At 47.8% G+C, this 286034-nt stretch overlaps 6 protein-coding genes across 15 annotated transcripts; 3 read left to right on the top strand and 3 right to left on the bottom strand.

Annotated features, from left to right (window-relative positions):
- Positions 1 to 22954: 22954 nt before the first annotated feature.
- Positions 22955 to 30239, bottom strand: CCNG2 (cyclin G2). Of its 2 annotated transcripts, none has more exons than XM_054203479.1 (8): positions 29961 to 30239; positions 29658 to 29796; positions 28512 to 28649; positions 27266 to 27516; positions 27013 to 27091; positions 26828 to 26926; positions 25701 to 25906; positions 22955 to 25179 (listed from the first exon to the last, which is right to left on the bottom strand). In XM_054203479.1, exons 2-8 carry the CDS (start codon positions 29766 to 29768, stop codon positions 25047 to 25049), a joined length of 1017 nt encoding a protein of 338 aa, XP_054059454.1. In that variant the 5' UTR covers positions 29769 to 29796; positions 29961 to 30239; the 3' UTR covers positions 22955 to 25046. The 2 variants fall into 2 exon arrangements, with proteins under 2 accessions (XP_054059454.1, XP_054059455.1); XM_054203480.1 differs by having other exon boundaries at positions 30162 to 30180.
- A 15201-nt stretch (positions 30240 to 45440) lies between these two features.
- On the top strand, positions 45441 to 77241 carry CCNI (cyclin I). Of its 2 annotated transcripts, XM_054201988.1 has the most exons (7): positions 45442 to 45688; positions 62220 to 62376; positions 69793 to 69927; positions 73426 to 73500; positions 73674 to 73814; positions 74620 to 74850; positions 75501 to 77241. In XM_054201988.1, the coding sequence occupies exons 2-7, from the start codon at positions 62263 to 62265 to the stop codon at positions 75957 to 75959; spliced, it is 1155 nt and encodes a 384-aa protein (XP_054057963.1). In that variant the 5' UTR covers positions 45442 to 45688; positions 62220 to 62262; the 3' UTR covers positions 75960 to 77241. The 2 variants fall into 2 exon arrangements, with proteins under 2 accessions (XP_054057965.1, XP_054057963.1); XM_054201990.1 differs by lacking the exon at positions 69793 to 69927 and having other exon boundaries at positions 45441 to 45688.
- On the bottom strand, positions 70101 to 142326 carry SEPTIN11 (septin 11). Of its 6 annotated transcripts, XR_008466523.1 has the most exons (11): positions 142215 to 142326; positions 112231 to 112345; positions 108228 to 108423; positions 105575 to 105761; positions 103142 to 103303; positions 101279 to 101375; positions 99294 to 99462; positions 94470 to 94602; positions 93402 to 93589; positions 88191 to 88299; positions 82039 to 85209 (listed from the first exon to the last, which is right to left on the bottom strand). XR_008466523.1 is itself a non-coding variant. In XM_054201987.1 (10 exons), the coding sequence occupies exons 1-10, from the start codon at positions 142239 to 142241 to the stop codon at positions 72393 to 72395; spliced, it is 1278 nt and encodes a 425-aa protein (XP_054057962.1). In that variant the 5' UTR covers positions 142242 to 142326; the 3' UTR covers positions 70101 to 72392. The 6 variants fall into 6 exon arrangements, 5 of the variants coding, with proteins under 5 accessions (XP_054057962.1, XP_054057961.1, XP_054057960.1 ...); XM_054201987.1 differs by lacking the exons at positions 82039 to 85209; positions 88191 to 88299 and adding an exon at positions 70101 to 72396; XM_054201986.1 differs by lacking the exon at positions 88191 to 88299 and having other exon boundaries at positions 82040 to 85209.
- A 5182-nt stretch (positions 142327 to 147508) lies between these two features.
- On the top strand, positions 147509 to 150205 carry SOWAHB (sosondowah ankyrin repeat domain family member B). Its single transcript, XM_054204314.1, has 3 exons — positions 147509 to 148012; positions 148415 to 148827; positions 149293 to 150205. Exons 1-3 carry the CDS (start codon positions 147509 to 147511, stop codon positions 150203 to 150205), a joined length of 1830 nt encoding a protein of 609 aa, XP_054060289.1.
- A 16124-nt stretch (positions 150206 to 166329) lies between these two features.
- On the top strand, positions 166330 to 168855 carry LOC128910282 (16 kDa beta-galactoside-binding lectin-like). Its single transcript, XM_054203307.1, is given in 4 exon segments — positions 166330 to 166446; positions 167752 to 167831; positions 167968 to 168139; positions 168648 to 168855. Coding segments are annotated over 4 exon segments (522 nt in total). The 3' UTR covers positions 168801 to 168855.
- An 8919-nt stretch (positions 168856 to 177774) lies between these two features.
- SHROOM3 (shroom family member 3) lies at positions 177775 to 280649 on the bottom strand. 3 transcript variants are annotated; one of them, XM_054203306.1, is made up of 10 exons: positions 280510 to 280649; positions 210340 to 210468; positions 200095 to 200226; positions 194318 to 197570; positions 191161 to 191237; positions 186797 to 187714; positions 185194 to 185712; positions 184190 to 184340; positions 179830 to 180102; positions 177775 to 179203 (listed from the first exon to the last, which is right to left on the bottom strand). In XM_054203306.1, the coding sequence occupies exons 2-10, from the start codon at positions 210405 to 210407 to the stop codon at positions 178844 to 178846; spliced, it is 5751 nt and encodes a 1916-aa protein (XP_054059281.1). In that variant the 5' UTR covers positions 210408 to 210468; positions 280510 to 280649; the 3' UTR covers positions 177775 to 178843. The 3 variants fall into 3 exon arrangements, with proteins under 3 accessions (XP_054059281.1, XP_054059279.1, XP_054059280.1); XM_054203304.1 differs by lacking the exon at positions 280510 to 280649 and adding an exon at positions 269184 to 269360; XM_054203305.1 differs by lacking the exon at positions 280510 to 280649 and adding an exon at positions 269184 to 269360 and having other exon boundaries at positions 185194 to 185709.
- Positions 280650 to 286034: the final 5385 nt, after the last annotated feature.

Genomic DNA, 286034 nt, shown 5'->3' with positions numbered 1-286034 from the left:
TTACTACTGCTCTCCTCCTCCTTCCACACTCCTCTCAGCACTGTGATTTATTCCCTTGAGGGAATAAAATAAATAATAACAATTCCCTTAAGGTCAGAAAGCACCATACAAAACAGCTAAAAGGCACGCTTATAAAGGGCTGGAGGCAAAGGCAAGCACTGCGCGTGAAACGGTTTGAAATACCTCCTCTAACTACGTGGATACTCGCTCGGGTTATTTTTCAGGACCCAAAAGGGAGAAAAACCCCAACATCTTGAAATACCTTTATTAAACAAGTGACCCTGCTATTCAGACACGTGAACCTGTTCATTTTTTGTCCAAAGCAAGCAGCAAGCCGGTGCATCAGCCAACCGCCTGCTGCAGGCTGGATCGGACAAAGGAAAATATAAATTATTGAAGGCACGATGGGCTGAGCTGGGTGCAGGGTGGGAGCACCCAGGGCCAGAGCCAGCGAGCGAGCGTGCACACCCCGACACCTCCTGGCGCCTCGGGGCATAACCGAGACACCGGCACGGGCTTTGCAGAGAGGCCCCCAACTTGGGGAAAACCCTTTCCTGAAGCCAAAAAAATATTAAATATCAACATATTAATATCAATATGGCAAATATTACATGACATCTCAAATATACAAACAATAACCTGTAGAAAATTTGGATTCTTTAACACATCAACTACTTTGACAAACACAATAAGAGTTGGTTTCTTTTTTAGGGTCTCTTTTTCCTTGTTCAAACAACAATACGAGAAGAAAAATTGCCAAAGGGCTCTAATATGTGTGCTTCACTTCAGAGAAATATCACAGACGAGGAGGGCCGCGGTGTGATCCACGCTGACCCTCCCCAAATTTATCTGATTACGGTCCTGTATTAAAGTGCATTTTCCAATAAAATGAGGTCACCCGTTGCACGTTGTTCTGGCATCAGACAAATGGGATTGGTACCCAAATCGAATTTGGCATTGCATTTCAGATCCGTATTTTAGATTCGTACTTTGGAGAGGATTACTATTGCTAGCAGGGTGGTTTGAATCAAGTTTTTACTTCCCTTTTCTGTAGTCTGCTTGTCTTTTTATATACTTTATTCCAATGATATTGCTGCTTATACTTTGTTGTCACCTCTAAAGTTGTGACTTGGCTTTTAAATGGCAAAATACATCAAGAAACGGTAACTCAGATCTCAGCGTTATGCCCTTTCTCCTTGATGTATATGTACACCCAACAGAGAGACACCAGGGGCCAAATTTCAAAATTCCAAATTTCAGCCGACCAAATCCAACCTCCTGCTTGACGAAAGGGCTACCGGGCAGAGCAAAACCCCTTCCTGTGCTCACCCGAGAGAACTAGGTCTCCCCAAAACCTTCCCCTTTGCTGGCAGGGACTGCAGCACAGCGGAACGAGCATCCGAGCTGCGGTAACTGGAAATGACGAGACGGAGCAAAAGGACATTAAGGCTAGAAAGGGTTTTTCCTCTCCTGGACGGGGGATTTTCTTTTCTACGGTGTTTGCTGAGGATGTTTGACTGGACATCAATGGTCCCCGTGGCAGACAGAAGCGCGTATTTCACCTGGCAGCGTGGAAAGTGGAGGCGGTGTACAAGGGGGGTGCTTGGGAAGATGTTTCCCCAACATAACACGTCCACATAATTTATCACCTTAGCATAACGAAGTGAGGGACTTTCCTTCTGCCCCTGAGTAAGGGACTGGGGAACCTGGGCAGCTTAAATTCCCATGTCATGTAGACACGGGATTTAGACTTGCCACGGCAGAAGTAAGCTCCGTAAAATAGATGAAAAAAAAATTAAGAAAAAAGCACCAGCGAGGTTTTCACTTTGTAGTGTCACCACGGGATTCATGTACCGCAAGCCGGAAAAAAAACCTTCTCCTTGAGTTTCAGAGCCGTATTTGCTGGTTTATTCCATTGACCTGATCTTCAGGCACAGCTGTTGTAGCTAAACCATTTGTGCAACGTCCGCAGAACACATTTTTTGCCCTTCTTACGGGAAGATTTTTAATCTGGTTTGAGGAAAGACCCGTGAATGGCTCTACTGAGTGAGGCAGGGAGCCCAGTAACTCGCCGCGGGCAGGATCCAGCGGCGGATGCCCAGAGAGGAGTGGATGTACAGACGAAAACACAATATTCCACAGGGATGTGCAAAGCTGATGTACAGCAGAGCTCCCCGGGAGGCTCCGGGCTCGGCACCACTAGAGAGCGGCAGACACCAGCGCCGCCGATGACAGCCGAGCGAGGAAAAATGGAACGGGAAAGGAGATTTTAATCCAGCACAGGATCTACCCAAGTGTCCGGGTCGTAGGCAGAAGATGACAGGCAAAGCTGATGGATCATACAGGAAAAATTTTAACCGATTTGTAGGTGTTACATGCGCCTGCTCTCTTCACCGAGGGGGTTTATTTTTCCACTGCCCCCACCTTAAGAAAGGCAGTTTTCAGAAGTATTTCTGAACCACCAGCTTTACATCTTTTCCTGGTTCGCCATTTCTGTTAGCGACCACGGAATGATAAAACTAGAGCTGGCCAGTGTCACGGCATTGCCCGGTGTCATCCCACCCCAGCCCAGGTCCCCAGGGAATGGGCATGGAGATGGGATGGCAGCTGAGAAGGACCAAGCGACCAGGTGTCAGGATGGGAGTGAAAAGAGGAAATGCGGGGAAGGAAAAAGGAAAGAGACGAGATACAAGGAGAGCTTCCTCCTCTCCTGTAACACACAGGTTAGGGCTCTTTGCTCAATTCCCAGGCGAGAGCAGTAGCAACCTGCGGAACTGGCTTGTCTTGATGTTCGGCAGCAAAGCACAGTTTAGGGTAGGTTTTTTTTGGGTGGGGAGAGGCACAGAGGCATCCTGGAAATCTAGAAATGCAGGTTAGACCCCGCAGCAATGTAAAGGGACCTTCGTTTGAGGGAGGATTGAGGAAGACTGCTGCGTAGAATGGCGATGGCCCTCCAGGATGATGAGGAGGAGATGTAGACAGAAAGCCTTCCTTCTCCTGCGCCGCCGGGGCACCGGCTGAAGCCTATGGTGTGGGAAAGGAAAAAAAAAACTTGCAGCCAACATATTGCCCTGGAGAGACAGAGCGCTCCCAACAGGACAAAGTGCACAGGACCATCTGTGGGTGGAAAGAGGAGGCTGGACAGCAAACCACCAGAAATGGCGCCCGGTCGGGGAGATCTTGCACTGTCCTTGGGGCGAGCAGAAGGGAAGGGACACCCCTATACAGCTTCACCTTCTTTGCAAATACACCTGGAAACCTGAGCGGGCATCACTGCTACAGCACATCTGCCTGACTTGGCGAGCGGCTTAAAACATCAGCCTTATGTCTGAGTTAACCAAAACACGCTTTTCTTGTGCTTATGGCCTGGAAGGGTATTGAAGTAGCTACGCGTCCTAATTAAGGCCAGCGTGGCTGAGGAATATATACTGTGAAGGACTCCCACTGCTGAACTATGCTGCAATAATACACTAAAAGCATGCCAGCGTTAAAAAGACAGTCAGCTAGGAAAGTATCACTGTCACCAAGGCCAGAGAGACTGATTATTAATATGGCTTGAGCCTTGCTAGAAGCATGAAGACACAAGTTCACGTCCAACTCCTTTTTAGCGTGTGTATACCAGCTATATTCCTGGCTTGTAGGTTAAGTAGCCTTAAGCTGAGCCATGAGCGTTACCGTTCGGCTACACACCTGGAAACAGCTGGAAGGTGTTAGTGGTGTGCCGTATATAGATGTAGAGAAATACTGCGATGGCTGAGGCTTCCAGCCGGGAGCAGCTGCAGAACCAGAGCGCTTTGATCGCTCGAGTATGTGATCTCACTGCTTCTGCATCCGTGGGCCAGGAGAGCACACGTTTGGGACCTCCGTTTTCTTGGGTCCCAGAGAGAAGCGATGGTGGGACCGAAGTTCAGGGGAGCTCGAGATGAACTCCTTTCCTCATTTCTCCTGGGTCGTACTCCATAGACACGCTTCCCCCATGGCAGTGTTGGATGCTTGTTTGATCAAAAGTAACACGGGTGTAAGCCTGCAGTGTAGGACTTCCCGAGACGAAAGATAAAGGAGGGAGAGACTGCGGAACAGTACCGTTACCTAGCTAAGCCTATGAGCCTTACAAGAAACCACTAAGTTACTCCAAAGTTCCCCGTTCCGACAGATACCGAGATTCGCCCCTGTGAAGGGCAAGACGCAGCTAGTGAACATGACACATCATGATCTATAAGCTTACGCACAGTATTTCTTGGTTTTGTGACAGTCAGTACTTCCGAGTAAGTGACAGAGGTGTCAATTGACCGAGTAAACTACTCAGTTCAGTAGAAACACAAAATCCCCCTAGAATATTCAAGTATACATAGACACAATAGCTGCTTCTTTCCGGACAGCTGCAGGAGGGCAACACGGGAGGTGGGGTAGCATTTTCCCCAGGGTTTGTGCAAACTGCCACCCAGGAAGCATTCAGTCCCGGGTACCGGTTGATATAACCAGCCTATCTTACGGTTATTTGTCTGAGCCTCACTTGAGCCTAGTTTTTCCTGTTTGACGGTACAACCGGTTATCATTCCAGCCGGAGGGGAGCGATAGTGGGAAAGCCGCGGGGGGCTGGAGGGCGTTCAGCTGCTTCCTGGAGAGCGACACAGGTCGGCGGGGAGGGTGGGTGAAATGCCTTTCCACGCCAAACATCTTCAAAAGCTGGGATTTTTAATACTCCAGAAACAACAGCCAACGCAAACTAATAGTTAAACGGTGCTTCAAGTCCAAGGTAAGCCTTAACTGCTTCAGCGCTCATCCAGCATCTGTAGGTAACTGCAATGGACCCTCCCAACCGTTTAATTTGTTATGCTAAAGCAAACGATGATTATCTGCCCCGAACTCAAAGGCATGGGACTGGGAGACCACGTAACGCAGCGGACAGCATCACAACAGCGTGATTCACAGCAGATTTACACTGGGCCCAGCCTCACCCAAAGTGTTTTCTACACTCCAGCTGAATCAGGCTGTGGAAGCGTTTAAAGGTCACGGTGCTAAATGCCATTGGAATATATTTGCCACTCAAAGGACTCCTTCCTGTATCAGCCCTAGGATTGTGCCTCCACTGGCCACCGCCACTAGATATTTTATGATGTGCGTGAAGTCACCGTTCCTTCCCCGGCTCTTGCACAGCTCCAAGGTGAGCTAGCCGCATTTTGTCCCCACCACCGGCTCTGCATCGCTTTCTTATCAGCCTCCCCCCAGGTACAAACCCATGGTCAGGAAGCCCTGCCCGCCTCCCTTCCTCCTCCTTCTCCTTCAGACGGGGCAAATGGAGGTGAAGGTGCGACTCTGATTACACGTCTGTGTCACGCTCCCAAGCTGTCACCAGTTCCACCTCCTCGCAGGTAACGCCGCAGCTATTTGCCCTACCCAGCTGGTATTTCCTTGTGATGTTTCCTCAGTTTCTGAGGTATTTTCTGAATTGCTTGAGCTATCGGGGTGTTTGCATAAATAGCAGCACGCTCACGCCCTCCTCCGCCGGCCTCTCCTGAGGTTAGTCACTCTGCTGCCTAACCCCAGACTAACCCGCAAGCAGGGAGCCCACGTTTCTACCACACCTACGGAAAAAACCCTTCTTTTGGGGCGCAGGTACTCCGTGCCACTCGTACCCAGAACGAGCGCTTGCGTTTCAGGGTCAGGACAGAAGCTGACCACGTGCCTGCGTCCGTATAGTCAAGCCTGGGAGACATCAGGAGGCCCTTTGCCAACACACAAGATCTGAAAGATGGAGGAAACGATTCAAGCCCGGTCTTCTTTCCTGTGCGATACCTCCCAGGCAGTGGCAGTCATAGAATCGTTTCGGTTGGAAGAGACCTTTAAGATCACCAAGTCCAACCGTTAACCCAGCACTGCCAAGTCACCACTAAACCATGTCCCTCAGCACCACATCTACATGTCTTTTAAGCACCTCCAGGGACGGTGACTCAACCGCTTCCCTGGGCGCAGTGAGTGCCCCGCACCTCCATGACTGGGTACATGATGACACAGACCCTTCAAAGCTGTGTTTAAAGAGATACGAGTCACACGGCCATCAGCATCAGGCCAGACGGCATTATTTTAACTGGCAAAGGAGACTTTTTGGTCACCAGCTGGTGCTGTCTGAACCCCACCAGTACCAACGCTGAGTAGAGCCACTGGAAAGCGGTAGAGATACAGCTCCCCGGCTCAACACACTGCTTCAGGACAGGACCCCATCCCTCCGTCCCCTTTAGGTTCAAACTTTGCCCTGTCTCCTTCCCCATCAGGGCAGCGACGCCAGACTTGGGATGCTCAGTCCACCAAGACCTACGCAGCATTTCACCTCCGGCTTGCACCGGTTTAAGCGAAACGTCAGCGAGGCACCATTTTTACCCCAAACACATTGCCCTGGTGGGTATTCCCACCTTCTCCGCAATACCTCGTGGCAGTTCACAGGGAGCGACGGGCCCTTTTAAGTCTTTATTTGAGCCTGAGCGAATTTATTTGCTATCAGCAAAACCCCCGCTCCCCATCAGGGCCTGAGATTATTTTCGCTACTGAGGTACGGTGGCTTTTCCCCGCGAGGCCGGCTACCTCGCTGTACTCGAAAGCAAACGGGATCCTCGCAGCGTGTTTGTGCTTTGAAGCGGATGGAGGAAGTTGTGGTTTCTTCTAGAATTAATAGCAAAGAAGGGCCAAATCTCCTTCCGCCTGTTCTCTCTGGAAGGAGCCTGGGACCCATCAGCAGCTTTGCTTACGCTTCCAAAGCTTATGCATTCACTAGAAACATGACCATGGTTGTGAAGTTACTTTCCAATTACAAGTGCTTAAAATGGACATAAAACCAGTCACTTCTCTAACCCCAAACCTCTGTTCCGTAGGCATCATTTCCACCGAGAAAGGCAGGTTGGTTCAAAGACAGAGCGGGAAAGTTTTGCGTGGAAAAAGGGCAGTAACGCCAGAACGTGGCTTTTCCAAACACAGAACTTCTTTCCTCCTCCAGGGTCCAAACAGCCCCAGCCCGTCCCCAAAAGCCGTAAGGCCCTGTCACAGGGCAGCAAGTCTTTTTCTCGCTTGCTGCTCTATTTAAGCAGTCGCAGCCCTCTGAAGCCGACATCGCAAGCCCTCCCTGGGCTTTGAAATGACTCGGAGGGAGGGAGGGACGCTGATTTTCACCCTCCCTTCTTGTCCCCGAGCTCCTCAGCTCCTGCTGTCTGTTTCCCAGCTCTGACTCTCAGCTGCCCCCCGCCCCCACCGACAGCATGTTACTCATGGGCTCTCCGTAAATGGAGAGAAACTATCCTACTCTAGAGAGTTTAGGACTTCAGGCCAAGGTCATGGGTTATTATTTTATTGAGATGCGTTTTCAAGCCCTTGAAATAGACATGTTTCCTCTAGGAAGCTTTTAAAAATGCGGAGGTGAAGAAGCGCCTACAATTCATTGGGACCTCGGAGCCGGAACTTCAACAAGTATTTCAGGATGAAAGGCAGCAAGATCCAAGGACTACGCTGTCTACATGAGCTTCGTCCCTCTCCATCCATTCGCTTCCTCAGGGGTATACTGGTTCTGCTCCATGCATTCATTCCTCCATTCATTCTCTTCTCATTTCTCTACTCCGACGAGCCTGATTTGGCAGGCCAAATAACACATCTCTCCCCGGAAAGAGCAAACCAGAAGAAACAAGGCAGAAACAACCAAAACGGCTGTCACTGGGGGTTTGAGACGGGCTAACAGCTGCTCTCCCTGACACACGCTTTGCTTATTTCAACTTCATTAGAGAAAAAAGACTCTTTTGCCCAAGACAGTCTTTGCAACCATTTAGAAAACTGCTATGATGGCACAGAACTTTCTAACAGAGGGTAAATTTCAACTCAACTTCTCGCGAGACGAGATGTATCGACACCAACAAGCCCGTGTCCTCGGAAGGACAGTACGTACTGCCTTCCCTTCACGCCCCGTAACACCTAGCTGAGAGAAAGGCTCCCCACCCTGCAGTCAAACAGACATTTCTACTTGCATTTGAAAGACGGCAAGGCCAAGGTGTATTTCTATGAATAAACAAGTTCCTACTCAAGTTAAACAGCAGCCACCGGCATAAACCACTCACAAAACAATTGGAAAAACTCCGTGTACTCACATATCAAAGTCTAGCTGCCCTCAGTAGCTGTAAGAGGAGCAACGAAGCATGAGTCCTGCCATCTCCGCAGCCAGATTGTGCTTCACAGCTGCGCTTCCCGTGGGTGCCTCTGCTAAGAAACATGGCCACCAGCTTCCCTACAACCGGCAGGAAGCTCGCTCCGAGCCCCGTCGACACCTGGGCTCAGCTAGGGGTTGGTGTGCTGCCCGGTTCCTTGTAAAGCACTCCCACCTGGGAGCCAGGGAAGGTGAGGGATGGGGATGCTGGCTTCCATGCGTTCCTCAGCTGCCTGGTGATTGGCAGCCAGAGAAGAGGACAAGTTGAGCTAATTAGAGGAAGACAGAAGCAAGTCAGTGACATTTTACCTCCCGACTACTTCCCTGCGGGCTTCTGTCATCCCCTCTCTGCAGTAATTGCCAAGCTTAAATTTTACAAGCTCCGAGCGGTGTGTTAGTTTGCCGAAGCACGTGACCTGTGAGGGGAACGCATGTTTTTTGCCGACATGAGAATCCACCACGTCGTCCCGAACGCTGGGACGGGGGAGTTACACCATACCCACCCTGCCAAGGGCAGGGCGATGCCGGCCGTTTCCTTTGAAGCGCAAGGAGAGGATGCTGGGGGGATTCTACGAGTGCGCGAGGAGCCTTCTTCATCACGTGGAAGGCCGCTTCCATAAAGCGGTACTGAAGTGGGAACGCATTTCCAGAAATCCTCAGATGCCTCAGTCAATCCCTGTTGCTTTCCGAGGCACGGGATTCTCCTTTCATTTACGTTGCGCTGCTCTCTCCCCTCTTTGTAGCAAAGCTTTTTAGCACGCGTCAATCCCTCAAATCAGAAAGTAGTTTAGCGTTACATTTGTGCTCAAGGAAGCAAAAAAAAACCCCAGGATTAACAGGGTCTCCCCTCTTCTTTCATTCTACTGATATGTTTCCACTGACCCATTTTACACAGCCTTGAGGGCTGCAGGGACTCCGCAGCCAGATTTCTCCTACTTGTTAGTACTTCAACTCAAACCCAGCCCTGAGCTTGTTTTTCCCTGGCCGTGATAAAGAGGATGCGGATTGCAGAAGAGGTAGATTCTTACTATTCCAGCCCCTTTGTGATGGGCTACCCAACACGGCCCCACAATAGCGCAGTAAGAAACAGAGATAGAATTCAGATAAGCAATTAAGACTGACATTAAGTACGGGAAAAAAAATCAAACTGCCCTTATTAGTTCCTTTTTTTTGGTCTTCAAGCCTAATTCCCTGAGAAAGCTAATGAAACCATAGGCTAAAACATATGACTTCCAGGAGATCATTTTCTTTCCTAGCCTCAAAAGGCTTTGTTTTTCTTAGGACAGCTAACAATCACGCCTAAAGAAAACTTTCGGAAGTTCTCGATAGGAAAGCCCTACCGTAGGATTAGTCACATTCGTAGTCACCCACTCCATCAGTGGGCTGCTCGGCTGGGATCACATCGCCTTCACTCACAGCGCAATACCCCAGGTAAATGCAATGCCTTGGTTAAAAAAAAAAAAAAAATCCCTTTACAGGCTGCATGTAGAGGCTCGTCAAGCCTCAAGCGCCCCGCGGGCCGCGCTTTAAAAACCTCTGTTCTAGATGATTTGTCTGTCAGGTAAGTTCTTTTTTCCCCCCTCCCGGCTCTCCCTGTTTGCAGGGCGTTTTCATCTGTGGAAGTTTCCTTTCTGCTGACGCTAACAAAGCTGAACCCTGAGAGAAGAGTCTGATTTCCATCAAGCCTTCCAACTCCCTCGAGATCCGGCGGGAACTCAGCTAAGAAATCATTTTCCTCAACACCTATTATCTTCCTACAATTTCTTCTCTAAAATGCTTCTCTGCACAAAAGCATTTCCCTGCCATTTCCCATCAACTGCAGACAGAAGACTACCATTTCCATAATCTGTCTTGCCTCTCCGCCTTTCCACCCCGCCTTCCCTTAAATTACCCCCCACCATCTAAATATTACAGACAGCCACAGCGTCCTTTTTATAGAGTAACCTACAGCGCCCTCTTTTAGATTTGAACAAATGGAATGGCTGAGTGACTTCTCTTTGCCCCTTCCCCCCCAAAACAGGCTATTTTATAGACTAAGGACAGCCGTCAGGCAACACTTCTTCCCTATATAACCCCTGGCCCTGCAGATTTGCCTCTCCGTCTCCCTGCAGGACTGGCTCTATTACTCTTATCAGTCTAGCACTAAGCATAAACAAACAGAGAACGTTTGTGTCTCGGCTTAAACACATTGTGCTTTGCCAAGAGGACATTGTGGGCATCCTTCGGCCAGCTCTTCGCTTGCAGAAGACTCGCCTCTCTATGCCGTTTCAAAATCAGGAGGACTTATTTGGCCGAGTATCAGTGTGAGAAAGGGTCTGACGCCGCCCTCTTGGCTCAGGTTTTGAGCTGAGATGCGTTTCCTGGTGTCGATGGTGCTGAGCCACACATGTGCACAGTGAATATGACATGCCCAAAGGAGCATGTCCCGGTCACGTTGTCATCTGCTCCTATGAAAACACACCAGCCCCACAACACAACTGGCAAGGGAGTAGGTACTGGTGATGGAGTCAAGCCATCTACAAAAGCCCAAGAGAGGTTTGGGTGGGTTGTGGATGTAAAGAAGAGGAAGCCGAGAGGAAAATAATGGCCTTCTGTCTTTGTAATACACTCTGAATAAGGGAGTGGCTTGGTTTTGCAAAAGAGCCTTGCCTGAGTTATCAAATATGCTTGAAAGAAAGGGCTTGAAAGGCACCGGGCCGCAGCAGACTGGATGGTTCCCAGCTGCCAGCAGCAGTTTCACTGGAAGACTGTGAATAAACAGCCCCGGAGAAAGACAACAATTCCTCCGCAAGGCTGGGCACAGGCAGCACCGGCGGTGCGAGGCACAGCCCATCGTGCTTGCTTACGTCCTTCATGGCTCAGGGAGCGATGGTAGCCCGTGGGGTTACGTCTGCTTCTGCAAAATCATCTGCCACAGCTGAGCGAGGGCACGTTCATCAGCAAGTGCCTATTGTGTCAACCGACTTAAAACTACAAATTCTACCTCTCAGCTCCAATTTCTGTCCAAATCTTTCTCATGGAAACAGTCTGATAGCTTAAACACGACGAGTGCTGGTATTTTGCCATTATTAAGTGACAACACAAATAGCAAAGGCATCCTCTGTTGCCTTTTTTTTTTTGTCGTACAGTAACCTGTCCTCCGAGAGTTTCCCCATTACAGGAAGGTAAAAAAACCCGTCAAGTTCTTGTTCCCATCTCAAAAGCGTTGCCGCGTTTAAAGCATTTTGAATGTCAAACCACTGGCAGGGACATAAATTGTCCTGATTTTTTACCCAGAAGGGCGTGGCAATGCTATCAGGAGGTTCAAGTCAGTAATCATGGTTTAGTATCTTTTCCAAACGTGTACCAAAAAGATTTACATGCCTTACTTATGCTAGAAATGGGGGAGGGAGCACTCCCCGGGGCTGGGTTTTCATATCCTATAGACGATGCTATAAATCGCAACAAGCCTGTTGCTTAAATACGACCTTACTTGACAAAGGCCAGGGAAGGCAATAGTGAGCTGCGGAAGAAATAGTGTACTGGCGCCAAATAGAAAACAAAAATTACAGCCGAGGTAAAAGGAGAGCAAAAACAAACTATTTGCTCAGAGTCTGCTATTAGGACACAGCAGAATATGTTGCGACACAGGACAGCTGACCTTCTCCACAAAGGTAAGCCCATCAGCCCAAAATACAGAGCTGGAGAGCAGGCTCGAGGCTGTTCCACAGGGGTATTAACCGGGGTTGCGCGGCTCAAATGAGTTAGCTTTTTGCCAGGTCAGGATGTGGGGAAGCAAACGCCAGTGTTAACAGACGGCTACGCGGAGCAAACTGTCACAGCTTCATGATACGGGAACCCAAGTTTCGAGGGTAGGCTCAGCCGCCTGCCAAATTGGAGGTGAATCACTAATCACCTTTCAACCTTTAAGTTTGCTTTTACATGCTTCTCAAAATAGTTTATTTTCAGTCCTTTAAGGAGAGTCTTACATGCAGCCTCTGACGTTCCTTCTCTGGCCTTGATAGGGCATGGGAAATAGCTTCTTCTACACACCCACTTTCTGGAAATTGTGCTCCAGCCTAGATCCTCCTCCCCGCACATACAAACTAAACAATCAGCATCACCAGTCAGCTCCAAAAATGCCTGCCACTGAAGATAAAATGGTAAAATAGCTATTCTCCACCTCATACCTTGTGATCGTCGCTTATATCCATCTGCTCAAAACTTTCTATTAAGACACTCGGTCTTCTGGCCAATTACTCCTGGCTCAACCTACGGTGGGGTATTTCCGCTTCTGAAATGGAAATTAAAAGGCTGGCCCAGTCTCAAAGCGCAGATTTGAATTTCAGACTTCCTGAAGTTCAGGAGCATTCTGACTGTTTTAATTCAGCCCGCAGTAACGCGGGACAGTTTTTGCTTGCTTGTTTGTTTTCAAAACCCTGTTGCTGAGATAAGAACTTACTCATTTGCAAAGACTCAGGTGTTGATTAGGTATTTTATATCCAAAGTTTCCCCGCTGGCATAACCCCAGGATGTAGGAGACCTGAGTTTCGGAGCTCGTGAATCACTTCAGAAAGTAGTGGCAGATGGAGGTGTTCAGCTACTGGAAAAATCACCTTCTCTGCTCCAAAGTGGAAAAACACTGCTCCTGTTTCATATCCGAATAGCTTCTGTAAACCTCCTAGGCTAGGAACGCGAACAGCCCTACTAGAACAGTATGCGTCAGGCAGTCACATATAACATGGATGCATCGTGTCGAAGGAGAAATCTCGGCTTCAACAGCGAGCTCTACGGTCATGGCACAGCCCGCATCACTGCTGGAGGAGATGGGCTTATGGGATCTGATGAAGGTGGACCAGCAGCCAGAGCACAGACTGGCCGTGCTCCAGACTTAAGGTTTATCATTAATTTCTTACAAGGACTGTTGCAAAAGCGAGTCCCTATAGCTACCTACGCCCCCTTCTTCATCTTCTCCAGAAATAACAAATCCTGGGTATCCCCGGAGTGATACAATCACACCAGGACTAACCCAGTCCTTTCGCTGTTTCGTAGCCAAGATGACACTACAAGACTGAGCCGGACACAGGCAGTAGCTCAGGGACACGCAGCTTCTTTTGTACACAACTAGTTGCCTTTCAAGAGACCGAGCCAAATTTTGCGTGCAGATGTGCGGGGTTTTCCAAGCAGGCAGGAAAGCGGCTTTACGCAGCTGGGTAAGTTTCCATAGCATAAACATGCTTCTCAAAAAAAAAAAAAAACAAAAAAAACAAAAAACCAAACCACCAGCTTCTTGAGGTCGGGTTTGAAGCACGGACAAGAGGAAGTACAGAGAAGTGTGTGCTGCTGTTCGCTACTTGAGAAAGGACTTTGATCTCCAGAGCTGACAGCCTAACGCCTCCAAGAAGCAATACATTTCACAAAGAATTCCATTTGCCTTTTATATAATGTAAGGCACACAGGACATCAGTTGAAGGATAAGTACCCGATACAGAGCACTGTCATCTACTATTGCTTATTTAAAAAAAAAAAAAAAAAAAAAAAAAGAAGTTATTTCCCCGCTCACAACTCAAGAAATAATGCCAAAAGATATAAACTGATCACAGAGCAGCGAGATCAAGCGACGGCCAGCGCAGACCTAAATGCTCCACATGCCACAGCGTCTGAAAGATTGGATTGGAAAGATCTAAAGAAAGCAATAACATAAAAGCTTGAACCCCAGTGAAGCAGAAAATGATTTATGACCGGAGCCAGCACGTCTTCAACCCTCCGAGGACTGAAAACTATACAGAAAAGAGTTCAGCCCTGTGACTTCAGGTGGACCTTTTGTAACAGGCGAATCACAGGGGCATTCAGAAGGCAGGATTCTATGGCAACTGCGGTCAAAGCCCATTAAACAGAGTAGGAGAGTTAGCAAATTCTCCATTACGCAAAGTCTCTCTCCAACAACCGTGGCAGTACAACAGAATGTCCAAATAAACACCGATTAAAATGTACATCAATATACCCAGCGCAGCGTAAATAGGAATTCACGTAACAGTCAAACTTTTACCTGCTTTCTGTAGCAATGTGAAGCCACCCGCATCTTTTTTTATTGAGAATTACATGCCAGTTAGAAGTTGGCCCCTAGAGCATCCCAGATTAAACGCAAACCCCTCATCAACCTTCTTGCAACTCTGCATTTGTGTGCAACGGATACGCATTTGAGGGGTGCATTTCTCACGGAGGCAGAGGTAGCCACGGAAAGGTGGGACCTTCAAGAAAGTCCTCAGCGGCATCGGCGAGGACAGCAGGGCATAGGTTACTGCTGAGAACCTGGGGAAATCCAGCCCTGCAGCAGTTTAACAGCGTCCCTTGGGCTGATTTAGACACAAATCGTTGTAAGAAGAGTGCTCTAAGAAGGAGGGTGGCTGATGATCCTGCCCTGGGCAGTCAGAGGAATTCTAGAAGAAGGGAGGCTGCAGGGCTTTGTTTGTCCCATCTTCCACCATTAAAAGGGAAAACAATGCAAGGATTGAGAGATTTTATTAATTAATTCAGTGCTGTGTAGTTGGGAGAGAGAGAATGTTGTCCCCACCTGTACAGCAACCTGCAACTCTGAAAGCGATGGTAGGAAATGGCAAAAAAGCAGCAGTAAGCGGCCCTCGTTCCCCCGGGGTACACCTGGCAAAGCCAGCTCAGACGCCTCTTCGGGGGTTGCAGCACAGATTTACCCTTGCTCCTGCCACAGTCCAACATTTCTAACCGTAGCATCAATCTCCATGAACTCCCAAGAAAGCTACTAGGCTTCCTTCTCATTCCAAGGGCACTTTGAAATACTGGCTACCCAGATCTTTCTCCAGGCTGCTCGTTTGCAGAGAAAGACTTTCCACACTGCTCATATCCTCGATATATTCCCACCGGTGCCTCACACCTCTCCCGGTACTCCAACACTGTGCTCTTGGAGCTGCAGCCACTGCCCGCTTGTGCCTTCAGGCCCAGATATATGTTGAGTGCCTTTAATAGCAGGGAATATTTGTGAAATTGCACACACCCAGCAGCCTCTGCAACTAAAGGTCCTCCCCTAAAGGCATTAAAGGTCACCTTAAAGGAACTTACAGGACACAGCTGAGCCACTTGCAATCACTGTCTCAGACAGACTTTGACTCTTTTTGGAGAGATTAAAGGGAGGGATCCAAAGTGGTTCATTCAGCAAGAGAGATGGAATCCTCAAGAAATGTTTCCTAAACACAGACATTGAATAGCAGCAGCCCGCACAGGAACGGCTGGTCCCGCTTCCTGCTTAACTGCGTCTAATTCCCCAATTTTATGTTTGTGAATACGTGCTTGCTGCCAGCAGCCTATCTGATCAGTGGAGTAGGAATTAAAATAGGAATAAGAAGGTCCTCTCTTTCTACAGTACCATTCTCTGATCATCAGACAGGTTAATCGCCTGCTTGTTCTTCAGCTACACATCTAAGATCCAATGGTTTTCCTGCTTTGTAACCATGGCCTGGTGAGATCAAAGCTCGTCAGCAAACATCCTGGGCCAAATCCCCTGCTGCACCCTGAGGACCACATTATCAACAAACCTAGTTGAGCCAGGCAGCAGGCTTGGCCCTGTTAAACCTGTAGTCAACCATTTTGATTTCGCTCCCTCTGGTCCTAATGTCCTAGGAGTTCTGAAATAGTCCCTGGGGAAGAAAGGAAGCAGGGGACGAAAACCAGCGCTAGCCCCAGCTCCTGTCATCTTTGGTAACTTAATCTGGTTGGAGGCTCCAGGCCTGTGAGCATTGACATCCACCTGGAGTGAGATCTTGCCCCCAGGGCCACCTGGCTGGAGGAGATCAAAGGTGGAAGAGGGAAATACTGGAGAATGTGGGGTGACGCGTAACCAGGAGCTGTGGATTAAAAACTCCGATGTTAAGTCAATCCCAAGAAGAAAAGCTGAAGGGTTAGACTTGACTGTAGGTGCTCAGGAGCCAAGTGTTGCTGCCAGGTTGCTCGAAGGAAGCAGAGAAGCAGAGGCACTGTCACAGAGATTAGACACCAGAGGAAGTTAAAGCCGCTGTTATTTCCCCGGAAGGAATTAATCCGTGTTCATCCTGGAGATCTGAGAAGAGCGCTCAGCTACCTCCACTGGTAAGTTCTCGTTTATTAAATCATCTAGTAGATGAGAGGACAAGAAACCAGACATTTTTCTAGCCAAAAAAACAGCCCTTAATTGCAGTGATCTTTTTTATTTAGCTGTATCCAAAGATACCAGGTGAGACTGCTATATGCAAATGGAACGAAGATACACTATGTACACAGCAAGCAAGCGCACAGCACTCAGTTCACTGCAGTAACATGCCAAGCACATACGAAAAGAGAGAGGAAGAGATTATCATTTTGCAAATGGAACAACGATTAGCTAAATTTCTACAGGGTGCGACAGCAGCTGCTCAGAAGTCCTGCTGAAAACCCAAGCCAGAGCTAGGAATCCCGTATCATCTTTACGCCAGTCAAATGCCTTAACCAACCTTTCTAGTCTGTAGGAAACCGCATACCCTGAACAGCCGGGAATGACAGCGGAGAAAATGCGCCCTTTTCTAGAAAGCCATGGCCACAGCTTTAGGAAACTTGGTGACTGCATCAGTACAGACTTGGACATAAACAAAAATATGTTATAAGCAAGGTCCAACAGTTAGCACCGTATTCCTTCTCCTTCCCTCTTAATTTTTACGAGTGTAAAGATGTATAACTGCAGAGTGGAAAGAAAAAAAATCCAGCCCCCTGCCTCTAAAACCCTCGTGTAGAAACCCAAAATAAAGCTATAGGCTGCCAAAGGAAATAAATAGTCTGTTCCTGTTAGAAACTTGTGGAAGATCACCAGTATTCCACCATTTTCTGCACTGTCTCACTGCAAACCAGGAAGCCTCGGTGTTGTGCCTATCACTGGAAAAGCTCTCTTCTGCACTGACCCTTGTCCTTATCAGCTTCTGAACCAAACCGTGTGGAAGAAGAATGGATGTGCGTTTCCTCCCACTTGGATATTTAAGGCATAGTACACACTTTAAGACTAGTCCATAGGCTGCCCATAAAAATAGAATGTCTCAGTCTTTGCCGTTTACCCCCAAATCAGCCTTATTGGCAAGCAATGGAAACATAAAAAAAAAAAAATCAAAGAAAGAATGTTTCTAGTGCAGTCCCAATACTAATATTACAGCTACCTTGTTTGGAAAAAGTTGCAGAGAAAAGAACAAGGTACTAGTTTCTAACCCTACTTTTGAGCAAATCCACGAGATGTGCTTGTTCATCAAGATAAGAAAATCTCAGGAGCCAGACCCTTAGATGGAAGGAACCCCTCACGCCAAGTGTTTACAGCAGGGATTATTTTCAGAGAACATTCCCCCATTGAACACGCCTTGGGCAAAGGCATCTCCCATCCAAATAATAAACGCAGTTAATAGCTATGTAGCATTCAGCTAACTACGCGCAAACATTCAACATGTTATATGACTGCGCATTCCTCTCTGGTTGGCAGGACAAGGTGCGCATTTTCCACATTGAACCAGAAATCCATGTTTTCACAAGCTTTAAGAGCCACACAGCACACACGCACACAGATGAGAGGACTATGTGTGATCACCGTCACTTGATGGTAAAGACAACAATACTCAGAGCTAAAGCGGAATTAGAGAGTTTGGCACATAAGAATGAATCCCTAACTTGGGCTTGTAAGAATACCCCGACAGTGGCAATGGTGGGCTGCGGAGGTGATCGATCAAAGTACACGTCTTCACAACAGAACAAAACCAAATTCCCTCAACGGAGCCACATTTAGTATCACGACTAATCAAAGTAGCTCACGTTGCACTCGGAGCATTGAGTGTGTGGCTTCTCCCGATTGCCCGGACCGGCTAAAAGCGGCAGGATTACATTTCATGGAGCAAGAAAAACTTAGAAAAGCAAAAGGCATCAGACAGATGACCTCTGGACGCACTGGACAATGCTTCTGGTAAAATGGCACTGCTGAATTTGGCAAGTGGCATTCCAAGAAGGGGAGGTCTCGGCCTCACAAGCGAAAACACCAAAATTGCTTCTTACAGCCTGGTTTGAGCAAGGGACAGCAGGCAGCTGCTGCTGGAGCACAGAGCATCAACTGGGACACAGCGAGGGAGGAGCACGCTGCTTTGCTCTTTGTCTCGGAACAGCTTTCCCTTCCCATTTGTCTGACACAGCGCCAACATCTCGGGCAAGGAGTTGGCATGTAAGCCACAACTACCTTCTGATCAGCTGCGGCACAAACCATTCGACTACGGGCCTTTGCTTCTGTAATCTTGGCAGGACAGCAAGCCGAAGCCAGGGATCACCTCAAGTCCTTCTGCCCACTAAAGTTGTTAATAATTGAGCTGTGGACGAAAAAAGACTTCCGAGACCCCTGGCTCAGTCACTGCAGATGGGAAGACTGTTACGCAGACCACAGTAATGTTTTCCAAAGTCCCTTGGAGACTTGGGATTATAAATTCAACTCTAACCTTTGAAACTTTTTACCCACAGCTACACGAAATCCTCAGAGAACAAGCACGCAGGCCCTCGCAAAGTCAACAGAGAAGTTGCATTTCCACCCTTGCGTAACTTGCAAACTCTTCAGCTTGGTCCACAGATCCACACGTAATGCACAGTGGGCAAAGCTCTAGGCGAACGCGCAAGGCTGATAAAGAAAAGGTACCCTTCCAGGCACAGCACAGGATCTTCCCAGCAACCAGAAGGTATCTGTGCTTGGAAAATACCGAATACCTCCTCCCACAGCGACTGGGGCAGGCAGGGGATGTTAGCAACCGGTCCCGCCATGCAAAGGTAACATTACATTTGAGTGTGAATCCCTGGCCTGGGCACATCTTTATATAGGAGCACCGAAATGCCCTGCTGGGAAGAAACAGGAGGTCTAGCGCCACTGACACCGAACTCTGCAAGCCCTGCTTTCTCACAGGCCGTTCTGCATCCTGCCTCTCCACAACAGCTCCATCGTTCCCTGCTTTCAGCTTATTCATCCTTATGAATATGCTTATTCATCCCTGATAACTGAGAGCTAACAGTAAGATTCAGGAATACACAGAAGGTCAAGGAGGATGCGTGTGACAGAGGAAGGAGTTGCATTTGCCTTTCTAAGTCCAGGACAAAAGTTTCTCACCATAGGCTAGTTCTCCCATCGACTTCCCTGGGTGGGAATGAAGCCAGTGCTGGGTGCTGTGGAAATCCCATCACAAATGCTGCCTTCGTTTAGATGTTTTAATAGTGTTTACATCTCTATGATGAAGATGTCCTCGCTGCAGCCAAGAAAAACCCCACCAGCACTCTTTGAAGGAGAAATGAAATGCTTCATTAATTCAAAAATTGTTGAGATTGCAAATCAGGAACCGAACATACAGGTCTAGAGGCAAGATTACTAATAATTCATGAGCAAAATGCTATGTTTATGCAACACTAAGGATGAGATTTTAATTGCTTATTAGTGTAATTGATTTCATTCAGTTGTTATGGCAACTTACTCCTTTTAGTACATGCACTACACTAGACTCCTACAGGCTTGCGCCATAAAGCAAGGCTGAGTGACACATCACAGTTGCAATACGTAAGATAAATACTACTGAGGATCTGCTCATACGATATATAGTAGACGGAGAGCACAGTTAGAGCTGTCTAAACCTCCTCATCTAGTGCTTTATGAATTCTACAGTTTCTCTCAGCCGGCCCACCTGATGACTTCCGTGCTTATCTTCACCACTATCCACTCTCGGTTTACACTACCCAGCACCCTGCTTGAGCAAAAACAGTGGCCGTTTTGTGAAGAAGCTAGTTAGCAACAGTTTTGTCAGCACATATGTTAGGCCTTATCTCATCTACATTCTGACCATCTTCCAGAAAAGCTTTTACACAACAGGAATCCAGCGCAAGAACTCGAAACCTGACAGTCGAGACCTGAAGTCAAACCCATGCCTCGTGCTCTTCAGAAGCAGGTATGCGGTTTGGTTAAACAAGAACACCCAGCACAGGCTTTGCTCAGCTACACTCACACATCCGCTCGTATCTACCCCTCCTGCCCAGTCTCTCCCTAGCGACGGTGGAACTGCTGCTTCTGTGTAAACATATCCACTAACTTGCACACAGCGAAACAGATCTTGCTCTCCAAGCACGTTTGCTAGCAAACCACATTTTGCTGGTCCCTGGAGTATGTCCTTAAAAATCTCTTGCCAGCCACCCATCTCACACACATCAAGTTTTTAAGGACGGCAGCCGCGAATTAGATGTTCGGACATGGAAATACAGGTATTTTCCCTTGCTAAAGTCTCTGCGCGATGTACACTGAACTGGAAACTGCAGAAGCTGGTTTCTGGTCTTGCCCCAGTATCCACTGATTCACATTTTGCTGAGCTTCAAAGCACCAACAGCTAACTGGCATCACAAGAGTAAGGCATTCGCCTATTAGTCCGGCCCCTCGCAAGCAAGCGAAGAAACAGTATGAGATTGGGAGGCAGCACTGTCTTTCATGTCAACTGTTTCCTTTACCGTACACGCTACAGTCAAGCACAGAGACTGCTCTAAGCACTGACCAACAGAAACGTATTATTCCACCAGAAAAAAAACCAAGGAGGTATTAAATGCCAGGGCCTGAACACACTGACCAATTTATGCTGAAAGATTTTATTGCTCCATGTCACTTGTTATGTGATCAAGCAGCAGAGAAGTCAAGTTTTAAGAGGCCATTATCATTATTTAATTATGGAATGACAATTCACTAAGGAACAGAAGCGGTTCTACTACTGATCCCTTGCGGCCCAGTTCAGCCACAGGAGAGCAGGTGAGCAGTAAGATAAGATCTCGAGATGCTCTTGGAAGCCAGGGCTCATCTACACTGATGCGAGCCTTCAGCTCTACACTTGAAATAAGTCAGGCAACACGCTATCTCGCAAAGGCACCGGGAGTAACATCCCGGAGCTCATACAGAAACCGTACAGCTAGGAGCTGTCTCAGGGGATTGTCCTCCCCACAGAAATATTCCTTTTCAGCCCCCTCATCCACACCCAAACCAGTCTTACTGACAAGGCGGTTACAAAAATGAGCGCATATTTAAACTCTTGAGAGGGCAAGCGTTCAAAGTTTCACCTCGTGGTACAAGAAAGCCCAAAGCAGTGCTAAAAAAAAAAAAAACCATGCACAGCTCTGCTATTAAAAACCAAGCCAACCACCAAAAGCCCCATTCTTTGAACAAAGCCAAGCAAACCTCCTTCGAGGGATACGCAGCTATCTGACCCGGCAAAATCAGAAGTTGGGCCTAAATTATCAAACCACAGAAGTAAACCTGACAATGTTCTTGCAAGCATATTTCTTTTCATGCCGGGACCGACTTGAAAGGGGCCAAATGGTACGCCTCAAGCTTTATTAAACAGACTCATCTCACAAGCTGCTGGTAAACCTAGGGACATCGCCCCTGGCTTCCTACCTTCCTAACAGCCCACCTACACAGCACACGCATTATCTGCCGACTCCCGAGAGAGGAGGTTGCTGTACTGAAGCGACCCGAGTGGGCACCTTTGAAGTAGAAGCTCAACATCATCGCTGCAGTAGCTTTCATGTTCAAAGCGGTCGCAACAGACAGCAAGGAAGCCATGGCTCTTCAAACATTACAGCGCATGTTTTCAAAGGTGAACAGTTCCATTATCTAATTAACTTTCCCTGTGAGTTACTAGACAGAAGGGAATTTCATACAGAACTTGAGAATATCAAGTGCCCATCCCTCATCTGCTGCATGTGGGAAGTGAGAAGCCTTGTAGCGCTATCCTGTGTTTAAAAAAAAAAAAGTAGCTGTGAAGGCCACAAAGGAAAAAAAAGAGGATTGTTTTAACAGTTGCAGTGGCCTTGTCCTTCCCCCATGCACTCCTTGTCAATGAGTGACAGAACTCATCCCCAGCTTCACAACAGCACCCCATTCATTCCCAGCCTACACACACGCCGCCCCAAAGCTGGGACATCGAGGCAGGATTTCTCTTCACAGCAGCAGTGGCCAGAGCTGGAGGACACGCTGGCCTGGCAGACCAAGCATCTCTCACTCCATCCCTTGCACAAGAAAAAAGGACAAAGAGAGGGTAAAATAAAAAAATCTGCATCAAGCTAAAAGGTGTGATAGGTCTATCATAATGCTTACAGCCATCTCAGCAGGTGGCTGAGTGCAGGTTCCAGCTCCCTCTGTCAGTCTTTCTAAGCCTGGGAACATCTCTCCAGCAAGAACCTTTTACAGGCCCCCTTATTCCTTAGTTTTTGCAACATAGGCACCATTTGGAAATACTTTGACAAGATGGGCAGGATGAGACAAAAAGAAACACGATCAAGTTTGCCTTTGCTGAGTTATTGTAGGCGTTTTGGATTGCCCAGGTGCAGACACGTCCTGAGACCAGGCTTCACAAAGGCTTCACAAATCCGGCAAACCTCGGAACATTTTGCCAGTAATGACCCCTAATTTAACCACTAGCAGGAGCTCCCATTTGCCAGATGTGCAAACGCGCCCTTCACACCGCTTGTCCCAGCAGGACAGAGCCCAGCTGCAGCTGGGCGATAAGCAAGAGGTACCTCACACTAACTTCTAAAACTGATGGCAGCAAAGCCGAGAAGAGATTCACATCCAGCAGCACACCATGCAGAAGCCTCTCCTTTTTCTTTGCCAACTGCCAACACACAACTTCTGGGGAACGTGGAACACAGCTGCAGTACCATACAAGTTACACAGCAAAAGACAAGCAAGCCAAAAAGCTTCAAGTAACCAACCGTAAGTCGCACCAGTTAACAAATACAGCACTTGGTTTATTTTTGTTCTCAACCGAAACAAGACCCAGTAGGCTTGTTACCAGCAACCAAAAAGTACTCCGTTTCAGAAGTGAGCTTCCAGGCACAGAGACTTGCAGTAAGAAGTCTTCAGGTGTACAGTATTGATATCATACAGAGTACACAATAAATTACTATCTACATGCAACATAACTACAAAAAGTTACATACAATGTAAAAAAATACAGTATTTTCTGCTCATTTTTTGTTTTAAATTTTTTTCTGTACATTTTTTTAATTTACATTTTTATATACATTTTTGTAAACTTTTTGTGTTTTTATAAAACTGAAATCACGTTAACAGTTATCAACTTACAGCACCGCTCTTACCATTCTAAAACAATGCTTGCATCTACAAGACAGCCTTTAGCTTGTTTGCTCCTTCATTTCTACTTTGGCACCAACACACTTCACACCGTTATTCAGAGCTAATTAGTCCGCTTGCTACCTAGCCATGTTCTCAATACGGAGAAACACAATCATACTTCAATTTGTGCTTCAATAAAAGAGTTCAGAAAAAAACATTACATTAACTACTTCATCAACATCACATTTACCTGACATTACTGCATTATGTCAACTTTTCCTGCACTAACTGCTTTACATAAGCATGCAAACAAGTCGGATTATGACTCAATCAATAACATGAATATACTGAAAAACAACTACAGGGTTAAATATTAAAAGGAATGTAGACTTACCAAGATTTACCGTGTTAATAAGTCTAAGCTAATAGTATGGATTGAACGTTAACAGTTAAGATTTTAAACACACTGAAGTATGCAATGTGAATTGCAGCGTAAAAACATCTGCATTAAAGAAAATATGAAACTACTCCCTGCCACACACTTTATACTATCCTTTAGTGAAAACTAGTACTGATTAGAAACCTCCTTCTTGCCATGCACACCCCTGTTATAATATCCTGAAATAGGGATTCCTGAAGTTTATAAAGAACAAGGTTTAAAAAAAAAAAATCCACTTGGAGTACACCACTCCAGATCCTGCTGAAAAGGAGCACGGCACGTAAAGTGTTAAAGCAGTTTCAGTATTTGGCCCGCTTGGCAGTAAATAGTTTCAGCCTGGTACTATGTATACCTATCATTCCACATAACCTACCCAGTCAATTTGATCTAATTCCAAAATACTAAAGAGTGGAGGTGCCCTCAAGAAGACTCTAACCCAAACTCTTGCTCAAAGCAGGGCCAACACTGAATTCAAACCAAGCTCGGGGTTTTGTCATGCTGAATCCTGAGAACCTCCCAGGACAACGACTGCACAGCCCCCTCTTGGTCCGCTCCCATGCTTGACTGTCCCCACAGAGCGAAATTCTTCCATTAACTGAGAACTTCACATTTCAATTAAATGAAATGCTCTCATTCTTGCTCCTTGCTTGCCAGTCAAGACCCTGAAATCATCACCTCCTCAGCAACCTCCTCTTAAGATACCAAAAGGCTGCTGTTCAAGTCCATTTTCCCCCATCAAAGGCCACTAAGCCAGGCTGACTAAGCTCCTTTTGCTTAGCTTCTCCTCACAGCTTCCGTGCCCCAAACTTGACCGTCCTGGAAGCTTTCTGTTGGGCTTGCACAAGTTGATCAAACTTTTGAGCCCAAAACTGGACGCTGTTCCAAATAAGAATGAACTCAAAGTAAAGGGATGGAAAAAAAAAAGCCTATTTCCCTTGATTTACTGGCTACAGTCCTGTTAACACAGCCCAGCATGCCGTCTGTCTTCATCACCGCCAGGGCACACTCCTCATCTCTTTAGCTGCTAAGCATTTTGGACCACCAGGTCCAGGACTACATTTATGCTTGTTTACAACAGCACTATACATTAGCTTTTTTTTGCTGAACTGGGGACCTGAATGGGATATTTTTCTTCCTTAAAATTACAACACCAACAGAAAGAGACCAAGGCAGGCATCGAAAGCATTGATATACCACAGCAACTCTTGCCTTAATACAGTTTACAGATTACCACCTCATTTATTATTGCCAAAAGACTCTATGGTGCATTAAAAATCTCAGCTTAATACAATCAAGACTTAATGTTAAGACCGACAGCTAAGAGTTTGCCACTTGGTTTTAGGTTTGAGTTCAAAGAAGAAGGTGCCTTCCAGATCACTTGGAGGAGAACTGCTAAGGCTTTCTTCTCCGCTGCTCATATCTTCACAGGAATCTTCACTAGAAGGAACAGTAGGAAAGGTAATTTTAAACAAAGCACAACTCCTTGAAGTGGCAAAGTACTCTTCAATCCTGTATTTTCTTGCACACTTTTCTGTTCCTAGTATAAACACAGCAGATCTAAACACTTCTCAGCACTGAGGCTTAAATCATAACAAGGTACAATTTCCTTTCTCCTCATGCCAAAAATCTCCTAACAACCAAGACACTAGTGTTCAAGGTATCAAACATAAATTACTTCAGAAGACTTCAATACTTCATAAGCCTCCCCGTCTTTAGGGAAAAAAAAAGCAATGCCTCCCCCCACCCTCCAAAGCATTTGTGGAACTCTGGTTGTGGTGTTCAGAAAGTATTTTTTTTTTCTTCTGTTTAAGATACATTTTAAGTCCACTAGTATTTTCAAAGCTAGCAGGTTGGGTTTTTTCCCCAAGTAGTACTGAATATATAACAAGTTGCCATTAACATTGCCAGAAAATGAGAATTCCCAACAAATTACAACACCTGCTGTAAGTTTTACCAACCTCTCACTTTCATTGAAACATCCACCCTCTGGTATTGTCGGCAACTCAGGAACACTGTAGTAACTGTTTTGCAGATTCTGAGCTGTACGTCTCGAAACAATCCAAACTAGCTTTTTATGATCAGGCTTGCAACATTCTGGAGAAGAATAATCTGCTAGGCATTTCGAAACCAGTTCCCTCCAGTAAAGTAAGTCACTATCACTTATCTGAAAAGCAACAAAAAAAGCAAACCCTATTTAGTTTATTACACACAGGCTCTAAAGGTAACCCCTCCCTCCATTTTATCTTCTCCAGGAAGACTTGAAAAAAATACCAGTCAAGATATAAGTGAGTCATAACTGTGATACCTTTGTCAAAGCTGGGCTGGTTTTGAAGGTGAACCCCTATACACCACCTAGAAACGTCCATGCTGAAGTTAACTTGAGAGTTTGCCTGTCAAGTTGCTGTTAATACTTTCATTTTCACTTCCAAAGGAAAAATGAAACCAGGATCGTTCCATTTTAAAATGGAATCATCTCATACTTTAAAGAACTACTTCCACCCCTCAAGAAACTGTGTTCGTTCAATTTCACTGTAAGAGTGAAAAAGCTTGTTTTAGACCATCAACTGATACAGCACACAGCTAGAAGCTATAAATCCTATGCTACTTTATTCAGGCAAAAATAATAACCAGCTCAGCAGTCACTGCGGTCCTATGAACCGATTGAAAGTTCCTCTAGAACATACAGCTAGAACCATACGAGCTAAATCAGCTGCTTGTTAAAGCATGTATTGTGTACACATTGGGTCGGCATTTCTTCTGATTTTATACATTTAAGCTAGTTGGGTTTTTTTAAAAAACCATAATTCTTTTGCTTGCCAGGCAGCTGACAAGATGTGCCAGCGAGAAATTACTACCTAACCTCCTCCTCTAAGCAGCAGTTTTTTGTATTTGGCATTCTACCGAAGAAACCACGTTAGTTACAAGAGTTGCAGGCAGAGGCAACCATTTCATTGCTCATTTCAGCTGATGTCAAGCAGTACCTGCAAAAATTGTACACTGACAGCAGCGGTCCCTTAAACGTAACACTGTACATTAACCACACTAGTCCCAACAACTGCAGAGACAATCCACGGAAAATACTTACCTTAGAATGCTTCTGAACACGAAGAAGGATCTCAAACAACTCAACTGATTTCAAAGTCTGAACTTCTAGAGTGAGAAGGCACAAGGCCAAGACAGAGGGCTAGAAGGACAAAAAAAATAAAACATCGCTCAACACAACATGAAACAAAACCTGCTCAGAAGTCAAAGCAAGCTACCTCTACTTACTTTTGCTTTAGAAAAGACTAGACGACAGTTGCAAGCTTTTAGCTGTGCTTCCAATTTGTCAAGATTCAATACTTCTTTCCTGTAAGACACCCAAGAGAAGAAGCATTTGTATTAACAAGCATTCACTTGTCAGGAAGCAAATACTAAGGAGCTGCCTCCTCTACAGCTAATACCACAATCATTTAAGTCAGAACTAAAGAGAAAAAGGGCTTAGCAAACATGTAGATCACCACCAACATGCAACTCAACTCACCTTTCTGAGGTATGACAGAGTACAATAGTATGGTACAAGTGCAAGAAGGTTAAGGCAGTAGTAGCTTTAAATTCAAAGTGCAACTTTTCTGAAATTATCTTTTCCATCCGTTTCAGGTCGGACACAGTGCATTTACATTGGCTGATCCGGATGATCTCGTGAGCAGATGGAATATTGCATTCTTCTTCGACTACTCGGGCAGCCAGTTGGAAACAACAAACTCCAATGCAAGATAAATGCTTCGGTTTCACCTAAAAATAAGAGGAAGCACCATGAATATTTCCCCCTGATAAACACCGTGCTTATCAAACAGCAATACCAACAGCTCACCCAGCCTCAGTGAGCTGGCATCAGTCAGCTCATACACCTCACCTAGTCCTAACTGGTTTCATCGCTTAAGTTTCAGCCAAACACAGCTGACAGAGCCAATAAAACAATATGCATCTGCCATAGCTAAGTCAGAAGAAGCGAAGATCAACAGCTGAGCACCCTCTACTGAATGAAATTCCTCCACATCACTACACAACAAATAAACTGCAGTGAGAACTGCAATACCCAGCTTCTCCAAGCAGCAGTGCTCACGTACCCTCATCTAAAGGCTACACAAATCCAGCCTGAGCCTGTTCTTGGCAGTCCTACCCTTCCACAACTTGTTCCTACCTCTGCTGTTCTCTCCCGTCTACCAGCATAACATTTTGTGCAACCTCAAGGCCAGTCAGACCAGAGAACTGATGCAACTTCAGTTTTTCTGACAACTTAATAATGGGAAACTGGTTTAGGTTCAAATTGTCTGCCATGAAGCAGCACAAACATGAGAAGAAAAACATCCAGGAAACGATCATTCCGTGTTAGTTCCAGCATCAAGCTAAGCTTTAACGCAGCACCTAGAAACAGTATGTAACACAAATTGTTTTGTTCCTTCTTAATGCCTCCTGTCTTAGTCTGTTACATCTACACGGTGAAGGCTTGTTAAAGGAAATAAACTATGCTGCTACTTGCCTTTAGAGGTAAAAAGAGGCCATAAAAAATAGTTAATAAATCATATAAATGTTTAAGCTCATCTTTCATGCAAGAACGGTACTCCAAGCGTACAAAGGAGGACTACAGAAACGTTGCTGGTATAGAATGAGTAAATAGCCACAGTTATCTCCTAGATCACAACCCTCCCCTTTTTGTCAGTCAAAGTTCCCAGGAAGCTTGCATATTCCCAGCTGACACTATCGCAGATCCTCTCCCCCCAAAATACCTTCATAAGCGCCAAGAATCTGTCCAGAATGTTAACAGCCAAAACAAACGTTTCAGTTGCAAAACCGAAAAAGTTGGTCAGACTCCAGAGATCTTCCACCTTGGCATTCCTTTGCCTCGGACACAGAGTATTTTCATTCTACGACAAGAGAAGCAAAGTCAGAATTATTCAGTGGCAGCAGTCATGATTGTGGCCGCTTGCTCCCCAAGTCATCTTTTACTTAGATCAAAAGGAAGCAATTATCTTCTTGCATAAATACCTTATTTATCTTAACTTAAAAAAAAAGCAATTTAGATACTTGAGAGTCAAAACACACCCAAGGTAGATGGATACAGCCAAGTCCTGAGTCTCACTGCTGCAATACCCAGCACAACCACATTTCCAAGTATGCACTTGTTATTTTAAAACAATAGTTACCAAGGGCATGCATATAGAGTGACTCCTGACCTTACGGAAACAGAGATGACCAAACTCAGCTTATTCTTCTCTCTGCCTACATGTCAATAGTTAAGCAATACAAGTGCTGCTTTCAAAACAAACAAGACAACTGATTTCACAGACTTTTTTTGTTAAACATTAAGGCCCTTTCAAAAACAACTCAAAAGCATTCGAAAGAGTGTAAGCCTGCCCTAAACTCCGCCAAGGAACTCTGGTCATTACCATGGAAAGGTTTATGCTTAGCTCTTTTTTTTTGTTGTTAAGCACCGAGTGTTTCTCGGTTCGTTTCCCTACAACTTGCTAAAGAAAAGCCGGTCATTTCCCCATTTGTTAGTTGCCTACGTGACATCCCAGCTTTCCTGCAGTGGTACAAGACAGCGGTAACAAAGCTGAGAGATAAAAACAATACAATTGCCTCGGTTTTGTGTTCGGTCGAAGTTTAAACAATATTAAACACCTAAATAATTTACTTGCCCTGTAGGTCATAGCTCTTTGATAACGTAGTGCCTGTTAATAAGTACGAATAAAGACAGAGTTAAAACAAAAGGGAAGCGGCGTTTGCAGAGGACAGAATTAACTTTCCGAAGTTAACGCACATTTATCTCTTTTCTAGCTGGGAGGTTTTTCTAAAAAACGTATTTCCTGCCCTGAGGAGGCTGCCTCATCCCTCCCCCCCGCAACCCCGACCCAAGCCCCGCTCCTCCTCACCTCGGCGGCGCACTCGATGAGGCTGAGCCCCTTCTCCCGGGGCTGAAACCGCCCCTCCTGCTCCAGGTGGAGATTCAGCTGCTTGAAAAGCCACAGCGCCTCGCTGCTCATCTTCTCCCCTGCCTCCGGATCCTTTTACCTTCACGGCGGACAAAACACCTCGTCAACAGCTGGCAGCTCGCCCCCCTCCCCGCCGGAGGCCCCTCAACCACCCCTGTGGGGAAAGCCCACCCAGCACACAACAAAGGGACCCCCACAGGACGCCTCAAAGAAGGGGCAGCCCTGCCCTGCCGGCACACTCACCCGGGGCGGTGTTGAGGGGGCACCGGGCGCCCCCGCCGCGGCCCTCACCGCTCGGTTCCTCCGCGGCGGGGAAGGGGGAGGCGAGCCCGGCTCCCCTCACCGCACCGACGCGGGTCGGCTCCGCCGCTGGCCCCGCATCCAGGCAGGGTCGCCTGCGTCCCCGCCCGCGGCGGGCCCCGCTCGCCTCCCCCAGCGACTCACGGCGATGCCCGCGGCAGCGGCACCATCCCCGGCCCCCAGCTGCTGCTGCTGCTCCTGCCGCCGCCGCCCCGGCCCCGCATCAAAATGGAGGCGGCGCCTCCCCGCCCCCTTGTTTTTGTTCTGGCGGCCCGCAGATGGCCCCGCGCGGAGCGCTCCCGCCTAGGCCCGGCCGGTGAGGCGCCGCCGTGAAATAAAATAGTCCGCTCCCATCCGCGCACCCTAAGGGTGCCCCGAGAGGGCCCGGAGACCAAGGCACGACGCAACCGTCCAGAGGCAGCCCTGCTCGACGGGAAGCTGGGCGGGACCGCGCTCCTCCGGAAGGAACGCTAGGCCCCAGCGGAGGGAGAGAGGGAAGAGCCGCACCACTCCTTTAAAGGGCCCCGGCAGCGGCTGCCCTGTTTTAAAAAGTCCGCCCAAACCCTCCCCCATCTTGATTGGCCCGCGCTCCCCGGGCGCTGATTGGCCGGCAGCGCGGCTCCCCCCGCCCACCCGGCGCAGTGTTGTTTATCGGCGGCGATTGGCCGCCGGGCGAGGCCGCGTCGTTCCCGATTGGCCGGGCGGGTTGTACCTCTGCCCCGCCTACGGCCGCGCGCCTTAGCAACCGTGAGGGAGTCCCGTGAGGCGATGGCGGCGGCGGGTGCCAACGGCCGGACCCCAACGGTCCCCCCGCTCTACAGCGAGGGCTGCCGGCAAACACCGCCCGTCCCCACAGCTCTCTCCCTCTTGGCAATTAAAGGATAAAGGAAAAGGCTGACCTGCTGCCCCGAGAGGGGCGGCCGGAGGTAGCTCAGCTCCCCGTGTGTGTGTGGGGCACACACACCCCCACTCCCCCCGCCCCGCTGTTGCTGTATTCAGGACGCCCATCTGGTTCCAAAACCTCACTTGAAGGCTTCAAACTTGGAAAGCTTCGTTTGGACAGCTTCCAGAGTCAGATTTATTGACGATCTGTTTTTTCAGAGTTTTTAGGATGTGTGCTTCCAAGCTTCTCTTCATAATCACAGTCCATTTGCACAGTGTGTGAATCCAAGGTGCGGGGATTCAGGCAGAAGAGGGCTAACGGGTGAAGAGCGGGCAGCCGCCTGCGGAACCCCCAGCGGATTGCTCGTCAGAGCTCGAATCAAAAGGCTTCTCAGCCTGCAGCTTAACAGAGTCCTCATGACAAGATATAACGGGATCTCGCCAAACACATCATCGTCTGGAGGATTTGTGGGGCTGTTTCAACACGTTCCACGTTCTGTCTATTTTTCACGGGCAAACACAAAGGAACAAATGTCATAGGACAAAACCAATGAAACCACAGTGACTCGTGATGTGTACATACTGGAGACAAAAGTCTGTGGTGGCGGCTCCAGCAGATTAGCATTTAGTTTGATCTAGTGAGGTTCCGCCGTTTCAACAAACAGAAAATGTTTATTAAATGTCGCAGTCTGGAAAAATAAGCTGCCTTCTCTACGAAATAGTCAGCAATGTTGCTATGCCAGTCTCTATTTCTAGGCGCAGTTCCTGTCTGCTATGCCAGCGATGACGGCCAGCAATTTCTACAAGTTTATTTTGATGACAAGCGCTCTTAGACTCCCATAAACATGCACAACTTTTTACACGGGCCAGTGCTCTTGTAGAACCATCAGATCTACCCGAGCACCCTTAAACCCTGCATCCCTGCAAGGTGAATGAACTAGCATGGGGACTGATTTTTTTATTTATTTTTTTTTGTGTGGTATAAAAGTAGTTTTAGGCTCTGAAGTAAGAGTTGTGGATCTGCTCCGGTTTGAACAACGCTGATTACTCTTAATGGAGTTGACTTCAAACTGACTCCTTGCAGTGGCGTCATCTAGGTGATGTTTACAGGATGAGGCTTTGAGCTCCAGTCTCTGTTATCCAAATGCCCTTGGCAATCGCTGCTTTTTCCTCCCCGCCCCCCCCCCCCCATTCTGAAGTGTATCTTGCCATCACAGAGATGGAGTATGGATGTTCTTCCTCCCCTGACTGCTGTATTAAGCCACATAGCGGAACATATGTTTCAGTTTACCTAAACGGCAAAAAAGATTCATTTTGTAAACACATAGCACGACAATCCTAAAAATGCTAGTTCCGACATCTACTTAAACGCATACATTGTTTTCCCTTTACTAATTTAAACCTAATAGAGCACTCTGCAAAATTATCATTCATACATCAGGTAATTTGAGGGGGGAAAAATCTGCTATAAGAACACGGCTCAACAGCGCTTTCTCTGCAGACCTGCAGCAGAAGGGCTCATTTTCTACATTAAGAGAGAAGGATCCCTGCCTCGTCTTTGTTCCTCTGTAATTAACTGATCTGTTGCAAAGAGCTGAGTAGGATCGAGGAAAAAAAACCAAAAAACCAAAACCCACAGAGCCTTACTTTAAGTGAAGCACTCATCACCTTTGGGATTATAAACAGGAAAAATTAGTCCGCTGTCTCTGCTGTCTGGACCTGGCCAAACAGTCTAGTGTTGTGGGCAAAGCAGGAGTCATGGTAAGGTCCAGAAATAAAATCTGGTTGTTTTGATTTTTGTTTCACTTATGCAAGGAATAATTTTCTTTCAATGTGACGTTTATTTGTGATTAAGGGAAGTGTGTATCTGGGGGGAGAAATGAGAAGTGTTTCCAGCATTATGAGAAAACACTATTTATCTATTCTGTAACACGCTGTGCTTTACAGAGTAGCAATTCCTTCCTGACATTCTTTGGGAACCTAAAGACGCAGTAAGTGAAAATGAAGTTATACATTCCTTAGCTACAGATGCTATAGCACTCATTGTTTAGAAACAGTGACGACAGCCTTTGAGAGGGGAATTCTTGAGTTACACTGAACCGGAAGGCTGATGTGAAATCAACAAAAATAGGAATGAAAACTGGAGGAAAACCCATCTCAAATCTTTTGGGATCCTAATAAAAGCAAAGATTTACACTGAGGCATTAACCTCTGCAAGACAAATTCTAAACTAAATAAAACTGTGTTGTCATGGGAGACTTTTCCAATGCCATCAAATTAAACAGGTATTATTTTAACTAGCCTTGCTAAACTGCCTTCCAGTATGGCTTGGCAAAACTTGCCCTGGCATGTCCGCACAGCAATTCATTGGCAATAGTAAAGGATGGCTAATAGCTGTGTATCGACTAGAAGGTGATGATATCAGAGATGTTAATTGGGCCTTGTGGCATGTGGATTCCCAAACTGAAATAGGATTACAAACCTTCATGATTAAGGGACAAGCGGTAATTAACGCTCTAGACACAAGCAATCTGCTCCCTCGGCAGCTGGACACCCAGGTAAGAACAATAGGGGTCACTTAGAACAATAGTTTCCTCTGAACCACTTAACCAAAGAGCTCCACAGGATTTACAGCCAGTAATTAATCTAAGTGCCCCACTGCTATCCCATTATACTGGTATGGAGGACAGCGGCACCAGGAAAGCAGCAGTGTTGAAAACTGGAAGGCAGAAAGTCACAGAGCTGTGACTACTCTTCCTGTAAGACCAAACTGCTGCTACATAGTGATTAGGGGCTTAGCACCTAATTCTGGGGGGGGAAAAGCGTGTCTAGGTTGGCCAACACCCTTGTTTTCTGCTATAACGGGAGAGACAACAGCTCACGCGTGAATTAGCATTTTCTTCAAACGTAATTCAAGCCCATTTGAGAATATGCGTAAAGTATCAAACATCAAGAGAGCCTGCGTCAAACGAGATTAGCCCTAGAATCCTTTCCCCCCTTGAGAGCTGCTTATTCTTTCGTAACTCCTTAAGAGGCATCATATGAAAAAAAATAATCTCTGTTTTAATTAAATGGGATGATTTGACAGTCGGGTGTTTTCTGTTTAACTGAGAGGAGTAAACACAGGTTCTTTAAGCAAATAACTTCAGTGTGTACATTTTATTTTTCTACAGAAATATACATATTAGAAAACACATATAAAGGCTGTGTGTATATGTATATACACATATATATGTATCTGAGAAATATTTTGCAGATTCTGTTGCTTTGGGAGGCAGTGAGACCAGCGCCTGGTGATAAAAGCTATGAGAACCGAAGCCTTTGCATAGTCTTCCCCTCACTAGGCCCTTTGTGAGGGAACCCGTCTAGGAGACGAAATGATTCATAGATCTGCCAGAATTTAAAACTTGCTCCCCTGAGAGAAGCCCCTAAAGGCGAGTGGCATTTGATCCTCTAGTAGCCATAGGAGCAAACGTCCTATGGTAACTGGTAACTGCTCCTGTCTGCAGTACCGAGGAGTGTAATTTCACACTCCTCGCCTTGTGCTCGTGGAGGTTGGTCAAGTTCAGAATTCATAAATAAATGAATTCATTCAGATTTATTATGTGCTTCCTAAAAGACAGGAGGAAAGCAAAGCTTGCTGATCGAGGATTACTGTAAATATGAGGCTGGTGTTGCGGAAAGGGTTCGCTGGCAACACGAACAAATCTAGAGACGAGCAACGGCAGTGCGTGTATGTCTGTCTCAGTGACCACACCCCGCGTTCAAAATAACTGTGGAAATTAGGAAGGGAGGGTGCAGAAAAAAGAAACCCATCTTGTTTGCTCAGGAGAAGGGAGCTATACTTAGCAGAAACTATTTTGAGCCGACAAGACCCAAACACAAATCAATGGAAACTTAATAAGTTTAGGACAGACTGTAAACTGTTTGAGAGTGATTTTTGTCTTGCTGCTGCAACGTATGGCAAACCAGTGCAGAAATAGCATCTAACAGCGTTCATGGGTAGGTGAGAGGAATTTCCATGACAAGAGGAAGCTCACCATAAAGGGAAACGCAAGTTAGCCTACACAAGAAAATGTGTAACAGCACAGCTGTGCTGTTTAGGCGTATTGCTTTGTTTTGCAAAGGCAAAGTTTACCTGTTGTTTTTTTGATGGGCATCCAGAAACGCCTTTCCGACGCGTCCAGAGAGTGAGCCTGGAAGTGCCGTTTGTTTGTTGGAATCTTCATTAAGCCGCGAGGCCTGCCACACGCAGCTGACTGCAGGGCACCTTCAGCCAAGCAGCTTGCATTTTTGGGACAGGCCAGATGGAAAGAACCCTGGCTATATACAAGCTGGTTATATACACCCTAGAACTCCAGTGTATATTTAAAGGAAGCACCTATCTTTCTTGTACATATTATAGATATGTACATAAAATTATGTATGTATTTAAGCTGGTATAAAGCTGCCATGTACTGCTACCACATACTTTGTTTACTGAAAAAAAAAACTACCGTAATTATACCATTATATCAGTGTTAAGTACCACTATGCCAGCACAGCTGCATCAAAGTCCTGGGAGAAGAGGAAGTGTGTCTTTCTAACTTAAATTGCAAAACTTCCTAGCACAAAGAAGGCCAAACTACAGCTAACCACCAAGAGAGCAGCATCAGATTTCTAGAGATGAAATGCGGATGCTAAGAGCTGAAGGGAACTGCTTCAGACCTCCATTTTCACTGCCTCAATTAACATTCGGTCTGTTTTCATACAATTTATGCTTTTTTAATGCAGCCTTCTCCTCCTCACCCATCAAATATGCTTTCATCAGCAGTAATTTTGACATTAAACTGTCTCAGGAGGCAATTCTGAATCCCCTCTGACAACAGAGAAACCTCACTTCTGACTCCCAAGGTGAGGTTACTGGAAGAGAGAGATCAAAAAATCTATTGGAAAACAAATCTTTCTTAGAAAACGTCCTTATTCCCTGTACAGTAGCTGGCATGAAACTTTTAAAACACAGCTAAAAATTGAATTGCTTGTAGTGCTAAAATCTCGATTCATTAAGCAAATTCCAAATCTTCACTGATAATTTTCACTGATGCAGGAGGATTTTGCTCCAGGAATAACACTGTGGATAGGCCCCTACCTAGTATTTCACGGCTCTGAGCAGGCCCACGTAAGGTATGCTGGTAGCCACAGAAATCTGTGATCCCCGATACTGAGAGAGCGTGAGCAAATGGCCGAGAGTGAACAACATTCTTGGGCGAGCCTGATTCTCTGCCTGTGTTGTCACACAGACCTCTCTCTACACAGAGCCGAAAAGATCTAGAGTGGCGTTAAGGAGCTGACTGCCAAGCTTGCAAGCAGAGTGCCCAATGCAACCTCCTTTTGTAACATTACCAAATCTCATTTCGGAGGCCTTTGAAAATAGCTCCAGCATGAGAAGAGGAAGAGGGAACTAGATCCCCTGACCCATGCAAACCCTCACGTAAAGAGGGTGAGAAGGGGAAGGCACCCGGATGACTTCACCAGGGCCACGTCAAGAATATTTGCAGTTTTGCTGCTCGCGGGTTGCTGTTGCCCCACCTTGTTGAAATTCCACTCTCTGCGCGCTGAGAAAAAGGAAGGAACGAGGAAAGGCTCCAAATCCGTGACACATTTCATCGCTTACCCAGTGAATACGATTATTATTCATGATTTCTGTGTTGGGTAGGTTTAGGTCCCTTTGTATTAGTCCCCTTGCAGCTCCTTTGTGAGCCGTCTCAGTCTCACCGGTTTCCGTTACAGCTATTGTCAGAAATCTATATTGCATCTTCAAGTCTATTAAAATATTGCTTCCTGTCTTTTTTAGATAATAATATCAGATGCAAATATCAATTTTTTGCAGGAAGACATTGCAGGCGGTATTTGTAACGGCAGCTGAAGATGCAGACCCACTTCTGATCCCACTGACATTGTTGTGCAGCGAGGGTAATCTTTTAGAAGCCAACAGAATTACAGCAAATCCCTGAGCAACGTGCTTCAGTGCTTTTATGGCAATAATTTGCCTTCAGCGCAAGTTAAATTGTCTGAAAGGAAGCTGTATGTTTCAATAACCTTGTGCTTGTCTAAGCATGACCACGTAACTAGCAGTTTGCTTAAAGGTCTCTTTTAGTAACAATTTGTTACTGGAAGGTGCGTTTCATTCACTGTATATTTTTGTCACTTATTTCAAGTGGGTTCTTTTATTTAATTGACAAGATAATTCTAGGCAATGTTGTACTTAAGGCTTTTTAAAGTATTTTTTTAGAAAGGTAGTTGTGCATAATTTCAGAAGGCATTTTGAAAATCATAGGGATTCTGCATAAATGGAATTTAAATTAGTCATTAAAAGTTAAACCGAGAAAAAAAAAGCAGTCACCTTTCTGACTGTAGAACCAGGCAGCTGTTGAGTAAAATGATTTGCTAGGAGGCATTCAGTTACGAAGACTGGGAATGGATATTTTAAATTTATTTTCACATCTTACATGGTGCAAATCCATTTTACGTCATTTGAATTGAACACTAAGAGGCCGAAAGACCCTTTACACAAAGCATCCACGAAACAATAGGAAGATACTTCCATCTTGATTTCTGTTTTTCAATCATGCAATGCAAGTATCGTGAGAGCAAATAGGTAAAATTGCAAAATATAGATGTTCTGTATCACAGAGCTCATAGATGGCTCTTGGGAGATGACACGACAGGTCACACATTGCAACTTACACCTCACGGGCTCTTAGCAGAAACCCTGCCTCAGTAGCAGTCGGTGACAAATTTCTGGCCACCAGTCGGATATCCCCCGTCATTTCTCATCATGCCGCTCTCTGCTGTTTTACCAAAGACATTCTCAATTCTTTACACACTCGCTTTTCAGATTATCCAGTCTGAGTTCTTGAATGCAACAGGCCATTACATTTCAGTAAGCCTACCTTCTAATGACCCAGACTTAATTTGAAAGCCTCGAGAGATGAAAAATCCCTTAATTATCTAGTGTGCTGTGAACAAAACACATCTCATTGGCCTTTCACAGGGTTTCTTAAGTTTACCTTTTTGTACGTCTTCTGCTAAAATGGAGTTCTTCGGGGCAGTCTTTTGTGCTTTGCATAGCGATAACCATTAACTGTAAATAAGAAATCATGTCAGCATGTATATTCTTCCCCTTATCAGACTGTAGAAACACAGACTGTCACAAATTATCACAGACAGAAGGTTTTTTTCCAACTAATAGTAAAAAATTTCACCCCTCAAGTCCAGTGGCTTGGTTATCCTTACTCAAATAAGTAGCAGTTAGAGTTCTCGAAGTCTGGCAGAGTCTGTTGATCTTACTCTATCTGTCTCCTGTGCCGGAAATGGAATACTCCATTTTTTCCCTTTCTTTCCAAACAATAACCACCTTCAGTCATTTCACGTCCATTGGTGCATAATGTCCTTCTCATATTTCCCAATAATAATTTATACTTTCTTTCACAAGATTAATTGCTCTGGGCTAGTGTGAACAGAGATGTACAAATTTCCGTGCTCGGTACCACAGGTGTTTTCCAAGTAACAGCTGCAGAAACATTTCCAGCATAGTTCTATCTTAAGCTACCGTATCCAGGCACATTTCACTAACATGCTCCTGATACTTGCCAGAAGAAATAATTCAGACGTACTTTCTCAGATGTACAGTCAGTAGGTAGCTCTGCCTGTCTGGAAATATCTGGGTCTTACTCAAGAGTTCAAACTGCCTAACCTTGTATTTAGGATCACATATCACACGGTTCCCTAAATACTTACAGAGCGTGCAGAAAATCCTCCAACACCTTGCCTAATCTGTGTCTGCTCTCCTGCTGTCGCTGCAGTCCGTGGCAAAGATCCCATCTCCTTCAATGGAAGAAAAGCCAGGCTTTAGCAGCAAGGATTCGGGAGCGAGGACAGGAAACGAGGGATTGCCGTATCCAGTTTTGCTGCAACCTTTCTTCTATCCAAAAGAGCGTCAGTGAACACGATACTGACCCACACAGAAAAGTACAAGTCACTATATTACTTGGGCAGCAAGTTATCCATTTAAAAAGGCATGTATACAGATCTCACAGAAATACTACACATTTTGCAAGATTATAAACTCCTACAGTGCTGATATGAACTCTCTAGGACATAAAATATCCAATTATAGAAAATTATGTCTACAGTGAAGCATAACCACAGTCAGGTAATTAACGTGAACTGCCTTTAAGTAGTCACATGGAGAAAAGAAAGGAATTTTTATGTTCTGGAAGGGAAAAGTGTAAGAAAACCTGTATTAAATGAGCCAAAGAAAATGAATTTCTAAGGTATCGTTACTCACATTTTCTCCCTTCCTGAAGACCACGATAAAGTTGCTTTAGCTGAAGGCCTTTTTGGAGGCCTGCTCAAGAGCATACAGCTGTCATTGCCTTTATTTACCTTGATGTCTGTTCCCATGCACTTACCCATCGTCTTTGTTATGTGGAACACTATTCAACCTCATTTACCTTTGAAATTAGCCCTGCTCCGAGCAGAAGCTTGGCCTAGAAAACCTCCAGAGGTCCCTTCCTACCTCAGTTATTCTTCAATTTTATGACTATTGCAGTTAACACCTCTGCGTTTATAATGCCCGTAATGCCCATTTACTTATTGATCTTGGACTGTGAAAGTAGGTCATTTTCTGCTTCTCCTGTACTTCTAGCTTCTAGCACTATTAAGAAAGGCCATAAGAAATTATCCTGTAGTTTAGAAAGCGATTCAAAAAACCATACCTTTTCAAATCAAATTACACAAGAATTAAACTTAACGGCAGATGATGACTATTTGAAAAGAGTTTTTCAGAAATTGGGCACCATTTTATCCTTTAGAAGGGCAGGTCAAAAAGGCTTGGATACAGACAGTTTAACTAAGAAGATTTTTTTTCCCTATAGTAATTTGCATTCAGGCACATAGATCATAGATATGAAAGAAAATTAAGGAAAAATGTGCATGAAATATTACTATCAGCCAGTTGTTCCACTGTATCATTCACGCTGCCAATACTGAAAGGGTAAAATTGGAAATGCTGTAGAGGAGGAGATACATTTCTATCTGCTGTTGGCGTTCTCGCATGTCGCAACGTGTGTTTCTCACTAGTCATCTCTTTTTTTTAGGAAGAACGATAGATTTGCAGGTGCGATCCCTAGGGTGAGGGACACGGTCTGAGGGTTTTACTATTACCAAGTTGAATGGCATAGATCAGAACATTTTCCAAATAATAAAGCCAAGTGCAGAAAATATCTGTTCTGGTTGAGAAAATTACACGATCGGGCCGTTTATTTAGTAAAAATAAATCAGGTAAAAAGGTTAATTTAATGCCTGCAGTTCTCCTCTCAGAATTAATCACTGAACGTGAAAGAGGCACTTCATTTGCTAAATGTAAGCACGTATTTCACTGTTCTGGATGAAATCCGAAGTGTGCCTCAGCGTTTCAAGAAGCTCTGTGGTGAGAGCAGATAGTAAGGGAATCTTCTTCAGCTCAAATAGCAGGGTTTGTTTCTCTAGTAAATAATTTATATTCCTGCTGTTAGGAAGAAGTTGTGAGAGACTGTCAGAACGCAGTGTGGTAACAGCTATGAAGTCCTAAGAGGCCGTGGAGATGTTACACTTGATGTGGCTCTCCTGTGATTCAGCTTAAGATGATTTCTAATGTCAACAGACTTCTTTTAACATGTGATTCTACGGACTTACAGTAAAAACCAAGTGGCTACGTACCTGAGAGACTGCCTCTCCCTGCATGACAGGTGATAGCTTCCGATAAGGGAGAGCACTAAAACTGACAATGGATTTAAAACAGATGGAACAGACCGCACAATTTGTTGCCTGTGCACGCTACATGCAGCCCAGCCGTGGTTGCTCTTCATTATCATTATTAAAAAATGGATTTAGGTATCTGAGACACTTAGTGTGCAAGCTATTTTCTTTTATCGTGAAACTTCGTTTTTTTCCTAAAGCTGACAAGTATTTGGACAGGGAATTTATGTTGCTTTTTTTTTTCCTCATCTGTTTTGGAAAAAGTAAACCAACGTAGAGTACTTTGGAAAGGGGGCATGCTTGCTGCTCTCTTCTCTTACTGGCCAGATGCTTCTTCCCGTTCCACGCCAGGACGACAATTTAGCTTCAGTTTCATGCATGGAACAGCTGAATTCTGCTTATGAAAGTGAAGCTAGGGTTCATCTATCCAGCTGCAGTGGAAATCTACATTTTAAGCTGAAAGAAATGAAGGAGCCTGCATCTAGTTTCTTTTTTTCTTTTGCCACATACTTCAGAAATACTAGATCATTATTTTTCCAAAGGGCAATTCATTATTGCCTGTAACAACAAGCATAGCTAATGTACTTAAAAAGGTAGAACAGTCTTATGATTTGTATGTACTGACTTCCACACTACTTACTTGGAAAACTGGCGTGCCATTGATTGATTCATTGCACGGAAAAAGGGTAAGATTTGCAAAAATAACTAGTGATTTTGGATCGTTCAGTTTTCAGAGAGGTCAAAGACAGTTCAGTGCTCAAGACCATTTCATTCCTCTTTAAGGATTCCTATGCGCTGATCATTTTTATTTGGTGAGCACTTACTCCCAGGAAGCTGGGCAAAGTCTTGTCAGGTAATTTCACCATAAACTATTTTTTAGGATTCTCATTTCCTTCTGTTGCTTTTCCCAACGTTCCACAATATCGCTTTGCAAACTGTGCCTCTGGAAAGCGAAAACAGAGCGCCACTTTCTTCACAGCTTTTGAAAAATCGCTTCCTGAGAGTCTGTTTCATTCCAGTCTTTGAACAAAGGAGTCCCCTCCGAGAAGTCCTTCTGAGCCCCGAGTAAGCCTCCGTACGGTATTTCTCGAGGGCTATCAGCATTCAAATCTCTCCTCATTGCTTCGATGAGCACTCAGATGCCTCTGCGAGGGTTTCCTCTACCAATGGCCCAAGCTCAGCCTGCCTATGGGCAGGCAGCAGAGATGCTCCAGGCTCTTCCTCTTTCGTGATAAACGTGACTTGCGACGAGAGCTCTGCTGCTCAACAAATTTTATGTCTGAGATTGGTTTGGAAAAGAACAATAGGACTTTTCCATGCATTTTTTTTTAAGGTATTTTGTCCTTTAAACCAACATCAATATTGCCTTCTCTGGGCCGATCAAAACTTGCTTGCTATTTTAAAGATCTCAGGTTAGCAATAAATATAAATACGTTACTTATGGTTGGAGTCAAAGCACAAGCACAGAAATAACTAGACTTACCCTGCCACACTACGCTGAACTCGACCAGCTAAATCCAAGCAGCAATTATTATTAAAAGTTTGCATGTCTCTAGCCCCTCGGGATATTCAAATGCTTTACAAAATATTTTAATTGAGCCTCACAACCAACCTAACACGAGGGTAAATTTATCCTCGTTCTGAAGCTGCTGCCTGCATACAAATTTTAACTCATCAAGCTTGCTTGCCCATGCTGGACTTTGCGTGCACATAAGCTGGGTGGATATGAAAATTAGTATTAACCTTTGCATCTGTGGGTTTAACTGCCTGGTCAAAAGTCACGCAGTGAGTAGCGCTTGGGTCTCCAAAGCAAAACAGAAAGCCAAACCACAAGGCCATCTGTTTTTTCCCTCTGAAGGGTGTTTAAATAGCACAGATAGAAATGTCTGCTGCTTTTCCACAAACTGGGATTTGGCTGTGAGTCCTGTAGCGCCTCCTCTTTCCCTCCGCTCAGCAGTAGAAAAATCAGGCATTGCGTACGGTGAAAGGCAGATACTACAAATGCCTTCTATGCTGGATTTTCCTGTTTTTCTGTGAGCCCCCTGCACGTCCACACAGTGAGTCCACCGTACCTGCTGCCTGTACCCATGCAGTTTTCCTGTCAAGCGTCTTTAAAATAGACGCAGTTCATTTCCACCCACAGGCCTTCTCCTTGCTCCCAAAGTGTAATTCTTCCTTGGCTGACGCGGCACTTGGGGTCTTTATATTCTTCCAAGGCGTCAGAGTTTTGTACAGTGCGTCAAGTCCCTGCATGCGGAACACCTGCTTGTAATGGTGCAATGGCCTTACTCCAGCTGCGCTTCATTACATTCACCAGGTAATTTTTTTTCCCTAGGATTAATATTGCCTCTTTTGCTTTCTCTCCAGGCCACAGGCCCAAACACATATAGAGTTCTTGCTGGTTACCTCCATCTCTTTCTCAGCAGTCTCTCTAAATCCCTTGGCCTTGGCAGCCACTTACTTATGGCAGTGTGCCCTCCATAAACCTCATCTGCTCCGGGCACACGCTGTGTCTTTCTTCCCACAGTGTGTACGACTTGTGCTGCTGTTTTGACCCCTGGGTGGTTGTCCCCAGACCTAGGCCACCTCCTACAGAGGCTGGAAGTGGTCCTGGAACACCTCGCCTTTAGCTGATCACCCTGCTGGGACAACCTGCTCTGAGGTCCCTCCTGCACCAGGTGACAAACTCCTCAGTCTCAGGATTTCCTTCCGAAGGAGTATCGCTCCCCTAGGTGACTAGTTTATTGCGCTACTTTCAACTCAGTTGGGTGCCGCCTCAACTGTCCCTTCCTACTGTTCCTGAGGATAAAGGACTGTAATCGGATGTATCCAGCTGAGGGCATATTCAGCACAAGAGGAACTCTCTTGCGGTACGTTGGCACTAGAGGTTCCTGCCAAACCATCAGTTCCATAGTCTGCTGGTCTGAGGATGTGCCACGCCACCTCAGGCTCCCAGTGCTGACAGGTGGAATGTTCTCAGAAGGGCCCCGATGGAAATCCCCTGAGCAAATAGTCAGGATATGCAAGAACTGCTGTAACTGCGGGAGCGGGACAACCTCGGGATGGTGTCGGTCAGCAAAAATTTCCCAGCTAGAGCATCAGCTCAGTTATCTTCACTTGGTCGCTGCTACAATGAACAGTGAGCCAAGAGATTTTGGAAAACCGTAACAGCTTTACAAACTTCTTAAACAACGAGACCCAGAAGAATTCGAATGAAATTGGGAAAACGAGATAAAATTCCAGTGGGGCTTACCCTTCTCTGCACCTTCTCAGTTTTAAAAGGCATATCCTATTTCAAGATAAAAAGCAAGAAAAATGGAAGGGAACAACACACAGAAGCTGGGATTTGAAGAGCAGTTCACCCTACGCACAGAGTTTGGTTGCTGCAGCAAAAATTGCTTTTAGTTGCAGTCTTACAAGCGTGGCCTGAGAGTTACTAGAGAAAGGGTTAAAAAAAGCGTACGACAGATGAATTTTTAGCAAACCGATTCAGAGATCGGGAAATAAATAGAAAGAAAAAATTCTTTGCTCTCTCTACGTTTGATTTATGTCACTGCGCTTATTATCTCCAGAGGAAATCCTCCTTTGTGTGCTGCCTGAACAGCTAATAACTACAGATACTGGAAGGACTTTAAAGAAAAATGAGTCGCCTTCGCTCTGAACTTCTTGCTTTTATCTGCTAATTTCAACCTCTAGTGGTACAGCAAGGTTTTGCCACTCAAGCTCCACGGTGCCAGGATTTTCACACAAAGTATTTATTCTGTTCCTGCTCTTTACTGTATTGTAACACACCCCCAGCCCTCCTCAGGGGGGGAAATAGAAGAAAAAAAAAAAAAAAAAAAAAAAAGGCAGACTTTACGTTACCAAAAAAATTTGAGCACTCACAAGTTTAGTCGTCCAGTTTTTAAGCGGAGCTGACAAAAGGAATAAAATGGAGCCGGGAGGAAATATCTCGGCCTCCCTGGCACTTCAGGCATCTGTCAGTGGGAGCAGAGGGGACGAAAAGGGACAGCGAGCCCTCGTGCTGGGGAAAGGCCTAAGGAAATAAATAAAAGCACGGAAAGGGTAAATTCCTGTTTACGTCTTGCAGCAAACAAGGCAACTCTAATAACACGGAGCTCCGTCCCAGCAAACACAGGCACGGGACGGACGTCACAGCAGCGAGAGCTCGACGCTTTTACCGAGCGTCCGCACAACACGGCGTTGGTAAATAAACGCCTTCCCTCATTGTTTCGCGAGTGCTTTTAAAGAGGCCGGGGCGGCGAACCGTCCCACCGAGCCCACCTCGGCACCGTCCCCACAGCCGCGCAAGCGCCGCGGAGGGAGCTGCGGCGAAGCGAGAGCTGCTCGCGCCACCTCCGCGAGATCCTTCCGCCAGGAGGCCCGAGGAAAAAGAGTCCCACCCCCTCACCCTTCTTCCCTCCCAGCCGCCCGCCGGCGAGCCCCGCGCACCGGGCGGCCACGGCGACCGGCGAAGCGATGGCGGAGGCGGCGCGGCGGGACCGAGCCCCGCCACCGCCGAGGAGCCCGTCGTGCGTCCCGTAACCCCCCCACACCTACGCCCGCCGCGGTGAAAGCCAACGGCCGCCGCGCGCGCTGCGCCCCGCCCGCGCGGGAGGCGGGGTCGGGGTGAGGGGAGGCCGCCCCGCCGGCCCTTCTTTCCCTCCCCTGCTCCCCCCCGGGAAGCGGCTGGCTGCGGGCTGCCTCTCGCTTCCCCCCCCTTCCCCTCCCTTTTAATTTTTATTTTTATTTTATTTTAAACCCCCCCCCCTCCCCCCCTCCCAACTCCCGCGCGGCGGCGGCGGCGGCCCGATTTCCCTCCCCAACCTGCCTTCATCGCCGCGGCCCCGCCATGGCGACATGAGCCCGCCGGCCGCCGCCGCCGCCGCCGCCCCGGACATGGGACCCGCACGGTGCTGAAGCGCCGCGGAGGAGCCCCGCCGCCGTCGCCCCGCCATGGGGTGCTGATGGCCGGGCCCCGCCGGGCACCCCGCCGTCGCGCAGGGGAGGTGAGCCGTGAGGGGGGCGGGGGGGGGTGATGGGGGGGTCCCCGCTGCGGGATCGGGTGTGGAGGGCAGCGGGGGGTGTGTGTGTAGGTGCGCAGTGCTGCACAGCATCGGTGTGTAACGCCTGTGCGTTGCAGCAGCGAGGGCAAAGCACGAATTGTAGACAGAGTTGGCCCCCGTCCCGTCCCAGCGCATCTGTACCCCAGGTGTGACATCTCCTCACAGCCCTGGGCCTCTTCGTAGCGCACGGAATTTGTTTTTGTCCTCGCGTCTTCGTCGTACTTCGTTTGCAGAGATGGGCTGCGCTCCCCCCTCCTTTTTTGCCCTCCCATCTGTGATGGAAGAAGTTTCCTTGGAAGAAGAGCCGCGTTGTGTTCTGTATATCTGCCTCCAAAGGGGTGAACTTACTTAAAGGAGTGAGGTTACCGTCGGTTATTTCATGCCGGTGGTAAAAAGCAGACTTGCAAAAAATCCTCCTGAAAACTTGCCCGTTGAACACAGAAAAACGCGTTCCCCTATCCTTCCCTTTTGACCCTGTGAAGGGGGTAAAAAAAGAACAATCCCGCATTTTCCCACTCTTAAAAATGAGGGTGTTAGAAGGCAGACTGTTTGAAGCTTGAATTTAAAAGTGTTTTCCAGCAGCAGCCTTTGTGTGCTCCCAAAACGTTCTTTCCATGGTGTGCTGCCTGTACACAGCACAGCCCCTTTTAAAGACAGAAGAGTGAGCTTTTTTTTTTAACTAAATATTTAGATTGAGCAAAATACATGTGGTTGTCAAGCTCCCCTTTCTAGATCATACCTCACCTTTTTCCTCCAGGGGTGGCAGATGTGGCTGTGGCCCCCCCCCATCCCCTGGGGCTACCCCCTGGCTGGGGCTGACAGCTGCCCCTCTGCTACGATTTAAAGCTGGGGGATGCGTGAGTGTGTGGAACCCAGGTTTTTAGAAGGTGAGTCTGGCTAGGAGTTGATCTCTCAAAAAGCAAATCACAGCATCTTTTCCTTGTCTCGAGGGTTTGATTTTGGATCCCTACAAATGATTCAGTTTTGCTTTCAAAGTAGTTTGGCTGGCTTGTAAAGCTGGGGGACGGCTCGCTCTCATCTGTGCCTGCACAGACCTTGGCGTGGGATGTGGGAAGCTGATCTTTTGGCTTCTCCCCAGCAGGAATTGAACTTTCACATAGTATATATATACTTCTAATTATCCTTCATGCCTATTTAGAGCTTGTGTATAGTTTGGCATGGCAGAACTGCTCCCTTACTGTGTCCGTTCCGTATTCTTTCTGAGTCCTGTGCTTTGTTTCCTCCAGGGCTTTATTTAAAAATACTTTGAGATTGCTTCTGTCATCATACGATAAGAGCCCCTCTCCACAAAGGGCCTGCTTGGTGGACACCTGCTGGGGCCGGGATTTCCAACAATTTCATGTTTGGGGTGCGATGGGGCTGCAGCCCATGTTGATGAGAGCCAGCAACGAGCAGAGCACCACTCCTGCAGGGTGTTTCTGCGCTGGTCTTGCTGTCAGCCACCATTTCTGGATGCATTTGAGGGCATTGACATGCCTCAGCGCAGCCTGAGGTTTGCTGGGTGCAGGCCACCAGGGGAGAACAGCCTCGACACCCCCACAGGGCAAAGAGACACCATTATTGGCCCCTGCCACCCACCCTGGCCTTTGCCAGTTGTCCCTTCCTGGGGCTATCAAGGAGAGCAGCATGGGGCCAGCTGTGGCTCGTTCAGGCTGGCTGTGCAGCCTTCCCTTCTGGACTCTTCTGCACACCCAGGTGGTAAGGGGGAGCTTGAGTTGATTCAAGTATAGTTTAGGGAAACAGTGTAGCTCAGTGGTCCGTATCCCTACATCGTAGAGGCCTTGGGATGACTTTATCTGAGGAAATGGACAAGCCAGGTTTTGGGAATCGTACATTTTCCAAGGCAGTGCAATATCCAGAGCTATCTGTCTGCCATCTTATATTAACACTTTGACACAATCAGCATTAACTTTCTAAAATGTGGTGGTGTTTTTTTTTTTATTTTTAGATTATTTGTTACAGTAATCTTTACAGACATATATCAATTTAAATAGACTTCAGTCAAAACACAAGGTTGTTCAGTGCCAGTACCTTTGCTTGTGTCATTGCCCTAGGATAAACTTTTCAAGTCAGTAGGTAGACCCAAGTGTTTAGCTTTTTTACAGCTTTGAGCATCTCCCCTGTAATTACAGTCTCTCACGTTTCCCCTTCTCAACTTTTCTGTGCTCAGCTCCTTCTTAACGTACCTCTTGCAGGCAACAGAAAGGAGAACACGAGCGGTGTTCGTGTAGTGGAGCATGCCTTCCCCCAGGGCCTGTGTGAAAGATGCTTTCCTTTGCACACCTGCAGCAACGCACTAGTTGAAGCAGTAATTAATCTTGACCTCACACTGAACTGGCTTTTTGGGAGCACTTATATTCACAGGTTTAATCCTTGTGTCTTTACATGGCACTTTTTAGGAAATAATATTTGGTGCCATTGTCATGCTGGTGTAAATTATCAATGTGAATTATCCATGTAAACTGGGTGACGGAACGGATAAATACACAGTTTGCAGCTTATGTCACACTGCTCCGTAGCGTGCCAGACACAGATTTTAAAAAGGCTGGGCAGGACCAATGGCTTCAGGAAAACTAGATGTTGTATTTTGACAGCGAAATGATAACCCTTAGGACTCCGTTGCCCAAACAAGGAGCAAAATGTGAGTAAAGGAGAAAACGTGTATCTCCAGGTTAAGTGAAACACGATTGTGGGATCTGAAGATGTAAATGGATGCAAGATGTAAAATGGGCGTCTAGAGCTTACCTGCCCAGGACTAAATTTCTGTCTGTTTTCCCTTCACTCCTGTAACATCATGGGGCTAGAGAAGGTACAAACCCAGGTACTTGTAACCAGGACACTCCAATGAAGCAGCAGGAAATCCAGGCTGGCCATCAAGGAGGTGGATTGCAAGGGGGATTCTGGTTTGCTGAAAATAGAGAGTAGTTTCTTTGAGAATTCTGCTTGGTAATAGCTATTTTCAAATGCCAAAAAAGCAAGGTGAAGTCATTCAGATGGAAGGAAAATTTCAGGTGTCTCCCATCTCAGTATGAAGCAGATGTGGTCTGAAATGTTCCCTTCCTGCGTGTTTGCTAACTGCAAATATTATCAACACTGATTAATTAGCCATAATAGGTATTTGCACTTGCTGTGCAGTAAACTCATCTGAAAGCTCACTCACGAATAACATGTTACTGCAGATACTCCCATTTTGCTCATCGGCCCAGACATCAAACATTTTCTTTACCAGGATGATGGGAGGTACTGGATGAACCCATTTGCCAGAGGCTTTTGCACCTTTTTGGTGGTATTTTGCTGCATACAGCAAGATCCCGTTTCTTGGGTGGGATAGCTCTTGACTACAGTGGTCTGTTAGGCAAGAACTTGGCTCCCAAAGCCATCAACCTTTACCTTCCTAACAATTTTGACTGTAAATCTTGGGGCTTACCTGCTCCTAACTGCTGCCTACCTCCTCCAGAAAGCCTGCCTCCTTTAAGGATGCAACTGCTGTAATAACATCACCACCACGTGCAGCTTAGTCTGCATTTACAAAAGCAGTGCAGATGTGTCCCTGCTTGCATTGATAGGAGCAAGGGGATACTTCATGCAACATGCCTTGTGGAAGCGGCAGCTGAACTCTGGCTGCCATTACGCATTGCCTCAAACATACTGTTTTCTCTTTATCAGCACCCCCACCTCCCAAAGTTTCCTTCCCTGGGTTTATTTTATTTTAAGGTGAGGACTGTTGGTTTTAGGCTGTCCAGAACTGGGGTTATCAAGGCTGTTCTATTTGTACTGGTTGGGCAGGAGAGATGAGTACATAGGGAAGAGCCAGGACTGTGCCTGTGCCATCCTATTTATGCAGACAATTGGAATTAGGTCCTTTTCTGTATTGTCTCAACAAGAGGCTAATTAGTCAGCAAGCTCGAGCTCCTGGAGGATAATTAAGCTTTATAACTGTGGGTTCTCTTTGGTTGATGAGAAAGAGGAGACAGTACCCTCAGAGCCTAAGAATGCTGCTCTGCAGCTACTGCGCTGTACCTCATAATTGATCTATTGTTTCAACAGCAGATAATTCCTCATTTCCTCATAATTACCTCTTTTTAGTGCCTCACACTGTATCCTGATATTAGCTGTAATCACTGATAATTTACCCTGAAGCCAATCAGAATCTGCAAAGCAAAATATTGGCCTTGGTGAGCATTTATGCTTTCAGATGAAATTCTCTTTTGTTGTTGTCAAGAGGAATCAAGCCATTGTAGTTACACATTTTTTGGATGTGGGTGTTGAACTGGGTATAAACTTGTTTGGTTTTGTTGCTGTTCATTTATGTTAATGACTGACTACTGCCGAAAGACAAAAAGAACTACTGCTGAATCCTGTTTCTGTGTTTTTGCCCATAGAGGCATTGTATTTATTTGGTTTCGAGGGATTATATTACTCAAAAGGTGGTGCTTGATGCTTTAGACTCTGAATGCCTGTTGGCCCTTGCCTGTAGAGAGTTAGCTTTTATGAGCTTGAAAGCCTCCGGCCCTATTTTATGAAATTACTGCTCACTTTCATACTTTGTGAGCTTGATTTTCCTCAAAGTGACTTCCTTCAAGTTACTGTTGATTTATACCAACTTATACTGGTGTCAGGAGAAGTGAATCATACTCAGTGTGTGTCACTTTTAGGAGACTAGCAGTGAGACATTACATAATGCCAGGTTTGGTTTGCCCCCCCCTTTTTTTTTTTTTTTTAAAGCCTTCCTGCTCTGCTTTCAGCATTTGCTGCTTGAAGAACTGATGAGCTGCTCTGGGCATACAGCTGAGCCCTCACAGCTGTGCTGCTTTGAGCATAAAGCCCTTAAGACCAGAGCAGTTGAGGCTGGAAGGGACCTCTGAAGGTCATCTTCTCTATTCCCCCCTGCTCAAACAGGGCCACCTAAAACTAATTGCTCTGTGCCACATCCAGATGCCTTCTCAAACATCTCCAAGGATGGAGATGCCACAACCTCTCTGGGCAACCACTGACAATGCTTTGTCACCTTCACAGTAAAGGAGTGTTCCTGATGTTTAGAGGAAACATCCTGTGTTTCATTTTGTGTCCATCACCTCTGGTCCTGTCACTGTGCACCACTGAAAAGAGCCTGGCTCCATCTTCTGTGCATTAGTAAGATTCCCGGACCCCACCCAATCTTCTCTTTCCAGGCTGAACAGTCAGCTCTCTCAGCCTTTCCCCACAGCAGAGGTGCTCCACTCCCTTCAGCATTAGTGGTTCTCTCTAGTATGTCCGTGTATCTGGTTCTGGGGAGCCCTGAACTGGACACAGCACTCAGGTGTGGCCTCACCAGCGCTGAGTAAAGGGGAAGGATTCATCTGCCTCAGTCTGCTGGCAACACTCCTCCTAAAGCAGCCCAGGATACAATTAGTTTTCTGTACCACAAGGGCACACTGCTGGCTCATTGTCAATTTGGTGTTCCCTAGGACCCCCAGGGCCTTTTCTGCAAAGCTGCTTTCCAGCCAGACACCTCCCAGCATATACTGGTGCCTGGGGTTGTTCCTCCCCAGGTGCAGGACTTTGCACTTACCCTCCATGAGGTTTCTGTCAGCCCATTTCTCCAGCAGGTTGAGGTCCCTCTGGATGGCAGCACAACCCTCTGGCATATCAGCCACTCCTCCTCATTATAGGTCACCTGCAAGTTTGCTGACCCATCAGCAAAATCATTAATGAAGATGTTAAACAGCACCAGACCCAGTATTGACCCCTGGGGTACACCCCTAGGCACCACCTCCAGCTAGACTTTGTGCCACTGATCACCACCCTCTGGACACAGTCATTCAGCCTGTTTTCAGTCCACCTCACTGTCTGCTCATCCAGCCCCTACTTTCAATAATGTGTCCTCAGTTTACCTGGCCTTCCTTTTGTTACCTATCTACTTATTGAAGCCCCTCTTGTCTTTGACATCCCTTGCCAGATACAATTCCAGCTGGGCTTTGGCTTTCCTAACCTTATCCCAAACTGCTCAACATTTTTATATTCCTCCCAGGTTACCCATCCTTGCTTCCACCCTTTGTAGCGCTTACTTTTTGTGTTTGAACTTTGCCAAGAGCTCTTTTATTTATCCACACAGGCCTCCAGGCATTTTTGCCTGACTTGGCATTTGTTGGGATGAAACTCAAGCTTCCAGGAGGTGATCCTTGAATACTAACCAGCATTTTTGAGCCCCTTCTTCCCTTCAGGGCCTTGCCCCATGGGACACTTCCAGGCAGATCTTCGAAAGAGTCCAGAGCCCGCTCATCTGAAATCCAGGGTTGTGAGCTTGCTTCCTCCCTGCTCTTAGGATCCTGAACTCCACTGTCCCACGGTCACTGCACCCAAGGCAGCCCCTGAGCTTCACATCCCCAGCAAGCCCCTCCTCATAGGGGAGTATGAGGTCTAGCAGGACACCTCTCGTCTTTAGCTTTCTGATCACTTGGGTTGGGAAGGTGTTACCAGTGCACTCCAAGAACCTCCCGGATTCCTTATGCTCTGCTGTGTTATCCCTCCTGCATATGCCAGGGTGGTTAGAGTACCCCATGAGGACCAGGGTCTACAACCATGAGGCTGCTTCCAGCTGTCATGGAAGGCCTTATCCACTACACCAGTACTTTCCACCTACTACAGTGTCACCCTTATCTGGTTTGTCTTTAATCCTCACCCATAAGCTCTCAGTGGGCACCTCACCAAGCCCCAGGCAAGTTTCCATGCATTCCATCGGTTCTCTCACATCAAGGGAAGCTCCACCATCCTCCTCTTCCCAAAAGAGCCTACGTCCCTCCATTGCAACACCCCAAGTGTTGCAAGTTATGGGAGCCATCCCACATCTCTGTAACCCCAGCAAGACTGCAGCCTTTCAGCTGCGCACAGGTTTCTCTCACCATGTTTAATCCCCACACTGTGTTCATAAGCATACATGCACTTCAGAAAAGCACCCAACATGCTTATTTCCCAAAAAAGGGGATTTCTCCATAGTTGTACCTCATAGGTGTGTCCTTGCTTGCATGCAGATGCTAGAAGTGACCCCCCCTTAAGCCTCATTTTTTGTTGATTTTGTGATCCCTTCCCGTTATATGACCCCAGACCCTTTGCTCATCAGCCCTGTCCATCACTCACAGGGTTCCTGGTAACTGTCCCTGCCATATCATCCCTGCCATTTGAAGCCCTCCTTATAAGGTCAGCCATCCTACTGGTAGATATACCTTTGCCTGGCTTGGTGAGGTGGATCCCATCCCTCCCAAGCAAATGCCACTCCACAAGCAGGATCCCGTGGTCCTAGAACCCAAAATCCTGTCGCCAACACCAGTTCTGCAGCCAACTATTGACCTACACTGAGGAGAGCATCACCAGGGCCCCCAAGCTGTTGCCACCCCGAGATCTCCATAGTCACTTGACACTCTCCACGTTGCCCCGATGGTATCACTGATGCCCACATGGAAGAACAGCAAGGGTAGCAGTCAGAAGGTTGGACAAGCCCACGCCATCCCTCCACAACGTCCCAGACCTGGGCCCCCAGCAAAGAGCAAACCTTACTAGATAGGGAAGGTGGGTGCCTTTGTCCCCTGCAGCAAGGAGTCATCCATTGCAATCACTCACGCCTTCTTCCTAGAGGTCTCACATGGTTTAGGTTCAGGTGGCCCATATCTTTTGCCTAAAGGCACGTCTGGCTCCTTTTTAACAAGCATGGTGAACCTGTTTTGTAGTTACAAGCCCTTAGGTGGGACAGGAACTTTTACTGCCAGAAGTCATCTGCTTCCATCCTTCCCTTTCTCCAGAGGTTTCACTTACCTTGTTGGTGGGGGTGGACACTGGCAGCTTCTCTATTGCAGGTGGAGGCTGAGGCTCTTCTAGCTGCTGAGTCACAGAGAAGAGCCTCTCTGTCTCCCATGAAACTTCTCTGATGCTGCACAGCCTGCTCACTTCCTCCTAGAACTCCACTTGGCACCACAGCTCCTTGAAAACAACATACCTCCTGCAGGAGAGAGGGCCATCTTTCCCGGCCTCAAGGAGAGGCCTTAGGCACTCCCTGCACCCTGGGGCTTGGAGGGCCGTGACAAACATCCAAAACTATGTCCTCATCAAACCCTCAACCCCAGCAGGGGCAGCTCCTCCAGCATCTGCTGGGGGAAGTGTCCCATGGTGTTCCACCACCATAGCTGAAACTGTTTACAGCTCAAGTTAACTCCCCCTTCACAACAACCTTCTACATAAACTTCTGCATGTGGTGGCGGTGCTTTGGGCCTGGCTCTTATATAGACTTCGCCCAAGCACTGGCTAAAAGAGTGCCTCCCTAATTAGGAGGCAGCTGCACCCTGGGTAGCTGATTATGCTCATTAGAAGCTGCTAGAGCTTCCTCATGCGCACAGCCTTGTGGCTCCCCTTATCTTGTTCTTAATTAGCAACAGCAGTACCCTCACGTTTCTCAGAGGGTTCCCAGGTGCTCCCCAATGATCCTGGACCTTGTCCCCAAAAGGTGCAGAAGGTCCAAAAGCAGAACCTAGAGACTGCTGCGCAAACCTGGGTTGGTTACCTCTGGGACCTCTGCTTGTTCCTTTGCCGATGGTGTACGGACAATTTGGTACAGGGCTCAGCCGTTGCTTTCTGGGATTTACCCGTCATTTAGGTTGGCATAAAAATAACAGGTGTCATTTCAGCAAACCCTTGTGTGTAGTAGCTTTATATCTGTATCATGCTTCAGGAAGTAGCACCATCTTTTTCGGCATATGACCGCAAATTGGCCCACACAAGGGCTGTCCACCCTTAATGTGATACCCCAGGGCACGCAAGAAAGGCTTATGTTCCTGACCTGGCAGCACGGCTGTTTCCGAGCATTGAGATCTGTGTGTCAAATAATATTGGGGCCCATTCCTACCAAAATGTTAGCCCGAATCCCTTGGCTGATTTTAATAAATGTAGTGAGGAGTTTACATCTTCAGGAGGCATCTTGCACGCATATCATCATCCAGATGATGAGTCCAGAGTGGTTGAAAGAGTATGAAATGTAGGCATTTCTGTTGCAAGTGTTCATAAAATGGCATAGAGGGGTTTTGGTTTGCAAGGGTTTTGTTTTTGCTTAATTTAATCCATGCAAGCAAACAGCCTCCATCAGTTAATAACTTCTCCTTTGATTTTTAGGTTCAAATAAACCAAAATCTCAAAGCAGAACTCATTAAAGTATATTGAGTTTCATCTCCTCTTTGCATCAAACACATACGTTACGCAGCTGGAGCTGGTCTCCTAGGGCTGGATTCTGAGTTTACCTTTTATCCACGGTTTACTTGGTATGTTGCCACACGCTGCCTCGAAAGGGAGAGGAGCTGTGATTGAAACAGCTTGTTTGCATCACTTGCGAGCTGTGGCACAGAAAATTTAAGCTGTTGCTGACCAAAGGCCTTTTTGGGCAAATTCTGCTTGGACGGACTCATCTTGGCAGTTGCTGAGACAAAAAGGAAACGCAAACCTCCTGCCCGGAGCCATTCGAAAAAGGGGTAGGGCAAGCATGGGTCTGGAAGCTTGCCTATCTCGCCGGGAGGGAAGAATGGTGACATTGTCTCAAAGTTCAGTCAGGAGTTCATCTTCTACCTTGTTTTTTAAAAGTCCCTACTTTGGAAAATACCATTTAAGCTTCCCTTAAGTAGCAAAACCCTGGTATCAGTCACGAGGCTTGGGGAATGAAGTACAGCAGAGATTTCTTAGAACTGGTCTGGTTTATGGTCCCCGGGTGTTGGAGAGAAAAGGCTGGGCAGCAGGCATGGATTTTACGAAACGGTGGCTGCTGTAAAAAAAAGGAAAGGCCGCAGGCTTGTTCCTGCAGAAACCCCCTGAGTGACAGCTGTCAGACAGCAGCTTTATACCACTGCCGTCACCAGGGGCTCAATGGCACCCTCCCTCCTAGTTAAAAGTCTTGTCCAGGCTTTTCCCTCCCCCCCCACCCCAAATTATTCCCCCTGTTTTCTTGATGATTTTTTTTTTGCTACCCTTAGGGAATACTACGAAGAACCAAAGATGTTTATGTTTTCTACCGCGTTGCTCTATGAAGAGTGTTTGTGGTGCCGTGACAAATTCCATCTGAGCTTTCCTTTTTGAACAGAATAGAAAGAGAAGATGGTGGTGAGAAGAGCTCACTGTTGCCGGTCATGATGCAGCCCTCTCCAGAGCGCTCCTTCTCCTCTTCCGTAGCTGCTAAATAGGCCCAGGGATTTCTCTGTTTCAAAACAGGCTTAAAAACACCTCCCTTCCCCCCCATCAAAACATTGCGTTCCCTTTTTGCAGTTGCAGACCTGTGTTTTTGACTGGCAGGTTTCTTTAAAATGTTTGGAAAAATCCTTCAGTTTGGAAAACCGGCACTAAAATGAGGTCAACTTTATTTGCACTCCCAGGAAAAATCTGGTTGGAGGAAAAGAAGTGGTGAGTGTGTGATGTACATGAGCCTGCCCGAACGATGCTGCCAAAATATCTCACAGACATGCCTTTGTAGCAGGTTGTGGGAGTTAGCTGTGGGTGAGTCATACAGACAAATGGCAAGGGCCCTCTTCGTTTCCCAGCCTGAATAAAATTACCTCTTTCCGAATTTGGGTCTCTTGGCTGGCTTATACACAAGTCAAATGCGCCGCTTGTTAAAGGTGCAATATCATACGTGCACCTGTGGCGTATTTGTGTTTGATACTAATGCATTTCTCATGGGGGAATGTGTCCTTATTTTAATGTATATTAGTAGTCATCCCACAGAAGTCAGTTCGTTGCTTCAAATACACCCGTTTATTTAGATGTTGAAATTTGAAACTGGATTCCCAAGCATCTTTTTTCCAGTCATTTCACTTGAAAAAGATCATATATCGTCTCACAACTCCGTCAAGCTATTTCCACTAACCGGGCTGCAGCATGATTTACTTTCTGCAACTCAAACCCAGTTGATTTTAACCCGTGCTGGTCCTCTGCTCATCGTTTTCATACCAGGTTGATGCTTTGGCAAGTTGAAAAGACAGAACGGTAGGCACTGATTTACAGTGGTGAGGCGTTCATGGGAAATTTTACTGTCTAAACCACAGAAACGTTGTCCTCTTAGAACCGTGATGTGGCGCAGAAATAATGTAAAATTGTAAAAGTAGTTTATACCTGCTGCTTTTTTCTTCTCAGATGGAAGCAACGCTGTAGGCGTTTACCTTTGTCTGGCATAAATTTCCAGACTGCTTTACTGACATGGGGTGGGGAAAGAGTTAAGCTCAGAGAAAGCCCTAGATACTAAAATTAACATCCATCCCACCCCCCCACCCACAGCTTTGAATTTTCTAATCACAACTTGCAGTTAGACGATTTCTTCTCGCAGCGCAAACTACGTTTTGATCATTTGAAATCACAGATGGCTGGCTGGAGCTCGGAGGAATTCAGTCTCTCCTTCCTCTCTTCCTTCTGCTTCGCCTTCCTCCCCCGGCCAGGAAAGTCTGTTTTCAGGTCATCTGTAAGATTGTATTATTGCTTGCTAAAGCTGAAGCAGATTTGGCTGCTGGTCGCTGAAAATACTCACAAGGTCTGCAGTGTGGTGGTTAAGCTCTATTGGAATTACTCCTCTTGTCCAGAATATATCACCTGGATTTATGAGCAAAATAAAGACAGCGTTTTTTCTAGGCCTAGGAATCTTCTTAATTGTTCATGAAATGAACTATATTTAAAAAAAAAAACAAAACATAAAAAAATGAAAACCCAACCCACGACCAAAACAAAAGAGGTTTTTATTATTGCCCTGAGTGATTTCAGTGGTCCTATTTACAGTGCAGTTGTATCGGCACAGCTGAATCGCCACTGGCGGCAGGGGAAAATCAGGAACTGCGTTACGAGCTTGTTCCACCAGTCGATAATTCGTTCCTGTAACTTTACCTTTTGTCTGCAGGAGGCACTTATTATTGTCAGTGCAAGGGATTACAAAAGCCTAAAAACAAAACAAAAAAATCGACTATTTTGCATCCTACACAAATGCACATGCCCCCCAAACCAAAAACTCTTTCTGGCTAGGTAGCTGTCTGCCCCAATTACTGCGAACACGAAAATGCTTTTGAAAACCGTAGCCTGCAGCACTTTGCAGCGTAAAACTTCTCTAGGGAAACTGAAAGTACCTCTTTAAGTCAAGTTAGCTGTAAACGTGGATCAAAAAGAGAGATCTTTATGAGATGGGTTACATTTTAGGGACCGAGTCGGGGTATTTTTAATGGAGAAGCAGGTGATTTTTAATGCCTCTCACAAGTGAAAACCTGACACCAAAGTTTTGACTCTCTAATTTCAGAGCAAGATTCAACCTGCAGCTCGTGACCTTGCTCACAGGAGACGTCAGTACAAAGCCAAATGCGTTGACTTGGCTCGCTTCTCCTTTACTAACTCTCCAACTGTTGTTTAAGGAGTTTCAGTGTAGCCAGTTGATCTTCCAGTGAAGATTAAGGAACTGGTTGAACAGTGGGTTAAAAACTCCCAAAATGACCACAGGAAAAAACCAAACACAAACCGCCACCTTGCAGCTAAAGTTTAATTTTAAATCAGGGAAACAGAAGCAGAAAGCTAGGGAGAGTTAGTTTGTGGTGACGGTCACAGCTGCGGCAGTTCCTCCAGCTGTGGGTCTCTCGGGCTCAGTCACAGAAAAATGTGTGCAAGTTTTTGGCTGAAGCAAGTCTTTGCAGAGATGCTGAATACATCGACAAGTATCTTTACAGCTGATGGGAGCCTTGAAGTTGCTTTTCTGCAATGCTCAGGCTTTATCATCTTGATCTGAGCAGAAAGAAGACGGTCCGGTCCCTCCGCAGTCTTCACTCGACTTCCATGAGCTGGATTTCGGGAAGCTGTGCCGTCCATCCCGTTTCTCATCCTCTCCGAGCAGTGCTCGCTCCGCATTGGCTCCCTTGTGTTTTGTGAAGCGCTGCATTACATGTAGAGCATGCTGGCATTTATTTTTCCTTTTTTTTTTAAATGGCGTGCATTTATCTGATTAAGAGCTATGTAAATTTAGATGCAAACTCATTTCAGCCCTCAGGGTGCTTGGCGAGTTGCCTGGCGTGCTCTCGGTGCTGGAAAAGTCTGCGCACCACTGTTGCTCCAAGGGAAACTTTCAAGCGTGTCATTCCTCGTCTTTTTTTTCCTTATAAAGGTTATTGTGCCTCAGCCCTCATTGAATTACCTCCCTAGTTCAGAAAGGAAAGGTTATTTTTCCTTCTCTTTTTCCCTTGGCAACTCAAGAAGAGTTTGCCATCACTGCAAAAATGTCCCTTGCAGGGCCATTGGTATTTAAGCGTGCTCCAGGGACAGCCCTGGGCTCTCTGCTGGGGTCACTGACTGGCCCAGGCAGTACAGGGACAGCCTAAAAAGGGATCAGGGTAAGGAAAAGATCTTTTCTGGGCCCAGAGGCCTGTGAAACCCATTTGTGTTGTAAATACGGTGGGAATGTTTGTCAATCACAACAGAAAAAAAAAGATGCCCGAGGATGCTCGCTTGGGCCTGAAATTTTTCATGTGTTTTCTCTAGTGATTCAAGGGGTGGCTAATTACTCCCTCTTTCCTTCAAAACTAAGAAAGGACCATCAATATTTCATATTAGGAGACATGGTTGGGCTAAATATAGCTACTGCTGCTTTTTCTGACAAGCGTGCAGCGAGGAGCTCGCTGTTTTCCATCTCTTGGCACTCAGTGCTGGTCCCCGGCTCTTGGCCGGGCTTTGGGTCTGGCCTAACCTCACTGTTTTTCTCCATGTGTTTCACCTTGTGCATTGCCAAGTGCTTGCGCACACCTTTAATCGCCGTCTTCTCCGGGTGTGGTCTGAGAGGCTGTAGGTGATAACCCCGTTGGATGCTACCCCGTTAGCATTACCTGGTATGTAGCAACTGACAATCTGCAGGCTCAGTGAAAATAATAAATAAATTTAAAAAAAACAAAAATCACCCATCTTTTGCTCTGCACAGGACCGGATGCGGGTGCTAGAGGAGACATTGTCTCTAGGGTTCCCCAGCTCAACTTCTGTCTGTCTGCTGCACTCTCTCCGGGACAAAATATTTCCCCTGTGCCTGCAATTTGAACTGTTCTTTTCCATCAGTGCGGGGGTGCAGCCCTCATCACTGCTGTCCTCGTTTCCCAGGGCTTTACACCTCCTTTGAAAGCGCTGGTGGCTCTGGAAATGGTGGGTGATCCGGCCTTTGGGAACCGGCCCAGCCCACAGGGAAACCGGTAGTGTCTGAAGGGAGGACAATGAGATGCTAACGAAGCCGCCGGGGAACTGAGCTGGGCTGTGGGGGAGGCTGTGGGTGTGCATCCGTGCTTCCCCTTCTGCTTCACCGCAGCCCCGTTTCCAGTGGTAGGAGTGTCACCAGGATCACCCCGAGGTTTAAAAAAGAAATGCAAAATGAGTGAATGCACGTAAATAAGCAGCGGTTCAAGCCAGGGCTCTGTTTAGAGGAATCTGCTCTTCCCAGGCAGTCTCTCCCTCTTGTCCAGTGAGGAACTTTTAATAGGGATTTTTCAGTCCACGGTGATCCTCAATTAGCCATCTGGGGGCTGATGGGAAGTGGTTTTGAGATACACCGCAGAGCATTTTGGGCCCTTTCAGGAATCCCGGTTACGAGGTGTTCCCTCCAGCTGGAAAATGTATATATGGCCCCAGTCACCTTGGGTAATTACAGTGACGGGGTTGTAAACCCGGTGCAGGGTATGCCAAGCCAGTACAGCCTCTCCTTTGTTCACGGAGAAGCATTTGGTTTATAAAAATCTAATACAAAAGGGGTTTCTATTCAGGACTGAGCGGCTTGACGTTTATTTGCCACTTAAAACCTGCTCCGCCGTAAGTGGGACTCGAGTGCGGTTTTATGCCTCGTGCAGGTTCTGTGTGAATCGCGCCCATTAAAAACTCCTGTAAATTAATAAAGAAAAATATTTGTTCTACAGTTTCCCTAAACTCTGCGAAAGCGCTCTGAACCTCCATTTGTTCAGAGCTGCCGTTGTTATTATTCATAACTAACCGATTGTTTTCACTGCGAATTTTGTTTATTTTCTCCGATTCAACATGTTGCCTTATTTCCTGTAAATAGAGCATAAACTGCGGTATTAACAAACTGGTCTTTATGAAATAGCCTGGTTAGCGTTTGCCCAATATCCACCTGTTGCGGATTTCACAAGAGCTCACAGAAGGAATCGAAAGTTTAAATAACTTTCCCATGGATTTACCCTTCAGGGCTGAATTGTTTTGCCTAAATGATTTAATACTGTCAAGAAACTTGCGGCCAGAGTGATGGTAGGCAACATTAGAACAATATGAATAAGCTTTTTAACCAGATCATCTTCTCCATTTGAAAGCAGGTGGTGGAATCTGTTGTCTTTAAAAAAAATAAAAAATCTTGCCACTGCTTTGTTTTTCGTTTGAAATTTACAAGTTCCTGGACACCTTGTTACTGCTGGGTGAGGCTGCGCTAGGGCCAGGAGAACCCCCTTTTTTCTGTTTTGGGTGTAGCTAAGTGTTTTGCTTTAAATTGCATGCTTTTCATTGTTGCTTCTGCCAGTGGCAGCAGGTGTTTCTGAAGACTGTAGGCCTTGCAGAAATTTTCTCCGTCATTTACCTGGCTCGTAGTCAATTTGTGTTTTGCAAAGGTCGTCACTGGGTTTGCTGCTTTTTTCCTGCTTTAAAACACATTTTCTATCTAAAATTAGAGATGTGCCCTAAAGTTTTGTGAATCTAACATATTTTCAGAGCGATGAGGCCCAAGAGGAACCTTCCTGAACTCCCTGGTACACTTGCATTGCACATGAGGAGAGTCGCGGCTTCTGTGAGAAGCTACAAACCATACTGTGCAGAGAGGGAAAACATCGATCTTTTTGTCAGGCTTCAGCTTGTAAATGATTTAAATTCTCAAACAAGCGTTCCTCTGTTTTTGCACGGAACGTCCTGTCGCTGCTGGGAGTACTGGGGTAAGGCTGGCACCAACCAGACTCCGAGGCTTGGATTTTTGAAAAACGTTTGAATGTCAGTCTTACCTTCCCTTGAAGTTGCAGGTAGACCGGCTTTAACTTCAGCAAGGTTTGCGCCAGGCCAGCCGACTTACTGAAATCCCCTTTGTATTTGCCAAACAGCTCCTCCCTCTTCTCAAGTATTTTTCGTAAAACACCCCTATTTTTGAGTGCTGCTGGAGCGGGAGAGGTCTTGCCTGATGGCCTGCGTAACAGAGAAGCAGAAAACCTCAAAGTGTCAGGACTCTCCAGCCCACGTAGGTGTTGGAGACCTGTGGATGATTTTGGCCCAGCTTCGTCTGAATCCGAGCCGACTGGTTTGGATTTCCTTGGGCAGGTTTGCCAAGTACCCGACGATCCCTGTCTGTGTTACAGATGAGCCTGTTCCATTTCTTGCAGCTTTAGCCACCTTTGTGTTTTATTTTGCTCAGTTTACCGGTCAGGCACGGCTCAGTATTTCACCAGGCTGTCTTTGGTTTTTGCAGGTAGCTGTATCCAGCTGGGTGGCAGGTGGATCCAAGGGTTACCATGAAGTTTTCAGGACCCCTGGAGAGCCAGAGGTTGTCTCTCCTTCTGGAGACGGCAATCTCTAGGGAAGCTCAAATGTGGAAAGCACATGTGCCGAAAATTCAGCCCAATCAGGTAATGTCTCTTCTTCACATCATTCATCTTAGCAAAGGCATGAGACTATCTTCTGGTGTAGTTTTATGTGAACAACTGAAGCTGTTGCACGAGAAGTTACTTTCTGCTTGAGACTTGGGAAATTAGCCTCTGAAATAAGCGATTACTTTTTATTTGAGGGACGTACCTGCCATCAGGGGTACAGAACACACTCTACAGCATACAATGTTAGAGCTCTGCTGTTGCTTGTGGAAGCATGTACATACATTGTCTTAATTAAACTCATTTTACAAATTGTGTGGCTAATTAACGCACATTTCTAGTGGGCACCAACTCTACAGCTTCATTTTCTTGGACTAAGTTCACTAATAACAGCATCGAAATGCTGGTTGCTTTCTGCCTGAAGTGACATATTCTCACACGAACCGTTACCGCTGGCTTAGCTCAGGCCTCCTCCTGAAACGGCGTATTCACAGCCAAAGCCTGATTTGCCGCCTTTTCCCGTTCTAAGCCAGATCCTTCCCTAGTGTAAATCAGCCTGGTGCTGGAGGGTAGGCTGTAGCTGTATCAGCTGAGGCCGGGTGAGGATCTGACTTGGTAAGGCACCGTCTGCTTCAGGAAGAACCCCACTGACTGCCATAGGACTATTTATGGGGCAGGGTGCAAGCCCGTGTCAAGGGAAGCAGAGCCAGGCGCTGGCCTGTTCCAGTGAGGAATGTTCTCATAGGACTGGAGGAAGATTGAGGGCGGAAGGGACCGCAGGGGGTCCAACCTCCTGCTCGAGTTTTGCAGCAGGGCCAGCTGGGAGGTTGGACCAGGTCGCTTTCAGCCTCACCCAGCCTGAATTGCGTTGCGGAGGAGGCGTCTGTCTAGCACGTGCGCTCAAATTGCCTGTGAACTCCACACAGTTTTGTTTAAAACAGAACGTGAAACATGGGGATGGTTGTCGTAGAGTTTCTGGTACTTTGTCATTGGGTTGGGCAGAAATAACCGCACTAATGGGCTCGGGTCCAGTCTTGCTGTTCTTGATTCATATGAAATGTTCACGCAAGAGTCTCAGCTGTTGCCAAAGCTAATCAGTGCGGTGTTTGTTTTTTCTGTCTGGCAAACAAGAAACTGCTGTTGTTGTGTAGGAACAAATACGTTTTTAAGGGGCTCAGTGTTAGTTTTGTTAATCCACATTTAGGTTTCCAAGTAAGTGAGACGGTTGTCAGAGGCGTTGGGCGTATTGTAGCTGTGGCTGTCTTCGGGCACGTACGATTTAAGCCCCTGGTTTACGGTAAACCAGTCTGTTATTCCATGCTGGCAGTGTTCCTGGGGTTAGTGATTATAGTGTAGGGAGATAAGATTACGGTATAACAAGATAGGTTAGGGACTCAGGGAGTGTAGTAACCAAACCAGATTATTGTGTTAAGATTTCACAGGGCCAAGGCGCTTGCGTTTCTGCCTTGGTGAGGTTAATTCTGGTGGCTCAGAAACCAGCACCTCCATTAGACAGTTTTCCTCGCAATCCCTCCCTCGCAGGATCGCATTGTTGCCCTTTGAAGATGAGTTTCCCCACGTCCGAGTTGTCGCTGCAGCAGCCTGGCTAACCTCAGCCCTGTCTGTGGTGAAGAACAGTTGTCCTGCTACCAGGGACCTTGAGGGGTGTCTTAATGTCACTGCGGCTGAGGTTTGCAGCACCTCGCGAAGCGTTGTCCCCGGCAGTAAATACTCCGAGAAGTTAAGGGGACTTTGGGCCGTCTGCCAGATACGAGACCGGGAGGGCAGCTCTGTTGCCTGCTGCAGAAAGTCAGAGTAGGATCAGGTACGGAGACAGACGGACGGCTAAAGCCAGCGTAACGTTTGTGCTCGGGAGCGGAGTCTCAGGTCTGGCCTGGACGAATACCAAGTTTGTCCTTTTAGTGTGCGATTATGTCATAACGATGAAGGATCTCTGCACACCCCACCCCCACCCCCCCGTACTCCCGCAATATTGCTGATCTCCGCGTTTGGGAGCGTTTCCTGGCCCTCTGTGCTTGTCCCCTAGGGTTTCTACTCCCGGATTTTCCAAAACTGTTGTCTTTGTAACCTTTTTCTTCATATTTTCCTACACATCAGCTCAGACATTGACTTTACGAAGCCAGAATGCCATACTATTAAATGTTTTCTAGCAGTAAATAATCATTAAATTGGATGGAAATCTCTGTGTGCGCATGTGTAAAATGTACCAAGGGCAGATTGAAAAGAGAACACAAACACAGCTGTCTGCTCGGGGGAAATCCTGACTTGCAACGCCACCCTGCAGCTGAAAACCCTCGATCTGTAGTCACGTATTTCTCTCCGCTCCTCCCGTTGGCGACACCCGACTTTTCCAACTGTCGCGTCTTCCTCCGCTTCTGCAGTGTTCCTTTTGGCCGTGTTGCAGTCGCGGACCTTCGGTATGAATTGTGCTATTTTCTGTAGTAACAGGAAGAAGGTCATGCTCCCTAACATCTACCGCTGCCTTCTGAAACCGGCTGCAGTAGCGTAAAACCTCACTTGTACGAAGCTGCTGTTTGTTGCTCATGACAGTCAGGAAATCTGTATCCTTCTGCGCATCAGATCTGGCAACCCGAAGCCTGTGTAACTTTCCGTTCCTTGCTGCAAAGGTAGACCGACTACAGGAGGGGTTTTAATGAAGTCATCTGGTTTGCAAACGGGAAAACGCGAGTGCCTCTACAAAAAAAAAAATCTAACGATCAGAGTGGAGGTACACCGTAACTATTCGTCAGGAGCAGACTTTCAGTTTTGACTCTTCAGGAGACATTTTTGGTTCTAATATTTAAAACAGGAACAAATTCGGTTTCTAAATATGTGTCAGAATTGAGATCTTTGAAAGGAAGAAAGAAACTCGTCGTTACAGAAACAGGAAGACTTTACATTTTTAGTACAGGATGCAGAATCTGTTGGGGACTTTGGTCCTAATGATGTGATTTGTCTGTTTCGTTTTTATTTTCTGTTTGAAAACTCCCATTTCCTACTGGCACGTGTATTTCTGTTAGTTTCCCTCCTTTAAATGTAGGCCAGTGGCGCCAGGTATTTGCAATATATCAAAGGCAGATGTCACAGGGGCTTTTCAGCCTGAAAAATTAGGTGGGCTGAGTCTGGAACCCTCCTAGTGCTTCTGAGTGTATTTGCTTTGGTTGTTTTTTTTTTTAAATCCCTCCCCCCCCGCCCCCTTGCGTTATACAATATGCAGATGACATTCAGAAGTTTTCATGTGATTAAGGCTTGAGAAATCAAGTGGTAAAGACTGGTCAAAGGTTGATTTTTGCATGTCAGCAAGTAACTTTGCAGCAGAAAGGTGTGTACGCCAAGATTTTTATTTTTTATTTTTTTTATATAGAAACACAGTGTCACTTCTATCGTTGCTCCTTTCCTGCCTGTTCTCGCTCGCCCTTTCTGTCTTCTCCTTTGTTCTCTGGACCTCCTGAGGAATCGTGAGACCTCAGCTTATTTTCAGTTTTTCCACTGTCTCAGCACATGACCTTGGGTCGGTCTTTTAACCTTCTGGTACCTGTTTTATCCAGCGGTCAGACCGGAGATGGACTGAGCATTTTTGCAAAACATCGTGAGGTTAATGCACTTCTTCCTTTGCTCTTCTGCTTTGCCGAGCGCTAATCTCTCTCCCCGGCGTTTGTGCACGTTACTGTGCGGATGGCAGCGGCTGCGCTGCCGGAGCTTTCTGCTACGCCACTAAACCTTGGCAAACCCCGCAAAACGCCACTTGCGAGGGGCATCCGGGGAGCGCCGCTAACTCCCAACCCGGGCAGGTGAGAAGCAGCCCAGTGGGTGTCAGCTGGGGGGGTCGCTCGGGCATAAAATAAGTGCCCCTGAGACCCAAGGAGGGACCGATTTGGCTGCGATGTTTACAGCTGCCCTTTTCAGAAGCCTCTCAGCCCTGACAAAGGTCACCTGCTTGCTCCCCGAGGAGCCCACAGCGGGACGAGGTAGAAACAAATAGGGGAAAGAGCAAAACATCTCTCTCTGGGACAGCAGACACTAAAGAAAGACGATTATCAGGTAAGGTGTTTTTCCTAGATTAGGCAGCAATAAAATTGAGTCACGTTTGAGTTCACAGATAATATTTCTTTTAGACTGCATTTTCCAAGCCTCAAGTTATTCTTAGAGGCCATTTGTGCTGTGCTTGCGCTCCGGAGCCCCAGTCACAGCCTCCAGCCCTCCTGTCACGTGCAGCAGGCCCCGCAGCAGGGCTGCCGGGTCAGGGACGGTGACACGGCCACCTGATACAGGTGGGTGCCTATATGGGCAGCCAGATCTGTTGGTCGGGCCTTGGTCTGATCTGGCCTCCCCTCAAAGAAAAAAAAAAAAATTAAGGAGGGAAAAGCGCCAGCCAGAGGAGATGGACTGTCCTCCGGCCCTGAGGGCGGTTGTTAAGGCTGTCTCGGAGCAACCTGCTGCTGCTCCTTGCGCTCGTTGTTGCGCTCACGTTACTTTTCCCTAATTAAAGGCATCACGCTAGGTCAGCGTGCTCTTCCACCCCAGGGGCGAAGTTCCGCAACGGTGGATTTGTGGCCGCAAAACAAAGAGCTGGGCACACACAGAGGCGGTGAGTGGCAGAAGGCGACGGCTGTGGGAAAGCACCTCCACACCAAAGAGGAACTTTTGCCTTCCAGCCTAAAGGGACTTTTTTACTTTCAGCCACCGTGGTGTCTCATTTTTGCTTTTAATTTTATGTAACTAAGGAACAGTGACCTTGCTGCTTAATTAATTTTACAGCACTGCCTTTCTTATTGGTGTTACTAGGATGAGAGGGGTACGCCTTCGCGGGAGGGATAAAGACGGATACGTTTGCGTGGGAAGCTGCTTGCCCTGCCTGGCAGTAGCAGCAGCATTTGCGGTGGGACCAGGTCTCCTTCCTTCTGCCTGTCTCTTGAGGTGGCCCATAACGAACTTTCCTAGTGCTGATGGGAGGAGGTTTAAATTCACTTGGTCTTTCTGTGCAAGGGGATTCTCCCCCTGCCCTTGAGCTTCTTTATTTGCAATTAGAGACTGGAATAGAAAAATTTTTTGTGGGATTGATGTCATTGCTGGAGATTCACCTCCTTTCCTTTGCTTCCCCAGACAGTTCTTAAGAAGCCAGATTTTATTTTGAAGCCTTATGTTTGCTGTGCGTATGTTGAGATGTGAGTTCACTTTGCAGTTGTTCCTTCATGTTAAAGGAGCATAAAGTGCTGTGTGGGGGTTAGTTTTTGTTCGTTGTGATTTTAGACCTTGCCCTACGCTGTTGTTTTTCAGTGGTTTAGATTAAACACCGTTTCTTTTTCAGAGGCTAGTGTTGCTCAGTACCCCGTTGATACGGCACTGATGACGCAGCTCCGTCCTTGCCAGCCACGGGCCCCAGCCCGTTCCCAGTGGCTTCACCAGTAAAGCTGCTGCAGCAAGAGCAGAGCAGTGATTTAAGAGTCAGAGGCAGGTTTTTAAAGTCAATTTTTTTTTTGTTTGAGTGTGTGGTTGCAGGTTGGCTTTTAGCAGGTGAGTTTACCTTCTGGATTCACCCAGCTACTGCATTGCCAAAATAATCCTTACAGCTGCTTGAAACCTTTTAAGGCCACAATAACATCCAAACCTGGCTGCGTTGCACAGCTTTGTCTCTTTCCATTTAAAAAGACACTATAGAGTGAAGCAATAGAGAACTTCATCTTAACTATCACTCCTCCCTTTTCTGGCTGGTGTAGGTTCAGCTGTGCAGGCCTCGCTTTGCAACAGGAGATGGATGCTCTACCCAGCCAGCCAGTAAATAACACGGCGTTGCCTGTTCTTCTCCCCAGATACGTTCTAGGACTTACCCTGCTGTCCAAAAGATGTTTTTTAGCGAAGCATTTAATAAACTCTCTACTACCGTGTGGTCCATTCATTATACTCCCAGCGCGTGTCGAACTAGCATGTCTGGAACAAGTGTAATGTGTCATAGACAGGAGGTGTCCTGCCCCTGGTGGGGCTCCCGTTGCGCCCTTAAGTTGCAATAATGATTTTAGAAAGAATTATTATTTCTTGGAATTGAGAAAACTAATTTTCTCTTCTCTTCTGAAAAATGGTAGGTGCTTTTTAAAAAGCCACGCTATGGTCAAGGGGCATCCAGAGGTCCCAGCCCAGAGGCGCACCTGGCTCAGACAGGGTCCTGCTGACACTATTGCACCATCAGGGCGTAGGCACAGAGTAAAGATGTTGCACTGCGAGCGACAATGAAGGGGTGAAGCTGGTGTCCTCGTGGACACCCTACTGTAATGAGAGCGCTGCCTGCAGTACTCTGCTTTCACACATGCTCTTGGCTCCAAGGCAGTAGAGTCTGTAGACCTGTAACAAACCGTGGAACTGTTTTACGTAGTTTGGTGAGACATCTAGCCTGAAATATTTATTTTGCATCAGTGTTGGGTGTTTTGTTTTTTTTTTCCTCCTAAAATTCTGCTACTTTCCACCCCAGCTACAACCCAGCCCAGCAGAGCTGTTTGTTTGTGCACGCCCTTAGCTTTCCTTCCAGCAGTAACCAAGCAGCCAGCGTTTATCGTTCCATTTCCTTCTCCTGAATCATTGGCTGCAGAGAGCACAGGAGAAGATACTTGTTTGGTCTCACTTCTAGACACGTCCTTGCTCATCACCCCACATAATCCCAGTTGAAGTAAGACTAGACGCTGCCTCGGTTGAATGGAAAGGCTCTAGAAAAGCTGTAAATATTTCAGAGAAGTCGTCAGAGAGAAAGATTTTATGTCAATGACTGATGTGTAACGTGTGGTTGAAATTCAGCTGTTGGCCAAACAGATCAATGGTGGTGACTTGTGCCAAAAACCCAGCCTCTTTTAGGAGAGATTGTACCTGCTTTACCCCAGTTCCCAGTTAACTGTACTGCTAAAGGTCTTTTGTAAACTGTTTGGAATTTTCTTTTTTTAAGTATACCGAGCTAAAAATATCCCCATAATTTGAAGAAAAAATAAACCTTCCCTCTCAAAACATCAATTTGGTCCCTCCCCTCTTCAGTTTGTCAGGAACTGTGCACCCGCGCGGCTCCCAGAGCAGGTCTGGTTTTGTTCAAACTGGGCATTTCTGGGTATCTACATGGTTCTAAGGAGGTTTAAAAAAAATAAAATAATAAGTTTCTTGGCACTAAGCCAGAGAACACCTTGTCAGTACTCAAGAAACTAGAAGGCATCCTTCCTCTTCTCCCCAGCGTATAGTAGAACTTCTGAGCCATGTTTGAGGTTGCTGTAAGGAAAAGTTTCTTGGGATGGGGTAAGTAACTGCAAGAACAAAGCGGTGATTCAGGCTGACGCACGGCCCCCCCCTTTCCAAAGGAGGCTTTGTTTCCACACTGAATAACTCCTGCAGAGGTAAAATGTTTGGTTTTTTCTGACTCGCTGAGCCTGCGTGTAAGAATAGTTTGTTTTTTCCCTCCAACAGGATGTAGCCATTTCTCCAAAGCAGAGGGATGAGGTCATTCAGTGGCTGGCCAAGCTCAAATACCAGTTCCACCTTTATCCAGAAACGCTCGCCCTGGCCATCAGCCTTTTGGACAGGTTTTTAGCTGCAGTAAAGGTAAATATTTGCAGATACATAAACTGAAATAGATTTATACCACCCACTCAGCTATTTCTGTGTACAGTCACGGAGCTGTGGCTGTACAGAAACACTTACTTCCCCCCTCCGCGCTCACCCCCCCCCCTTCCTTTCTTTCTCACACGCGTAGAGGATTGTACCTGCAGTACTCCAGGAGCTTAGTTGCGGGTTGTGGAACTGGCAGCACACGCTGCCGCCAGGAACTTCTGGAGGTAGCTTCTTTCCGTCATCATTTTTCACCCGGTGAAAGTAGCCGTCGCTTTAATGAGAACACATGGTTCTCGGGGAATTGACCCAGCGCTCCTACCTGCCAAGAGTATTTTCCCCTCTTCCCTCTGTTTGCCCGTTTCCTTCATGTAACCCAGCTCATTCATTTAAACGTGTATTAACCAAAGAGAAAAGCAGCACCCTTGCTTTTCAACTACGTGCTCACTCTTAACCTGGTTTGAATGTTGAATTTGTCTCAGCACACCACCTATTCCTTTAAGCAATCAGAAAAAGGCTAGACAGGGGTTATGCTTTAAAGAGAACAGGCCCTACCACAACTTAAATTGACTCATAGAGCTAAAGGAAATGCCTCCCAGCCCGCAGTTAGAAACCTAGGCCCAGTGCCCTCTGACAGCGAAGCAGGGGAAAGTCCCTGCTCACCTCTTAATTTCTCCAGTGTTTTAACTGCATTTAATCTCATTTGTACCACCTAGAATTGCTGGGAGCACCTGCTAGCACTGTGCTAGCTGGAGGAAACACAGAAATGTTTGAGGACAGGTTTGGGCCTGGCTAGTGCAGGGAAATGGGGGGAAAAAAAAAAAAAATAATAGGGGAAGATCCAGCCAGAGGTAATTGCTTTTAGGGGAGCAGTTCCCGTCTACCGGCAGCTGGGATCTGCTGCTCTTCTGTCCCTCTAAGTCTGGCACAGAAGCAAGTTGCTGTGCTTGGGCCATGTCTTGCACCCGCACAAACGACCGAACAAGCTGTGGGTCAACCTGAAACCCCTGGCCTTGAGTTGTGAAGTCAGGCTTTGGGAGCCTTAATCTCTTACTGTCTTTGCTCAGTTACATGCCGTGCTCAGCTGTTCTGCCATCCCATCTGCACGCGCGTCTAAGCCCATCACCACCACGCTTCGGTGAACAGTAGAGCTTAGGAAATTTAAGCAGAAGAACGCGTTCTCAGTCTCTGCACTTAACGTTTCCCTGTGACTTAGCTGGCTGGAATACAAGTGACATCATCCATTAACGTAGCCTTTAAATATTAATAAATATTGATAATGTTTTAATTATAAGCCATAGAAGTTTTTATTTTTTAGGAGATCTTAAAAGTAGCTGATTTACTGAAATACTGAGATGGGAAATAAGATTTAAATCCCTCAACAGCTAATGCCCTTGAGTACAGTTTTTCTTTCAGTAATTTGCAGCAGCCAAGGAGTCTGCAAAGAAAGTATGAGGATGTAAGGAGCGCACTGCGCGCTTCAGGCAGTGAGCAGGAACGCGCAAAGGTGTTTCGTCTGCGTGAGCATTGTTCAAACAGCTCAGGGCTTTGTGCGCCCTCCCCCAGTCTTCCTCTCCCATAAAGGTCGTTCCTCTGATGCAGCTTAACTCCTGAGTTTTTTTTTTTTTACCAGGCACTAGGGTGTGTGATTTTATTTTTAAGACAACTAATCCCTTCCCTTCACCGTGAAATCGCTGGGACCAGCTGCCCCTAAGGCTGTTCCCCAGTCCTGCTTCGTTTGGTGTAACTCACTGCGCAGCCCTCGTTAACCCTCACCAGAGCCGTGTTACAGCCCCTCTGGCAGCAGCGTGCGAGGAGCTGGAAAGGCAGCTCCTCTAGGAGACCAGGACGGGTGACCGGGTTTTAACATGCTTTAGCAAAAGACACAGTTGTTGCTTCCAGGCCAGCCTCTAGAGGGGATGCACTTGGGAAAAAGCGGAGACAAAATTGTTGTTAAAAATCATGGGGAGACTACAGGAGAGAATAAACTTCCCTGATAGTAGGAACCTGCTCTAGACACCTGCTTTTGCCCGAGTACAACACAGGCGGTGTCCTTGCTGTACAGTATGTTGTGCTAACTCGACACACCTGCCTGCGTGGTCAAGAACAAATTCCAGTCTTGCCCTCAGCCAATTTATTATCTTTGCTTTCAGTGACACCTGAAAGCAGGAGCAGATGCGTGCACGCACATCCCCACCCGCAAGCGTGGATTCTCTACACATAGCCAAGTGGAAGTTTCAATGGCGCTAGAAAGCCAAAGCCGTAGGCATAGTATGGTCCTTTTTAAGTAACCGAGGCTGAATGTGGGTAAAGATCTTCAGTTTGGACAGAAACCTGTGTTCTTCTCCTGTTGCTTTCTGGAAACAGCATTCCGGATTTCTTGACGGCTCCTCACACGATTATAACGTGCAGCATCTCGCCCTTCAGCCACCCCACAGCTGCGTTGCATCTGCTAGAATTTACCTAGCAAGAATAAATCACAAAAGCAGTTCAGGCTGTAAGTGGATTTTCAGATTCAGTGCAGGATTTTCACTTACCTTCGCTTTCAGCATCTCCCAGTGTGGACAGAAGAGGACCAGTTGCCAAGTAGGCTACTGGAGGTGGGGGCACATCTGCAGCTGTCCCCTTGCTGGGCTGTGACAGGGTTGCATTCCCTGGCCCCCCACCATCAAAGGAGCAGGGGCACACATCCTGTGGATTTTGCACTGATGTCGAAGTGAAGTCCTTCGTCAGACAGCTAAATCGCCAAGATTGCTGCTAAGCAAAAACTCCAGCAGATGCACGGGCTCAGTCTGGTCCATCGCAGGGACTACCCAAACACTCACCGCCCCTGCATGCTGCTTCTCCTCTCACCCCCAAGGCCCATAAAAGGAGTTTTTGATGCACATGAAAAAAATCACCCCTTCCCTCCAAATTTCACTTACCTTGCCTAAAACAGCTCACTGTAGAAGGGCCCAGCTCACCTCAATAATCCCTTGGCCACAGTTTTGAGAACTGCAGTACGAAATTACATTAGTGGCGATTTGCGTGTGTGTGTTTTATACTTCCCTAGGCAAGGATGGTGTTTTTTAATTCTCTTCTTTTCCTTCCTATTCTGCGCCCGACCCCCAGCAGCACTAACAGCAGCGCTCTGCTGCAGCAGGTGGAGTGGCAGTGGGTTTTTTTGCCAGATGACAATCTGGCCCTTTTGGTTTTCTCCTTCCTCTTTCTATTGCACTGCCTAGAAACGAGCTCTTTCCACTCTAGCGCAGCACATCAGTGGGTGCCAATAACCATCCCGGGGCTGGCAGATTGCTCTTCTGCCTGACGTCATGGAGTATGGATTTTTGCTTGGCACGGCTCACCACCGGTGTAGTCGGAGGTCAGGCTGCTGATCCAGAACACGTTTAATGGGCGGCTGAGACCCTGGGGCTCAGGGCGCCCGACCAGGAAGGATTATGCACAATTTCTGCATCACATTCACACAGATTTCTCTGCCCTTCTGTATCTTAGGCCCGTCCAAAGTACCTGAACTGTATTGCAATCAGCTGCTTCTTCCTCGCTGCAAAGACCATCGAAGAAGATGAGGTAATTTTTTTTTTTTTGTTCTTATTACCTTAGCGTTGTCTGAATATACGCTCTTCCAGTCCTGCCTTTGCTTGCACACGGTGCTGACGCTTGCCAGGACAGGAAAGAAGGATTTTGCGTGATTCCTATAATGATTACTTCTCTCGTTTCTTTTTTTGCGTTGGCTTTTGCAGAGGATTCCAGTACTGAAGGTGTTGGCTCGGGATAGCTTTTGTGGTTGTTCTCCAGCTGAAATTCGCAGAATGGAGAAGATTATCCTGGATAAACTGAACTGGGATCTTCACATGGCAACGCCGCTGGATTTCCTTCATATTGTAAGTAAGGGGCTATGTACAGTCTTTCTGGTATCCACCAATGTGGAAAAAAAAAAAAAAAAGCATCAAGAGGCACCTAGACAAAAACTCCACCTGTAGGGGAGCAAAGAGCTCAGCATGAGTTTGTAATTCCTCCCTACAAGTAGTTTCTGAAAGAAAAAGCCTTGCCAGAGAGCGTCAGAGCAGACTTGTGACTCTTTGGGTGCAATTTCCAAAATGCGAGCCTGCCATCTGACCATCTAGCCTGGTCTGAGGCATACTAAGCCACACACTAACGCTCACAGCTCCCGAAAACCTCACCCCTAAATGTTAAATGCTAGTGGTTTTGCTCAAAGCTAAGTGCCAGGCAGCACGAAAACAATAAGGAGAACGCACTCGCTACAGAAAGGCACATACAGAGAACCAGATTCACCGGTTCTGGTAAGACAAAGCGAAGGAAAGCGTCCTGAGGTCCTCTGTTGAATTTCATTGGCTCTGTTTGCTCAAGGAGTTTTTGTCTAAGACACCTGAACTGCCAGAGCTGTGGTACTGGGACAGAAGGGGACAGCCTTTTGCAGAGCCCGGAGAAGGCTGGTCCCCTGGCAGGTGACCTGTCTGATGGCAGGTCCTGCCAGAAAGGCTGCTGTTGGTGGGTTCGATGCAGTGGGTTGTTTCTGTGGTGTGGAAATTGCCTTGAAGGTTAAAGCTGGAGGATCCTTGTGTGTTGAAGATGCCGCGTGCAGTTCTTGAGGTCTGACCCGGCTTTGCCTGCGGGGTGCCTGTCTGTGACTCCAGCTCCCTCACGTGCTTGTTTCCCCCCCACCAGTTCCACGCAGTTGCGGTGTCCAACAGGCCTCAGCTACTGACCAACCTGCCCAAGCTGAGCCCCTCTCAGCACGTGGCGGCGCTCACCAAGCAGCTGCTGCACTGCATGGCCTGTTACCAGCTGCTGCAGTTCAAGGGCTCCATGCTGGCGCTGGCCATCGTCAGCCTGGAGCTGGAGAAGCTGCTCCCCGACTGGCTGGCTCTCATCATCGAGCTGCTCCAGAAGGCACAGGTGAGGGGGCGCTGGCACCGCACGTTGTGGCGGGGAGGGGTCGGGGGCCGCAGAAGGCTGCGTCTTGTGCGGTACTCGGGCGATCCAAGCTGGCCGGGACTTTCAGATCCCCACCTGATGATCTCTGCCTGCAGTTACGCTTCCGCAAGGATGGTTGTGCTTCAGCCTGAAGGGACAGTTTGTTGGGACAGTTCTGCAAAGGCTTGATCTTGACAGCATCCAGTAGGTGACAAAAGGTGGAGCCTTGTACCCTGACGTACAGGGGCTCTCAGGGAGAAAATAACACCCTGGGGAGAAAATCCCCGTCAGCTGCTCAGCCATTTATTCTAAGCATCCTGGGTGGTCTGACAAGCACTGCAAAGACAAACACTCAAGCTGCTAAAAATACACAGTGAAACATTTTAATATCTGAAAGGTTTCTTCTACCCAGTATTCCCACGAGGTGCGAGAAGGAGCAGGGGTCCGTATCTTCTAAAGTCATCGTGTTGGGGTCTTTTGGGTCCTTTATTACTTATTTCCTCCTTGTCATTTGAGAAGTTTGGTGCACGGGCGGCCAGTGTGTTCAGAGCCCCAGCCCTGCCCTGGCTGACTGCCTCTCCTCTGCGTGGCAGTGATCCCGCAACACCGGTATCTTTGTCTTCCCACTCCAGATGGATAGCTCGCAGCTGATCCACTGTCGGGAGCTTGTGGCACATCACCTTTCCACCCTGCAGTCTTCTCTGCTGCCCAATTCTGTATATGTCTACAGTCCCCTCCAGCATACCCTGGTGACCTGTAACAGAGGAGTGTTCAAATGCCAGCCCTCCTCTGTCCCAGGGCCGGGTTTCTCCAAGGACAACGGCAGGCCAGAAGTGCCAGTCACAGGTACAGCCGCGCTCTACCAGCGTCTGCCAGCTCCCAGCGGTTGCAAGCAAGCCTCGGCCAAGCGTAAAGTGGAAGAGATGGAAGTGGACGACTTCTACGATGGTATCAAGCGTCTCTACAACGAAGACGTTGCTCCAGAGGTAGTGGCTCTTGAAAACGTGGGCTCTGTCTGTGGCGCTGATGTCTCGAGGCAGGAGGGCAACGTTTCCCCTTGTCCACCACTGCAGCCAGTGTCTGTCATGTAGCTGGGGGTGCCATACCACCTGCTGCGCCACAGCTACTCTAGAAACCACGCAGAACCTGGCACCCCGCATTCTCGGTGGGGGGAGAAGGGGCCATACCTTGTCAGGCTGAACTGAAGGGAGCCAAAAAACAGAAAAAAAAAAAATCCCGACCCTTTTTTGAATTTTTTTTCTTGTGCGGCTAATTATAGTTCCACTATTTAAGCACTTAAAAACAACAAAAAAGTATAAAAATCTAAAAAAAGACCCAAAAACCAAACAAAAAAAGTAGCAAAATATTGTTTCTTTCTAGTGTTGTCAGTTCCACTGTTTTTCTGCTCCTGTGTATTGTAACCCATTCTCCATGTCCAAGAGCTCACATCAGTCGTGCAGAGTTGCTCCAGGTTTCCCAGCCCACTAACACCTCTCTGATCCGATTCCCATCTGGCTCCTCCCTCTCTTTCTGCTTGCTCCTCTCTTAATTCTCCGCAAGTCTTGTGCATGACGTTCTGTACTACCTGACCTTCACAACAGCTTTCCTTTTCCTTTCTAAAAAAAAAAAAAAAAAAAAAAAAAAAAAAGACCTTTTTTGTTTTGTTAGCACTTTGGTGTTTAAATGTGATAATATTTAAAAACTGGATTTAAATAAAAGGTTAGTCAGGAAAAAAAAAAACAACCAACCAACCAAAAACAATGCTTGCAAGCTGCTCCACACTTAGGTAATACCCACAGGAGTGTGAAGGTGCTCTAGCAGAACCCTAGGGCAGCCGGCCACCGTGCTCGCGGCCTTACACAGAGACTTAAAACAGTTTGCGTTTTCCAGCACAGTAAGCAGTTAATGGATTTTGTATCACATGAACAAAAACGGTATTTTTTTTTTCTTGTTTGCACCAAGAAATGTTGCACTCGGTGTGGATTTTCACCAACGCTTGACTCTCTGCGTCAAGTGTAAACTTTAAATCCTGCAGAGTCTCTTTTTTTCCCCCATACCTTTACGAGCTTAGCATGCAACCAGCGCTGCTCCGTGAGGTGCTGGGGTGGCAACGTACACCTGAGCTTTGAAAGGTGTGGAATCATCTGCCACAAAGCCAAAACAAAAAGACCCTAACCCTCAAGTTTTGCATTCCTGTCACTTCTAACCAAGAGTAAAACCTTTAAAAACTTGTCTTTTCAATGTTACACCTCTGTTTCTCAGAATGACCTCTCCCAATTGTAAGCTCTCTCCACAGCCCTGAGGAAGGTATCGTATTTGGAGCCATTGTACTGATGAAAGCCTTCTGGTAGCAATAAAGAAAGTTGTCCTGGATTCCGAGTCTGGTTTCGTGCTTTTCATCTGGGTCCAGGCTCAGTTTTACCTGGAGGCTGTAAGGAAGCCGCCGCGTGCCAGAGCTGTGAGGAAGCGGCTCTAGGGGTTCCGGGCAGCCGGGGTGCCAGGCGTGTGGCACAGCAGAAACTCGTTGTCTCTGCAGCGACTCCAGCTTTAGCCCCAGCCCTGGTGCTCCTCGGTGACCAGGCTGTTCCCTTTCCAGGCTGAGTACGGCCCACTCGGTGCACGGCCAGGACACTGCTTTGTCTCACCTGTCTTGTAGCCATCTCCCTTTGTGATGCTCTGAAGGCCCCGCTGAAGAGAAGGGGTTCCCCATACCCAGGTTCCTGCTTGCCTGATATCCCGTCCACGGAAAATCGTGTTCGATAATGAAAAGGTTAGCACAGACTTCTGCAAACTCCTAGGTTGCGGAATAGATTCTGTTCTGTAATCTCGCCACCCTCGATTCCGTGCGCTTCCTGAAGAGCCTCCTGCCTCACGTCTGCCTGGGTGCCGGCCTTTTTGTTGCGCGCACCCCGCTGTGACAAACTTGCCTTGGGTTTCAGCTCTCTTCCTGCCCACGTCCTGGAAACCTCCTCCCGAGGCCGCGTTTCTCAGAGGGGTGTGCTTCTTCCTTCCCTTCCTGTCATCCCTATGGAAAAACCAGTCCCTGACCTTTACTCTCTTCCCTCTCAGTTTTCTCCAGCCGGGCTGCTGTGCCGTCTCGGGGCGTCACCCAGCACACTCCAAGCAAAGTACCCCGTCCCTGCAGCATTTCCATGATCCCGGAGCTCGCTCTTTCAAACCCACTGCAAGGCCCACATCTTTTCAGCTTCAATTACACAGTGTAACAGCTCTAAATAAAAGTAACTGCCCCGATGTCCAGCGCTAGCTAGAACAACATTAGCACGGGAAAGATTAGAGCCAGGTAATGTTCACACCCCTTGACAGCCAAGCCAGGCACCCGCGGTTTGTGCACAGAAGGGAGTCTTTGTGCGCACTGGCGCTCCCTGCGTGAGCAGCGGTTCAAGTGATCCAGCTTATCCCGAAGGGAGCCGTTGCTAAGGGCTCCGGCTGTGTATGCAGTCAGAGAGAGGTGAGCCAGGGCTCTCGTAATTCCAACGATATTGGCCTACACGGTACAATGCCGCGGAGAGAGTCTTGTGGGACTGCGGCTTATTTTAGTTGGCTTCCAATGGAGTGAGACACGTTGGGGGGAACAAGACGGGGACCAAAGTGCCACGGCACTGTCATCCCACGGCAATAAATCTAAGCCTTACCTTCCATTGGCTTCTCCGCCTCCGCACACTCCTCCCCTCCCGCTTTAAAGGACGCATTCCCGCTTACCCCGTGGGGCAGCATCAGCGCACAGGACCTCCTGAGGATTCCGGCCCGAACCCATTTGCAGAGGCACACGGGGAGAGGAGCTGGCACGGGGCTGGGAAAAGGAAGGTGTTTGCTTGTGCCAGCTGGCAGGGGCCCGGCTGGGACAGAAGGGAGGGACACTGGGGATAAGGAGAGAGATTTCAGTGCTGCCGGAGCAGTTCTCTAACAGCTGTGCTGCAGCCGCGGTTGTGGGCAAGTCGTGAGAAGGCAGGAGTTTTCCTTCGCGCCGTTTTCTCCTCCCCAAAAACGACAGGACAAGAGCAGGTCCTGCGCTGTCCCCACACCGGGCACGTCCCCAGCTCGTGCCAGCCCTGCGGCGACCGAGCTAGCTGCTGAGCTTGTATCATCAGCCCCAGCCGCACCAGAGAAGAGCCTCTTTGTTGCTTTGGGGAAAAAGCAGCACCCTCCTCCTTTGCAAGTAAGGAGTAAGGGGATAGCTCTCCAGCGGGAAGCAACTTGTTACAGTCACAAAGTTAAATCTCACAGTATTACGAACTGCTCTTAGACCTGTGCCCAAAAAACCGCAGTGTTACCTCTGGCTCTCCCTGTATTAAGTGCAGCGGGGGGAAGGCTCCCTGCACTGCAAAATGCTGGCCAAGCCCCAGCCCAGTGTGCACCTGCGAGGCAAGACCCAGAGAGGCAGGACTCAAAACCTCCCCAGCTGCCAAGGGAGCTTTCCTGCTCCTGAGTCCCAAAAAAAACCCAAAAGAGGCACTCCCCCAGCCCCCGTTTGAGCAGATTGCCTTTTTATTTTATTGCCACCGTGCACAAACCCACATTGATTATCTTTTGCCTGGTATCAGGCAGCTCCACCAACAAAACCCAAGGTTCAGACAGACGAAACCTGGCCCCCGTTTGGTAGACGTACCTCTGCCGAGTCCTGCTGACAGGCTGCCGTCCCCGCGTAGGCCCTAGGACGCTTGCCGGCCACCTCTCTGGCTGGGTTGCCCAGCAGCATCCTGTTGCCTGTGGCTCTTCCGGATGCAAAAGGCAAAACCCATCTCTGCAAGCGCAAACGCCCCTCTTCGACTTGACTCTTTTCTTCCTCTCTACCTCTGCTGTGTTTCCAACACACCCTTTCAGCCCACCACCACATATGGAACTCAGCCGCTACGGAAACGCCCAGTTGTGCCTGTGGTACCTCCACACACCCAAAAGCCTGGCTGCACCATCAAAGGGTTAACTTTTTTTTAACTTTTAAAGCCACCCGTGCCTCAAGAGCAGGTGCCCGGCTCGGCTGCGAGCCACAGGCAACGTAACCAGACTTAGCACACCAGATTCCCCCTCCCGCCTGGCGTTGACTTGGCCATAGGAGAGTTGTGCTCTGGGGACTGGCCGAACTGGCACACAAGCCTCCACAGGGGACCCCCAGCAACATCATGCGGTGGTCTTCAGGTTTGCAGCTTTCCTCCTGCTGCTGGCCCTGCGGCCACCTGTGTCCCAGGCCAGCTGGGGCCAGTAAGGAGCCCAGGGAACACAGGCCTGCATTGCTGCCTGCGCCGGCGTACAGATTTGTGGTGTTCTGCAGCTTAAAAGGTGATGCTCAAAGACTTGCCTTTGAAAATGAGGCACGTCCCAGCAAGATCAGCTTCCCCCCATAGCAAGGTCCAGCTGGTTTGAAAATAACCTGCGTTGCCAGAGGAAAAAAAACCAACAAAACCCAACTGTTTCCTACTTCCCACATTTCCTCCCCACAAAAAACCCCAGGCCATGACGCAGTCCAAGAGTGGCCCCTACCCAGACCGTTGCGTCACTGCCATGGCAGCAGCTGACTCGTACGCTGCTCCCGCTGTCGCAACACGGGGACTCTCCTGGAGCGCTGCCAGGGCTCCCCGTCACCCACAGCAGAACATCCCCTGCTGCCGGTGGCTCCTCAATACCCACGTGGGCTTCCCCACAGGTTTCACGGCACCCCAGTGCTTCACTGCCACGGACCTGCCAAAGACGCCGGCTGGAAAGGAAACCAGTTTCAAATTGCAGGCTCAGTTCCTTGCGGCCTCGCTCCCTCACAGGCACAGAGGTAAAACCGTTCTATCCACAAAATTACACGTGTTATTGCTCAGCAGAGTCCCCCCAAAACCCGGGGAGCACTCGAGTTCTAGCAGAGCACTGCTGCTTGTTTCAAATGCCTTCTAGCAACAATCCCCGTTCACCTTTACGTGCCGCACAGGCGTTACTCTCTGCAACGCCCCATCTTCCCTTATAACGCCCCAGAACGCTTTGCAGACACGATAGCAGCGACCTCTCCGCAGTTTTCTGCGCAACGCCGCCTCCGAGAGATTCTGATACACCTCCTTCACCCCACCTCACCTGGGGAAACCGTTCCTGGAGCATCTCTCTCTTACACAAGACCTGCAGGTGCTGAACATGGGGGAGATGCTCATTCCTCGAATAGCTGGTAGGGTGATGCCCGAGTCCCCTCTGGCCGGCCCGCTGCATCCCAGCCCGCAGTGGCCAACAGCGCCACGGCACGGTACCTCCCACGCCCCAGCTCGTGCCATAGGGCACCTCCAACCTGGAAACTGTTCCTACCTCTGGGTTTTAGGAGGTTTTTTTTTTTTTTTTTATTCATTTTTACTCTCCAGCAGTGATGGGAGGGTTAAGCCCACAAGCACGATTTTAAACTTGGCCCCCCCCCGCCCCGCTCTATCTTGTGGATGAAGCAGCTTTCCCAGCTCTGCTGGAGACATTTGGTGATATCAAGTGACAAACAACCTCTCTGCGCTGTCCAACAACAGGTTTCACACTGCTGTCCCCTCCCTGTGCTGACACCTCTTCCTCTAACAGCTGCACGCCACAGAGGAAGGGAGCCAAAGGGCACGTCGCCATCCCCTCCCCCTGGCACCGAGGTGTGGGAAAGCCTCAGCGACACTCAGCTCAGCACCCGTCCCCTTGTCCAAGACGCCTGTCTCATACGGACACCACTCGCAGTGCCTGTACGTGCTTTCTGCTCTGTTTTCCTCCCTCTGCCCCAGTATCCACCCCCCCCCAAATTATGGATGTCAGGTGTTTCATTCTGTCATGTCCCGCCCCCACAACATTCCTTACAGGTCTGTTCCCCATCAATTTACCTTTTTTTTTTCCTAAGGCAGCAAAAAAAAAAAAAAAAAACACCCCAAACAAACCCCAAAACCTTCTGCTGATACCATCTGCCTCAACAACCCGGGGCTACAAATTCCAGAAGTTTACTCCCTGCTCTGTAAAAGTTACTCCACGTTTTTTTTGAGCCGATTTCCCTCTAGCTAAGTGCCCCCCTGGTTCTAGTCACACCGATGAGGTAACTACCAGGTCGGCATCCGCTGCCACCACAATTTAGCCGGATTTTGTAACACAGACTCACAAATAAATTTAGGCTGGAAGGGACCTCTAGAGGACACCTGCTGCAACCTCCAGCTCACAGCAGGGCTGATCCTCCCTCTCGTCTCAGCCTTTCCCTCTCCATACTGAGGGCTCCAAGCCTTTGCGGTCTCACCTGGCAGGCTGCTGCTCCATCCCTTTTATCATTAGTGCCCTTCTCTAACCACTACGTCCTTCTGGAGACATGAAGTCCAGAGCTGCATGGCACCAGCACAGCAAAACTCTAGAGCTGCAAAATAAAGGCAATTCGTCTAAGCATTGGCATTTGGTTTGTGCCTATCTGCTTCTCTGTATATATAAAGCTTTAAAAAACATTTCTATTTGTAGTTTAGAAGTCAACCAAAGAAAGATTTTGCCCCTCTTCAAACCTTCTTGATGCAGCAGCACTACTGGTGGGTCACCTAGCCCTGAGCCTCTCCAGCTGATGAAGAGCCTCCTCCAGTACAGCCCAGCACTTGCAACGGGGAGGAGAAATGCCCTAAAAGCAGAGGTCTCCAGAGCTCCGTGAAAAGCCCAGCAGACAGGAGTCCATCAGGATACTTCCTCAGTGTTGCCAACCTGCACGTTTGGTCGTGACTTCCCACTGTCACACACAAGATCTCAGAGAGTCGCAGTGCACAGTTACATGGGTAAGGTGACAGGGTTAGTAGCACCTGATAGCGCCTCTTTAGGTATGGGATTAAAGAACCACCCCACCAGCTAGGTTTTTTTTCCTTCTTACTTGCAGTAAGTGACCCCCAGCCACTCATGACTGAGCGCCTGGGTCCCAAACCAATGTCACCAGCAAAACATGGGTGACCTGACACGAGGTAGAGAGCAGCAGAACAGCTCTGTGCCCATACATGACAGTAAGGGACAGACTATTTCAAGAGAGAGGCTATAGCACAGTGACGGGATTTTACAGGCCAGAGTCCTGCTACCACCAGATAAACCCAAACTATGATTTTTAAATGGAAAAAAAAAAGCGTAGGGAATAAGAGAAACCTAAGGAGAGGATTCTCTCCCTGAAACAGGGGCACTGGGGAGGGCCTCACCACGCAGGATGCTGCAGGAGCCATCTGGCGGGTGGGCTGGCCTCCAGGCGAGTAACCAGTAGGGTATTTTGGCAAGTTGGAGGCTACCACGCAGGGGGTTGCACAGATGAGCCACGGCAAAGCCCCCGGGCCCGAGGCAGCGGTCCCTGATGTTGCAGACTGGTCTAGGCACCAACACTGAAAACAAAAAGACACGGCACTCGTAAACTGGGCATTTTAATGGGCAAGACATTGTCTCAGTAAACAGCGATCGCCTTCATGCGCTGAAAACCCCAGGCCAGAGATGATACTTGCCCTGCACAAGGCACAGGTGTGGCTCAAAGACCCGCACGCCCCACTCCTGCGGCAACCCTCGGCTGCAAAGTTAATGACCAATTTCAGAAGACGTATGGCTCAACCCGTCGCTTTTGCTAGGTACGGGTGGCCCGGTGCACATAGAGCACTGGTGCCTAAGCCCTACCAGAAGGATTCCCTCCTGCAAGTGATGAAACCTCTTCCCAGTCAGCAAAGCATCCACAGAGTTTTGCAGCACAAGAGAAGAATTAACACAGGCAAGGTTTAATCCAGCAATACCCCCGAGGCCTCAACCCGTGAGGCATTAAGCCACTCTGTTTTGTCCTCAGAAAGCCAAATGTGAAATGTTTTCCAGATGTGGCGCTCTCGTGGTAAGAGCTGGTGGCTGCAGAGCAGACCTTCAGCAGGTATCACCTGAGCTCACTGGAGCCTTGAGAGCAGGCTCCATTTTTCATATTAATGCAAATTTTGTCCTAAGCTACATTTGTGCAAATACTCATATCCCTTCAGTCCGGGCAACGGTCAGCAACCCCCATTTACATACCAGGTAAATCATTACAGCATAGACACAAATATTTTATCCTTCCACTTCTATCGATAAAGTCACTTAGTTGGTTGCAAATGTTTCCAGGATAAACAGTTTTTCTGCCGCTTTACAAAAACAGCCACCTGGCTGGAGGGAAGGTTCTAGTGATCTAACCCTGTCACCGAAGTGTTGAAAAACATTGTGCTTCTGAAAAAACCCAGCAGATTTCAGCAGAGACCCTCGGGCAGCTTGCGCTTCACACACAGATTGGAAAAGGCAAAAATCTAGATGATTTAGTATAACCTTTCCCACAGAAGGTTAAAGGAGGTGAATTCCTCGATTAAGGTTTGGATATGAGCAGAATAAATCACTAGTATTCGGTTAGGCAAAAAAAAAAAAGTGCATTACCCCAACATGAAAAACATCCAAAGCGATCAGGCCATCTCCTTCCATCCATCCCAAACCAGCTAGAGGTCACTGCACACCACGTTTCCAAGCTTTGTTTTTTACCTTCCAACAATACTTTGGCACTTTTCAAGCTTTTTGACTGAATTCGCTTCCGAAGTAAACAAGTTAGAAAGTTCGACAACTACTCCTCATTCAAGATTGTTAGAAAAAATAATCACTAATTTGGCTTCGTGAAAATAAAAGGAAGCCTTCAATCTCAGTACAAGTCAGTGCAGCTCAGCTGTACGGCAAGAAATACCTACTTTGCTTGTTCAGAGACAAATCAGCCAGAAAATAATAAGGCCTTGACCATCCAGAACAGGCTCCATCAACGCAACACCAGCCATCTCTGCTTCACGCAACGGCATACGGAAAACGAGACGTCACCTAGGTCTAAGGACTTATTTTCAGGACGTGTCAGAAGAGCACAGGACGTACTTGTGATGAAGTTGCAGTGTCCAAAGCAGCCAGATTTGATCTTTAGAGGCAGAAATGAAGTCTCCCAGCTATGCACACTCATCTTCATCCACAGTTTGTCATTCTATTCGTCATCAGCAACACATGCATATTATGGTAAAAGGAAAGAAAACAAGGGAGAAAAACCCCAAACCCAGTACAATATCTCACATTATGGCCAAGCTCTCTCCTCCAGCCATTACCTCTGCCATTTTTGGTAGCCTCAATTCTGTCGGAGACGCACCGGGAGCGGACAGATCCCGCACAGAGACACACAGCACAGCGCACCCTCAGACGCACAGGTGAAAAACAAAAAGGGAAGGAGAGAAGGGCGGACGTGATGGAAGAATGAGATGGCTCTTCTCCTGGCAGGGGTGCCCGTGGCCGCAGGCTCTTCCAGTGCCCTACTGTCCACTGGGAGAGAGGGCGTGGGGGCTTTGGCAAGATGACGGTTACATAAAGAAGAAGCTACAGAAAAAGAGAAAAACAGAAAAGAAAAGAAACAGAGGTTCAGAATTGAAATTAAAAAAGTGAGAGAAAAAAAATAAAAGGAGAACAACATTTTAAAGAAAGCAAGCCATGAAGGGAAGAATCCACTGGGGAGGTGTCATATGAACCAACTACACCAGAGGCCTGGACCTCTTCAAGGCACCGGCTGGTTTGGAAAACGAGCTCACAACCACCACAAAAAGCGACTGACAAACACCAGCACAAACCTACAGAGGCATCCTCAAAGGCACAAAACAACCTGTGGGGAAACTTAGCATTTCCTCACCCCCTCCTGTCACACCATTACAAATGGCAACAGCAAAACAAAGTCACAAAGGCCACGCGAAGACGAAAGCGTTTGGGTAAAAATATATTTCCTCTCCCCACTGTATGTTGGCACTATTCGTGTATGTCACCTAAAGCATATACAAGAAATAACTGAGCTTATGCTATAAGGTTATTTATCAATTTGTAATTCAAAAACGGAAATATTTTAACATCAAATAAAGTGACAATATCTATCAGATGCATACATATAATTTGCATTAACACTGTACGTAGGTTACACAACTATTTAGTTACAAACATGGGTTATTTTCAAATAGCAAGGTAATAAAGTTCTACATCTATAGTTTAAGGCAATCAGGATATTAAAAATGTATACAAATACAATATTTCTACTGCTGTTCACAGCTTTATTTCCATTAATTAAAAAAACCCTTCATATGTGGACAGTTCCATGCTGATACACGCGGATGAGAGCGTCACGGGTATCGCATACCGCAAACGCAACCAGGGTCCTCGGAGAAGAGAGACACACACTCTTCTAACATCTTAGAAGGGCAAACGGTAACTGGATTCAAATGGACATATCTGATATGATCACACACAAAAAGACCTTTCCATTCTCACTCGGATGTTTTAGGAGAAGCAGGATGAGAGCTACCTGGAGAAACACTGGTCATGTTAAACAGAGACATGCTTAAAGAGAGACACAAAGGTACAAGTCTCCTTGACGGGGATTTCAAGCCGTCAAATGCACACGGAGGGGTGACACGAGTTGCAGTTTTCAGGCTGCAGAGAAGCCCGGGGTGGGTGCCAGTCGCTGCTTTCCCCCCTTCCCGGCAGCACCACACACCACAGAAGATACAAGGTGATGCATTCAGTGATGGTGAGCTCAGCGGGCGCCTGCCTACTCCCTGCGCTCCTGGAAAGTAACTCTGCAACCCCAGTGACGTTTCGGGGGAGCAAATCCTTCCTCATCTCCGCCTTTTCAGCTGCCTGCCGGACACGCGCGTGCCCACCCCACAGAGCAATCACGGCCCCTCTCAGCGACCTGGATTTTTTTGCTTGTTTTCCCATTCTGGGGGTTCATTCCATGCCCTGGGAACACCGTCATCCCAAAAGCACACGTTTCAGCGTGCTTTCTCGCTCCTGTATATTATTCTAAGGTTCGAAATCCACCTTGTCAGGAACATGCAGCATTATCAGCTAGTTATCACTGCTGCGTAAAGCACAGGAAAGGCTGCAGTGTCTCTCAAGCAAGGCTTTTGCCCATGCAACCGCCTGTCCAGTTTCACCAGTTGCCTTGCTAGCTTCCAGCACGCAGAGAAGCTGTTCAGGGTTGCTTTAGGCATTCAACAGGAGCTGGATGTCGTGTTCCCTACGGCTTCTTTTCGACACCCCAGCAAAAGCAGGTTATTGCAGAAAGTTTTCAAGCAGTTTTAACAACGCCACTTGCAAGTAAGCGGACTTAAAAAGAATCCCCCCCGAAAAGACACAACCGGTTTCATATCAGTAGTGAGGCAGGAAGGGGGAGTCTCTTGCTGCTGTACTTACATGCAAGGTGAAAGCACATCCAACTAGATTTGAGTGTATCATTTACTCCATGCAGAATCAGGGGCTACTGCGGAAAAAGGCCTAAGTGAAGAGGAGAAAGAAGTGCCAGCAGTAACAAGCTAAACATGGCCCAGGGTTTAAGGAGGAAAAAAAAAAAAAAAAAAAAAAAAAAAAAAGAGTCATTTACATCTCTCCTCTGGCAAAAAACCAAAACAGCACCTTTAGCTTTTTAAAGCTTACAGTTCATTCCCAGTTTCTCCAAAACAGCTCGCTTTTTGCTGGAGAAAGAAACCCAACCAAAAATACATTAATGCACTTGGCCACAGCTTTCTGTCAAAAAAAAAAAAAAAATTATAGCCAGACTCAGCTGATTTCCCCTGCCAAACGTCCCTTGAAGGGCTGTTAAAGGAAGCAGGACAAATAAATGCTAAAATTAAGTCTTCTACTTGGCACAAAATGCTGGTTAATAAAAAGAGGACACGCACAGAGATAGCTGAAGCAAAGCATACTGCCACAAGCATTCAGTGATGTGCATATGATGTGACTGTAAAAAAAAAAAAAAAAACAAACACACAAAACAAAAACAAAACACGCCAAAACACAAAATTCTTCCTTGATAACATTTTAAAGCTGGGTTTGCCAGAAGCCACAAGAACCATACTTTCATTTTTCCAAATAACCCCCTAGCAAACCTGCTTAACCTGGCAAAAAGCGCAGCATGGTTGTTAAGACCAGTAGGTGTGATTTAAGGGGAAAAAAGCCAAAGCCCAACCCAAACAAAAAAAAAAAAAAAAAAAGAGAAAAGGTTCGACTATTTTATTTCCAGCTTATTTATCTCCAATAGATTTTTGCTATCTGACCAAGGCATCTTAGTTAGATCTCCTCTTCCCAAAGCCATGTTTAAGCAGTGAGGGTTAAAAGGCAAGACAGCCCAAAAGCTAACCCCCAAACGTTTCTCAATCCAACACTTCAGAAACAGTGATAGTACTGCCTTTTTTTTTTTTTTTCCTCCAGAGGGGCAGAAATTCCATCCCAGAAACAAGCAAAGAACTGCAGTGCGTAAGACTTAGGTGGAGAAAGTTATTTTTAAGAGTGCTTTAAAGAAAGAAAGAGTAGACTACCTAGCTAGGAGCAGTGGAAATGCTGGCTGTACATCAGCAGAAGAGAAAGAAATCCAGAAGTCATAAGGTAAGCATGGCTCGCCACTTCTTGGGAAGGAAGGGAAAGACCCTGTCCGAAAAGCAATGGCATAGAAAATACACATTAAACGGACCAATTTCCACACCGTGCTGGCCACAGAGCGAGGCCTGGCGTACGTTAAATCTTCTTAGATTTCAAGGGACATCTGAATGGGACGCTGTCCCTGGGGCAGGGGGGCTGGTGGTAACATGGAGGGTCCAGACACCCTCTCGCCCTTAACATGAAATTCTGGATCCCACGGCTTTGCAAGTGTTTAAGTTTGTGCAGAAATCCTCCTGAAGGCTCTACGAGAACGTTGAAGGCTATGGTGTCCCCCCCCTCCCCGGGCATTTGATTCCCTAAGGGCCGCTAAGTCTTGCTAAGGTGATGCATGTGGGAAACCAGGTACTATTTTAAGTGAGGCGTCAAAGGTTACGGTCAGGCAAGTAACACAGGGGAAGCCATAATGAGAAACCGTCCTTCTCCCAGGCACCTGCAGCGCCGCTGGGTTCCCACCGCAGCATTCAGCGGGTAGCTACTACACTGAACCGGAAGGGCGGCTGTAAAAATATGCCAGCACATGACAATAAATCCAAGCCCACTAGTATGATCAAGTCAGACAACAAAAACAGGAACTAATAAAAAATATCATGCAAATGTAACGGCATGCAAGGTCAGTTATACTTTTGTTATCTACACACACATACACCCCCCCCCCCCCCCACAACCCCCAGCAGCGGGACTCATATTGCTCTAACTCATTAGCTATTGAAGGAATATACGTTGGACTAAACTCCAGGGTTTAGCCACACTGGGGACTGCGCTGTGACCTCGGACCGCTGATTTCTGTGGCCCCAGGAACCCCCCCTTCAGCACAGGGCTATCGCGGCCAGCCCTCCGAGAGCCAGGCAGGCTAGCGGCACCAAGGACCTGATCCACCCAATGACGCTCACCCGAGTTGCTGACATCCAACTCTGACTCTCAGCTCGAACTTAAGGCCAAAAATTATTTACTGCTGCTGGTTTTGACCAGAAAAATACATGGTATCATTACCTTGCCCCTCCACCCGCCCCTGAACTTCCAGTTGCATACAGTCCTGTACCCAATCCTTCTTCCTCCTTGTTCCCACTGTGTTATTGATGAGTTAATAGTTATTCATGTTAAAAAATAAAAAAAAAATAAAAAAAGAAAGAAAACAGATGGCAGAGACACATTACTGCAAAAGCAGGTGAATGCAGGAACATCCTTGGCTTGACAGGCTTTATGTGAAGCTTGCACTGCAAGTTAAAAAAAGAACAAAAAACAAAAGAAGTTAGCAATAATAGAACCCAAAACGGAAAAAAAAAAGAAAACAAAACCAAAAAACCAAAATCAAAGAAAGCTGGGAGAGCCGACACCAGCAACCCGCTCTGGTGGGTGTGCATGCGGATGGATTATGCAATTAAAAAGAAATCAAACCTCAAGGCTGGGCTCTACTCTAGCCTATGACAAGCAAAAGCAAAAATTAAAACCGAGGGGGTAGAACTACCGAATAACCAAGCACGTAAGTTAGTCCAGGTTACAGGCTGTACGTGGTTGGTGTCTTTAAGCTTTGGTGTTCCAGAACGTGCATGGTCGCAGGTGTCCAGTTTGGGCACGCGCTTAGCCTTTACCCAAACTCAAGTATCTCAGACCCGGGCACCACAACGACTCCCAGCACATCAGCTTTCGGACCCAAATCAGATCCTTCAGGCATCAACAAACCCCTCTTTTTACAGGGTGTTGGGCCAGGCCCTCACACGCGTGTTACAGCTCGGGGATTGCTTTGGGACTAAGCATGGCCCGTGATGGCCAGACCAGTCACATTGGACTGGAAACTATTATACAGAAAGGAAACTGGAAAAAAGTTTTTCATCTGGTTTTCAGAAACAGCTTGAAATAAACAGAAACAGAGCCCAAACAGATGGTCCCTGCTCCTGGGGGGGTTGAGGATGAGCAAGTAACACAACAGCACACGTTGAGGCATGCATGTGGCCATCTACCAAACAACAGGCAAGCACCAGAGGGCTATTCGCTGCTCCCGTTTGGTTTTGCCAAGTCCATTGCCAGGAACCATCTCCGGATTTGTTCAGGTTTGAAGCACAGTCCCATCCCAAAATTATGCCAAGGGCTTGATATGTATGCTCAGCCCCACGTTCAGGAAAGTACTTGAGTACGTGTCTATTCTACAGTCACACAAGTGTCTGAGGTACACTGATGGGCTGTCCTGAAAACAGCACACTTCTGTCATCAGGCCAGAGCTGCAACAATTGTAGATGAAAAAAGCATAAGCTACAGGAATCTGAGAAATGAATTACAAAAATAAAAAGGTATAAAAAGACAAGTTGTTCCTGCAGGAGTAGTCTGGAAATCAAGAGGGCCAAGGTCTCCCTCGTGGAGTTAAGCCAGCAGCAGATTTCACCCTGAGCCTGCCCTCCGGCTCGCACAGCCCACTGGAAAGTCCCTGTTGCCCAAGTTAGAGAAATCTCATCCCACCTTGGGGGGGGGGGGGGGGGGGGAAGCATTCCTGCAAATTACTTTCTGGGGAGGCTACGAGGATCGTGCATGGCAAGGATTTCCTCTGGCAACTGCACAAGAATCACCACCGTCCATGTCAGCACAGAGAAAGGGTGAGAGCCTTACCTACACAAGCTGCAGCTTTTCGTTAGAGTGCAAGGAGAAACTTAAAGCCTTTAGAAAAACCAAGGTGTGCTACAAGGCAGAAGCATCAGCATTTCCCTTTAAAGCCTCCATTAGTAATTCAGACACTAAAGAACAACTGAAGCAGTTACGGCACCTGGTGTGGAGCGACACTGAAAGGACACACTAAAACACGTGCATGTTCCTCATGACTGGATTTCTGTGAATGCATCAGCAAAGCAGAAACTGCGTTTGTCACGGTCGCTAGAAACATCCACATATCACACCCACACCACCACGTATGTGCCAGCCAACTTCACAGAAGCGAACAGTAGCTAACACTGACTACCAAAAGTTACAAAACTCCCCAGACCATTACAGACTGCACTGGTCTCGTATCTAAGAGGTGAAAAAACTGACTGCAGAGTTTTTAAAAATACTAAACTACCAACTTTGTTTAAGAGATAAGAAAAAGGGTCTTGAAAATTTCCTATTCTTCTCAGGAAACGGGTCACCACGTCTGAATTCTCACGTGAGAGAAGACCGGTGTTTCAGCCTATCCTATTTACAGGCATCGTCGCGGGACGGTATTCCAGCATGCTTGGACGCTAGCTGCCGACGCTTATTGTTTCTACAGTTAGCATGACGCTGATGGGTCTGTAACGATTTCTTTACCCGAGCAGAGCATGCAGCGCACAAGCACTCTATGCATTTCAGCGGGTGCCAAAGGCCAGGTTCTCAGTTAGCATAAAGCAGCACGGCTCCATAGGAGCTACATCGATGTACAACAGCTGAGGAACTAGCCCTAGGCCCTCCCCACCTTCCTGGGGGAAGCCGGGGGCAGAAGCAACAAGTGAGCGGTACCAAACTAGCGGCAGAGACAGGGCACATGCAGTGAGCATCAGCGTAACTTCCCAAAGTATAAAAATATACTAGTATATATGCAATACAACAGAACCTCATAGGCTCACGCTGTAAGACAGCTCAGACCCGGGTGAAGTTCACAGGTTAGTAAGGGAGACAGCAGTGTCTGTACCACATCCCTAATAGAATTTGGTTCTTCTGACAGTGACAGCTTAGTGTTAATGGAGTAAGTTACTCTGACAGACTCTATTACGGAATGCGCCCCTTCGCTATCAGCTATTAAAAGAAGTGTGGAACTGTCGTGTTTGTGTGTGGGTTAAAGAAGCATTTTCCTGTGAGATTTGCTGCGTAGCCATCTTCACAGCTTTCCTGATCGCGGTTAGCCACTAGCGCCGTTATCACAGATAACCCAGAAAGGACTTGGATGAGTATTCCCATACTGGATATGGAAAAGTGAATGGAAATTACAACAAGAGGTCTCAAGGCAGCCTCTGTTCCAGTAACCTGTCTTGCTGCACTACACAAATAAGCCGTGCGCAGTCTACTTCACCTCTGCAAGGTCTGTCCAGCTTCACTGTACATATCGCGTTAAGCGGACCTTGCGTCCTGGTTCTTAAAGCACAGTGAAGTAGCCGGTATCATATAATAACTAGGGGTCTCTTGCACTAACAGCAAGCTAAACGTAGCCATCTCCAAGTACAGGCTGCAAGAAGGTTACGTCAATTTAGATCAATCTAGAGCTCAAGGTTTTCAGCAGAGCTCTGCAGTAACTTAACTCTGAGCCCGAGTCAATGGCAATGTTCCTCCAGTTTCAATGGAAGCAGAATTAAGTCCAAACTGGGCACCTCTGAAAATCTCGCCTCCAAATACTGACAATGGGACAGACTCTGTCTGCAGATACACTTGGTGCCTACTGCAAGTACTGGAGGGTACAGGATTATACTCCTAGCATACAAATATAAAATAGTAGAAAACAGTGTCATTATCTTTACTAAAAGGTACACGTTTCTTAGCTTATTATGTCAACTCCATACAACCACAAAGGCCATTTACCTGCAATCCTGCAATTACGGTACCATAGCAGTTTGGTTTTTTTAAAACAAACAAACAAACCCCAACCTTTTTGTCTTTAAAGCAAGCTTCCAAGTATTCACTTTTGGCACTAGCATTGCCCATGTAAAAATAACATGGTAGTTTTTGTTTCTAATTTACTTCTACTTACAACTATAACCTTAAGGAATGGGAACTGTAGACTACTCTTGGGTGAAAGAAAGGACGGGTAGAGACCCCCTTCATAATTTTGGCTCAGGCAGATGAATCTGAGCCCAGAACATCTCGGAGCTATTCCAGAAGATGCCGGACACATCACAGGTCAAACCCCCACCATCTGATTGCTCTCCCATACCAGTCAGACTTCGACATAAAACTCGAAGGTACTCTTCTAGAGAAAAATTAAGATCATGTCCCTGGCCCACCCTTTAGAAAAAAATATTTTATTTGATTAGGCTGATAAAAGCCCAGTTTCCAGTCTGGTAATGGGGAAAAGCAAATACAGACATGCATCAAGAAATAAAAAACAACCTCCCAAACTGCAACAATCCCTACAAAGGACGTGTGTGACATCCGCTTACTTTTTCTTGTCCTTGTCTTTCTTGGTTTGTTGAGAACCTGCCTGCTGAGCCTGTGACTGTAATAGCTGAGCTGCTGCCTTCTTCTTCTGAAAGTTGTTCAGCTCTTCCTCAAGTTCCTTCTTTTTGTCTTCCACTTTTTTCTTCTCTTCTTGGTGAGTCCTCTTTAGATGGTCAAACTTTTCGTGAAGCTGCCGGGACAGAGACAATGAGAATTGGACAGGAAGAGAAGAATGTTTCATGCCAATTACTGGTAACGATGCCCAAAGCGGTTCCGCTGGCACCGAGGCCTCAATGCATTCCTAAAAAGTCACTGGCCTGTCCCAAGCATGCCTGACTTTGTGAGAAAAGCCCTGCAATTAACACACACTTGCACACACAGATAGCGGGAATTTAAGTCGCTGTAGGAATGACAGGTCTCTGGACACTTCCAAACCCTCATAGTTCCATCCCTCATCGCTTTGTACACAGCGGACACTCTCATGCTCGTGCAAAGCAAGAGGATATACCCATTCAGGGTGTCATTCTTCTCTGGGGCTCTTCTCTGTACCTCCAAGTGGGACTTACTGCCCTCTGGTAAGTCCTCATCTGCTTACTGAAAGTCTCCAGATAGCTGTGACTGCTAAAGGGCAGTGCCGGCTCTACCTTAGCTGAAGATCCACTGCAAACAAACATTACTTGAGTAGCAAACATATTCTCTCCTTTGGGTGAAACAGCAGAGAGGACACCCATGGCACAGCACGGCTGGCCTCTGTGAGGTACGTAGCCTGCAGCACCTCCCACTCACTCCACAACATATATCCTCCTCCAGCTGCCCAAAACCAGGGAATACTCCCGCTCCATTTTACAGGCACAGAGAAGTGGCAGAGGACTTGTGTAACAGGGTCACGCCACAAGTCCGCGGCAGGACTGGGAACTGAGTTCTTACCGGCTTCTTGAAGCTCTTTTATGTACAGCAAGCACCTTTGCAGGCTTCATGTTGGAATCTGGATGCTCACCTTCCCAGGGCTCTCTTGGAAAAGCCCCAGCCTAAATCCTCACACACAGTCCTCCTAGTTACAATATACTCACATCTTTCTCTGCTTCCTTCAACTCTGCTTCCTTCTCCTTCACTCGCATGACAAACATTTGCCTCATTTCATCCTCCTTCTTCTGGAGCTCACCCAGGAATTCGTTCCTCTTTGCTTCATAAGTCTCTTGGAGACTGTTAAAAACACAGAAAAAACCAAACAGTCAGAGCGGCGTTTCAAGGACAGTCACGAGTTTCCAGCCTTTGGCGATATTACCGCACTGTTTCGTCACAAAACGTGGTCAGAAGTGCCTGACTACAACAGAGGCATGAACGCCTCCACCAAAACCAGACCCAGCTTGCTAGGTGGCAGCAGCGGGAGACAAAGTGGCAAGCGAAAACGAGCACGCTGTTCAGTATCACTTAACAGGCAGGATGACTATCCTCGAAAAGAAACAGCCGCTACGTAAGCGTCTACAGCAGCCCCTGATGCTCTCACGGCTTGCGATCTGTTTGAGTCACACCTTCTCCCACCGTTTGTCCTGAGCCTCTTCGTTTGAAGTGCAACATTTGTGGAACAGACACGGGCACATCTGAGTGCGAAATCCTGCTTTGTCTAGTTCATTAAGCATGACACCGGCATAGAGTAAAACTAATTTTCACTACTCATCGCTAATGGATTCAGATCAGGGGCTTTACTTAGATAAAGCCACTTTGGAAACCTTTCTCTTCTAGCTGTCAAGGCAGCCTTTGCGAACAAGCAGCAGCATTCCTCCTCCAAATAACCATGTTACTGGATTCCTTCATTCCTTTATTCCCCCCTCTACTTCTTGGCATTCCTTTATTCCCCCAGCACTGAGATACCGCCGCAAAGATCTGGGACATGAAATATGTTGTCCACGCACCTCTGAGATTTTCACAGCCTCTTAAGAACTCTTGACGCCAAATTCCTTTTCATTTTATTCCTTAAATGGATTTGCATATTTCAGCCATAATGATAGTGTGGGAACGACAACTATTTTCCCCAAGATGCTTTTTTGAAAAGGCATTTTTTTTTTAAATAAAAACTCCACTGATATCACAAAGACAGACTGCACCCATGCACCTAAGGAACACATTAACCACTGGGCTAGCGGAACATCTTAATCCCGTTGAAGCAAAGCATTTGCCTTTCCTGGCACATGGTGTGGGTTTTGGTGGCATTTTTGTTGCTTGTTTTTTCTGGGGGGGTTGCGGGGCGGGGACCATTGAGCTCGGGAACAAAACCTGACAGGTAAATCCAAGTCTTGGGTTTAACACCGCTAATTGATGGGGACTTCAGCTGCCTCCTAAACCACTCCACAGCGAGGATGCCCAGAACTGCTCTTGCACAGCGCTCGCCACCCTGGAGGAATCACACGCCTCCAGCTGACCACACCAGCTTCCCCACACATGGAAGCAAAAATGCGGATTCTAAAAACGACAAAAATCTTTTCATGGGAGTACAGGGCAAGAAGCACCTTTGGATTCCTAAAGAAATAAAGAACCAGAGCGCTCACAGCAGATAGAGTCCAGAAGACTTCCATCAAAACCTCTCTAAAATTCAGTCTGGGATTTAATCCTCTGACTGTGGACACTGAAACTTAAATTCATAAACCCTTCTCAGGAGTCTAGCTAGAGCCTAGGGAAACCCTGAGGGCAGATTAGCCTCCACTGCTCAGTGAGCAAAACCTGAATCTGCAATTAGTGACACACTATACTAGGGAGCAGCAGAGCCTTACGGACTGACACAGAAAACTGCACACCGCTCATCGTATCCTGTATCGCAAACAATTCCTTGCAAAGCTCATTTCCGAAAACACAATGCCGGGTGACAGGCAAGCAGGAAAAGGCTGGCAGGAGCGAGGGTGGCAGGGGCTTGCTGTGAAATTGTCCCAGCTTCAGCCTTAAAAGCTTACCACTAACCTAAAGCCAGCAAACATAATTCTTTACTGAAGTGACTCCGACTTCCAGAGAAGCAAAGTTCTCAGAGAAACTGGCCCGGCAACTCCCAGCTACATATGAAAAAAACACTTACAGCCCTAAGGAATAACAGTCCAAACCAACTGGGATCCCCGCAGCTTCTCACACACAGAGACGACACAGGAATTTGCTTTTTAAGTATACAAACCTAGATTACAAGAGTAACTTGATTCCCCAACACACACCCACACACCAAATGATGCCCTTGCAAATAATATTACTCCAAAAAAAACCCAAACTGTTTTGAGAAAGTTAACCAGAGAGACCAGTCCGCAACAGACACAGGACAGCAGAAGGATCTCTGTGCAAGAGAGGACCCCATTTCAAGGAGCGGATGCCTACAGGGGCACTCGTGCTCCTTCCTCACCTCCTGCAGCTGGGACAAGCAGCGGGGGTTCTGCCAGCAAGTTGGGCGTCTCAACTATCGCCAGCCTCCCTTTCTCACGCCCCGCGCAAGCGCCTACACAGCACCAACGGTTTGCTGGGGTCTCCTGTCCCGCTCACCCTGAGGTGTACAAAAGGCTCCCTGCTCCTTGCTGATGCAAACCGGCTGAAGAGCGGCGGTCCCTGTGGCTCCCAGGGCTCAGACCCCGGGGAAAGGCATGCTTTTGATCCCTGGTCTCAGATGGAAGAACAGAAAGAACCAAACCTACTGTTTTCCTCATTTCAGATATACATCACCCTCGGCCAAACAGCTTGGGATCATAGGTTTTGTTTATTTATTGGAGGGAGGAGGCACCCAGAGCGAACAGTTCTGAACTAGCACGTACCAGATGGAGAAATTCTGTACATTTTCATTTCCTTTCTACTTATAGCTTGGTCAAAAGAGGCCTCGTGTACAGGAAGCAATGGAAATTCCTCAGATTCCTCAAAGGGAAGGGCTGAGCCCATCTTAAGCCATTGCTCTCCAGAAAGGAAATCCAATAAAGCTTCACACTTGGGTTTGGTAACAGAACCGGGCTTGACTGATTCCAGCAGAGTTTCTGTGCTGCAAAAGAAATGCAGCTACCATGAACTCAACCAGTCACAAACAAACCCCTGAACTGATGCAAACTCCGTGCCGTAGCGCAGACCTTGCTTGGCTCGCCATGGGGTGCTGTTTTCCAGAAACGCGAATACAAGGTCCCTGCTCTGCCTTCTGCCCTGGAGCCCACCTGGCTTTCCCCGGTTGAGGATCAGAGATGAACCATGTCCATGGTGATCTGCACAAGCCAGCAGCATGGCTGCAGTCTCACGGACTGGCACACCAATTCCTGACACACACACGTGTTACGGGGGTAAATCCACACGGATGCACATTTGATTCCCACTGCCTTCCCCTGGGGCAGAGAGGAGCGTGGGATGCTAAGGCAGCGGGTGCAATTATTGGGGAAAAGTTGGGGAGGAATGGGAAACAGGAAATGAAAGAAGAAAACAAACACTCCCTCCCAAATTCCCACACAGCTGTTGTCCCTGGCTAATGACTTGGGCTTCAGACCAATAAAGCCGCCTGACAGCATACACTCTGTGTTTAGTAATAAGCCAAACGTCAAGCACCAGATCACAACGCACCTTGGAGCGGCTGTGAAAAGCTCTAGGAGAGTCAACAAGAAGATTTATCCCAGGATCTCCCCTTTGGTAACCGGTTATACCTCAGCACGTGGGTCACCTTCATCTCAGCATGGACACAGCTACCCTTTTCAAGCCCGTCAATGGTACGTGGCCCTGACTTGCAGCAGAGCAAGGTGGCTGCAAAACACAGTTGAGTCTGCAGGGGAGGAAATGAGGCACTAACATATCGCCTGACCATCTCAAAACCTGCCCTCCTCTAAGAGCAAAAAGTTTCAGGAGGGATTTCTGAAGCGATTAAGAAACTCACTATTCAGCAGATTCACTCACATCTCCATGAGGCTCATAGTAGTGCCAGTAGGAAGAAAAGCATAACCTTCACTGAAGGCTGGACAGTTCACAGGTTTTAGGAAAACAAGGGCAGAGAAGAAAAAAAAAAATTCAGCTTCCCAACCCCAAAATGAGATTCTCCCAACTTGAAAAAATGACACGTTAAAGTAAACGGTTAACTGATGTTAACTGTTGCCAATCAGACATGCCCACAAGCCCTGATCTACTATACTACCGCCAACTCTCTCACCGCGTCTTACAAAAACACGTCCCCTTCCACGATGCTGAGGACACAAAGAAACCAGGAAACAGTACCGATGCGCATGACAGGCTCTGCATTGCAGCAGCCTCTTGGCCGCGTACAGCAACAGACAGTTTCAAACACGGACAGCAAAATCGGTCCGAAGAGTCCAGCGAGGAACTGCTCTTCACACTGAGTGACAGGAGGAGTATTTAGAAAATCAAGCCTTTCGACACTTTTTAGTACTGGCTGACGCACAACAGGTAGGAAAGGCACACGCTTGTGAATGAGGGCCAGCAGCTTCTATCTACCATGGTAGGGAAGGGCACAAAGAAAACTGATACAACTTAAGCAACCAGGTGCAGGATAGATCCATGGACACGCGCTGCTTCTTCCTAAACTTTCCAGGTTGACCTGAAACGGGTCGCATTCTGCCCTCAAAACACATCACCTTCAAGCACCTTGGTGACATTTTGTGGACTCTAGAAAACCTGTATGGCCCTGCTCCAGGATTGCAGACATTTTCAAAGTGTTAATGCAAGAATTGTCTTTCTCACCCACCCGAGCTTTTCTTGTGCTTCTCCTGTACGAATCCTAGGCCCCGAGGGAAAGATTGCATTGCACAAGGTCTTCCTCCCCAGCCAGACTTTACATCTCAGCTGCTCTAAGTGACCATGGCTATTCCCTCCCTAATCCTTGCAAACATCTGCAAGCCCAAACTCTCCAGTCCCTCTGGTTGTACAAGGCCTGAGTTACGCTTTCCTACCTGAACGGCTTGCTGTCTGGATCCGTGTCCTTGAACCCCATCTCTTCAAGTTTGCAGCGCCTGTACAGCTCGTAGTGTCGGGTGTGCGTCTGCTCTCTCAAATCCTCCATGTTCACTCGGATCAGCATCTCCCGCAGCTTCACAAAGTCACAGTGATTTTCGTTTTCAACTGCAAAAAAGACAGGGCATCCACAGAGGGAACATTAAACCCAGAAGCCAGGTCCCTCTTTTCCCTGCACCCGGGCCTGAGAGTTCTTCAGGCACACCAGCAGAACTCCAAGTCAGCCTGCCCCAAAACGCCTTGCTGAACTGGGGGCAAGACCATCCCACACCAACACAAGGGCACCAGTTCGAGGCCTTACGCTGAATTTGCAAGATCTCTGTGCTGCCCATCTGTCATAGAGCTCCTGTCTCTCCATGCATTTCTACAAGGTGGATGATCCATTTGCACACAGGATTTCACTTCCCACCCACATCCGCTCTAAATCCGAGTCACCAACAGGGGCCCGGGTGCGCAACAAAGTCTCAGTTTGCAGCAGCGGTGAAAGGAAAAGTTAGGAGAACACCCTGCCAGCAATGCTGTACCCTTTTCATGCCAGCCAACCTTACTAAGGAGCCCTAAACCCCTGCTCCTGGCAACGAAGGGAGGCAGCACACAGAGTATAACATGGCTTCCCATAACAACTTCTAATCAGAGCTGGGCCTGGCATGCCACGGTCAGCCCCTGGCTGAACAAGCTGTTCAGCCTGCGAAGGGCCTGCGGCCAGACGGCTGCACGCTTCAGTGCGGGCAAACAGTTTGGGTACGCTTAAAGACAAGGAGTGGAAGTTCTCTCTTTAGGATGCAGCGGGAAGCAGCAGGCATCTCTTGCAAACAGACAACTCTCCAGCTGCTCCCCTTCAGACCGGCGCAGCTGTCCCTCCAAAGGGGCAGCTCGGACCTTCAAAGCCTCTCTGGTACCCAACTAAACACATCTTTGACTATCTGGTCCTAGTTTCCTGGGAACAGCAAGAACCCAGCAGGATACTTAGTCAAGTCCAAGACTTCCCAAACATATCAACTTCTTTCCCAATCGTGAGTTATTCCCAGTAATATCCTCTAGCGTACACAACTGAAGACAGTAAGTCTGAAGCTGCTTCAGGGTCAGCTTGTATTATTGATAAAAAACTCGGTGAGTTTTGCAGAATGGCCCAGCGAATGTTCCCCTGCACCTTGCGGGGCCATTCTCCAACTGGATACAGAGCTGAAGCCACAAGCAGACCATTGCTGTCTGAACCCTGTACTTCTCTGCACTGGTTGGGAAAGCAAGAACCAGCCCTACCTTTGGCAGCTTCAGCACACCCTGGGTTGCAAACACAGCCCTACCCAAACTCTGCTCTCCAACAGAAAGGAACTTTTGGCTGACTTTATGGGAGATTGCTGCACATCCACAGTTTTCGATACCGAGACAACACATACCAAGTAGCCAGTGTTGAATTAGTTCTGTTCCCACTTCAAGTCGAGAGGGCGCAGCACCTCCCAACCTCCCCGAAAAATCCCCCAGCTATGTGTTTGCATTCAGGCTTACGTGCAAGGTCAAAACCAAATCATTCGGCTGTCCAAGCTCACGCTTTTTTGCTGGCAGGAAAGCATAAGGAACAGAGAACGGAAATTTAAGTTTTTGTTTTTCAAGCTGGTTATTTAATATCTCGTCGTAATGTTACCCTGCTCTTTCCCAAAGCCAATGGCTCAGTTGACACTATCACCCTCCCGCCAAACCCCCTCCACGTCTAGATCTAGGTTGCAAAGCCCTGACTGGGATTGGACTAGATGACCTTTAAAGGTCCCTTCCAAGCCAACACATTCTATGACTTTAAGGAGAAGTCTTAGAGCTGTGATCTTGCTTTCTCAAGACAGATTTTGATAAGGACCATCCAGGGATCAATGCACCTTTCATCAGAACGAGACAGGACGACGAGGTCTTACTTGTGCTTTCGGTAACATACCCTGCACAACACCCCAGGGGTACTGCCTCGCTTTTGCCATCTTATTGCCGATCTTCACTTCTTCAGTGCTGCCAACCACAGCAAAAGGAAGATGGACCTACAAAAGGAAACGGACAATAAGGTTAGGGATTTCCTGCCTTGCCAGGGATTGTTTCTCAAGAAAGCTGTTTACTGTGGCAGCTGTCCTGGATTTAAGTTGCTTAAACGCCTTTGCAATTTATCTGGTGTTTTAAAAAGAGCAACAGGACGATCTGGATGAGAAACCTGCTCAGACTAAGAGTCCAAAAATCTGAAGTCCTACAAATACAAGAGATGTACATATTTTTCATGTAATTGCAAAGCATGACTATCTTAAGCACAGGAGTCTTACAAGCTGGAATTGAATTTGAACACTGAGGAAAAATAACTATCAAACAATAAAAGAAGAAAATAAAGCACCTCCTCCCAAGGAAGATAGGCTAAACGTTCAGGGGGTTTCTGCTGCTAGAAATAACTGCTAATGCTTCCTCTTAAAAAGGGCAAAGCTGTGAGCAAGGGGAAGAGCAGAATGGACCCAGCCCTGGGCTGACACGTCTGAGTCACCGAGCTCTGCTACGTCCCAGTCTCTCCACGGGTGTGGTGGCGACAATCTGGGATCTGCTCCCAGAAGCGTGGCTGCTTCCAGGAGGGAGCCGGCTGCTGCTGCCAGCCCACCCCTGCGGTACTCTCTCCCTGCCTTAACAGCATCCAAAAGGGATGGGCGCAAGCTCTGGGAGCGGGTGCAGTGGCAGCCAAGCTGTGGTCACAGTCTGGGTGGGAGGGGAAGAAGCCAAGTGGCAGAGGAGACGCAATTAAGTGGCAAAGGAGTTTCCTGGCAGCTGGGCTGCACCAGAGGAAGGCAAACACACACTTCAGCCTGGTAGAGCCACGTCCCTTCTCTATGCCAGCTTCTCCCCGTTGAAAACAGAACAGAGACAGGGAAAAGAGGCAATACCAAGGCTTGAGAGGGTCTGATATCCAGCTGGATGTGATGGCCATCTACAAGCAGTTGTGCAGGGAAACTCACAAAAGCCTTCAACTTGCAAGGAAATGGCTTAATCTTGATGCCTTGGTTCCCTGTAAAACCGCAGATAACTCCACCCGATCCTTGCGCTTGCTTTTGAGTGCACTTGCTTTGGGGTTGGCATGTCCTCTTGGGCGTTACGTGCCCTGCTGAAATCCCCAAGGGCCCTGTCAGCGCTACTATGATGCACATCACTGCCAGAAACCCTGAGCTCAGGTTCTTCCCCTTGTGCTCCAAGTCAGGCCCATGGGAAACAGTTGTTTCCCCTCTGTAAACCCCACTAAAACATTTGCTCTACCCCACCCCTGCCTGCCCTCAAATCCCACCCCTAACGCTAGAGGAAGGGGAAGGAGGTGAAAGCCAGAGCCCTTGCAGCTGATGGCCACTGGCCCTATGGAGAGCTGGAACATCATTGATGCCCCTGCTCTCACCGGAAAGCAAAAACAAAGCCAGAAGTGAATCACCCCCCACTAAGCAAACAAGTGGTCGTTTGGGACAGGAAACCCAAACCCCAGGCCTTTGCCATGACTGCATCGGGGCCCTGCCTCCCATCCTCTTCCTTTCCAGAGATGGGAACGCCGCAACAGAGAAAGGATACGGAAAAAATTCTCAGAGGAGAATCATTTGCCACACAATGAATTATATCTGGCTAAGCAGCCCACACGTGACAGGTATCTCCAGCTCCAAAAGCCTTCTGGCCAGCCTGGTATCTCTGCTTAGACTGTAGTTTTAAAGCCAAATGAAACAAGGCACAGTGTGCCCGACAGTCAAGGATGGGCCCATGCACACCAAGCCAAGCAAATCCCCCCAAAATAACATACACTCATCGTGGCATTTATCTCCGCCACCGTCTCTTCATCTGTCGGGAACTGGTAGATCTGGACGCCATTGCTCACCAGCTCGCTCATGATTTTGCTCTTGAACTTGTGCAACTCATTTTTTGCAATGGTGTCAGCCTTGGCAATGATAGGGATGATGTTCACCTGCAAGACAAAGACAGCACCTCCACATACAAGGCATTGCGTCAGCGGGAGAGGATGGAAAGCAGCGCGCATCCTGCAGCAACAGCCCTATAGGTGCCACCAGCCACCACTGCCCCAGCGGAAGACCTTCCCTGGGGCTGCTGCTGACAGCACCACTGCCTTAGACAGGATTTTCAGGCAGCAGCGGTGATGGCCTTAAAAAGAAGTCAAATGCAATTTGGCAACATGCTCTTTCCTGTCCTGTCGTATTCCCCTCCTCATCCAAACTGGCTGGACAGGAAATGCTGTCACAGATTATTATAAGCTGTTCTAAAAAAAAAAAATAATAATACAGGAAATTACTATCTATGCACTTCTCCGTGCTGGATTACTGCCAAGAGACCCACTCAGACAACAGCCTCTCCTGGGCGCTTGGCTCAGCGTTGTTATCAGGGAGACCCGGGTGGGCAGCAGCGCTGCTGTTACCCCACTGGAGGTGGAAGCAGATGATCTGTATCCAGCCACGCAACACAGAGGGAGGGGGCTGGCAGTAACACAGGCACGCTTCCTCCACCTGCGTGCCCTCACATGCTCCCGTACACTGCTGTACTGCGGGACTGGGGTTGATTTCTCCCTGCACAGCTCTAAGACAATCACCCAAAAGAACCGCATGATAGGGTTAATACAGAAATTAAACACAAGCCACTGACTCTCTTCCCCAGGCAGGCCGTTTGCAGCTCTGGCAGCAGGATGGCAAACAGCAACACCATCTAGGAGGCGAGGGGAGGTGGCACAGTACCCTCAGTGTAGCACAGATGAGCACCACACAAGCATCTGCTTTGCTGGGAAAGGGCAAGAATGCATTAGGACAAGGAATCCTGCTTTCTTTTCCCTTTCTACTCCCCTCCAGAGCGACAATTTCTGCTTTTGATCTTGCACAATTTGCTTCTCCTTGCAACAGCAGACAGAAAAACGTAGTGAGGAAGATGCTGATATTGACCTATATGAAGGGATTTTAACTACAGTACTTGAAAATCCTCTTATGTTACATCTCTTAATTCTGTCCAGAGGATGGCCTGGAGTTATTAAATCCCCCTTTAAAAGATAGAACATGAAGGCCAATTAGCTCACTTTGGGCAAAACCTCCATAACCCTATTTTAAGTTGAATAGGGCAGGGATCCTTCTCCATCGCTGCATAAAAACCAATCGATAGGCCACTCTAGGAAATAAAGAACCATTGTCATCATTTATCTTCTCCAGAATCAGGATCCAATGCGCCAAAGGTGCAAGGTGGACTGATTTAAATTGCTTAATCATGAATTGCTTAATCACAGCAACACAGAGAACGCTCAGTTTAAATACTCGGGTTTTACATGTGTACCTCGGTTATTGTCTCCAGAAGAAGAGAGATGAAATCTTCTTGCAAGTACTTAGTAAAAAACACCACAGTTTAAACCAAGCCTGGTTCCCATTCTTGCTAGTCATGAGAGCAACTGAAAAAGCACATGCTGAGTGCTTTTATTTAAAACGTATTCATCCAGATTCTTCTTGTTTATCAGATTACGGCCAGAACAACACTACATTTGCCATAGAAGATCAAATCGCTGTTTGTGTCTAGCTGCATGCAGTCACAGCACGCGGACACAGCATTTTGATTTGTTTTTCATTGATCAGTAAGATGACCTAAAGTGTTTTAGGTGTACTTATCTCATACACACTTACCAAATCAGGATTTGTAGAAGAGCCTAACTAATCAGTTGGACAAAGCAAAATAGCGATGACAGCCACGTCCGAGTGCTAGAACCAGCAGAGTTCAACCTCTCATTTTTATTTATGCATTCAAGGAGGAAAACACGCTTTTCTCTCTTTTTTAACAGCCAACCAATCTTTCAGTTGTGAACAAACCTGTCGCTGAACTTGGCTGAGTTAACCCACAGGAAAGCAAAAAGAACAGCGGTCTCCTAATACATCCTCACAAATACAGTTTCCTGCTTTCAGAAGGCTAATTTTACGGCGTAGCTGCCGAGCAAGCGGCCAAGTTTCCTAGCCCGAGATGGGACTGGAAGAGGGTAGGAGCTCAAACTCCTAATAAATCTCTGCAGCATACGAATTACTGAACAATGACCCATTCTAGCAGCTAGCCCAAGGTAAGGTTTTCACACCGCATCTCTGCCATTCCCCACTGCTAAAAAACAGACAGTATTTTTCTGAGCAGCTTGAACTAAATCTGTGGCAAGATCACGAAAGCACGAGTGGGGCCACGCGAGGGTCGTAACATGAGCAGCGAGTACCTTACTGTCAAGCTTCTTCATGGTGACCAAGTCTAGGGACTTCAGCGAGTGTCCGGTTGGTGCAATGAAATACAGACAGGCGTGAATTCTGGTGTCGTGGTAATTGAACAGGGACCGTTTGATCTTCAGCTCCTCTTGCAAGTAGGCTTCAAACTGCGCATCGATATATTCTACTATAGGCTTGTAGCTGAAGAGAGAAAACAGGGCAGAGAGAAAACCAGGGCGTTCACTGCTGGGACGCTCAGGAGGTTTCATGGGTGCTCCGCACAATACAGGGAACAAGCACTGGGACCCTCCCCACCCAGCCTACAGTCCCTACTTAGCAAGTGTGTTTCCATAATGGACATAGTTAGCAGGATAAACTGTCAGAGACCCCGGACTTTCGGTGCAGAGAAACCACGCAAGGCTGGTACCCTGAAAAACAACGTATTTTACAGTCTCTCCAATTAAGTTTGAGCTGCTGCTCTGCCAACATCACTGAGAATCATCCGGCACAAGGCAATTTAAACATGAAACCGCCACCTAGCCTGGCTTGTCTAAAAGCTTGTTTGTGATCTTAAAAGAGGGAAGGGAGATTCACTAAGGGATAAAAGGAACTTTTCAGGAATTGAAGTCTGTGAGCAAAGCTCAGGAGACAACTGCACTGTTTGGGTACTTTGTGGGGACCATTTTGTTAGAGGAAAAAATGCTGGTGCAGCGTAACATGCCCTGATGTGACTGATCATGCTTCTGGAAAGGGAACTTTTCGGTTTGTTCCTCGCTGTACCAAGGGCAGTCTCAGGCCCTCTGGCCCAAGGAAGCTCTCAAAAGGAGGGCACGGAGACCAAGGCACCGAGACAACACCGCCACCGCCTTCAGCGCTGGATTCACAGCAGCGTTAACGCCCTTCCTCAAAAGCCGTTGTGAGGAAGAAATAGATCATCAGGAGTTTTCAGGTCCTCCAGAAACACTCTTCGACAGGCAGCCAGCAAGGCTCTGGGCTGACCCCTCTGCTCCAGATGCCAGCACAGCTCTTTGAGCAGTTGCTCAAAACCCTCAGTGAAGCAGAGGAGACTCTTGCTCGGTTTGCCAAGCGAGAGCTATAGCAAGAGACAGACAGTGCTGCGCGAGGGCTGCTGATAGCAGAAACCCATACGACAGTACGAAGCACTGCTTGCTAATTTGCCGGCACAGCGGGTGTCATGAATGTCACTATGTGGGTTCGTAACACAACTGCTGCTCCAGTTTCTTTGCTTTTGCAAATTCTGACTCTGAACAGGAGACCCCAAAAACCTCAGACGGAGGCATATGTTGCAGAGAAAGCAGCAAGGCCTTACACTGGGAGAGCATATTAGAGAAAGCACCATAAAAAAGCAGAGCAAAAGAAGGATTTGGAGGACTCAACCAGGAGCACAGCGAAAACGCCACCCACTGCGGCCATATGTGTCAGGACACAGCAGGACAAAAGCTGTCCCTAAGCCCTGCTGCCCGGTGACTGCCACTCTCTCCAACCACCCGAGAGGGGAGTTGGAGGGGGTTTAACCACCATCACTGCCGGCTCTTCTCGTCTGTCAAGTGAAGCAAATGCAAAGTGACCCGGCAGTAACAAGCTGCAGAGCATCCCCGCTCCGAGCACCTGCTCCTCCTCTGAGCTGCTTTTGTTCTCGCCCAAGAGCATATGGCAGTGTCTGACATGCAGAGCTCTCCCTCCCGCCAGCACACCCCCCTCACCCTTTTGGCCTCTGTAGCATCACTTAGGAGCAGGAGCTGCAAAGCAGCAGCAACAGTTGCCTTTTGGTGTCGGGTCAAGAAACAAGGAAGCTTTACAGAAATAAAGCACTGTAAAGTCTTTTTTTTTTTTTTTTTAAAAAAATCTAGAGTTTTCCTTAAGAAACAGGAAGCAGAATCTGCTCGGCTGCCATGCTAACGGGGATCTTGGCGGAAACTTTGATGTCAAGTTTGTGTTTTCAAAGAGCTTACGCTGCCTATCACCCTAGTCCCCAAATAGCTTTTAGTCAGGGCACACGCTGCCAGACGGCGCATCCCTCACTTGGCAAGGTGCAGAGAAGAGGACCGCAAACAACCCTCCAGAGGGAGCCGGGATTACCGCAGCGAGGGAACGTATGGCTCCAAGATAAAGAAAATGCATTAATTTGAGTACTAGTATGACTAGTTTTAACACTACACCAAAAGTCCATATGGATGGACACAAGGGATCGAGTAGGCTGCCCAGAATATTTACTTCATGCATGCAACATTAACATTGTACCGAGGCGCCCACTTTCAAGTAAAACCCACTTTGACTTGAACATCGCTGGATGGTGTGAACAGGAACTATCATCCGAGTGCCAGCTCCCCAAAAGATGCAATGTAATTGCAATTTGCACTCATGCTTTCAAACATTTCCACGTTTCAAGTCAAGCAGGTACTTCAACTGAGCGACAAAGAGGGCAGAAACACAGTTTCAGTTCCGTAGCCCAGTTGATCTGTTTGTTCTTCACTGTTTCTCGTCACTTCTACCTGTCTCACGGGGCAAGTGATGCCAGCTGCCACACCGGGATCAGGAAACACCCCCAGGAACAGCGAGGGACCTACTTCCCATACAATGCCGAGCCGTTCTGATCTCAGAGCACATCAGCGCAAGGATTCCTTCTCCTGACAGAAATAAATTTACCTGTCATCTTTGTTAATTTGATCGCCAAATCCAACTGTGTCGACAATAGTCAGCTTCAGACGGACGTTACTCTCCTGGAGCTCGTAACTCCTGGCTTTCAATCTCACACCGGGCTCATTGTGCGTCGCAGGTTCACTTTCAAACTTGGTATTGAACAGAGTGTCCATCAACGTTGACTTGCCAATGCCAGTTTCGCCTGAGCAGACAAAGGCAATGTTAGTACCGTCCGATTGCTTTTCCTCACCTCCCTCGCAGGCGCATTCGCTAGGCTAAGGAGTTATTCCACTCGGGCAGCATCGCAATTAGGCGACGTGCACATGGCTAAGCAAAATAATCCCCACAGGAACAGATGTCTTTTGAGACAGTCCCCATCTTTGCCAATCCCCCAGGACTGAACCAGGGATTCTGTGGACATCGGGAGGCGACAGCAGCTCCGGCTTCTCCTGCTGGGCTCTGACTAGTTTCCTCCGCAGCTCACACCGCCTGGGTCTGCAGCACACCTTGCAGCCACACCCGATCAAAGCACCACACGCTGGGGATGCAAATCCACAACGAGCCCCTGCTATGCAAAAGCTGCTACCCTGACAGGCACCAAGATCATACAAATGCCTTCCAAGCTAGAAGTCCTCACCCGCAGGTGAAGAGCCAGGCTGCTGTGCTGGGAATGGCGAGAGAAATCCATGGGCTGGATTTTCAAGGGAGGTGTACCACAATCACAGGCAAGGACATTGAAAGGGGCATGACCAGAGATCTATGCACCACTGACCTCAGGGATTTTTCGTTATTTTGGGGAAAGAAAGGGGCTTATTTCACACACACGCACACAGAGGCATGCATTTTTTTTCCAGTAGTACTGCTGTTAGTGTTTCCCATGGGAAATGGAGAAATTGTAGGGGATGCGCTGAGTCTTATGAGGTTCCCTGAAGAGAAGGTACTAAACTGGAAGGAAGAGGGGAAAAAATAAGAAAAAAAAAAAACCCAAACAACCCCAAAACCAAAACAAAAACCATGACAGTTTTACGAACTATTACTTAGACAACTGACAAGCGAGTCCCCCCCTTCTTGGAGAAGGGAAAGGACAACTCCTACGATGAACCAGCAAATACTTGCTGCTGCTAGAACCCTGTTACTGGACTTGCTACACTGGTGATATAAGAGAGACAAATAATCATTCCTCTCCCATAAAAGCATTTCCTCCCAGGGGTCTTCAGCTGTCGCCCATGGTTTTTACATTGGTATGACCTGACTGGTGGCACAGGCTCCCTCCTGCTCGATGGCACAAAAAGCCCCAACCTCCCCACTTCACAAGCAATATCTGTATTCGGGACAGCAAGAGGCCGTTCTTACTCAAAAAATACTTAATTATCTTTTTAATAGCGTAGGCTAAGTCCTAGTTCTGGTATGACTTTCTTTACAGAAGCTGTAAAATTCTCTCAACTCCAAATTTGATTCCCAAGGAGATATCTGATTCTCTTACATGGTTTTATGCTTTTTTTTTTTTATATTATTTTTCCAGCTCAGTTTGCATTTCTTTTGCAAGAGAATCACAAGAAACCCATCGTGAAACTTGGGCAATGAAAATTTGAGACAGGGATGCATAAAAAGTTTTTAAAAATCTAAAATGGCACACTGCTTAAATACCAACTTTTAAAACTTTTACAGGTTCACTAATCCCCAGTGCAATTAGTAACACGGATGACAGCATTAGCCTAAATCCCATTTTTAAGTCAAAAGCGTTTGCTTATAGCAGTTATACTCTCAAACTGCTACCAGTGGTGTGAGCAAGGGGTGGGCTGAGGTAACATCCTGAAGTTGATCCAACCAAGGAGATGCTGGGATTTGGGACAGACCTTCTGGACTGCAGCGGGCAGGCTCTGGCATTTGCAGGTTAGGCTTGTAAGGGGTCTTATCCCAACCTCTTAAATCCCCCAAACTCTGAAGTAGAAGTGAGTAACAGAAAAGCAAAGCAAAATACCAGGTGGGAAAAGGGAGTCTGCATCCGGGATCGCCCTCAAGCATCTCTCTGGGCTGTAAACAACTCTCCTAGCATGAAAAATGTCTCTCTCAAAATATGCAAACCCCCTGCTTAGAAGACCTCAGAAAGCCATATAGTATTTGTGTCCACAGCAACAAATACCACTAACTCAGCAACTACCTGTTGCTCTGTGATACTCAACAGCTCATTTTGCTGGCTTTGACTTGGACTATTTTCCAGGCTAGGCTCAGGAAGATAAGCGATTAGGGTAAAATAATGGAGCAGAGAGATGCTTGTCACAGCAGTCCTACCCTGGGAAGCTGCGGGACACGAAGCAAGCTTTTAAAAAAGAACGAACAAACGAAAAGAGGGGGAAGACAGAAAGTACACGTGACATCATAGCTCAAAATCTAGGCCCACATAGAGCGCAACCCACATGAAAAGATCTGCCCTAAACTGATGGCACAGACTGCTAATCTCTGAAGCTCCATATTTCATTGAGCTCCTGATGGGAATGCAGCACTGCTGCACGCTGTGCTAGATGGGCTTTGCAGCACTTTATCCGTGCAGATCACAATTAAAAGACTCACGTTACAACGCCGAAGTTAATCGTGTCCTTTCTCAAAACACAATTTCAAAAGTTTGGTTTGTTTGTGGTTTGTTGCTTTTTAAAGGGGGAGATTTCTACTGCTTGGGTAACTGCCGCGATTTGCGTGAAATTTTTATTTGAGGTGAAAAAACGGTTGATCAGCACATTTTACAAGAGAAAAGAGCTGGACCAAATTGCTATGTTAATGGAGACGTACAAAGTCACGTTAAGAAAGGCATACTTACTGCAAGAGAAAAAGGCAATTAATTTATGCCATTTTGATCAAAGAGCTGCCTGCTAATCGGGCTGTTCCCTGATGAATTTTAAATGGTTTCATGCTGCTAGGAGAGAGTCACATGAGGGCTGGTAGCTTGAGCGTGCAGGAGTACAACTATTCTCTTATCTCGTTCTTCGAGGTGCAAAGCTATCGAGAGGAGTCTCGCGTGTTTGCCACATTTCTTTTCAGACGGCTCATGCTGCACCGCAGACACAAATTCTCAACTTGTAGAAAAATCACAGTCAGAGGGTTGTGGGTTTTTTTCCAGCTCATTAGTGTAACTCGTTAGAAGGGACAATACTCCCTTCTTGCGGGCTTAAATGAACAATGAATGGCAAGATGATGTTTATAGACTGCTCTGCCAAATTAAGAGTAAAACCCACCATTTTCATCAATTTACAGAACTACATTCTGGGGGTATCTCGGAAAGGTCCACCTACAGGTCAAAGCCAGTTTGGCACACAGCTCCCTAGGGCTGAGCAATGGATTTCCAACGGCAGAGTATCTATAGAGTGCCAAGACAGCAAGTATCGCTCTATAGCCAAGAGAAGGAGTTGCCTCCCCATATTTCACCCTCTGAACAATTTGGGAAAAGTACACAGTAACTCCGGCTATAAAACCAACTTGCAGCACCCAGATTAAATACAGCAGAGAACAGGTGACAGGCTTTGTTCTCAAGTACATCATTTGGAGACTAAAAATGGCATCATTTCCAACTGGAGAAACTAAGAATATAACGCGCCAGCCAGGCAAAGCCTGGAAGGGAAGGAATGCAATTTTTTGAGAAACAGCCTCCGCGCCCAACCCAGAGAAAAGCAGCTTTAAGTTAACACTCTTCTAAAAATACATTCAGTTCCCAAGTCAGCTCCGTTTCCTTATGGGCAGCCCTTGGGGAAAGTAGAACCGCAAGACCATCAAAAGCATCGATTTTTAACATCTAGAAATTCCCACGTTTTGACTTAAGGGATGGGGTAGAGGAAAGGAAAAGTGGGATTCTAGATCTTACCCTGGAGCAGCTCTGGGAAGAAACTGACACTTACCTGCCACTACGGTCCCCCCACTGCCTCAGATCTTACCCTTCACGGGAGGGAGGTGGTGCTAATTTGTGGATACGTGTGCTCCTTGGCACGAACTGACCGCCCAGCAGCACAGGATGACTTACCCACGCAGAGGATGTTGAAGCAGAAGCCCTGCGACGTTGACTTGTTGACCAGCTGATCAGGGAGGCTGTCGAAGCCCACATGGCCAGAGAGGGACAGGTTCCTAAGGTCATCGTTCTGTAAGACCAAGAAGAAAGGAATTTAACAGGGTTGCAACACCCCCATCGGGCAAAAAGGCTGTGCCTAGTCCTGTCAGAACCGTGTAACACCTCAAGAGGTTTTGGGATGCAGAATCTCCGTTTGCCTCCCAAATGCGCTCTCCCTTTTACTTCTATCCAGCTCTCTGCTGTGGGGCTCAGGATTTAAAACGGTCCCAAACCCAAGGCATGCAAACACCACCCGCCTCTTTCTCCATGCCTGCGACTAATAAACCGTGATTCTGTACCAAACTGCAACACCCAAACATTGTTTCTGAGGCCTCAGCATCGCGTACACCAAGAGTTACCCAAAGATTATTTAGGTGGACACCTGGAAGAGAAACAGTGAAACACAGTCATAGCTGCTAGCAGACCAATTCCTGTTTCATTCGCAAAGCAGCTGAATCTGCCTCCTCCGTGGCCACTGTACGGCCCTATGGCAGAAACCAGCCAACCTCCCCTTTCTAGACTTCCCCGGCAGCGTGGGAGCCTCCCCAAACCACCCAGTGAGGCCAGCTCTCCCAAACAGCACACAAAGGAGTGACACAGGTTGTGATGTAGTCCTGGTTGCAACTCCAAAAATCTTTTCCCGATAGAAGCCTGCATAGACAAGCAGAGCACCAAGCTCGTGCTCTCCTTGGCTCAGTTTGCCAAAGGGAAGGAGCAGCTCTCTCAGGCTTGCTCTACCCTCCCAGCAATACAAGGGAAACACGACACTCTTGGACTTCTGCTGCAACCCTTCGGCGTGACCACAGCAGGACATAGCTTAGATGGCAACACCACCTCTAAAGCCAGATAAATCTCTTTCCAGCTTTTATAGGCCCTGACCGGAAGGAAGAAAAAGCATGCGTGCTGCTCTGCGGGTGCCTTGGTTTACAAATAACCTCATCCAACATGAGGTGAGAAAGCAGGGCACTATTCCCAGCGTTTCCTGCGCGACCTACAAAGCCCGTCGTGCCGCCCCTTCGTGTCTTCAGCACAAAAAAAAGCCAGGCCAGGCACCCCTCCTGACCCGCTCTCCTCCTCCAGGCTGCCCGTGGGACCTGGGCTGGTAACACCAAACACCCCAAAGCCCTTTTCAGGCAGCGTAACAGGGCAGCGCAGACCTCACAGAGGGAGGCTTGAAACACCCCCAAGATTATATTTAGGGCTTTTCCGCAACAGCTGTAAAGTAATTCACAGAGAGGTTTGGAGAAAGAAGCCAGCCCAGTTATTTCTTCCCTGGCAAACTGCAGTTATACCAACATCCTGAACACAGATTTTTAAAAAAAAAAAAAAAAGTAAGAAAAACCTCCTCAGCAGCCCTAGAGCTGCTCTGCTCTTATTTTACACAACGTTTTTCTCAAAAAGTTTGTTGTCTTTAACTTAAGACACTAACCTTTATCCAAACCCAAACATTTCCAGTAGAGTCACTCCACCTAGGCCACGCTACTGAGCTACATTACAGCCGTGGGCAGCCCCAGCCCGGTTTAAAGCTGCTGGAAGCACCAGCTTCTTTTTCACAAAATCAGCGGGCTTTGAACCAGACGTGTAAAAAGACACTCTTTGGTTGTTAAAATAAGAATCAAAAGCAGAGGAGGACTTCCTGCTCTCTGCGCAACTGCTGAGCATCCCCATTTCCCTCCTCAAAACATACAGACCAGACACTGATTGCAGGAAGAAATTAAGTTAAATCTAGGCCGAATGTTGATGAAAATACCGCTCAGGCTTAAAAGAACCACAGAAATTCTCCGAGAAAGGCAACATCTTAAAGCAAAAAATGTCCAAGCCTGTGCTATTACCATATGGCACAAAGGGCTCCTTTTTGCCCTGCTGGCACAGGCAGCTTGACACCTGTACTAGGCACCTAAGCCTTCTCTTAACAGCTGAACCAGGCTTGGCTGAAGGCTTAATGCCAGCACACCAGACTGTTCACCTCCATCCCACCGTATACGGCACAGCTATTCAGCAGCACTGTACCACAGCAGCTTAAGGTGATTAAGAAATGCCACATCCTTCACTCGGGCTAGGCAAAAAAAAAAAAAACCCACACAAAAAAAACCCCAAAAAACCACACACCACAAAAAACCCACAACACGAAAGAAACCATCACCCCATTTACCCGCAACAGTGACTTTCCTGGAAACACCCCAAGCAACAGAAAGAGACCCTGGGATTTATGCACGATGTGAACGGGTTAAATTAAATATTCATAACATTAGTATTTATAAAACACCAGTGGGCTTGGGTTCATCATTAAGCGAAGGGAGCTCGGAGCAGATCCCAGAAAGCAATAGGTGCCCGTGACTCACAGGCTTCAGAGAAACTGGTGGGTGTTGAGCATCCCTCAGCACAGCACCAGTATCTCTTTCCCTGATATATTTTGGGAAAGGAAGTACCGCCTCATCACCAGTTACTCAGCAGGAACAGAAGTTAGGCTCATTTCTTGCATCTGTGTCAGTTATTTTTTTGCTTCATACCTTCTTTGGTTTAGTTCCCTCCCCTTTCTATTTTTTTTCCACTGCAAGTGGCAAACATCAACAGTGGAAAAAACAAAAAACTCCCTCTACACTTCTCAGTGCCGAGTATTTTTCTCAAGCTGTGCTACATAACAGGAGGCAGAAGTACAGTCTGATATCTGCGCAAAACACCATAACGCTCATGAAAAGCTCAGAGCCCCCAAAGCATGGGCAGAGATGAAACGCAAACCCAAGTCTCCACCTCCCTCAGTATCCCCCAGACGGCAGCGCATCTCGTTGAGTAGAGCGGGCACAGAAAATACGTGCATTTCCGCAGAAGTATCAGAGAGATGCATTTTGGACAAGGCAGGAGAGCCAAAGGGACTAGAGCTTCTAAATATCTCCCTCCACACACAAATGAAAGCATCATGGAACACAACAGCCAGTTCCAGCGCACGTAGATGGACTCGGAGAGCAGACGCTATTCTGGGGGAGATGCAGGCTGCACCTCCCTGAGTAGAAAGATTAAAGGGAGGTGAACACACTGCATAACTTCTTACCATTGCAGCCAGGCCTCTGCTTTTGCTTTCACCCTCTTCAAGGGGATGCCTACCCCTGCTCGCTAACTGCAGGGATGCTGACACAAGGAGAAAAATCCTGACTCCTTTCTCTGCTCACCCCAGGGCAGAGGTTCGGGCAGCAGGCTGGAAGCTGCAGGACACCACCACCACCACCCGCCACTCCGCCCCCACGGCTCTGCGGTCCCTTTAGCCATGGCACGGGTCAGCCAAGGATGCCAACCAGCAAAACCACAACGGACAATTTTACCAATTAGTCCGATTGCATTGGACTGGGCACTTCTGGCTTTGTTAGCTCAACAGTGCTACAGTCGTCAGCCCTGGGGAGGGGACAGGGACTGAAAAGGCTGCAAGCTCCGGAGTAGCTCACGAGCAAAGGTTTTATCCACACGGAAAGGAAGCCTTTGCCGGAGAGCAACAAGCATGATTGCTCAGCTTATAATTAGCGGAACAGACCAAGTGATTCACGCGTTCAGTCTGGCAAAACAGAAGTGTTTTAAAAACAACGGGACGCTAAGTCAGATGGCCACGCTGCTCCAGCTGTGAATCGCTATGACAAGCTCCTGAGAGTCAGTGGGCTGGGTTTTGGTCTCAAGTGAGTCACCCCACTGTGAACTGGGCGCCTCCAGCTGAATAATGGTCAAAGGCTGACACAGGCAAAGGCTCCTGCCCCACAGAAAGAAGCCTGGAACTCCCCATACGCGTGTACACCCAACAAGCCAGGAGAGCAATGCTACGAGCATTCATTTATTCCTCCTGCCACAGGGCTCTTCTTCCAGAGGAAGGCAGCAGTGCTCCCCGGGCACCTCACCCCAAGTGGAAAGGCATGTCATCACCCTGCCTCACCCACTTCTTCCCAAGGGTACTCCTCATTTCCCCTTCAGATGACGAGCGGAGTTCAGCATGCCTTTGAGCTCAGCACAACCCTGCTCTTCCCCCACTACTGCACCTAAATACGCTCCTGGACTAAGACAACTCCCTCAGCTGTCACTCACAGTCCTAGGAGATGCCTTATTAACTCACAGACAAGTCACTGTATCTGGAAGCACTGACCTCTCACAAGCACACTGAAAGAACAACTGTTTGCCGAGCACCTCTCCTCGCTGGCAGCCTCGGCAGCGACGGACAAGATCAGCACGGGTAAAACTCCAGCTCCACAGACTTCTATAGAGATCAGCCAATTTACACCAGACACGCTGGACTTGGATGTCTGGATGTTCTCAGATGTCAGAGAACACAAGACACCCCAAGAGCAGTCTTTATTTTTAAACTCTTCCTTGAAACACAGTCATGTCTCCTCTACTGAACTCCATGTTACTGGGCAAACCCGCCGCCGTCCCTCCCTCTTGATAGCACCCACATGAGTGGGAAGCGATTCCGAGCCTCCAGAGCTATATACTGAACCCCTACAAAAACTATAGAGTAACAAACAAATGCTTGTTTATTGGGAAAGATGCTGATCGCTTTACTTTTCTCTGCAGAGTGACCTACAAGGCATCCCACGGTTGACATTTCTTGGGTCAACAATCTTTCAGACGCTGTTATCGCAGCTGCTGGTTTTAACTCTAGCAGAGTAAGGGAAAAGATAAGCAAAGCAGAGACAGGCCTCCAGAGGCACAGCTTCTACTACATACCATCACTATAAAGAGATTAATTTCCAGGACCCCACATCTTAGTGCTCTTAATTCTAAGAGGGAAAGAAAAAAAAGGAGGAAAAAAAAAGAAAAAAGAGGCTTGCAAAAACCAAGAAAGCCAAGAAAGGGTTTGCAATGGCAGAGCCCTGTCAAGTCTACTCCAGATCTGGTTTTCTTCATGCACAGCTTCTGGTGGCAAAGGTTTTATAGGTCAAGCAACGCTGTAACGGATGCTCTGTGACAAACAGTGGGTTCGCCTGGATGTAATTCAACGAAAGCTTTACAAAACAATTTGGCTGACGAGGCGCGTGCAAGGAGAGAATCAGCTCATTCCTCCTAAGCCACGGCAGCTTGGCAGAGCTAGCAGAAATAAGGGGAAACTTATTTTTCCTCATTGGAGTCCCCATATGCCTATGAGCAGATGGGGAGGTGGATATAAAGGTGGGTCCCACCATCATAAACGCATCGCTTCTCCAGAGGCAGCACAAAGCAGAGCCACGTCCTTACACTTCAGAAGGTGTCTGGAAGCTGATCCGAGATACAGGAAAATTGCTCTTCTCCTGTGTAGAAAAAAAAGAATATCACTCCCAAAAGGCTGAGGAGAGAGGGTCCAAAAGGACACTGCATTTATTGCCACTGCCTGCTCTCCTCGCTCAGAACTTAACCATGGCGACAGCTGCTCCCTCTAGCCAAGCTAGCTCCTGGCTGAGCCCCTTCTGCTTTCAGGCTGCCAGTAAAATATTCCCCTTCAGGCCCCGCTGGACCCCTGCTCCTAGCAGCTGGGGGTCAGTTTCACACGGCCTCCGAAGAGTTAAAGAAAACAAAAATGAGCCTCAAATTCAAGAAGGGGGGAAAACGCTGGTATGCAAAATATTGAGCTCAACCACAAATATGAAGCAAGTGCTTAGTTATTTGAGGCCACGCGACTTAGGAGGCACCTTTAAGAAATTCTGAAAGCTTTTATTGTTGTCAGCAGCCCAGGCCAGCTACATTTTTGCCCCATTACTAGGCGCACGTTCCTGTGTTTCTGAAGTCATCTTAGATGCTGCATCCAAAGCCAGGGACCTCAGAGATACTTTAGTCTGCTCAGACACAAGAGGTGGCTCAGGAAAGAGCCGTGAGCACAGAAGCAGAGAGTAGTTGGCAAGAGAAGGATCTATCGTACCCACTCCCCGTGTTAAACCTGAGAGCCAGGGTCCCTGCCGGCAGGACACGAAGTATTCCCAGCACCTACACCAGAGCCAAGCTCACTGTTTAAAGTTCCTTGGAACAGCACCCACACCCCCAATCCCTTTCCTTACATGGACTTAAGCAATGGTTAAACCCTTAATTCTTGGACAAGGGACCTCAAGTATAATAGCGTGGGAGGAACACAAAAATAAAGAACAATTCCTTCCCCTTCCTTGCAGTCCTGCCACAAGAAAACAGCCCGTGGCAATCAATCAGTTAATCAAGAAAGGAAGGCCTTTGTTGTTGATTTAGGCTAGCATAACCATCAGTGTCACCAGCAGAGGAGGGGGAGTTCCTGTCTCCACGCTTCTGCTGCTGGATGGCTGCAGACTGGGCACGTCTCACTGTGAGCTACTGAAGTCTGGGAGGTCCGTCTTTCCCCCCCCTCTTCTCTCTCAACAGGGAGAGCAGACTCCTTTGGAAGACATATTGTCATTCTGTAGATTGATGTGTCAAGCAAGCCGCAAAGATCCACCAGAGAGGCAGGCAAGCTGGATGGCTAATGCCTCCCGCCTTACCACCAACCCACCGAGCGACTCGCTGCTGCAGCTATTGCCCCCGAGGGTTGGACCTCAGTAAACCATCTTGTTCTTCCTGGATAAAAGCTGTCTCCAGCTGTAGCTGCTTAGGGACACACAGCTTCCCACTAGAGTGTGCTTCATGCAGTAAGTCCCCCGCCCCAGCCGTCCAGCAATGCCTAGAACAATAGCAAGGAGCCAGGTCTCCCTACTCCCTGTAACAAAAAATACCATTAACAAAGTTCTATGCCACAGCTGGCTGCCTCGCTCAGGAACCACAAAGGTCACAGGCAACACAAAAAAGCTCTCCTTGAATGTACTGGTTTTTCCTTTTAATCCTGGAGAATCAGGAGAGCAGAAAAAGTTATTTTGCGGGAGGAAGGCTGGAAGCAATTTGGGCAACAAAGCACCAGAGAGCAGGAGATGGGGAAGGGGAGGCGTGGGTCTCGCGTTGCCCTTCCTCGCACAGAATATCGCTCTGCAGATGCATGAGATTTCGTCTGGGGAATCACTAGCCAGAGGAGGCTGCCAACAAGCCAAAGCAAGGGGTTCCCCTGAGGAGACACCCTCAGAGACTGGGTGATGCTGGACACGCTTTCAAGAGCGCAGGCAGTAACATGCAGAAGCGATGGAGAAGAAAACACTCTCCAAGGCTGGCTCCCTGAACGAATCGCAGGACGACACCGTGGTGGGAAGCACAAGGCCTATCTCCCTGACACTTAGCACCAAATATCCTGGTTGCCAGCAGCTTTCAATTGCGAGTCACAGCCCCTGCCACGCAGCGAGGACCCGCTCCCTGCGGCCAACAGAGCCACTGCTGTTCCCGCGCTTCCAAAGCACGCTGGCGGGGAGGCAAAGGGAATTGCTTACATTGGCAAGCTGCAGCTACTCAGCAGGAGGATGGAGAAAAAGGATACAGTCAGGCACATTCTTTGGGGAAGAGGGAAGTCAGCAAAATCTGACAATTCAGAAGTGGCTGCAGAGAGTGGGAATGAACATTTGTCTTCCAGGCAAAACGTTTGGCTAAAGGTCAGCGCAAGCTCAGAGCACTAACAGTTCCATTTATGCCAAAAACTAACATAAAAGACATTTTCCTCCATAGGTTTCCAAAAACCACGGACCTTCCTATTTGGAGTAAGAGTGACTAATGCCTCTAACAGCCCCTGATGTCACAAACTGCTAACCAGAAAAAAAAAAAAAGCTGGACTTTGTGGATGATAAAGACCATATGTGCATTCCAGCAAGACTTGTAAACTCACTGAAGGAAGAAAAAAAAAAAGAGAGGAAGGAGGAAGGGAGGGGGTAAAAAAAAAAAAAAAAAAAGACATAATATGACAAACAAGAATGAAGACCATCCAAAGGCAGAGCCCAATGAGAACCAGATGCTCTTCGCTTCTCTAGCCAGTCTCTCTCCCAACAGGGGGACGACGTGGAACTAGCTGCCTTTTTGACCGCTTGCATGAGGTTGAAGAAATAAAATGGGAGTTGTTACTCAGTGCCAGGCTCCCCAGGCTGAAATGCTCCACTCCTCCCATTTCAAAAAACAGCGCGCGATTTATTGTAATTTCCCCGCCTTTTGTCTTCTGTGGTGCCACATGCAGGGAAAGGCAAATAGATCCCTTTTAGTATCCCCAGCCGTCCTCTCTCAGCCAGGCACACCCAGCAAAGCTGGGGGATCCTTCACACCAGCCCCGAACAAGACGTTTTCAGTGGGGGACTGTAGCCCAGCAGACCTCCAGCTGCTGCTTGGCAGTGTGGCACGCAAGTCAGTCGGTGACAACAAGCCAGTTGACACCAGCAAGTATAGCAGACAGTAGAGTTTTTGTTGGACTTCAGAACGTGTAGCCTTAAGAATTTAAAACCAACTTGGATCAGTAGGGCAGAAGCTAACCGGGAGACGGCAGGAAGGCGTGTCGCTATATGGACGTTAGAAATACTTCTTTTTTTTCCCCCTCTCCCTTAGCTCTTTTGCCCTTTTCCAGCCCTTCTGGCTGCGCTGTCCCACAGCACCACAGATACAGATGTAGTCCGGCAAGCCAGCAGAGAGGAAAAAGCCAACAACAGCCATTTCCTTCTGTATTCCACTGTCATGCACTTAAAATAGCCCTGAAACAGCTGCATCACAGGCCGTTAAATAAGTGGAATTATACTTTGCTAAAAGCCTTTGGCTGGAAGCACGGTGCAGTACGGGACTCAACACAGAGCAAAGTGCGATATACGAACTCGGCGAGACTCCTAGTTACACTAAGGCAGAGGCCATCTGCAGGGAGCTCCCTGGGACACCGATCCTAGGCACAAGGCGGCAGAATTAACCCAAACCCAGAAACAGAACATCCGATCCCACTGCCAAGTTCTCCTCAAACCTTCCCCAGGCTTCCACCAAGTCCAGTCCAGTTAGGGGTGCGAACACAGCCAGAGCAAAATACAGGGATTTTTTAGAAAGGAAAGCAGCCCATAGGGCTTGCTTATAAAACCATAACAAGGCGGCACTGTTCCAATACCTGAATCAAATTAAGGGCCACTGCAAACAAAGAGCAGCAGCTTTCCTTGTGAAGTTGTGCAGGCACAGCTGAGCAAGGCTGGCTTGCACGTCCTTAACCCCATGTTTTCTTTCCTGAAAAACCCTAGCCGCACATCAAGGGTACATTTTGTCAGCTCCCATTCAGCAAGCTCCGGGACTGAAAGGTGCCCCATATCGTGCTCTGGATAATTAATTAGCCCTGAGACCTGCTAGCAGGCTCTGCATTAATAGTGTGCTCTGCTGCCTTGCTCAGAGGTAGGTGGGGGACACCATAGCATGGTGCTGCCCTGGACACGGACGCGCTACACTCGTTTGCACAGACCTCGTTTCCAAGTAGGGCACACAGAGCTGTGTATATAAAGGCATATAGCTTCAGATCATTTATTTACTAGTTCTCTTGAGTCTGGGCTAAAGATTTCAGATTTATCACAGTAACTGTCCTTCTATCAAAATCCTAAAACAATGCTGATATACATACACGGTTTCTTCAATACCCAGGTACCACAGCAGCGAGGATGAACAGGTCTCAACTTAAAAAATAAATCATCATTCAGCTATGTGACTTCACACGGTCAGTGCACTGGCAACTCATCTTGGGCTTGGTGTTACCAGAGGATGTAAATGAAGCGGACAAATGTACTCCTAGGGACATCCCCTACGAGGACTTTTAGTGTCCGAACAAGTGCAAGATACACAATGGAATTCCTCAGGGAAACTTGACCAGTCCAGCAACACCAAGGAAGCGTTGATCCAGTATCAACTGGAGTGAAAGAGCTGGCTCAGAACAGCTCTTCTTAGATTCATACGCAACATGCACAAGCGTATATGACACTAAGGATATTAAATAAAAGGCCACAGAAAACACTTCAGATTTAGACGGGTCTAATGTTTTCACTCTCATTAGTAATGCGCGCATTTGAGCGCAGTTCTAACAAAGTAACACACACAATAACAACAGTGCAGGAAAACCCGACACCAATGTGTTCATGGTATGGTCTAATTTTCCAAGTGTTAAGTCATAGCGCTCACATCTGCTTAGAAAAAGAAAAGGGAATGTGCAGAGCCCCTTACCGGACCTGAAGCTCTTCTAGGGCGCCACAGAAGTCATTCATCATTAATAAGAAAAGGTCAGCAATCAAAGAATATAGAGGATTACAAATAATGTTGTTTGCCTTAGCATGCAGTTTTCTGTCTTCAGCAGGAGCTAAAGTGGAATTAAGTTGAACAGAATCTGCGTGCAGAGGAAAAGGTCAAGGTTTATTGAATTATTTAGCTGACAGTTCTGAAAGATTAGTCCATAGACTTCAATCTCTCAACTGACTCAACAGCGCAACATTTCCCACTTGCCTTCAGCAAGTCCTCGTTTTCCTGCCTTTAACAGGGAAAGCCTATACAAAAATTTTCATAAATAGGACATAGCTTCAAGGAGCAATTCCTCATTTTAGCTGAAGTACTTCCTTCCCTCCACTTCATTAATTCCAAATTTTTGTGGTTGCCTTGAAAGACTGTGTTTTGTCTTTCCAAAAATGTTAATTGGCCAGAATTCTTCCAGAGGGAAGCACATCAGATCTAGGTCCGCGGCACAGTCATAACACCGGTATCGTTAGGAGGAGATGGGACTAGAAGGCCACTCTACACCAGCCTTTTTATCCCCCTTGTGTTTTGCCGCACTGATAGACTGCTACAAAGACTTCACATTTCTGGCAGTGCAAGACAAAACATTTTTCTTGCATGCAGGCCACAGACAGGAATGTTCCCACAGTCCCCTCCACATCCATCGCTTGCAAAGGGGCAGGATCACAAAGGCATCTGATGACCACTACAATCCTGGTGATGCTCCAAGTCATAAAGAATCCCCCGACAGGACACCGGCAATTGCCCAACATACACTCAAAAACGTTTGAACTCCATAAATGCATAAGACAGACAGCTAAATAAACATTTACAGTACCAAAAGAAAGGATTAACTCTCTAGTCACAAGGAATCCAAGGATGAGCTCCAGTTTTTGGGTTGTGGCAGAGATTAAGCCTTTTATTCCAAAGATCTAAGCCAACTCCGATAAACATGAAGAGTCCCACTCTGCCCTGTATCAATTTTCTGCACCGGAGTTTACGTTGAACTATTCCTACCCACACACCGAAAAGGCAAAGGGCTTTCCTTGCGCTCTAGCTGCTCGTGACTACCTGTAAGTGATACAACATCCCCACCACAGCATAGGCCACCAAGGCCTCCTACACAACACAGCCAAACTCCCTTTGGAAGCTGAACGTTTCTGTCTTCTTCAAAACACGTCCTCAGCCCCCACTGCAAACAGACCAGGAAGGAAATCCAACTCCCACGACTCTTTTTTGCCTGGGCCAGAGGAGCTAGCTACAAAGTCACAGAGATGTTCGACTAAGCTGGTATCTCCCCGCGGGAAGCAAAAGACTCGAAATCCCATCTCCCACTGAAGTCAGCCTGGGCAGCCCCAGCTAGCAAAGTAGAGAAAACACTACTTTTTCTCCCCGTGCATCAGACCTCTGCGACTGCAGACAGCAAAGCATGGGTACCATCAAATTCATCTGCTAATTAACTCAGAAGGAGCCTGTGTCAGCAAGCAAGTGAAGACAGCCCGAATTAAGCCGGCTACCTACCATCTGGAACAAGTCAGCCGGAATGAGGCTTTGCAGACGCTACAGCCAAGGCAGAGAAACCCCGCGCTGCCTCCCTGCCCTGCGCCGTGCCACAGAACAGTAACTCAAGGGGACCTTCATGGTGTCACCAACCAGCATCGGCAAGAGACTCCTGCAGCCCCGACTGTTCTCGCCTCATGCCCCACTGGCTGCCAGTCATCCACAGACAGGGATAAAAAGGAGCGGGTTGCTAGCGAGGCTGTATCCCTGCGAAGGCACTAGAAAAGCGGAGGCTTTTTCGTAGAAATATCTTTACACCATTCAGAAAGCAGACAGACAGTAATACTGCTTCCTCCCTCCTCGTGACCCTCCAAGTGCTCTCGCCTCCAAAGGTGGCCCCGGCAGACACCATCACCCTAAAACACGGGTGGGGTTTTCCTGCAGGAGACGAGCCTGGGAACTTGGCACAGCAGGGAGGGATCCTTCCCCCAATTACAAGCAATGACACCTAACCTTAGGCTCGTCCAACAGGTTTCTTTTGCAGGGACCTATTTTCCCAGCGCCTCTATTACCGAGGCAGGAATTCCTGGGGAATAAAACAAATCGTTTCATTGGTGCAATTGGGAATATATTCTAAAGGCAATGAGGCCACACCACAGCTTTTCGGAAGCACCGGGCTCCCAAGCTGTTTTGAGCACAGCTTCCACCCCAGGGCTAGATGCTGGCAAGAGGCAGCGTGTCCGTGTCGGCACAAAGGGTAGGTTCATGTGCTTGCTAAGACACACACCAGGAAAGGCAGGGTCAGCATCGGCCCCCCAGTTCCTGCTTCATGCCCCTGCTCCTGGCAGAGCCTCTGAGCCCCCCCGGGTGCCCCCTTCAGGAGCACGCACAGCACTCACCTGGCTCCTAGCTGCATTTTAGCTTGCAGCTCTCAGCCTCTGAAAGGCTGGGCAAGCTTTCCCACCAGAGCAAGCTCAGATCACACCAGGAACCGCAGTTCCTGCAGTCGCCTCAGCTTTCCTTACTCTTTACGCAAGCTGCGATGATTTCCTTAATGCAGCTTACTTCCCAGCGAGGTGCTCCTTAGCAAGAAATGACATGTTTTAAGCCAGCCGCAGAACTCAATTTCTGAAGGCTACAATTTTGTCACCTTGAGTAAAAGTAGCAACTTTGTCTGTGTGAGAGGTGTCTACAAGGGGAAAGCTACAAACGATAACAGACCTGGGAAAAGCAGACAACTCCACAGCATGCAGAATAAGAAACAGCCACACAATTTGCCTTTACTTTCTTGAGCCTTTACCTGTTATCCGGCAGGAACAGCTACCGAGGCTGCTGAAATAACAAGCTGGGGGAAATCCAGGCCTTAACTTCTCAGCAAAATGCATGAGCACAGACAAACCTGTCATTTTGAAACTGCTGTGGCTACACACCCACCTGACCTGAGTGCTATAAGGAGACCTGGCAATGACTAAGAGGTTTGGTATCGTGAACCAATACTCGCTGTGGCCTCAGCTAAAGCTCAGAGATCACTTTTACCCTTCTTCCCTGCCTCTGTCTTCTCTCCTTCTTTGCCAGGGGCTCGTACTTGCTACCAGGATTTCCACCAAGATGCTGACAATTTCTAAGCAGCCAGGCCCAAAACAGAACCCACCGTGTGTCCCCCGCTTCAGTCTCCACTATGTTTGTGTGGTCTCCAAGCAAACACATGCACAGTTTCAGACATCTGAAAACTGCCTGCCAGCCGCCGCTTAAAAAAAAAAAAAGAAGCCATGTAACAGCACATCTCCAAAAGATAGACGAGTAGTGTTTTTCAGTGGCGGTACTTAATTAGGAAACCATTGCTCTCTACTGCAACAGCACTCAGTCCCTTGCCCACCGACCGTGCAGCACTTGGAGACAAGACAAAGCACACTGCCTCTGCGGGCAAGACACAACTCAGCACGCGTGTGGAGGGGTGTTCACCCAGCCGTGCTCCCAAGCACCGGCAAGAGCCAAGGAATCACACACCATGCGCAGTTCAAGGGCAGCTTTGAGACTAGCACTTCCCCAGTCCCCCTGGAAATCGACTTGCCTGTACACAAATGCAAGCCAACAGAACTTCTCACTGAAACCTATGCAAAGTCCCCAACCCATTTTATACCAGGCACCGTGTTACAGAAAGCTCTAGAGCCTGTAATAAAGGCAAACGTCAGGCTTAATATAAAACGCTAAGTCACTGGTAATAACCCACTAGGAAAAGAACGACAGAGCGTGAGTGTGCGGTACAAGCTTTATAATCTGTCATGCAGAGCAGACACCAAGCCTGGAGAAAGCCTTTCCTCCACGACACAGCTCCGGCAAACGTCAATTTCCCATCATCGAGGATTTCAAGCAGATTTATTAGTTTAATCCTAATAATGCAAATAAAGCCAGATGCAGAACTGGCATAAGTTGCTACATGTGGAAAAAACTTGCCCATGACCCCCCCTTCATGAATCTGTCGTAATAAAGCACAAACCTGTACAGTTACCCTTTTCCTCCTTCCCCATCCTCTGAAAACAGCCACCTCAGTGCTACCAGGCCGGGTGTGCGAGGGGGACAAGGCTGGCACGGGTGCCATTTCAGTAACTGACTACTCTCCTAATAAAGGTGCTTCTGCACTCCAGACCAAACTCCATGTTTGCATGCAAGGAGATACCTTCAGGGTTGGAGTTTCTTCTCTCCCAAAATTCAATCCCTAACGGAGAGGCTGCAAGTTCCCCTGTTAACAGCAAGGGCTTTGGAGGTTCAAGTGATAACTGTCAAGTCACACTTCACATCCCTTCCTTTCCATCCCACTCTCTGGGGTCAGACTACCACCAGTTCGGAGTCTGTTCACAAAGTTAAGTGCAAGGACACTGATTACTGTCCGCTAAAGGATTCAGAGGGGGCTGCCAGAAGCAGGGAGAGAGCAAACCTTCCCACGGACCAAGCAGCTGCTTGCTTGAGGCCAAACGTAACTCCCTGTCCCCACAGAGCGCCCAGGAGGCTCCGGTGCTCCAGGCGCAAAGCTCAGCACCATGGCATTGCTACACCAGACCTGGTAGACACCAGCCATCATTAGAGGCTGCGTTTGCTCCAGGCAGTTTCATATTTTACACCCTGCAATCTGCTCGCACATATCTCAAGCTCAGCACTGTTAGGGAATACCCTCAGCAAGTTTCCAAGAAGCACATCTAGATGTCGGGTGAGGAAGCTCATTCTTTAAGAGATGAGACTTAATCCCACGTTCAGCTTCCCGCAAACACCAGTTATGCATCAGCAGTCATAAAAAGACGAAGCGACACATGAAATTCCTGGGGCTGGGAAGGGGAAAATCTCTTCAAGACTGTCGAACACACAGTGAAAAATAAGTAAATAAAACGTCAGGGTCGCACACTTCCCCTTCATGCAAGTAGGTTCAGATGCTACCAGCCCCCGAACCTTCAGCCAACTGGTATGTTTTCATAAGCTTAGCTTTTCTTGGCCAAAAATTTTAATGTTTGCTCTAGAAAAAGAAACATATATACCCCAAAACAAAGAAGCCCAATGGGAACAGTGTATAAATGCACAACATAATGAAATAAGCGAGAAAAAAGTTTGTTTGTTTTTTTTTTTTACTGTTGCCAAGTTTTATTAACACAAGTGTTATTTTAAACAATTACACATAAAAAAAACTTCTAAAGGAAAATACTAACAGCATTTCTATAAACAAACTCACCTTGGTGGCTAAATGCCAGACACTAATTAAATGCATCCTGTAACCATAAAATCCTCTTCTTACCTAGAAATAATTCTGAGACCTCAATCCAAAAACCTACTATCAACTTTAGAGTGTCTACTCCTCCCGCCATACAAAGTTGGCTCCATCAGGAAAACAAAAGGCCCAGGCAAACAAAAAAGGCAAAAAATCCCCTGAAGTCTCAGGAAGCATATTGCACACTAACCTGACAAAACACACAAAGGTTTTCCAGTATTAGAAGTCCCAGGGTCAGCAAGTCTTTTCTCAGAAAAGAGTCCCAGGGTATGCTGGCAGGAAAGGAAATGGCTCTGTCTTCTGTGGGCTTATTCTTGAATTTCCCTCCCATGTCAGCAAGGGGAACGGGCCCCTGCTGCCCACTCCAAGAACATATCCAGCATCACCCATGCAGTAAGCTGATGAAAGATGTTGCAGTCACGTACTTCACGGCACAGAAGAGCAAACTGATTTATATACTCAGGGGCAGAAGCAAGCAGCCATGTATTAACACCATTATATACACTTAATCAAATTAATTCACTTGATGAATAACCGTCTAACAGACACAGCTATGTTCTGCATGGTTTCCCGTGACTCCTAAAACAATGTGGGTCCCTAACTTGGCAGCAGGTTCCTCATCAAAACCTGTGATCCTATGGGCTATATCAGTGATTTGCCGTTGTCCAGGTGCTTAAGAGAAAGGGGCCCAACGGCCTTTGTCCAGCACTCAGGAACAATATAAATTAGCAGGCACAGTTCTCATTTGGTAACTCTGAGCTCTGGACATCTGATGGAAGCCCCCGTAGAATCTGTTACAAAAACATAACACCCAGCTTTATACCTTTTGACCTGATCTAAGTATGGAGACTTGCATCTCTAAGATGAAGGAAACTTACTTTCTAGTCACTGGATATTTTTGCACACACCTATTACTGTCAGTAAGGGGGCTTTGTGTTTGGTCCTCCCATAACAGTTCCAGAAACAGCCTTCCTATAGCTATTTCTTCCAAAAGCTCTCTGACCCAACACAGTCCCTGGCAGCTCCAGAACATTTGGGGATTACGTTGCATTTCAGCCCATGCACTAGAAACACCAACATCTGTAACAAGACAGACAGACAGCAGTCACTTACACACCTACCAGGAGCAAGACTCGGCCTGGGAAGGAGGGGAGATGTTTTCATGGCAGGCAAAGGAATAAAGTCCCCGAGTGCGGCAAACGAGTTATCTGAGGCTTCTGAAAGCAGGAGCTGCCAGCGCAGTCAGGGCTGCGCAGCCCCCGGGTATCCTGCAGCTGGGAGGAGCGGCGCTCCTCGCTGAGCACGCCAACTGTGGACCAAGCTTATTTTGCCAAAACTACACAAAAGAAAAATGTCATTTTTCTCCCTATGAAACGGGACATTTGCTGGCAATGCTCCGCTGGCCATAAACACTTCATCGTGCTTCCTGGCACCATGGCTCTGCCAGGAAAAGGCCTGCAGTAAAAACATGGTTTGATTATCAGTCTTTTTCAAAAAAAAAAAAAAAAGAAAAGAGAAGACCCTGTGCCTTAGAGCCAACACTTAGTTAAAAAGATTACACGCTTTATGGGAACATGGGGTTTTTAAACAGAGAACAGTGAACTTGCACTTGAGCTGGTCACTGACCCCCCCCGACACGAGCAACGCAGAGGTCCCCACAGCTTCCGCAGCGGGCTCGCACCACCAGCACGGCCTCCGCAGAGCTCCAGCAGCCCCAGTGTAAGGTGGGCAGCGCACCGTGCTGGCCTTTTCCCTACAGGTGACAACTACAGGCTGAGTTACAAATAGGGAGTAAGACCCTGCCAGACCCTCTGGGTCTTTGAGGAGTTTCTGCTTGGCAGGTTCCCATATCCGATGCAACAGCCCAACCTCCGTGAACAAACCTGACACAGGAGTTTCACCCTCCTGTCTGAAGGCCATGCCTCCTCAGGCGGTGAGGCCCAAAATGTTCCTGGGCTCTAACACCACCAAAATACCCCTGCAGAAGGCAACCACTCCAGCTTCTCACATGCAAGCACTGCTCTATCATGTGACATCTGGAGGCAAAAGGTGCAAAGACGCACCAGATATCACAGATAACTACAGCAAGTCTCCTTGTAGCCTTCTGCAATCATTCTCAAAGCAACGACGATCCTCACAGCTAAATGGCACACATTAACTTTTGCAAAGCAAGAGAGCGAGATGCTCTGAGGGCTCAGAGAGGTAGCTATCATCTGTGGTGCTCTTCAGGTGTGAGGATACACTTGGTAATTAAGACCAACATGAGGGGAAAATACCAGACTTCAATGGTGTTTTCAGCCCTGCCACAGAGTGGCTGGATGAGCAGACAGCAAACAAACCACAATTAGGGGGAGGCAGGCACTGACCCTGCCCTACACGCTGTCAAAGGCTTCCCATCCTCATACCAAAGCTCCCAAATGCCTTCGGGAGCTAGACCTTCGGCTTCTGGTATCTCGGTCCTCCTCCCTCTGCAGTGTTGCGACAGTTTAATTAAAAGCAGGAGGCTGAAAAGCTGGAAACAGGCAGGGGAGTGCTGCTGAGTTCACATCTGGCTCTCGAGTTTGGTGCCGAGGCAAGGCTTCCATTTCTTCACCTGCAGAAGAGGCACCAACACCAAGCTCCTGAGCCAGACAGTACGTCTGTAATGGTACCGAGCTGCCTTGGAGCTGTGAGACCAAGCCACCCGGCATTTGCCCAAACAGTCCGAGTACTTGAAACATGGAGACCGTCTTCCCAAATGACAGGGATATTCCAAAGGCTGCTTGGAAAAAGCTGGTAGCTAAAAAAAAAAAACAAAACAAAAAAAACCCCAAAAACTCCCTGCATTGCTTCCCACTTCTTGTTTGATGCGTGAAAACCCTCATATTTAATACGTTTCTGCTTGGTTCAGAATATCCTGCCTAGAGCCCAGTGCTGCCCTGCAGAAGGGCTGTCTTTAGGAACTAAGCGTGACACTCCTGAACATCACCCTGGGCTAATCCAGTGTTATTTTTCCTGCAGCAGGCCGCTGCTCACGAGACCATTGGCAGAGATCTGCAAAACCGCTGGCATTCACCCACGTGCTCGCTGGAATTGTGTTCTTTTGAATTCATAAATTATTCCACACACAGGCTGCTGCAACATCCATTAGCTGTCGATAGAGGTCTGCTGAAAGGTTAAACTAGAGCCGGCATCCACCCCCCACAGATGAATTACTGTTGGCCACCACGTTCTGCTTTGACTGTCCACACTAGTCATGTTTGCGCTTTAAGGGAAAGCAAAAGCAGTCAAATCCAGACTTATTTTTAATTCCTGCCCTCCTGTCAAGACTTGTGCTGTAGCAATCCACACCGCTGCTCGTAACAGACCAGCGTTAGATTAAACCCGCACTTCCAATGTTATTCCCTGATACACCCCAAAAGCAAACAGAACAAGTTCTCCAGCGTACTACCCACCTCAACAGCCCAGCTGCTCAGACTTCTCCCAGACAGTCAAGCTAAACACATACCTGGTAGAATTCAAAGTCTTGCAACTTTATGAGTACAAACAATACGTACCGCACTCTGCTTTGTTGAAATACATAGCTCAAGGACAACTTTTGGAAGGGAAGAATGGAACATTTTGCAAGGCTGTTTCTCCAAATAACAATAACAAGCAAAAGGATTTGCCGTTAGCTTGCATCTCCTGAAGTTAATTTATGCCGCAGCTTTGTATACTCACATTACACAGATTTTTTTTCATCCTCTTTTTCCCCTAAGAAGCATCACTCCAAAGATGCGTGACCTAGTACTCAGGTCTGCTGGCCACGTCTCATCCCACCGCCTTCGCAGAAGAGCGCAGAGGCAGATCACGACAGGCTGCTCTCCCACAGCAAGATCTGCAAAGGCAGAGCGCGAGGACAGAGAGGGTCCACAGGCTGCCCGTATTAGAGCCCATTTTCCATGCTCAATCTCAATTCCTTATTTTTTTCCTGGAAGGACCAGGATAGGCAGCAGGGCATGTCAGGTATCCCTCTGTAAGCAAGGCACTGACTGAAGTGTTTAGCTTGGCCAACTAACTGTGCCAGCACACACCACGTAACAGCCGAGCACAAGTCGACCGCGGAGCATGAAAGACTGTGACAGATGAGCAGAGGTGCTGCCGAGCGAGCAGGCTCCACCGCACCGCGCTCCATCTCTCCACGGCAGCAAGGCTTTAAAGACCTGACAGAGCAGGTAAATCCCGTCACAACTTTATAGAGCCAAACCTAAGGATTTGGGAAGACAAACATACCCAAAGGCAAATTCAGCCTGCTCCGAGCAAGCGTTTCCTGCAGACGACTACGCGAGATTAGTTCACACGAAGGAGCTTCCTGCTCTGACATGCTCTACAACTCCAAGTGCTGCAGACCTGCCTATCCCAAAACTGGGGCACAATTCCCATGTGCGGTGCATGTTTTTGCCCTCGGCTCGAGTTATTTAATGAGATACCACAGCAAGCGATCTGCTGCTGCACATTCCTTATTAACACTGCCAAGCCTGGAGATGCAGCAGTCTCCAACACCGCGTTGCTCTAAGCGGTAGGTAACGCAAGCAGCCGCAAGCAGCACTGCATGGGTTGCTTATACCCCAGAGCAGCTGGAGTGCGCTCTGGGAACTCAGTAAGCCTTCAAAGAGGAAGGCTAATCCCCAGCTCTTCCTCCCTTCCTCTCACAACCGTCCAGGAGAAAGAGCAGGGTTTGTACATGCAACATTAAGGCTCGTACTCTGTGCACACCACAGCCGTAACAGAGCGCAAAAGCCGGGTCCTGAGGCCAGCCAGCGTGTGTTGGCCCCAGGAGACCAGCCCTTTCCCAAGCGCACGACGTTTATTTACTCACATCTCCTCAGGCCACTCAGTAGCCCCCAAGGGTGCAAACTGGAGCGTAAACCTCAAAAGCAGACTTGCACAGCACTCCTACTTGTAGAGTAGCCAGGAGGATGGCACCCACCCAGCCATCGCCATCCTCCCCTCCTACCATTCAGCGCCACTGGACCCAAGATGCTGGACCATGACCCTCCACTGCAAGGCACTGGATCAGACCAGAAATACGAGGTCCTCTTCCCTGAGCAGCTTTCAATTGCCAAGGTATTTCAGCGTACACAGTCCAGAAAGAGACCCATTTACCACAATTAGTGGATGGGGACAGCATCTGCACGTACTTCTCTTGGGACTTCCTACCACACATTTTACAGAGAGACCAACCACCTATTTCACACCAGAAACATCGACCATTTTTTAGCCTGTGTGAACCTTATACTTCCCTTCATTGCACGTAAGCTGCATCACAGCTAGCCTGACGAGATTTATGCTTCTAGCTTTCTGGCTCATCCCACTGGAAGAAATCAACAGGTTGCTTGGTTAGGCTATAAAAAACAATATTGCTTTCCTTAGGTTATATCAAAACGAAGTAATGCACATCCCATGGAAAAACTGCTTTTCTGAGCTCCATTCCTGGCGAGGCCAAACCCGGGGGAACGTGGCTGTGTTCAGTAACAGACAGCAGTCACACGCCAGACTGCAATTTCAAATAATGTTTTTGTTTAAACAACAAAACCAAAACACCTCTGGCTTTGATGTTTAAGTGGTTCTGGCCTACAACAGAGAAGTTAGCCATGTCTTAGGAATGCTCTATATGAAAATTGCCCTCAATTGCATTTATGTAAACCCAGAGAAACAAGGTCAATGGAGTTACTCACACTGCTCATTTTTAAACCCTTCCTCCTTCTTGAAATTACTTGTTAAGTCTCCTTGAAAACATAACTTGCATATTACCCTATTTAAATACTTATTTTCTTGAAAGTGTTTTTAATTAAAAGCACTAGTCTGGTAATGCTTCTGTGCCACAAGATCTCACTAGATTTGGTGCAATAGGACTAGGTTTGTAAAGGTGACTATGGCCGTGCTATTAATTCATCAATCACAGCCTTGCACCTTACAAAACAAGGGAATTATTATCTGCTTTACAGATGGAGAAAACAAAGGCATACAAAAATGAAGGTATTTGCCCAAGACCACCCAGCAGATCAGTAGCTGAAACACTTGCAGCATGCCAACCACATAAACCCTAATCCCACATGGCTCTTACAATTAACGACCTAATAATGAATAATTGCATAACTCCAAATGCTGAACAGCAGAAGTGCTTTTCAGCAGGATGAATATTCAGCTACCTGGAAAGACAAAACCCAAAGTGCCCTGACACCACTACTATTTGACAACTGTATATCAGAAACCAAACTAAGTCTTTTCAGTGACCGTCAACCCTGCATCCCAGAAGGTAAGGCGCTTCTTCGAGAAGTTGTTTAGTTTCAACTTTCAGCCCAATTTCTTTGTAGTCCAGAGCAGCAGGAAGGGTTTACCGCTGCTTCCCTGAAAAGCTGGCCCAGGGCCAAAGCAGAGACTTTACAGGCACGCTTCCCCCCATGCGAAGCAGCTCCCAGATCTGGTGCCACTTTCTACCTCCACTGGACACCAAGGGCTTGTGCTGCAGTCACCAAAACACCCACCCCACCCCCACCCCCCAAGACCTGTACATCTATCAGGCCTACGAGAAAGCCAGGAGCGCTCTGCAAGAGCTCACTCAAAGCCGGGAAGGAGAGCTGCCCTCAGACTCTGGTCAAGGACTCAGTTCATGACTTCCGAAATGGGTTCGGCAGAGTGAAACAGCATCTTCCAGGTGCAGAGACAGCACATTCTGACTTTCCTCGTGCCCAGTCCCTACAGGAACCCCTTGCACACCTGCCTTGATACCGACCAGGGGAGCACCCTCAAGCCCCCGACAACTGGCTCCCCAAAAAACCTCTTCGCACCTCTCACCCCTACAGGCGCTCAGACGACCGGCTGGCACCAGGCGCCTTCTCAAAAGCAGCCTGAAGACTCAGAAATCCTGATGACTAACGAACCTCTGAACACAGATTTGAGGGGGCAGGGGGAGGAAAGAAAAAAAAAAAAGTATAAATCAGGTCAAATGCTCCTAGAAAATGCCAATTACTTTATATATAGCAGATCGCACTCGGATGTCATTTAATCTCAGCTTGCCTTTGTCAGATATTAGCTGAAATTCCCTGCTTTGCTTCGCCTGCCATATTAGAGTGTCATGTATTCAATATTAATGAGACAGATCAAACAGAATTGGACCATGTTGGCATTTTCTCTGATAAAAGACGCTTTGTGGCAGGAAAGAATTCATTTAAAAGCATTAAGGATTTTCCTTGGCTTGGAAATTACATACAATATACAGGAAAAAAACAAAACCTTTTTCATGTGTGACTAAAAACCTAATCTTCTAATTCTAGAAGCTAACGAAGGCATAATCATCGATTCATTGTTTCCCCTGTTAAAAACTACATCAGCAGCAAGTTGAGTTACCTGGCCACAACTAGGGAAAGCTTTACAGATACAATTTGCTGACCTCGCACTTACACACAGGCAAAAAAAATTCAGAGCGCAGAACTCTGTGACTGCCCAGGAAAGAAAAAGCACAATGAGACCTGCCATAGCTCAACCCGGACACGAAACAGATTTGGGGGAGGAAAAAGCAGCAGCCAACGGATGTGGTGGTGAAGTGGTGTGATTTACCACCAGAGCGAGTCACCAGACGATCTAGCAAAATCCCTGCTCCTCTCGGGGTCTTGACATGAAGATTTGAGGACTGTGCGTATGTTCAGTCCCAGACGGCTGCGTTAAGCCTTATAATCGCCGCTAGCATTTATAGCTAGCAATATACCTGCTCACAGTCTTTTAGCTGTAAAAGCTGAGAATAAATGAGAACTGTTGCCAGTTATTTAATTTGGCAATTTCTGAAGATATCAGTCTTGACATGCCAAATAAAAAAAAAGCATCAAAACAAAAATAAAGACTATTGAAATATCACAAGCCATGCTGTTTCTAAGTTCGTTCTGCAGACACCCAAGAAATTTAATTCTACCTGTTAAAACAAAAGGAGTCAACAAAGAGAAATCTTCAATCTCATGAAGAAGCAAGAAAAGGAAAATCCAACTACATTTATGCACAACCTCTTTATTGGCACCCCTGTACATTTCCTACACGCATCTGGAGGATGCGGGGTAATCCACGTCATTGCAGAGCCATGCCAAGAACGCGTGTCAATGATAACCAGAAACCTTCACCTTTCCAGGCTGCAAATTTCTTATTTCCAAGCTAGGCTGTTGCCTGCCAAATTCTGTCCTGGAAAAATATAGCCAGGACCATCACCCTCCTATTCTTCATTCATCTGAAAGCTGCCAAAAGCTCCTAGGCTGACTCAGATTGGAGGAGAGGGGTTTTCACAGGGCCTGAAAGGAGATGATTTGTGTGCTCCGAAATGCAAAGATTTGGCGGTGGCTACAAGCGGGAACCTCTATCGGAAAGAATAAAAGTAGACTTGCAATTCGAGCTCTACGGCAGTTCGCGCTCTCGTGCTTCACTGGGAATCGGTCGCCGTGCTGCCCTGTGGAAGAGGGAAATACAAGCTCACGCTGTCACCGAGAGAGCCAAGCAAGCCGCCTAACAAACTTACTCATCTCCCACCTTAATTTTGTTTACAGACAAAAACAGAGGCTGCCACCACCAGACTCATAAACTTAATTCAAGCCACAGTAACATATTTAAGTAAAGCATTTAGCACGCTTGGTGCATTCAACACACATCTGGCAAATAGATTCTGTCAAGTCTCTTGCTTACACAGGACATCGTGCTCTACATCGCACCCACTTACCCCCCCAGAGAAACACCCACAGACTTTGCAGAACGCCTTCAGATCCACAGACAGCCCCAAACAGGCCTGCAAAACATTTACAAAGACCCCCCTCAGGATTCAAAATGCTATTTCTCCCCTTTCACTCCCATCACATGAGAGACATTAACGTAATTTCTGAATTAAATACAGAAGATGCAAGCAGATTTCTACCACTGCGCACAGGAATCAGTTCCCAGGAGCCGCTGGCAAAGCAGGCAACATCTGTGGCAAAACCAAAGCGTTTCTAAAACAAGCCTTTTTGTGTTAGCTTGTGCCAAGTATTCTTCACCAGATCTGGTAAAGAAATAACCCCCAGTCACAGTACTTAAATAACATATTTCCAGCAGGTAAATCCCATCTGAAAATAAATCTGCGATGCAGAAACAGTAACAGAAAATCCAATTAGATAATAGAAAGATCTAAAGAAGCTATGAACTGAGATGTTTCGCAAAGTCCAAAACAAATCCAAAGGAAAAAAAAAAAACAACACCCAACCAACAAAAACCAGCCATAGCCTGCTCTTTGCCATCACCTTATGGGGGTTGCTACTAAAGAAACCAAAAAGCCTAAGCCCGCAAGAGAAAGATTCAGCTCCTCCATATTTCCAGCAACTTCAAAAGCTCCAACTGCAAATTCAGATCCTAAGGCTACTTAGACACTTCTCTAAGCACAGGTACAGTCTGTATTTTTAAATCAAGAGTTCCAAAGATAGACAAAGACTTATCAATTGCCAAACAACTCAGCAAAATAATTGTCTTACTAGTGAAATGGCAATAACAGCCTTTGGACTACATGCTTCATGCCAGCAGTGGGTACCACTTATATTGGACAAGCAGAGAGTACAGCCACAGGGAGAAAGCTTGCGGAAGGGCCCTGTATTGCTAATGGAAAACCACAAGGAGCTTTTCCTCCTTCTCACAGCTCTTTCTCCACCACCTCATGCAATGCCTACACCCAGATTAATCATACCTGCCCGAGCTGTGCATAACAGCTCTGGCTACTCCTGCAACTCCTGACCCACATACCTCCAAACCAGGCACCATGGCATGGATGGAGAGGGAAAGGCATCCAGATGTAATGAAGCAGCCCAGAAAGACCATCTCTTACTCCCATCTCACTGAACCCACCACATAGCGGCACGCAAACTACCACTCAGAATATAGGGAGAAAGAAGACGATTTGGGATATATCTCTTTTTACCACCGCTCTTAGCTAAGACAGCCAGACCCTGAACTTCGTTTTCTGCCTCTGATCCAGAGCATCCTCCACCAGTGTTAATGCTGACTGCTGACAGCACCGCGGTGTTTGTCTGAACCATTATTACGCACCACTTATTCCAGTAGGCTGGAGAGCTGTTCACAGAGCTGGAAGCGAAGGCAGCTAGATAGCGTACCTAAAAAAAAGCTTCAAGTACTATTGTGGGGCTTTTTTTTTTTGGTTTCTTTTTAAATCACCTGGTTGCACCCAACTGTTCTGTATTTTTTCCTACAAGAGCCACTGTCGCTTACAGAACTGAAGCCTAGAGCCAAACCAAGCCAAAGAGTTCGGACAAGGCATTTTCCAAGCCGACAGGAGACCCCGTCCCCTTGGCATCTCTCCTGCCAAGCAAGCCACAAGCTACTGAACAGCACGCCCATGCTCTGGGCATTACCTCGAGAGGAAGAGGCATACCAAGGGCACAAAAGAAGCGACAAACCTCCACAGTGGGCAGGAAGCCAGTAAAGCCATCATCTCTCCTGGGGGCTACAGGAGCAGGAAGGACATATAAAACACACCTCAGCTCCGAGTAAATATTTTACTTCCCAGATTCATGCTGCTTACTTAATCCCCGTCACTACTTCAGAGGCCCTACTCCGACACTAAAACGGATTCCCCATGATCTCATCTACACAAAATAAGGATTTTCAAAGTGTCTCCATCAGATCCTCACTCCAGGTCAGCTCACTTCATGCTGGAAAAGCTCGAGGCCCTGAGCTTTACATCCAGCTTTCGGGCTGGACGCAAGACCTGCCCCACAACTGAGGCTGTGCTGAAAAACAAGGCAAGGAGCAGGCAGGTTCCCACCATTGTTAACATCAACAGGAGCAACAAGAATTGTCTGAAAGAATTTCCTACTGCAGACAAGGCACAGAGGTGAACAAAGGAAATGAAGAGTTCACCAATTAAAACAGTCCTGGTGTGCAACACCCAGGTCAGCTTCCCTGGCACAGGCAGCTGAGCCGGGCCAGACCCAAAAAGCCACACTTTGCAGCTGCAAGCAGGCAAGGAAGCCAAAATCCATGCCCTGGCCATCTTAGCAGCCCCAGCAATGCCACCAAAGCCCACAAGACTGCCATGTTCACTGGGAGGAGAGTCCACAGCCCCGCAATGCTCCCTGGAGCATACCCAACAGCAGGGACAGCTCAGCCTTGCAGTCAGCTCCAAAACCGACAAGCTGTGAAGTGGCCGGGGCACTGCTGGCCTGGGCCTGGAGCATGACAATCCTCTCCCTACCCTGGAATCCATCCCTGACCCACCTCACCCCACCACCTCTCAGTCTCAGCTCTTCACCTTCGCTTCTCCGTCAGTGAAGACAACCAGACGCTCAGCTAGCAAGAGCGCAGAATCACTCACAGAAACAAGGGTGTATCCCCTTTCTCAGCACTCATCTCATTGACTAAAATCAGTGGTCACGGTGGCCCTGCTCCACCCACCAACACACACAGATGTGGCTTTCCAAAGATGCTGGCCGCCGCTCTTGCTGACCCCAGTGGGTGTTGGTAGATCTGCTGCTCAGAGAAAGACAAAGTCTGTAGAGCCTTCAGCTCCATTAGCCCTGCTCCACCTTCTTGTTCTGCCTCTCATTCCCTCCCCTCCATGGAAACTGGCAGTCTCTCATTATCAAGTATTTTTAAAACAGATGGAAGAATACATTGTGCTGTATTAATATCTCAGATAACGTTTTCCATAGTTCCCATGTAAAATTTGTATTCCGGCTTCATTTTCCATCAATTTCTGTTTGACTTGGACAGGAATATACATTAGCATATACATGTAAGTAAATGTTAGTGTTGCTCCTTTAACTAGACCAAGCTATATATGCTTCTGTAAACATTTAACATTAACAAATAAAGGGAAAGGCAGGGAGGCCAGAGCCCTCTTCCATGCTCTGAACTACTGAGAAACCACCCAGCGCTGGTCAAGATGCTGGGAATTAACCCAGAAGGAGGAAGGGGATCCCCGCTCTAGCGCATCTCAACAGTTTCCAGACTGCAAGTGGCTTATCTCACACTGAGCCCAGATGACCATATGCATCCTCCCACCCCGATGTATGTTTAAGCATATGCATGGCTTTCATCAGCTGAGAGGTCCCATGGCAGCTTCCAGCACTGATCCTGCCAAAACTTTGCTTATGCATGCCTTTACATTTACATAGCAAGATCAGTCTCTATTAAGTCAAATGAAATTACAGGCAGTGCATTACACATGTGCCTTCGCATCTGTGGGACCAGGGCCTTAAAAGAAAGCCGCCCATCCCACCAAAACATGCCCTGCTCGGCTACAATTAAACACAGACACTTCAGAGCAGTTCGCTAAAGTTATTTTTTATGCATGCTTTTACAATTAACATAATGTCATATCCTGCCAGGACGTAAAACGTTGTGTGACTCAGGAATGTTATCATAGTTTTAAGTCAAACTGACTTGTTTCTTCTTTTCTTTCCCCCTTCCCTTAATTCTACCCCAATGCTCCCGCCAACAAGACACACGCCACTCAGAGCCCTTATATAATTTGATTATTACATTAAAAGCTTAATAGGCAAACGTTCATCAGCCTTGCCTTGCTCTACCGTATAATTAACTATCTCTTCAAACTCCCTACCACCCCCCAGCAACACAACAGCAGCATGCAAAGCGGCAGCAGAGAGGATTAGATAAGAAGGTATACGAGACATAACGCCCCCAACATCTACCAAATACCAGCCCGCCGTCCTTTCTTCTCTTATCACCCCAAGATAAAACAACTCTCTTCTCCAAAAAGCACCGATTCTGGAGGCCGAACCACCGTCTGCCCCCCAGCTGCTTACGAGGAAGCTGAGTACCCTCATCCTTCCCTCTCCCACACACACATGCTTCTCGCACCGAAGGATGCTTTATTCTGCAGTCGGTCACACTGGACCGGGCTCAATGGTACACAGATATGAATTTAGTTTAACTGGTGCAAAACCCTCCCTGGATGCTGTTTTGAAATTGCTCCTGGACTTGGATTAACCAAAAATGTGAGAGGCTGAGTTTAATATAATGACAGAAAAATAAAGCAAAACACATACACAAGAACAAATGGCAATCGCATCTTGTAATACGCCACTTTCCCGAGTCTATTCGCATTGTGAGGTTGCTACTCTACACAAAGCAAAACGGCTCTGCTTGGCAATACCCTTCAGCCTGCCCTAAAAACCAGCTGAAGCAATGATTTCAATGCATCTTCTTACACTGAAAGACAAACTTCCAAGCATGCTTTAAACCTTAAGATCAAGGAATCATTTCAGAAGAAGCTTTACAAACAGCTGGTATAATTTATAGGTATTCTGTTAACAAACATCAGCTCTTATTTTGCTTATTAGCATAACCTCCCCACCTCCAGTAACACCATTAACTCCCTCTTCATACATTTGCTTTGCCACATCAGAGGAACCATATAGCCCCCGCAGATCCACAAGCGCATAATAAATGCTAGAAGAAACTGTCTCATGCCAGTGACATCTTGAATGCAGACCATTTTCTTATTACGAGAAGAAGCCACATTCAAGTCCCCCGCTCACGGGCAACATCTGTTTTACTCACAAGCACTGAAAAAGTTGCCGGGAAGCCGGTCAAGTCTCTCTTCCCTCCCCCGGCCGACCACGCACAAAAGTGCATTCAGTCTGGTCATGGTGGAGTTTCATTCACGTTTCTGCAAGCTGGATGCAAGAGAGACTTTTTTTCCCTCCCCCCTCACCTCGGGAACGGCATCTGTTAAGTTTTTGCGGGTTTGGTTTTGGTTTTCCCCCCCCCCCCCCCTTTCTCTCTGTAAAGGGGAAATCTTTTGTCTTTCTCAACGTGGATGTAGAAAAACTCCCGGCCACCACATCCCCAGGGAAAAAAAAAAAAAAAAAAGGTCACGCTGGAAGACGCGAAACACGCGTGCCCCTCGGAAGACTTTCCACCCGGCGTTTCCACGACTGTCGCCCGCCGCAGCCGAGCGCCCAAAGCTGCTCCCCAGGGGCTGCCGGGCACTTGCCCGCCCGCCTCCCCTGTCCAAGCCACAGCCCTCCCCACTCCCCAGTTTTCCCCATCCATGGGAATCCGCGGGGCAGAAACACTTAGCGGCGAGTCACGGAACACGGCCCCAGCCCCGGCGGGAGCAGCCCGGGGACCACCCCCGGTGGCGTCTCCCCGCGGCTCAAAGCGAAGGGCTCCGGGAGGAGCTGCCCGCCGTCGGGCCCGGCCCCGCTGCAACAAAGAGCCGCGGCCCCAAACCGGGGCGAAAAAGTTTTGCGCGGCCCCCGCCCCCCCCCCTCCTCGCCGCCCCGGGAACGGGCACAGGCGGCGGCGCCCCGGCACGCCGCGCCGGCGAGCCCGCCGTCCCCTCCGGCGTCGCACCCCCGCAAGCCTCCGCATTACACCCCGGGCGTTGCGCCCCTACAATCCCCGCCCGGCATCCCCGGCACCGCACCCCTACGACCCCCTGGCACCGCACGCCGCCGTACTCGTGCGATTCCCCCACCCCCGGCACCGCATTGCGCCCCTCCGCCCTCCGGCACCGCAGTCCCCGCCACCGCCTCCCTCCCGCCGCCGCCGCACCCACCGCCGGTCTCCCCACGGCCACGGCCATCGCGGTGCACTTCGCTTCGCTCCCCGGCCCGCCGCCGCCTCTGAGCTGGCTGCTAGGGCTGCAACATGGCCACCCGGCGGGGAGGGCCCATGCGCAATGCAAAGGGGCCGGGCGGCGAGGCGGGACCCCCCCGGCCCTCCCCCGGCGCCGCCCCGGCCGGCTGCAGCCCCGCGACGGCTCGGGGAACCCCGAAAGCGGGTGGGAGCCGCGGCGGGGGGCTGCAGTCAATCCCCAGCGGTAATTGCCGTTAATCCCTCTCTCGGAGGGCCCTCCCGGCAGGAGCCGCGCTGCTCCGACCCAGCCCGGCTGGCCTGGGGAAGGGGAGCCCGGCTCCCCCCCAGCCCGGCCGCTCGTACCCGTCCCCTTCACCCAAAAGGGTCGTTTGCTCCGACCCCGCTTCAGGGGCCCTTGCGAAGAGAAGGCCAAGCCAGCGACTTGACAAGGTCCTCCTACCCCCACTTCGGTTAAGGAGAACGGGGATTTGCAACAGGGAGTCAGGCAGGAGCTCCCACAGCTGGGGCTGTTTGCCATCAGGAGCCCCCAGTGCCCTCGTATAACAATGCAGGGACCTCATTCCCCTTGTTTCTCCGAGCTTTCCCCCCCTACCAAGCACCCCCATACTCCTTTTCAAACAAGTTGAGTAAACCAAAATAACAGCCACAGTGGCCAGTTGCTCTCCTGATCCAGTAAGTCATTTCCATGGATGAAGTGAAGCACAGCTGGCTTCTTGCTGCTCCCAAATGACAAAATGCTTAACACCCTGACGTTAAGCATGACACACTTTTACCTGCAAAGGTGGAAGTCTTACAACTAAATTTGACATGTCTGCTCACAAGTCTTTCAACCAAGGCAGCAATGAAGGAAGGGCCCTGCTGGGTCAGATACTGCATGGTTTCGCAAGGCATAAAAACCCAAAAGTCTACAAAACCAAACGGCGTAAAACCCCAAAAGGTTCTCCGAAAGACAGGGACCTGATTTACCCCACAAACGCAGAACATGTTGACTTACAGGCATACCAGAGCAAGACCCTTATTTGAACACCCACAGAATCAAAGCAAATAAGCCAAAAGGATAAAAGCTGAGAACATCTGCTACAAATAAACGACCCAAGCAGACCTCAGCAGTACACTTACAGTTTGAACACACTTCAACCTAAAGCCAGCCTTTACCTTTCCATTCCAAAAGCCATTTTGGTACGTCCACGAAGAAACACGCGGCTGACTGTAGAGATCTACAAAGTTGCGTTGCATCCTTCCTGCAGCTCTTTTTATCATGTTTTGAAGGAATCAGGAGCTGGTATTTCAGAGCAGTGCCTGTTCCTGCAGCCCCCAGACTGAAAAGCAGCCAAAGGCAGCGCGCGAGCACTATCTAGCACTGCTGCTCACTTAGGGCTAAGGATCTGCACCTGGGGCAGCAGCCCTTAACTGGGCACAGGTGCAGCCATCATTAGCAAAGCTGCTACACCAAAAAACACTAATGGGGTGTCTAGCAGTAAAATTTTGCAAGCATAGTTGATGAGGTACATTAATTACACCAATGCGTTAGGCGTTGCTGCGAATATCCTGGGGAGGCTGCTGTATAAGACTCATGTTCTTGCTCTCATAGCAAATTCCTCCTGCGTGCATGGCTCCAGGTGAGGAGGTGCTGAGCGGGCCTGTGCTGGGAAATGTGCTCGGACCAGTGCAACCTCTAGTGGAAACCTGATGATGATCGTATCTAAAGAGCTACCTTTGTTGCACCTGTGGGTGAGGCAGACCTAGCTTCGCCCTCTCTGAATTCGAGGCATGCATGATACTCCTGCATCAGCGTAATTTAACTAATACAAAGATCTTCTACGTTTGCAAAACTCTAACGTGACTCACCACGTCCTTCCTCGGCTCAAAGCTGGAAGATCCGTGGCTGAGTTTTCTCCGCAATACTCATGCATACAGACCTCCCTGGGTACGGCTGTTCATGCTGAAAGAGAAGGAGGAAAAAAAACCCAGATCAAGCCAAAGAAATGTTCTGCAATCTTTCTAGATCTCAGCGAGCATAGTTCCTTGCATTCCTAGTGCTCAGCGGGAAGAAGCGGACCCCTTGCTCCTGAAAGTTTCATAACTGCTGCTAACAAATTGGTACCCGTGCAAAGGGAATTGCCAGTCCCTCATTCTAGGGACCCTGTGTGAACCCTTCCCATTTTTCCAAAGTTTTTTTGCCTCGTTTTGCAGATACGGCACGTCAATGCTTTAATAACCTTTTGTGTCAGCCGCAAGCAAATTTGTCAGATCCCATGGGATGAGAAAATACACAAGTAGACACAGAACTTGGGTTAACTTACCTCCTGTTTAAAACCAAACATGGGTATATAGTTTTCTGAAGGCAATATCTTCTTGCACAACAATAGGAAGCTACAAGACTAAGTGTTGGGCTTTTTTTTTTTTTTTTAAAATGTTGAAGCAACGCTTGATCCTGCCTCGATTTTGCGATTAGCACTGCCCACAACTTAGTCAAATTTCACCCAAAGAATCAAGAGACCTGCCGTGTCCTGAACTCCCAAAGAGGGCAAGACTGGGGTAAATTCAGCCATCCTGAAGGCTCCTACCCACAACCAAAAGCAACCAATTTGCAGACAGGGTAAATCATTAGAGCACAAGGGGAAACAAGAATCTCTTTAAACCTCTCAGCATGAAGCAGGCAACGAAGCGACCCCAGGTAACAGGACTGCGCTTCTCCTTGCCCGCATGTGGCATTACACCCCCTTAATCCCCAAATGTGATTTGCGGCTCAGGCTGTAAGGGAGGAGACGCGTGCCAGCATTTGGTCTGCCTCTGAATCAATGTGAGCTACGCCTTCAGCAGACTTTTTGGAACGTGCCTACAAAGGGTATCAACAGACGGTCGTAACCAAACGGGTTACAACCAACTGCTGTATTATTGTCCATCGCCCAAGCTATCCCGTAAGCAACACGCTCCCAGCCAGTAGTGACCGTCAAGTGAGACACGTTAGTTTAACCCGTTTCACTCAAGCAAGCTCAGTGAGGCTTGTCCAACCTCAGCAATGCAAAAGCATCAGTACTTAGTGCTGGTCTCAGGCCTGCAAGTACTTCAGGTAACATTTAATGTTACCTGAGTGTGCTTCACTAATTCAATAAATAAGTTTACAGGGTGAGAGCTGACATTGCTCAGGAGAAAAACCTCTATTTTTTAAGTCAAAGCTAGCCTTATAGTAAGCGAGGTAATAGCTCCAAGGGTGTTTAAATGAAAATATGATATCATGGAAAGCCTCCTGCTTACGCCTTAGTCCATTAAACCAAAACAACACTTTCATAGTAGTGCTGTCATTTGCCACTGCTATTTACTCAGATTTTTTATCTTCACAGTCTACCCTCCTCTCTTATTTGTGGTCACAATTATATCATTATGCTCCATTCATTTCATCTAACCGCTTCCCCTGAGAGCGTGCTGCTATCGAACACAGAGTTGTGACTGCAATTCAGGGCTCATCAGAAGAAGAGGAAGAAAGGTATTTACGCCTTCAAGAACCGTACTCAAAGCATGTACGAAATGATAAAATATTAACATAAGCCTTACCTTCTTCCCAGCACCTGCACCCTACTCAGGTGAACACCACTGATGGGATGTAGCCACACTCTCCTACGATATACACCACAGGGAAAGCCAAAAGCAAGACGCGGCGGAGCACGTGCTGCAGTTTCTCGTGCTGTGCCAGCCGAGCAACCCAAACCTTGGCACACTGGAAGACTTTTCTGATACATTGCCGAAACTGTAACTTCTTACCTAGAAACTTGAAAGTTTCTTTTAGGGCTGCTCCCACCACTCCAGCGGTTGCAATTTAGCATCCTGCAGCTCCACGGGGCAATTTGTCCTGCAAACTGGCGTGATAACGTACTTTGGGAGAAAATAACGGTCCAGAGCCGGCAACCCAAAAGCACAGACCTGCGTAGCTTGCTTACCCGAGAGCAACACTGCCGCACACATCCACTCTTGCATGTGTTTGCAGAGTCTGAACCTTGAAAGTTATCCTAAGGTTTTGTGTTACCGAAACGGAAATCACAAGCCTGTAGGTACCATCTATTGCAATCTCTGCCCAGGTTTGGGAAGGTCGCGTACGCTTCTGGGTGTGCAGCGGGCTGGAGGACGTTCCAGCTGCCTAGATGACTGGCAACTAAAAATATTTATGGATAGCCAGGAGCCTGCAGTAGAGATGATTTCTAGAGCGTGACTTACGGCCTGATCCAGACCTCTTCAATGCCAGTGAGTCTATATTGAGCTCAGCCCCTCTACGACTCCGTTCCCTGACTGTAAAACAGAAAAACCAGCACACCATCTCTCCCACACTTCCCACCCGCTATTTGCTCCCCAAACTCCTTGGGGCAGGGGCTGTCATTTGGTGTATATGGGGCACGTTGCCCACTGGGGCGCTGCTCTTATCCATCCCTCTGGGCTGTAACGTACACACTCGTGATAACAGCATTAGCAATACAGGACAACATTAGACCCCCACTCTAGTACAACGCGTGTCCTACCTACCTCAGCCACACAGTGAAAGCAGAGATGATATGAGATACAATTTGACTTCAGGCACTCTTGGTATTTGTGTGTGGTTGTTGTACATGGGTACAATACCACATACTTGTAATAACAGCCACCCTGAACCACATCACATTCACGTGTCTTTATTGGCTAAGTCTCAGAATCACAGAGCGGTTCAGGCTGGAAGGCGCCTCTGGAGACAGTCTGGTCCAGCCCCTGCTCAGGCAGGGTCACACAGGGCAGGATTGCATGCACTCAATGAGCTTTGAATGTCTGTGAGCGTGGAGACCACGTCTCCAGTCAGCCTGCTCCAGTACTTGACCATCCTCACTGCGAAAGAGTTTTCCCTCACACGCAAGAGGAATTTCTTCTATTTCGATTTGTGCTCATTGCCTCCTATTCGTTCACTGACATAATGACAGATAAAGAGCTCTTTCTCCTCACCGCACAGCAACAAATTAGCCTCGCACTTCTGGAAGCACTAGCAAGGCTCCTCCAGCCCCTCTGTCCTGCTTCCCTCCTTCACCGCCACCGTTTCTCACTGCTGTCACCCCACGGGCCACCACCCCGGACAAAGGCAACCGGGGCGGGGGGGGGGTTGGCCCGGCTGCGAAGGAGGAGGAGGAGGAGGCGGCGAGGCGAGGCAGGAGGCGGGTTTCCCCAGCTGCAGCGCCGCGCACCTGTGTGCAGCGCCGAGCACCGAGGTGGAATATCGAGAGCCGGCAGGCCCGGAGCATGGCGCGGGAGCTGAGCCAGGAGGCCGTGCTGGACTTCCTCTGGGGAGCCGGGGGGCGAGCCCCCAACACGGCGCTGCTCCGACACTTCCAGCGCTTCCTCCGCGACCCGACGCTGACGGAGCAGCAGCGGCGGGAGCGCCGCGAATACTTCAAGAGCCTCGTCAACTCCCTGGCCACCGTCCACCCCGCCACCGCCCCCGGCGCCTCCAAGGACATCGTCCTCCGCCGCAGGTACCGCGACCTCCTCGATGAGGAGCTGCCGCCACCGCAGGAACAGCAGGAGGAGGAAGAGAAGGAGCCGCCGCCGCCCCGACGCGACCCCGACCGGCGGCGCGCCCCACGAGGGGAGGCGGCGGAAAAGGGGCGGCCCGGCGACGGGCAGCCCCCGGGAGTCTCCGTCGCGGGGGGCTGCGCCGCTCGGGGCCGCGGCGGCCCCTGCTGCGAGTGCCGCCGGGCTCGCCGCGCTGCCGCTGCCGCCGCCCCCCCCGCGCCGGGCCCCGGGGCGCCGCCGACCCCCGCCGGGCCGCCCCGCTCCCCTTCCCCGCCGCCGCCCCCCGCGCAGCCGCCCCCGTACCGGACCCGGCCGCTGGGCGCTTGGGCGCTTCACCCCCACGGGCCACCCCACTCCCGGTCCCCGGCGCTGCCGTCGGGTCCTGGGGCGCTGACCCCCGCCGGACCGCCCCCGTACCAGACCCTGCAGCCGCCCGCCGGCAGACCTTCCCGCTCCCGGTCGCCACCGCTACCGCCGGGGCCCGGGGTGCTGCCTCCCACCGGGTCAGCCCCGTTCGGGTCCCTACCACCGCAACGCCCTAGAGGGCCGCCCCCAGCCCAGTCCCTGCCACTGCCATCGGGTCGCGGGGTCCTGCCCCCCGACAGGCTGCCTCAGCCCCGGTCTCCGCCACAGCCCCCCACCAGGACGCCCCTACTGAAGGCCCCACCACCCTCAGCAGACCCAGGGGGGCGGCCCCCCACCGGACCATCCCAGTCCCTGCCGCTGCCATCGGGTCCCAGGGTGCTGTCCCACGCCGAGCCGCCCCTCTCCCAGTCCCCACAGCCACCTCTCCCCGAGCCACCGCCGGCCCGGCCCCCACCGTTGCTGCCTGCCCCCGGCGTGCTGCCCCTGTCCCGCTCCCTGCAGACTCTCCCCACCAGCCGCTCCCCATCCCCGCCGCTTTTACCGGGCCCACGCGTGCTGCCCTCAGCACAGTCCAGGTCCCTCCAGCAACTCCCCACCAGGCTATCCCCATCCCCGCCGAGGGGATCCAGGGTGCTGAACCCAAACGGACCAACACAATCTCAAGCCCTGCTGCTGCATCTATACCAAACCCTGCCACTGCCATCACGTTCTGGGGTGCTGGCCCCCACTAGGCCATCCCAATCGCCACCACAATCCCCCACCTGGGCACCCCCATGCTGGCCTCTGCAGCCATCCCTTGCCAGGCCACCCCCATCCCCACCACAATCCCCCACCAAAGCACCCCCATCCTGGTCCCTGCAGCCACCCCCATCCCCACCACAATCCCCCACCCAGGCACCCCCATCCTGGTCCCTGCAGACACCCCCTGCCAGGCCACCCCCATCCCCACCACAATCCCCCACCAAAGCACCCCCATCCTGGTCCCTGCAGCCCCCCCCATCCCCACCACAATCCCCCACGCAAGCACCCCCATCCTGGTCCCTGCAACCACCCCCATCCCCATCCCCACCACAATCTCCCACCCAGGCACCCCCATCCTGGTCCCTGCAGCCACCTCCATCCCAATCCCCACCCCTGTCCCCCACCCAGACACCGCCATCCTGGTCCCTGCAGCCACCCCCTGCCAGGCCACCTCCATCCCAATCCCCACCACAATCCCTCACCCAGGCACCCCCATCCTGGTCCCTGCAGCCACCCCCTGCCGGGCTACCCCTATCCCAGTCCTTGCTGCCAGCACAGGGCCTTGTGGGGCCCCAAGCCCCAGAGAGCAGCCCCCCAGCACCGCTGCCTGTCTTCAGGAGCATCAGGTGCCAGCTTGCTTGGCTTGAGGTACAGGGCATCCCCCCATCGCTGCCAGATGACAACAGGCAGCAGCCCCGCATCATGCCCTCCAAGAGCTGCCCTAGGAATGTCCCAAGCCGGGGGCTGTCGGTGCCGCTGGGGCAGCGGGAGCATGCCTGGCTAGTAGCGGTGTCAGCGGGGCGCTGGGCTCAGGTGCGGGGGCTTTTCCTGGAAGACCCGGAGCTGGCCCTGCAGCGGGACTTCATGTCAGGCTTCACGGTCCTTCACTGGCTAGCCAAGCACGGAGACGGGCCAGGCCTGCAGGAACTGGCAGCAGCGGCACGGCAGGCTGGGCTGGCCCTGGACGTGGATGCCCGCTCAGGCTGCGGGTACACTCCACTGCACCTGGCTGCCATACACGGCCACCAGCTTGTCATCAAGGTGCTGGTGCTGCAGCTGGGGTGCCAGGTCCAAGTACGAGACAGCAACGGGCGCCGGCCCTGGGAGTATTTGGGCAGCTCCACCTCGGGGGAGATCTGGCAGCTCCTGGAGGCACCCCGAGGCACAATTATGTTCCCCACGCAGCCCCTGGCCCGCAGCGTGTCCTCCGCCAGCAAGGTCTCGCTGTCTGCTGGCAGGGCAGCACTGCCTGCCTGCCTCAGGCCACAGCACGGCCGTGGGGCAGCGTCCCACCGAACCCTCAGCGAGAGTGACTGAGAGACAGCTCCCTGCCAGTGGAGATGGGACCTCGGTGGCCATCCCGCAAGAGGAAGCCAGCCAAGCAGAAAAAAAGCTGTGAAACAGATTGAACCTGCTGAAGAATGCACTTTTAAATTAATCCAATGAACCCGTTGTCTGAGCCTCTCTGCCTTCCCTCCCATTTCTCTCTTTTCTACCAGCGAGTGGATGCAACGACTCTGCTGGAAGCACATCTGAACCCTTGGTAGGCAAATCCTACCCACTCCACAGGGCAGGCACCAGCTGCTGGGTGCAGTGACAATCACCAGCATTAGTGGCACCACGGGTCTGGGGTCTCAAACTCCGGTGTGAAGCTCACAGCCTGGCCCCAACCAGGACGGCGCGCTTGCTTTTGCTTACAGTGGCAGATTGTTGTGGGTCCTGGGGTTTGCAAAACACTTGTTTACACCGCCTAAATTCTGGGGAGTAGCTAAGACTACTGCATCCCTTTTTAATCCCAGCAGATTAAGGACGAGACCTGCTTTTAAAAATGCAGTTGATCAAGGTCCAGCCTTCCAGCAAGTCCTCAGAGAGCAAGCCCCGAGTAGGGGAGGGTGTAACACACCCACTCCATTTCTCAGCCGTCTTGCCCACCAGGCCATACAGAAAGGAATGCAGGGCAGCACCTCAGCCCTGCTCCTCCCCGTGACTGCCTGGCAGCACCGATACCGCCCCCTCCATCCTGCACCTCCAGTCTCTTTCCTCGCACCGCAGGACTAGGAAGTGGTACCCCTATTGCGGCTAGAGCTCTGTTCCCATGCCTGGGGATGGAAAGCGTTGCTGTAGGAATCTGAGTTGGGCAGAAAAGGAGCTGTAACCACAATACAGGTCCCAAGCTTCTAGGGGGAAGGCAGTTTCATAACCAGAGCTGCATTTCCCCAGAGACCCCATCCCCAAATTGCCTAGTAGGTGTTTATGCGATGGGAATGGGTGGGATTGGGGGTCCAGGTGCGGGGAAGAGATGTCCAGCACAGTCATTCCTGAGAGTTTACAAATAAACTGGCTTTAGGAATCTCACCGGATTACGTGGGTCCTATAATACACTCTGCTCTCTGGTTTAGCATAAATGAGCTTCTATACAGTCAAAAAGTGCAATAAATTAATCTTGCACCTAATCTGTCTCTCCTATAGATCCTTTACGAAGGCAGGAAGAGAGCTAAGACAGATGGGACAGGGGTACATCACTGCCTGGTTGATGCTGCTGCTGCTGCTGGGTGGACCCAGATATAGGACCAGCGGGTGTCAGTGCTTGTGAATCCCAGGGCTGCTGGCTCTGCTTCAGCGGGATGCTTTGGGGCAGACCAGTGCGGTCGGTGGGACTGCTCATGTATTTGAAGCATGTGCCTAAATGCCTGCAGTTTCGGGGAGGAACGGGAATCAGGGCAGCAGAACCTGACCCTTGCATAACACCCACGCCAGGGAATGCCTCAAGTCCTTGCTTAAGCACTAATTGAGGTCTCCGCTTTGCTTGGGGTTTATTCGAGGGAGGAATTCTTTCCTGCAGAAGGGAAGCTGCTCTGCCTCTGTGACCACAAAAGGTTGTGGCCTTTTCCCAGCCTGGTTTTCTCTTTTTACAGGGGAAAGAGATCAGTAAACCAAGGCAGCGTCCTGTGAATGATCATTCCCCTCTGAGAGGGCAACACAAGCTTGAACTCCTAAGAAATTCAACACTGATGTGGCCTCTGAGCCATTGGTGTGGACACCTGGAGAGTCCCCTAGAACTCCCACAGCAGGAGGAATCCTATGTATCTCCCTTCCTCTTAGATTCAGCCTGGGGGTTATAGTGTAGATCAACACCAACATGCAAAGTGGCTGTTGCCTGGTAAAATGCCGAAGTCTTTTCCACCACATTCAGAGCCGTTGCCACAATTCACATCATGCACCAGGCTCCCTCGGGAAAGGGCTAGCTAAAGCCTTCCACGAATCTCAGCTAGATGGTCTTAAAGGCAACCTGTTGACAGGGGATAACAGGGACGCCACCAGAGCCTTTACTTTTTCTTGAGGGAAGAAACCCCAAATGAGAGAAGTTTGTGAGCTGACTAAAGCTGTCTGCTGGGGAGCGCACTTTTGCTCCACAGCCATCTACAGCTTCCAAAGAATAAGGTTTTCCCCTTACTATCTCCAGTGTTGCTAAGACAAAGACTGAGAAGGACAGTGCTACCTTGGGAGTCTCATTTTACAGCCTTTCCATGACCTTTCTCCATGACGCAAATCTAAGTAGCTCTTTTTTTTTCTGCACGCTGTTGCAGACCTTGTCTGTCATCTTTTTTTCAGGGCAGTTTTCTCTCCCTAGCAGTATTTAGTTCAGCAGTCTAACAACGAGCTGTGAAATCATTTTGTGACCACTGTTTGCTCCCCTGTTGAGATGACACAGACAAGCTGCTTTCTCCAATTTTTCAATTATAAAGCAACCCTTAGGAAGTCTGAAACTGCAAAAAAGCCTTTCCTGTCTGGATCCATTCACTCTGATTTATCACCCTAAGATCACTTTGGAGTTTTTGGACTGCTAACATTGGTTAATACTGCACAGCTCCCACACCTCACTTTTTAAAAGCTGTCATTTACTGCAAATGGGAAAAACCAATCTTTTAACCCAAGGAAAGCCTCATCCTCCAAGTTTTCTGCTGGTGAAATATGCAAGGGACAGGGTGAAACCCAGCTCCAGCCCATTGTGGAAGGCAGAGACAGATCTTTCGTCAGCTGTGCCCGGAGGAATCACACTGCCGCCCTGGAGCATCAGGCAGGCAGGGCGATGCAGACATGGTAGGTCCAGTCCCCCGGGAACAATCCACCCCTGGATACACACACACGTAGCCTGAACATCTCGGTTTCAAAGCGCTCCTGACCTCCTTTGCTACTTACTCTTCAGCCTGCCTGGCCCCTTCCACACCCGTGCACACTGCTGTTTCCTCATTGCAGGTGGACGTGGCTCCTTGCCTCACACCCAATCCAGGCATCTGATTTTGCACCACCCTGAAACAGAGGACATGTCATGGATTAATGCACAGCAGGACTCTGCCCTCGCCTCTCATTGCTTTTGAAAACACACCTCCCACTTGACGGCTGATGATGATAAAGTCCATCCCTCTGCTCTCCAATGCTTATCTCTAACCAACTGCTTTGCACTCTGAAAACTACGTCCTTCAAAGGAGAAGGAGTGTTTTTTCACGTGGTAGCCTTTGCCCATCACATACTGGCAAGCCTGCAAGCTCCGAGCCTTACGAAGTTATGGTAAGGGCATCCCTGAAAGCACAGTACCCCGCTTCTCACCACCTCCCTGCTCCTGGAGCACATGCTTTCCCACCCACTCGTTGGATTGCTAAAAGCAGACAGCACAGCAGAGCTGGATGTTGATCTTGATTCATGCGGCTTCTGTTAAGGTCTCAATTACGTATCCAAATTGTGGCTCTGATTAGACTCATGCTGCAGCCTTTACTAACAGAAGTTGCACAGGTAAGCTGGCAGTCTGATGCGATTGTTCAGCTATTAATGAAGTCTCTTCGTTAGTCACCAACTGTCCTTTACCTACAGGGTCTTGGTCCCTTAAGCCAATACAATGGACTCTCAAACCCCAGCAGTTTGCAAGACTAGCACTTAAACTGGCAATCATTCATGCCGAATGGGGTAAACACAGCACAGAACGGGCAGTGTGTTAATTTAAGTGAGTCCAGTTTTGTGGCCGAGCTATTCTTTGAAGACAGGAAGCTCCTCCCACCCAGCAAATCAAAGCTTCCCATCTACAAACACACACTGCGCCTCCCAACCTGAGAGCAGCAAGTTGCCATGTTTCAGTTTTGTTTTTTTACAAGCCTCTGGACAAGGACCAAATACTAGAGCAATGGCGGGATCCCAGCTCAAATGACCCAAGAGGCTTTTATGCAATTAAAAAAGTGTTCTCGGGCAAAGCGGACGAGCAATACAGCAGAACATCGCTAACTTAAGCTAATGGCCAGGACATCCTTCACATCACAGCACTTTCTGAAGCAATGAGAAAGAAAACTTGTAGGACTAAAAAAAACCCCAAAACAAAGAAACAAAAACCCCCAAACACAGAGTCCCTCACACAAAATGCACTTTTTTTCTTCTGTGACAAATACCATTTGACTTAAATAGTTTACGTACAACTCCACAGTGAGAAGAATATCTTGCACGCTTTTAACAAGTAATGAGACAACCCCAACGGCTACTAAATCTTGTACTAGCTAGAATTTCTCATGACTGCGTTTACTGTAAGTAGTACCAGATGGCAAGTTCGCAGGGTGGGTTTTACAACAATAAAAAACCCCACTTAACTGTACAGTTTTCTCTAGCCTACGTTTCCCCATTAAAATGAGAATTGTTAGCCCTCTGGGGGAAAAAAATAGCGTCTTTGGAAACCGAGTCACACTGGAAAGCACTAAAAGTTGAATTCTCAGTTTAGCTAAATTAACATCCCTTATCCTCAACATGAGGCTATTTAAACAAACAGAACTTGCTTTACCATTAAAAAGAAAGAAAATTATTTTGAAATATTTCCTTAAACCCGTATACCAAAAATATTCAATGATAATATATCCAACTAAGCTACCAAAATACTTTTCCCCCAATATAGGTAAAAAATAATTTATTAAATTGATTTTTTTTCAAAAAAAAAAACTATCAGAACAAACAATAACAGACCCATCTCAAAAAATCTAAAAGTACCTAAGAATGTTCATCCCTAACCTACATGACCCCAATCACACACACCTGAACAAAATAATGGTTCCCATCCCCTTATATAGCCTCAGAGCTGGGCAAGACCTGCATAAAAGGAGGCTGGGAAAGCTTTGTTCTTATCATGCATAGTGGTTTCCTTTGGAGATTAGAGTCTTGTTGGTGCTTATCTGGAGACAAGCAGGCTGGCAAAGTAACAAGAAAGAAATACTAGGTAATTTTTTGGGTACTGTTTTTTGATTAAGGCAACATGGTTGTATTTTAGTTGTGCTAATTTGAAAAAACAAGCACAACAAAACACTCTACAGAAACACCTAACATTTTTTTGCTTCACTTTTAGGAAAAGCTAAAAAACGGTAAACATGAGTGTAGCAAACTTGAAGAGCAAGGCATTGAATTGTTGACTTACAGTGAAGAGGAAGGCTTTACAAACTACAAGGGCAACACCTAAAGGAAGGTATTACAAAGGGCAGAAAATCAAAATTAAAAAAACTTGATCTTTTTAAGAGGTGGTGAGTGGGGAAAACAAGATGCAGCCCTTTCTGTAACGGAAGGGTTGGTTTTGGTTGACGCTGGGAGAAGTGTTGTAGCCTTATGGAGGTGAGTGGTTTGGTCCACTAGGTGCATGGATAGGAGGCTTTGTGCTGAGGCACCACTGTGTTAAATACTTCATCAGGCACAGCAATTTCTAGTGCAGTAGCTTGTCTACAAAAACACAAATGGGTGATTTTGTGTAGGCTATGGGGGTTTTTTTATTAGAAAGTTAACTTGATCTGGTAGAGCAAATCTGTTTCTGGATAGTTTAAATAAGCCTAAGGCTCATCGTACTTTAAACGTGTATTGGATTTTGTCAAAGTCAAGATACTTAAGCTCTGAATGTCCATCAGGATCTTCCTATTGTACAGCCAGTTTGTAAAACACAAGCAGAAGAAAATCTGTGTTTGCGGAATACACCTTTACCATGCTATTAGTTTTTTTAGCTCTGATGGCACTGAAGGAAAGGACAAAATGGCTCATGGCAGATTGGTTTGATAAGACTTGTGATGCTTTTGTCTCTGTGGGATAGCGTTTCCTAGGCAGATGTGTTCTATGTGTTCAAAGGCCACAAGGTATTTAAAAGGGAAGTTTCTAAGAAGTCATAGTTTCTGTTTTGAAGGAAACACCCATCAAAACTATTCCCAAGTTCCTCTATGCAAGCATCTCAGTCTGTGGGGACTGGCCTCGGTTTGCATTTCTAATGCTGCCATGGGAAGCGATGACCAAAAATCCTTTAAGATGTGTCACTGCAGCTTCTCCCTTGCTGCCGGGCCTCTGGCAAAATGGTTGTTTAAGTCTCTCTTTCAGTTTTTCTGAGACACAGCTCTAGACTTGTGGAATTTTCTGATGAATTTGATACCAAAATAGGTGTTTTATGGTCCTTAATGTATCCCAGAATATTCTAGTGAAAGTGGGAATGAGAAGAATGTGCATTAGTATGTGTCTTGGGCCTGGAGTCCCATAATAACACCACAGGGGACAAATAGCTTTGCACAGCCAAGCGCAGAGCAGGCGTTATCACAGGTTGTCCAAAGTCCGCATGGGAGTTGCATGCCACCGGTAAACAGAGGAGATAGCTTAGGGGAAATGGGAAGGTCTTGAGTCTCGCTTAGAGAGGACAAGAAATACCTTTCAGGTTTATGGGGGGTGTTATTGACACAGGGACGCAGAGCTGTACTCACATCCATAACAAGCACTTCACCCTTCCTATCTCCCTTGTGTTCTTCTCACTGCCTGGTGATGGTATCCAAAGTGCAAGGATTTGGGCTGCTCTCTTATCAGAGGTGAACGAGCGCACGGGGCTGCAGCCTTTGTCTAAGGCACTGACAGCAGCCTTGCTGTTTTGGCACTTTGGCCACCGGGACCCAGCGCTTAGTACTGTGGTTTGTCTTTTCTCCTAGCCCTGGAACAAAATGGGGAGCTGATAAGGATGAGGTCAAGGTTTGTCCTCAGAGCCTGTTGGTTTGCAAGCCTGATAGTGGCTGAGGAAGAGAGAGGGGCTCTATGGGGAAAGCCCACAGGAAGAGCAAATGCTGCTGCTCACTTGCAGCCTGCAGGGCTTTGGCAGAGGCTCTGCAGAGCTCGGGGGCAGCAACAGTCCCTCCCCTCTACCATCACTGGTTTCCTCTCTTGCAGCTTCAGTCTCCCTGTGCCTGTACCCAAGGGAAATCCTGCCTGTCACTGTGGATTGCTTCATATCCCTCCCCGGCTATGCCAGCACCTCTGGTTCAGCCCACACACGCATCCATGTACACAGGCTGGGCAATCAAGGTGCGACCCTGTTCTGTGAAGCTGACTTAAGCCCCAAAATGTGTCAGCGTACCCCTGAAACTACATCCCATGTCTAAGTGAGGCCCTGTCCCTTCCCCAGAGTCTGCGCTCAAGCCAAGTGGTATCAAGTCACCCCAAAGGCAAGAAGACCTTCACTAGGCACGTGCTGAATATTCCTGAAAAGTGTAAAGTGCAAATCCATGCAAACACGGGAATGGGATTAACTCTTAGGTAAGAAAAAAATGTATAAAACAATCTAAGTGCATTAAGACACAATCTTGTTCTTTTCCGTCCTAGATAGCTTCTTGTATTAAAATATTTCATCAGCTGAGCTTCCAGCCCTGTTTGTGAACCGTTAACACTAGTGACAAAGAAGGTAAAGCCTGAATCTTTGTTTTAGTTGAGTTCTTTTTTTGCAGGGGGTTTATAAGCCACCAGCCTGCAAACTTGTATTTGTCCTCCCCATCTGAGTCCTGGTCACTACAATCCACAGGCAAAGGTAAGAATGTACCACAGCGCTAGGAGACGCTAGTTTACAGCAAGCACAAGAAGCTGACAAAACCCACCTGAAATCCCTATATATAAAGCCTCTTTTCCAGAGAGGGAGGATGAGCAACATTGTTTTGTAACACATAGTATGTATATGTCAAAACACACCTGTTTCCAGAAAAAGATGAGCCACTGCATGGCACTGTACAAAGCCGTACATCTCGCTGACTAATAGGGGTTAATTGTTTGTGGGGAGTGGTGGTGGTGGGAGTAATAAAATGCTCTTGCTAAGACAAGGCAGCTTCCAGGCAAGTGGCTTTAATAAATACTGTCTATGGGGGGTCAGCAAGCCTGGCAGTCGTGCCTCCAGGTTAAGACACACAGATGGGCATAGTCAAGGGAAGTTGCACATTTCTCTTCGCATAAACAATAGAACTGGTTTAGTCATCTGCTGAATGGCATGCTCAAGGGAAATGCAGATATTTTTTTTTCAGTTCGGGAGTTATTTGCATCTGATTTGGATTTTTGTCTTTGCTTTATAAATACTGAATAGATGATTTAAGGAAACATCTTGCAGCTCTCCCCTCTCCTTGGTTTCTCACTGCTGCCTCACATCAAGCCCAAGGTTGCTGTTCCTCATAGCGCTCACCTGTTAGTTTAATGTTGGATGGCTTTTTAGCTGCTGGATGGCCTGTGCAGGGGATGAGCAGCAGCCAGCCATGGATCTGCATGTCCGTGCATCAGACGTAGCATCTCGAAAGTCTATTCTCCCTGCCTGTGGCCAAAGGGGAGGGCAGATACAGCGGTGCTTCCCTTGGATTTTGGTATCTTGCAGATTTTGGCAGGTGTGCTGTTCGTCTGTCCTTGGGCTGAGATTCCCAAAGGTGCTGTGGGCTTATGCGCAGTCAAGCTCTGTCAGACCGCTGACTTTTCTCTCCGGTGCTGGGCACACCTTGCCGCAGACTCCCATTTATCATGGGCAGGCAGCGCCTTCGAGTATGCCTCGGTGGAGCCTGCCACCTTTTGCTGACTAATGTGGTGGTGGTGCCATTAAGGTAGCCAGTTGTGTTTGCGCTCTCCCATGGGACCTGAGGGCACGCTACATGTCATGAGTCATGGCTGGGGCCTTTGGCATGACTCACACACTCCCGACTTCCTGCTGCTTGTCAGTGTGAGAAATCCTGTCTTGCCCTCCTTTCCCCCCTCCACCCCCCCTGCATCCTGCAGTGCCCAGGGCTCCCCAGCGCTGCCTCATTTCGTCACGCCGTGGCCAGAATCTTTTTGTGTACCCACCCAAGAGCTGCAAGAGAGAGCGCCGCAGCCTTCCGGGGATTTAGGAGCAGGGTTTCTGATCTGCCCAGAGTGTTTGGTAATGATGCTCTTGCTTCCGAGCAGACTCACTGAACTGCCACTTCTAAGCGTATTGCTCAATGCGTGTGTATTTCTGTCGCTTTCTTCTTTAGTTATCAGCTGAGACATCATGTTCCAGTTACGTGAGCAATGGCCTGCCATCAATAATGGAAGACAATAGAATTATCTGCCTGCATTTGATGCTGATTTACAGCTGTTGTATTAAAGGGATACAGTAATGTTAGTCTTAAACCTGAGTGTATCTTTGTTTATTGCCCTTCAACAGCCGGAGAAGATGAGAGCTCGTTTCTGAAGCGAGGGAGCCCTTGTGACCCAGGAATAATTTCAGGTAAACCCTAAATCTAGCTGATAAAACACTGAAGGAGAAGGTGAAGGGAAGGGTAAAGAACTTCACCCCAGGTAGTGTCATTTTGACGGCCCTTCAGGATCTTAGGGATCAGGATGGATAGTGTTAATGCTTCTTCTAAGTTTGTTACCTTTTTTTTTAAATCAGTTCGTTCTTTCCAAGACATTTTCCAAATACTTATTGACAGTTTTCTTTTGCCTAAAATCAAATTTGAGAAATTTGAGACGGCTTGAATATAATCCCTTCTCACTGTGGGTGGCTCAAAGGAGACAAATTCTGGCACACACATGTTTTTGTGGGAAAGAACTCCAGATGGCTTGAGTTTCTAAACCACTCTGGCATGTTGTATGTGCTTATATGTCAGGCAAGAGGAGAGCTCTTCTAAACCGGTCCAGCTTAAGCTTGCTGAAATGCTTTTGTGGACACTGGGCTGATGCAGAAGGCTTGGTCCCGCTCTATTCAAAGTCACTGCGAGGTGTTTTTCCCCCACTGATTTGAGCAAAGCTCCAAACCCAAAAACTACTTGACAGTCCTCCAGTACAAGGGAGACCTCTGCCAGGCAAGTTTTATGTAACTGAGCGGCAAGGAAAATCAAGCCTGAAAGTCATAAAGAGAAAATATAAAAGGACCAACAGACATCATTCGTCAGCTGCTGGGAGGGGTGGGAACCCATAGTCAGTACTCTTTGCATGTCAGATATATGGGGAAGGTGGGAAGGGTGACTTGACTACTGCTGTTCTTATCAATAATCCAGGTTTTCCTGCAGGTGTCTGGGACAACTTGAGGATGTGCGGTCCTGTCAACATCACTGTACCACAAATGGGCTTGGGTTAGCCACACTGGCACAGCAGATAGCTCTTCAGCTTTGAGCACAGCACATCTTGCTCTTGCAGAGCAGTTCAGTGATGCTGGCCTCTGCTGTAGATGACCGTGTACCACGGAAGCATTTTAGGGAATGCACTCCTTCCAAAGATGGCTCTTGGATTTGCAGATGCCTTGGGAGGTGCCAGATGTGCTCTAGGAACCTTCAACTCCTTTGGTCTGGAATGGGACAATGTACAGTTATCTTATAGAAAAGCATGCCAGGTTTCTTGGCAAAGTCTGAAAGCTTTAACTCTATGGATGGCACTAAGTGGTGAAAGCTGATTTGTGCAGAGGGAATGAGAAAAAGGCTAGACCCCCAACCTGTGTGCAGTCACCATAGTTCAACACGCAAGCTACCTAGAAGGCATGCCTCTGTGACAATCCCTCTCCATAGACAGCCTTCCTTTTACTTTTAACCAGGACAGGCTATGTTACTTGCAATCTTTCTTTTCTTGCTCCACTCGTGTAGGGTCCGGACCCAGCTGACCAGCTCTACTGCTCGAGTACGCTGGGGAGGGCAATGCAGATGGACTCCCTTCTAGCTTTCCTCACCTCTTGCACACCGTGTAAACAACTTCAAGGCCTGTACAGATTTTATTCAGCTGGTTAAGGACAGGGAAAAGCACAGTTCCCTATCTCCCTCCCCCCTGTCCCAAGCACCCTTGCAGCTCATCACGTGTTAAAAATCAAACCCAGCTTGTCTGGAGCTAGACCACAGGAATATATAAGGCTTGGGAAGTGCTGCTATCCTACTGTGCTATCGCAGTGAAAAGTGTTCCAGGGTTGTTCCATGTTGCAGAAGTTTGCAATGTGGTCATAGATGTAAAGTAAACAACAATGTTCTTAAGAAAAATAAATAATTAGAAGCCTCAGAGTTGACAGGCCTCGAGAAAATATGCACTTCAAGGGTTGGTAACCTGTGGTCTTTGCAATGAATTCCTACTGCAGTAGCAGCTACAGCCTCCAGCTCTTAGCATGGTATCTTCCAGCCCTATCTTGCTGTTTGGGGCATGGTGTCAAAGCGGAACGAGGACAGGTCTGTCTCAGGTGACATGGGTCTGGGTCTTGCACCCTAGTATGGTAAGAAAAGGTAAAAGGAGCAGCCTGGCAGTGTATAGCGGCAGGCAGCATACTGCTCTTTACCGCTTTCTTGCAAGCATGATGACTTTGGGGGAGAGATTATTGCTGCTGTCTGGTGAGCTGCAAAGAGGAGGAAAAGATGCGCCGGCAATCATGACTTTAGAGTAGCGGGGACCTCCAATGAGGAGCAAAGGCAAACAGCTCCTTTGAGATGAGGCAATAAACTGAGGAGAGGTGTTTGCCACCCGCAAACTTAAAAGGAATGGGGAGAGGTGCTGAAGTGAAACGAGTCTGAAATAACAAAGCTCTGGTTCTCCTGGTTAGTTAACAATTTGCTCTAGTTAAATCTAAACCGATGAGAGAAACACGGGGATTGTCAGCTTGGGTCAGTGTTAATGAGGGAAATAAAATGATGAGACATACTTTAAATCCCACTGAAGGGATCAGCGAACTCCTTTCATCACTTTGAGATAGTGCAAGAAGTTCTTTATAATTAATTTATAATTAACCTGGAATAGAGGTGCTTCCCTTTTAATGGAGGGAAGGCTGAAATCAGGAAACCCTCTGGGATAAAAATGCTGTAGTGTCATGTGGCCACGCAACCCCAGCTGGCATCCAGGGTGGACTGGCCCTTCAGCCCTTCTCCCTGGCACAAACTTCCCGCTGAAGCAGTGTTTTGGGAGACTCGGTGCCTGCAGGCTTTGGGAGGGCCTCGCAACCTCGTGCCAAATTGGACTGTGGCTCCAGAGTCGTTCTTTGTCGTTCAGGAGCAGCCAAAGGATTTTTCTCGGGAGTCTGGCTCTAGTCTCCTGTGGTCTCCAGACCAACCCTGAAGTTTCCCCTATGTATAGCACAGAGCTGGAAGATACCATGGTGGTAAGAGCACTGTTTTAGGCAGCCATGCAAGGGACCTTTTGTGCAGAAGGGTCTAGAGAAACCGTGTGCAACAAAACTCTTTGGGGGAGGGTTATGACTACTCAAGCAAAAAAGCAGAAACTTCTTGGATGAGACACTAACACGCTAGAGGAGAAATGGGAAGAATCAGACACATCAACAGCAGCAGCAGCAGAGGATTGCTTAAGCTAAAGTCCCCAGATATTCTAAGAAGTAGAAAACAGCCTTGTGTGTATATAGACAGTGTGTATATCTACTATGCTATACCAGCATAATATTTAGGTTGCAAGAGTAACCAGGGGTTATTGCTGGGGCCAGGATCCCATCCAGGCAGTGTTCACACAAATATTCCCTACGGTGCAAGAGAAAGGTGCCGTCTTTGCTTGATGAACCAAGAATGAACTTAGAGACAAGAACAAATCTTCCCTACAGAAAGTGCAAGAAACCCCTAACTTAGAACAAACTGCAAGCTTTAGCTCACGCTGGAAAAGGGTGAGGAGTGTTTCTTGTCGTTATTTCATCACTATAATCCTTGTACTAGTGAAAATGAATTGGAGCGGTTTTTCTCCTTACAGGACCAGCCCAAGTGATTCGGGGGTGCGTTCCCACTGGTGTGATGGCTGAAGCAGTGGTGCCCTCCCAGGGAAGAACACGTACAGCACTGCAGCGCTGAAGCTGAGGCCAGTTACCATCTCCAAAGGAGGAGAAAGCTACTATGCACTCTTTCAGCGAGCACTGGGGTCTCCTTCTCAGCTACACCAACAAATCATTTAGGATACGTAGCACTAACAACTACCACTGTGTGTGGGTTCAGTGCAAGACAAACCAGGCGCAGATACTGAAGAGCCAGCAACGCTGGCCTCTACACCCTGTGTCGCGCAGGCTAGATAATAACCACAGTCCTTGAGTTAGCCAGCAGCAGAGGTGTGTTCTTAGACCTTCCAAAAACAGGGGAAAGCCATTTCTAATGACAGGAGTGACTAGCCAGGGATATGACTTGCCAAGGGCTAGGGTGTATTATCTCCCACAGAGGATTAAAAAGAGTAACAATCAGCATGCTACATCCTTTTGGTATTTACTTTTTTTTTCCTACAGCAAACCTGGGGCATTTCTAGGGAGCTACAAGAAAATCAGACGGACCAGTCATCTGGCTTCAGTCTGTGCAAATCAAGAGATGAATTAAGAGTTTGGGCTGGGGACCTGGTGCTGAGCTGGGCTCTGTGCCCTCAAGCTAGAGCCTGCAAGGCCGGGTGCTGGGAGCGCACCCTGAATTTTTCCCCCCAGGGGAAAATTCCCCTGGGCATCACCCTCTGGGTGAGCAGGAGATGACGGTCCTCTCCCTGCTTCTGCCCGAGCTGTCTGCCGGGTGCAACACACTTTCCCAAAAGCATGTGAGAGCACAGCAGCTCCTGGAAATGGGAACACGTACACGGTGTGCTCACCAACTACTCTATTTCAGGGCCTGTACATGCTGCAATCCCTTGCCACAAGCCAATAAAGCTTACTTGGGCTCTTGCCTGAATTCTGTCTCCTGCCCAGGGTTTCTTTTTGGAGTGTCACCTGCTGGTCCTGGGGTGCAAGAACAGTTTGCGTATCTCTTCCCTCCCTCCCCTGCCTTTGAAGCACATCCTAATCCTCTGCCTGCCTGATGTGGGCTCTATGGGTTTTTTTTTTGGGCACAAAACTCCCATCCCAGGAAACAGAGCGCATCGGGGCTGAGTCCCTTCTCTGTGGACAGTGTGAGATGTCCTCTCTGTCATGTTGTGCAGAGGGGCTGGGGTCACCCTTGATGGGGTGGGACTGGGAAGCGTGGCCTTTCTTTGCAGCCTGTCTCCCTCTACAGACCCTCTGAAAGGGAAGGAAACCCACTAGGAAATTTTATGCCAGTGCTTCCTGCTCAAGGCTGCAAAAGGGAAGATGTGCTTTCTTCTGCCTCCCCACCATTGGCTTAAATCCTAGGAAGAAGGGAGGGCAGTTGGATATCTCGGCATTGTAGTCTGAAAATAAACACTTTACTGATTCCACAGTGCTTAAGTCCAGGAGTGCTTTAAATCAGGGGTAAGACGAAGGGGTATGTTGCTAAACCAAGTAGGCTGCCAGTGCAGAGCACTTAAGTAAAACAAACAGTGCAGTCTCCACATATTATTAGAAAGGTATTTCCCTGTCTGAAGGAAATGGTCAGAGGAGGAGACTTCAAGCCAGAAAAGCAGCTCACAAAATGAGCATTTCAGAAGGGGAGTCAGAGTGGCCAATGCTACGGCACTGCACGGCCCTGGCACCACAACTTCCCTGCCAGCAGCTGTGCCTCCAGAAACGCTGCAGGACTGAAAGGAGGAGAGAAGTCTCCAGGGATTTCACAGAACTGAATGGAAAACAAATACAAAAACCCAACCGACCAAACAGAATTTGCTCAACCCCTCACACGTGGCGGGGAACAACTGCACAGTAACACAGGCACGCAGAAAGCAGGCGTCTAAAGCCTATCTATAACACGTGATCCCAGCTAACATCATGCTAGAGACTGGGGCAAGCTTAAGGTGGAATTATTTGGGCCTTCTCCGAACTGCCCGTGGACGGCCCTGCTCTTGGTGGCGTTTGTACCTGCACCATCGCTGCTCCTGCAGTTAATTCCCGACTCCAGCGTGGCTCTTGCGTATGCGTAGGATGGTCCAGGAGTTAGTTGGAGGCCAGAGCGTGTGTGGGCTTTTCCCTGCAGTACTTTCAGTCAGCATTTTGCCCTCTTTTATACAACCCGGTCACAGGGCTCCGATTCAGGCGTGTGACTTTCTAGTTCAAACGCAGCTTGGCTTTGATTCCCCCAGAGTCATACAGGATGCTGAAACGCCGTGGCAATGTTCAGAAATGGGTGTGGGGGAGACGTGGGGCAAAAGAAGGCGCCAGGAGTCGGGATGCTGTTGGTCTAACAGCAAGCACGCCCTAATGAAGTTCCAGCTGCCTCATGGGGGGCAGCATGTTTCTTCCTGCTACCTAGCCATAAATTCCTGCGCTGTTTCATAAGCTTCCTAAAGTTATCGGCAGATAGATATCTCACAGGCTAAGTCATGGCGTAACCAACAAGTAGCATGCCGCGTTTATATAGCAGCTCTGACTGAAGTTTTACAAGTGGGATTGTGAAGCTGCACGTCATTACTGTCACTTCATGTATGAGGGAAACTGAGGCACGGAGGCCCGAGGACCCTGCTAAAGCCAATCCAAAGCTGCAAGCAGCACCCAGCTGATCAAGTCACACAGACCCACAAAGCACCAAAGCTGCTCCCGCCTTCACCTCCCTGCAAAGACCCTCGGGGCAGCGATGCTGTGTGCTTTTGAGGGACATAATAAAGGGGAAAAGCAGGCATTGGGGACTAGCTGGGAAAGCAGCCTCCTTTCTTGACGGCTGCGCTCAGCCCTGCCCGGCCTCTTCCTCCGCTAACAAAGCATTTCTCTTTTCCCTCTGGAGTCTTTTGCAACTGGAATGGAACCAGAGAGATCACGCTACTTTTCAAAAGCTGTAGCCTGAAACCTCACATCTCGTGGTGCCCCACACAAACAACCTTAACTTTTAAGCACTTTTTAAACACCGGCATAGAATATAACAAACCTTTGGGTTTCATTTAACTGCAAGTAGTGATGATTTGTACCCACGGGCTTCCGTCAGTCCAGGCCCCTCGCAGACGTAAGGCTGGGCTGGGAGGATGCATACACACATATTCTCAGAGGCAGGCACTTTGCGGCAGTAACGTGAGGACTCCAACCGTGATTTTAGACAGGGATCACTTAACAAAAAGCAGCCACCTCAGTGCAGGCACAGAGCCACACTCAGCCTCCCGGGATAAGAGCCAACATACACTGCATAGCAGCTAGAAGAGCTTACAGTAAGGATTTCTAGGATCACGCAGAAGCAAACAATCACTAGCTTTTAAAATCACACGCATCCCGCCTGCAAAGAGCAATATCGATAGAGACCTCCCGTTGTCCACTTTAAATGGCTGGGTAAGCTCCAGCCCCGAACAGCTGCAATTGATCCCCTTCTTCACCTCCCCCCCTCCATCATGTGATGGTCCTGCCCAAGTGATTTAAGCTGCGGGAGCTGAGCGCTGAGTCACGCTGGGCTGTGGAGCAGGGGCTCGGGGGCGTCCTGCCTGGTGGGGCTGGTGTCTGCAGCATGGAGCGAGTGAGTGCCTTCTTTGAGCTGGACTGGTGCGCCAAGCAGGACTAGGGTTTGGGTGCGTGTGGGTTTTGGGCTTGGTGCCAGAGGTAGGAGGAGAAAAGGATTAGCTGAGGGGAAATGTTAGACTGATATATAGCTGTGGGAGGAATAGCTAGGACTGACCCGCTGGTTTTCTACTCCTCTAGCATGTTATCTAAGTGGGGAAGCTGTTCTAATGCATGTTTGTATCTTTCAGTACTCTAAAGGATTGGGGCCTTTTGTCACTCTCCAGTTTGAATATTCTTTATACCTTTTTTCCCCTTAAACTTTGTATTTTCCTTCTGGAAAAATACCTTTTGTGTACAGGACTGGGCTAACTCTTAATGCCACAGCAGAGGAAAGCAGGACAGCAGCGTATCCGGACCTGCCCCTGACCCCCTAGCTTTCCTTTCCTCGAAAGGCCCCCTGGGCTGTGTCTCAGGCTGCACTCCAGCGCTGTACTAGAAACAGAGTCAGAAAACAGCATTAATGCCATGACCATAAGCAGTTTAGTGACTGGGGGAAATCTGACCTTAGCCGTTTGTGCTGTGGGCAGAGCAGGGAGCAGGCATCAGGACAAGCATGATTTGAGTTCCGTCTGACCTCACCAAACACCATCTTCCTCCTAGCTGAGGAAGGCTGGTGATGTTCAGTGCTATTCTGGGGGGGGTATGTGGCTGGGGGGGTTGAATAACCTGGCTCCGAGGAAAGGATCAAGCCCTCTTCTTTACAGCAGGAGCTTTGCAGGGGGAGCATTTGTTCTGTTGTACTGGGCTGCAGCCAGAAGTGGGCTTCACTGCCCCCTCTCTCTGTGTCTAAGCTGCTTTAAGTCAAGATAAGAAACTTTTTTTTTTAGGGTAGCTTCTGTTGCTTGGAGACCCACCTAGGGAAAGGGGACAGACCTAGTATTGGGAAAGCTGTTTACTAATGTTAATCCTATGCTAAATGGCTCTGGCCACTGCTGACTTGAAGGTGCAAGCTTGCTTGCAAGGGTGTCTTCGGTAGCAGCTGGTGAATCAGTGTCTGTACCCTACTCTCGTTACACTGGCTCGAATCACCCCCTTGTCAGCTTATGTTGCTTAGTGGGGTGGGAGATGCCAGTGGGGTGGGAGCTGTGAACTAGGATTCCCTGGCAGAGAGCTGAGGCAGGCAGCTGGCCTGACTCAGCCCTTCCCCTAGCATGAAACTACAAATGCGTTTGGGTCTGTGAGAGCTGGTTTGGGCCTTGGCCCAGGCAGGGCTGGTCGGCTTGCCTTGGGACAGACTAACTCCTGTGGTTTGGCCCTGCAGGGACTGGTCGTTACTCAGCTGGACATCCAGCCTGGTGAGTGCGTCAAGGTCAAAGGGAAGATCCTGTCTGATGCCAAAGGGTGAGTGAGAAGACAGTGAATGGATTGACGTGGCGCTGGGGAAAGCCTGAGCTCCTGCTGTGTTCAGCTTGTCATCACCGGCTAGCTGGAGCTGCTGTGCAGGCACCTCCTTTGCACCGCCTTTCTGTTTCCCCAGGTTTGCTGTGAATGTAGGGAAGGACAGCAGCACCCTCCTGCTGCATTTCAACCCTCGCTTTGACTGCCACGGGGACGTCAACACCGTTGTGTGCAATTCAAAGGAGGATGGCACGTGGGGTGAGGAGGACAGGAAGGCTGACTTTCCCTTCCATCACGGTGACAAGATCGAGGTGAGGCCCCAAGGGTGCGTGCAAGGCCCTGGCACAGGCCACTAACAGGCCAAGGGCACAGCTTTTTAGTGCTGCCTTGTACCACTGTGGTGGAGAAGGAGCAGGCATGGAAAGGGGACTAAGCAACAGGGGAAGAGTCTCACAGCTAAAGCCAACCTGCTCTCTAGATCTGCTCAGTCAATGCCCAGCAGTTCAGATGTGTTGAACAAAGGAGGCCCCTTCGGCCTGCTTTGCAAGCCACGCAAGTAAGAGCCATTAAAACACTGACCTGAGATTCAGACTGGGTCTGTCTCATCCCTTCATTGCAGAAGCTTGGAGCTGACCTTGGGGCAGAGCAAACAAGCTTCCTCCCCTCCATCCCTCTGGCCGGGCAGGGTGGAGGCTGAGCTAGTGAGCATGGCCTGGACACCAGTGGCTACCCCATCCGTCCTGAACTCCACTGGACGGAGTGGGGAGCGAAGCTAGTGAGCTGTAATGTGTTAGCCTTCCTTCTTGTGGCTCTCTACAGATGTGCATCTCCTTCAATGAAACAGAGGCAACGGTGAAGCTGCCTGAAGCGGAGTTCCAGTTCCCTAATCGGCTGGGCATGGAGAAAATTGAATACCTGGCTGTGGAGGGTGACTTCAAAGTCAAAGCCATTAAGTTCAGTGACCAGCTATAGCTTGGTTTGTTTTGTTTTCTCCCCCCTGCATAGTGAAATAAACCCACATTTGCAATGGCTGCTTCCTCTGCTGTTTTCTGCTCTAATCTGCTTGCCCCTGTGTGCACTGCAGGGCTGGGAAGGGGTATGTATCCATCTCTGTATGTATTTACACTGTGGCCTTGCAGCTGGTACTGAGTTAGACCACATGCCAAGCAAAGCATGATTTACTGCGAATAAAATTACCTTAGCAGTAGTTGCTCCCTTGACCCTGTTTGCCGGAGTGAGCGGCCCCTGGCTGTTTGGCTTCTAAACTCTGGGACTAGCCCCAGCCAAGGAAGCTCAAACAAGTGTACGTTGGGCATGCGTTGTGCCATCTCTGACCAAGAAGTGCTGCTCACATCTCCTTGCTGGGGATGGGAGACTGGCAGGGAACAGGGCATGGCTTGCGCTCTTGCAAATAGCTTTGCTTTCCAAGAAAGTGCTCAGCAGTTGGGTGCGTTGCAGGCTGTCACTAGTGTACTGGAGGAGTGGAGAAGAGCAGGCGAGTGAGGCTAACAGCATCTACTGGGGGAAAAGACGTGGAAGGAAAGGTGAAGCCTGACAGAAGGCTTAGGAGTGAGGTCTTGAGAGGACCCAGGCTCTGTGCTGCCTCATGAACTGAGGTCTCTGTGCTGTCAGACAACCACTATCGCGTTGTACCATAGAGTCAGTGGCTTAGCAATATGTCAGGTATGGGTGACAAGCCATGTAGCAACCTGCGGGCCAGTGTCTTTAGCACTTGGCTGCTAAGCTCCAGATGCAACCTGAGCACTGTATCAAACAAGGTTACTAGAGAGAACAAATCCTGAGTGCATCAAGTGCCCACTAGTTGCAGTTAGACCAAAAAGAAAAAAGCTTAGTAAACAGTCTCTTCTGTTTATTACCTCTTTGCCCTGCTTGTGCTATGCCTCGGTGTGTGTCTGCTACTGCTATTCCCCAGCTGCCTGTTAGCCATGCCTAACCAAGACAGGGCTCAAGATGGGACTGCTGAAGCATTTGAGGACCTGATGAAAGGTAAAAAAAGTCCTGCCTGCTGTGGAGAGCTGGGAGCCTGGGCAGGCTGCCCAGGATCGGGGGCTGGCTCTGTGGCTGCCGAAGCTACCATAGTGCTGCCCCAGTGCAGCTCAGCTGGTAACTGACTCTACTGGGGAGATCTTACTTAGCCAAATGTTGCTGAAGTGGTGGAATTTGACTCCTCTTGGCTAATCTCTCTCAGCAGGGCAACATTTGCTGCTCCTTTGAACAGCTGAGCAGTTCGGCCAGCTGCCTGGGTAAGGGCAATACCACCCTGCAAAGTATTTCAGCTATTTGAAGGCTTTTTATGGAGAGTCTGACAGGCTGCAAGCTTGTGTGCCTTCCTGTCAGCACAACTGCTGCATGGCAGTAACAATGTCCAGACCTGTACTGCAGCAGCTGCCACAGAGATGGGCATCCCAGTGAGCGAAGGGGGGGATTTGCTTTGGAGGGTGGAGCCTCCTGCTTCACCGATGTCCTTTTCTCTCTGCTGTCTGATAACCCGTGTTATGAGGGCCTTCTTACAGCTCTGCCAGAAGGGCACGAGTTGTAGCTGTGTCGTGCCAGCCACCCTGGGGGCACAGGCATGGTGACTGTGGATAGACAGGCTCCTTCCTCTTAGCTCTCCAGAGCTGATGCAGCTAATGATAGCAAAGGAGTTGGTGTGCAAATAAGCAGGAGGCTTTCCGCGCACCTGTCCCTCTGGGGAGGTATGTGTTTCTGGGGAACACACCAAAGGGCTCTGGCGTTCAAGTTCAGCAGAAGTTTCCGCTATGCACCTGCTGGGAGGGTGGGGTTGCTGTAACTTATCTCCTGTGTGGGAGTAGGACAGAGATGGCATATGCCTGGCCATGCTGCAGGACTACCTGATTTGACACTGACAGGGGCACAGATAATGGTGCTAAAATTCCTGTCCTGTGTATACTGCGTTATTTATGGAGTAGGCTGTTCATTTTTAGTGGATAGGTTGTGTTGACTAGGCAAAGGATGAGACAAGTCTCGCTGATGCTTTGCCTTATCAAGTAAGTCTTGAGATTTTTATTTTTTTTGCTTTGAAGGCTATTTGTACTTGGGGTGGGGGTTTGGGGAAAAGAGGATGGCTTTTGACTTGTTCCCCCCTCTATCCCTGTGTTGTATTATCTGGATGAAGGTAAGCTAAACGATGAAGTGTACAAGCACTTAAAAAATACAAGGCCCTTATGTTGCAGAGGCACAGGAGAGCTTATAGCTGGTCCCTCTGCTCTCTCTGTTCCTGGCTGCCCTGATTAGATGAGGTATATGTGTCTCAGCCCTGACAAGAGTAAAGCTGATCTCATTTCTGCTTGTTAAGCTGGCAGTCCCGGTTCCTAGGTAGGTTAGCCACAAGTGTTCCTGACTGCTATGTTCAGGTACAAACAGTGCCTTCGTGGGGACTACCGGCCTCCTGTACTCTCCACAAGAGTTAATTAGGCTTATCCTGCTTTCTAACGCTGGCAGCTACCACTAAGGAGACCACAAAACAGGAGAAAGGGTAGGAAGGAAGCGTGCCTTTGCCAGCACTTCCTGCCTCTTGCGTTTTGTTCTCCCGCGTCCCAGAGCTATAAATACTCCTGTTCCTGTAAGTGACACTGGTAAACAGGCAGGGTAAATGCAGAGTGCCCTGGCTGGCTCCTAGACCGATGGCAAGACTTCTCTTCTGCTAGAGCAATTAGGAAAGCAAGAATGCTGCGCCCTGGTGCAGGCAGAGGGTCACAGTGAACGTAAAAGCAGGGCTTGTCCCTGACAAGTACGGTCTCCTGGAAGGGCATGGTGAACTCAGCTTGTCAGTATCTCTGTGAGGTCCCTGAGCTCTGCTTGCTTTGGGGAGGAGCTGAAAGCACCACAGCATGGCCTAAAGGTGTGGGCTTTATTTATTTTTAATTTAAAGCCTGCATAGTGCATAGTCAGTGTTGCAGTCCAGCAACACATCCTGACAGGAGACAAGAGCCTACAGGAAGAACCTGCCCGTTGGTTGCCTGAACACTGAGACCTGTGTGTGTGGGAAAAACATTCATCCCTGTTGAGAGGGATGGATTTGTTGAATCTTGCAAGCTTGCTAATCTGTGCTCAGCCTCCACCCCTGCCTATTCATCAGGAATCAAAGCCGAACCACTTTGTTTCCTTACAGCATCGTGGCGAGGGAAAATGGGACCTTGAAAATGCTACAAAACAGCTGCGAGGCTTTGTGTTATAACACGGAGATTCAGATTGGATATTAGGGAAAATTTCTTCAGGGTTGTCAAGAGCTGGAACAGGCTGCCCAGGCAAGCGGTTGAGTCACCATCCCTCGAGGTACTTAAAAGATGTGTAGATGTGGAGCTTAGGGACATAGCTTAGTGGCGGACTTAGTAGTGTTAGATTAATGGTTGGACTCGATGATCATAAGGGTCTTTTCCAACCTAAATAACTCTATGAACACAAGTTAAGTGATGCATGTTATCACCTCATGTCTAGGGCGAGGAGAACAAATACTCAGTTGCAGAAGAGACTAGTTTGGAAACAGTTAAGTGTGGCAGAAGTAAAATCTCATGCAGGACCTAAAAGAGGAGTGATGGCTAAGACAGACCAGCAGCTTTGTCTTCTCAAAAAATAACTTCTCCCTGAGCAGTTCACGTTAACTTCACTTGACAGAAATAGGCCATCCAAGTGACTGTGTAGCTACACAGGCGTGCATGTGACACTCCTCAGCACAGCCTCAAAAGACAGTCGCAGGAGACCGTGCACCCAGAAACTGTGTGTGGTGTAACTATGTGCAGTGTGTGGAAGGAGAGTGCTAGGGAAGCTGATGGGCAATCTGGGTTGGTGTGAGGCATGGGAAGCCAGCTGGGTCACTTTCCACTGTAATTTACAAGGAAAATAGCACAAAACAGTTTCTTCCAAGCAACAGACAAAAGAAATTAACCGACATGAGTTGTACAAAATGGGAAAGTGACCACCAGCCAGCTCTGCAAGAGCACTCACTGTGCTCCTGACAGTCATGTTCTTTCTTTGTCTCCTCACCTCCTGCTCCCTTAGCCCCAGTTTCAACACTTAACAAACCAAAAGGAACTTCTGTCACTTATTTTCAGAAAGTCAGCTTCAAAATGTGAGCTGCGTTACCTGATAACTAGCTCTCTGTTCTGGTGCAGAGCATGGGAAACCTTAACCGCACAATTCCCCTTTCCTGTAGCGGGATGGGCCCTCCCACTGAGGAGACCCCTGTGGAAACCAAACTCCTAAGGCACCTGCTTTCCAACAAAGTGGGATGGTTTTCCCCCTCAATCCCAGCCCAGCTGCTCCACAGTGCTAGCAGGTAGGTGCAGGCCGCAAAGCCTTACCACATGAGGGGGAAAAAACCGTATAAAAACATATACGTACTCACCATTTCTCAGCAGGCTTCAGGCTGAGGTGTGCATTCTCCTGCAGTGCCTTGTGTGTGGGCTCCTGGCTGGCTGCCCCCAAGCCCTGCTGTCCCTCGTTAGCCCTGATTACCCCACAGGTGCAGGCTGTAAAAACACACCCGGAGGGGTGGGCAGCAAGCTCTGCTGTCATTTTTGGAGGTTTTGGTGAGGGATGGGTGCTGAGGTGGGTCCTGGTGTCCCCCCTGCTGTGCAGCGCTCCCTTCAGCAGCCGGCGGCAAGATGGCGGCTGGGGCGGCCCCGCCCGGCGCCTTCGTGAGGTAAAATGGCGCCTGCTGCAAAACCAGCTTGGGGAGCCGAGAGAAGCTTCTGCAGAAAGCCACCTTCTCCTCCAAAACCTCCCGCCATTGCTTCTCCTTTTCAAATGCCATCCTTTCTAAGCTTGCACAGATCCTTTTTTTAATCGCAATCTTATTTTAGCTCAGCAAAACACCTGCAACGCAAGCTGTGCAAAAGCGGGTCCTTCGCAAGCTGTTTCCTCAGTATTTGGTGATGCTTTCACCAGCTCTTATTCTCCCCAGGTGAATTATGCATTCTACTTCAGGGTTTTTTTGCTTTTGTCTTTTTTTGTTTGTTTGTTTGGTTTTTGGTTTTTTTTTTGCATTTCAGTCCTAAAAATTGATTTAGTGCTAAAATGAATATGAATGAAAGAGGTAGTGCTGGCTTTTCTGCTTTCCTTTGAAGGCTATCCTCTCACAGAGCAACCCCAAGCAGAAAGATGTGGTCTCAAGCTGCAAATCACAGAGGAAAAAGCTGCCTGGTGCACATGTACCACCTTTTCTTTACGGTGTAGTGGAAAATGGGCCCTTTTTCCCAATCCCAAATCCCGATCCAGGCAGAGCTGTGCTGACACCCCCTGCCTGGCCAGCTCCAGCTCCCCTCTGTCTTGCAACAGGCAAGGAGAATGCAGATTTTTGCAAGGATATTTAGCACAAAAGCCAGAGAGCTACAACTGGAGAGGCTGTGTTAGTGTATACGCATAAACAACAGCATAAACTACATGTGTATAAGTGCCCGGCAAGCACCCTCTGGACTGCTTGGCACTCTGAATTCAGCCTGTTTCTGCAGTTTGTGATGAAGAGGGACACAAAGTCTGGCCAAACCAGGAAGGAAAGGATCGTCTTCTAGACTGAGACCACCCTGGCCGCATTCAATTGCACAACACAAATGATGTTTGGTCAGTAATGCATTGCTAGAAAAACCCTGTAACACACAAGAGGTGTACGACACTTGGTTTACGTGCAGAAGCACGAGCAACAGTCCCGTAGGAACACAGGCAAACCATAACGCCATGCCACGGTCAGCACACATCCCCTCTGGAAGGGACGTAAAGGAAGAAACGGCTCTTACGTGAATCAAGCCCAGATGTAAACACTGGCTTGGCGGATGATTGACTAAGGCAGGGAGAAATTGGGGATCAGGTCTCTAGACAGGCCCCTCGTTTGCTCATACTGATTTAAAGCACGGCTCTCCTATGAAAAGCTCCCTCTGTTTCCCATTTTGCAGACGACAAGTCACAGCTCACGTTAATATTCAGGATTTGTGGGGAGTGAGTATGAAACGCTATCCAGTTTGGTTTGCTTGCTTCTCCTAATTACCAGCCTAAACGATCACGACAGCGGCTGGGTTGTAGAGATGATTGATCAGGCCTGACACATAAACTGTTCTGGTGCTCTGTGTTTGACCGATTTTCTAGGTAGCCTTCGTAAAAGATCTTCTGTGTAAACTTACAACGGACAGACCCTAGCATGTAAACATTCTTTACTAGATTTAGTCTTGAGGAAAGCATCTGATGTGAATTCCTTGTGACCATCAATTGCCCAAGGGCCCTCATAAAAAAAAAGCAAATTTTAAGTCGGATGACTAGATTTTCATGGCGCTTGTATCACGTGGGACGGCATGGCAGAGCAGACTAGAGGCACAGCATGCTGCTAAAAGCATGAGAGGACTTACTGAGAGCTACATTTAAAAGACCTGCTTCGATGTATTGTGCAACAGACAGCATCATGGTGGAAGTGCATGTCTCCATCTTTTCCTTTTCCCCGTGCTGGGTTCGGGTGCTGTGACAGCAGTGCAGTTTGATTGCTTTCAAAACCCAGGAAAAGTGCAGCCCAGCTCTCTAGTGCCAAGCTACAGCCTGAGGCGGCGGCTGTGGAACGATGATTTAAATCTGCCTTTTTCCTGAGAGGTCCCTCAAAAACTGAAGATAATAATTTAAGGAATGCTGACTCAGGAAAAATGCTATGTTCCTAACTATAATGTGCAAACACAATGTAATATAACAGGCAATGAGGCACCTCGTTGCTAGACTAGATTGTACAAGTAGATTTTACTATAACTGGCAATGTATGTCAAAAGCGTAACAGCTTTGTCCTCACTAGGGTTTTTCCTCAAGCTAGTGAGGTGAGACTGTTCACCCTGTGCCAGGCATCGACTGTAGCCACCTGAACGGGCCAGGCAGCCATCGCAGGATCCTTCGATGGTCGACGGATTTCTCTGGAGACGGCTCTGGAGAAGGCGCTTGGCTCAGGTACGCTGAACTGACTTGGGGAGGAGTCTCATCCGCTGTCGCCGACAGAGGGAGACCATTCTGTTCCTATATCCCAAATGCATGTTTCAATTATGAGGCTCCTTTTTAGCAAAAATGCCCACCTGTTGAGCAACACTGTTCGTTGCAAGATGTGTTTTGAGTCATTTGTTTGTAACGTGCTGTAATGTTTAGCCCCTGCTGTGGGATGCACCAATCTCTGCGTTTTGGGGAAGGGGTAGCAATGCAAATCCCTGTATCTAGCTTATGGCTTTCTCTACTGCAGCCACATAACTACAGGTTTGGATCAAAAAATCTCATGTAAGACAGACACAAAGTTCAGATTTTTTTCAGTAATTTTACAGGGACTAGACAACAAGTGTAAAATTCTGTCCGGGGTATTCCTGTCCCATGAAATCATGTCATCACTCTGGGAAATGAGTTTGCAGTACGCTCTGGTTTTAAAAACACGAGAGAAAAGCAAGGTGAGATAAGGAGCAATGAATAGCTTCCCCTTTTTGCCAACGGCACTCAGAAGTAAACCTACTGGCTTGCCTAATGTTTAATTAGTTTTAAATACATGTCAAGATGTGCTTGTACTAAACTCATCAAACCTTGCAGTTAGGAGAGCAATTTTTGAACAAAGTTAGTTGTGCAAAGACGGTTTCCCTAATGATAAACTTACCAGCGCTTACAACAGAAATATGGGCTTTAGCTCATTTTCCACCTGAAGATCTAAGCTGTTATAAAAATGTAAGTAACTAGCGCTTGCCTCGTTAGCTGATGCTCCCTCTGAAGTCCGTGCTGGTTGCCGGAGTGAACGGGCAGACCCTGTTTGGATGGGAGGCTCTTGTGACCTGAGGGTAGACTGCAGGACTTTCTTTTTCAGGAAAGAACTTACTAAACGGAAAATGCATTGTTGGCCGGTGTCAGGCTGTTCACAAAGGCCTGCCAGATTTGCCAAGTCTTGTGGGTTTGTTTTGGTAAGCGTAGGATGGCTAAATTAAAAGAACTTTTAAATATAATAAACTAAACTGAAGTACTGTGCAGGACTTTTTTTAGGACAAATGAAATGTTTTGATTGGCTTGAAACAGCTCCCCCCACTGTTTTCCTGAAACTCCGCTCAAACAAATAATTATTCTCGAGTGATCCCAAAAATACTTTTCCCTCCAATTTTGTTTTTGATTCAGCCATTAAGGCATAAAAATCAGTTCCCCTCCTTAAGGGTTCTCATGAAATGCTGTATGAGCCTGAACAGTGTTGAAGCTCAGAAGTAATGAAAAGGATATGTTTGCTGTCATCGCAGGTAATTGGCTTGCTGCTTCTTGAAGCGTTACAAAACCAGGTAGATTTTCTTTCGGGTATTGAAGAATTGATGCTTGATATGGCAGGAGGGCATTGGCATTTCTTTTAGTCTGCCAAGCTGCCCGTGGAAGAGCTATTAAAAAAAAGGGGGCTTTAAAACCACCACTGAAAGCAACGAATGTTGTATTTTTCAGTCACATCCTAGGTTGAAATTCAAAATTGATGGACTTAAAAACTACATGACTAAAATCTCTGCTCTGGTTCTGGTGGCAAGATAGGATGGGGTGAACGATGCAACGCCCCGGAGAAAGGAGAAGCTGGAAATCGCTGCCGCAGCAGGAAATCTCTGCAAGGTTAGAAGAGAGGCAACCCGAATCTGACTCCTCAGCCACCGTGGTAATCTGTTCGTGCAGCTTCCAGCCATTTCGTTTAAACGGCGACGCAGCTCTTTCCATACAGAAAAAGGGAGTCTGCCCCCATCTCTTTGCTGACTGCGAACTGGCAGCCGTCCTCCAGCACTTGGTAAGTTGACAGGGTAAAGTTTGGTCAGGCAAATTTAGTTACTCCAGGTTGCCCTGAAAAATAATAAGGAAATAATCCAAGAGTCTTTACGGTAGGCTCTTGTCTGTCTGACCAAGGTGCACAACGTTACCGTTACACGTGCATGATTTCTGTGGGTAAGAAGAGAATATCGGATTTCAAGTTAATGCCTTGTCTAGCTTGTAAAATAACTTCTGATGAAGTGGGCTCAGACAAATGAGGTACTGCTGTATGAAAAACGTCCCAGTGTACATCATCCCTTCACAAAAACAGGCCTATAAATAATGTCATTAGAGATTGCTCTCACATCTCACGGCAACGCACTCCGGCTGCAACAGTAACACGGATCACGAGTTAGATTATTCAAAACAAAGACAGACTTCCCCCCACGCTCCCACAGTGAGTCCAGACCTGAGTTCGTTACTTCATGCTAATTTGGACGCCTGCGATGCAGGTTCTCACAAAAGCGTGTTTAACCTCCAGAATCAGAGGATCGCAAGATCCAGAAGAAGAAAGATTGTATTTTCCTGGTCAAAATCTCCTTCACGAGGCCATTTAGTGGTACATTTAGCATGTGTTGAAACAGGTTGAAGCTTCTTCTGGTAGCCTTTTATTATATTAAAAAACAACAACAACAACAGCAACAAAACCACAAAGAGATGTTCCAAGCTAATGCGTAACTATCTTTGGGGTTCCCTCTTCTTGTTAAGGTTTTCACAAAATACAAAATTAAATGTCTTTTCTACATACAGAACAAAGTAGAATCAAGTAACTGATTAGAGTATGTACAAAAACTTACACATTCTGTCTTGTTCTTTAAAAAATATAAATATCAATAATGTTCAGTAGAATGGGTTGGTTTTATTTTTAAGGCTTCATTCTTTTAGATCCTTCATTATTTAATGAGGTGCCAGGTAGGCAGGAAAGGGAGGGAAGAGAAGAGGTCACATTTATTATCAAAGGTAATGTGTTTAATTCTCGTGAGATTCTTCCTCATCTCTGGCAGGAGGAGATTCCCCTCCACATTGATTTCAGTTTCCGGGAAGCAGAGGTGGAAGGAAAGGAAAATAAAACCTTTATTATTGCTATTTTTGTCCTTCATTAAAATCTCGTTTTAAACCTGTCTCCGTTCATTGTCTTTGTAGAGAACCATATGCCAAGTACTTGGATTCAAAGGACTCGAGCAGGAGGACTTTATCCCAGGTCCACCTGGGAAAGGTTAGAGTGAGGAAGAGACTGCTGGAGGTGTTTTACCACCGACCCCAGCGGAGGTAGCAAGTGCTGCAGCTAGGGCAGCTGCTGCCGTTGCATCCCTAGGCGTGAAGTCTGTGGGGAGGCTTTCCATCAGGCACTTGAGCTGTTCCTGACCCAGTTTGATTTTATCGTCTAGCTCTCGCTGCTCTATGAGGAGCGCGGACTTCATCTTTACAAAGTGCTGGTAATCCTGGAGCTGTTCCTCAGAGAGGTAGTTGCCCAGGATCTCCAAGACCACTCGTTCTCGACGGTCCAGGTTTTCCTTCAGTTCCCGGGCATCTTCGTGCTGGCCAGCCAGCAGTTTCCTCTTCTCGTTCAGCGAACTCTGCACACACCAGAGAGAGCACTTCAGTATCAGCACCACCAAACTCACTGATCCCCCCTCTCCTGCCTCCCGACACCAAGTTTTGACAACTCCGGGGGAGGCGGGATGGCTGCTAAGCTCCCAGACAATCAGTCAAAAGCCTGGGGGAGGAGGACGAGTTCCTCATTATGGACTGAATGTGAATCCCACTGAATCAGACTCTGAATGTTCTAGTCAATGGGAGGCAGAAAGTGCTCCAAGAAAGTCAGTAAAACCTGCCCGAAAGCAACAACTACCAGGAAAATCTGGCTTTGTCTCACAACCACCCAAAGAACGTTGAAACACACAGAAGGCGGTGGGTTGTTCCATGATGCACACCACCGTACAGCCGTGGGTCACAGACACACTGTCCCAAACACGGCCGTTCTGTTTCGAGACGAAAGCTGCAGGATCTGAGACATTTATACAAACTGGGACCAAGATTCCCAGGGACAGAACTGCATTTGCTACTGCTTATACATAAACGCTAAGACACCTGCCTTCCTGCGAGCCTTTGGATGTCCTAGCTTATACAAGCACGTTCTTGTGACTGCTGCTGTCCCGCGCCCTGAAAAAGGCCAAGATGCTATGGCTGCGCAGATACGTACCCGCTCTTCACTGTTGGCATTTTCCCCCAGACTACTCAGAACGTTCTCTACGCGGGCCAGGCGTCCCGAGAGGGAGAGCAAGAGGTTCACCACCTTATCCAAATCGCCAATGAACATCTTGTACTTGTCAAACTCGTTAGGTTTGCATAACGTGCTGATCAACAGCTCCACCTCCTCTCCAAGAGCATTATTCATCTTAATGTCTGCAAGCAGGCCCTCCTTGGCTTCCTTCAGGATTTCCAGTTTGTGGGTCAAGCTCCCGATGAGCTCAGCCTGTCAGAAGGGAAACACATTGCCACATTGGCCGTTACCATGATCACCCTGGTCATACGGATGACGACAACAAGAGGATATGGCTACGGTTCCTGAGGAGCAAGGTCAAGTCAGCAACAACTGACAAAGAAGACGTTAAGGAGGAAACAGAAAAAACTCCAAAAACTCCAAAATTCCACATCTAGGCGATAATCTGAGTACCTGATCAGACTGTATGACGATATATTTGTTCTACCATCAACGAACATTTATAAAAGAGACGTGATTTGGTGTACCATATTCTGGTACCCAGCAACCTCCATCTGTCACATGTAGTACATCTGTTTTTCCATCTGAAAGATGTAGGTTCTTTGAAGTCTCCAAGTGAAAACAGCTACAGCCACATCTCCTGCATATTCTCCACTCCCTGCCCAAGCCTGAAATTTCTTGTTTGGATGTTATGATTTTTACGACCCTCTATAAAACAACAGGCAGAAAAATGAATTTAAGCTGTATTAATGGCATGACAGGAGGCTGAGCTGACACTTACTAGTTACATATGGATTAGTAAGAAAGAGGAATTGCTACTGAACCTACTGACTGCTCCTTACTCGGATGCCTCAGTGTTGAGGTGCAAACCTCAAATTCAACAGTGACCAAAACTCCCTGCCTGTGCAGGCACTGCCTCACCCAGAGAGGCATCGAGCGAGCATTTACACCAAACATGCTCTAAATTTATTTAGTGACTGAGCAAAGACATGGAGAGCACGCACCCAGTTTGTGAAAATGCTGGCAACTGTTCCACTGCCGAAGAAAAGGAGGCCCCCAGGGTTCAGTTACTCCAGAAACAGCAGTGCTGCACATGTGCTAGAGATCCTAATTTCTGTTAGGATTTAGGGGAAAGACATATGCAAAAGCATAAGTCTATGGCCTGGGGCTTGAATTCTTGCTTCCATTTACTCAGAACTGAGAGCACGGAGAGCAGGAAAAGCTCTTCATATAAGGGTTGGGTATTTTCAGTCTCTTCAGTTTATGCGCTGCTGAGGCATCGTTACATGTATGTTAATCTACTCTGCATATAAACACTGCAGGATAAAACGGACTAAATCACACGGTTGCCTGAAAATATTTTCTCAAAGTCTTCTTTCCATCAAAACGGGCGGTCATTCAATAAGAAGGCAGTCTACTTCCAAGGAGAGAGGATCTTCAAACCCGGGTCAGGCTGGGGGTTGCTCTGAATTGGCCCTCATCCCCGGGTTTAAAAGTTTGGTTTAAAGGGTTTAAAAGGCTGGTTTCGCAGCCGGGAAGTTACCAGCACTGTTTAGCCAGACACCACTAGATGGTACACTTTGCGAGCATCCTCTGGAGCGAGCGCATGGTTTTGTGGCTGCACTACACTCTACTGTCAGCTTCCACAGATATGCAAGGGCTGAATAAAATGCGAGCAACAGTCTCTTAAAACAAACATCAGCCATCAGGCTTATGCTGGAATTACTGCTAAGTCACGCTGTTCGTTAGCACGGGGAGAGGAGAGCAAAGGTGGTACTAAATCCCACCTGCTGGGATAAGGGACAAGCAAAACTCCTTTACTTGGATTCTCCCCTCAGTAGGACCCAGAGTAGCACCCAGAGACAAGAACAAGCGCTTGCCCTTCCCTGTGCCTATGATGCCAATGTCACCTTCAAAAGAAAGATCCGAGGTCCTCACCAGCTGATTGCTGGACCAAATCCTGAGGAGCAAAAGGAGGGATCTGTTTTCACTGATTACCACGCCAGGGGAAAAATCTCTATAGCAGGACTGTGTGGGCTGGGCACTAAGTCCAGCATTAACCTCGACAGGTTTTCAGGAGGAGCGAGCTGCTCAGAACGGGCAGTTGTTCCTCCCTGCTCTGGGAGCTTTGCTCAAGGTGCAGACCTGCCCTCCAGCTGTAGCAGGAGGCTATGGGACTGCTGGGAGTGACGTACCTTTGTTCCGAAGGCATGGGAGCTGGATGGGGCGCTGTGAAATACTTGCTTTGTGTTCATTAATCAGTGACTCTCCTGCATTCCCAAATGCCAACCAATATAGCTCTTTGCATACTTACAATGGAAATGAGCTTGGTTTATCCAAATGACCTCTCAGAGTAGCTGCCTTCTCAGATAATGCCTATGCAAATGTTCTTTCGCACAGACCATGAACAAACATGCCGGGCAGATATTGCTGTCTGGGCCTAATCGCTCCCATCTATTTCTGTTTTTCCATGCAAATGTAACCTTTGAGGCCTGGGACTTGTCCTCCATGGCAGGCTCACATCTACTTGCAAGCCTGGCAGATGCTTGCAGCATGTCCATCGACTCCTTGGAGCAGCACCCTCGTCTTGTTTAATCACTCCTTACCTTTCATGTTAGAATAAGCAGGCGGCCGGTTTTTAAGTGAAGAGCACCCCAAGAATCAAATGCTACAGACGTGGCAGGGCCTGCGATTACCTTTGAAGCTGGGTGCTCTACGACCAATGGCTCGGGACAGATAATTAAAGCAGCCGACAGAGGCCTTATGCAAATGCTTTTGATTAGCAGCACATGCATGATCTATCTGCGTAGACTTTCTACCCAAAATCTGTGTAGGACTACAGAAATAAGAGATGGCAGGCACGGTGTCTCTAACCCATGCCAGTGGCGTGGCATGACAGCTCCTAAAGACTTGACAGGGTCCTACCTGCACCCCAAATGCTCCACAAAATAGGCCTAATTACTCACTTAGTACTCGTAATTTGTGTTACTGACGGAAGTCCATTCTAGCTGTCATTGGATTAAAGCCTGGTAGGGCGCAGATTTTGCTCAGCAGATAAAAGCTGAGAACAGAAACAATAAGGCAATATGAAAAAAAGAGGCGAGGTCTCCCCGTCGGGGCTGCAGGACAAATTGCATACTCGCAAACATCGCTCAGCCTCACATCTTCTCTCTGCTTTTTCACGCTTGGCATGGGGATGAGGATCCAGAGGGAAAATGGGGAGTTGAGCTACAGACACATGAATTCTCTGCGCTTTGACAGAGAGGCTGAGTTTGGGAGCCTTTCTTTAAATTCATGCCTGATTTGAGTGCAGGAATAATTAAGTACTCTATTTACAGCATATGGGACTTGCATAAATATTTGCATCCTTCAGTGTGTTTCGACTCTGCCGTTGTACAAACAGCATGAAATATGGGCTGCACTACTCTGTCCAGTGCAGTGGGGGATGTTTTAAACCTACGGGCAGGCAGGCACGGCTGCTTTTGACACGAAGGCGGTGGTAGGTGTGCGAAGGGAGGCACAGACAGGCAAGTACCTGCCTGTGGCTCCTCGGCATTTGTGAGCTTCGCGACATGTCTGTAATTACCAGGTAACCAACGTGAGACAACTACAGGGGCAAATTAGAAGGCCCTGCAAAACCCCTGGGAGACAGAGCACCCAAGCCTGCAGCAAGAACCGCAGGGGCCATTCCTCGGTGAAATGTAGCCGCAATAAGAGAGGGAAATATTTCCTCCTCTCTTGCCCTGCTCTCCTCCCACCCAAGTCATCGCATCGAGGTTGTGCTGACCGAGCTGCTGAGGTGCACGTGGCTTTCAGCAGGTCAGTGAAACCGTAAGTGTGGGGGAAAAAGAGTAACCAGGGTTTCTCTGGAGGCAGTGAGTGCAGACAGCAGGTAAAATGGGTAAATTGGCTTCACTGAAGAGGAAAATCCGAGGGCAAAACCTCATGCACTCAGACAGTGGAGTCACTAGCTGGACTCTGTTCCTGTTTCTAACCTGAGCTGTCCTTACTCAAGTCACTTCGCCTCTCCATCTTCCTTCCTTGCTACGGGACAGCGACTGCCTCTTACAACCTGTACGCTCAGCATTTGGCATAATACAGGCCCGCTTCGGGGTGCGGCAAGATTTGTATTCAAATTTGCAGAGAGTACTCAGATTAGACCTCGTCGTTCAATCTGGGCCACGCTAGCGGAGCTTCCCAGGTAGCCTAAATGCACCCAGCCCCCTCGCAACTTGGGACTGCCAAAAGCTGACATCAAAAAGAAATGCGCTTTACTTTAGGGCTTATTATTGTTATTTCAGGAATGTAATCAGCAAATGGTGGTGTGTGCTGCGTTTACCTTCTTCTCATTGATGTCCAGCAGCTCCTCTTCCTCACCTACTTCTTCTGGCAAGTCCTTAATTTTATTCAGCAGCTCTGCTTTGGGTGCCGAAACACTGTAATAAGCAGGACAGGTGACCAGGGTTACAGGAGCTTCCTTTTCTTCTCTCCTACACCACAGTGAAGAAAAAGGAGGAGTTCAGTCTGAGCCTGACTTTTTCCCATGCCTAGACCCGTGTTTTTTCCAGCACTCCCTCTTTGGTACCTTCCCAGTGTTATTAACCACAAAGGAAATGGCCGATTCCTGCCATCAGAGGGTGCGTGTCAGCTGCTTTCCTATCTCTGCCTTGGGCAGAACAGCACAGCTCCTCTGTTTAAATGTTGACTGGTTAACAACTCTATACGGGATCAAATCCTTGCTGAAGGTAAATCAGCACAGCTCAGCTGGCGATGGCTAGACTGACCATCTTATCTGGCATCATGCATTACTGCTTATTTCTATATGGTTCTCCAGCTGTCACTTGAAAGTCTCTATCTTAAAAAAAACACACTGGAGGACCTGGGGTCATCTTTGCATCCCCCTGAAATAAGTAGGGACCCCCATCCCTCCTTCCAAAATTTGGCTTCTCGTGATCTTTCTGCCTGCCACTGTTTTGGTCCTGATTTTACTCTCATATCTCTGTTACTGTGCTTTGGACTGAATTGCTTCAGATGAGAAAGGTTAAGTTAGCAAAATCAAACGACATCTCCAGAGACGGTTCGTTTCCTGCCCTGTTACCAAGCTCAGCATCTTTTTCTACACAGCGCAGAGAGGTGAGCTCAAAGGCCGCGCATACAGCTGAGCTCATGAAGAAGGGCGTTCAGGAATGCCCTGCCAGCCCCGACGCCTGGGAACTGAGGAACTCACTTTCTGCCAGCATCCACCTATAAAGATGCGGAGAAACTCAGCACAGGCTTGTCCCTAAAAGCAAGCAGCGAGTTCTGCTGCCGCACTAGCCCACAACCCAATCAAGCAATGCTCACGTGTTATCTTCCACTGCTGTCCTGACAGCTTTTTTCTGCGTCATCTTCCTTTTCATGTTGTTCTCCTTCAGCAAGCTGGTTCCACTGGGGAAAAGCCCTTCCATTAAGTCCATAGTTGTCTTCATTTTGGAATCTGGATCCAGGATATCAGCCAGAGACTTGTCTTTATGGACAATTTCTTTTGCTAGAGCCTCTGACTTAATATCCTCCGGGGTCTTTTTCTTTGTCTTCGCTGGAGGTGCTGCACTGAGCATCTCGGAGTCCAGGCTGCCATTTTCTGACTCTCCAGTGATGACTGCTGGCTCTCTCTGGTTGCCTTCAGGTTGAGTTATGGGCTGTCTATCGGCGCTTGGAGGCCCTTCAGGAGAAGCAGGTAACTGGTGCTGCTTATCCGCAGCAGATGGAGAGCTAGTCCTCTTTGACGCAGGTGGTGAGAGGGGCCAGCTATTTTCACCGACACTGGTGCCCAACCCTGTTATCTCCCTCTCGGCCAGGGCTTTGGGAAAGCTTTTGAAGCTGCTACGGACAGAAAAATTCTGTGAGATGAAGATAAATTTACCACACAGGACCATTGTGAACACACGGTGAAGGCCTAAGACAAGTAACTTTTCCTTCCCTCTCACTTATTTTTGTCTCTTCTTACTTCAGCATGGGAAGACCCACAATATGAAGCTACTGGCACCAGAAGCATATTGTCCCCTCAAACTGGACACTGCTGTTTTGTCATTCCAACACAGAAGGAACTAGTGAGCGACACGTCACTTTGTTTTCTGCTCTCAGGCTGGGGATATTGCGCCTTACCACCTGGGAGTACCCTCCTGAGCAGTTTATACTCCTTTGTTCATTTCATGTTGGAAAAACCAATCGCTACCTGGCCAGATTCTTCCTGGATGGAAATCAGAGCAGCTTCCTGGGAGTGAGGGAAGCTGTGCTGAGTTAAACCAGCTGGGCGCCCAGCCAAAAAGTCCTATCCTTCAGGAAAAATTTACTATACAGTGTTACTGTGACATATTTGTGTTGTCACTTCTTGGCAGATGGTCACTGTTTCATAACAGCGCTATTTTGTGCCAGGGCTAAAATGTATTCTGGGAAACTCTAACTGTTTGGAAAAACTGTCATGGATTTTCATAGTTCTCTCTCAAAAACCCGTAACTGGAAGGAGTCAGCAGCCATTTTAACTCTTCATGCTGGAGTGAGTAAGAAGCAACTCCACTGAAATCCATGTGGCAACTGCAGGGAGAACGAGACCAGGACAGTTTCTCACCCGTAGCCCCCTTTGCCTTGCTTACTAAGCACCTGTCAGTGCATCTGCTGATGGGCCACAAAGCCTTTTGCCTTCTTGCTTCGTGCCCTGCCCTGGCCACACCACTTGACAACGCCTTTGGCAGCCAGCAAAGCCTAGCGGCAGCGAGTCAGTCTGTCTGTCCCTCTCCCCTTACAACGCGTGCACCCCTCTGCAAGCTCCCCGCTCAGCCAGCAGCTGTGGGTTGGCCGTTGCAGCAGGCAGAGCTGCGGAGGTCAGTCACATTTGTCTGGTGCCCCGCATATCTTACTGTATATGGCCCTACAACGCCCGAGACGCTGCCTTACAGCTCTCCCTTACCTCACTTTGGCCTCCTCTGTCAGCCTGGTGGATTTGTCTCCAGCTGCTCCGTTCCCCTCAAGCACCGCCGGTGGGGGAGGAGGTGGGAATTCCTCCGTGCCGTTTGCCGAAGTGCAAGAGCTCAGCTCGAGAAGAGGACGGGATGGCAGCGGGAGTGAGAAGAGTGGAGCAGTGACACTGGGCTGGGAAGGCATGACAAACACCTCGTCGTCTTCATCGTCCTGCAGCAACGGTGGGGGAGTGAGCTGCAGGCCCGACTCCGAGATGCGGAGATGAGCTGTCCCCTGGGGAGGAGGAGTCTCTGGGTCAGAAGAAGTGCTGTTCTGTGTCAGCAGGGACTGCCACCTCTGGGACAACTTTGGCCCAGCTGCTGGAGGAGACACCACAGCCTTTGAGTAGCTGTTGTCTTTGACTGAATGAGCCCACACCACTTTGGGTGGGAGGGATCTGTGAAGCAGCCCGGCTTTCCTTCTCCACATCATTTCTTCTGTGGGAGTCTCGGGAGATCTGTCCTGGGCAGCATCCAAAGGCTGTGCCTGAATATTACCATTGCCCTCAGGGGGAAGAGCATCTCGTTTGGCGTGGTGCTGTCTCAGAGCCTGGTCATCACCTGCACTCTGCAAGTCTGAGGGAGTCTGAGCGGGCGTATTAGGGGAGGACTGGCCAGGTCCAGAAGGAGTAAGGTTAAGAAACAAGGGTTTAAAGCCTTGCTTTTGCTCATTATAGTGACTCCTTGCCTCTGTCGGGGATGGGACAAATGCAGAAGTCCTGCTGTCTGGCCTGGAAAGTTCTGAGAGCTTGTGGTTCTCGGTCAGTGTGGTGGAGGCAGTGACAGCCTCGCTGCTGTGGTGAGGATGGGGATAATAACTTGTGAACGCCATTTTTTCTGAGTGGCTTCTTTCTTGCTTGCTGAAAGACCTAAAAACCAAGAGGCAGACCATGATAAGATTAATAATTAATCAACGAGCAAGAAAAGCTATTGTGCACCTCCTTAATGAGCAAATCATGCAGCCACATCAGAGGCCTGGGTCAGTGCCTGCTGATCTAGGTGCAGTTGGGCTTTGAAACTGGTAGTAAAATCCAGTCTACCAATGCTAGGGGCGCAGAGCCAGATCCACACTCACTCACCATCTCCCAGCATTTGCAGTGTGTGCTAGATCACACACACGTGTGCACACATGTAGCAAGCATCACAGCAATAACTTAACAGAAAAAATTTTAGGAAAACCTTCCTTTCCAGCCTTGCTTTGAATTTTGTTTGTTACAGATGGGGCTAGTAGTGACTGCTATAAGAAAGACTACTTGACATTATCTACCATCAAACTCCATGCTCATTTGCTGATAATTTTAAGAACTTCAGCTTTGTGGGCCAAAAATTCCCATAACATCATCTGCTCCTTTTGGAAAGGTGCCACTAAAATGATTCAACTGTCTCCAAGAACAAAGCGAAGCCAAAAAATGCACTATTTTGACTGCGGAAAAAAATAAAAAAAAGCTCTTATAACCTTGACATCCTGTTAGAAAGAAGAGCTCCGCTCAGACAGGCAGGTGTTACAAAAACCAAAGCCAATACACTTCAACTGCAAGCAGATGTCAAGGCTGCAAAGCCAACAGATTAAATGATTCCTTCCAGGTCTTTTAAGATGTTCTCATGTGAGTCTGAGAAAAAGTGTCTGGCCTTTGAAGTGAGGATCCTGCTCAGAATACATAGCCAAACCTACTTGCCCGTACGGCTATTTAGCTGGAAAACAAAATAAGTAGTAATAATAGCGCTAGCAGATGCAAGAGAAGATGGCCTAAAAACACGAGGCCGTACCATAAACCAATAAAATACAATAAAGCTCTGCTGCCAATGTATTTTCTGTTCTCGAGATGCATTGTTCAAATAATCCAAGGCTGCCAATCTGTGATGTTTGAGACTTGTGCCCCAAGTTTGCTCTCAGATGTACTGGTACAAATTAAGAATAACTCTGTCCAAGACATGGGTCGTTCTGGCTTTATTCTGGTGTGACCGAGAATAGAATTTGGCAGCCTTTTCCGGGGGGTGGGGAAACTTCCCAGACAGACTGCTCTTGGTATTGTCTGTGGTTCCTGGACAGTAGCAATGTGTATTCTTTTCAGATGCTCAGTGTTTGTCAGAAACGCCAGATGGCAATTCTCTAATTGAAAGATCTCTCCTACTGTGGAAGCAATTGTGGATGCTAAAACTGGTGGAGCAACAACCATTCCCAACAGCGCTTACGAGACAGCTATTGTACGACACCTTGGGAAAGCGTAAGTCACGGAGCAAGTGTGACCGGACCAAGCGATTGCTGACCAGGGTTTCCATAACTCCACCATTTGACAGTTTGCAAAGAGCAAGAGAGGTGGTAGGGATAGACCCATTTCCTCTCCAGCGCATTAAGCAGCTGTGTCCCAAGGAAACCTAGGAGCATAATTCCTGCTGCCTGCTATTGCCTTCCCTGAAAGGCCCGTGCATGGAGTACGCTGCAGACTGCGATAGGATGGTAATCGTTAAATGTGAGAGGACTGCCTAGAAAACCAGAGGACAATCACAGGACAGACAAAGACTGCATCTCTTAAGGGATGGATTAAAGATGCTACAATAATCCCATATGATCCAGACTGCGAAATACCCACTCACACTGGGGCAGGGGAATGATCACCAGTATCCTGAATAGTGGAACTCCTTCTGGGAATCACTGACACATGGGTAAGGTCCTGGTCTACCCGTCCCTTTCACTCTGCAGAGGATTCAGATCTCGTTCTTACTGAGAGTTAAATGTAAAACTTCTACTGGCTTCAGCAGCGCATGTTCAGAGCCCTCTCCTTCCAAAACTCGTGCCCGTTCTCTTTCAGGTCATTTCAGGTACAGTAACATAAGAAAGATCACTCAGTAGCTGAGGTTCATCGGGAGTGATTTGCGGCCCATGCAGTGGGGCTTTTTCCTATCTTCTCCCATCCTTTCATTCTGACTTTTGGGAAATCCAATTCTGATCAAGAAGGGAAAGCAACCTCACATCTCCCAGAAGAAATGTGCTTGCAGAGCATGCAGAATGCCTACACAGCAGAAACATCATCAGACTGTTAAGTTAATACCAATAATCTTTGTGCAGTGAAGCATGAAAATGAGAAACCTACATTTCGTGCCCCAATAAACTTGTTTTCAGTCTGGGTGTTCAATCCCGTTACTTGGAAAATAGGTTGGGGGGTGGCGGGGGGGAAGGAAGCAGCAAGTAGTTATTGAGAAGAATGATGCAACGCCATCTCTAGAAGAAATGGGGAGGCAAGATGAACTAAAACAGCTGTATTGTTCTCTTAGGAAAAAAAAAAATGGAAAAAGTTATGGAAAAAATGGAAAAGTAAACGGGTGTGTTTTAAATAATTATAAAAGGATGTGCCTGAAGGCAGATCGAGTCCCTCTAAAACAACTTTTATGTCTTCTTAGCGGCAAAAATCCAGCTAGGCTAGGAGCCTTCCTCAAATGCTAGCTGTCGCTCCCTGACCCAGAGCCGCATGGCGAAACCTTTGGAGACAGCAGCGTTAACTCCCACTGTGACAGCAGAGCGGCTGACATTTACTGCAAGTTTGTGAGAAACAGAGCTCCTTTGTGAAGAATTCTTTTAGTCCCTCTTGATGGTTTTTACTGTAATATGAGTTAGCTGTTTGGGCACTCAGAGCTTAGGGCAAGCATCTATTTATTATTTAAACGTAAATACAGCAAGATCAACTTCAGTTCTAGTTAACTTCAAAACAACCCGCTGCTAAGTGGATAGTTACATAAGTCCTATTATTATGAGTTTTATGATTATACTTTTCTATTTTTAAAACCAATTCTCTTTCCCCTGTTGCCGAGCAAAATATCCTGCCTGCACAAAGGAAAGCAGCCTAAATGCGAGCTCCCAATTCAGCAAGAGAAATGAAATCTCCTGGTTTTAGTCTGTGCAAACAGTCACTTGCTTTTGGGGAGGCAGCATCCTGGACTGGAGAAAACGGGACAGAGTGGAACATCAAGGTATTTTTCCCTTTAGAATCCTTTAGCATCTGGATGTGAGTTCCAACAGCAGATCAAACACACTTTGGAAGTTAGGTAACCGGAGATTTGCTGCAGAAACATGCTCCAAGACGACATGAAGAGGACTTGATAGTGAAGGAATGTCTATGGTGAAAAAGAAACCCTCACAGCAACTTACTCCTCCTAACTCTGCTGGGCACAGCACACCCAGAACTGTGTCCGTGCAGATGTTTTCTCTGGTTTGTCACGATCTGCCTGTTTACACAGACAACACATGACAACTGCTGCTGGCAGCAGGATGGCAAGAGCTGGCCCTGTGGTGACAAAGGGGACATTGACATATACTTACCTGGCTCCTGCGCTGACCACGTAGAAAGGATCTCTCACCACGGGGCCAAATTCACTGCTTTCCCTTCTCAGCAGGTCCTGGAGTGCAAAGACAGTATTAGCAGCAAGCATAATGCAAAGCAACGTAACAAATCAGTGATGTTTCCTAGTGAGAAGAGAGCCCAGCATGTGGGAAGACAACTCCAGCATGGTGTACCACTCTCCAGCACCCTGCTCCTGCTTAGAGGACCTGTCTGCCTTCTTCTGGATGGTTTGTGGACCAACAGGCAGACTTATTGAGATAAATGTTTTTTTAAAACCTCTCAGCAAGTCCTTGCCTCTTCTCAAAACGTGCTCGATGGTATCAGTGGGACCTGGGCGTTCGTCTCTGTTTCACATGCAAGCAAGAAGCTGAGACACCACTGAAGCAGCCTTAACTGAGGACGCTAAACAGTGAACAATTTGTGCCCAAGCCCAGCGGGCCAACAGGACTGAAACTCCGCGGAGATGCTGAATGCCACAAAGGCTGGACGCTCCAGCCACAGGCAGAGGTGCTGAAAAATATCTCAAAGTCTGGCACTCAGTTCTTTTGAAAACCAAAGCGCAGGAACTATCTCCTCTTTAGGCATTTACGTCATCTAAAACCAGGGCCATTTTGCAGCCGAAACGCCTTTGTGAATCTGCCCCTCTCTGCCCTAGAGCTCCCACCACAGGACACCAGACTATTATGAGACACGAAAGCAGACGCTAAGCCTGCTTTTGAAGAGGTCAGTATTTTCTCCTGTACGATCTTTCCAGCAGAGAGCATTTCAGTGCCCCCCTTCCCCACACCCTTAGTAATTTGCTTTTTTGGTCAGCGTTGCTGCAGAGGGAGGGTTAGTGAAGATCTTGATTTAGGAGTCCGGGAGCTGGGAGATATGCAGGCCGAGACAGACTAAAAAAGCAGAGAGGAAGGAAGGCTGAGAATGCGTTCTGAAGACTGAGAGCTAATAATTCCACACGGCTATCAATTTCCCTATATCTTTAAACAAATTCCTATGGTGACATTGCAATGTGATTTATACGCAGCCTGAAAGGAACATCAGACACTGTACACAAGGCCCTGAAAAACACACAGTGAGGCAGAGAAGTCTGCGGCTAAACTGGAAATAAACATTTCCCACACAAAAAATCTGAAAAGGCCAAAAAACTAAAAAAAAAAAAAAATCACCCTGTTGCTTTGGCTTTGTCCCCCACTTTTATAGCTGTGGTTTTGTATTGGAGGCAGATCAGAAACAAACTTAATTAAGAGAGCACTTAAACATATACTTCCCTTTCAAACAGACGCTTATGGATTGGTGTATGTATTTGAAGTCAAACACGCTTTCTTGAATTAGGATGTAAGAACGGGTTTTTCACAAGTGCCTTGCTGCCTATGGGACTAAATCCTCATTCCAGAAGTGGATGCAGCTAAATCACTCCAGGAAACAGCAGTAAGGGCTCTTCCTTCTTCTACACTTGAATTAAGACCCCGAGAGCAGGTCTGCACTGCTGTTCATTGTCTTCCTCCAGCCACCTTCCAACAGGCAGAAGCTCTGGTTTGGCTGCTGAATGTATGCAAGATTAAAAATGAGCCGACAAAAGGGAAATAAAGAACTCAAGAACTACCCTGTGCGCCCCCTGCCCAAGAGAGGGGTCTGTGAAAAATGAACAAGGGCTGATCATCATCCAACCTGTCATTTCGAAGTATATTTTAGTGGATATCTTTCTGGATATCCACTTTCTGGATATCCACCTGTTTTTGTTGCTGCTCTGACCGTGCCGGGAGGCAGAGAAAGAGTCACCCTAACTTTCTCAAGGATTGTCCTCTACTGAACGCAAGACCTCGTGATCAGCGAGTGTGACAAAATTGCACAGATGAGCCCGATGCCTGGCTGGTGTGGAAAAATACTGATGATGGGATGAGACAGCAGTGGTTATGGAAATGCATTCCAGTCACTTGATATTCACAAGCCGCTTTTTAAATTCTCTCTATTTAAAAACGTAGCGTGGGATCTGAGGTCTGTTGAGGGAGGACATTCAGAATGAAGCACACGATGAGTTTGGGAGAACAGCTCCTTCCCCCACACCCTGGTTTGGCCTGTGTCCGAGATGCTGCCCAGAGCCTCCTGGATGTTACTCGACCCGGTACCCCTTCGGTGCACCTAGACAATCTATTCTGGGCCAGCAGCAAGTGTGAGAGTAGAAAGAGATGTCCTGCGTCTCAGCTTCCTCGTAAATATGCAAGACTGTCCAAACACTCAGAGTATGCGGAGTGAGGAGCCTGTCCGCACATTTTTGTTGTTTCCTCCCTCTCCCCGTGATGAATGGAGCCTGGCATGGAAACGGAATGGGGCAGCAGATCCACCACTGCTGTAAATCCGTGCGGCTCAACCAGCTGCAGTTACCTAAATAGGTCTGAACAGACTTCAGCCAGCTGGAGAGCTGGCCCGGGCAGTTGTTCTTTAAGAAGTTAGCCTGTCCTACTATTTACCATCATCAGAGTCAGTTGAATTCCCCATTTGTGACATCAGTGCAATGTTCCCAACCGCCAAGCAGGGGACATGGGAAGAGCGGCCAGGGTCTCCGCTAAGTTTTCTCTGCAATGTTTCCCTCCAGGGCTGGAGGCAAAACATAATGGTAACTTGGCAGTGTCTCCACCGAGCATTTCCCAGCACTGTCAGGCACAGCGGGAGCCAGGGCAATTTCAAGCAGTCTTTAATCTTCTCTACTTTGCCCCAGGAAAGTGGGCTAAGGCAGAACAGCAGCAACAGCGTACCACCGCCGCCTTAGCGGTAGACCCCACCAGAAAGGCCATCAGTGCTTCTCTGGTGATGCTGGCAGGTAAGAACAGGACACCTCAGGAGCAGCAAGAACACACACATGCTACCAGCATACTCACTAAATCCCAGCATCTCTGAAATCCCTGAAATAGCCCCAGGAGTAAGAAAGCTGAACAGTACCCCGCTGGCAAGCATTTCAAACAGCATCCTGGTAATTTAAACACAATAAATCGTCTCTATCTCAATACGCATTTAACCTCTCCCTAACCAATAGAGTAACTGCGATGACTGAATATCGGCTTGTCCTCCAACATCCTCCCCCCGTCCCTGGTTCAGAGAGCCCTGCTTGCCTGCACGCACGATCCAGTTTCCACATACCTGGTGTTTCTTATCCGCCGTGGGAGACGATCTGGAACGTATATGCACAGGGACTGTCTGATTGTCATACCTATCGAGCAAGTCTTCCACAGACACCGATTTCCCAGATTTCCTGGCAGAGGAGGGTGTTTCAAAGACCTGCTCCTGCTTCCCGTAGCAAGGCCGGCCCTGCACGCCCAGAGGGTCTGTCTGCGTGCCTTTGGTGAGCTCCGTTTTGGCTCTGTAATCCTGGCACCTCTCTGTTTTCGATCGGCTCATCACCAAGCTGTCCTGGCGCCCTTTCTTCTCATCTCCACTCATGTCAGAGCAGCCCATCAGCCCAGGAGGAAGGGTAGAAGATATCCGCCCTGTCCTGGATATCCGCTCTACGGACTCTCTCCGGCGGTAAAGGTTCTGGTCCTGGAGGGAATTCATGCTGGAGGCAGAGGAAAGGCTCTGGCTGTCTGGGCCACCTGCCTGTAGGTAGGAGCTGTGGGAGCGTTCCCTCAGCAGTCCGACATCTTGTGAGGATGGCCGTCTCCCTGTTTTGCGCTCAATGTAGTCGGCGAGGGCGTTCTGCTGGAGTTGCTTGAGCTCTGGCTTGGAGAGGCTGGCTGTGGAAGAAGCTTTGCCATCCCTTTCAAAGATCTTACGCCGGTCAGCCACTGTATTCTCCGGGAAAACAAAATGGATGCTTTTCTTCTGGAAGGAGAAAGGTGATGGCTCCCCATCAGAGATGCCCACCTCATTCATCTTCTCCGGCTCCGAGTAAGACCGTTTCTTCTGCTCCGCTGTCAGCCGCTTTCGGCCCCCGACGCGCAAGATGTGCTGTGTCTTGGTGTAGTCCAGGGCGGAGAGGCTGCCTTCCGTTGGCGTGACGCTGTGCCTCTCCTTTGGGGTGTGGGGAGACGCCGTCATGCTCCTCATGCTCACGTGGGCTGAGGCAGGCCTCTGGGTTGTCCTCTTGGGTGTGTTCCCAAACGGGGGGCTGATGCGACGGAAGGAAGTGGCCCTCAGCACCCTGGACTGAGCATCTTTAATGCTGTTCCTGTAGGCCCTGTTAAATGGTGTGTCCAGCTGCGACCCGTGGACATCCTGGACGTTATCCTTCCAGAGGATCTCCTTCTCAGGCTCACCTCCCAGCTGGAACGTGCTTTTACTCCTCGGTAGCTGAGCTGACCTTATTTCCACCTCATTTTCAGGACACAGGCTGTAGTATTCGCTGGGTCTTGCCTGCTTCGCCGAAGCTGCCATCTGCAGCTCTACGGGGCGCCAGTCAACCTCTTCCAGCTTCCCATTCCTGACCGAGGGGCTGGAGACCCTGCTCGGCTCACTGGGCAGCTGGCTGGGCTCGCGCAGTTTGCTCCTCATGTCCTCCAGGCTGTTGAGAGAGCACCTCGCACTGGAGGGCTGGCTCGTCCTGCTCGGCCCGTAGTGCTGGCCAAAGCTGGGAATGCCAGCGCTCGGGGGCCAGTGAGTGCTTTGCTCTCGCTGCTCAAACTTGCTGACCTTCTCCAGCACTGAGCAGCGGGGCTTGCCGGCATCTGGTTTGCCATAGGGAAAGCTTTGGGCGCTGCTAGAGCTGAGCCGGCTCCTCCCGAAATCAGAGGTCTTTGGGTGCTGCGGAGAAGGGGGCTCTTCGCACTTTGGCTCGGCAGCATGGAATGGAGTCACGCTGGTGCCCTCCTCCTTCTGCCCTGCGAAGGCCTGTGGGTCCACATCACTCCACAGTTTGTGCCCCTGTCCCCTGTGATCCTTCTCCTCTTTACCGCTGCTGTTCAAGAAGGACAGTTTGGTGCTGGAATAACCCTCGCCTGGCTGCATCTCTTTTAGCTCAGAGCTGCTTTGCCTCCGGGAGCTCTCTGGGATGTTCTGCAAGGAGGAGAAGCCATACTGCTTGGCCTTGCTATGACCCCACTGGTGATGAGCAGCGGCGTCCCTCTCATTTATCTGTGCGTTGCCATTTTTGTCCTCCTGGGATTCAGCCACCCAGTCCTCTTTGGGCTGGTAATGGGTTTTTCTCTCATCAGCATCCCTCGGCGGGGGCTGCAGAGCTTGAAAACTGTGTTTGGAGGCCTGTGCGGTACTTGCGGTCTCTTGGTTGCTGTGTGCTACCTTGTATGGGGGTAACACCTCCTTTCTTGACGTGGTCAGGCAGACCTCTGGGCCGGCTGTGCTAGGTTTTTGCTGGAGAAGTTTTGCTGCAGCATCGTGCTTTCTCTCAGCTGCTGGCGGCTGGTAGAAGATGGTTGATCTGTTTGTAGTGCTTTGGTTTCCATTTTCATCAAAGCCCAGAGTCCTGCTGGCTACAGCCTTGTCATAAGAGACTGGAAGAGGTGGAGAGTACCCACTTTCTTTGGCCAGAGCTGGATAAAGTGTCCCATTATTGCTTGCAGAAGGCTGGGGCACCTGGGCGTAGTGCGGCTCTGGGGAAGGTACTGGGTAGACGCCAGTGGGCAGCAGGGGCTGCCCCGGCTGGGCTGGCTGGGAATAGCTCTGCTTGGGCTTCACGGTGGGGCTGCTCTCTGGGCTCTTCTCCACCACGGTGTGCAGATGCCCTTCTCCAAAGGGAGTTTTCAGCAGCGGCCCCTGGGATAGGGTGCTGACAAGCGGAGACCAGGCCCCTTTCAGCTGGGTTCGACCAGGCTTGTTCAGATCAAGGCCAGCGCATGAGCTGGGCCTCTCGTGATGCCTGATGGCTGCGTAGCTGTCGCTGCGAGTGGGAGGCAAGGGAGGTCCCTTGGGGGGCTGGCTCTTGCTGTCCGAGGAGCCCTGGCCTGGCTGCGCCCAGGAGGGAGCTGCGCTGTGCCGGCTGAAGCCGTGGAGCCTGCCATGGCCGCGACCATCCAGCGAGGCCCGGGCCTCACAGCTCGGAAGCAAGGCGGAGGACTTCACCTCATACTCCTCGGAGATCCCTCGCTGGGCATCGTAGACTGTCTTGACGTACCTGATGTCAGCTTGCCTCATCCCCTCCTGCAGGCCACCTCGGGACTGCATGCTGTCTGTGGAGCAGGAGTGCTCTTTGCTGAACGGAGGAGCTGGATATTCAGGGATGCTAGAGTTGGTGGAGAATGAGCTGTAGGCAGAGTCTCTCTTGCTGTGGAGGTGGGAGAGCTGGTCGATGCTGTTGGTAGATTTGGCTGGGGACAGGTGACAAGGATGGTAGCCAGGGGAGGAGTGGTCCAAGCTCTCCATGCTGCCCCGGGAACTGTATTGGTCAGGACTTCTCCTCAGATAGCCATGCTCATAGCCAGAGAGATCGCTGGTTGAGGAGCTGAGGAAGAGCGAGAGAAGAGTAAAAACCCACTGTCAGCAGAGGAGAGGCACAACAACTTATAAGTGAGCTCAGAAGCAAGATGTTTAGTTTTGAGAAGTGCAGATGAAAACCCATATTTGGGCCTTACTCCATCCCCTGTCTGCAGTCATCCCAGTTCACAAAGAGGAACTGCTTGACATTGCAACACATGGCTCTTATTTACCACAGAAGGGTGGGAGGGAAATGCAGACAGAAAGACAGTGCATCTCTGGAGCCGGGGAGGATCAGCCCCACCCATCAAACCTATCCAAAGCACTTGGAAAGCTGAATGAGCACCGACGCCACTGAGGAGGAGGAGAGGAGCACGAGAGGCGTTCTGCAGGGAATCTAATCTCTCCCTTTTTTTCACATTTCATTTCTTTTTATGGAGATGAAGGCTATGCCCTGGCAGGCTTTCTGGAAATTCAGCTGCCCCAAGGATAGTTTGCTTGCTGCGAGAAAACCAAACTGACAGGACAGAGAAGAGATTTGTTTGTGCATGGAAGCAAGTGGGGGTGCGACAACAGTCTGAGGATGCCCTGGGAAGTTTTCACAGCCGCCTCCTCAGGTAGCTCATGTACACCTTGGCACCTGCTCTGAGTCCTCTGTCAACAGAGGACTCGTGGCCACCAGAGGTGTGTTCAAAAAGGGTATTCAGAGATCTTTCTATCAGCGGGAAGGGACCTCCTTGTGCTGGCCACAGTTCTTTCTACACCTCACACGGGGATATCACAAATTTACGTGGAGTTACTCCTGGCTAATCTCTCCCTTAAATACTGCTTCTCTAGTTCCCTGTGCAGCTACATGCGCTGTCCTGGCAGAGCCACAGGAAAGCACCAGGAAAGGAAAGGCCACCATCCCACGCGAAGGGCGGCAGGGCAAGGCTCAGAGCAGGAACGGAGAGGAGCCTGGGTTCGCCAGGGTGCAAGCTGCAGCCTCACCTGGCAGAGGGAAAGACAAGCTCCATTTCTGTGTGCTTTGCTCCACTGGGATAACAAACCCAAACCCGCTCCACGCAGCAGGGGAGATGCACAGCAGTCCCGGGAATCAAGGAGGCAGCAAGTGTGTTTGGGAACAGCCCCCTCCCTAACAACTGTGTGCTGAAAAGCCTAAAGCTTCCTTCAGATCTTATTGCAGCCGCACTTGCTTCCACGCTGCTGGATTAACACCCACAAGCCCAAAGGACAGACGGGGGGAGGAATAAGGATGGCTAAGGATGGCTAAGGAAAGGCAGAAGGAAGCCTGCCTGGGAGGGGAAAAAGCAGCAGCTCTGCCGAGAGGTGCAGAGAAACAGAGAAAGAGGCAGAAAGAGATACGGCAAATCTCAGGATAAAGCTGGTTTACTCATTTAAATGCACCACTCTATTTTAGTTTAAAATAAGTATCTCCCTGGCAATGCCCCGCGCAGGCTTGGCCAGCTGGCCACTAGATGTTCCCCGTGCTCCTCTTCAAGCACCCAGGAGACCTGCCAGGAGCTGTGGCTGGGACGCAAAGCCCTTCAGTGGGAAATGAATAAGGTACAGCCCAATTTGTGCTGAAGGCCAGAGACGCACATACGTTTTTTCTGCAACCATCTCCTCACTTCTTTTAATGCTCTGTTTTCTTTTTCCTCCCCTCTGCCAAGGCTCAGTCTCGCCTGTAGAAGAGATGATGTTGCCATGCACCTAAAGTTATGATAAAGCTGACCTCTGCAGAAAGCAATTGCCAAAACCAGGAAATCCCTCGCTAAACTTCTCACCCTGAGAGTATCGTCGGTGATGCACTACTGTCGGCTGCTCCTGAGAGTGGCTCAGTTATGCCGACAGGCACAGATGCCCTGCTACCTGCACCCTTTTCTTCCTTTTTTGACTTTTTGGCTAATTTTGACTTCGAATTTCTTTTCCTTTGCTGGGGAAACAACTATCCTGCGTTCCTAGATGGGAGCAGTCCACAGGATGCAGGGCTTGACTCCAGCTCCTGCACCCAAATCCACAGAAAGCTGCGTTAATATCCTGACAGCGGGCTCCCATCGTGGTAGGACAGGGGATTTTTAAAGCAATTAATTTCCTAGCTGTTAATCGCCTCACAGAGCACTTAAAGGAGGAAAACACATCCACTTTATCTGGGTAACCAAACAGGAACCGAAGCCTTCCTAACTCTAATCCTAACTTTGTCTGTTTGTAAATCTGTCCAGCTGTACGCAGGCGACTGGTACCATTTTTCCACCTCATCTTTTGTCCCCTTCCTTCACTCCTGTGCTCTAGGTTTAGGCTCTGATCTTGTAGTCAGTACTGTCAAGACACATCCTTGGGCATGAGGCAGAGCCTCCCCGAAGCCAGCAGGACTCTGGAAACAAGGAGGACATAGGACTGGGCTACTGGTTTAGAGGCGTGCTAGCTTGAGAGGTTCATTTCTACACCCGTGGGAGATATGTGAAAACAGAGCAAATGATACTAAATTAAAAACACACGCTACTTTACATCTCTGCCTACGCAGCACGGGACCACGGCTGTGCAGCGCTTACCTGGAGTGGTAGGACTGATGCCAAGGGGTGCCAAGCGTACCCTGAGATATTTGCATCATGCTGGGATCGGGTTGGTTCTCCGCAAGTTTGGTCGAATGCCAGGAGTGAGGTCGGCCTGGAGTTTCACTCCGCCTAGGTAAAACCAGAAGGATTTTGCACATCAGCCACAGGCCAGCTCTTCCAAGGAAGGTGAATGTGAAGTAAGACCAACAGCCACATTTAAAATCGCTCGTGCTCCCTTCTCTTTCGCTGCTATGTTCTTATCTCTTCCAAGCCAATCAAGCAGTAATCACACACCGTTACTGACATTCACACAACATGCTCCCCCTCATATTTGCACGGCGACAGGCATGGGCAGACAAGCGGGTTATCACTGAATGCAGGGGGTCTTCCCCTCTACCTCCCAGCCAGAAGCCTCACCCCTCGGGGACCAGCCTGGGGCCCATTCACAGGGATCCGTTTACAGGCTGGGCTTTGCGGGGACTGCCACACGATGCACCAAGCAGGGCAGCTGCACGTGATTCTTACGGATGCTGAAGGAATCCTTTTCTCAAAAGGTTCCCTTCGTTTTAAAGTGATGGCTGGCAAAGTCATCTAAAGAATCACATACCGCGAGGGGGTGGAAGCTCACACAATGCTGTTTTGATCTCTCCTCAGTGCTGATAAAAATGCAGGAAGAGACGTGACAACCAAGTGCCAGCAATGTGTGTCCTTCGCGTCCCCCAGGGCCTTGCAGCCAGCCAGCTGTCCCTCTGCAGCACGCGAGCCTGGGCGCGTCCCCAGCCACGGCACGGCTGGCCTTTGGTTGCTTCAGTCACCAACACTAAGGAAGGCCCCCATCAGCTCTTAGGAGAAAAAAACCCACCGACAACCTTATTTAAAGCACATAATGGTGCAATGGAAAGTCAAAGCAGGGGATTAGCCATCAAGTACCCTGAACACGCCGCACAGACTCTCCTTCGCCACAGCCCTTGGGCTTGTCCTTAATCCTCCCTCTGCTTTCCATGGGGGATCTCTGCCCCTGCTCTAGCACCCATCTCCGCAGTTTCTAACTCTTCCTGTGAGAAAGAGGAGCAGCACTGGACCTGCGTACCGCTGAAGTCCCAAATGTGACAGCCCGCAGGCCAACCTTGACTACCTATAAAGCATAAGTGCAAGAGGAGGATATGACGCATCTTTAAAGTCTTTATCTCACAGAAAATTTCACAGTACAGTATGTCTTGAATAAGGCAGTAAACAGATTAAAATGCCCTCTGCAGATGTAAACCAGACACCGAAAGAGGACTGTCTTAGTACTGCCTAAGAAAATAAACCGTACAGGAAAACGTATAGACACAAAAATGATTGTTAGGGTCAGATCCTTTACGAGCTAGCACAAGTTAACGTTGGCGCCGGCTGATGTTCTACGGCACGGAAAAGCATTGGCAGAAAGCGAGAGGTAGAACCATTTCACCAGTAGGTTTTCCATACAGATTTCAGAAGCACGGGCCGTTCTCTCATCATCAGCTAAAAGAAGAAAGAAAAAGGGACATTCTTTTCCTTTTAACATTGTGACAGGACTGTCGCAGGGAAAGCTGAACTGCAAGTTTACAGAAGGTGAGCTGAACGAAGCGCCGTTTTACCATTACATGTGTAGGTGTGTTTAAAACAGAGCTCTTTGTTAAGATCCTTGCCCAGAGAAACAAGGAAGCTGAACGCTGCCGGATGGGAAGTTGACAAAACTATTTATTAAGAATAACCCGCATTCTTGCCTTTTCCGTTGAAGAGATTTAAAGACTCTCTTTGTACTTTTGGGTAGTACGAGCCCCCAGCATTATTTTTTCGCTTGGGAAAGCATGTGGAATGATCACAAGCAAAACACGTTATCCCTTGATTTGACTGAGTAAAAAGCTGCAAGGGAGCTGCGTAGCCAATCTGCCGAGCCACAGGTATTTTAAACCCTTTCGGTTGATATCCTTGTAATAATACAACACGTGGAAAGCAAAGCTGTGAATTTAAGTCAGAAGACATGCCGTACCAGCTCAGCGCAGGATAACCTTGCATTGTTTCCACACCTACCTGATCCTGGAAACGTGGATTAAGGGTAACCAAATCTTAGCCGAGCTTAAGCCAAGAGAGGAAGCGCTGCGGTACACATGATCTCCAGCTCATGTTGCAGACTCCCGCAGGTGATCTCCGGGGAGGTGGCAGGATGGAAGTATGGAGGGTCTCCGCGCACATGCATGCACCAAAAGGCAGAGAACAGGGGGCCTGATCCAGTCCCCACCGAATCAACCAAAAGACTCTCCTTGAGACGGAGCTCGGAGGTTGTAAAAGAAAGGTACAGCTGACGCTGCCAGTGCCTGTGTGTGGGCGTTCAGGGAACCCCAAGAATTTCCTAGCTCCCGCCTTCTGTAACACCTGAAAATAGCACCTTGCTTCACCCTACTTCCCTAAGCTTACTTTATAATTATTACTGCCTAATTAGGGAAAAGGACTGGAACTGGAGTGCAAATACAACAGTGAGCATCACGGTGTCTACAGGAGAACAGCTATCTCTCCTTACAGACAGAGGGGGAGCTGAACATGGTTAATCTGCCAATTTTGCAATGGCCTTTGGTTACACTTGCTTTACTGCAGAGCACAACTTCAGGAAGCAATAAAAACCAATGCAAGATTAAACTCTTCTTGGCAAGCGGGGCAGAACTGTTTTTTTAAAGCCCACAACGTCAGATCCTGAGTCATCCCAGACAAACCGGCTGAGTGATAAAACTTGCAAATACAGCAGCTAATTCCTGACTTGAATGAAGACAAATAAATCATTAGATCTTTAGCTGGTATAAATTTGGTGTAGCTCAGTTGCCTTCAACAAAACCAGGAGCAACAACTGACAGTTTGTTCCAGGAGGCCACAGGATTTAAAAATGCAGAACTGTAATAATAATAATAATAAAATAATAATTAAAACCCAACAATAACAAAACGACCTCATCCCCTTATCCTTTATACTAGTTCCTCAATGGCTGCACCTGTACCATACTTGTGAAAGCGTCTGGACAATCTTATTACTAAAAAATTCTCCACTTCAGATAACGGAGAAAGCGATCCCTGTGTTGTAAATGCCAAGGCTGGAAAAGAGAGTCCCGGTTCCTCACAGACACCTCCAGTGATCAGATAACTTGGTCATCCAGGTCGGGCTGGCATCACGACAAATGTCTTGGAGCGAAGATACCCGAAGAAGTCAGTGGACCTTGACGCGATGCTGGCATCCAAATAGGCTCCACGGCAGCTGTAACACTGATTACATACCAGATACTGCCAAATTCACACCGTAAACTGGAAAACCAAAGGCAAATGAATAGTCTTTAATTTTGTCCAGCTGCTGTTATCTGGGTGCTCCTTGTTGCTACACTAGTCACAGCATTTTCAGACAGAAACGTGACCGGCACGTTAGCAGTCTCCGCTAAAGCAGCCTGGCAAAGGCTTGATGCAGTCTGGGCTGCGAGGACCATATGGACATTTCTGAGGCCCTTTACCATTAATAGCTCTGTAGCTCTCTCCTATTAGGAAGAGCTGAGGGCGTTCTTCTCTGTAATCTCTGTAGATTATTTTTATGCTTTGTATGCAAAACAATAATGGAACTTATTAAAGATACCTTGGCATTAACTCTACGAAAGAATCAGCACCTATAGAACAGCCATCTGAATCTTTCTTCACAGCATAAGTGAAAGGCTGATTTATCTTTTTCCCAAGGTTACAAACTAAATACAGAGCAATGTATTCAGTCTAATTTCCGTTCTTTACACACTGTTCCTTACCGATGCCAGAGTACGAGCACAACCTGCAATTCAAATGTACTCCAGCCCAGTGTCCTCCAAGGGCGCACAGATACTTCGTGTAAAAAGGCCCATCTTTAACCAAAGCAAACGACCTAGCTTCTTCAAGTTGCCATTTTCATTTTTTCTACCTTTGCCTAGAAAAGTTTCCTTTTTCCTAAACCTCCAAGTGTAGCAGCTTTGGAAGAAAAGAAAAAGATGCTCAAATAACTCCTGCAGATTCCTGCAGAGTCATCAATACCCCAATAAACGGATCTATTTCTACTGCAACACACCCACGGGGCTTGCGGGGAGGTGAAGTTTTCATCAGTCTCAGGTCTGGCAAACGCAGCATCCGAGATGGCTGAATAGAGACCATTTGTGAACAATTCTTCTACCACGGACCTTGTGCTCATTTTTTTCTCTGTCCCAGCAGGCTTTGAAATCCTCCTCAGCAGAGATGGGGAATGCTGAAGATAAAGGCAGCAAAACCTTTCAAGAAAAGCATCTCTCCCCAAGGAGCAGAATCCATCTGCTAATCCAGGCAGGAGCACTGGTCACCGGGACACATTCTCCATGACCTGCAGGGATGTTTTTCACCAGCTGCTGGCATTAATGCACCCAAGAAAGATGGGAAGAAATAGAGAAGAGACCTAAGGCCAAGAGGGTCATGCTGTGCCATCACAGACAACCGCAGTCCCTGGGGATGTGCTCTCCCCCCGCAGCTGTGTGGCCCGGGTGGCTGTGTGGGAGGCTGCTGGAGCTGGAAGGGACAGCCATGGCCTGGCCTGTTCATCTGGGGAGGTGGAAAGGGATAGGGGCCCTGCAGCAGAGACCCTCCTCCTGTAGAAGAGAAGAAAGATTTGGACGCAAAAGCAAAGCCCGTGCCTCTCAGATCCAATCCCAGGCACTGAGTCACAAGAGAGAAAGGCAAGAAGGCAGCTGCCCACCCTTACCACGTCATCCTTGCAGCGGGTAAGATTTCAAGCTAGTGAGGTTTCTAAACTAACAAAAAGTGGCAGAGGTAGTACGTCCTGAGCCGTACCCCACTGCACGGTGCAGTAGGCTCTTTCTATACAGAGAGACTCCGATCACAGTGATTTGTTTGTACCCTCCCAGGGTGATTACGTACCTGCATAAACACAAAGCATAAATAACAATCTGAATTTTCACCGCTGCGGACCTGTTTCCAAGATGGCCACATCTAAAAGGAGCGCTAGCATAAGAAGGATAGGTTCTACCAACATCCTAATGCGCTGCTGCAGTCCCTGTGCCTAGCTATTAATCAGGAGATGAAGGAAAAACTAAAGCACTCCGAAGCCTATTAGGATTTCGACAGAGCAAGGCCACAATCTACTCAAAGCAATGTCGCTCTTAATTAAGGTTCAGTCATGGTTCTAAAAATAAGCATAACAGACGAGGCCAATTAGAAAGAAGTCGGACCATAATGGCGTCAGCTTGATGTGTCTTTCACTGAATCTGTCTTTTTAGGCTCACAGAGCCCTTCTGGTAAATTCCAGGGCAGGAGAGATCTGGAGTGAACTCTGCCCCTTCACAATTTTGACTAAAAAGGGGAACTCATTAGAAAGACCTGCAGTATATGAAATGGTATTTCATGTCATGGATCCTGGGCAAGAGTGTCTCTTCACCTATAAAGGAAAGGGAGAGTCGCACCCCCAACCCTTCTTTATGGTCAGATTAAAACTTTCCCTAAGTAAAAAATGCACTGAAAAAAAACCTCACTTCAGAACATTTAGGTGAAATGTGTGAATATTCTCATACCGGTAAACAACCTTCTTTTCCACAATATGTTAATCTTTGCAACTTCTAGAGGACAACTCCCCACCCAGGGAATCTCTTTGGAGTATCTCACAGATTTTAGCAGTCTCAGTCTTAAACAAAAATACAAGAAAAAAAAAAAAACTTGATAAAAATACCCTCTCTGAGTTCAGGGCTCTACTCCAGACCAGTCCAGCCTCATTTCTCTCTCCGGCCCCTTTCCCAGTAGCACAGGCAGCTGTCGTGCCCGCGTTTTGTTCCCAGTTGACGTGTCAGATGCTATTTGTTTCTTCCCTTTGACGAGCATCACTTGGGATGTCTGGGTTGCATCAGACCAGGCCCTGAGTGCCACGTCACAACGGGGAGACAGGTACCGAGCTCCCTGAAGTCTCTCAGGAGGAGGCAGAGAATCGGGGGCTTCTGCTCAGATTTCCTACCATTACCATTGCCAGCTCTTCGTGAGAAACTCCCCGCCATACCGCTGGAAAGGAAAAGCCCTGTGTGACAGCAGAGGTGACATGCACGCATGCGGATGTACACACAGATTTGTCTACCGTTCTTCTCAACTCCACATATAGGAAACGGCCTGTCTCTCTTCCTCTTCTTCTCTCCCTGGCACCAAGAGCAGGCAGAGAGAAACAGTGCAGAAAGATTCTTTTGTGGATGGGAATGACTACGGGCACAGCAATGTTCACCGTGCTGCCTCTGGGAAGGGACAAGGTGTGGATGGCTGAGGACACACGAAAGCGCCAAGTGCTGTAGCAAAATTTGCCAGTTTGCAGGAGACCAAAGATGGCTTTTCTTGAAAGAACCGCTCTCCGCCCCAGGCTGGAGAAGGGAGTGCTGGGATCGCTCAGAGGTGATAGCAGCTGTGAGCAACGGTCGCTCCTTAGTTGAACTCAGGAACAGTCAAACATTGTAATTAATGATTATTGGTTTTGCACATCACACCTCTGTGTTATCACATTTCTTTGGTAACCCCCAGGTTGCCTTATCCAAGAAAGAGGCATTTATCCATTTTCCAAAAAAGGAAACAAAGGGCTCGAGAGGTGAAGTGACTTACAGAAAATCAGCCGCTGGGCCTACCGCAGAGCGCAGCGCTAGGAACTGGGCCCTGCGCTGCTGCTTCGTTTTCCCTTTGCCCAAGCAGATATCTGACAGACAATATTTAGATTGAGGACTTTGCCCTACACAAAGAAAGGGTCCCACTGCCATTCCCTGACACTAACCAGACAACAGACTTGAATAGGAACAGCGGGCTGTGGTTATTAGTGTGAGAGGTGATGTATACAAGCTTCATTCTTGTTGATTACCGAATTCAAAGACTTTGTCCTACTGGGATCTTCTGACAGCTTTCTTTTTTAAAGACAGCATTACCAAACAACACGCTAAGTATGAGTTAAATTTGCAAAATAAAGAATATTTCAGATCTCTGTTTTGAGAAAGTACTCGCCACCAGGATAGTCCATCTGCGCCATTCACACAGGACTGTGGCTTAGACACGTGGAAGCCGAGACAGGCTCCCGCCTGGTACTCAGAGCACGTGTAGGTTAGAATGAGGAGCTGGTGAGCACTGGGTTAAAGACCCCCTGCAACTTTCCTCTTCTTGCTACGGTTTTACTCTGTTTCCTTTGCTGGAAAAAGAGGAAGAAAGAACAGTCACGGAAAAGAGACAGCTGACTAACTTAGAGCCTTTGAGAAGGACCCTCTTATTTCCTGTCCTCGCCAGGCATTCACGTCATCTCTCAGAGCACGGGGAGAAAATCTCAGCAGCCAGACCCTACAGTGGCTTCCCCTGCCTGCAGCTTTGCAGAAGTCACAGAGCCGCATTGATTTATCCATATTGATGAATTGGCCCAATGGGCTTAATTCAAATAATTTTTCCTCATTCTTCTCCAGTCAGTAAATTAGTTAAAAAGACAGAAAACCAAGCATAGCTTGGATTCTTTCGCACCCTGATATCAAACACACGGCAACTTGCAACAGGAGAGACTTAGAAACAATGGAAGGAATGTGTTTTCCTAGTCTCGTTCAGTGCTTAGGAGGAACTCGGTGGCTGGCAGCAGAAACGCTGCCCTGTGAGCCTGATTATCCAAACGCAAAGTGGACAATGAGTCGCCGCAGGTAACCAAGGGGATTTTCAGGGCAAGCGTTTCAGACAGTGGCTGGGTTCTCCTCTGAGTTACAGGGCTACAAATCACAGGCAACACTGATAAACTCGACAGCAAAGTGTGAATGCAGAAATCATAAACAGGAGAGAAGAAGGTCCTTTAGGTGCATGCGCTGAATGTATGTATAGATATTCAAGTGTGTGTGTATCTGTTCACAAACAAACTGCTTGCTGAGGTACTGCAAAGAAAAAAAAAAGGCAAAGGGTACCAAGGGGAGTCTAATCAGGTGAACTCGTGATTTACCCCTAGCTGGGAATTCACCTTCCCACTGTTCCTGCAGGGACTGGGTAGGATAGATGCCCATCCTTGATATATCACTGGGACTTACACCAGTGGGGCGAGGGAAACAGCAAATCTGCAGTGATCTAACGCAATTTGAGCCACAGAACGGCTAACGAACCTGTCCTCTCCCTCAGGGAAACTTTAAATGTTAAGAAACATTTTTTTGGTGAGAGACACCCCTGCACCTGGATTTCTAGACCTAGTTCTTCCCTCCTTCTCATCTCAGATTGCCCTTTACCGACGGGTAGAGCTGTAGTAACGGGGCTGCACTGGCTGGCAATACCACCCGTGTTGATCTTGTGCAGCGGAGGCAATGAGGCAAGCTTCAGTGAGCAATCACTGAGCGTTCGCTTGGGAGGACGAGCTGCAGGCTGGTGCTGTGCTGCTGCTTTCCATAGAGGCTCAACTGCAACGCCTGAGGAACCGGTCCCGAGCTCTGGATTTCCCCTTTGACTGAGGACATTCATTCATCACCCCAAATTTCAGAAACCGACGGGGACTGCTGACAGCCCATCGCCTTCATCACCTAGGGTGAGCCTGAGGAGAGTAAACAAGCAGGGGAACTGCACCCGGTGCTAGAGCCAAAGCAAAGGCCGCCGAGTCTGAAATACCCTCCCACACTCAAATTCTTATACATTAAAGCAACTTCCTCTTTCTAACCAAAGCTTCAGCCTGAGTTAAACCAAGATATGCAGACACAGCCTCCGATACTGCCAGAAAAGTAAAGCAAAACATTGGCTCTGCATCCAAAGATAAACTAATCCAAGTGAAACACTAAACTTTGGAGCTTCTGTGAAGATCCGCTACTAGATTGACAGGCAAGTGGGATTTACAGAGGGCACATGCTGAATAACTCATTGCTATAGGAAGGTGGTGGATGTATGGGAGCTCCTTTCCCAAATTCGCTGTGGGTCGCACACCTCAGGAACTGCAGAGTCCCACAGTCCAATCAGAGATAGATCTCTGCCTGATAAAACCATCTGGAGGAGAGATTTCAGCCTCTGAAACCTGCTCCATCCAAGAGAAGAGATCATTTATGGTGCAAAACCTCATCTGGAGGAAAGCGATACAAATTTGGTGAGGTTGCGCACATGACCACTGGTGAAGAGCTGAACCCTTTCTCCTCCTTTTGCAGCCACCCAGGCTGTGCAGGGTGACTGTTTGCAGTGGCTAAAAGCTGGAGCAACTCCACTAAGGTCAGGGAGTTTGCTCCAGAAGTGCATCCTGGCTGATAAGATCAGAACGTGACTTCACGTGTCGCATTCCCTTCTCGGCTGCTCACTAACAAGCACGTTTCCTCCAGCTACGGGAAATCAGTGTAGCTTCTCGACTTCAAATAAGTCAGGGTCTGGCCCGAATGCAATGTTGCCAATAAAAGTCACTGCTTTGACTTCATGGTGCAAATCTCAGAAGACTGAGACACAAAAATCTATGAGGTCATCCCGAACACCATCTGACTGATGTAAGCGGCTCTTTTGATGCCAGCAAAAGCTTTGCCTGAGTAAATGCTGTAGGGTTTGGTCCCGAACTGCACGGACAAAGGAAGGAAATCAGGCTCTGCCACAACGCTGGCCCATCCAGAGCAATTCAGGAAACTGGCTTTTGAAGACATTTAATACATCAAAAATGCAGACAGGTACTGAGCAGGGCTGTCACGAGTGACAAACTCCTATGGAAACTCACAAACTCAGAAGAAGCCAGGTGGTTTTGGAAAGCCAGGCACCTAAAGCTGGGGAGCCACAGCAGGCTTACCTCCCTTCTGTGGAGAAATTTTGGTCCAGCATCTCTGATGACCTTTATCACCACTGATAAAGTTTTTGAGGAGAAGGGACACCTCTTCCAGCACTCCTCCTCAGTGAGTCACCCTCAGGCATATTGGCAGCCAAAGCAGTAACTATTTTACACCCAGCCCTATGTAAATGTTACCAACATCCAGCAACGCTGATGCTTGACTCAAAGCCCAAAAGGTGACTTCATTTCCCTGGCACCATGCTTGAGTGCAAGGAAGCCTTGGGAAAAGGTGGGTGTGAGGTTAAGAAACGGTCCTGGACCTCTTCCACGGCCTGACGCCGCAGATGCTGGGGATTCATGCTGCTCCACTCCAGCATTACTGCCACCCTCGCTCCCGCAAGAGGGAAGCGGAGTTTGCCGGTCGCTCTCCAAGAATAGCAGCTACAAAACACAAACGGCAGACAGGGACACAGACACACGCATTCTCACCTGGTCTTCAGCCGTAATTTAGCTCCTCCTGACCACGTGGCTTTGCTGGGCTGAAAGTCAGTGGTCATACAGTCCGGACTGAGCGGGTTGGCAGACAGGTCGGTGCATCCCTTTGCTGCATGGGTGTCCCTGTCAAAAGAAACAAAGGCCACATAAACATCGACACACAAAACCCTTAGCCCTTATCTCCTACATTTAAAAAGGATTTTAGGAAAGAAGGCAATACACAGATCCGGGGGCATCAGTCTAGTTTTTAAAAAGTGCAAAGAAAATGTCAGAGAAAGCCAGGTGTATCCCTTTTCTTCTCTACGACGTTGCCCAGGCAGGCTGTGAGAGTGAGATTTTGCCCTCCTTTATACCCAGGCAGCGCTCAGCCCCTGCGAGTGCCCCTCACAACCGTTTTGGAGGAGCCGCACAATACCGCAGCACTGCTTCTCAGCACACAGGAGGGAGGGCAGCCGCAGCATCCACGGCACACAACTCATTATCCTACGTCTGCGTTTTGTGACTCTAAATCCCTAAGTGTGGGGTCTGGGGGTTCCGCTGTGGGATATGCCTTTTCCACACAAAACCACCTTACGAGAGCTCAGGGAATGCTCTGAACACACAAGAGAAAAGCTAAGAGAAAGGTCCACACAGTGAGAGCAAGAATAAGAAGCCTATCCCCAACTCCACTAATATTTCCACAAAGTTAGCAAACAAATATTTACCCCGCTTCATCACGCGCACGCAGAAGTCACACAAACATCACGTAACCATCACTTCAAGCTCCTTCCTTCTCCCAGGCACAGGAGAGCCTGAAACGATCCAGTATTCCCCCTCGCTCCCATTTTTAGCACCGAAAGGCGGGAGAGTTTTGAAATTTCTGGTTGCTCAAGGAACCCCCACGCTGAATAAAAGTGGGTCTGAAAGGACACCCCCTGGTCCGCGCCTCGCTGGGCCCGCAGTGGGCCCGGGCCCGAGGTGCGCTGTAATTGCCTCTTGTTGTGCGCTTAGCGCGCTGCAGGCTGAGCGCACATGCCGGCATCTGGGGCTTTGGATAGCTGAGATGGCTTGGATGCCATTCCGGTGAGAGGCCAGCCGTCTTTGTGTCCGGCTCGGTCCTCCCCCACGCTCCCTCCCCAAGCCCCCACGTGCCAGGCAGGAATGTTAAGCCTCACATTGCGGATGAGATATACCAGGGAAGCGCAGCAGCACTTTCACCTAGATTAGGGAAAGCGACTGGTCCAGAACGGCCTTTTTGCTCTCCCCGCTTATCTCCATCCAAATTTTACCCCAAATCCTGCCTTAGCTGGCTTTTCTTTCTGTGTGACAGATCCCGTTCTGCTTTGTCCCTGCCACCCCTCTCCTGGGAGATGATGTCAAGCCTCTTGTCACACGAGAAAGATCCCCTCCCTGCTGCTGTACCAGCCTCGCTGTGTACCACGAGCACAACCTCCTCTGCTCCAGCCCTGTGAATTGCCAGTACCGCTGCCTGCTCCGCTTCTCTTTGCTTTCCAAGTTTACCATGAAAAATTACAAATTTTTAGAGTAGAGATAGATAGAGATAGGACAGAAGGTTGGCTACAGACAAGGGTTTAAAAGATTGTACGTAAACAATTTGTATGTACAAATAGGTGTACAATTTTGTAAGCAAAATATATTTACAGCTGTAGTGTTTAGGGGACAAAGTCCCCTGTTTAAGGCTTTGTATGGAAACACCGGGGAGATGGTCCCAGCCACAAAGAACTGCATTTCTGCCCCTACAAGAGAGATTTCTGTGACAAGGGGCCCCACAAAGCTCCGGGGAGTGTTTAAGCACAAACTCAGGTTCGTGGCGAGGCTGCTGCGTACCATGCTGAAGCCTAACGAGGTGTCTCGCTGACAGCGTCGTGGCAGGATCCATTCGAGGGGAAGGACCTCAGCAGAGGCACTTGCCTTAACTCCGGGGCAAATCCTGACCTCCCTACTCAGGCCTCATTTCCTACACAGGGAACTACCACCCCTTACAGCTCCCTGGTTTGCCAACGGGGCCATGAAGAGAAGATATAGTTTACCTGAAGATCCTTCACAGGTTGTACCATGTTGGGGTGATGCCACCTCAGTCTGAAGGGCAGAAGAGGCACTGGGCTGTGACCGTACCCCACTGACTCAGGGTAACCCTTGCATGAGTCTGAACTGGTGGGTCACTGTTGGGGGGCTGGCCCAGCAGCCTTATTTGCAGAAGTGCTGATGCCTGTGGCTCCTGCTGATTTTGAGGGGCCATGCAGGTGCTGAGCCCTTTTGGAAAAGGCATCCGGATGTCCCAAAGTGCTGCCAACTGCCACGGCGCTATAACCCTCATCCCAACACCGAAACATTTACAAAGTCAAGGCGACTTCTTTGAGACAATTCTCAGAGTGCCGTTTCAACCTGTTTGAAAGCAGATGCCGACACAGTAGAAGACAACCTTTGTTCGTAGGAGATGCCTCGGATCAGCGATGGATGACCTTTCCTAACACACCTCTGGCAGTGCTCAGTCGTAACCTCCCTGTTGGTTTCCTAAATAGCAGACTTTGGCTCTCCCAGGCTACACAATAGCCGTACTCCTGCAGTGAGTAAAGCTGCTCACGTCTTCTCTCCGCTCAGCTATCTCCAAAGTGGCCAGTAACAATATTTAGGACTGGGAAATTGCCCTTGTGCCAAATACGTTAAAAAAGAGTAATCAGCAGCCTGAGAAACTGATATAAAGCAGTAAGTGCCTACAGCTTCCCGGTCACCACAGCCTAGTGATTGTTCAGTGCTTAGGGTCTTTTTTTTTTTTTTTTTTTTTAAAAACAGTTTTCAAAACACGTGAAGAAAGTAAGAGACAACACAGATTCTAAACTCTGCTTCGAGCAGAGCTTTCTGAGTAAGTCAGTCACTTCCAAGCATTCCCATACGGATCCATACAGACCCGACCCTCTCGATCGGCAGCTAGAAGCAGCGGGAGGAGAAGCAGCTTGGGTGTTCCCCCTCACACAGGGAGAAGCCCGTGCTTGCCAGCATGCATAACTTTGGGGTTTACCTCACAGAGACAAAGAAACCTTAATTAGTGTCTGCATGGGCTCTGGGGTTGTTGTTTGGGGGTAAGAAGGAAATGCAATGGAGTTTTTCCCGAGCCTCTTAAAAAACGATAATTACTGAGCTCTGTGTGGAACGGCGGGCTCAATAAGACATTGAAAACTAATCAGCCAGTCTATAAATAACACCATTAATCAAGCCCAGTGGGGAACGCAAGAGATGAGGATCCTTCCACCAGCGAAGCACGCACACATCAGGGATGGAGCACAGCAGCTCTTCAGCAGTGGCCCCCGCCGGGGGCTTTCCAGCGAGGACGATGCCCACGCAGGGGTGGCTCCAGTGAGAGCAGAGCTGGCTGGGCAGGGAAAATACCCCGGGCCAGCATCAGGGCCGCAGCTCCAGAGGTGGAGGCCTCCCCTAAACACGACGCACAAACCCAGTGCCTCTCCGTCCCTTGCACCTTTCTGCCTCGCACTCGGTCAAGCGACCTGACTGCTTATCTCGGAAGATTTTCTAAGACATTTCTAAATCATTTTCTAAGGCAGTTCAGTCTAACGACCAAGAGCGTGCTGTCTTTATAAAGATACTTCTTCGACTGTAACACGGAAACAGCCACCCTAGTACAAAGACACCGAGGGCCTACCTTGTCTCTTGACTGTTGCACTCACGCCTGCTCCTTAGAGCAACTGTTGTCCTAAAGCCCGAGCTGTCCCCAGGACGGGACGGCGTGACGGCTCCCTGCGACAGCACTCAGCCCGCTGGGATGCTCTTTTAGGTCGTGCCTGCATTTTATTTTGGGATGTTGCAAAGTGCCTCCTCACAATTGCATAGCTGAAAAGTATCCCTGGCAAGGAGTGGCCTGCAGTTGTTCTTTGTGTTACCGTGTTGTTTCTGAAGCTCGCAAACGGGAGACTGGAAACCTCGCGCAGTCTATTTAAAACTCCTTTACCTCCCACCTGAGGCTGGCAGCTGCCTCTGAAATCTTTCCTTTTCTGCAAAGTTCATGTTTAATTATGAATTGTTATTTATACTTGCTGCTTCCATTGTGCCTCTGGTATTTAATACCACGCATGTTAATAAGTAGCCGTACAAAGATACTCTGCTCAGCTTTTCCCTCATCTAAAAATACGGCCTGTTAGGATTTTTTTCTTGATGATTGCTCGACAAACAGTGAAAGAATGCATGCTACAGATTTAAGCCTTTTTTAAAGCAAAGCCTGCTCCTCAGAAGTTTCATTGCCCCGCAGCCTGGTGGCCTCTGCCTTGCACAGAGAGCGCCAGCCGCCGCCAGAAGAAAGAGGCAGCGCCTCTTGACCCAGGCAGCAGCATCTCCTCTGCACACCCAGCACTGCCTTTTCCGAAGCAGACATCAGCGAAACATTTCCCTATTTGTTACCACCCTCTTCAGAGCTCTACAAGAAAGCACGGGTGGCCTCATTTTCTGTTAATCATCTCCCTACAAGACTGGTTTGCCCGTTGCTGCTATCCGATGTCTCGTGTCCTTCCCAAGCCGTCACAATCCCTGTAGAACGCAATCGCTGTTTTAGGGAGATCCTTGGCTTCTGACCACAGACAACTCTGACCTCCTCTGGCCGCCTTATCTGCCTCCCGCGCTGACCTCCCGTTACCTGCATACTTGAAACGTTTCATACCGTTTATCTTAACCTTTTGGGCTCTTGGCTCTTCTTTCTCACTTTCTTCAGTCTTCCTTATCCTTATTTACAATTGCCACATTCCAGTACTGATTGGTTCCCTAAATCAAGCCTAGACAGTAAGTGGGGGTGCGTGCCTGTGCCCAGTAGATCCCCCAACAATTATGCCTGAACCATCTGACGAGTTTCAGCCAGGGTCTGCAGAGATATTATTCTCAATGAATCAAACTCCATGTTTCATAAAAATAGTTCCCTGAGTAATGGAAGTAGCATAAATCATCGCTCTCATTGAGGAAATGCTGCGGTGTGAGCTCAGCTGCCTGGCTACCATTCCCAAAGAGGAGAGAGATTTTACACAGGGAAGCTGTACAAAACCAAATTTCTCAAGTTTTGTCTGCTCATAGCATTTGTTTTCCAGCACATCAGCCTTACGCTTCTTCTGTCTGCACTACCATCCTCTACTCTGCTCTTCTGCTTAGCTGCCTGTAGTTCCAGGAATGAGTCCAGGATATGTCTGAGATCATCCATAAACAGCACCTGGAACTATGTTTAAAAATTATTTAAGCTGGTTTTTTTAAAGAAAATCGTAAGGGGTATTTTTCTAATGGTTCCATCTCTTGGAGTCATGATTACTTATTTTAAACTAACACCAGGTTTCCTGCCACAGTAATAGAAGAACTAAGGCCCAGAGGATCAAATTCTCAAATGTTAATAGGTTATAGTAATTTTTAATGTCTCATTACTTCAAGGCCCAACGTTACTCCTAGAAAAGAGGATGGAGCTTAAATTCTGATTTTTAAATCATTCAGGATCAACAGGAATGTTTATAACCAACCACTATCAGAATTAAAAGCTTTCCTAGAAAAATAACTGCTCACGCGCTGACACTTCTGAAATTGAGAATAAAGCAAGGAGCTCCTCTTCCAAGTTCTACACTGATTTGTAGGCAATTCCTGATACTTCGTCCCTTTGTCTTAAATCAGAACATAAGAGGCAACCCTCCTCCACTACAGAAACAGCCAACAGCACAGCACGGACACAAAAATAAGGAGAAGCAGCAACAAAGCAGAACTCGGCTCCGACAACCCCACAAGGAGGGAGACGAAGGAGTTAAGGCTGCAGTTTTATCCTTACAGCACCCCGTGTTACACAATGTCACAGGGCGTCCTGAGATCCCCAGCTCAGCCAAGTGACATAAGGAGAGTCCGGCAGCTTCACCTCTGGCTATCCTCATCCTGCAGGCTACAGGCAAGCTCTCAGCAGCTGATGAGCTGGAATTACGTCTCCTGGTGAATGAAAACGCCGCTTCCACGACAGTCCCCCATCTCTTGGCAAACAGTGAACCTTCCTGACTCCTCTGTGCTGTTAAGGAGAGGGAAGCTCCGGGCAGGGCTGCAGAAGGGGAGAGAGACCACGCTCATCCCGAGCACCAACCTTGCACTCGCCAGTGGGCCATGCTGCTTTGTGGATCCTCCTGCTCTGCCTGAAGTGAAAAGACTGGATTGCTTACGTATTTCTTGCTTTGTTACCTCCTGTGGCTGATCCAGAAATAGCCCGTAATCCACATATCTGTCATGCTCACAGAATCTCCTTTAGCTGCAGTGGAAGTGCCCTGTGTGTCAGAGCACAAAGGCCCAGGTCCTCTCCCGGACAGAGCACACGGGGGTCTCCGCTGGCAGCGGCAGCATCTGCACAGGTTTGTTAGTCTGTGCTCATGGGACCTCTGTGCCAGACAAAGAGCCAGGACCACCTGGAAATACGTTGACAAAACAATTTTTTTCCATCAGAAAAATTCTCGTAAATTGAACTGAAACTTCTCCTTGGAAGGCATGCAGTTTGAACTGAAGTTTTTGGTGGGAAAAGTCTCTCATTTCCTGGGTAAAATCTCCAGCCTGCCATTTAGCACACTCACCTGCGATGGGGAAGAGCCAGGTTCAAGTCCACAGTCTAATGAGGCAGATAAGGAATTCAAGGCTGTTTCATGGACACCGCAAAATGCAACAGGTTCCACCTGTGAAAATCCCTGGAAGGACTTTTTCAACCTAACACAAAGCAAGGCAGGTTCTGAAATCTCAATAAGGCTCATTGAGCACGTAAATCTTGGGCCCGAATTAGGTATTCTTCCCAGAGTTCTGCAGCCAGATCCATATTTCAAGTAGAAACAATAATATCCATGTCTTGGATTCAGGCGGAAAAGAAACCACGCAAAGCAAACCCATTCCGAGTGCTGCTGGCTGCTCCTTCTAAGAAACGGGACTATTTAATACAAATCTATTTGTATGCATCACAGGCACATCCATGCTGATATCTGCTAAAACGGGATTAGTAGACTTGACCTTTGTGCCATAAGCTAATCACCAAAAGGGAAAAGAAGAAATTTTCCAGGAACAGTGCAGAGGCGGCTTGCGCTTTTCTAAAGGCACAGGCCATTGCTCGAAGGCAAATCAAAGGGCTAAGAAATCCCAGAGCTGTCTTGGGATAGCAAATTTTAGATGGATACATCTCACGTCTAAGCACCCGTCACTTTCGATCTAATGGCTCCTACATGGTCATGCCGAGCACGCGGTATTTCAGGGCAACGAAACACAGAGGCTGACAAGTCACTTGGAATTAATTCAGACTCACAGTTTTCCTTCTAGGAGGGCTCTTCACTTGCGCAACTCCAACTTAAACAACTTCAATGAGCAGTGACCTTCAGGTCCACCGAGAAAAAATCTGGAGAAAGGAGACCGCATTGCGACCGCACAATACCATCTAGTCCCACTTGTCCAGTGTTTTTCTGGCTTCCCCTTTTCTCTGAGGCTGGATGGGTTTTATTTGACCTGACCTCAATCCCACAATCTGGCCACGCTGTGTTTGCACAGACCCACACAAACGCACAAACAAGCTGCTTCGGCGCCGTACCTGTTTGCAAGCAGAGATCTGAAAGGAGTATTCGCATTCATTTGGGTTCCTCACTTCATTTGGTATTGGCCAAGGGATCTTTGAGAAAATGAACTCCCTCTTTGTCTGTGAGAGAGACCTAATCCTCGTTTTGCCCTGGAGGATTACTGGGTACTTAGAAAGGCACTCACATGCACATTTTTGGTTCGTGCCAGCTGCATTCGGGTCCACAATATGTAGCGCTTGCTTTGGTCTTTAGGTTTGACAATAGGCATTCCACTGCACCCAGAACTCGACCCCGGAGACTGCCACCCTTTTAAAGACACCCTAAATCACCGCTTTCTGAAATGTGGGCCTTTCCCTGCTTTGCATGAGTAGTTCGCCCTCAGACAGCGCGTGTGAATTCGGCGCGCAGGCAGGCAGCTGGGCACGCAGCCCTGAAGCCCAGATTCTTTTCTTGTGCTGCCGAGCCGGCGGCTGGAGTGCACGGTTCCCTGTGTGGCCCTGCCAAAAAGACCTGGAGCCTAGTTGGAAGGAAGAACCTGTAGGGCTGAGAAATTAGCTTTTATTCCTAGTCAGTTCCTGGCTTTTTGTAAGAGAAGTTTACGGTTATACTCAATTATAGCTTACTGTTTGTACCACAGTACCACCCAGAGAGCCTGCCTCTTCAGTCACTGGAGCCACCATTCCTGGATTGTACACACTGACATATAATAAAAGGTCATCCCTTTTATTATAGGAATAATAATTTCTATAATAATTCCAAATGCCCAGTGTTGCAGCACCAACTCTGTGCGTAGCTAGGCTTTTACCACGGTGGTTGTCCATGCACAAGTTGGGTTTGTTGCTGGCCAGGATTTTGCTCTACCCACCAAGCTCAGGAGCCTTTACAGCCTCCTGGTGTTCCCACACGGGTGACCTGCGCTCTGTGCAGCTCCGGCCCAAATCTTTCTAGGATCGTGGCTTAATTATGTAAAGTAGTAATTCGGGATGTAGTTTAAAGGAAGTAAAGGACCCTCATGTTCAGCTGGTGTAAGTTAGTACCGACTTGAGTCGCACTCTGCCTGCTCAGGGCAGATCTCACCTTCTCAGGAGGCAAGACGTGAGAGGTTACAACTGTCTTGGTCTGTTAAATGGTACCACCACAAAAAAGTGGAGTGCAATCCGCCCTGCACCCTGACTCCGCTTGTAAATGAAATGATTTCCTGCACCTCGCACTCAGAGAGTTTTAACCCCCTTAGAAAACAGGTCTACCTACTTATTGTGTCAAAACAAAGGAAAAAAAAATACAGAGAAAGGGCATTTTCATTCTGTTCTGCCCTCGGACTAACAATGCTATCTATAGACTTGCTCTCGACCATTATTAAAAGTCTCTTGAGTTTTTTCAGAGACATAGGTCTCACTGTCCTTTGGGGACACTGTGGGATTTACTTGGGGAATCATAACGTCACCCCTCTTCACAGGCTGTTCAGGACCAAGAGGCTACAAGGAACAATCTTTCAGAGCTGGCCATACAAGATTGGGCTCAGCTCTCTCTGAGGTGCCGAAGTGCTCCGATCTGTTAGTCAGCTGTGCCCGAAGTGAAGACGATGAACTGCAGAGCTCACGCACGCAGAAGGATCACTAACACATCTGTCCCTTTAAGGACTGTGGCTTACCGCACACCGGTAACAATAACGTTATCTTTACAGGTTCTGGAGTATCCCAAGGCTTAATCATGCTGATCAAAAGTCATTCTGTATAAATGATAACAGTTACCTTTACTTACAGAACAAAAAACAAAGCACAACCTGGCTCTAAAGGACAAATGCAAATGAAAAAAAATAACTGCAGCTCCTACAAAGAAAGGCAGCCATAAGAAGGAAGCAAAAGTCGTACTCATATAAAATAAGGACTGGTTTCCATCTTAGGATTAGAGAATTAAAACAATTCCATAGGAAAAGACTACAAGCCCTCCATGCTGAAAAAACAGTTTTGTTCACAGGGAGAGAGTCAATAAGCAGAAGCTATTTTCCCAGAATTACTCTTTTTACACTCACCCTTCAGAACAGTGATATTTTCCAGACACAAAAGGGCCGTCCTAGGGAGGGGTCTGAATGTCAGGCAAGACGTGTCCCACCTGGGACGTGGCCTTTGGGTGAAGACCCGAGACCTGAAGGCAAGACTAACCCACACCGGGAACCTTTTCCAACAGCCCGTAGGAGCTGGGGCCAGACTCGATCTGCTGGTGCGGTGGCTTGCGTGAGCACTTCCTAATATGTTAAAGGCAAACCAAACTAGGTCAGTTCAGACCAACAATTTAAATGGTTTAAAGCTAAAGATTAAGGGAGTGCTTACATGAACTGTTCCAGTGGCAGATGGATGAGATCTCTGGCACTGATGAGCAAGCGAGGGCATTAATCTCTTCCGCCAGCACAGCTGGATCTCTCTTCCTGGCTTGCACACGCATTGCCCTTAAGGGAACACGTCCTGAAATTTTACCCTAGCAGCTCTCTTTTGAAAATATGGATGTTCCTGAAGTGCTGGAACAGTAACTCAGGTTTTTTGAAAAACTGGTCTCAGTGGCTGGTACTGAGCGAGTGACAATCTGAGCATCTGCTCAGAGGGGGCAGAAGAAAGCCTCAAATTCTCATTTGTCACAGGCAGGGTGGACTTTCAGCATCAAGAATCGACTCGAGTCTGCAGCGGAGTTGTCTCTCTACTCTCTAACATGATTATTTTGCAGTGTTTCCTGGTATGCCAGCTTTTAATTGCAGTAAGTCGAGGGGTGGAGTGCATTTTACAGGCCTAAATCACCTTCCTGGGTGTAGCAATGCCTAATCCCCAGAATATAAGCTACTTCTTATGAGCTGCTTCTCCATCCCACTCACCCACCTCTTCCTGGACAAATTCCTGAATCCTTTACTCAACACAGCATCCATTTACTTCCTCAGGACTTCAGCAGGAGATTTGCTCAAGTGAGAAATGAGTACAGATCGAGTAAGGAGATAAGGATTTGGCCAGCTGCTTTACAAAACACGATCTCTGCCGCACCTGCAGCATCATTTTGCCCAGCGTTCAGAGCCCTGTAGCTCTCAGGGACTGTAGTATAGAAAAGCAAAGAGAAAAATACAGTTACCACAGGACCCAGTTATGCCTGTTACCCGTCCATCCATCCCTGAGGCAAGAAACGCCACCGTTGGTTCATCATACCTCTTCTGCACCACGTTAACTGGACAGGTCCAGTGGAAAACCAACATATGGGTCCAGGGAGGGCACAAAACCAGCCCAGCAACAGCAGAAAGACTTGAGCTTTTCAGGTACATACAGAGTCCACAGAGCGTGTAAAAGCACAGAGCAAACAAAAGCCTGCTGAATACAGCAGAGTTGCAATCTGGCCGATCATCTCCTCGCATTTGTATTAATAAAGAGTGCAATGGCTTTGCTCTGGTTACTGTCTCCCTGCAACAGTGCTATCACAGCTTTTTTATAATTTCATCCATAAATGCAGCTATAAATTGGTGCGGGCAGCAAAACCCATGGAAGTGAAGCCATTCGAGTTACAACAGTGTGCCCAAGCTAAAGCTCTTCCCTCTGAGCATCTTGTGATTCTTCGACTTTTGATGAGAGCGCCCAAGGCGAGATACAGAAATGCTGGCTAGTAAGCTGAAAAAAAAAATAAAATCTGTTTGTCACTGAAATTATTTTTAGCATCTGTCAGTCCCACAGAGTGAAGAGCTATCTGACAAGAGTTTGGAAAAGGAAGAGGACTGCAGCCATGACAAGACACATCAGACGAGAGAGGGACCCTTGGACCCTCTCGCCTGGTGCCGTGCCTCAGTGCATCCCCGCTGTGCTCACACAAACCACCTCAAAGGAGGAACCGGCCTTCCCGATTCCACTCCCTCCTGGCGGCCACGGAGGCCCCCGGCACCTGCGGCTCCTCCAACAAAGGCAAGGGTTGGCCACCTACCCCTGCCCTGCGAAGGTAGCTGGAGCGCAGGGTGGTGGGGGGCCGGCCACCCTGATCCTGCTGCTGGTGGTGCGGGAAAGGCAGCCCGGCCGCCCCACCGCACATTCCTGCCGCCAGCGGTGAGGGGCACGCACAGGGGACGCATACAAAGCAGCTTAAATTTTAAAAAAGAAGCAGGAGGGAGGTGAAGAATAGGGAGGACTGTAAGCGACAATAAAGCGATTATTCCAGTTTCAGCAGGCTGGGCAAGCATTGTAAGGGCGGAAAAGACAAGTGGGCTCGAGTCTCCTGATTAGCACGGAACAGAGATGGATGAGAAAGTAACACCGGAGCCACAAAAACCTCTGCAGTTGCCAGCAGCCAGGTCTCAGCCCCTGGTGGGACACTGACTGCCTTTCAACGGCACAGCTAAGTAAAGAGTTAATTCGTCTCCGTCTGCATAATGAAGTCTTATACAGCCTACATTAGAAACAGGATTAGTAACATCATCACTGATACGTGAACAACTGCTAAGGGTACAGAAGTCATGAACATTTTTCTTGCAGTCACAGGACTGGGGAATGTAGAAATTTCAGGCCATTTAGGACTAAGCTCTATTGTTACGCAGCATAAATAGACCTCTGCCTTCCTCCTGCTGAAAAGACACTACAAGCATCTTTCCTGTACACAGCCCCATGTGTGGGAGCTCCTCTACACTCGCTGCCAACAGGAAAACTCTTCCCCGTCCCCTTGTCTACTGTGTTTTGGTCCGATGATCCCGAGTCCAGACCCCAATTATTCCTTGGGCTCAAGGCAAGATCTGAAGCTGGGTCTTTGGATGTTCTACTGCGCGCACTGCAGGGCTGCATTAGCACCCGCGGAGGCTGGGGGAAACTCACACACTCGCCTGGATGAGCTCAGGGTCTTCCCTGGGGGTGCTGCCTTTGAGTACCAATGGGGCACCTCCAGGAACAGTTAAGAGAAATTACACAACAGATTGTCTTTGATTTCCAAGAAATGTCTCAAATCCTGCTGGGAACACGAAGGTGCTACTCTGTAGATAAAGCACCTCTCACTGCTCTTGGGAAACCCAGAAAGCCCCACTTAGCGTAAATGCCTGTCAGCTTTTGATGGGACTTTCCTCACAAGTGACTTAAGACGCATCTTAAAAATCCACCCAAAACCACTCTCTTTGAAACAGTACGAACTGTTTTTCCTTAGAGCAGCTCCGAGCGCATTAAGAAAGCACGGAGGAGATGACCACCCACTGCAGTGCCAACTGGCACTCTGACTTGAGGTCTTCCTCAGCTAAGCAGAAGGCCATTTACAAGTTAACAAAAGAGCTCACATGAAAAATTATTATTCCCCAGTGTGCACACCCTCTCAAAGGAAGCTGCATCTTTGCTAGGGACATGCCGTGATCTGCAGGCACAGTCCGGAAATCTCCGCCCCGCACGTCAATAGGAAAAAGGGGAGCAATACACACCCCCAATCTCAGCCTCTCCTCATACACAGGACCTGCCATGACCGTCCTCATTAAAAAAAAACAAAACACCTCCAAAATCAAGTCTTGGTGGAGCCAGTCCCAAACACAAATTGTCATTTGAGTCAGAAGTGCCAAACTCTTTCACAGAGCGAACAGCAAACCCAAATCCTATTAAGCAGCCATCAATGTCAATATTTATTCCTCACAAATCAGGGAGAAGTAGCCTAATAAATGGTGTCAGACTGAGCCTGGCGAGATGGAAGAGGAAGGGGATAGCCTTGGGGAAAGGACATGACATTAATCAGCATCACCCCTGCAAAACCCTTGACAGAAACAAGGTAGTAAACTCATTAGCCACTTAGAAACTAAGCTCCTTTTTTGCTTCGCACAGTGATAGCCCCCAGTTTCCAGACTGAAGGTTTGGCATCCTTCACGGCAAAGCCACCAGGCCCCGTAAAATCTTTTCCTTTCAATCTACCTCTCAACACACACCTCTCTGGTCCGGAGAGGATTTGCTGGCTTAACTGCTGTCTTCCTCGATGCAGAGCAGCACCGTCCTGAGGTCTGGACTGCACTGCGTTAAGCACTCAAATTAACACGGAGTAAGACAGCTCCCAGGCAAAAGATGAGTCTGCACAGGAAGACAAACAAATAGAACGATGATTTCACAAGACAAAAAAGAGCCACTTCAAATACCACAGCTTCTCCTTCTCCCTGCAGATCATTCCTGCCCCTGGGTGGTGGCGTACACCGTCTCATCGGGTGTGCTAACACCGCCTCGCGTGCAGCCGCACGGCAAACCAGGGAAGGCAACCAGCCCAGCTTAACTTCTGCCAGATGACTCTGCTGAAGATGCCCGCACCAGAGCCCGGAAAGAGACCCGGCTTTCCTCTGCATCGTCGTCACAAAAAGGAGTTCACGTTGGGTGAAACACAATGATGGTGCCAGGTCTTTTGACTGATGTAGCTCAGTGAAGATATTTGGATTTATATTTGCCCCTCACCTGACACACAGGAGAGATTTTGGGTTTGTTTCTATGCTGCTGCTAGGCCTTCTTTTACCCATGCTTTTTCTTGTTTCTCTTTAAAATGCTTGCTACCCCATTCCTTCTCCTCTGCACTTGGGATCTAATAATCTGCCTGAACAGCCAGGACCAATATGTACGCTTAACAGACAAACTGTTGGGAAAGCCGCTTAAATAGAACTTGTGAGCTACGTAACAATATGGTTTCCTTCTCCTCGCCTAGACGGGAAAACACAACATTAAGACAAACAGCCTCCAGGCTTGATCTTCCCATCAGGGCTGTAGCTTAGTTTTTAGAGCTAGATTTGCTCCTATCTATGCAGGGAGACTTAAGCTGCCACAGCACGACTAGGATGCAGCCATCTTGCACGGGGGGCCCTGTCCCCACCATAACTGTGCTGTGCACTGGCCATCAGTTATCATCACGTACTTTACTTAAATTAGTCTGAAATGGAGTCTGTCTCCAGCCTGGAGCCTGTTTGTAACTGCAGAGGAATCTGTGCCCTCCGTAACACACGAGACAGGATCAGGTCACTGCTGGAGAGCACTTGGCCTGGCTATTTTTATTGTCTGGCTGAATACTTTTCTTCAACGCTGTTTTAAGTGCTGAAAGAATAGTAAAGATGAGATTTTTTAAAAAAAAAAACAAAACCCAAACCCAAACCCACCAAATAATCCACTGATAATCCATAGGAACTGTGTCCTATTTAACTTTTGGACGTTTCTCAAATCTTTACCCTTGTTGCCAGGATGCTGAAGGCATTCTGAAGTCAGAACATGATGAAATCTAATCAGGGTGAAGTGGGCTGGTTTCATTTTCATCAGATTCCTCTTTCAAAGGCACAAATTTACCCTTCTGATCCTTTTCCCTACCACTAGCACTGAGCCGATACAGCAGTTTGGCTGTAGGATATCAAAAAAACCCACCCAACCCTCTTCCCTCAAGAACAACTGATGATTGAAATTCTTCACATTTATTTAAACCCAAAGGACAGTGACACTAATTCAAGCACTGGTACAACTAGAATGTAAAGGATTAATTAGAGAAGTGGCTCTCGTGTGAATACAGGGAAGCATGCATCGCATCATGGTTAGCCGAGCTTTTCACTCAAGTTAAACTTGGTAACAACTCCCCTAAATCACCACTTTCAAACATACATAGCCTTTCCTTATGTGTCTCTTCTTTCCACTTGGGTGTCACAAAGTTTTAGATATTTATATCCTTTTGCAACTTTGGGTTCTTTGGAGTGAATCATCAATTTTTAACACAGCCTTTGCCAAGCAAAGGGAAATGCTTGCGAAGATGAGCATGCAAATCGGCAGTTTGCATCCTTCTCGGTCTCCTCCGCAGGACAGATGACCCTCGGGGAACATCCCTGTTGCATCCACAAGAGAGAGGCAGTCTCTGTGACAGAAGGGTGACCCATCCTCTGCTTGATTGCCACCAGCAAAATGAGGGAGAGTGGCATCCCGGAGACGGTCAGACAGGATGGCTGAGACAGCGGGAGGCTGTGAAATCCTGTTTTTGGAGCGGAGTCAGGGCTTGTCTAAAACTGGTACAAGAATTAGGGAAACATTGTCATTGTCTCTCCTCTGCTTTACAGGAGTTTAGCCGGGCTCTAGGTATTGTTCATCCGAGGCAATACGCTTTATCCCCACTGCGCAGCTTGCTTGTACGCCCGGTGATATAAAGGTAGTCTTTGTGTGGCGAGACTCAAGACTCCCAACTGCACTCGTACAGGAATCCAGCGCACAAATAAGCTTCCACTTGGGGACATTCATGAATAAGCATTTGTAACAGGCAATTAGTACTTAATTTCAAATGTCTGACCTGTCACAGATTTGGGGCTAGGTCTGCAGCTAGCAAAAATCAGCTTTGTTCCATTTCCGCGTCGATAACAGGTTTTCCTTCCCAGCGACTCGAGCATCTGAAATACTGGGACTATACACAGTGTGGCTACAGCGGGCCTGATCCTGCTGACCGTAAGCCATTCTCTACTCCCACATCCATTAAAGTCAGCCAGCTTGCCACTGTGAGCACTGAGAACTCATCACGTTAGTTCTGCTGAGTGTGTGTCGAATTGGGGCCCTCAGAACAGGGGTTCAGCCTTCACCCCTTCTCCTACACCCGGTGCCGGCCATGATAACTCTTTATCTCAACAAATGCTAGCCAAGCTGGAAATGCTGGTGGGACTCACGCAGGGCTAGGGAAGAGTGGCATTATAAAATACCCAGTTTGATGTCATATCCTGCTTATTTATTTACTTATACCGCCATCGAGGTGAGGAAGCCCCAGAACAGACCAGGCTCCACTGTGCCAGATGCTCTGCAAACACTGCAGTGAAGGATGATTGCTCACCCAGAAGGCTCACCATTAAAGTAGGGTCCTCCCTAACTAAACAAACATGGGAAGGATGTTTTCCCCATCACTGCTGTTCCCTCACAGCACCCTTCTCGAGTCCATCTGCTCACTGACGCTGACTGCATCCTACCGTGAGGACGCGGCTTTTCTCCTGTTGCTGCCAAGAGCTAGGCCACTGCGCAGAGGGAGGAGGGCTCTACGTCACATCGCTTTTCTTCTCATAAAAAATCCAGGGTCTGTTTGTTTGCCGTCTACTGAGCACAGGGACATTTGACAAGGCTTTTGGCTGCTGCAGCATCGCAGCTTGTCTATCTCCCAGACGCAGGACTCCCACCTGCGGTGACAGCAGCCCTCTCTGCGGAGCGATGCCAAGGAGGCTGGAGCTGACTGTGTATGTAGTCATTGGCTTCTTAGCAATGTTTTATATCTAAACTTATGGCCTGCTGATCTCTGGAAGAAAAGCCTCTGTGATTATTAAATGGCAGCCTGAACTTTCCTATAAAAATTACAGTAATTCCTATTTCAGTCAAACTGAACTTCCCTCTTCCATTTAAGAACCACAGGTGCCAAGCACCATTCCATATGCACCAACAAACTCTCAATCCTCTAAATCCTCATATTATGGACCTGCAGGAACAACCTTCTCTCTCACCACTGTGGGCTGGCCTGGACTTCACCTCTCTTAGTCAAAGGAGTTTTAGGGCACTGATTGCTGCCGGAGTTCAGGAGAATCTCAACGAGCGCCTAGCAGGACCTGAGTCAAGCCTCCACTGCTGAGAAAATACACTGGGCTGCTGAGATTCACCCCACTGCTTGCTGGGCAAAAGACGACTGAAGTTTGGGACAAAAAATGTATGTGCTTCAACGGGTGCTGCTGGTGTCACCCAATGGGCGGGGAGCACTGAAGGGATAGGAAATTTAAGGCTGGGTGTAGTCAGAAGAACATGCAGAGCTCAGTCTTAAAAAGGCATTATAGCAGGGAATCAGAAAAACACATCTCTGGACCTTCTGAGCAGAAGAAGCAGAGGAGAAAACTGGAGCAAAGGCAAATGGGCAAATGAGGTCTGTGGGTCACATTCCTCCCAAATTTACAAAGATGGATGCTAGCTGATAATGTTACACTTGAATATAATTCTGTTCTTAGCCATTTTAAGGAGTCTGTGGGTCATTCCAACCAGGTGATAAAATTTCTCCGCTCCTGTCCCAGTATCTCATTGCAAGGTGCATGCCAGCAGAGCTACCTCCAAGAACACTACACTACTTACTAAAACATGCAACAGCTGCCAGCGCGCAAACGAGAAACCTCCTGCTGTTCGGATGCCCAGCAATTTCCTCAAGAGAAAGTGCTGTAAAGGGACCCTTCAAACACCGCAGCCCTCGCCCAGCTGCAGCATGGCCAGACAGGAGAGTTAAATGATGTCCGTGCAATCGGAGCCAAAAGATGGGGTTTAAATCACACACCTGGAGAATCCCTCCGAGTAACGAGCTTTCACATGTGGACGGAGGGAAGCACAGCACGGCGGGGTCTGACCCTACATCCCTTCCCTCCCTGCCCGCTCCCTCCCTCCCTGCGTCCGGAGGCTCCAAAAAGACCGAACAAGAAGACGGCACCTGGAACGGGAAGGGGCGGCCGCCCCCCAACCGCCCTCCCTCGGGTGGCTCCGCCGGTGCCAGCCAGGCTCCGGGGCCGCCGCCCTTTGTTAGCCCTCCCTGCCCTGCCCGCCCGGGCGCCTCTGCCCTTGCGGCGGGCCACCGGCCTCCCCTGCCCCCCGGGCACCCCCCGGGTACCCCCCTGCCCGCCGGCTGCCGCGCTGGCGGCTCTCCCTCCGCGCACCGCCCGCCCCCCGCTCCCCGCGCACCGCACCCCGCGCATCCCCCGCCGCCAGCCCGCTGTCCCCCGGTCCCCCGGAACCCGGTTCCCCGCCGGCAGCGGCCCCGCTCACCGTGCCCCCCCCGGCAGCTCCCGGCGCCGGCGCCGCGCTCACAGCCCCGGGCGAGGGCGCCGGAGCCCGGCAGCGGCCGCCACCGGCAGGTGCCGCGGCGGGCAGCCCGCCCCCAGCACCGCCCCGCCGGGCCGGGAGACCTCGGGGGGCTGGGGTCCCTCCGACGCACTGCCATCCTTTTCCCGAGCGGTCCCGGGAACAGCCCAGACCCCCCCAACCCATAAATCGGAGGCCGTCGGGACGCGCCGTGCCTCTGATGGCAGCCTCATCCCGCGCCATCGCAACCCTGCGGTCCGCGGCAGCAAGTCCCACCAGCCACGTTAATGCAGGGGTGGCTTCCAGAGCATCTGCCGTCACCTGCTAGGTTTGTTGCGTGCAGCACATTTAATCAGCAAATGAACTGTTGTATCTCGTGAAGGAAAATGACAAGCAGAGACGAGATAAATACACCCTTCTCATTTCTCTCATTTGCCGTGAATAACTAAAAAAACTACGTTCAAGCCGTGGAATGATTCGTGTCACGCACAGGGGAAGGAGTTAAAGTTTAAAGCAGGAATTTGTACTTCTAATGCCCTGTTCTTGGCTCATGTAAAACGAGCACAGTGTTATTACTGAGGGGAGCAGGTTTACGTCTAGGAATTAAAGTGGCCAGACTTCGTGTCGTGTAAGTCTTCCTGCCTGAAGACTGCAGGATTTCACTTTCCTGTGCCCAGTGATGACAGATTCTGCAGGTGAAATGAAATGGGTTTCTGATTTCCCTTCCTGACACTTCCCATCCACCTTCCTGCCCTTCAACACCTTCCTCTCCCTTTCTGCCCTGTATCCTCCTTTAGGACTCCTGGGTTTTTTTGTCCGGTAGCTGTTTCCTCCCGAGAGGTTGCTCCATGGTCACCTTTGTTCTTTGGTTTTGCACACGGATGGGAATATGGTGCCTGCTCCTGGCACTACAGCCTTTAACACCAGCGAGCCATGCAGGAGGAAGAGGGCAAGTCCGTGAGGGAACGGGATGCACTTTCACTGAAGGAAAGAAAACACCTTTTGACCCCCCAAAGAGGTGATCAAAGGAGATGCTGGAAAAGCTGCTCTTCACAACACAAGTATCTGCCCCGTAATGGCACTTTTATCCAGGAATGTCATCCAAAAGTATCCCTATTTTATAGAGGGAGACAGTAGTACTTTACAGAGGGAGCAAAAGGGATGTGCCCTTAATTTGAGTGGGAAAGGATCCCACTCCCCAACGTGCTCTTGACAACGAAGAGGCACTGGCTTCCCTGAAGCCGTTCATTCACCCTCTGTTAAGCTATCATAAAAGCTTACATGGATAGTTTTATTTCAGTTGATAGGTAACTTATTCTGTCTTAGCTTAAAATGGTCCCTGTCAGTCTTATTTGAACTAAAATATTCTACTTCCCCAAAATAATAAAAGTGGCTTAATGGCCTTTTGCACAGGTGCATCTCTTGTCAGGTTAAATTACGCGCAGCCAGCGCTAGCTTTCATGCTGACGTCTCTTTCTCTATCTGCTAACTCGTAATCACCAGCCTAAAACACTTAATGTTTAACAAGATGCGTAAATCATAGACCCTGCGATAAACCAGAATGAGAGATGTGGAAGAAACGCTTGAGGTGATGTTATAAAGGCAGTATGCGTTAGCTATGAGTCTTAATAATGAAAGCCACCGCGAAGCGGCACCTCTCACGGTACAATTTCCCATATTTTCTCCACTTGTGCTTCCTAGTGAAAAATACTTGTCACTATGGTGATGGTTTCATTGAGATTTTAAAGACTTCAAGTGTACTTTGCATCTTGGCCAGCAACTCTGAGAGATACTGAGTGGTAAACAGTTTCACCAAAGTTACCAGGCAATGAAACAAAGTCCTTTTTGGGGATGTAATCATAAAAGCTCATGAACATTTGTCCTCCTGGGGTAAAAAACAAACAAACAAAAAAAATACCACCCGTAGCATAAATGTGAGGCTCCCCATAACCTTGGAGTATTTATTTAAGCATTATGTACTTATGATAGCACAGGTGCTCCCCCTGAGGCAGATGACAGGCAGCTAGTCCAAGCGGGAATTAGCTATGAGGGATCATAACAAGCACACACTGCTGACAAAAGGAAACCTTCGACACAACTTCCAGCCACACCGCCCTGGAGTGACGACCACAGCTTCCCTCCTAGACCAAACAGGCGTGGGCCAGGCAAACATCCAGGCTGGGGAGCGGAGGTGCTGCAGGAAGCTCTGGGTGATGGACGGCCACATCTAGGAGGTGCTCAGTGTCCACAGCTCAACTTGTGTCTCTCCTGCATCAGCAACACTACTTTTGGGTTAGACGGCATGGACCATTCTCCTGCAGGATACGGCCAGGCTTGCAGGGGAATGTGCTGGCCCCCAGCACCATCACTGGAGCAGTGCGCTGCTGAGTGGTGGTGGCAGTGTCCTAGCTAGGATGTCTCACTGGCCTTACACAGCCAAAGCCATCCTGCTCTCGCCTTGCCAGGTGATACCCGGTCCTCCCGCCAAGTATCAGCTTAGAAAATTGCACTTTGGCCTTTGTGCAGTTCTCTCCTGATCCTGCTTCAGCAGAAAAGTGATTTTTCACCGTTCGGTCGGAGCAGCCCTGGCTGGCGCGCTGTCCTGTACAGCTGCTGTGTCACAGGGCAGGCCAGCGTGCAGAGCGGGGCCACCTCTCCGGCACAGCTCAGCTCCCACTGAACTACCTCCGTAACTTTTTCCAGCAGGTACCAGGCTAAATGCCGAGCCCTTCAGTGCTTATTCTGGAAAGAAAAGCCCTTCCGTGCAAACAAATGAAAGAATATATATAACAAAGCATGATTTCTCGAAGGTGTAACAAAGCGTGATTTCTCCATCAGGTGACCCTTGTGACACCAGTATCAAATGATACATCCTGCAAGGAGTAAGAATCAGGGGGAGGACTCAGAGGGTTGTTTTTAACATTTTTTGCAGGATTTGGGTTTCCTGCTTGGTGTTTGCTTCTGATGGCAGTTTAATGCTATTTAAGCACAAGAGTAGAGGTCATACAGTCCCCCTCAACAAACTACAATCATTGATGTAGCAGATTTTCCTCAGTCCTGCTGGGGTTTTCACTACCTTTGAAAACGTACGTCCTTTGACTTATAAGAAAAACTGAATACACTAGAGCTGGACTCTCCAGTGCCCAGATGTTTTCCCGACGTGTTTCTCCCAAATGTAGCAAGTTGCATTAGAAGCTGAGTGAAATATGGCAGAGATGGATGTGAGTATGTGTTCAAAGGCTGCGGAGAAGACCTTGCCCATCTCACTGCCCCTTCCCACCTGGCAATGGTGGGAGTCAGGTTGAAAGCAGGCAGGCAATTTCATTTCAGGTCCCACGTCACAGCGAACAGGCAGCAAATACATCGCTGTCACCAGCACCGGAGCCTGCCAGCTGGATCTGGAGCAGGGGGAGACAGCCTAAGAAAAGCTTGTGTACACACCACCCTGACATGCATTTGCGATGTTTGCCTTTGGGAGTAGATGAAGACGCCCTAGGGCTATGTTTGCACCACTCTTGCAAATAATTGTTGGGAACCAGTTGCAAGAGCCACCACAACTAGAGCTCTGGATGGTAAGGGGAGAGTTGACCCATGGTCATGATGATTTGAGGGTCAGGTTAAAGCAGCCCACCTTGCGTGACATAAATTTGTTCACTGTCAGTGGCCACTCTGAAATAAAATCGAGCATTCCGGTCAGCGGACCACACAACACGAGCTGCACACCTTGTCAAACGCAGACTAGGGGCACTTTGAAGGGTCACGGAGGCTTTCAAGCTATTACCTGCTTCAGTTCATGTCACTGATGGACTTGGTAATGGAGGCAGAAGAATAAACACCGCATGTTTCCTCGAGCTGAGGCCATTGCGTATTAGCAGGATCAATGCACATACATGGTAAGTGGGTCCAACTGCCCTAGACCTACAAAGCACTCAAGCCCATTTTTCAATTTGATGCCACGAATCACTCCACATACCTCCCCTTCCCCATGTATTTCACCAGAGATGACAGGAATAAGTGTGCTGTGGGGAAACAAAGGACTCAGACATTCATCTGGGATTTTTTTCTCTTTCGCTTTTTTCTAGCCACCACAAGAAAAACCTCCAAACCCCCAAAATGAACAGCAAAAAATCCAAAGGGAAATAAATATGAAGAGACTTATCAGAGGACCAACGGCAAATGAAAGAAAGATAAAAGAGAACGTGAATGCCAAGTGCGTTTTTAGGAGGCTGTATTCATCCTGATGCACCTGGGTCCTGCATCGCAGCAACGCTCAACAGTGCCGGAGCCAGCGGGGGCCAGCGCTCCTGTTCTCCACCTCCCTGGCTCCAGTCTCCCTGGCGCCTGGATGCCAGGTACTGCCTTGCTCAATGAACAGCGTGCTCCCAGGGCACTTGATAACCAAGAAAACTTCCTTCTTCCTGCTTAAATAAAGCTGCGATGTCTCCTGTGAGACGGGGGAGCGCCGCACGCCCGCGTGCCCGAGTGATGGCACTGGAAGAGCGGCAGAGCGTTGGAACGGCACAAAGCCCCAGATCGTGGCGTTCCCCCTCATCCAGTGCTCCCCTGCCTCCCCGTCCTGGTACTTCTCACAACACAAGCTGCTGGACACAGAGCTGGGCTACAGCGAGTTCACAGAAATGGAAAAAACATCTTATTTGAAGGATGAAAGGGCAATGTCAAATGCCCCAAAAGGAAACTGTCTTGTTCCTGTAATTTATTGGCTTGCTGGCCAATGCAGATGCCAGACTCCAGTAAATTTGGACCAGTTTGTGCATTTGCTCAGGCAGCTGGTGTGAAACGCGAGACCTGTGTCACATTCGCTGGTGGAGGAAGGGAAGGCGTGGGATGGACAGAGGAAATTAGATTTTGAAATAAGACATGGGCTGCACTGAAGAAGGATGATTTCCTTTGAGGAGCTGTTTGCAACGCTGACCTACCCACAGACCATGAAGAGCGCGAGCCAGGAGGGGCTGGAGCCAGGGCTATCAATCAGAGGAGGGAAAAACTCCAGGGAAGGTTCAGGTTTTGCAAAATGTGCCCAGTCGCCTTTTGATTTTGCAAACCTGCACCACAAGTTGCTCAGAGGCAGGACCGTTTGAATCCAAGCCCATAAAGCTCGGGGAAGTTTAGAGAAATTCCCCGTTTTGGCTCAACTCCAATTCAAATTACCTCCTGGCAGGTGAGGAGGTGTTCAGATAAATATCAGAAACCGCTCTCTAATGGGTCAAGGCCATTTTTTCCAGTGAACAAAAGTGATTTTTCTTGGATCTCTCTTACACTGCATATCTCAGACTGAACTTAAGATGGCTGTGAAAAAAATTAAGAAGCAAGGAAGTCCAAACCCTGCAGCAATGAATGCAATCCCCTATTAAATTTTTCTCTTGGAGACTTATCTCAAATAAAACCAGTGAAAAATCATTTTAAGATTGAAATGAAATTGATTGCAAGAGGTTTGTAAGGAAGTTCACTGTTACGTCAAGGGGTTTTGGAAAGAAATAGCATATTCACATGTGCCAGCTCAGGAAAGTTAATTCTTAATGTTTTTATCAAACTAACCTGTCCTCTGCACTTACGTCCTTAAGCTTCTCCCCAGTTCTTGGTATCGCAGTCACTGTGAGCACCGCTCTGGGAGTGGAGATATCCCTAAGATATACATGATGGTAATGACGACAGCATAAAGAGGAAACAGAAGAAGGTTCTTAAACAGATCAAGGAGAGGAAAAGGGCAGAAAATAGATGTGCATCTACTTTTCCTCTAGCACCCTGGAGAGGTGAAAGGAAGGCAGCCAGAACGGCAGTTTTCTCTTGCTGTGAAAGACCTCCTCTTTCCTTCTGAGCTACCGATGAGCAGATTTAGGGAAAAGAAGAGGAAAAAAGGACATTTGTACAGCGAAGAAAAGAGGAGGAGGCTTTGAAGACCTAATTAACAGACTCTGTCCCAAGTCACTTCAGTTCAGCTGCATCACAAAAGTCCGACAGAGATCCATGGGACCCCAGCAACCTGCCTGAGAGAGGGCGACACTGTAAACAAAACCAGGCGCTCCGAAAACCCACCCCCCTCCAAATTCAGGGGGCTGGGAAGGGGAGGAAGCCGCAGCTGAAGGCCTTTTTTCCTGCTCACTAATAAATTTAGTTTACAGAACCTTTTGTGGGTCCCTTTTAAGGTTGTTTGTTGATTAAAGCAGCAAACAACAAACTTAGCCTTAATTTATGCTTCTTTTAACATTTCAAGCTTGGGGGGATGCTTTTTATAAGAGTTAATGAGGCAGAATAGGTTCTTTATGGAGAAGATATTTTCTCACCAAATTAAAACCTGTATTGAAAATAAAATAATGAGATGAAGGTGGCTTTTCTTTCAGAAGTAAATAAATCTCGGAGCAGGAAACTTCTCACGCACTTGGAACTGTCCTTATCGGAAAGATCTGAGAACAGCAGGTTCAAGATGTTCTCTCTCTCCCTTTTTTTTAAAAAAAATTTTGCTTTCTTCCTTTCACCAAGACAGTAATAAAGCAGTATTTGCTGAAAACATGCAAACAGCTCCTGCTTGTGAGAGCACGGAAGCACTGGGAGCTCAGCAGAAGAGAAAAGGTTTAGTTCCCTTTCGCTACAGCAGAGCCATGAAAGCCCACGGCGGGGACTCGTCCCTACCATAACTACGGGGACAACCCAGGCAGGGCAGAGAAATGGGCCACATCATGCCACCTTAGACACCCGTGCAAGTCTTAAAGCAGCAGAATCCCATGGAAGAGAGAATTTTCCAAATGAAAGCTGCCTCAAATCTTCTGCATCTTGCCAGTTTGGTGTAGCAGCACAAGCAAAATGAAGTACCTGAGCGGGCAGAACTGGAAGCTACTGTGTGACACCAGCAATCAGCACAGGATGTTATTAATTGGGGACAAAGAGAGAGAACAAGGTCCTTACGTGATAGGAGAGCATCAACCCTGGTTCCTCTGAGCAATGGGAAAGAAAGCCTTCCTTTCATTGCAGGCTACAAGCGCACTCGAGAGTGATAACCCTGTTTGTCTTCACCGGAAAGGCTGAATACAGGCAGCTCTCCCAGGTGTAACAACTGGTCGGTGCAGTCTTTGCCATCTATACGCAATTGCACTTTTGGGGTATTCTGTTTTTCAATGAAATGTCAATATTTTCTCAGGGAAGAAGCCCACCTTTTGGATTATTCATTACCAAAAGGCATTTGGATTTTTTTTTGCTAAATCATCCCTATTTTATGGTTAAGAATGGGACTAAGCCTACTCTGAAGCACAAATACGGTATTTTTCCTTCCATCTTTTGAAGTCTGCAGAGGAGACACCCCTAAGCAGTCTATAGTTTCCCCCAGGATGCCGGGAGCTTTGCAGCAGTGGCAGGAATGCTGTCCTTATCCTCCCGCTGTTGTCAGGCTGACGCAGGAGAGATAAATCCAGTGCACCTGCAGCCGGCGGAAAGCTGTGGCGATGCCGGTTGCCTCATGCAATCGAGCAACAACCCACCTCAAATTTCAAAGCAGTTGTAAGACCCAGCAGCGTCACAGAAGGGTATGAATGGGGCTGTTTTCATATCTCTTATGCAAACGTCTGTTAGCACAACAATGTTATCCGTTGTTATCCGCAAACGGCAGGATTTTATCCGGTGCTCGGTCTTGGTCCCCGATCACGGAAAATGTATACAAAGTATAGTCAAAGAAACTTGAGCCGACAGCCAGCCACTCCCTGTGAAACCACATACTGCAGGAATGAGAAAAGGAACTCAACAGGCATCAAAAAGTCAACACGCAGGGAAATTCCAGCCTTTGGTAATGGCTCGGGAAGATCAGCCCCTGCAAACCCAAACGCTGTATGTAGCTGACCTGCAAAGCAGCTGTGTGTGCGAGAGAGAGAAATCAGCCAGGGAATGAGTAAGAGAGCTGAAAAAAGAAATGCTGTGCTCTCCTTTCGGTCCATGAAAGCATAGCAATAGTGCACCGGCATCTGCTACAACCACACATCCACAGAGGGGCACGAAGGCACTTCAGAGGGAGCTGGGAAAGCAAGGAAAGCATCAGCGAATCTCCACAGAGAACTCCTCAAAGTCAGGCAGGGAGAAGACAGTATCAAAAGGGAACAGACTGCCTGGACTGAGCTGTGTAAGACGGCAGTATCTGAAATACCCAGCAGAAAGATTTGGAAGCGGTGAGACCATACAAAGTGGCAATGCAAGAGACATGCAGGTGAAGGAAAGATACTCTAAGGGCTAGAATCACATAGGGTGGATGAAAGCATTTCCAGCACGTTGCAGTTTTGAGGGACAGGAGGCAAAGCTTCTCCGTGAGTTTCCCTCCTGCTCACCGTGTACACATCCACAAAGGGCAGCCTGAAATTCCCCAATACACTGAGCATCACCTGGAAATGTTTCCTGGGCTCTCCCACTGGAAATGATCATCTAAACAAAGGGAAGATCCCTTTCTCAGGTGCTACGGACACGATGCCTGATCCAAAGCTGCCGAAATGAATGGAAGACCTAATGCTGAGCACCTCTAGCTCACGTCAGTTATGATTGTTCTAAAGAAGGATCCATAGCGCTAACAATTTCCTTTTTAATTAACAGCTATGAACTACACTCCAAATCAGATGGCATGAATCAGCATAACTTCTTTTTTCCTCTATCTCTGGTGATGCTGGAAGGGGAAAACCCTCTGCTGACCTTGCTGGGTAAAGTTCCAGTTGCCCCAGTCATGAGGGAGAGGCTGTACCTCGATGCAGATACAAACCGCAATAGCTGCACTGTGCTATGGGGCGACGAAAACGGGCCCGCAGGCTCCTGAGCTCAACCCTCCTTCTCAAATAGACTCCCTTTCAGAGACAGGTTGTTTGACCTTGAGACGGGATTGTAACTAAAGCTGGTCAAAAATTTACAACAGACACTGGTTCTGCTCAATGAGATGTCTGCAGGAAACGTCTACTGATTTACTTACAAGGTTAAAAATAAATTGAACTGTTTTCAGGTTTTTGGAATGAAATCAGAATCACCCAGATCACCCTTTCAGATGAATACATTGTTTTGTTTTGTATTGTGCCACTGAATCCTCGATCTATTTCAGACTTTAAGTCTTTCTTTCACTGTTTTCTTTTTTACAACTCTCAGGCTGGGACCCATACGTCCCAGTCTCTCCCGTTTCTCTCTTCTGTGGTCTTTCTAAACCTTCTCGTCTTCAAGAAAGGATGCATCTTTTTCAAATAGAACAGATTTTTAGTTTTGGAATCAAAATTTAACATACTATCAGCAGCAAATAGGCTGAAGCAAAATTGCTTTAACTTTTTTCTACCCGGGTTGGTTCTGCAGTGCTGAAAACTGGCTCTATGTGCCTTGGTACCTCTCATGGATAGGGAATACTAGCTTTAAGTAACATCTTAAAAAGTATGTTGTAAGCACCCTAGCGGGAATGAAGAGTCAGGATCTGAAAGGAGGATGCAAACAGGTTGCTACAGGAGGAGAGAGGCTCTTGTTCTGGAGAGCAAGTAGCTAACGTAAATAAATGAGAAACTGTCGCACTGGAGGCCTCCGGTACATCCCTCCACCTTAAGTAAATACATGTTGTGTGTACAGTACTTTTGATTAGCTTGATAGGCCAATGGATGTCACTGTTGCTCTACATAAACCAAAACAGGAAAGCAAAAAAGACAATTAAACCAAAATAAACTTAAGGAGAGGGTTCCCAAGGGCTTACATGTAATGCTCTCTAACCTGATGTGTGCCAGTTAGGTTGGACAGCTTCTTCAGGGGCTTCGTAAGTGCACGTCTAACGTATCATATTATTAACTACAGAGATAAGGTCAGGCTAATAGCTATGTGTAAAAAAGGAAGGCTATTACCAAGGCTAACAAAGAAGCAGAATGGAAATCAGAGACATCCGTTCACAGACAGACGGGGCTTGCACAGCAGTCAGGCTATCAACTTCTGCTCTACTCCACACTCCGTCACTTCTGCAAACCGCAGCCTAAATGGGAGGAAACAATAAGAAACTGCCCCAAAGGCTGAAAATCAGGGTAGTTTTTTATTTGGAATTTGCATCTTGAAAGCCTACAGTACACGCTCCTTTGTAATATTCCTGTGGTTGGAAGAGCAAACTGCAGGGCAGCTCCGTGATTAAACAACAAATATAAGATCACATTTCCCGAAACATCCAGCAACTCGGGTGTTCACCATTTTAATGGGTCCTGTGTAATTCGGGCTGTGTCTGAAAAATGGGACTTGGTCATTTGAATCTGAAGCAGCTGTTCAGATGCTTGGAAAAATTTCACTCACGACTGAATGATTCTTGCCTTCGAGGCTAATCTAAAGCCAGATTTTTCCAAGCAGTTGTAAGCCTCACGGTTCCTCCCATTTTACCACTTCATTTGCAACCTCTCCAAAACCTCAGCACTTGTGGGCAAAAAGCATTTGTTGATTAGTTTACTAGGAAGGATTCAGGCCTGTGCAGCGCGATGCTCGCTGCTAGGAGAAACTAGGTCACCAAGAGGCTATTTTAGTGATTGCCAGAGATGCAGCTGCGGTATTTCTAGGTCAGTGGTCACTTCTACTTTAATGGCTTTATAAAGGTTTAAGAAACAAATGGAGTTTTTGCTTGCATTCTTACGTGCAGGTCAGTAGTCTAACATTTAATGAGAGACGGCTTTCAGTTGATTCTTCCTGTTTCATTGAGGCATAATTTACACCAAATTACTGAAAGCTCAGGGAAAACAGTAGAGAAAGGCAGAGGCACCAGAGAACACAAACTATGTCCCATCCTGTGCATTTGCCCTTATAACATCTTCAAGGTGAGGAAAGATACAGGCCTGCAAACCGTCCCATCAAACACAGTACCCGGCCTCCAAATGGTTTAAGTCGCAGCTGCTTGTTTGGGGCAGCCACAGAGGGAGTTGCCCACAAGCAAAGCTGCCTCTTAGAAACCCCCTGTGAGCTCTGTGAAAACTCCTGAAACATTAACCTACCTCATATAGCCATCTTCTCGACTGCATCACAACCTCTCCGAGCTCAGTTTCATGTTTACTATACACACCGTGTCATGTTCCACACGTAACGTGCCCCCTTGGTTTGCTCTGCCTATGAGTTGTTCTCCTTTATAAGCATGTTTTTGCTGCTGCCATCGCTTCCACCCTCTCCACCAAACTCCCTAAGCGGTGTGTAATCTAACTTAAGAGCAAGTAGGGAACACCGACTGACTCTTATCACCTAGTAATTTGCAATTAAATACAGCTTGCACAACTCTGACATAAGCTCATGATGACGAGGTCCCCACCCCTTCTGTAGCTTTTGGCAGGATCCCAGCACCCTGACCGCCAGGCCCGCGGGGTCACCAAGACGTCACCCAAAAATAGAGACAAAAGTTTTGAATGGTGTGAGAGAAAACAAAGAAAAAGGCTTCAAAAGGTATCAGTCAGGAGTGTGAAGCTTCTGATCCAGATCTAATTGTGTCAAAATGTGGGAGCTGGGATCTCAGTTGCCCCGTGTGTACATGGACCCTACCTCTGTGACAAGGGCTCAAGTCAACTGGAATTCGTTTCCTGAAAGGAAGAATATTATTTTATCAATTGAGAAAGACAAGTGCTTGCGGCTTGCCTGAATTTAACAGGTCTGGACGCCAAAATACACCTGGGATCCCTCAAAGTCTTGGTAAGAAGAATAATTCAATTTCTTTCACATGCTTTTTCACAAGTAACCACGACACAAACCAATAAAACCAAAATGGGAACCTCAACTGCAAATCATTTAGCAATGGGAGCCACGGACGTGAAAACCTCTAAGCTAGCAAAGGTAGATTCAGACCTGCAAATTACCATCACCAGGTTTGTAGGCCAAGTATGTTTTCAAAAGAGATAGACAGGCCAGTTGCCACTGGCCAACTACACAGAACCACGGAAACACCTTACTCTGGTCTGCTCTCCAGCAACGAACTTGGTCTGAGACATTTTCAAGATGCTGATGAAAAGAATTCATTTGTTCTCCTATGAGATCCCTTAGGAAAGTCTTCTTGCTCAGAACAGGCTGAGCTCATGTAAGTCTCTCCCAAGAGCAGAAATCCTGTGGGTTTCCTATTTGTAATAAACAGGAACAAGCCTGTGGTAGAGTCCGTCATGCACTGCTGGTAGTTACTGTTTATGCCCACTCTGAGGACACGGAGCTATTTCACAGAACGATGACTCTGTCTGCTCTGCCCTGTCATTAGTCCTCTATGAGACAGCTTACCAATTACTTCTTGAAATGAGAACTACACTTACTGTATATATAAAGGCACACTTAAATTAACTTTTATTTTTTTAACTTTCAAAACCTCCAGACTAAAATTCTAGGCGCCTACATTCCCTTTTACAGTTGGATAAAGTTTCGCTTCCCCTGTACGAATCAAGCCACTATCTGCAAGTCAACAGGTCTAAAAAACTTTCCCCTGTGCTTATAAATACAATATCATGTATAAATCGTGTGGTTACACATTATTGCTGAACCTACGGAGAACAGAATTTGTTCAGTCACTTCTCCAGACTGAGGGACGGAGAATTTGGCAAGTGCCAAATGTCCCTTGCAACATGTATACATAAGGGTTTATTTCAGCTCCTAATTAGATCAACATTACTTAGTGAAGCCTGGCTTGGCGGCTTTCTTCCCACCAATGCTGGCCCAGGTGGTACAACAAAGCATGGCTGGAAACAATTTCCGTCTGTTCTTCCCAGGCACCCTGTGGAAGAGCCGGCCCCATGCTCTGAGCACCGTGCAGGTATTCCGCATTGCATGGTTGCCACGGAGCAACTATCCTTCCTGGGCTATTTCATCTGCAGGTGGGAGGAACTCAAAACTGCCAAAGGAAAATAATAAGGATGTGGCTAACACCCTGCAAAAAAAAAGGCCAAGGCTCAGTTCAGAGGAAGGAAACTGTTTCCTTTAGCATCAACCTCTAAGGAGCAGCTACAGGTCTTGCCACTTTGTGCTGATGGATTTTTTTCAGATGTTTTGCAATGGCACTTTCAGAACCTTCCCTGCCAGTTCTCATCTCTGTTATTCAGCCTGGTCTGACAGCTTTGACAGAGGGGACAGCCCTGTGCTATGGCCGCCCAGGCCACTCAGCATCGCAGCACCGATGCCGTGATACCGTGATGTCAGTCGCCCTGTGCTGTCAAACAATTAAACTCCTGTTAGTTTCCATCACTAAAAGAAACTGTGGCTTGTTTACACTGGAAGAGGCCAAGCAGAGGAATTGAGACTTAACGCTTAAAGTAAATAACTAAAAAGAAACACTTGAATCTCTAAGTCCTAGAGAATGACACAATCTAGAGCTAGGTACAACACCTAAAATCTTAGACATCTAAGAAATGCCTAGATTTAAGTATGTCTAAGCTGCGACTCATGTTGACTTCCTTGGGATTGTCATAGATATTAAGTATTTCTGAAAATTCAAGCCAGTTATATTTTAATTCCCAAACACTTGGACCCCAAGAAAAGTAATCATTGCAACAGTGATGTCTTCAGGAATCACATAGTAATTCATGGCTATGTGACAACAGAGCTCTGAAAGAGTGACCCATTGAATAGCTGATCAGCAGCCACTGAAAACGAGCCCGTGCCCTCAAACTGCTCTCAAGAAGAGAGAGTCCACCCTGCAAAATACCTCAGAGTAATGAGTCACACGCAGAGTAAAACGCAAACCAAGTGAACACAGGCCTTGTCCAAACGACACAATGCCCACCTGCGAACAAGCTCCCGGTGTGATATGATGCCATTCCGATCAACTCGTCATCATCTACAACGATACATTCAACAACAGAACCATACACTGTCACAATACGGAAAGCATATAGAGTCTTTGCAGGGACTGAGCAGGAGAGAAATGAAGAAAGCAAAGCAGCCCACTGGCAGCACCATTCACAGGCTGCTGCTACTGGGCCTGGGCTAGGCTGGAACATCTCCACAGAAAATGCCATTTCCTATGCACAGCTGGTTGTATGAGCATAACAGAATCAACTGCGTTGACCTATACAGGTTCATGCTCAAAAGAAGACGAAAACAACACAAACCAGAACGAGAGCGTCCCAGCTCACCACATCTCTTGAGCGTCCAGTCCCTCACAAAACGAGACAGACAAAGCAAATGGCAGTGAATTGCCCTCAACTGTCACCAAAGGGAACAAGTTTTCACAATAGATGAGGAAGCCACAGCAAAAGGCCTGCCAGGGAACGCTTCGCAAAAGATCCGGTGTGCCTGTGTGGAGTGTAAAACGCCAAATCGACTGTAAAAATGGCACAAGCTCATCAAACCCGCGGGGCTTGGGGTACGCACCGTCGCGATACGGTCCAGAAGGCCAGGATCTTCTTAAGTGCATGCAGATTTGACTGCATCGTGAGCTCTGCCGGGAGGCTCTTCTCAGCGAGGAGGGTGAAGTGCCTTCACCATCAGCGCTGCGGGTTGTGCTGGGGAAGGTGAGGCAGTGCATGGGAAGGCAGGCCAGGGGCAGGAAGGGAGAAGGAGCCAGCCTTGCTCACCCTTTTAACAAGCAGGCAGTAGTAATGACAGAGCTCCACTCGCCAGCAGCCAGACAGCCACAGCTTGTTGTACTCTCACATTGCAGTAATTGCCATTGCTGCAGGCACCGAGCTGATGAGACAAGAGTAAAAGAGAGCAAGGTGACTAAAACAGGGAAGGAAAAGCAGAAGGGATGCAAGGGGGAGAAGCTGACTTGTTTGTTACCCCGTAGAAAAGCACTGCCATCCGCCATGAAGCTAATGCCAGGCCCCCGTGTTTTCGTGATCCTGAGCTGCCATAGCTCAAGCAGGCCAGTGCCGCCTGACAGACTTGCACAGAGGAGTGATGATTTATCTCAGCTCCCCACTGAGCCTGAAATGTTCTTATAAATAACTATGAAAGCTCCGATTTCAGTTTCACAGTGGAGTCACGGCTCCTTGGGAAATGATAATAAAAAGAAACAGAAGCAATACCAGCAGTTCTCACATCTTCTCTGGTTTTGATCAGTTACCCTCTGTGATCTCTAATACTCATTAAGAGAGATTGGAAACAAATTTTACTGCCAGTTTCACAACCACACCTACAGGTGCTCTCAACCCAGCCCTTATGTTGGGAACTAAAGGCCGTGGTTGGGTAATAGCCTGGTCTTTCTTGGCTCAGATACTGCCTCTTCAGATACTGCCTTTTCTCCTCTAGCCATGAGAACCAGTCCTGGGAAAGTCCTTTGCTTCCCTATGTGGAGCGATACTGCAGGGCTGAAAACTGGGGAAAAGCTGGTGTCACACAGGTCCCTCTCCTCCTTCTCTGCTGCTTCTTCTCACCTGCCCCGCAGGGGAAGAGAAAGAGAAGAAAAAGGCAGGGAGAGGTATGATGAAGTTAATAAGGGAACCCAAAAAGAAATGATGGAGAAACCCAAGAGAAAAAGAAACCTAGGGAAAGGGAATCCTTACAAGAAAAGGTCACCTTAATGAATCACACGTGATAATCTTTCTGTGCATATCTTGTGGCATCCTACCAAATTAAATCATTAATTTTCTCATAGAGGGTAGTAGAGAACATTTATGAAAGGGATTTAGTTCCTTATTATATTCTGAAAGATAGTGGCTCAGTTAGGTCAATCATGTACCCATCCACATAAAGTTAAATAAGATTTTCCTGTAAGATAAGGACATTTTTGCCCCACTCTCCCTGTTTCAGATCCTGGAGAAAGGAGGAATGATTTGACCTGTCACACAGATAGGGAAGCTGAAGCACTGCTAGATTTATAGATAAAGATGTTTAAAAAGCAGGTGCCTAAATTCCTGGCCTGGGTTTCAAAAGCACAGAGTAGTTTGCAGACCCCACTGACTTGAGAGTCCTGCTCAGCCATTCACACGGTTTAGGAAAAGAAGGAAAAAAATAAGGATCCTTTTTGCTTGAAAGCTTGGGGTGGGTTGGGATGGGAAACAGGGCTGAGCAAAATGAAGGCGTGAGCACATTACAGGCTCGGTGCGGGAGCTCGCTGTAATCCATCAGTTTGCTGTAATCCTCTGCGCTTGCTCTGGGGAAAACATGCTCATTTTCCCAACTGAGCTCTGCCCTGCCTCTCGCTGCCCTGGTACAGCGTCTGTTTGCTAAATTTATGGTTATTTTCCTCTCCCAATGCAAGAGGTCTATGTCTTCTCACTGTATCAGTAACAGAAGATCAGTCTGCCTTGAGCTTCATTAACGATGTGCTGAAATTCAACATGTTTTCTTTAAAGAGTACACGAGCAGCAGGGCAGCGCTCTCCTTTGATCTCCGACCTGCTCACACCGCTTCCTGCTCTGATACCGAACTCCTCCGCACCTCCCAAAGAACATGCCACCATAAAACAGGAGGACCAGAAGCAAGGAGAGTACCAATAATCTCACTCCAAAAACAATATATCTGCTCAACATCTCTAATTAAAGCCAGCCAGGACAGATTCACGAGCTTTGTGCTGGAGACAGGAACGTTTTTAATTACATTCGGTCACTAGACTGCCAGAGACCCAATTGCTCTGTCAAATTATCCAAGTATGGTTCCTCCCTCCTCACCGTATGCATCTCTGAAGCTGCTAACGCTGAAAGCAGCTACACCCTGGATTACAGATCGCTGTGGATGCCAACCACGGCCTTGCTAATACTTCACAGCAAGATGGTTTGCTGGATGGGCCCTCGTCAAACACTGCAGGCATTAAAAGATTTTGCCTTAGAATTTGTCTTGATTGGATTAACGTCATCCCTCCATGCACTCGTGAGACCCCACAGGGGCTCTCTGTAACCCTGTAATGAAACAATAAGACACGACAGGGCAGCAATGGCAGGTATTCATTCCCATCTCATATCTCAAATATAAACCCTTGTCAATGCTGCTCCCGACAGGGAAGCGAAACGTCCTCTAATTCTTGCTCCATGGCCAGAATTTGCAAACTCCCATAAAATGTGGGAGGAAGAGCTGGACTTGTCTCTGCCACTGGCTTCAGTACAGGTAAGTGGGCAGCGTGATGCTAGTATTGGACATTTCTGAGCACACTGACGTTCTCCAAAGTTCATGAAGCCCTCACTTCTATCGTAGCAGAGAAACCCTTGTGATGTCAAGTAAGAAGCAGTTGCAAATGTCACCGTGATGCTGAAAATGAAGTGTGGGTCTTGATACACACGACATGACAAGGAAACGCATCGTGTGATTCCAAGGAATTAAATAAAGCCAGCTACCAGTGATTGAAACAAAAGCACTCCAACCGCGGGGAAGGCAGCAGAACATTTTAAGGCAATGTAAACTTCCTTTTATTACAACATAAAAGCCACATTTAGCTTCTTAATCTGAATTATTCTGCCTGCAGGAAAACATAGTCAGGCTCTGATTCAGATACTCCTCCTGGAGACAAAAAGAGACCATGATCTCTTATAAATGCTGTGACGTCTCTTTTTCAGAAGCATATGCTACCTGGGCAAATATATCAGTGAGCACCTTTATCAGTATTTTATACCCAGCTGAAACCTTTCTATTGCTTGATGGAAAAAGCCTGGGTTATTATAAATATTGATAGCATTCCAATTACCTGACCAAACAGAAGGCACAAATTGTCCAGAAACTCTGGCTAGCTATGAAAGAAAGCTGCGTTAACTAAAAAAACTTTCAGCCACCCCCTTACTTTTAATCCTAAAGCAAAAGGATTCTGAATACCGGGCAGAGGACTGCCTGTGGACCGACAGCCAGCAGGTCTTGGGTGACCCGCTTCTTCCAGCTGGGCGTAAGTCCCTCAAAAAGGCCTCTCCCCTCGGTCACTGGGTTTTCACATACATAGGGCTCACTGCAGAAACAGCTCCTCTTGGAGGATTTCACCAAAGATACTGACTCAACGGCTTGATAAACAGAGAACTTCAAGGGGAACACAAATTTTGCCATTTGTGATAGTTGAGAACCTCCATATTTCTAAAGAAAAAAGGGCATACTTATACCAGAACTTTTCACTCAGTTATGCTACATGCAAAGCCATCTACTCTCGCCCAGCACTCGGGATCCTTGTGCAGGTAAGTCCCGTTTCTAATTTTGATGCAGCACAGAACAGGAGCATGATCTTTCTTATCAGCCTCCTCCGACACCCTGTCAGCCTGAACACGGAAAGAACGATCAGCTTCTACTTTGGAACCCTAATTGGGGAGGGTGCTTGAAGCCGGCGCTGGCTGGTGAGCACGTCCCTACATTCTGTGCACATCCTTAATTTGCAGCATGATCTGAAGTCCACTACAATAAGACTCATACACAGGCTTGGCGTGACGGAGATGCTTACGTGCTTTCCTGAATGCAGGTGGCTGAGGTGTCTCTTTGACAGAAAAGGACCGTGATCCAACTTTTTACAGAAATCCGCTCAGCAAACTGGGTTTGGCAGCCTCACGAACCACAACCAGATGGAAAAAATCATATATTTCCTTCTAAAAGAAAATCAAATGTTTGCCGAGAGGGCACAAAGGTTCCCATGTAACATTCTACCTCCTTCCACCAGTGGCACAGTAAAATCCTCATTCTTTGGAGGCAAAATGACTTCTGAAAGGCCGGCATCTCAGTGGCAAGCAACTTGTTACTTCCGAAGATCAAAACCAGAGTTTTCTTTAGTCACTAGATCTCACATAAATCCTTCTCCTGCAGAACCGTCTACCTGGATGATGTATTTTCTTTAAAACAGTGATACTGATAGATCTCCACAAGTTCCTTTACCTCTTGGGGAGGTTTAATAATGAAACGTGAAGCTTCACAATGTCACATCAAGTTAAGTTCTTCCCAAGTTCATTGGATATCATAGTGCGACACTCCCACTAAGATTTCTTTGGTGGCTTTCTTCAGCCTGCCTTACTGCCATTGTGACAAAATTTATGCAGGAAAAGGTTCCAGGTTACCTGTCACAGTCAAGTTTTTTTATGTTTAAAGCAAGTTCAGGGAAAAATGAAGGCAACTTGGCATTCATCACTTCCAAGACACAACACAAGAAAGCACTTGTACTTATGTTAACCTGAAGTGCATGCCCAAGAGCTTTGCTTAAAGCAGGACCATGATTCCTTCTGCAAGTATTCATACATAACTGATGTTGCATTAAAACCCTGTCTGTTAATTTGGCATAATATTAGCCATGAACCTTCCTGTTTCCTGGTGGCTGCAGAGATGCTGCAGAACGACCTTCGGCCACGCTGGCAGGAGCTGCCGAAGTGGTGGTAAGGTTCACGAAAGGCAAAGTCAATGTGTACGATGGGGGCCTGGCTGCTAAATGATCCCGTTCCAAAGTTTTCACATGTTTCTAAGAGGAAGTGAAGTTTCAAGCTAAAAAGTAAATGCTTTGTTTTGAGCAGAAAATGGTGATTCTTTTCATAAAGAAAGCCAGTGCCATCCAGCCGCTGTCATGGGACTTGGAAATGACACCACACCATCCTGTGAAGGTTGCTGTGCAGTTACCAGGTTTAGTCAGGCAATGTCTTCTGATGGCCTACCTCTCCTCTGCAGGCAGGTAAACTGCGGTGAAATGTGTGACATAACACCCCGTCATAAAGCCCAGGCTTCTAAGGAGAGTGGAAAAGCAAGACACCTAGAATGGAAATATTTTGTGTTTTAGTCTTCAAAATTCCACTTTTTTTTCTTCCTTCCAAAAGGGTTGAGAGGACAGTTTTCACCAGGTCTGCCACAGAGATCCAGACATGGTGTCTTGTTTTGCTGGCTGGGTTCTGGACTGCCAGTCCCACCAATGTCGCTACTGATGTACTGTTGGTTAGAGACAAATGATGCTTACAAGAATAAAAGTGTGAAAACACAAGTTTGCTGGTCTTGTGAGCTGGGGCTGGGAGCGGAAATGCAGCAAGTCACCATGAAGCAAACGCACTGATGCCAGCAGAAGAGCCTTCTGCACAAGACATGCAGTAAAAACTAGCCAAAATGACTGGAGAGTATTTGGAGTGGCCTGGATCTCTCTTTGCAAAGGCCAGACGTTCAAGGTATTATTCCCCAGCATATGCTACATCAAGGGAAATAGACACGCGGTGGGCGCAATTATTTCCCATATACTCCCGAATAAATGAGAACAGAATCAGACTCCAAAGTAATTGCTTGAGAACCGTTCGTGAACTTTCTCTGTAAGTCTCTGTAAAGCCCTGAGCCACCCATCATGCATACAGTATTAATTTTAAGGAGATAAATAATGCAGAGCAAAGAAAAAAAAAACAACCATGCAGTCAACCTTCAACATTCCAGAGCTATTTACTGGGAGAGGTTTTTTTGTCATTTTATAGGGTTTTTAACAGTTTTAAACACTGTCCTGCTTGATTCATGAGTTTGGTCTCCAGTGAGTAATTGGGGGTTTTTACAAGCCTAGCAAACACTCCACTATTATATTATTCTAACCCAAGAGATAATAGTAGTGATCTGTGACAATTTGATAGCTGCTATCTATACAGAGCCGGGGCTTGGATTTTTTTCCTTTCCTCCTTTTTTCTTTTCTTTTTTTCTTCTGGTGAGAGCCGGGGGAAGGCAGCGACAGCCAATCTTAGAACGTGCCGATTTGTTCTGCTGATGCGTCTCACCCTCCAGTGTGTCAGATGTATTTTTCAGCATGGACTAAAAAATTAACGAAAACAGCGTAAAAGGCGCAGGCAGCAACTTTCTGACACTTTTCAGGAATTGCCATCACTGGGAATTCTCATGCCCCACCACCCACCCTGAGTAACCTTCATAACAAAACAGGGCTGAATGCCTTCAGAAATGATTCAGGTCAGAGCAAACGTTGCTCATGTTTTATCACCCGGGAAACTCAGAAACTTTCCAAGAATGAAGTTATGGGAGCCGGGCAAGCCAGGGAGCCCTAATATACTGTCTCTCGCAGACAACAAGGCCTCAGTGTCAAAGCAACAAGACCAAGGGCAGAGAGAGCGGAGAAGAAAGCGCCCTGAGAACCTGCAGGACACTGGTTACAAACAGGTGGCTGAATACTAAAGAAAGAGACACAGAGAGAACAAGCAGCAAGACACAGGCATGAATGGAATATATTTTACAGCCTGGCATGAGGAATTTAAGGAATTAAGACGGTCCTTTTTTGTTTCCCAGCTTAGCTGAAATATTCAGGCTTTAATTATCACTCATCTTGTTGATGGAACATAAATCCCCAAGAATCCCCTTCTGGGGAACTCTGCAGTCTTTGACTTACCTGACACCCAGAAAGAATTTGATTTTGTGCCTGACATTGCTGTCAGCAAATAAGAGAAACTGCTGTTAGAGGTTTTAGCCTCCTTTGTTGATCTCGGCGTGCGCAGTTTGAGGACTTCAGGGAGATTGGCATTAAACAAAAAAGTCCAGTGTGCTTTTGCCCTAAATTCCAGGGTGCTGCTCTGTGACAGGAGTGCCGGCTGTCACCTCTCCCTTCCTCCAGCACACGGCCTCTCTCTCCAAGGGCTTGACCCTGCAACGTTGTGCGCGCTGTCCCCACGCCGGCACGGGGGTAATCCAGATCATTTCAGTGGAACTACTCACATTCTTAAAGCTGATCATGATCTTAAAAGCTTTGCTGGATCAAACCAGAATATTTGGCAGTGCACGGGACTGAGTCACTCGGGAACCACTTATTTTGGTGAGCCCTCCTATCAGGCCTGCTGCTCACCTTCATGGCAGCACTGCACGCAAAAGGCATTTCTGAGGTGATTTGCCTGCATTTTGCATTGCGCTATAAACTCCTGATTGCAGGCAACATGCCCTTTCGCTTGAGCAGCCCAACAAATATCCCCAGTAAGTGACAAAGGCAATGAAATTATGAGTGAAGCCATTTCCAAACTCTGGGACAGGTCAGAGCCAGACTGAAATGTAAATCATCCATTTTTGGCTTGTCTTTAACTATGTCAGTACTTGTGAGTAAAGTGACTAAAGAAAACTTCATGACCCCCAGGCCTGGAGAAGCTCATTGAACTCTCGGGGACTCACCATGAAAGGCATTTTGCAGGTCTGAGCCCAAGGTGAGTATTAACATCTTCAAGACTCTTTAACTGGGGTTTCAAGGAAAATCTCCCTCTAATAATTCACCTTTGTTTCTGTTAGAGCCCAAAAGACAATGTCAGGTGAAAGATCTGCAGGGAGTTAAAGCCCCTATTGTCTGTCAGCCTGACTTTAATCCCCCAGAGGTGCAGAATGTGTTTTGGTCTTTGCTCTGGAGCTCTTGGTATTCTAACCACACTGCATGAGCTCTATTCTGCCCCATTTGCTCAGCCTCTTTCCTCCACCGGGGTCACAGGAATGCGACTGAGAATAAATCTATCAGCTAGAGAGAAACCTCCTCTTTACATCTCTAAGGCCTGATGTAGTTTATGCACAGGATTTAAAGCAACTCACTCTGTTGTTCCTGTGCCCTCTGGCAATCCACATTCAACACAGGAGCGGGGTTTTATAGCATAAACAAAGCAGGTTGCTAAATAATTGAGCTGACAAACTGGTTGGAAAGGTTGTGCTTCCAATCTGGCAAAGAGGGAAGCTGGTCCCTTGACCTCAGGAACAAATCCTGCCCCTGATTTTAGGGAACAGACATCACCACCGCCCTCCGGTCCTGCTAACATGCCAGGTGATAGCGGCAGGTGATCAATATGTATGGCTCTGAGAGATTAGGCCTCCCTGAGACATCAGGAATCCTGCTTGGCTTAACTTTAAAACACACAGGCTAGCAGTCAAGTAATTGCTTTTTTTCTTGTTGAGGCAGGGGTGTAAGATGTGGGGACAATTCGTAAGGATCCTCTTTCCAGAGTCTACCCCATTCCTCTCTGTTTCTCCAGAAGAAGGAACCAGCAAGACCTTGGGTATCTGCCTAAAGGAAAAGGAGGAGGCAGCAGAGCCAGCGTCAGAGCTCAGGGACTGGGAAGGGCACCACGGCTGCACACCATCACACTGAAATCTTCCTAAAGGTAATCAGTTAATGCTTTTCCTGGAATACTCTTACAAACTGCACTCATTCCTGCCTTACAGAAACATAGCGATGTACCACCTCCCTCCAGCATGAACTATGAGTGCTTTGTTCAGCCAGCAAGCAATTTCCCCAGAGGGAAGCTGAAATGGAGCAACACTGAAAAATAAAAATCACCTCATCAAGCAAATTTTATCCTTGGTGAATCCATCTTTGAATGCTAGCCCCTAAGAGCAAACATGGGTAAGGAACCTGAAATGTGGCAGCATGAACTCAGAGCTGGTGTAAGATTTACGCTAGAGTCATTTTCATTATAAAGATAAGATCCTCCCAAATTCTTAGGCAGCTTATGGTAACTACGAGCCCTTATTCATTCTTTAAAAAAGCCATTTGTTACAAACTCTCATAAGCCCCCACACACACTGGGGTAAGTCAGGTGAAAGAAGTCTGGCCTGTTGAGTTCCATGACAGAAAATATTTTAAGGACTTTGAAATTAATGTGAGATTCTCTTACATACACTTTAACTATGAAAAAATAATGCTTGGCTCTTAGGTCTTTTGTTTAGGAAAAGGTAAAGCACAAATCCAGCGCCACCCTGGAGATGAGTGGCAGCAGAATGGGTCTCACATGTCTGAACCGAATGGAAAGAGGAATAACCATTGTAGAGCAGAGGAAGGCTGCAAGGATCAGTCACACCACCCCTGATGAGTACAGAACTGTACCTACTGATGTTTCCCACCAAACAGCACGCTTTGCAAAATCTCCATTTTCAGAGGCGTTCTCAGTAACAGCTAGTGCTGCTCCATATCCTGCTGCCAGGAATGATTTCTCAAAAGAAATTACTGCTTTTCTGTAACACCAACCTGTTGATGCAGACGGGATTAAGAGAACGCAGCTCAGTGCATAAATGAACAAGAAAGAAACCACATGACTTTCTGCTACTTAGTATTGCTTTGAGAACTAACCTCACATACCTAATAGGCACGAGTGATGCTATACGTTCAAAAAGAGCTGCATTCCTACTTAATGAAGTTGTTAAAATGGCATCTCTTCATTTATTTGTGAATTAGTGCTTTGGAAATGACACGAAAAGTGCAATCGGTCACAAGAACATTCAAACATCACATTTGCGTTTTATAGGAAAGAGAAACAGGAAGAGTCTTACAGAGGATGGAAAGCACTTGGTAAAGCTCATCTGTTTCACAAGGCACATCTCTTGAACAGCTCAAGACTGCAACGGCCTCTTATGAAGCAGCTCTCGGACCAGCCGCACCGCTACGCCACTCAGGGCTTTCCAAACATAAAAACTTCACACCAAGCGTCACTAATAAAATCAAGGTATTTGGGCCAAATAACTCCACGCTGTAACTTCGCAGGCAACACGCTTCTGTCACAAATAAACGTAACCTGCTGAATCAGGCCCGAAGGCTGCAGTGCCGCAAGGAGGGCCGCAGCGCCCTTTGGGCTGATGAGGACAACCTGATACCACAGGGCAGACCTGGAGATTCCCGCTGCCTGAGGGCCTGACTCTGCCTTTTGCTCTGCTTTTACGGCAGCCAGCACTGTCGGTTCCTAATCCACCAGCAGGGCTCATACGGGATACAACAACAACGTAGGCAACAACTAGCAGTAATTAGAAGCCAGTGTCCTGATTCCAAGGCCAGGGCTGTATCAAGCACACCGTACTGCCCCCAGCTCACAGGCAGGGGATTGTTCGGCTATTTGAAAAATGTTTTGTCTTAATCCCCTCATTTCAGCTACCTCTTTTCAACAAAGCGTTGCAGGACTAGACCTGATCCAAAGCATACACTGGATAGGAACCAGCTCATGACGTTGACCAAGCCATTTATAAAAAAAAAAAAGATATAGGACACTGCAAAGGAGCTGCTCCACTCTACCATCTGCTAAAACAGAAATTCAGGATCAGTCATTAAGGCTGACATTGCTGGACCTTTCTCCATTATTTGGACAGCACATTAGCTCCTCAGACTGTCCGTTCCTCAGATGCTCAGACAAAACTGGGACAAGGAACAAAGCACCTTTCACCCCAGAGCATGTTGAGGGTCAGAAGGTCGTAAAACAGCTCAAATTAACCTTGCAACTGCTGCTAAAAAGTTCAGGGCCCTGGAAAATACTCCTTTGCCCATCTCCCAGGGTGCAGTCAATGCTGGGAAGAACAAACGCGAGTGGGCAAAACTTGGCAGTTCAGGCCTGCAAGCTTTTACTCACATGAGTAATCCTTATTTCTGACTAGTCCCACTGCAGTCATGAGGGGGGGGTGGGCCATGTAAACCTGCAGAAGGAGGAGAAGAGGCCTTAGCAATGGAAACTGTGCCGAGACGTAGATGCCGGTATTTTTGCAGCCCCTTCTTCCGTTGAGATTTTTCCACATTTACCAGCCCATCCCTTTGTTTTTCCTCTTTCTTTTCCTCTAGTATTTGTCCTTGTCAGCGAGGCAAAAGCCCTTGAAAAGAACCGTGGGCGGCTTCCTGGTGGCCCACACACATCGCAGGCTGGGTGTGCTGTGTAGCAATGTCATCGCGTGGCATTGCATCACATAGGTGCGCACAGGGGATGTAAAGGCGTAGAAACACCCTTAGGAGAGGCTGGGAGTAGCAAATATATTACAGGAAAACCTGTTTACAAGAGCTGTTCCAGATCCATCAGCTGCCCAGGCTGTTCGGTTCTGTTCCGTCTGCACAACAACTCACAGGGTCGGTCCAGCACTTACTGCTGCCTCCTTAAACACCACATCTAGGAGAAAAGGCTCTTGCTTCACTACTTCCATCGAAGGACAAGTCTTACCCGCAACCTGCTTTTAGTGAGTAGCTGCACTTCTAGATGTAAAGCTCGTAACGAACAAAATACCCCAAAAAACATATGGGCAATTTGCAGAGCAAAACTAACCTCCGTGTTGTTCCTCACTGTTTCTTTCCCAGCACAGCTCTCTCAAACAAGCGTGCAAAACAAATACGGCTCACTTTTGGTTTACTCTAAAGCAACGCATGCGCCCACACCCACACACACACCCATTCCCACACCATGAGCTGTAAAATGGCTTCCAGCCCCGTGGCTTATGATTTATCTTCAACTTCAAACAAACAAAGATACATGTAAATGACGGTAAAACACCGTGTTCTCCTGGGTCCTCCTCTGCAGCAGAACTGCTTTATGGTACCTCCCATCCCTTGCCATGCACTCTTCATTTCTGGTGAACCCTGTGAGAGCTGAAGCACTGCAGAATCCTCAGCGGTAGGAAAATGCCAGAATTATAAGCCTAAAAGGGATTTTCAGCAGGCATGCTGAGTTAAGAGGCAAGGCTTTCATCCAATATCATGACATACTGGGATAGCAGGGAGCAGACTGGGAGGTACTGAGAGTACAAGCCAAGTTTGTAGTGCTCACGGTGCCAGCCCCTCCACAAAGACAAAACGACTAGTTAGGCAATGGGGAGGAGGGGAAGCAGAAAGGCGAAGGTCATACACTGTCCCTGTGACCAGAATCCCCGTCTTCCCAGCACTGGAGAGACATCACAACTACCTGCCCGGCACCACAATCGTGGCATCCTTCCAGCTATGTGAAGTTCAAACGCTGCTTCTCACCACCACCACCAGCAACGTCCTGTGTGCCCTTCCCTCTAACTGGCAGGTTCCTGCTCCCAGGGATGTGGGGCTGAACAGACCCGGGGGCTCCCACAGGCTGGAGGTGAGGGAGAATGATAAAGAATCTGTTTCTCTTTTTAGCTTCAAAAGGCTCATTCTTGGGTGAGTGAGGCTGAGGAAGGTGCTATTTTTCTTTTGCTAAGAAGCAGTTCTCACCATCTACTTAGCAGGAAAATCTCCTGGGCTGCGGCTACAGCAACCAAGGCAAAGTACAAAGACATTCCTCTGAAAATTAGAGAGAAAGACCTTATTTTTTTCCTTTTAATTGCCATTTCATACCTTCCGCAGTGCATTGTATTTTGCAAAGTGCTTTGCACATGGTAATTAAGCCTCATAACATCCCTCACCTTAGGAAGGACTGTCAAACACACTGCCCAGACAGAGAAATGCAAATACACAAAAGTAAACATCTTGCCTCTCATCTCACGGTAGATATGTGGCACAGGCAGAAATGAAACCCAGGCATCCTGGCCCTCTAATATTTGAGCTCATCTCTCCCTGACGCCTCCAAATAAAGGAAGAAAACTCTTTTCTGCTCAGCAGCGGCGATCTGGTTCCTATTCTACTGCTCTCTCAGCCAGCCCTGCAGGCCCAGAGGCTGAGAGCAGAGGGCACAGAGGCCAGGCTGTCCCTTCAGCTCCGCAGGAGGCAGTAACGCGTTGCTAAAAAATTCAGGCTGATGTAAGACCTGTTCCATGGGGAGAAAGAGACTGTCAGTTTGCAGGCCGGCCAGCTCACTAGGTAAGATACAGGTTTCTCTGCAGCTCTAGGGCCCATTTATCATCAAAGGACTGTTTATGTACTAAGCAATTGCTTTTCTGAGCAGTGGGTTCCTTTTCAGGGTAATGGAGTTGACTGGGGAGTGATGGGATTTTTTACAGATGTCTGTCTTTCATGAGGAGCCACCATTTATATTTCTCCCTCTGCAGTTTCACACAATCCAACAAAGACCCACCGGCTAGTGCTCTCCCGGAGTGCTAAGCTCCTATGTTATTTTGATGAAAAATGCAGGACAAAAGGAAGAATGCTGGCCAGCGTTTTACTGTAGGTTAAATGGACATCGCTTCACCAAAGTCACAAGATTGCCACCCCATTTGCTAGAGGAGGACCAGCCCAGTGGCATTGCTAAGCTGCCTGCGCACTGGCTCTTTGCTTCCAGCCAACGCCTGCACAAAGCAAAACACCAACTTGCACAAAATTGCCCCAAGAGGAAACAGTTACCCATCATTATGGCAATCCAACAAGAGTCTGAAATTGTACACCTAGTAATCAGACTTTATACAATGTAAGTACAGGCCTTTACGTTAATATTTTCTATGAGGAAAGAGGTATACTGCTGGTTTTTTAGAAGTAGATATTGGTTAATTATTCTTTCCTTAAGCTTCCAAGGGGGTGAGAGCTGGGTAAACAGTGAAGAATATCGCTAGCTGCCTTACTCCCCAATGAAATGAGGTAAAGTGCTGACGGTTTGTATTTTCCTTTGCCCCTAAACATTCACATGAAGGCTTGCTGTCTCTTTGCAGAGCACCAGACCCACACGTATACTGAGACGGCACACAGGTCTTACTGAACTGCTCAATTTCGGACACACCAAAATGCCTCCTGTCCTCCACGGTGCAGAATCAAACTGCGTAAAGATGACAGATGCTTCCGCCTCAGACATGCTGGCTAGGCTTAACCTTCACGCTCTGGAATAAAAGGCAGCATGGAGCTGCCGGACACAGAGAGACCCTCTTCAAAGAGACTGGCAGAGGGACATTTCCATTTTCTCCATACACACCTTGCTAGTAATCCAGAAAGCACAACAGGACAAAGCCATGGTCTTCATGTCTCTCCAAGAAGCTGAAGCAGCAGCATGCAGAGATCTAAGAGGCTGTGTCCTACACCATGACCAAGCTTCTGGGACACACACGGCAGCCAACACCTCTGGCTACTTCTGCTGCACACTGCTACCTCTGCAAGTTGTTCCTGGAAAACAGCCACGGTCTGAAAAAGGTTAGTCGCTAGTATCATAGAATCATAGAATCATAGAATTGCTGAGGTTGGAAGGGACCTTTAAGACCATCAAGTCCAACCATTAACCTACCCTGACAAAAGCCACTTCTAAACCATGTCCCTAAGTACCACATCTACCCTTTTTTTAAACACCTCCAGGGATGGTGAATCCACCACCTCCCCGGGCAGCCTATTCCAATGTTTAATAACCCTTTCAGTGAAAAAATGTTTCCTAATATCCAATCTAAACCTCCCCTGACATAACTTGAACCCGTTTCCTCTTGTCCTATCACTTGTCACCAGGGAGAAGAGGTCAGCCCCCATCTCTCTACAGCCTCCTTTCAGGTAGTTGTAGAGGGTGATAAGGTCTCCCCTCAGCCTCCTCTTCTCCAGGCTAAACAATCGAGATCCCTTAAAAAAAGAGATAATTTTATGAAGTATCAGCATCCACTTTGATGTTCTTAAAGGGACTGGAGAAAAGGCCACATTCATTCATTTGTTCTGAAATCACTTATTCAGCTCTGAGAGGGTCTGATTCCTTCTATGTACCTTCTTAAAACAATTCAGGGAATTCTAGCTCTTCCACACAGACATGGCCATCTCTCCTTCCTAATAAACTGGTACGTGACTTCAATTTGTGCTTATGTATAATAAATAGGCAGAGCTGAAGTCACTGGTGTTTGTTTCTAGAGGGGTAAGGTCACTCACTGCGTTGACTCCAGGCCTGGAGCAACAACACTTGCTCTTGTCCTTAATGATATCATGAAGCTTGTGCCCTTAGAAGACCTCTTATCAGCAGCAGAAAAAAGAAACGCCCAGCAGGTTCCAAAAACTCGTGTCTGAAGGCTTAAAAGGTTGATTTATGAGTCTGGGTCTCTCCCACTGTTGCTCAAAGTAAATGTTCAGTTATGATTTTGTCAAGGGCTGGCTGATCATTTCCTGCTTTGTCAGCTTTACTAAAAGAAGCAGCCTCTGTTCCTCTTCCAGAAGCACGGCCTTTCCGATAAGAATAACTTGGAAAAACAAGAGCAGTTCAAATTCCAATAGCACTAATTCATCATTAGGCCCAAACTCCTTTTTCGTTAGATCATTTCAAAAAGCCTGCGCCAGGCAAGGGAGACAGAGCTCAACAACATGGAATAAAAGCACCTGGATCCCAAATGAAACATGACAAGTGCCGTGTTTGCATTCGGTCAGTGAAAAGGTCCGTTCTTACCCAACATTAGCAGCCAACCTGGCAATCTGCAGGAAGGACAAGGCAGGGGGACTTGTCAGGTACGCCAGCAGCTGAGGATAAACATCAGGCACTTTTGAGGCTTTAGCACATGAAAGTGGCAAAATGCCTTGTGCTCTCCATAAATTTCACAGCTCTATTTCCAGAGCATGGAATACAGTTTTTCCTACTCTCAGTTGGACACAATATATGGGAGGCATATCCTGGGATGGGATTCATAGTAAAACAAAGGACCACTGGGCCACAAGCTCTAAGTGGTTAAAGAGAGGTGTGGGAAGTGTCACAACGGCTGAGACAATATGTATTATTTCACGGAAGATCTTCTAGCACAAAAACTGTTTTTTAAAATGTCACAGGGAACCTCAAGCGTCCATGAATTTACCAGCATGATCCAAGAGGCACTTAGACGTGTAAATAAAGTAGCTGTGCACTCAGTCGTGGCTCCCAGTATGTAACCTCTGTGCAGGAAAACTTTGTCAGCTCTGATAAGGATATAGGCTGGTTACACAAAGGTGAGTGGCCCCACAGATGGCATGTTATGAACCAAAGAAACACTTTAAATGGTTTAAGGGCACTAACCTGTTGTACTAGATGGCAGATCTGAGGTGGACAATCCAAGCCTAAAGCAATCCAAATTGATCGTAATCCAAGGAGTTTTGGTTGGGATATGCTGGATGCACACATGGGTCTTTGGGGGACACCTTCATTGAAGAATTCCTGCTAGTCAGTACAAAAATGTCCTTGGAAATTATGTTCAGTGCTCATCACGCAGAGATGACCAGGCCAACATGTAGCCTCCGAAAAATAGAAGCAAAATTAAGCAAGTATTCCTTTATAAATTAAATTACTGAAAAAGCTGCATATCCCAACCGATTTAGGAACAAAGAACACAGCTGAAGTGATGTCACCAGAGCATATGGAACACAAAAAGATGAATAAACTGAAGGACAAATGATCGCAGATAAAAAAGATGTGAAAAAGGCATAGAAAGAGGTACAGAACACGCTGGTACAGCTGCTGCTAACCTTTCCAAAGAGAAATCACTATAACTAAAATTAAAAAAGACAAACCGCCTCTTTTTCTCTGATTCCCAAGCATGTGAGAACCAGAACTTGCTGCTGCAGGATGATATTGGGAAAACAATCCTAAAAAATGCAAGACTGAAATGAGACTCAAAGAATCAGTCTCCAGGGTGTACTCTTTGCCAATTCTCTGTACTCCGAAGCTCCCTTTGTTAAGTGACACTGGAGACAAAACACTAGGTTAAAAGGAACACTGATCTTCTTAGAAAGGGTCATTCATATGTTGCTAAACTACTATTAACCTTCAAAATGGTTCGTATTTTAGAAGGTCTCTGTTATGCAAATTCAATGAAGACATTTTTCAGGCCCAGGCCCAGCCCCAGGTTGTTTAAGATTAACTAGTTGCTGTGTCTGGAAGAAACAAAGCCAATAAGGGACTTGGGAAAGGAGGTACTAAGTGTTATCTGAAGGTGCCCCATGATAACATCCAAGGTATCACAAACCTGCTGTTCCTCACCTGGGCTCTGCTAAGAAGATAGGAGAAGTCTGCTGCAAATGGAGAACATGCCTTAGGGTGCACTGTCTGCGGTGAGGACACCGAGGGGATGCCTCTGACAAGAGTTAGTGTGGCTGGTGCTCTGGAGAGCCCGGGTCGTACACTGCATGGCTTCAGTGGTGAAGTTAATGTTGTTCCAGATGGTTGAAGTTATTAAGGTGAAAAAATCTCTGATCTATGTCATTGTATTCCCATCAACCACCACTGCAGTATCTGACATGGACTGACTGCCTGAGGAGCAAGGACACATTCCCTCAGCTCCCCTCTGGACAAAGAAGAGATGGTACCTAGGATCACGCTTTATATTTTCGCTAAATAACATGCCACGAACTGTGTAATTTCCTCAGTCGGGCTCGTCTCTTTAATGAAGTCATTCCACAGACAAATTTGTCCCCACGTACAAACGTGGCATAATAAAAAGGGACCACTTACTCTTAGCCTACACCAACCTCCAGTGATTCCTCGGAGTCGTGGGAGTAACTTCCTCTGCTAAAATCTTCCTTGGCGTATTGGAAAGATGAGGCTTCCAGAGCAGCGGTTTTTGTGAGCTACTTGGGGCTTGCATGTATGAACCATGTTATTTTATCTCTGGCCCAAACACGCCTCCTTTGCAGTAGAACCTGCCATGTTCCTCACCCCACACAGTCCTGCTGACCCTTATGGAAAAATACCATATGAAGTGCGATCACGCTAAGAAGGAGGCTTAAAGACAATACTGTGCAACTCCTGTGTCTCTGAAATTTGAACAGACGTTTCTGCGAGCAGGTTTTGCCGGCCAGAACGGCTCACTCAGCCTTCAGAAATCTGCAGAGTTATATGATCAAAGGGGCTTTCCCCCCCTGAAGAACTTGGACTGCCAGAGCTGTCCTATTCAGGAAATACCATAAAAAGCAGAAAGCGGGGTGTGTCTGGGCAGCTATCTGCCTCATTTCATGCTATCATGCCTGCATGTGAGAGACAAAGGGGAAATCTGCAAGTCCACAATGCAAGGATTAGAGACTTTTTTTGCTAAATCCAGAGCAGAAGAAATAGGTGGAGAGCCCCACGCTCCGAGTGCTGTCCTGCCTCGGGCTGCATATGGTCCAGCTGTGTGGAGTGAAATGGCAGCAGCGAGTAGCAGAGACAGGCAGAGAGGAAAAGAAGACATGCCCCTCGTTAGCCTACAAGCTCTCCTCCTTCTTGGTGATAACCATGAATGAAATACACCTCTCTTTCTGAAACAGGTTAAAAATGAGGTTTCTACTGAAACATCAACATTTTTCCACGTAGATAGCAGCTGGTTTTGCAGCACATTTTCTATAAATGTTTCCTGCTCCTATGGCACGTGGGTTACTTCAAGTGTGACAGTTTGTATCGCTAACACACCTCCAGATAACAGCATTTCTTTACCAGTGAATTGTCTGATCCTGCCTAGGAGATGCCTGGATGGATGGATAAAGACCCTGAAAACTATTCCATGTCACCAAGCTTATGGCAGATAAGCATTATTTTTTTTTGGAAAGGCTTGAGAAGAGTCCAGGCTAGCATATGTTACTGTGATGGCTGTAAGCCCACAGCAGCTTCACCTTGTTGTTTTTAATGCTCTCAAGGGACAGGTACAAAGACGAGAGAAGAGCTTACGAGCTCCAGGGCCCACACCAATACACCACTCGCTCCAGGATACAAAGAAACCAGAGTATAGTGCTCTCTCCCACTTCATCCTATGAGACCTGGAATCACAGTCAATCTTCAAAAGCAGGCATTTGAGAAAACATTTTCAATTAAAGAGCACAAATGAATGGACTCCCACAAAGACCAAGTCCCAGCATTACTTGTCTGCTGGCTTGTGCTGTACTTTGGAACTCTTTGTAATGCACGGAGCTGTTAAAAGGGCATAATAAAACTGCAAGCAAGCTTATAATGCCATTTCCCAGCTTTTATCAAAGCAGGAGTTGCCTACATTGATACTATGGGAGGTAAGTTAGGCCAAAGAACTAGACCAACGGTGAGACAGAATGAGCTAATAGGTTTGGAGACTAAAGTTCACCCGGGGCTCACAGCAGCTCTCAAACATTCTTAGAGTTCTTCACCCCCAAATCTCCAAGCATCCATCACGCTTTGGAAAAGCCAAGTTCTCACTTGGGCTTTCCTGGCTGCTACTGAAAGGGCCACATCACAGAGCTCTCCTCAAGGTGCTCCAGGGGAACTGGAAAAGCAGCAAAGAAATGGCAACATGAAATCAAAAGATGAGAATTATTCACACTAAATCGTCTCCCTTCAGTTGTCACCCCCAACCTCCTGCTCCAGCAAAGCAGAGTCAAAAACTGCACTGGAAACAAAGCCCTCCTTTTGTTCTCTAAAGACTAGAAGTCTTTTTATATTTAAATGAAAATCTGTCAAACTAATTAAGTGAATATGTAACGGTCTCATTTTGTACTCATTAGAGAACATCGTAATGGCCATAAATTCCTCTGACGGAGCGTGTATGTGTGAACATGAATGTCTGGTAATGTCTCATAAACTTCAGGCTGGACTACATCTTTTGTCCTTAGGTTAGACCTTGTAAGACAAACAAAAGCCCCAGTATTGCTTAAATTAGATGCAAAGTGCTACGTTACAGCAATATTATAAGCATGATTCTTGTGCACACAAACAAACCAGGGGACGCGAGCGATGGTTCCCACCGTGACTGCAACGTGGCCCTTGCGTAGGTCTGTAATGCGATGCATTGTCTGAGATGATGTACAATTTTCTGCTTGAAGATATATGGGCAATACAGCCGTTGCTGTTGATTGCTCTGAATGTACTGTCAGTATAACTTCAATGGGATGTGACATTCTTGGCATTTTTTTGCTTTTTGATATCCATAGATAAAAGGCAGAAAGAGAAATAAAGAAATATGGAGAAGCAGCACTGAAATAAATGTGTATATATTTAATCTCATTTATAATTCACTTTCTTATTCGCTCGTTTGTCCTTAGCAAAGAAACTTTCCTCATGTACTCATGATGGGTAACTTTTGAAATAGAACTGGCTTGGAATTAAAACAGATCCCAGTCTGAATTATACAAATGCAGGGGAAAAAAAAATCAGCATCAAAGACCATCTAATGCTACATGGTGGGGCTGAGGCAGAAAATATTCAAGAACGTTAAGGATTCTGGAGACCTGCTGTGGTGCAGGAACAGCAACAGCAGCAGCTAAATTTTATACAGAGATAAACTCCTGGGCAACATGAGACGCAGGATGCAGACAGTTCGGCTTCTCATCTCAAGCTAGAGGCCCAGGGTCTGTGTTTAAATACAGACGATGGGAAACTCTTGGATGGGACCAGGCTGCTGGAGGAAGACTAACACAAACCTGGTGATTGTCACGGTCCCCAGCATCTCCAGCTGCATCAGCTAGGAAAGACTTGGAAGTCTGGACCAGCAGTTCTCCTACCCTGGAGCCAGTCTCTATGTGGAATCACCATTCCTTTTCCCGTCACAAGGGATTTGTCCAAGTAGGTGTGTCAACTCGGTGCAGCTCCTAACATCCATTCGCATCTTGCTCTTGTTCTTTGCTTTTTCCACCTAGGCCAGAAATACTAACAGCCTCATGCCTGTAGTTCTAGCATGCAACTAACAGACCACGGTCCCCAATTGCTGAAAAAATGTTTCTGGGGAGGAAGAAGAGACTAAAGATGAAGGGAGCATTGCAGAACCCATAAAAATACCCATACTGGCTCACTGAAGAAATAAGCACGACTAAAGACACCAAGTGCTTGATTTCAAGTATTGTTTTCTACACCTTACTCTCCTCGTTCTTCTGCAGATCATTTACCGGAAAGGAAAGGCTGTAAGAGCATGGTTATGACCGAGTAAGCTCCTGATTAAAGCTAAAGCCCAAATCTCTTGTTCCAGAAGCATTGCCGTTTTCCCTGAATGAGATCAAAAGTAAAAGAGAAAATATATGAGGAGGTGAAAGGCTAATGGCTCCTGAAAATAGTTTGGTGGTGATAGGGGTGAGATTATTTCTTTGAACAACGTTTCTCTCGTTAAAAGCAGGTAGGTATCAGATTTTAATGACTTGTTTTTTCCCATCTCGGTAGGACCAGAAAGACTTTACTTCCCTGTTCTCCACAGCCGTCTTGCAGAAGAAATGCTTTACCTGCCTTCTTATCATGGTTAAATGATACCTGCACTTGAAAGCAGGATTTTTACCCTTCTCTACAACCTTAGGCAAACATACCTAGTTCTCAGAGAGCTGACAGGAAGACAAATCACCTACTGCAAACGGACAGCTGTCAAGTGATAATAAATACCTGCGATAGGGAGAGTTTCATCCCCCCCATGTACCTATCAGCTTTCACTGAAATTATACCCTCCTCCCTGTGATCAAGCCACTATAGCTGCATGCCCAGCTTCAAACACAGCCTTGAGCGCGGCCCGGGTGGGTGTCTGCTGGTTTTCCTCCCCTCACCTCTTGCATGACAGCTCTTCGCAAATGGCATGAAATGTCCGAGGGATTTGTTTCCATTTGCCATTTCCCTGACTCCCTCCTGTCTACGCGGGCTTCTCTGCAAATTTCTGTATTTGATGCAGGCTGTCTGGCATAGAAATAATAAACAAATCAATATACTGTTCGGAAAAGTTAAATAGCCCTAATTTCTGAATGTCTCACCTCAAACCTCTTGAAACTATCACGTAAAATGACAGCATATATTTCTTTGTCTTAAAAGAATTAAAACACTTGCCTAAAAACAATCCACTTTGCTGAGTCAGAGCAAGAGGTTGAGCAATTTGCAGGAATGAGGCCACAGTTACTTGACAGCAGGAAAAAACATTAAGGTGTGGGGAGAAGAGAAGTCTGCATTTCCGCGGTGAATTTCCAGGCGCAAGGAAGGAGTAAAACCATCCACTCAGACAGACAGACAGACAGTTCCTACCCCTGCTGCCTAAATAAAGGCTCTTTAGCATTAACCCTTCCCAGGATCATGCCGTCTCAACACTGTTGTCTTTAGGAAACGTGGCAAAATCTTCCCTGGCATAAAAGTTTGCATCTCTCAGTAATACCAGTGATGCTGAGCTATCTGTAACCCCCAAGATTCCGGCCCCACCACTTCACTATGCAGCAAAGCCCCTTAGCTAGAATTGAAGTGCTCCAGGGCCTGAGGAAAATGACAGGCACAACAAATCAATACATTGGGGTTATTTACACCAGTTATAATCTTGGCATCTGTAATAATAAGGCAGAAGTGGTCTCTGTTTTACCAAGGAGGACAACCGGGTGGCTACGCATCAACTGGAGACTTTACTGAATACGCCTCATGGCAAATCAGATCCACTATTGATTTGAATAGAACGAGATTTCTGGCAATTAACAATAAATTACACACATCGGCTCATGTTCCTAGAATGTCACAGCCCAGAAATGAAAACGCCTCTCCAAACCAAATACAAGCTGAGCTCCAAAAGACTCTTTTCTCCTTTAGCACGCATCACTCTGTAGAAGGAATCCCAGCCCCGTTCCCGCTTATTCATGAGTATGCGTATGCAGGAGCCGGGAAGGGGGCAAGGAAGAATTTCTTTATGAATAAAAAAAAGGCAGCCCCATTCCTGAGACGCTGTTGCTATGGGCCTGCGGGGTTCACAACAGATGGCAGCGAGAGCCATCCCCACGCCTGGCTCTGAAGCTGTCCACTCAAGCATACCATTCGCATTCCCCACATACCTCCGGCCCTTCCGCACAGGGCGGCCTGTCCCCCTCGATGCCCCTCTCTTCCCGAGGTGCCTGCGCCAAGCTGCAAGGCCGGGATGCAAGCAGCGGGCCGACGTTCAGTTCTCCCGCCCCCTCTGCCTTTCACCGTCCCTCTCCATCCCTGCATTTTCCCACAACTGAGTTGTGATACACAATTTCAATACTTTTATCTTTTGACAGTTTGAGTCACTGGGAGAAAGCGGAGGCTCAGTCCTGGACAATGCCGATTCCTGCACCCTCGCACTGATCTGAATCAGGGTGAGAGAGAAAACAGCCCCTTAGGGCCTGATCCAGACCAGGGCTGTGCATCTTCCTGCTCCCAGGATGGAAGATGCAGCAGCGTTCAGGATAACGGCTTGAGGTGAGGAAGGCTGGACCGAGAAGGAGGCATCCTCTTTACTGCAGAGCACATCAGCACATCCAAAACACGTTAGAGGCGCGGAGAGCCAGAGTTCACAGCCAAGGTCACTGCCTAGCGGGTGTTATTAACAGCTAAAAAGTGTGCAAGTATGCGGAGGGAAAACAACGTTGAGATGGAGTAAGAGAAGTACCAGGTGAGAAAAAGCATGATTTAAGCAGCAGAGATGCCCAGGTGTAGAGAAGAGAGACACCAGAGGCGGCAGCAACACGCTCCAGGTACCGCATTCTGCCTCGCTGCTCCATCTAGTCTAGTGTAGGGCAAGATTAGCTGCAAAAGCCTCCAAAATATGCAAAACCCTGTTGAGAAGTCCCCGCTGCTGGGAGGTTCATGATCTCAGCCTTCCTCTCTGTGCCCTGCAAAATCCTGCCCAAGAACCAAAGCGTGCCTCCAGCCGCACAGCAAAGCCTTCCCAGCTCCCAGGGCACGACCAGGCTAAAGAAAAGTCAATCTGCCATCACTCCCACATGCACGTTTAACACTTAATCGTCCCGTTCTGGTCTCCTAAACCCAAACAACAGCCGTGTTGGCTCTGCAGTAAGGAATTTGAATGTGATTTGCCTGTCGCTTGCTGATCACACATAAGAGGGCTCTTTGGGGCTCATTTGCATTTGGCTGCTGGAGTCACTGGGGTTTTTTTCCTTCCTTTTTTTGGGGGCAGGGGGGTTACAACAGTGATGGAGACAAAGCGGCAGATGCTGTAGGCTAACCACGAAGAGCGGCGCTGGACGTGTGCAGCTGGCCGTTTGCATTGTGCTGAGCTGCAGGGCTGCTCCGAAGCAGCCTGGGAAATGTGCTCGCCGCTCGTCGGCAGGTTCAACCAAAATCCTTTGCCACTCTCCTTTAGGGCTGTGACTTGCCTGACCTTCCTAAATGTTGTCCTTCCAAAGCACCAGGGGATAAAGTCATTTTCTGGTTTTTCTGCTGCTGCAGACAAGGAGCAAGCATTAAGTTTGAGGAAAGAGTACGACTTTTGCTAAAAGTCGGTTTGTGAGACTGCATGTGCAGTCTTTACTGTGCAGGCATGCAGGAAATTCTCCCTCCCTCTCACACACACAATGGTTTAGATTTGGTATTTATGAGCTTAAGTTAGAAATAAAGGAGGAATGAGGTTTCCAGGTGGCTCTTTCTTTCTTTAATCTTTCCTGTGTTTCTCCCTCTCCCTCTCCCTCTCTTTTCTATCAGTCTTTAATCAAATTCCTGCTGTTACTTTTATTGAACAAAGGAGATGCTGGCACAGCCCTTAAGTGCCTATGCGCATGGGTTGCCCTATAACAGCCAAGTTGCTACGATTTATTGTTAAATGGTCCCGGCAGGCTGTAATTTCTAAAAAGGAGAAAGAAATGTCCAGGCTTTGGCAACTGAGGTAAATGTTAATATCTGGTATTTCTTCAGCCACTTGGGTTTCTATGAGGTATCGCCTTTAACCCTTTGAAGGCTTCAGAAAGACTTATCTTTAAGAGACTATAAAACAGACCAGAGAAAACAACAACATCACCCCTAGATGATTTTTTCAACTCACTTGAAAGAGTGACCACCAAATCTCTTTAATTCAGGCATCTCTTCAAATTTCAGATACTATGTACATCTTTACACTACTTTCTTTACATTTTATACTACAGAGCACTGAATCACTCTGCTCAAATTGTTCCCAGGAACAGAGAAGAAACATGTGTCTGGCTCATCTACAACCTGATATGAAGACCACGGGAGATGTCAAATCACTCAAGCAGGTAGTGCATTAGGACCCACGTTAATCTCTTGCCCATACAAGATTGTCCACACGAATTTATAGCTAAACTAATTTATAGGTTGTCTCAAGTTGATTTTCTTAAGCAGATAATCTACAGCCAAAAACCACTCCATTTTACATAGACAGGGACACAGACCCCAGTATTCCACTAGCACGGCTTCAACTTGCTTTCACCCACCCTGCACTTTCACTAAAAGGACTGGATTTTCACATCGTAGAAAAAACACACAGTTATAACAATTTCAGAAGAAGCACACAGCTAAAGGTTTGGCCCATATTTACAAAAAAAACCCACCGAAACAAACCTAAAGTTAAAGATATCCTAATAGCAACGAAGCAGGTAATGAGTTTAAAGATTAGTTAATGGGTTTACTAAAGGAGTTAATGTCTCAGGAAATAACCAAAATCAAAGTTCAATGAACTTAGTTTTATGATTCACAAGCAATCCAAGAGGGCATACAGGTGTGTATAACGTACGACAGGTCTTCAATGAATGTAAATTTGCACAGGCCCATACTGGAGCTATACTGATCGCCATCTCTTAAGAACCAGTTTCTTTCACGTTCTCTTTCTGCTCTCTGCAATGTTACTGTATTCATCAAACAAGAATATATCCCAGACTGTACGGCTGGCCCATCTGCACTGAACATTGATGCCAAGTGTTGGCCTGGTTTGAGACCCGCTTTAAACAACTCTAAACTTCTAAAAGGTGAAGGCCAAAAAGAGTGCCGCTTACTTCGGCGGAGACTCTTCCAGGCTTTAAAAATGCAAAATGCACCTGACACATGTATACGTGAGTCAGATCCTGCACTCATGACACTCAGTGTCCCAAGTGCATGGCATTATTATTAGCACCCTTTGACACCAGGGGAGGTAATAGCCTTCAACATGCTGTACAAGTCTGGAGGCTCTCAGAAGTTCACCTCTCCTGTGAGCTTCTGGCACTTTTCAAACCTAAAGACCAACAGATTTGCTCAGCAGCTTTACCTGTGACAACGGCGCAGCACTGGCTCCTTGTTTGCTGCGAGCTCGCTTACAACAGCAGCTGAAAAGTCCCTCATGGCACTGCCTGGACACTCATTTGCTCTTAAGTTTATGATGCTCCTGACATTTAGGATCAACAGGGTCCTCAAGACTCCCGCCCTCCCTCTCTCAAAGCCCTGCCGCGAGGTCCGACTGCCTCTGCAGACACAAAGCCGTGCCCGGATTGCTTTGCTGTAGCTGTTGAGAGGCTGCTTACCTTTTGAGACACAAGCCCAAGTCTCAGGTATTCCCATCCTTGCGGCAGAGGCAGCCTGCCATTTGGCGAGCGCAGTCCTCGGAGGAGGGAATGGCACTACGGCCTCGGAAAGTGGAGAAACAGGAGCATAGCGATTAAGATAACAAGTTGTGGATACAGGTGCTGTGCACAGAGGCACCTCAGGACTAATCCCGCAGTAAAAAGCAGGAGGTTTGCTCGGCAGAGGCAGCTCAGATTACTGCCCTCCTACCAAGCAGTCGTCAGCAGGCCTGACAGACAGGAGCAGAGACCGTGAGGAATGGGGAAAATTGCTGAGTGAAAGTGCCAGTCAGCTCTGTCCTGACTCCCAGCAGACTGGGGGTTGGCCACCTCTTATAATTAACACTGGGATTTGAGGGGACAGAGGAGAAAAGAAACTAAATTCAATAAAGAATTGTCTTCAGCCAGCCAGGAATTATTTCTTGTTTCTCTTGAAATTCACCATTCAAAGTTCATTTGAAAAAAGTAATTGGAAGTGACAGTGGGGGACAAAAACCCACGGTGGAGGAGAGGTGTAGCGGCGACATCAGCCTCTGTCGCTCACTGGCCCACAAGTTAGGGCACAGGAATCCAACTGCAGGTTCAGGGTTGAAAAAGACGCCCACCGTGGTTCCCTTCTGGCAGTTATCAGCTCTGTGGGTCCCGCTGCCTCTACTCCTGAGCCCCGGCAGAGGAGAAGGCTGAGGGCACGTGGCTCTGTATGAAGACCATGGAAATATCACAGAAAAGCACGTGGCCCATCCTGACACTGGACCCATCCTGACACAGGGGATTGTCCGCCTGATGCAACCAGGTAGGTTCAGTTACCCTCTACCCAGCCAGGCTGCCTCAGCATCCAAGAGAATGATGCAAACATACATTAAATATGTGTTACATATATTAAATTAACCTGCTAAAAGAAGTTCTATATTCCAGAGCTATTGGCGTAGCCGGTGTTTAGGCCAGGTGCACACACATGAATACGCTTTCTCCACCTGCATTTGTGCGAGTGCGTTAGGCTGCCTTTCGCTACAAACAGGAAGATTCATGCATATAAAAGACCATTTGATACCGTCTGTGCAGTTTCTGGTCTTCATTATTCTTTTGACTGAGATATTCCATTTATCCAGCCACAAGGGAGAAACAATACCATGGGATTTGGATGACCCACACGAGCCCATTCATGAAAATATGTAAAGCAGTTACAGTGAGCATTTCCCCCTAACACCTGTTTTACTGAAGTAAATTTGGGCAAACTCCATTTGTATCAGTAGGACGATGTTAGCGTTCATTAGCCCTTCCTGACCGCACCTCCCTTTCAGAGGAAACATTGGATCAAGCAGGAAAAGCATGGAAAAGTTTTTGAGAAATTGTTTTATACTCATGGGTAACTAGTGTAGCTGAGCAAAATGAATATTTGACCTGGCTAAGGATATGTATACATCGGCATGTACGACACAACTTCCGAAACCTTATAAATCAATATTTATAGTCAGCTCTTGAAGTTAAAGCCATGCAACCCAACCTCCTAACAATAAAGCTGATGAAATTTGGTTATTCCCAGTGCTCCCCCTGCAGCTGCCCTGTGAAGCTGCCATCGGGCAGCCCTTCGCAGCTGTACAGGTAACCAGAACCTCGCGCAAGTCCAGGTATTTGCCCTATGGTCTGAAGGTCAGCTGAGACACAATCACAGATACAGAAGCGAGGCACACATCAGTCGGAGAACACATGCTTGTTTGTTTGTGATCTGATCCAGCTCCAACTTAATCCTCGGGAAATTCCAAAAGAAGGAGATTCACACCCTAAAAAGCACTTTGTGCAGCGCTGGCAGAGATTTCCCAGCTTTTCCAGTGTCACTTTCTGACAAATCAAACCCCAGTTTGATTATTGCCTGAAGAAGGCAAACTAATCCAAATGCACTCGGTGAAAGAAGCAGCTAATGCAGAGTGGCAGTGGCTAGAAATTGCTGTGTTTCTAATGCGGTTTCAGGTGAGGGGTCAGTCTTTAATGTCCCATATAGGATAACACATTATGGTGGATGGCTTTTTTTTTTTCCCCAAGGCATTATCTCACTGTCCCCATCCGTGGCCTAAATCTTTTTTTTTCAAAAATCGTATCTAGATCTTCTTCACATTTGCTACTCACTGTGGGAAATTTCCTAAAAGCCTGGCAGTCCTAAGCTGTAGCTAATTAAATCCTAGACAGTAAGCCCGTTGCCAGTGATTTCAAAATTAAATTCTGTTCACCTCTTAGCTGTCTGCCCCGTGTTTCGCATTGACCCTTCTTAATGAGATAGGAACTGCAAACATTTTGATGGATCCACAGAAAACTCCTCTAGTGAAAATATTGATGCTTGAGACAGTTAACAACTTAACAGTTTGATCTAAAACACAAGCAAATTTTAAAGCCTTTACTTATCTGGGAATGGGCTGTACAGACCTTGGAAATACTGTACAAACAATGGGGCAGGACCCTGACGGGCTTTGGCTGGTCGCACCCATTGGTGTCAGCTGAAGAGTTGTCTCTTCACGTAAGACTCCAACTAAAGGCTCGGGTTTTTCCGAGTGTTAAAAAGATGCACTTTAAAGGACCCCCTCCCTGTCCCAAGATCTCCCACGACAGAGCATCGGTGACACCTGGCAGACGGGGAGCTGAGAAACAAGGAGACATGACCAAGGGCGTACAGGAAAGCTGTGGAGGAGTTCACAACCGAGCGTACAACAGCGCTAGCCATGGGACCACCCTGCCAGCCCTCTACCAGAGCTAATGCCAGCTTTGGCCTCTCAACCTGTCAGTCTTAAACCTTCCACGTGCACGAAACCTTCCTTTCTCCCGTTCCCCCAGTCATCATCACTGAACAAAAAAATAACCGCACCGCATAGCAGCTCTTTGGAAACACGCTCCTGCATTTCTACAGAGTGGGGTGAGAGCCAATGCCCATTCTAATTAATTTCATTCACAAAACTTGGATTTATTCGATGCAATTTTTTGGCACGTTGTCAAATATGACACAAAATTACATTAGTGTCATAAGAGGAAAGGATTAGTCCACTGAGTTTGTTGAAGAATTGTGTTGGCACTTGGTTTTTTGTAAAAATGCCAGCAGCTTCCCCTCTCTCTAGCGGAAATCACTGCTCAGTGAGGGTCTGAGCCAAAGCCTTTTTGAGTCTGTGGGAATCTTTCCACCAATTTCCATGGGCTCGAATCGGCTCTGAGCCTCAGACGTCAGCCGTACTGACATCTTCCTCCCACACTTTGACACCTCAATAGGGTCATTTATCAGGTAGAGTGGAAGACTCTTTTCGTTGTTTTTTTTTTAAAAAAGCCTTAGTTATACCAATTTGCTGCCAAAAGAAGAACAACTTTGTAGCTATGGCCTAGAATCATAGAATCACTTAGGCTGGAAAAGACCCTTGGGATCATCGAGTCCAACCATCAACCCCCCCTCTACAAAGTTCTTCCCCCGCCCCCTGCCCCGAGTAGAGTAGAACCAGATTTGTCTGAAAACACAACACTGGCCATGCTGTGGCAGAGCAGAGGCCCACGTGGCCCAGCATCTTCTCCCTGACAGCACCTGAAAGCAGACATGTCAAGAGGGGGATCAGAGCAGAACCAACACACCCGCACGTCCAACACCCTCCCAATCCCAGCAGTTTGCAGTGCAGCAACTGCCTAAGAGTGAGATGCATTTAGCAGCAGGTTTGTCCGCCACGGGTCTGATGTTTCCAGGGGGGTGTATCCCTGGGTGAATTCTCAGTCTGCCCAGCACCTGAATTCGACAGCTTCCTTCCGATGCTCCCAGTCTCAGGACCGCAGCGTATTTCTCCTCCCAGCATCTCCCCCAGGTCTCATCATTCAGACAAGGGGTCCGGGGACAGGGATGTGCCAAAAGAATAAGCTGAATAACCCAAGTGATGCAGGGAAACTGTAGGGAAGCATGAAAACGAACACGCAGATTACGGTTATAGCCAAGGATAAACCTAATCCTTTCTTTTTGTACAGTTTTTAGCACAACAGGAAAATGAGGATAATGTTTTCTATCCCCACTCCTCCTTTATTTGACTTGTATTTTTAGCCTAAGGCTCTTTGAGATGGAAAAGAATTGCAGGCACTGCTAAGCTTGAGGCAGACACAAACCACCAACCACTAACACTGAAAACAGAAAATCGACTGCCTTGAATACTGATCTTTGCTATGTTTGCATCTCTGTTTCCTAACACCCCACTACAGAGTTGCCCCAGAAAGTGAGAGATAATACAGTCAAACGTCCTCTACATAAGACATACTACGAGAACTGGACAAACGCACACCCCCGGGACAGGTAAAGCTGTTAGCAGCTATCAGGAGCAGCGGCAGCCACCTACTTTAATCGCAGTATCTGTCTTGACGGTGATGGCTAGCACCAAGCCCAAAACATCAGATCCCTATCCAAGCTACCGCTGATTTGTATGAGCAGAGGATTCACTCATGTGCAGCTTTGGAGAAGAACAAGGCTGAGGGGTGCCTTTTACTGGGGTGGTCTCAGAAGCACCTTGAGCCTTGAGCCTCAAGAGTGCAACAAGAGGTTAGGGCAACTATACACTATAGGAACTGCACGCACTTCATCTTTTATATAATATTGCATATACTACATAAATAATACTTGAACAGGCTTCCTATGGTCGCTTGTATCTGTACGATCGGATACATGCTAAGAACACACGTCTTGCACATCTTGGAGGTATGCAGTTTTGCTGTAAACCACAGCTCTTTCAAGGTTCGTGCTTCAACGCAATCTCGCTGGCTCTGCAAATGCAAGTGTCACCATCAGAGCCCCTCACACCGCAAGTCAGAACCCATGTGCTGGCCTGAACCCCAAAAACAACACCACAGAAGAGCTCTGCAGGACTCCTGCATATCAGCATGAACAGAGTAAGGGTCCAAAACACTGGTAATTCTCTGCAGAGAATTTTTACTTGCTGTTCCACTAGCAAATTTTAATAGAGCTTTGCATTCATTAACCAAGACTCACGCTGGATCCAAGGGTTTATAGAACCAAAGGACTGAATTCTGACCTGAGGTAACTCATCTGAACTCCATTCAAGCCAATGGAGCTGCTTTACACCCACCAAGAGCATGGACCAAACCGCCCCTGGCAAGCTCACAACATACTGTCGTCTCAACAAGAATGACTTCATGTTTTCACCTCTGCCCTCCCCGCACCAGGCAACAGTGAATGCCACAGCAACTCCAAGGAATGGCTTGTAGGAGGCCTTAGTTCAAACAGTGTTTGTGTTAGAAAGGGTGTCTGAGAGTTGTTGTCCCTGCGACTGCGGTTCCCTTCAGCACGATATTCGCAGAGCAGCTACATTTGCCATCATGCCTCAGTGATCTAATTGCTGCTGTTACGAACATGTTCAATGTAAAACTATGTAAACAGTGTGACGCTCTGACAGCCATTCTTGCTTACTGACCTGTGGAAAAGTCTATTTTTGGCAACTGCTGTAGGCCACTGTGGTTGCTGTAAAGCAGACAAGGCAATGCCCACATTTTGAGCCTTATCTTCAGCCGATACAAGCATGCACCACACAATTAGATCGAACTGATACCACCAAAAAGGCCTGGGTCTTTTTTTAGTTGCACACAGCTCTGCTTAGATACTGAAGTTGGAGAGGAAGTGACAGAAAAAACAAGTTGGGAAAAAATAACCTGTCTTTCACAATTAAACAACTAAGCCTTATTTCAGTAGCTTGTACGTTTAGCTTTCAAACACTCAGTCTCCTCTGACTCGTTAAAGATCAACTGAATATCAAAACCTATCTAAGATAGTTTGCTGAGGACAGTAGGCAAGCCACCTGCTACAAAATTAAACAAACTGGTCTCTCCAGTTTCCCAGTGATCAGAATCTTAGTGATTCACACCTTCTGCTCCCAAATTGGCAAACCGTGAACAAAAAAGATCTCCCCAGCGCCAGGCTGTGAATTCCTCAGGCTTGATGGAACTGGTTCTGCTCCTACCCATGGTGAGAGGCATTTGTCACCAGCGGTGATATAGACATACGGAAGACTATCACGGGAAATACTTGTGGAGACCTCTCTTCTGAGGACTCAGCTTCTTGGCTCACTCTCACAGTCTGTCACCAGTGGTATGATACTTGTTCGTTCTTCCCTGTAGCACAATTCTATCTTGTAACTCTTTGCCCAGTGATAATTTTAAAGGCTCACCGTTTACTTGTGGCAATTTGCTCTGGCGAGTAGGACTGAACACTCAAGCAGCAGTCTGATTTTTGCCTGATTGCTCAGGTATGAAATAAATCAGAATGAAAAGAATGTGCTTTCTTCTGGCCCAGCAGAGGAAAGTGTCCTGAAAAGCCCTGTATTAAAAAGCAGGGAAGGAGAAAATAGGTCATTTTGTTGTGCAATTCTAAACGTCTTAAGAATTAGATGGCAGAAAAGGACTAGAATGGACCACCAAGCTAAATCCACCTTGCCAGCAGCAAGCACACAAAAGATGCTACCAGAAGGGTATGAGGAAAATCGTAAGTCAACTTAGCAGGGACTGGAAAGTGCACCTAAGGTACATGCAATACGTCTCAGTAATGCCCTAAAGTGCAGAGTAGCTCTTACTCTGGCTTATTCTGGCTTCAGCACAACGGAGTGTGAAGTACCCGCAAGCTTCCTCATAGCACACCAGTTGCAGACCAGAGCTCTACAGGAATGAACAAACACATGCATGTCAGAGTCTATTGTCCTGGAAATGAACGGGCAAAACAAGTACAGGGAGGCAGCAATGAACGGGCAGAAAGAAAGGAACCGGCTTTAGGAACAGCCTTTTAAACAAGTTAGATATGAGCAGCCCTGTTAAAGAAGCAGGGAAAGCTGAACCTTTGAAAAGCCCTTGAGGGGTCCTGAGCTGATGAGACAAACAAAATGCAGCTAGAGAGCATCCATGAAAATTCATTTAACAGTTACTTCCCAAATAAGCATCGTCTTAGAGAATGGACATAGTATTTACTTAACACTAGGGTTCATTTGGTCATTCTCTGCCTCTGCCCTACTGTAAGTCCATGAGCAAGGAAGCAGAAAGCATATAAATTCACAATTCACATGTTTCTCCTACCGCAAGTTCCTCCCTGATGTCAGCAGGACATTTGCACAGGAGTGAAAGGCAGACTATGGTCCTCATGTGCTAACTACTTTGGTACTGGTTATTTATTTATAACCACTCGTATTTATTAATATTAAGTATCCATGTGAGATGATAGGTCATTTTTCTCATCTCTCTTTCTTTTAATCTTTCCTCTCATACTGAATTTTCTCTGATGTTCCCTTCACATTCCCTTCATTGAAACTATTCCCACTCTTTTCCTCCATTAAAGTGACCAATAACAGACTCCCGAAGTCCGACAATTATGCAGCAGTACCGAGCTTTGCAGACGGCATTCCGAAGGAAATAACGCATCATTGCATCAGCCTGTCTATAAAGTGTTGTAACACCATTTTTTCCTTAGTAACACAAGCAGAAGCTCACTCTGCTGCCACCGCTTACCTTTGTCTTAAAATAAGGCTACACATGTACAAAGGGGGTCAAATGTATTCTGTCGCTCTTCTCCTTGATGGTCTCACTACAATACATCTGAATAAAAAAATCCGTGCTTTCTATCTATTGTGAAGTCTGGTGTCACCATCAGGCTGCTATAGAGAGCTCCTGAGTTTTTAGTTTGAAAAACAAACAGTCAAACCTTTAAAAACATGCTGACCTTGAATATGCTTTGGAAAGAACCAAATCCACATACACCAAGCAGACTTCGCTATTGTTTGCATATGACTTTTAAGAGGTAAAGTCCATGTCAGTGTGAGTTTGTGTCACTGCTACGCAAGAGCCCTCACGAATACTGAAATGACAGACTAAAAATCCAGGTCATAAATGACTGGTCAGTGAGTTTTCAGACTGCTGGTATTTGCAGCAAGCAACTCTAATCCACGTCAATTAAATCATTATGGCCAATTTACAAAAATCAGCATCTCAAACACTCCAAAAATAATTTCTTTTCAGATGATGTAGTCCTGCAAAACATCACCTTCTTGTCCACACAACAAAAAAGCAATCACAAGTGGGAAGTACACTAGTGCTTCCTTTATGAGTCTTAATGGCTAAACTCATTAGCCTGAGTTAAAGATAATCTGCACATCCCTGGTGCTGTGGCTTTACCTCAGGTCTGGCTTGCACACCTTTGTTTGTTCACATTTCATCACACAGATATGCTGCCGGCCCAGCAGCATCCCTCTAACTGAGACGAAGGCGCCGCGTGGCTCAGGTTCTGTACTGAGCTGCTTTCCTTAATTTGTTTCTTTCGCATCTCACCTCAGTTCATTTCATATCGTTGGAAGCTTTTATTTAATGCAGAAATTCACTTTCCCCTCGCTGCTTTCCTCTTTCTCGCTATTCTCCTCTGGGATCCCTCTTTTATCCCTTCTCATCCACTGCCCCTCTGGCACTGGAGACAAAATCTTTATCTTCTACCTTTCCACCAGCTGGCCAGAGTGCTGAGTCTTGCCACCTTGGAGAGAATTCAGAAAAACTTGAGACCCACTGACCAGGACCTCACATTTTTGTTCTTTTGCTGCTTTCAGGCCAGCACTGCAGGGTCAGCTGGGACTGTGTCAAATTACCTGAACTGAAGGCTGGGCTCTTAGCTCTTAATTGCAATTTTTCAGTTCTAAGTTTATGGATTGTCACTGAGCTTTAAATATGCACGAAGGGCTTAAAGTACCTTGGCAAGGGAATAGTATGTGAATGTAATACCTCTTAAAATTAAAAAGTGCTTGATCTTTCTAGTGGTGATGAAATGAAAGCATGAAAGGCTCCGAACTAAATTTTCTTCAAGTTCACTATAGTATTCCAAACCAGGAAAACACCAAATACCCTTGTATACTCATTAAAAAGGAGAAGAAAAGGTGAAAAGGTCTTGGGAACTTAAAAATAACGGAGAGAGAAACTATTACGTTACACGGTGAAGTGTAATTTCGGAACATGAAACACTGCTGTCTGTCGTTTTTTTCAAAGGTGGATCACCTCCTCCTTCAATAACTCATCAACTGTAATGAGAACCATGTGATCGATGTCCGTTGGGATTGCTCTGCCTCTCATGATTCCTACTGCATGTGAAAAACTAGTCAAGGAAACTTACAAGTTGGTCGTTTTCTCTTTTAGCTTGAAGAAGGAGGCCTCAAAGCCTTCTAAGAGGTGTGGTCCTGTGATTCAGGCATCTCTCAAGGAAATATTAGGAACTGCTGAATTTTGGCCTGGCTATGACACTACTGACCTTGAGTACATCACTTCTCTGTCTATAAAGACATATATGCATACCTACATATATGTGCATGCATGCAGACACTGGAATAGGCTGCCCAGGGAGGTGGTGGAGTCACCATCCCTGAACGTGTTTAAGACTCGTTTAGATGTGGTGTTGGGGGATATGGTGTAGGGGAGAACTTTGTAGAGTGGGGTTGATGGTTGGACTTGATGATCCCAAGGGTCTTTTCCAACCTAAATGATTCTATGATTCTATGATACATATCCAGGCAGAGAGAGTGCTTACTCACTCCCGGTGTCCAGTTTGAGACGCACAGGAACTGATCTTCCCAATGTCCTCTTTCCAGTTTGTAGGCTGCAACAGGGCTTTTCACAACGTGGGTGGGTTTTAGTCTCCACCAGAGAAATGCTGCTAATGAATATATCTGAGCGAAGTGGAGGGGAAGAAGCCTGGGATGAAACAACTGCAATAGGACCCCAGGTTTTGCTTGTCTATCCTGTTCTCTCTCCTTTTCTTTTTCGCTCTTAGGTGGACAGATCAAACGCCAGAAACAACTCTCAATTTACTCCAAACAGAACCAGTTATTTCACTAGTTCATCTCGGCAAAATGAAATTAAACTGTGACAAAAGGGTTCTATTTTCACAGTTTTCCTAAGTTTGAACTTAACATTTTGTTCAACCAACGCAGTTGGATTACAATCTACATGGGCCTTAAATAAAATCCATTTCTTTTTGGAAAGCACTCAAACTGCAATGAACTACTTTTGCAAATATCCTCCCAGTGGCTACACAAACCATCTAACAGTTCTGCATACGAATATTCAGGATTTGTCATAAGGTCACTGTCAGTACCTACAGGTACTTTAGGTAAAAAACAGAATATAGCCAGCAAGAGCACAGAACATATTCCAGAGAGCAGGAGGGTGTCTAAGCTGTTCATGCCTGCCCTACTTGGACGTCACCGCTCAGACGTTAGTCAGTTGTTCCAACTTAGTGACCCAAGCTGACACTTTTTGTTTGGCTAATGACAGCTCCTCAGCTATGCTGATCTTGACCCAGATTCCTTTCGGGCTAAGTGCGGAAATTCAGGACAGAGCACTCCATAAAGTGATACCATCTATCATCTAACTGGCACAGAAAAAACTGTTTAGACATGCCCACAGTAAAAAACATATAGGAAACATCTCTATTAAGGTCTTAAACCACCCCCCCTTCAGATTCCAGACCCAAACATCTCTGATTCAAAATGTGCATCAAGAATCAAGTTCTGGGTCCTGACCCTAAGACAAACATATTTATTATTTGTGTCACCAAAGAGGATCGGCACAATTTGCTCAGCTGAGTCACGCTCAGCACCATCCAACCTGGCACATTGGCATCACTACTCAGTACCATTCACAAGGCCTTTGACAGCCAGGGAAACGGCGACACAGAACATGTGAGAGAGAACTCATTCAGTGATAGCACGGAGGCTGTTGCTCAAAAGATGCAGGTGAAGAGGCAGCTCTTCCCTCTAGCTCACGTCCCAAGTACAATATTGGTCAGACCGCTCTCGGTCAGCACAGCCACTCTGTCACTCACCTGCAGAACATGAAACAGCTCCAAATCTTGCTGAGGCAGTGGAAATCTTTCTGCTGTCACAGCAACAGTGATAACATGCAGCAAATGAGGCAAGAGCTATGTACAGAACTGCCACAGGGAGCACTTTGAAGAAAGAGGGACTTCCTGTAAATCACTGACCAGGAATCCTGGATTGTCATGTGGCAGGGGAGCAGTGGAAGAGATTTGGATAAGTATTGCACGTGCTTGGATGTGTAAGTGACAAAGGAGTCATAGAAAGGCTGGCTGAAAAGAACAAAGATTTGCCCTTGGGCTCGTGCCTGTGTGCTTAAAACAAGGCTTTTGCCAAGATCAGGCAAAGTCATAGGCTTTCACCTGGAAATGTGAGGGGAATGGCTGTGACACCCTGCAGGGCAGGAGATAGTGAGGGAAGGGGCGTTGGATCTTGCCTACCTGCGGACAACCAGCTTCAGTTTCTTGTAGGACCCTTTAACCAGGGAGATGGCCTCTCTCCTGGAGCTGCTCAGTTCCACCTCGTTGATGTTCACCACTTCGTCACCAGCCTGCAGCTTAGAAGGCAGGGAGTCCGCTTTACCTCCCTCTTCAATCTGCGCAGGAAAGAGAGGAGAAAGGAACGGTGAGACATGCCTGCCACAGTTTGCCTATCACATGCAGAGCTGAGCGTGCATTTCTGTTGAAGGAATTAGCTCTACCAACCCCAAACTCACCTCTCTGACTAAGAAACACTGTCTCCCTTTGCCAGCCAGCTTCCTCAAAGGTCTGTGCTTTCCACCCCTACATTTCACACAGACGGAAGCTGGGGATCAGCAGTCAAATTAATTCTGCCAAGAAGAATTATTTTGAATAAGCCTGAAACGTCTTTGGTATTTGGAAGCAGTAAGCACCAGCAAAATGCCCATGGAATGCCTCCTGATAAGAGCATCCAGGCAAGACCAAGGGCAAAGCTTGGATGTGATTTTTTCATTCAAGCTCCCCTTCGTGATCTAGCTGGTGGATTAACAACAGCTTATTGCTTACTGGCCAGCAACAAAGCAGATGCACATAGATGTATGTGGTTAATGACATGCAGCACCTTTGTGTAGGGTTTTTCAGCTAGGGATTTAAAGAAAGTAGACAATTATTTTAATTTTCTGAGAAAGTAAGCAGCCTGCTCAAAGCTAGAAGGAGAATCCTAGGGCACTTTTCTCTGTTTTGTATGGGCCATCATGTACACATGCACATTGATTCTCCATCAGTGTGCCAGCAGAAATACACCAAGTCCACAAAGAAGTAAGTCACAAGGCAGAGGACAAGAAAGTTTGACCCAGAATCTCTGAATCTCAGCTTTGAGCACTAATGAACTACTTCTCCACAAAGGTGTACTAGCACAGCAGAGGGCAAGGCTATATATGGGTTAATGCACTGCAAATCCTCAGTTTCTGGAAACTCAGGAGTGCCACTGGTTCGGAGTGCAACTGATATCGCTTTTATTACAAAACTTGCCACCACAAAATCTGATATTCAAAGCACCTGGCAGTCCCTGTTCAACAGAAACTGTGACCTGTTAGCAAATGTCATGAGACTCACACTTAAGTATAACATCTCATGGCACATTAGAAGTTTAACCTCTTCCTTCAGGCCCTCACCTTCCCAACATCATATTGAGAGAAAGAAATGGATCTGAATTGGATTAAGACTCCGATCCAGCCAGGGAAAGGGCTGCTATTTGCTGGGGTGCCATTTTCTGAGCAGTGAAATTGTACACACACTTCTGGAAGTTATTTTTATTTCAAGTCATGCCAGGCAAAGCGTAATTGAGCCATAACCCAGACATGTAACTCAGCACATGTAGACCTATTACCCAGAGTCTTACCAGAACATTAGTTTCAGTGTTGAAGAGTGATTTCTCACAGGCAAATCCAGTCTGTTCTTCTGAACAATAGTATTCCAGCTCACGTACCTTCTAAAATTTAAAATCTGACTTCCACAAACATTAGCTAATAAATTCTCCGAACCCCCTACAAAGGTAGGTAAAAATCACTGACATTCACCCTACCAGGAAGTCATTACACTGATGAATGAGTTTTTTCTTTTCTTCTTAAGAATGGATAAAACCACAGGAATGAGACTTCATATAAAGAGCCTTGTATCACAATTACCAGGAAGGGTGAGAGATGAAACATTAGACCTTGCTGCCAGCATAAATAAATAACAAACTAAAAATGCAGTATTGCTCCGGTTTGTTGCTGCCGTAAAGGAAAACAGGTGGGTATCATTTCAATGAAATACAATAGAGTGGGATACTATGGGTTAGATTAACTTGTGATATAGTCAACAGAAGGGATTTTTTGTTTGTTTTTGTTTTCTTATGTTAGATCACATATAATGAAGAAAAGGCATTCTTGGAAAAATATCTCCTGTAACAAATACCAACCCCTTCAAAGGCTGAGATACTCATCAGAAGCATTTGTATTAATTTCTGCCTTGATAAACCCTGACCTTAAAAAATCAACAAAATCGTGACCTGTGCTTTATCCTCTAATAATCAAAATTGTATTTCTGTATTTTAGGTTTTTTCACTCCACAGGATCACTTCTTCAAGGTTTTCTTTGCAACCACTTGGGCTAGACATTTCTTTTTCTCCTCTTTTTTACTGAAAATGGAAATCCGGATCCTTCCATAATCACCTTTATAAATGATGTGAAATCAAAGACTTTAAGGAAAGACTAAACCCCGCAATACTTCTGATAAGGTTGCTAACATTATGAACAGCTCTGAAAGAAATCTTTCTTCAAATCCTGATGAGTTCCAGCTCATGCCTATGCCAAGGGCTCTTAAACTGCAGCTGGCGAGGCCATGCAGCCAGCCACAGTACCATAGTAAATAATGCCTTTAAGGAACGTTTGCTAGCACAAGTACAGAGTCATCTGCAAGTAATTCCAGGGCTGAGAATGATCTGTTTTGCTCCTGTGTACTTAAACTACCCCAGACCCTAAAACAAGACCCACTTTTTGTGATTAGAAGCTTTTGATGGCAGCATCGAAACCGTATTACTTACGTACCTAGACAGAATATAAATGGAGATATGGATTACATAGTTATCTCATCTATTAATAATCTATCTGCCTACCTACCTAGCTACCTACCTAGCTACCTATCTCATCTATTAATAATCTGTTAGCCTTCCCTCTCTGTCTATTGCTTATGTATAGTAAGCATACATACAGTACCTCATATATTTGGCTGGGGTTCCCTGGATGCAAATTCCTTAAAGTTCCTGGAAGAAAACATTCACAACAGGCCCGTGACCTGGCACTACCATTCAGAGAGTCAAAAGAGGCAAAAAGACTCCCAAGTTTTCACTAAAGTCCAGAAACAAAGGCACTGTCTCCCAAAGCAAGGCTCAGATGCTCCACGTTCATTTCTTCTCTCTGAATGCCTCTGAAAATATTTGTGTTGAAGGAGTGGTGATATTTCAAGGAAAGGACTGAATGATTCAAACAAAACAAGCTGCACTATAAACACAAAGCTCTATCTCTACCCAGTGTAACAATTATCAACAAAGCAAACAAACCCCAGTGTAGGTGTAACCTATTTAAACGAACACCTGTTTCACTGGACAATGCTGAACAAAGCCAAGGACGGGACTGTGCTGGGCCTGTGCTGCGCTGAGCAGTCAAGGAAAATGCTTGCAAAGCCGTGTGTGCCACAGCAGGCAAATAATACGCAGGCTGTCCACTTGTGCATGCTGTTACCTTCTCTGTCTCACGCTGTGGACCAGGCCCCAAGTACGAAAAAATGAGAAGGCAAGTCTTCAGCTGTTGCCTAAATCTCAAGTGGTTCTAAGTGCTGTCAGTCAGCAAGGGCAGAGCCAGCAATACGGTCTGTTGTTTTAAGCGTGCAAGTTGCGTTGGAGTACCTCGAGCAGCCGCAACGTTGTCAAAATCACTCTCAACAGTCACTTGTGCCAAAAATGTAATCACTGTAAGCTACAGGATCTAGCGTAAGAGGTCAATCAATAGCCAGTAAGACCTTTTATGGGTTATTTAAGCTGAGAAAAACAAGGTGATATGCAGCCAGCAAACCTTCTGGGTGCACGATTGTCGCTCATCCATCAGGAGCAGAAGGAGCCAGTGGGAACCGGCCAGGGGCTGAAGTTCTTTTCCTTTTGGCTGGATTGAGCCAACCACTCGGCCAAGTCAAGTTATGAGAGGTGACTCTGAATACCTAGGAATACCTAAAAAACCAGGCTGGTTTTGAACTTCATGTGCTGGGCTAAACCTTAGAGGGCTGGATTCAATTGCTGGTCTCATTGTCCGTGCTGTGAGTAGAGCCAGCTGCCCAGGCACCGCCAACTGGGGAGAAGAACCCCCTCCTTGAAATCAGCAGGAGCATCTGTACAGCAAAGCATTTGTGAATAGCATAAAGACTCTTGGTTTCCATGACTCAGTTTCCCACCTGTAAAATGGACACAGTTGTTACTACCTATGTCTGTCCTGTCTATTTAACGTGTGAGCTCTCTCTGTGTGGCGATGATCCAAACCTTGGTGCTCATTCCAGGGGCTGTCTCTGCAAATCCGTAGCTCACGGGCCCTGACCCTGGGAAGAGTCCGTGCCAATCAGAAGAGGGTGTTCCACCAACCACCTACAAGATGGTTCCTACTTCCCTTGAAATCCCATCAAACTTCTGTGATTTCAGCATCTCCCCACACCTCTTTCTTTCTTCTGTTTTCCACAAACATATCTAGCTGATTCTTTCAGATTCTTTCAGAAGGAGAGAACAAGATCTTCCCTGCCAAGCTGGCCTCTCCTGAAATACACCCACTTCAATATGCCTCAATAGTCTCCTCGGGCTGACGCAAACTCAAGTCCCTTCAGTTGTCTTTAATGCAGTAAAGCCTTCCATGCCCACTGCCCTTTCCTGAAAATCCCAAAGGCCACCCCTTGTCTTGCTTTGCATTAACACTCCGGTCCGTTTTCTTGCATTAGAGGAGGCTTCTTGTCATTCAGTAGATCTGCAGCAGAGTTTGAACCCATCTGTTCTCCCTTTTTTTGGCTTACTGTAAAAGCAAGAAGTTGCTTAAGCAGATCACCAAGGATACATAAGACTTATTACTACTGTCTTTTGTTTGGTTCGCTATGGTTACTGTAGGTTCAGAGAATGCTGTCTGACTGAGATCCTTTCTTGATTATTTTAAAGAAGTTTTCTTTATTTATTCCTCTTTTCTCTTCCCTTCCTTTGAGGAGCTTTTGTAACAACAAATTCTCTGTAGCTTTTAAGATGGATTATTCCATATTTGTGTCCTTTATATTATGAACGGTGCATGTGATTCCGAAACTGTAAACCTAGTTGCTGAAGTTTCTCAATAACAACAAAAAAAAAGAAGCAAGCAAGCAAATATGTATGCACAATGTATGCAGTTACACAAGCGCGAGCTGCGCCACGCAGCCGGTTGGTACAACTGCTGAGTGCCACCAGGAGATGCTCTGGAAAAAACAGTAAGGCAGCATAGCTGGGTTTTGACAGAAGCAGCAGCAATTGCAATGACAAACTTACTGCCCTTTTCGTGTCAGATATTATAATGATCGGAAGGGAAGCATCACAAATGAACTGCTGGAGATGGCTGTCCAGAATTCCTGAGCTGCCAAAAAAGATTTTATAGGAACTGACAGGGTGAGAGAGGAAGAAATTTTGCTCCACGAAGGTACTGAGAGAGGCAGATTCCTCTGCTGCAAGGAGTCCGTGACTCGCCCAGGAGAAGCATTACAGAAAAATTTCTCTGCTTTAGACCTCGTGTTTTCAAATATTTCACTGGAACCATTTTCATTCTTTCCAGTGGAACAACGCATTTCCAGTGAATCTGGGGTTCATCACTTCCTTGTCCCTCATGAGGTCCTTACCACTGGTGCAACGTGGGGGAAAGAGTTGAACCAGCTGTGCATTTGAGGGAAACTACAGGAAAACTGACTATATCCAT

This window comes from Rissa tridactyla, chromosome 5 (genome assembly GCF_028500815.1).
Source record: "Rissa tridactyla isolate bRisTri1 chromosome 5, bRisTri1.patW.cur.20221130, whole genome shotgun sequence".
Lineage (NCBI taxonomy): Eukaryota > Metazoa > Chordata > Aves > Charadriiformes > Laridae > Rissa > Rissa tridactyla.
This window is presented reverse-complemented; position numbering and strand designations above follow the sequence as displayed.

Bases quoted from the DNA above. Each gene is read 5' to 3' on its own strand.
- CCNI (XM_054201988.1), top strand. From the start codon at position 62,263: ATGAAGTTTTCAGGACCCCTGGAGAGCCAGAGGTTGTCTCTCCTTCTG. The intron at 69,928-73,425 runs GTAAATATTTGC...TCTGTATCTTAG, and splicing joins GGTTTTTAGCTGCAGTAAAG to GCCCGTCCAAAGTACCTGAA. The intron at 74,851-75,500 runs GTGAGGGGGCGC...TTCCCACTCCAG, and splicing joins AGCTGCTCCAGAAGGCACAG to ATGGATAGCTCGCAGCTGAT.
- SHROOM3 (XM_054203306.1), bottom strand. From the start codon at position 210,407: ATGACCACTGACTTTCAGCCCAGCAAAGCCACGTGGTCAGGAGGAGCT. The intron at 187,715-191,160 runs GTAAGTATATGT...CTTGGTTTTTAG, and splicing joins GTGGTCAGCGCAGGAGCCAG to GTCTTTCAGCAAGCAAGAAA. The intron at 185,713-186,796 runs GTAAGGGAGAGC...TTCTGTCCGTAG, and splicing joins ACAGAGGAGGCCAAAGTGAG to CAGCTTCAAAAGCTTTCCCA.
- SEPTIN11 (XM_054201983.1), bottom strand. From the start codon at position 142,241: ATGGCCGTGGCCGTGGGGAGACCGGCG. The intron at 101,376-103,141 runs GTATGTTATTTT...TTCCTTTTGTAG, and splicing joins AGATAAATGCCACGATGAGT to GTCCATCTTCCTTTTGCTGT. The intron at 94,603-99,293 runs GTAGGAAAGCGT...TGTTTTTAACAG, and splicing joins CCAGACAGCAAGCCGTTCAG to TCTCCAAGAGACTTATGAAG.
- CCNG2 (XM_054203479.1), bottom strand. From the start codon at position 29,768: ATGAGCAGCGAGGCGCTGTGGCTTTTCAAGCAGCTGAATCTCCACCTG. The intron at 28,650-29,657 runs GTGAGGAGGAGC...CTCTTGTCGTAG, and splicing joins TCATCGAGTGCGCCGCCGAG to AATGAAAATACTCTGTGTCC. The intron at 25,907-26,827 runs GTAAGTATTTTC...GTTGCTTTTCAG, and splicing joins GTGTTCAGAAGCATTCTAAG to ATAAGTGATAGTGACTTACT.
- SOWAHB (XM_054204314.1), top strand. From the start codon at position 147,509: ATGGCGCGGGAGCTGAGCCAGGAGGCCGTGCTGGACTTCCTCTGGGGA. The intron at 148,013-148,414 runs GCGCCGCCGACC...TCTCCGCCACAG, and splicing joins CCCCCGCGCCGGGCCCCGGG to CCCCCCACCAGGACGCCCCT. The intron at 148,828-149,292 runs ATACCAAACCCT...CCTGTCCCCCAC, and splicing joins CAAGCCCTGCTGCTGCATCT to CCAGACACCGCCATCCTGGT.